This window comes from Grus americana, chromosome 6 (genome assembly GCF_028858705.1).
Source record: "Grus americana isolate bGruAme1 chromosome 6, bGruAme1.mat, whole genome shotgun sequence".
Lineage (NCBI taxonomy): Eukaryota > Metazoa > Chordata > Aves > Gruiformes > Gruidae > Grus > Grus americana.
The window spans coordinates 34,929,591-35,217,948 of NC_072857.1; the positions used below are offsets into that span (position 1 = coordinate 34,929,591).

Here is a 288,358-nt window from a genome sequence, read left to right on the forward strand (position 1 = left end):
TGTTTGTTTTTTTTTGTGTGTAATGGTTTGACTTCACCTCTGGATCATCAACTGCATTATCATGCAAATTAAGTATTTGAAGTTTTCTACACAGGCAAACTGATGAAACTCTCTTATCCTATCAGTTTGTATTGGCAAACTTCGGTCAAGAGATTTCCCATATTCCATCCGGATTGGATGTCATGACAAATCACAATAATAATGCGGTTTTTCCACTGGTTTCCAACGTATCATCTGCGACTTTTTATATGCAGTTCTTAGTTATTGTTTGCTTTCCCTTCAGTTAATTGCTAATCAGTTCATTTCAGATTTTTGGATGTTACGTTAAGCTAGAAGCTATTTTCCAATTGTAACAAAAATAATTTTAAAAGTTCGATGATTGTTATGGAGATCTCTGGCAATAATCTGAGAATCTTTAGCATACATCTAAGTCAAACTCTATTGTGGATATTGATAAGTGGGTTGTAAGTCTCTATTTCTTGAAAAGCTCTTCATTCCAAAGAAACTTTGACTTTTGAAAAGAAAGCTTCATTTTTACATATTTTGTGGCTCAGTTTTACTAGAACTAATTGAGGTTATAGTAATAGCTGACTTAATTATCACCTCTATTACCATATAAATTAAGAACTTAGATACAAAGAGGAGACTGAAAGTAAGTTGTCACAGAGCAGCAAGTATAGATTATGGGCTCAATTAGAGTTCTCGTAATACTGAACTTTATTAATAAAAGTGAATCAGGATCAAGGGGAGAGAGAAACATATCTTTGCTAATGTGTGTCTGAGTTTCTCTACTGCAAAGTAGGTGGCTGACTAGTCCACATGGATTGATAACAACACAGTACTGTTCTGGGGATTTTCACACACGCGTGTATTCAAGGTAATGAAATTGACAAAGCTTTTGTGTGGAAATTGTCCTATAAATGAATAAAGTGACTAGTTCTGGGCACCATACAAATGTAAGGAAAGAAGCGTTATTTAAATCAGCACATTTGTTCAGTGGTTTTCTCTGCTGTAATACTTTCCTTGCAGGAGAGCAGTACTGAGAAATGGGATGCAAGACAGGCAGTTCTGAGTTGCCTCCCTTTTTTGCCTCCTCCCCCTCCCATCTCTTTTTGAAATAAAAAAAAAAAAAAATCACTGGTAGCAAAGTTTGAAGCTCACTGTGCATTCACCATACTAGCTGTAGTGGAGCGTGGTTCTTTCTCCCCACAGTCTTGCTTTTCTCTGGGAAGTGTGATTAAAGCTTTTGAGAGAAACATTTAGTAGGGAGGTAAGGAAAGGTTTAAAACAGGGTGAGATTCTGCTATCTTTTGGTGCCTTTTTCCCTGCTTGTGGCATATTAAGCTTGTTTAACTGTAGTTAACCACTATATGGTACGTGGATATGTGGTAAACTGGTATGTGGGTACCAGTTCACTGCATAGAGTTGAAACTTTTAGGAAGGATAAAAAAATCAAGGAAAAAGTGTTAGGCTTGGAAAGCTGGAGTTTTTAGTATGCATTTGGGCAGAAAAGAAGAAATCCTTGTCCATTTTCCAAGTTGTCCTACTGATTTGTCTGTGTGTTGGGAGAAGCCAAAATACTTTTATCCTAGACAGTTGCAAAAGCATGAAAATTAGGGAATAAATACTGTCACATGGAATAAATACTATTGCACAGTATTATAAAATAAGTTACAGAATTGGCCCAGGTATGCAAATATTTTCAAAAGTAATTTTGGGTAGGTATAAATGCACCATGTCAGGGAAAGAGAACCACTTTTAAAATACATATTTAAAGGAGTGTGACCAAGCACAAGGAGTGTCCACACAAACTGTCTTTCCTTTCAACTTTGGCAGTTTCACGTAATCTTGTACTTAGGCAACATAATCTTTATGCTGAGCCACTTTGGTTGATTGTGTTTGCTTGAAATACTTGTGGAAACCTCTCAGTTCAGCAACAGCAACTGTGTCATAGTCTTTGAGGTGACATGATGCATCTCAGAGTGACATGTTCATCTGGATGCAGTTGAAGATTTTTGAGATAAGATTACTTTTACTTTTTAAAGGAAAATTATCAAGGCAAGAGGTTTGCAATTACTTTAGTTGCTTTAAAAAAATTATTTTTATATTATCTTTTGCATGTTCTCCAAAGATGAAAAAGCTTTGAAGTCTCACTTTTAGCTATTATTAATACCTTGTGTTTTAAACCATGTTGCTTTACTTTGTAACTATCTCTTCACTGGATGTTAATAAAAAACAATTGCAAAAAGGGAAAGGCTGTAGTTTTTTCTCTCTCGTTTGCTTTTTCTCTCATTTTCACTCTGTTTCTCACTTTTTCTTTTTAAATAACGTACATCTACCAGGTTAATTAAAAATAAGGATTCCTCTTCTGGGCAAGTAGTAGACCATGTGTTAAATTTGAGAAATATATTGCACATCCTTTCACAAGGTTTGTATCATCATTTCTGCAAATTACAAAAGGTATTTTTATTTCCTCAGAGCTTTCTTGAAGTCAGGAATATTTAGCCAATGAGTCAGAACTTCTTCACATTTCACCTTTTAATAATTTTCCAGTTGCAGTGGTTGTCTGTGTTATTTTTTCTAAACTCCATAAATGTAAAAAAAAAAAAAAATCCAATTAAGTGAAAACAGACTGAAATGTGACTCATCCTGCTCGTCAGGGATTGGTTTGCTGATGTAATTTTGCTTTGTATAGCCAAAACCTGGGAATAGTTATAACTAGTCTAAGATGATGATATGTTTTTTTAAGAGTATTGAGATTTGATTTAGTTGAATAGAAAAAGTTTACTTTCTTTCAGTCCTCCTTTTATTAAGTAAACTTGAGCACTCCCCAAATCAGTCCTGCACTCCTGAATGTCACGTGAACCTCTTATTAGAACTTACAAATCCAGTGGGGAATTTTTGAATAAAACAGCAGCTTTTATACTCCTTCAAGAGGGACTCCTAGTAGGTGACTGTGCAGCTGTAGTAACCTCATTGTTCAGGGCAAAGTGAGATTCTGCTTAGCACAATGCTGAATTTCCAACTTCCCTCTGATTTCTGGGGAACTTGGTTAAGAGACAGAAAAAAAAAATTAATGTTGCATTGCTTAAGAAATGCACAGGAAGTTAACTTTTGAAAAGTTATAATTTTTTTGGTTCCAAAATTCCTTAGCTCACAATCTCTTTGCTTTCTTATTTTATTAGCCTTGCTGGGAAAACAGGCTTAAATTCTTATGGAAAAAGGGGAGGAGGAGGAGGAGGGAGGAGCAAATAGATTAACATCTGAGAGAGAATTTACAAAGCTGTGAAATAAAAGCAGCTTTTGGGACACTACTGTGAAGTGAGTCATGCATTTGGTTAGGGACTCATTGAAGTAGGACTCTGTAAAGGAGACAGCAGGCTGCTGAGGGATGACCTGGAGGGAGGAGGAAGGGAGAATGCTTGGCCATCTGATGAAAAGGGGAAGCCTCAGGCATGTCTGCTGCTTGAAGAAGATGGGATGCTAAAGTGGGATGATTTATTTCATGTTTCTCACCTTTCCTAACCTGGTCAGAATTCTCTTCCTTGGAATCTGCAGACCTTTGACTGTCCTAAGCCTGCACAGAGGAGGTGTCTTTGGAGCAGTAAGCCTTGGCTCTGTGCTGGCCCAGGTGCATTCACAAGGAAGGCACATGCCTCCTTTCTCTCTTTTGCTCAGCCCTTTTCCTGCATGCCTCCAAGGTGGAATCTTGCCTCATGTGCGCTCACTTTTACATGCCTTATTCTCCAATCCTGTACCCTCCTTAGCCAGGACGTTAATCCACATCCTGCTCTTTCGCTGGTCTTTTACCATGCATCCCTATATGGCATGGAATACAAGTTGAAGTCATTTGTACAGCACTAGTTGTAGAAATAAAAACCACAGTTTAGGAATTGCCCCCTGGCAAAGTCAGGAAGTTGTGTTTCTGTGCCACAGCCTCCTTTGGCAACTGCAGTACTCTTTAGTGCCTGCTTAGCCAGAAATCAGGACGTGTTTCTGCCTCTCTTTTAGCTGCCACCATTCCTGGAGCCAGAATGCTGATAAAGCTGGAAAGGACTGGGTGGAGAGTGGAGGGTGAAAGGGAGGTACGCAGTGGAAAAGAAGGTATGTCTATGGCAAATACGGACTGCAGGCACTTTGTGGATGCACACCATCTCCTTGCTTGCATCTCATGTGTTGTTACACAAAATGTCTAGGGATTCAATTTATATATTTGAAAAAATAACAAATTAGTACAAAGTTCTGAAACGGAATTTCCTATTCAGGTGATGACTTTGAAAATATTACTACGTGATACAACATTGCTCACTAGAGAAAAGACAAATGTTAATTGCTATTCATTAAAGTCACTAAGCTGTTCATACATTCTCATAACCCTGCAGATCCTGTCAGCTGCCCAATTCATAAAATGGAACACATATCTCATTTGCAGAAATAATTATCTTTGTCAACACTGTGACAGAAAATTTAGACATGACTTAATGTGACCTGGGATTATATTAAGTAATTTTACAATATTGTTAACAAATGGTATAAAAAAGCAATACCACACATTCAGTACTATTTCCTTTACAAAATAATGATATAGCTCACTTTGGGCAAATGTTCAAATACTGTGGGACGGGGCAGGTGGTAAAGGAATGTGAACAGAAATGTTATGGCTGAATATGTAAGGTATCTTGCACAGTCGGGCAGGGCAGTAGAGCAAGGTGGACCGGCAGAAGATGGACTATTGATTCCTTGGTTAGCCTTGTGGGGGTGACATATTGCTGTGTCTGAGATCAGCCTGTGAGCCATTCCCAGGTCATGGCTCCGCTCATTCTATGCTAGGTTTTGTCCTAGCCCTGACCTGCTGTGAAAGCCCTAACAGTTTTCATAGCAATCTAAAGTGATGCATTTGAAACCCTAGCAAGAGGTAATAAATGAGTCCTAAGGAACATCTGCTAAACAAGGGATCGGTTGTGTCCTACCCCTTATGCTGCTGCATGAGCCCTTCCTGGATTTCATCACGAGGTGCAGACAGGAGAGCAGCTATGCTTGTGCCCAGGACTCCTCTTTCTGAGCACGTGGGAGAGCTCAGAGAGCAAGAGGCTGAGCCACTCAGACACATCCTCCTTAAAACTGGCACGTTACCCTACCAGCCCTAGTCCCTCTCTGTCCCCCTGGCAGTATGTAGGCAACTGGAAGAGCTGCAATGTTGTGAGCCATGGCTGTTTGCAGCTCTGTACCTCGTAATCACAGCTAAGCCTCAAGCTCACACAAGCCCAAAGCCAAAAAAAGATGATTAGTCTACTGAAACATATTACCACTTTTGTCATTTTAAAATGTAATCTGACCTACAGTCATAAAAAGCCATGAAAACGAACAGTCGTTCAAGAAGAGCTGCAGCTGTAAGAGTGTGTTTTGCCCTCAACAAATGTGTGTAATGTCTATTAAGTTTAATGAGACTTACACAGGTGCATTGATGACCTTGGGATTTCAAAATATTTTACAGTTTTTCTTTGAACACTAGTGACTGATTTTTCCAAGCCTGTCACAGCTGTTTTTCTTGCAAAAATACATATCTCAGGTTAACTATTTAAACCTGTCCCCAGTTCCACAATGGGAACCGAGGATTGCACAGATGAAGAATTGCACTGATTTTATGTGATTTGCACAAACAAGTCCTTAAGTTCCTAAGTATACACATAATTATAATGCCATCATATTTAACTGAAGTTTTGCATTCATCAATTTAAATGTGAAAAAGTAACGTTTACGTGAATCCTTTGCTAGCTCTTACTTTAAAAGTATGTTTGCTTTTAAAGGGGTACTGCAACAGCACTCCAAGGATATGAAAAGGTTTTCTCTGAGCTAGATTGCTAAATGACAAATTACTGAAGTGCCTTAGACTTGGATTTTCCTTTAAGCATTGGGGGGGAATAGCTTAACTTTGAGAATTCCTGGGCCAACAGAGATACCTTGCAGAAGGACCAAGTTTCATAGGCCTGGAGTAGATCATGAAAGTTTGCTAAAGAAGCAGAAGCAAAATAAACTGTAGTTATGTCTGTCCTCACTAAATATGGATGAATTAATTTTCAAATAAAAATAGGACAAAACTTTGAGAGCTCCCCTGCCAAGATGAATATTGGGCACCTCTGTGTTTAGGGAAGAATATTGTACACAAGCCAAGGTACAGCTTTGAAGCCTTCCAGTAGCCCCTGCATACATGTGAGTTAACAGAAGACAGAACTATTTTTGGAATATCCTTCTTCTAGATAGTGGAGGATGATTTCCATGAAGGCTGGTAATTATCAGAGACTTAAGTTTCAATAGCATTTAGAATAATTGTTTCTGCAGTTTGTTTGAATCATGTCTGACTGTCATTAGAAAAGCAGCATTTGTCTTTGGCTTTTCTGACATTTGCTGACCCCTGTGTTCAGAAAGGGCACTTAGTGCTGGCTTGGAAATAAACAATTGCAATCTTTAGATGGACCGAGGGATTTTACTGAAACATCCACTCTTGTAGAAACTAATGGTCCTTTGGGTACAACACACAATATCTAGAGTTTCCAAAACATTACAATAAGAACTGAAGGAGTATGCTGTTGAAAATGATCCAACTTCATGAAAATAAAGGAATCGTACTAAATCATGTATCTGTTCTTTTCTTTCCTATGTAGTATAACTTGAGGTAGTGGTTTTGTTGGGCTATTTTTAATTTAGATGCTTTAGATCCTGTAAAAAGTGCAGGGTTCAGCTGTATTCCTGTTTATACAGACTTGTTCTCTGCCAAAGAAAATACTTGTCTGTGTGCCACCCTAAGTACTTCCTCTAGTCTATATGTGTGTTAAGTTCAGCTTGGTCTTCCAACGGTCTGTCCTAGCCTACATGGAAGATGGTGGCTTTTAATAATCCTTTAGTTTAGGCTTAGCAGCGAACATTCAAATAGCCATTACAAGGCTATCGTAACAACGTGTAGATATGGCGCTCAGGGACATGGTTTAGTGGTGGACTTGGCAGTGCTACGTTAATGGTTGGTCTTGATGATCTTAAAGGTCTTTTCCAACCTAAACTATTCTATGTTCCTGTAACAGTGTATCGTGGTCTCATAACCTCAGTCTGTGGTTATGAAGAATGTAAAAGGCTCCATCTGTTTCTTTTTTGTCCACAGAATCTGTATTTCTTTAATTCACTGTTGACACACAGATGTTTTGCCTTTGACCATGGTGGCAGTCCTTTTCAAAGACATACTTTAGCAGGTCAGTGGGCAGACTTTCTTGTAGTACTGATATTGAAGCTGCAGTGCAACAAGCCCTCTGTGATATGTAGGTCCCACCCTCATTGGAAATTACTTTATTACACGGTTTGAGAGAGGTGATTTTTCAGGAGCCTAAAAATTCTCTTGCAAGGGTATAAATAGTGTTCTTAAAAGTCTGTGGTACTGAGGAGACTTAGGAGTAATTTTTTTTTTACCTCCCCTCTCTATATTTTCTATATATTAGAGTACTCTTAGAAGGTTATTCAGAAAAGCCTGTGTACAAGCCTGAATCTAAGATTTCAAATAGGCTAAAAAACAAAAAAAAAAAAAAGAAAAAGGGAAGATATATTAAGCAAACTAAGCAAGGCCTGGAGAATGTCCAAGCCCTAAGAATATTTGACTAAATGCTGGTGACTTTAAAAGACTTCGCCACATCCTTGAGTCAACATCTGCATGGAGCCCTACTGACTTCAGTGGGGCTTGTGACAGTTTTGACAACTATTCCTAAGAGTGTTACAAGATAAGGCTGGGATTAATGTCTAGTTTGTGATAGGACTTTACCTCTGACGTGTTTGTTTTTTCTTCAGAGGGACATTGTCATGGGCTTCTTGAATGCAAATAAATGAGGTCAAGATTTTCTATTAAAAGTTTTCCTTTATTCTCAGTAGAATAGGTCTAGGATTTCATGCCACTCTTAGTCTCTTATTCTAAAAATAGTTGCAAGAAGCAGATGAAAAATCTGGAAAATTCTTTCACCTTCACTCAGTGGAAGTGTAATATGAATTGCGACATCTTCCTATTGCTAGTTTTGTAAGTGTATGTGAATTAATAATAATAATAGATATTTAAAACTTGTATTCCGGTTGCAAAAGATAAGATTTTATTAACACTAAGCAAAAGCATCTGTTCCATCCTGCTTGAAAGTATCATTCATGTAAATTAAACTTTGCTCTTCATAGATGAATTATTGCAGTGTTGAATGTTGGAAGTATATGGAAGAAGTTGAAACAGCATTTTCATCTGTGTTTTCTACAAACATAGAAATAGTCAATTATAATCAAACATTTCTTTCCTGGTATCCTAAAATGTGTGGAATGTCAAGTACTTTCTATTTAGGCCTCTTAATAAATATATGGTTGGGAATGTATTTAAGAGACCATATCATGTGAGGTTACATTAAATAAACAAAGCCAAATAATCCTTTTGAAAGTAACTTGAAAGATTTGTTAGTAATCAAAATGATAACACAATATGAGATGTCTCTAATCAACAAGTGTGAACAAGAAATGCAAGTTGCAATTAACTCATACCTATACTTAGTTTTTGTGGATGTGTTTGTGCTTGGATTAAGTGAATAAAGCTTAGTCCAATAAAGTTTGAATATATGTGACAATTGAGACTATAAAGTTTCAATATTCATGGAATAAAGTGGGCACAGAAAGTGTTAAAACCAGGAATTTCTATTGCGCACCTGGGGAGCAGCCAGTACCACCAGGACTGTATGCTTGCTGAGCTCAGAAGGCTGAGGTGGATAGTCTGCTCACCAGTTTGCTGTGGGACACAGTGCTGAGGTGTATCTTTCCATGTGCCTGGAGGTTTGATCAGGGGGTCCACATGGAAAACACATTAGGTGATGGAAATAGGTGCAGTGAAAGAGATCTGCGGGTTTTGCCCATGTTCTGGCTGGGGCTTTTTTTATGCATGTGTGGGTTTTGATCTGTGTTGTGGTGTTTAGACTTGATTTGTGTGCTGAACTAATGTGGATGTAAATGAATGTCTTGGGAGATTTGAAGGAGAGCATGTGTGATATGGTATGGTACTTCTTTAAAAGTACTTGAATATAAATCTTGATGCAAACCCTTGCTTTCTAACAAGAACTCTAAATCTTTCCCAGATACTAAAGTTGTTAGCTGAGGGGGGAAAAGAGAAGCCCATTCACCCACTGTGGCTATTACTTATCTCTGACTATGTTTTAAACCAACCCATTACTGAATCAAGGGTTACAAGGTGAGGCTGTGTTCATGTGCTGCGGTACCATGAAGTTTACGTATTTTAGCTTGTGTCAGAAATGACATAATCAACAGGAGATATAAGGGGACTGTTTATAAGTTTTTTACCTGCCATGGGAATTTTAGGGTATAGGAATCTTTGAGAAACAACTACGTTATGCTACTGAGGAAATGTAAAACAATCGTTAAGCATTAATAACTGTTTTATAAAATATCTCAGGCTCATCTAAACTATCATTCTTTAAAAATGGTTAGAGGCTGCTTTCCTGAAATACATCATGGAAGCAATCACTTGAGTCAAAATAAAGCATGCCAAGTGAATATGGAGGGTAGGTATTCCCCCAAATAATCTGTTTCAGCCCATTAACCAGATGAAAATCTACTTGCTGATGGGACATAGCTTTGAAAATAAGCCCACCTCATGAAGAGTTCTGAAATAAAATTTTTAAAAAGGCTCAGTTAACGTGTTTTTTCATAGCAAAAATTAAATGTAGACTTGATGGATTGCTTCTGAGTAAACTATGTTTTCAATTAGCACTTAATCTTTAAAGGCAGTGGGAAATGTGCTCCACACATGTATTCAAATCATAGTGCAGTAAAGCTCATAAAAGCTATAAAATGTTGGAAAGAAGACAGCATGGAAAGGAAATGGAAAAGTAAAGGAGGCAGAATGAACCTTTCTCAATAAATCTGGTTTGCATTCTGTATTTGAATGTAGCATAAGTAACCAGGCAACTGTACTGACATTTATCTAATGTTGTCCTGGGCTTATAGTTCTAATAGTGACAGCAACACCCACAGTGCTAGAGTTATAGGTCTCAGATAAAATTTTTCTTTTTTTAGCTTTACATGAATGTGATGCATAAATTCAAGTCTCATATCCTTGACTTACATAGATGTTGATTCCTTTCTTGCCCCTCTTTCTCTATTACTTCCCTCTGCTGTTGTTGCTCTTCCCCTTTCTTCTGTTAATCATCCACAATGTGATTAATGTTGACACAGTTTTTTCCTTGCTGCTTCCAAGAAAGAGAAATTGAATGTCCATGTCAGCATGGAAAATACTAAAAATGAGAAGTTTTTCTTTTTCATTTTTTTTAATGCTTTTAAATTGGGTTTTATTCATTCCCTGGTTTGCCATTTATCAGACCTTATTGTCCAATAGAAATGAATACTGTTTTCCAGAAGAGGACTCACTTTTGAGACAGAATGTGGTCAGTATATAAATCACATTTTCCTGCTGGAAGAAAAATAAGGCTGGAAAGAATCTAAAAAGATCATCTAGACTATTCCTATCCTTTAAAGTAGGATAAACCCTATCTACGTTATTCCTGGCAGGTGTTTATCTAAGTTTTTCTTAGACATTTTATGGGGCAAGTGCAAGCCACCCATCACCGTTTGTCATTCTGGCCCTTTGGAGCTGGTCTGGTGCAAGGGGAGTGCTCCAGATTCTGCGTGTGCAGAGAAAGACCACACTTCATGCAAAAGAAATCCAGATGTACATGGAAGAGAAAGGCCTACAAGTAGCTGAAGTAGCCATGACTTGGCTTGCTAGGGCTGCTGATATACTGATGAGGTGTACGTATATTTTATTTATTGGTCTGCTTTTGTTCCTCACCTCAAAAAGTTACACGATTCTACATTCTCATTCTTCTGACTGCTCAAGAGGAACAGACTGGTATAGCGGAAGATGATCAGGGCACCAAGGTGGCTGCTGAGGGTTTGAACCATTGTTTATTTCAGAAAAACAGATTGGATGGGGCTGCTGCTGCTGCTAGCACTTGTCAGAAGGGTGTTAAGCTCAGTGCTCCAAGTAGGGATGCCTGTTTATGTATTAACTTTTTTAGCTAATCAAACAGTGTGATGAAAAGATTGTTACAAAGGGGTAGAAACATCCATCCCAAGGGAAAACATGAATTCAGTAGCTGGACTAGTGCTGCTAACTTCAACAGGCCAATGTTTCACCATGGCGTCTACAGCTTTGACATGGTGTCAAGGATACCTGCCCCAAAATTATTAAATCTGTTGTTTCTTTCTTGTTCTTACAAAATATTAAAGTTATTAAAGAATATATTTTGAGAAGATTACCTTACAAAATGCCGAGCAATTCCAGTAAGATGCTCTGAGCAAGCTAATTTCCTTTTGTCAGTGGAGCTGAGGCCTTTCCCAATTTTAGAGGGTAAGTAAAATCACATGCTCTTAGACTATACAGGACAAAACTGGTATGATTAAAAATGGAGATTTTCTGGCAAATGTAAATTTGATGTATGACATTATATCAAACATTCACTAAACATCTGCTAAGGTTTTTTTTCACATGGGAAACAATATCCTGTGTAAATGGATCCCTTCACTCCTACTTTATAGTGTGTGTAAAGTCACAGGCACTTTGTTTGATGTGGATGTAGTAATGAATATGGTTTTGTAGGGGGAAAAATATTCTTTAGTTCAGCGGCCCTTCAGTGTTTCCCTCCTGAGAAGGGAAATTCTCCTTGGACCCATCTCCACTTTTGGCTTGCACAGTGCCTCATCTGCTCAAGATACTCCCTTCTGCAGACCACCCAGGGTGGTTCCCTCATAGCTCCCTGGCAGCCAGCAGGCTGAGGCCAAGAGCAACTGCTGAAAAAGTCTCATGTTTAAACTAACAGACAAATTCCAGTACACTTGGTTTCCTTGGGGTTTATCTTATTTGGCAACTTAGTCTGTAGAACTTGATCAGTAACTAACTTTCCTTGGAACATTATATATATTTTTTTTCCTCTAAGATTAATTTTAACATACATATACTGTGAGTAGCCTGGTGATTCTAAAGTCTCTCTTGGAGTGCTGCTGCTGCTTCTTTAGCCATTCTCATTTCAAATCTGTAGGCCAACTCTGTTAATTGGTACATAGTGTATACAGGTTTTTTCAGCATTTTTATTTTGCTAGGAAATCAGATGTAATGTTGGAGCAATGTGGTATGTAAGACTGTATCCTGAACTTCTTACTCTTGTCATGGTTGGTAAGAATTTTGCTACAGACTTAAATGGTCTATTCGTCAGGCCTGTCTCAAGTAAATGACTCTGTTGGCTTTGGATATTCCACAGAATTAACTATAAGGCTGAAGACTAATGCTTTAAAAAAAAAAAAGTGTAATGATGGGGAAAAGAAAACAATTGGCAAGTGTATTTGCAATGCTTTGGTAAAATATTATGCAGTCTTATTTGCAACTGATGTTATGTTAGTCCATGAGACCAAAAATGTGCTCTTTTCTTACCCAAACTGAACCAATTATACAATCAGGAGAGCCGAACATAGGTTAAGGGAGCATGTTGTGATAATGTGGCTACTTTGCTTCTGGTAGTTGAAGATGTATACTCTTAGGTCCTTAGCTTGCAAATAAATACTAGTGAATATAGGGTTCCATCTACATGCACCTTGTGATAAGGGTGTGGGCAGTAAGGGTTTAATTGATCTCCACATCATCTTCCTATGTCTTCAGTGGGGTCATTAATGCTCCTTACATTTTGTGAGAATAAATCTGAATATGTGAAACCTGCAGTAATTACATCCATTTAAATAACAGCAACAGATAAAAAACTCCAATAACAATGGATAAAATAAATACATAAGATTTTAATCATGCCCTTAGTTAACACAATTTAAACTCTACATGATGGATACAGTATTTTGGTTCTTAAAGACTTGATATGTTATACTAGGACATGATGGCAAGTTACCAAAGGGCTCATTTTGTGCTTGGGGCTGCACTGAGCATATTGAAGCACTATCCAGTGGTCTGATACCTGTGACAATAAGACCAAATAGTTCTACATAGAGTTTTAGACACAGATTTTTAAATAAAGGCATGCCAGTGAAGTGAGTATAAAACAAACACTGTAGTATTCTTTTAAAACTGTGGATAAAGCTTTCAGGTGGTGGTGAAGTAACAGTGAGCCTCAAACAGCTTATAACAAATCTATTCCTAAAAAAGAAGAGGGTTGAAAATGAAATTTCAGCCAAATTCTGTTTAGAGCTCCATTGATTTCACTGATTTTGTAGGTCAGAAAAAAGATTGGAGATGTGAATCTGCTTGTTGGATAGGATTTTAACTCTACTTCTGCATGGATCTTCAGTCAATGAAACAGTACAAAGTAAACTATCTTAGGGTCCCAAGGTAAATGAATTTAATACTTAAAAAAAAAAAAGTGGAGGCCTATCATCATTTGGGGCCTATTTAAATTACAGATTAGCATTTGCCCTTGCTATTTAAATGAGTAGCTTGCTGTGACCATTTTATATTTTCACTTAATCACTTTAAGTTCTTGGGCGGACAAAAACTAGCTTGACAATGAATTTGTAATAATGAAATAACAATGCTGTTTTTCCTGTTCTAGGTGAAGAATAAGTATAATTTGCAGAAGGACTTCATGCAAGACTTTCCCTAATTATTCTTGATTTTTTGCTTAGACTAATGTTGAGTTTAATTTAATTGAGGCATTCTGAAGAAAAGGCTGCCAGTGCTAATAACCTTACTGAGCTTATTGGGTTTGGACTTGCCTATAGCAAAAGCAGATTTATGATGATTGACATAATCCAAGACCCCACACTTGCAGTTTAAAAGCAAAGTATCATTCTACTTCCCCAAATTAAAACTAACTGAAACAGCATTATAAAGTTTGAATGTAACCAAGAAAGATATATTTCCTTCCTCTTCTTCATAAGGACTTAAATTCATTTATTAAACCTTCCTACCCAAAAATCGATGGGAAAATTCTCCTGCGAATAGGCAGTAATGTTACTGATGTAATGCTGTTTACATTTCTAGCTGATACTAGGTTTTTTGGTGGATTTCTCAGAAGGAAAATCGGAGGTCTTAGGTGATGTAGTTTGGAATCTAGTCCATTTAAAGATCTGATTTAAAAGTAGTATCATGTTCCTCTGTTTATATTCTTGCCAATTTCTGTAGTTTCCTATTACATTTTCTTATTTTAAATAACAGAATTTTCTGTTCTTTTACTATGTGAAAGACCTGTATAAAACAAGAAAACTGATTCCTTATGCAGTGAAGGGTCTTAAAAGTGCAAAGTGAACAAACTTCAAAGGAAAAGAACTATTTTTCTCTCATATATTATTTTAGTCGTTTTCATTTTAATGGTCAATACTAAGAAATACGAGTAAAACATTTTATGTGGACTATATTCTTGTGAGTTAAAAATGTGGTATGTCAGTTTGCCCTTTTTTTTTTAAGCTAAATGTCTGATTGAAGAACTTATACAAGGTGGAAATTTCAAACAGCACTTACCACAGATTTAACTGCCTACATAAAATTTGATAGCAACTTTCACATTGACTTAAGCTCACTTTGGTGAAACAGCACTGCTTTTGAAAATTTGCTCATTTTTGAACAGATACTTTTTGAATTCAAGTACACCTTCTTACCAATTTCCACAATTCCACTGATTTCCTATTGCTGCTAAAAGACTGTTCCAGCATCTTATTTGTAGCAGATAGTTTGGTTATTTATATGAAAGCATTTCTGTAGGCTTGGTACAAATTAATTTAAAACAGGAGCACTGTAACATTGGTTGTAACAGTGTGAAAGGTCATTAAACTCTATTGAAGAGCGACCCTCATGGATATTGGAATTTTCATTACTCATATGTATGCATGCTCTGAAGCATCCTAAGCTAATAATGTTGGTGGTTTTTTCTGACCCACCTTGAAGATTTTGAAAGGTATAAGCCTATGAATTGTATTTTAATATATTTCTGAGTCCTCACAATTACCTAATAGTATTCCTTAGCTTCATCTGTCACTCAAAATGCTCTTTGAATTTTGAGTAACTTTGAACTTCACGTGTGATTTTTAGGTCACATAATATACAGTCCCTACTTATTGGCTTAAAACAAAGGAATGTCTATCAACAGACTGGATATTAGGGAGTATTTAGTTATATTTTTTTTTTCCAGAGTACTATATCTTGACATTTCTAAGAGGGTCCTAGCTTTGGGGCCAGCTGTCGTTCCATGAAGACTTTATCATGAAGGAGCACATACATCTTTTGTGTGAAGATTTTACTCTTGTTTTACAGCTTCCCTTCATTTGATCTAAAGATCCTTCAAACTTGAAAGCATCTGGTTGCTCTAGTGTGAAGCATGAAGCATTGGAAAGTGATCTTTTAATCATGTCACATCACTTTTTCATGTCCTGGGAGTCAGAAATCAGCTACAAATTGGTAGCTGAGACCATCCCAATTTCAAAGAATCTCCTTCTGGTAGAAAGAGACTGGTTTTGTGTCCTGTGTTTCCAGATCTATTACTCTACTGAGATGGACCAGAGAAAGAGGAGAGTATTCAGTCCTACCACTCCTGCAGTGGCTCTAAATTTGGGTTCGTTACATACTGTAAGCTTAATGTATAACAATGAGTAGATGGAATGGAATTGGTTTCAGGAGTCGGGGCCCTGGATTCTCCTCCCAAGGAATTTTCATCTTATATAAGTTTTCCTTGGCACAGAAGAGAAATGAGCTCCAAAAAGTCTGTATCTGGCTTTACTTCTACTGAATGTATGACCTTAGGCTAGTTTGCTAAATTCCACATTCCTCTGTTCTTACAGAATCCTAAAAAGTATGGAAAAAGTGGAAAATGGTTGGAGAGAAGTTGCTGCATAAATATCCAGCATTATTCTATGCAATGTTAGTTTCTCCGCTATTGAGAGGAGGAGGAGGGGGGAGGTGACACTGAGCATACTTGGAATTACTTATCTGCCCACTCTTAATTGCTTAGTCTGACTCTGTTTACAGTGGTGCTAACTAAAGAATTTCTCTCTCGTATCCAATGTGATGCTATCAGATAAGTTAGGCCCAGAAGTGAATTTGTTTAAATGAAAAATGGTAGATTTAATGACTGGTTACAATGCTTGTAATAAAATTGAAAACCTCTTTAAATGCACATCTATAATGGAAGTATTTATAAGGAAGCAGTAAGGGGATTGATTTGCTAAGCAATTTACATTGTTTTCTGTTCTCTGTTGTTCATCTGTTTCAGTTATGTGGCATAATTTGTTGGTGAGACCAAGGCAGAAATAGATTTGAAGGGCAACTTTTAGATCTTGCTGTAGGAATCTCTCCAGAGGAGACACTAGACTTGAAATGGCAGAAGGTACCTTTGAAAAATCTCTCAGACTCCTCAGAAAAAAAGTTAAATTGAAAATAGTGAAAGGTTCTTCTGATTTTTGGGGGTTTTTGCTCAATGAGCTATCAGAGGGGGGAGAAAGTCACCATAATTCTATACTGTTCTTGCTCTGATGTTTGTCTCAGAAGCTATAAGAGATAATGATTGTAAGGCTCGTTCTTGCTGCAAATACACTAGGAATTTACCAACCTGTTGCAGACTTAAGACTTTGGGAAATAAGCAGGAACACTTGGTTTCTAATTTTGAGAACACAGTTAGCAACTATAAAGGCGAGTTTTACCAGTGTGGCTGTTTCTGTGATTCTGGGGTAGAGTCTGAATTCCCTGTGGTTTCATTGTAGCTTTCCCCAGGCTGCATAGAGGACTTTCAGCTGTGAGTTCTCTGAGCACTTGTCAGCTTTATTTTAAGAAATTTCACATAAATCTCCTCCAGTTATAGCATATTGTTCAGAAACACCTGCACATCTGTTGTAATGGTTTTTCATCAATGCACAGGAGACTTTTCAAAACAATGTCCATATTCTCAGCCTTTCTCCTCTTAAATGTTAATATTTCTGTACTTAATATTGGAAGTGACAGTTTACTTCCAACTGTGGGAAACCTTGTGCAGTGTGATTATTTTCTATTGTATGTAGTGATTTTTGCATTGTGTAATTTCATGTGATGTTTTAGCAATGGCAGTGTGCAGAGTTATGGCTGTAAGCTTTTTTGTTTCTACTCATTAACTAATGTGCATATAGAACAGGGCAAATGGCAAAAGTCAGATCTGATTCTAAACTAGGTACATAATCCAAAGCACCTGATATTTCTAGCCAGCATCATGGAACATCAACTTTCCAAGGGAGGTTTCCTGGGGTCCTAAAGATAAAAGATATCTAAAAGATAGGACTTTTGAGACCAGTAAACCAGGGCAAGTACTTGTGAACCTGTCAAAACAGACTTTAACTTTTGTTTTTCCAGTTCTGAGTTTCTCAACTGATACTTACGAATGATTGATTGCTTTTCAAAATCAAATTGCAGTGGCTTGCACAGCTTCAATATTTCTATTCTTTCTCATAGTTACCACTGGAGCAATAGTGACTGAGGGATCCTACGTTCCTTCAGTGAAACCCTGTATGGGTTTGACTGCTGTGTCAAGGCTTCTTGGTGCAGGAAAGCAGGGAAATTTGATTTTGTTTCAGCATATTTTTATGTTAATCTCTGGGTTTGCTACTAGAGTAGGTTTGATGTAGCATTGCAGTGCTATACCATTTTCTGGGTTACCTTTCCTCTTCTGGGCCCGCTGCTCTTTTGAAGAGACAGAAGAAAACTTCACAAGCTTTAGGATTCTGCACCACTGAGAAGTGCTAAGTTGTGCTGTGTTAATCAGTGTTGCCAACCCGCATGAATCCAGGTGAAGAGGTTTACTTCTCACTGCATCTGCTTCAAATGGGATTGTTCTCAAGCTGAAATGGCTGAACATAGAAAACCTTCCAACAGATGGATCTGCATTTCCCTGCAGTAGATATAGGTGACCCCAGTTCTTAGCAAATTGAGGGGATTAGTGATGGAGCTCCACAGACCATAAACACTGTGGGGAGAAAAAAAATCTAGCATCCTACTCCCAGTTGCAAGTGATCCACAAAAGAGAGATTTACTTAGTGCCCATGCTAGAATACTAATTAAGGCACACTGTTAAGGGCTAAATACTAGGCTGGGGCTAAGGTGGGTTTTCAGTTGTCAGGAAACAGGGGTAGAGCGCCTCGGAGAAAAGCAGGTAATTGGATAGTTTGCATCATCATTCTGGTGTTCAACGTTTAGAACATCTTCTGGAGATTTGCTATAGTCTTCCCAACTGGTAGGGCAGTAAATACAGAGCACACTAAGCATTTAAGGAAAGATTATCCAGACCCCCTTTGGAGGGAAAATGCAGTTATTTCAGGTTCCTGAAACAAGCTGCCTTGATAGCTCTGTGGCCCCTCGCAAGGGACTGGAGTCGTGTTTGCTGATGCAGCTGCAGCAAGGCAGGGAGCAGTTATCAAGGAAGAGGAGGAAATCCTCCTCTCAGCAGGCTGGAAAGGGATCAAGTTCCTAATAAGGGAATCGGCTCCAAATGGGGCTATACCCTCCATTCCCAGGGAGTGTGGGCTGGGTGTGTTCAGAGCAGAGCTTTCTCTTCCCGACAGCTTCTTACAGAACTGTGCTTTGCTTTCTTAATTAATGGTCCTGACACAGCACATGCACTGCACAGCAGCAGGAAAACATCCTGCAAGCGTACTCGTAAAGAGAAAAGTTCAAGGAAGAGTGAAGCCAGCTCTGATTCGGTTATTTACCATCAATCAGACCGTTGCTTGGCAGGGAGTGGATGATGAGGAGCCTGAACGAGCTGAAAAGGGGCAGGAAGAGAAGTGGAGACAGCATTCTTCCTATTTAAAGCTGCATCCCCTGAAAGGAGTGTTTGCAGACTGCGCTGGAGCTGGTGCTGAAAAAAAGGGCTCGCAGACTTTGTCCTGGAACTGATGCTGAAGGGCAGAAAGACTCCCCAGCTGGCTTCATGGTGCTAAAATAACCTTACGTTTCTGCACTTTTTGCTGCCCGGGAGGATACATGTCTAATATCTAGGCATGATGGCAATCTGGGTACAAACGAGAACTTTTTTCATCCTTGCCGCTTTATTAGGGCGATTTGTAACCATAAAAGCACAAGAAGAGGAAGAATATGACGGTGGTGAGTTTCTCTCTCTCCCTCTAAAAAAAAAAAAAAAAGTACAGTAGTCTCTCCTGTTTGTATGCAGTGTGTTTATTGTGTGATTTGGGTAGTAAGTGGGAGTACAAGAGTAACGAGACGTTTATATACCGAGAAGGGGGCCGCGAGGTTCGCGCTTTGGCTTCTGACCGGGAGGCGTTTAAAGCCGGGGCTTTGCGGCGCTGGCTGCGGGCGCGGAGCGGGAGGAACGGGCAAACGCCAAGTACTGCGGGGCGCTCGGGCTCAGCCCGGCGGGGCTGGGGCGACCGGCAAGTCTGCGGCAAAAGGAGCGCTTGGGATGGGGCTGAAGGCAGGCTGCGGGGCTGGAGAGCAACCGGGCAAACCGAGCTGGGAGAAGTAAACACACAAGCCTCGCAGGGCGGAGTCGTTTGTGCTGAACTACATCTGCCTTCTCACATTCTTTGTTTTAGAGAAATACAGAAACGTGGATTTCCCTTTTTCCTTTTCTTTTGTGTGTGTGGTTTTTTTCCTTCTTTTCCTCTTCCTTTCTTTTCCTTCTCCGTCTCCTTCCCACCCTTCCCGGCTCTTGCTGGAGAGGCTGCCTGATCGCCCGGGGCAGGCTGCGATGGCACACAGCCGTCCCCCGCCCCTGGTCTCGCTTAGCGGAGCAGCGGTGGTTTGTAGCAAGCTCTCTGACGGCAGGAGGGCTGGCAAGCTGCGTACCCGACCCGTGTAACCTGAACTTTCTCAGGCTGCTTTATATCCGGTTTTATGTGATATCATTTCAATGCCTGCGAGAGAGAGATTGATGGTCAGGAGAATGCGTGGTGACTGTACGCTTTCATTAATCTGGATAGACGTCGTGCTGTATGTTGGTTTCCTGAAATGTGAGAAGACTGGTTGTGGGACAGTCTGTAGCTATTGTACTCCTTCACATACTTCTCAAGTGTAACAGGGGCTTTTCCAAATAATGCCCAACAAAGGGACTAGAATGTTACCCTACAATCCAGTTTGCAATTATCGCATATTTTCAAGAGTTTAATTTTTCTTGTGACTGAACTTCTCTGGTAATACGCTGTGTTGCAGAAGTGAGGAGGAGTCAAAGCCTGATGAATAAAACAGTGCGATAAGTCTGAAACTTTTGTTCTGCAAAGCAAAATGAGACTGTCCTGACTATGCACAGCTGTGTAAGAAGTCCCATAGAGGGGGCACTTTGTGTAATCTTGGGAGTATAATTCATGTATTTGCCATAAAGGAAGCCATATATTATGTGGTTTTCAGTTACACGTAATACAAGAAAACACTTGTGAAAATATTGACTTCATTTTTTTAGTATCCATTTAGTAAAAATGATAGCTTTTTTTTTCTGGAGAAAAAAAATGCAATTTTTATGTGAGGTTTCTGTGTGGTTATTACATGTAATTTACCAGTTTGTTGCTATTATGGAAATTTTGGGATGAGCCAGTAATGTAGAAATACCTTCTGGGATGTACTTCCCATACACTGACGACTGAGGAAACTGAGAGGTACATGGTAAGTCAGAGAGCAAAATATGTTGTAATAAATTAGTGACATCTGTTTGCACTTCACTTATTCATCTTCCTGTTTGAGAATGTAATAGCTTTTGTCTACCATACATACAAGGAAGCTCCTTCTCCAATGTTCATTATGTTAAAAGAAAAAAAAACCAAACCCAAAAACTATTTAAGCGTGTTATGAGGGATGGTGCACAGTGAGGAAGAAGAGGGGGTACATCCTACACATAGGTCTGGTTTAATTGCATAAACAAGGGGGTTCAGTTTTTATTTCGGTCCTGATTGAAGCCCACAAATACTGCAGAATAAGCAGATTTTTACCCTTAGTTTGTCTTGGTCTAGTACTTCTGCAGAGGTCTAGCATCAGTGGACATTGTATTGTACTGCAGGTGATTTTGTCTATGCAGCTGCTTCACTTCTCCCCATTCATTTGGTCAAATGTGCTACTTGAATATGGGTGCTGTGGTAAACAAATATTGGTGGTATCTGAGGAGGCAAGGAAGGCACTTCAGGAAGCTTAGATTAGAAAAAAAAAAATTAAACTTTCAGAAAGTACGTAAAACAGTGTTTTACCAGTCATTTTTCATGCTGATCCTAGAAAAATTAGAAGGGTTAAACCCTGGTTGTCAACCTCAACCACAGTGGAAGAAAGAAATAGCTTTTGCAGAAGTATGTTACAGAATTTATCGTGATAAGGGTGAATGATATTGATAGGTAAGTTGAATATAATAAAGCAGGTAAAATGGCTTACAAAATAATGAAGGAACTGTAATGCTTCTTCAAATCAAACATGCTACTTTTTTTTGGACTCTTACTGTTGCTTTGCTTTTAAGTAATGCCAGTTTCTGTATTCATTTTTTTTTCTATTGGAACCATTGCAGATTGATCTGTTTTACTCAGGAACACTTGGCTGGTAGTACTATATAGTACACTCAAAATACACGTAAAAGCATGAAAAACAGACACTTTCAAACCTAGTACAGCAAAATTGGTCGTTATGAGACTAGCTGTTTTAAATGTTCCTATTGAAGTTATTCAGAAATGAAGTCTGCACTGCAAAATCCTAGAAGGACTAGAAGTTCCTGCTTTTAATTTCTACGTAGGGGCCCAAACTAGTTCAGAAATGTGGTAGGGCCAAAACGTGCCCAGGAGATGGCTGAAATTATGTGCTGTTTAAGCACTGAATACTTGGAAGCTCTGAACCTTTGGTGTAGGGATTTCCATACGCTGTATAATCTTTCCTTAGGACTTGGGATAGAGGAAACCACTAGCAGAAGCAGTGCATGCTTCTGGGATCCTTTTCCATCTACTTCTGAGTGTAAATGCAATTGCTTTCTTCAAAAAAGTAATTTAAGAAAACTAGAAACACACCTTCAGTGGAAAATCTCTTCGTAAACTTGAATCAGAGCTGAAATTGTGGGAATAACCTCCTTCAAGAGGATTTGCCTGCGCAAATGCCACGTGGGCATGGCAGTGATGATCTGTTACCGCCATCTCCCGTATTTCTCACTGCAATCCTATACTTGCCTTTAGGTTCTCATCAGTTTCTGCAACACACCCATGTCTGTGAATTTTGTGGTAATTTATTCTTCCCTGTCCTACTCTTTTGGTGTCAGCCCTCCTTCAGCTGAGAACAATGCGAGCCCTGGTATTGATTTAAAAGTATCTAATTTGCCTTGTTCAACAGTGTGAGCTAGCAAAAACAAACAATGGTCATTCCATTTGAATTCATGATTCTCTTTGCCTTCTTTGAATTCTTGAGGTCTTTCACTTTGTCTGGAAGCTGTGAAAAGGAGAGAGGAGAATGGACTGGCCTTAATGGAGAGACAAACAGCTCAGCTGGTTGAATGGGGGTTACTAAATGTGTTCATTATCCCCTCACTGATATTAGAGGCGTTATCTTTAGGGAGACAGGAGGTTACTGTGTTGCACAGTCTCATCACTGACGCAAGCGTTGGGAATATGATGGCAAGGGAAAGTCTGCTGTGGCTATGAGAAGGTAAGAGAGTTACTGAGCATTCATGCCAGATGCTTCTTTGCTTTTTATGGGTCTTTCATCTTTGTAAAGAGTCCTCAAAGCTCCTAAGGAGAATGATATGAAGGGGGGGGTAATTCTCTGTCTTGCTAATTTTCACAATTTTAGTGAGAATCATATGACACTTAGAATCATAGAATCATTTAGGTTGGAAAAGACCATCAAGATCATCAAGTCCAACTGTTAACCTAGCGCTGCCAAGTCCACCACTAAACCATGTCCCTAAGCACAGCATCTACGTGTGTTTTAAATACCTCCAGGGATGGGGACTCAACCACTTCCTGGGCAGACTGTTCCAATGCTTCAACCCTTTTGGTGAAGAAATTTTTCCTAATATCCAATCTAAACCTCCCCTGGTGCAACTTGAGGCCATTTCCTCTTGTCCTATCACTTGTTACTTGGGAGAAGAGACTGACACCCACCTGGTACAACCTCCTTTCAGGTAGTTGTAGACAGCAATAAGGTCTCCCCTCAGCCTCCTTTTCTCCAGGCTAAACATATGTGTACCTCTGCTTTCTTAGGGAGAAAGCATGCTTGTGTAGGTGTCTATGTTTGTGGGTCTAATCATAGCAAATAACTTGAAAACAGAAGTGATTATAGCTGTAAACAAGCAGAAAATGAGAATCCATTATTTATTAAAAAAAAAAGTCACAGTTCTTTGGGGACTGACTCATGACATCTGAATATTTGTGGTTGGCTTCCCTGCCTGTAAAAGTGTGGGAAGGAGACTCTACACAGAAATTTCCACAAGAAGATTCCTCCTGCTCAGGCCGAGCAAACATTTGCTCAAAGTTATGGAATATATAAAATTGAGGGTCATGTTAAGCTATCCACGTTAGCTTGGTTTTTTTAGAAAACACTGTATAGTTGAAGAATAATTGCGTGCTTTAGTTGTTAGTGGAGGCATTTTTTTGCCACAATGTTTACAAATATAGATTATTGCCATAGAAACCAAATGGTCACTTCATGCTCCCATTCATGTTTTGGCACGCTCACACTTCATTTCTTGAAGTCCTTTTCTCTTTGCAATTTGTTTCAATGTGATAACATTCTATCGGGTTGATTTCATGTAAAACATTGCAGGACTGGTCCTGTTTAACAATAGCATACATTAGCATAAAAATAAGTCTTTTTCAATTATTTATTATAAATTTACATAAGAAACCTCGCTTAGGAACAGCACCTGGAGTTTAAGTGCTATTTAATATTTCTATGTGGGTTAACTGGAAGTTACATGATTTTTCTGTGGTTAGAATTAGAACTGGTCACCCTCATTACATTACTTAGGTTTTGGTGTTTTGTGAGAAGAGAAGCACGGGGATTCTTGGTGTACGTGTGGGGAAACAGAAACTCTGAAGGCAGACCTTTCATGCAACGCTATGATCCTTTAAAACAAATGAGCAGATGTTCATGGCCTGTGTGCAACTATTTTTCCATATACAGAGAAAGGCAATGAACTCGGTGCCAAAAAATAATAAATTATTAATAAGAAATAGTTGAAATTCCAGCTGGAGGCATGTGATCTATCCTTATATGTACACTGATTGTTTCACCAATGTTTGTCTTTGTGACCCTGCACATTTTTGTGTGTAAAGTCCTGATGATATAATTTTTTTTCTCAAAAATTCTTCTTAGAGTAAATCAAAGTTCCAATCCAATGGACTCTCAGTTGGGGCAGGGAGAAGAGATTGGGCTTGTACCTTGATGTATTTTATAGACAAAATAATCTGTTCTTAATCTAATGCACAGGGCAAAAACAAGTATCCTTTAGTGTAAAATGAATAAATTAATCAGATTACCTTGGAATTTCAGTTTTTGACAAAGACTTCTTGGAGTCTGAACTTTCAGAGCGCGAGGAAGGCTTGTACTTGCTGCCCGAAATCTCAAACTGCAACAGACCAACCTTGTTAAAATGCCCTTCGAAAGCCCTGGTGAGACTGTCACGTGCAGAAGGTCAGGTATAATTTGAACTGGAATGTGTGGTGCATTAATTCAAAGCATAATGAGAAGGGAATGAGGAAAATGTGTTTCTTTGAGTGGTATAAAATAAGTCGTCTTAAGTTATTCAAGAAATCAGGTACCATCAAGCTGGAGAAAAATGGCTTATAAGTCACGTAACACTGAGGATGAGAGGTACCTCAGAAGTGACATCGTGTACTGTTTACATCTGTAATATAATCAATACATTATGCGTGTACAAATTGTACCTTTACTCCACAGTTTTTGTCACAGATTGCGTTCTATGATTTATCCTTTTCCTGACTTAAATTCCAAGAAATTTGTAGAGTTAGTGCTGTTACTGAACTACCAGAAAGGATAAAAAGTTATACTGTCTATAGGAAATGGCGCAACAATTCGTTCATGTAAATTCTTGTTTTATAGGTTGATTTGTGGTTATGAAAACAATAGCATGCAGGAAGGTTTGGATGCTGATAAGCCCTTGGTGCTGTGGTAATTAAAATATCCAAACTGTTACTTACAATTATCTTTTCGTAGTAAGCAACATACATTTTTTCATAGCCTGCTGTGCTGTCTTCTATTCTTGTTGTGAGAAACAATTCCATTATTCCACTATCCCACCTGTGTTTGCTGCGGAAAGGTCATGTGTTATATAAGCACAAAGACTAAGAATGATTGTCAGAGGGCTAGGGGTGGGATGCTCTCTGTACAGGGAACCTTTATTCATGCAGACCTTTGGGATTCTGTTTTTATTAGCTGCTGAAGATAGGTCTTGTCTTTGGAGAGCAGGTCTAAGGTTGTTCCTTGGCCATGCTGCTGCCAGCTGAAACTCAATTGGAGTTTTGGAGAATTTGTATTTTTCTGTAGCTCCATGTAAATAGCACAGTTGGGAGAATGATATAATGGAGTTGTTTTTATACTGAAAAACTTCCACAGTGTTTTCTGTCTTCACTAGTTTTCATTTATAGTCTTTGGACTATGTAATGGTAGCATGGGAGGACTAAAGAATTGATTTGAATCTCGGTGCCCCTGTTCTTTGGATAATGTGGCTGAATAGAAACACAAGCAGCGATTCTGATACTGATGGCAGGAATTCAGAGTTTTGGACATGAACTCATTTAGAGTAGGAACAGAAGAGTAAACTGTCTCACTGAGTTCCCTGTTGTGCAGTAGATGTCTGGCTGAGAAGGTCCGTGCAATATCTTCTCCAAATACTCTTCGGTCATTAAATGCTTGCCAGCATCCTTCAGCAAGCTGACCATCTGAAGTGAAAGATTAAAGGCACAATGGCAGTGTAGTGCAGGAGGAGATTAAGGGAGATAAAAGGTATCATCATGAGTCTGTCCTGGCCCAATTACTCTGAGATTAATATTGCATGTTAAAATGGTAATGAAAATACAGGCTAAAAGCCAGGAATAAACTCATTTGAGAAGAACTGTCACCTATCCCTGGATAGCTGTATTACCACAGGTAACCTCAGAGGTTATGCTGAGGGCTTTGTTTAAAGCAGTCCTCTCTTCCAAGAAATCACAGAAGACTTTGATATTTAATCACTTTCTAGGCTGAAGTCTTATGTCTCCTGTCCTGTTAAATATCCCAGGAAGTCAAGAAAAAATATTTCAGGAAAAAATTAAAGCAGAAGCAGTGAACAGAAGCTGTGCTTGCTTGCTTGCCTGTTTTCCACTCTGCTTTTCACAAATATTTTCTTTACAGGGTTCAACCAAATCTTTTGATCTAATGAAAACATGATGCAATGCTATTGTGATTGCTATCCCATGATAATTATTTTGTCTCGTTTTTTGTCTATCTTGAAGTGGTTTTTTCCCTTAGCTGCAGTGTCTTAAGTTTTCCAAATACTGAACCTCACATGTTCAGTGGTTGAATAACATCCCACGGTACATTGTTGAGATAAAGAATTGAAATCTCACTGACAAGAAGAACTTTCTTTAGACTAGGATATATGATTAGGTTTATTAGGCATGAGGGCAAATTAGCCATCTTTAAGCCTTCAGTGTTATTTCAGAGAAATCAAGCTACGTTGAATTATGAATGTTCAGTTGACCCAAATTTTGAATTGTCTATGTCCCTTAAGGGAGACCTTTGGCATCATTCATTGTGTGTACTGTTGAATTATAATTTACACGGCTATTGTTAAAGGGTGTCATGATTTAACCCGGCCAGCGGCTAAAACAACCACACAGCCGTTTGCTCACTCCCCCCGCTCAGTGGGATGGGGGAATCAAAAGTGTAAAGTAAAATCCATGGGTTGAGATAAAGACAGTTTAATAGGACAGAAAAAGAAGATAATAATAGAATATACAAAACAAGTGATGCACAGCGCAATTGCTCACCACCTGAAACCAACGCTCAGCTAGTTCCTGAGCCATGTTGCCTCCCAGCCCACCCCACAGTTCTATACTGAGCATGACATCGTATGGTATGGAATATCCCTTTGGCCAGTTGGGGTCAGCTGTCCTGGCCGTGTCCTCTCCCAGCTTCTTGGGTACCCCCCACCTTCTTGCTGGCAGGGCAGTATGAGAAGCTGAAAAGTCCTTGACTGCTTGGCAACAACTAAAATATCAGTATATTATCAACATTATTCTCATCCTAAATTCAAACCACAGCACTATACCAGCTGCTAGAAAGAAAATTAACTCTATCCTTGCTGAAACCAGGACACAGGGGAAAGACATTGCAGAGTTCCGCCACCAATAATTTTAAAATTTTAAAAGAAATTCATGTGTGTTTGTAACTTACTGCATGTTAAATTTTAGAGTAGTGTAATATATAGTGTGTTAGAGATATGTAGTGCATTTTATATATATGTATATATATAAAGTGTGATGTTGTAAGACATCAGACATTCCCACTGTATGGGAACGACATTGCAAGGCAGACTCATCTTGCTGGTGAAAGTAGTGAAGGATGATTTCCAGATGTTTAAATGCTTGCTTTGGCAAGAGTCAAAAAGTACTGGAACATGCGTTGGCAACAAAGGAAGGGAAGAAGCTGATGTAAGAGACATCAAGCCTGGCGAGAAGCAGAGCATGGAAAATGGAGCCATGTGGGGAAGGAAGAGCCAAAATGACAGTATGGCTGCTGTGACAGCACTGAATATTGGAATTATCATAATGGCTGGCAGAGTGCTGAAAACCTACTTCAAAAACTAGGACTGAGGTTAGACAAGTTGTCCTTTACCTGTTTGGGGTTTGTTTCTTTCTTTCTTCTGGGTGAAACGTTTGCTGTAGTGACAGAAAATTTTACCTAAACCTGGATACTGAGATTGAGGAGCTTGGGCATGCTTTGATTTTATGTTGTTACTGTAAAGCGCAGGACCTTCCTGTGAATTTGTGCAGTGCTGAGCACAAAGCATCCTTGATCTCAAATGAAGCTTTAGGGCACTACTATAATACATACTGAGTCATTGTGCTAATAATATATTTCTTGAATTGCATGGATTTTCACGTTGAATAGCTGACTAGTTTCAGAAGTGGAATCTGGCTCCTCAGCAAAGACATCTCTAGACAGTGAATCACAAACTGTTGCTTCCTGTAAGGTTTCAGTATGTGCACCTCTGTGTGGAGTTGGCCATCCTTTTAGTGTACTAAAACTCTGCAGCTTTACCACATGGTATCAAAACCTTCACAGTTCTTGGAGGGTTTTTTTTTTTTTTTAGTTTTTTGGGAGGACTGGGTGGGATGAGTTAAATCTTGGATCTCTTCAGGCTGTATATGTTTGCCATTACGAAGAATGCCAGGGCCAACCAATGTGAATTGCACTGCTCTAATTTTTATTAGCGATATCTTTCTAATGGGTTTAAAATTGAGGGTATAGAGCACTTAGTTCTTTGGGAGGGTTTTGTTGTTGCATTTTGTTGTGTGGGTGGTTTTGGGTTTGTTTGGGGTTTTTTTTGGTTTTTTTTTTTTTTTCCCCCAGCTGTTCTCTGTTTCTTTGAGCCTTCTTGGGTTTCCTAGGAAATCTCTTCAGGCTGGAATTTGTCTATTTTACAGACACTGTGTAAGATAGGCAGTTTATTTTGTCGTGTTTGAATGTAACGAACACAGAAAATAAATATCTGTTGATTTAAATCTCCCATTCAGGAGAGTACTTTAGAGCCTAAGTTGAAGCACGTGAATAGCCTTATTTCTTGTAATGAGGTGGCTTATACCAAGTTTGTTTGCTCCTTAATGAATGAAAACTTTAAGTATTTCAGTTTTTCATTTAAAAGAGGGCAACAAACATCAGGATCTATTAATCTGAAGTAAGAATTAATTAGGAAAAATGACATAGTAGAGAGTTACTTGTAATAAAACAGTAGTTATCTTAGAAATCTTTTATCAATTTTGCTGAAAAATGTTAAGTGCACATAGAGATTATTTTTGTATGAGCAGTATTTTAAAAATCTATTATCACTGGCATATTAGAGCTATGCAAACTTTTTGTAATCATCCCCCAGATTAAGCCATGCTGAATTTTGCTATCTTTTTGCACAAATGAATGTGATTTTGGCTGAAGGTTGTTTCCAGTTGTGACTAAATGTCAGCACATAAACACAGCCCAGTTTCTGGTTTCGGGGAAGTCAAGGGAATCTCAGTGGCTTTGTTTTGAGTTTGTGCTGTGCTCAGATCTGACCCAGAAAAGGTCCTTGCATCATCTCAGTACAGAAGAACATGCAAGTTAAGGCTTTCAGGATTCTAAAGATGATCTGTGTGCTTAGTATGATAGACAAACTCCTGGTAAATTTTACGTGGAGCTACAAAATGTTCAGTAAAGGCTTAAGTTTGGGATGGATTTAAGCATGCCTAATCTGGATAGTGACTTGGATAGTGATAGCCTAATCTGAAGCACTGCCTGGAAGAATGCTTCAGGAGCCGTAGGCTGGAGCGATGGTAGTAGGAGGGAATGTGACTGTGCCCAGAAAGGGGAGACTCCTACTGTCCTGTCTTCTAACAGGACACAGCTGTGGCTTATTCCAAGTGCTATAAATGCAGTGAGTGTTGACTCAGTGCCATGAGAAGAAAATTTCTGGTGTGATAGTTCCCTGCCTTTCTCTTACTGGGACAGGAATCACAGCTGAGCAATTCATGACACGCATACGATTGCAAAATGCCACGTGAGAGAGCAAGATCCTGTTGCTCTTCTTTGTGTCTGCATCAAACGTCCCTGTTTTCAAAGCCCATTGGTACTACTTGGCAAGTAGAATTTCCTTCAGAAAAGGAGTAAGACATTCTGCTTGTTCTGCTTTTTTTTTTTTTTTAAAGTCTACTTATCCCATAGGTTAAATGTTTAAACATCTGAAAAAATGAGTCTAAAAATATAGCTAAAATACATGACTGCTTTTGAGATAAAGCTGGTCTATGGGCTGAAATATAATGAGTTGAAGTGAAAGCATGCGCTGTTGGATAGTCTTGTTATCCAGACTTACTAGCCAGCGATACTCAAATTAGGTGGGACAGTCTTAGGATCCAAGAGTGTATAGCTTCATCAAAGTTACTTAAGGGCTTTGTTCTTGGAGAGAGCTGAGATGCTATGCAGCAGTTACTGTAATGAATTACAGTGTAAGTACAGGCTGTCTTGAGCCCATGTGTAAAAGCCATTCTCCAGTTTGTCCTTTCATTTCCACCCTCGCACAAGAAAACAGGCATGGTTTTAATGGATCCCTGTTATCTTCCACTATAATCATATAAAACTGAATCTGGTTAGGATTAATGGAGTGGTTCATCTTCTGACTTTCAGCTTTTTACTTTGAAACTATATGTTTGGGACTGGTTTAGCAAAAGGGTACACTTTTACTAAAGCTAGTTTCCAATGATTGTTTTTAGAACTACCAGCTTATACTTCTGGTCACAAAAAAATTAGATATTAGAATGATTTTTTTTTTCCCTCTGAATTGGATTTTATTTCCTTATAAGATGGCTAAATTAACTCTCTTCATCTTATTCTTGCAAGTGTGTGTGTGCTCTTTTTTAATCTCTTCCCTTGTGGAAGCTGAAAGACTGAAATTCCTCCTTGAAGTTTGCAACACTTAGGAAATTCTAAGTAATTTGTTTATAAAGTGTAATGCAGTTCACAATGAAATGTAAATACCAGGACTCTGATACTCCTGCTTTTGCAGATAACATTGACTTATAACTGTTTATTAAAATGGTAGAACGAGGACATTTTGCCATAGTCAGGCAAGCTGTTTTGATATCTAACAAACTGTGAAGTTTGAGGCTAGATCTTGCTTAGGCCTGGTTCTTGTACTACTTGTCTCAGTAGGTAGGTGAGGGGTTTTTTTTTTCCAGGGGTGGTGGTGGTGTCATTTGTTGTGTTTTTTTTCTTTTTTTTCTTTTCTTCTCTTCTCCCTGGAGTTATCTAGTATAAGATGCTTCTCTTGCCCCTTTGTGTGTCCTGTAAAAGCAACGCTTCTAGTACTGCTAGCCTTGCTCTGAGAAGACAACAAATGGTATCACATACCTCTGGTTAAGGCAAATTTAATGAGAGAAATTGCATATGGTTCTAGCTGACAATAGCCTCTGTCACACTGAAAAACAGCTAATATCTTCAGTTTGATTAGGAATAGCAAAGTCATTTTTTCAGGAATGCAGATATTAAAAAGAAAAAGTAACTGCTGTGTAACCTGTAGGTCATTACAGATGCTATACGATTACAGCAATTATATGAATAATTTTTGTGCAATGCAGCACAATCTCTTCAGGCATCTGAAATGTTTCTTTCAAGTCTTAATGAACCAAACATATCCCCGATCCTAAGGATGATGCAAGCGTCTGCCATTCTTCACGTATAGCTCTGCTATACATTTTTGTAGCCCAGTAGTAGATTTGGGACTGGGAGAAATTGCAGAGCTAGCCATTATCCCTACTGACAGATGTGCTACTCAAGAACACAAAGTATTTCCTCAAAATTCCTTTTTCCTCTGTTCTAGCTTACTCTAGTTTTCTTGAGGTTTTTTCTTTTTTTTTCTTTTTTTTTCCTGTCCTGTGGGAAACATGTAGGAGCCTGCTACCACACTGCTCTGGTTTTGGAAATGGAATTGTCTTCATGCAAAGTGCCTGAAGGGCAATGTTTTTCTTTCAGTCCAACTAAATGCAAAGTGAGTTTTCCAGCACCAGTGTTAATACACTCACTGCTGTATTATGAAGAGTCTGACATGCTTGTAAAATTAAGGTTTTTGTAGCCTGTGAAATTTCTGGTGTGTCATATGCTATTACAGCTCAAGTCATACGTTGCACCAGCACTTTAGATGGTGCTTACTCAGAGAAGCTTTCTGCAGAAAGAAATGTGAGTAGTGTGTATGCTAACATGTACTGTTTGGTCTGGGCATGAATATCCCTTATCTAGTAAAAAGGAGAGATTGAGTGAATCCTTGAACAGGCTGGTATATATGTTACTCAAGCTGCATAAGAATATTAAGAAGAACAGAACAGAGAGTAGAAAAAGCTTAAAATATATTACAACTGCCTTTGACCCAAAATGACTTTGTGTTTTTGATTAAGGAGTGTTGTCTCTGAGTTGTCATACATTTGAATTATCTATTTTTATAACATGTGAATAGTCTAGCAATTACCTGAAATTAATTAGTTGTTGGTTGTGTAGGAAAGTTTTCCACTCAGGTTAAGGTGTTACCTACATTCATAAGAAATTAATATTAAAAAAGATAATCCTAGGACTTAAGGTGCTTAAGGTCCAATTCAAAGGGAATAAGTTTCTAAAGCAAGTTTTGGAGCCTAGGTGAAGCATAGCCTAGCTCCTGTGCAATGCACCTCTGAGTCAGTATTGCACTCTTCTGATCTGTGCAACTTGGCACTAACATTTCAAGGCAGCGATAACGTTTTTTGTTCTTCAAGCACTGATACAGTTTTAAAACAGGAAATAGAAAGTTGAAGAGAAATTTTTCTCAAGATCAATTAAAGTGCGTCATTAATAATGTTTTAATATTCCTGTATCAGGTGGACTTTGAAAAGGACTCTGTTTCTGGATTGAGAGTATCATATAGCTACATCATAGTAAAATGGCATCCTCTTCCAAACCAGTCTACATACTAATGTGTTATGCCGAAATTCTTCATGTGTTAAGGATGTTGCACTGCTCATAGTTAGGGAAATGGAAACACAGAGTGATGAGACATCTATTTCCAGCTGTCTGCTGGTTCTGAATATTCCCTTTGGATACTGACAGGGAACGCTCAGTAGCAAAGGCCCTCCCTACACATTTATTCACACAGTGACCACCTTCTGGGTAAGGGTGTTTCTCAGTGAGCTCGAGACACCAGCTTTGTCAGTTGCAGGAGGATGTCTTGCAAAAGACCGTTACACATTTTTGTATGCTGTCCTGTTCAGAAGAAGATGCTTCTTTTACCAGAGAGATGATTTACATGGATACTGTTCTGTTCTTTCATTGTTTCTTACCAGATGTGCATCTGGGATTTAATTTATTGCCCTTGAGATATTCTGAAGAGTAATTATGTTCTTCAACGAAGCAATCGCAGGCTTCGTACATTACCAGTTGGCTCTTCTGCCTCTGTGCCCGATCACTGGGCTCCTCAGGGTGTACTCTTTTTGGAGAGAGCTTGCCAGTAATGAATGAAGCCTATTTTCCATATTGACCTCAAACTGTACATAATTATGTAAATCCAGTCAACCATAACAATGAGGTACACGTAGAAAATATACTTCATAGAGGGATTTTATAGAGCTTACAGTGCACTTAAGTTGAAATTACATAGCTATTTATGGGAAACGTATGGTTAGTTATGCCCTCCGCTGCGCCTTCCCTCAATTCTGCACCACGAAAGAAACACATTTTCTGTATCAGCACTGCTGTGAGGTTGGCTCCTTCCATATTTTGGCTAGAAACAATATTATTGAACAATAGGAATGGCTTTATGTCATTCTTTAATACCTTTACAATAATGTTCATTTCCTAGTTATAGGAATTTTAGCACAAAGTGAATTTATTCTTTGATATTTTTAGTTCAATCAATCAAGAAATTAATTGCTCATATAAACATCTCCTGCCTGCTCCAGGTATGATTGTGAGCCTGTTACTCAGCCCTCAGTTAAGGGCAGGGCATTAGGAGGCTTCAGAGGGTGCAGCTTATCTCCAAAGTATGAGTAGGATGATGGAGGGAGCTTACTCTGGCAATGTGACATTTACTTAGGGCAGTGGAGCAGGATTTGGACTTGCGTTTGACAGGACAGCCCTGCTGCTCCCTTCTTAGGGTGAGAAACACATTTTGCGCAGGGAATTCACTTTCATTTGACTAAGACGTTGAATTTCTTCATTTCACATGCCAGTTTTCTTTGCTCCAAGCAAGATGAACAGTGACCATTGTGTTCCTGCTCCTTCCTTGCACCCTGCCTGGCCTCAACTCCCTCTCTAGTAGTCACCATCTAGCAAATTGGGAATTCCCAAATTTTAACTTCTCATTTGCTCCAAAATGCTTTTCATTGTAGGTGAATTACTTCGAGCGTTAAAAGGGAGAAATGATTTATTTAATATATACCGATTTCCATTTGTGAAACAATTAGAAAACTGATAATTGATCGATGGTCCTAATTATGATTCTGAGTTGATTTCTACATTGGAAAATTTGAATAAAAATGCCCATTTTTCTTGTTATCCTTGATAGATTAGCATAAAAGTAAACAAAGTGATTAATTTCAAATGAATGTTCCAAACAGTGGAATTTTATTCTCGCAACTAAGCTGATTGTGAAATGGAAACTTAACTACGTTTGATTCCTGTACAACTCGTAACCTCAGATACATTGCATGTAGTGGAAGTACTTTTCATGCATTAGGCATTGAAATAGCTGGAGGGAGAGACACCTGTGCAGATTTTGTGTATAACTGAGATGATAAATGCTTCATTTGAACGTGATATTAACAGGTTTATTTGCACAAGAAAAATTTTGGCTGAGAAAATGAGGACTGAAACATACCCTTTATTTTTTTTTTTTTAAATGCAGCTCCTGGGAGGTTCCCATGTTTTATTTTTCCTTTGATCCGCAGTATGTAATGTAAGTTCAGAGCTGGGAATGGTCTTAGGAAAATTGCTTGGAAATCAAAATCCCTTGCACCTGAAGAGGTTATACCTGGAGTCAGTGCTGAGACCTAGGAGCAGTTACTGATCCAGGGGTGACATCCAGGCTGCTGCTGTGTCTAACGAGCCTGCTCTGTTCTTTTAGGCTGATACCTTTAAACGCTAAGTGGGTCTTTGTTATTTCTGAAATCAGCACAGTGAAATGAAGGCAAGCCACTGTTTATTTACTTCAGCTTTCATGAAGGAGGCCTATCCCAGGCTCTAGGCAACCTGCCATCAATTATCCACACAATTCATAACAATAAAAGCAAAAAAGCAGCAAACCATACCCATGTTTGCCAATTGCCTTAGCTTAGGGGAAATGAAATCATCCAGCCCCTCACGTTCCCTTAGGCCCTGCAACTCAGTCCCTATCAAACATTTGTTCCAGAAACAAACTAGGTCTCTGTTGGAGTTAAAAATGTACATGTTAATATATTCCAATGGATTATGAAATTTCCTAGCTTAGAAAGCTGGCTATGCCAAGCTCGTCTTCTATAGACTATAATTTCCTTTCTAAAGAGAGAAGCAGCATCTGGACCTACTCAGTCCCCAGTGCAGTATTCCTCCTCCACGTCAGCAAGCTAGAGCTCCAGTGCAACTGGCCAGGGTCAGCTGTGGACTGCTTGGAATCTTATTAAACAAGCCTGGAGTTTTGGATCTGGACCAAACCCCCAGAACTGAACACGCTGGGACATTTGAAAAGTCCTGTTTCTAAACCAGAACTTAGTTGCAAAAGGTCACTGATGCAGGCTGCAGACGTTTCCCTGTGTACTCTGAGTCTCAGACCTCGAGTGCTTAACTGTCTCCCAGCATAGCTAGGATTAAAAACCCAATAAATGGAGGGGTCTGCTTTCATTCATCTGTGCAACGGACAAGGGAAATAGGCTATGTTTAACTTTCTGAGATCAGAATTGAACTGGCAGTTTAGGATTATCTCAGCTTACTTAGAAAAAATTGTTTAAAACTTAGATTCTCAGCCACTGTCCTTTGGTAGAAATTTTCCAGTAATTAAACTTCTATCAAAGGCCATATTTGAATTCTGATGATATAAAATGATAATTTATTTGGGATGATTGGTAGGTTATTAATTTGAGGGAGAGAATGGTGTGAATTTCAGTCCTGGTTCTGTCTCCCTGGTTCTTTCTAGACTACTATTCTTCTGACTTTGTTAAGAGAAAATACGGGAACATTATTCTTGGCACTAGACTAACCCAAGGATTGTTGGCTACTGACATGATAGGGTAGATAGAGATATAAAAATGGGACTCTTGGTGCACGTTAATCAGGAAGATTGGAACAAGATGCTTCCAGTGGAGAGAAGTTTTCTCCTGACCTTATTCTCTTAAAAAAACCCCAAACCAACAACCAAACCCATAAAACACTCCCACACCTTCACCCCCCAAGAATATCCCAACACTGATCTGGGTTTTCTGATTGTCTAGATGCTGTGTTTGAAGCTAACTCCCACCCAGCACTTTTCTGAAAGGCTTAGTTGAGCAGTAGTGAAACTGGTCACATCTGTAGTGGATTCTTTTCAACGCCGAATAATTTTGCGGTATATTTTTCCTTTGATTGCAATGTCATACTTGGGTAACTAATGCATGAAAAATGCTATGTCAACTCAGATCATTTGACTTACTCTCATGACATTTCTGTTTGGAAGAGGCAGATTTTGGAAGAGATCTTCATCTGGTGTAAATTACAGTGCTTCCATTACTTCACTGGAATAACTTATGCAAGCCAAAGGTCTGCAACGTTATCCAGAGACCAGGTGTGCTACATGGGTTTTTCTTCCTCATTGTCTGTAAAATCATAATGTATGCATTAATGATGGGAAAGTTTCTAGTGTGGTGCTGATCTATTCATTGTGGTGTGTTAGCTAATGCTAATCATATTCAGCAATCGTGCAATGAAGATGATATCCTTACTAATGCTTACCTTGCATATAAAGCACATCCATGAATTTGGAACTATTCCCTAACCTCCAGGCTGTAATTTGGGGATGGGAGAAACTCCCATACTGCACGTACTTTTAAACTGGAAAAGCAACAAATAAAATGTACAAATTCGTTGTTTGCTACTTTTTGGGCCCTCATCCAACATAGCCTGATGAAATGTTGGAATTAAGGCTTGGATTAGGGCCCCGTTTAGTTGTTGGGATGTTGTTACTGAGCAGTTTCTTTATGTCCTAATTGGAGAATGTGAAAGAGACCTTTTCTCCCATCCTGGGTGAGAAGCTGGGCCCAGTTTTGACCTTGTATGAGTGGTCAGTTGATGCTGTTTCAGATATCGTTTATTTGCATGAAAATGACTGGGTTTAGAGCCCAATGAAGCCTGCATCAGAGATAAAGACTACGGGCAGTGAGACAGTGTATTAATTCTCAATCTGTAGCAGATTACTTAGTATTTCCACTGACACCACTGTAAACTTTTTGAGAGAGGATCGGATCCTTTTGCCTGATCCCATAGGAGCTGGGTAAGTCCTCGCTGGGGCTCCAAGTGTTGCCATAAAATAGATTCTGATGATACTAATAAAACTACTAACAATTCTACCTAAAAGTAGCTATAGGAGGCTGCTTTGTCTCCTCCTGACTGAAATGTTTCATTATTTAAATAAAGCATTGGGATATCATCAAGCATATGGTCCAGTAAAATGAATAAAATTAAGCAAATTATTTATGTCTACAAATAACCATGTCATTCTTTCCCACATTTTATGTCAGGCAGAAAAGCAGCTGATAAGATTAACATCCAGATAAGCTAGTTGTATTTATTTGAACTTCTTGAGATCATGTCATCTCCTAGAAGTATAGAAATTTCCCAATTGCTACGTGGCACTTCTTAATAGAGTAGGGTGGGGGAAACTATAAAGCACATATAAAGGAATCTACTTATGCGTATGTGGGCCAAAAGCAGAAAATGTTTATTATGTTGATGAATGAATATTAGGGTGTATCATTTAAAAATACAAACAAGACATTTGTGAATTTTGGCATAGTGAGATGTTATTTCTTTTCTTTCTCAACTTTGATGGGAACATTTAGGAATAATTTATGGTTTAAAAATTGTTTCTCTTGTCAAATTGCTGTATTTCCAAACAAGAGGCAGAAAATAGTACAAAATTAATTTAACTTGATTTCAAAAAGTAAGCTTTTAATTTCAGCAAACTTTATTTACTAGAAAAAAAATGTACTTAGACATCAGGCTTTTTACCATTGGGAAATTTCTTACCTGATTTCCATGTCCAAGTACTCCCCAAAGCAATGAGAAGAACCCCCAACTCTGCCACAAACTCCGTAACTGCTGTCCCCTGAAGCCAGGAAGATCAGTGTCCTTGCTAGAGCATGTTTCCAGGGTTGCTGACTTGATTTGAACTTTATGTAGATGGGAGAAAATGGACACAGGGCCAAAGAATTCATGAACCATGAAACTGGAGTGAAGGAAGTCAAGTCCCATGTTGAGAGGAGAGGTTTGTTGTTTTGCTGGTCTCTTGCTTTGCAGGATCAGGGGCCAGCACTGAAATGGACTGGGAAGAAAAGGCGAATATACCTTTCTTTCAGCCTGGCTCTAAATTAGCATGCATTTCCATTAAAGCTTAGGGGGTTTTTGTTTTCTTTTTAAGATCTTCAATTTCTGTGCTATTTAGTGTTCTCCAGAAGTGGCTCAAAGCTAAGTAATGTGGTTGAATGTAAGTTATTGTTTAATATTATGAATTAGTTAATACACCTTGTGTTCCAGAACAAAAATAACCAAGGAAATGTACATAAACAAAGTGAATTAATGGTGTGACCTACTTTTGCAGTTAATGGGTTATCATAATGAGATGAGATTTTTTTTTTTTCTTTAAATAATTCTTTTCAGGTTTCCTGAGTTGTTTGTTGGTGTTTTCCCTCATAATGGAAAAAGGCTGGAGTAGTTTGGGAAAATGGAAGTACTAAGTATGACACTGACATCAGCTTTCTAAAATTCCATTCTGACAAGCATTTTCTTTGGTTGCATTAGATCTGGACACAAGTGCAATCAAAATATTTTGTAGCCAGTATGGAGAGGCAGGAAACAGTGTTAATCTTTGTGGTCTGTGGTGTTTATTTTTATAGCTGTAGATTAAAGCGGTCTCATATAGTTGGTATGCAGAAGCCGAGATGACATCTATTTGATAATACTCAATAGCTTGGCATCACATCAGTTTCCATAACTGCCTTTTCATATATTATTCTGCTGCTTTTTCTTTTCCAGTGAACCAGATATCACACTATCAGTTACCTGACGAAATGGGACTGTGTTAATGAGTATGTCTGTTGTGGGTGTAATGGTGGCAAATCCCTTTCGGGGGGGGGCGGGGGGAGAAGTTGACTTTCACTTCTGTATATTTAGAAATGAATTCAAAATACAAAGTTTCATTTATTTACTTATTTATTGTTACAGCTAATCAGGACGTTCTTTGACTCCAGTGCTAGAAACGTGAGAACTTGGAGTTCTAAATCTGAATGTAAGGAGCATAGCTCTTCATTTAGAAATGTTTCTGAATTTAGTTATGTTTGTCACTATGGTATAAGGAAAAAGACCTCAGGTTCTGGATTGTATTGCTGGAGAGTCAAGATAAATGCTTAATTAAAAAAAAATGAAAGTTGTGCTTTCCCATTGTAAGTGATCTTCTATGGTTGTGATCAAGGCAGTGTAAGTAACTGTGTAGCGGTTGATTCCTTTTCCATGACTGTGATGACAAAGCTTTAATGTGGATAAATCACATTTCTCTTAAAGATATGGAAGGGACTAATGATAATCAGAGAAAAGTTTATAGAGTAGAAGAAATTAGGGAAATGTACTATGTTGTGTTTAAGAGTAAAATCTGTTCAAAAAGTGTGCACAGCAAGTTTAAAAACAACCTGTGGAATATGTATGTAAGTATGAAAACAGTGATTTCCACCTAGACTAAAACAGCTTTGAGGCAACGAGAAGCCATTTTTTCATCTGGAACAAACACATCAAAGGATGAAATGTCCTTGCAAAAGAACTGCTTTGAAGAAAAGATAAGGTACAAAAACCATGGGGATTGGACATTTTTATTTGGACTTGATAATGATATTGCTAGTTCCTGAGAAGAAAGCAGGCTGAAGTAGTACATTTGTTGTTCATTTAGTTCGTTGAGTGTGACAAAATATGACATGCAGTGTATTACAGAGGCTTTTGGCTGTGAAGAGTATGGATTGGTTACTTTCTAGTAAAACTGAGAAAGAAAAAAACCCCAATACTTGTGGAGTGTCTCAGAAAAAAACCGATGCGTTTTTTCCGGTAGATGAAAAGGTAGGTGGTTGGATGCTTTCTTTCAGTACTAGCATTGTTAATGTTGCATGTGATGTAGCTGTATTTGTAAGTGAAAGATATCTCACTTAAAAATCTCTAAAATGCTTTTTGAAATGATTAGCAAAATGTACTCGGCAAATCTATCTTCCTGTCATTCGTTCTTGCAGTATAATTAATCTTTTTATCGTCTATTTTATTTATCTTTTAATTTTTTTTTAATAAAAGTGACATGAACTCAGATTTGTGTGTGAGAGAAACTGGAACTAAAAAGGGTGAATATAAAATTGCCAAATGGTGTAAACCTAAAAAGTAAATTTGATCTTGTAGTAGTATTATTTGCAGTGCCCTTGCTTTGCTTTCTGCATCTTCAGCGGAGTAGGGCAGACTTTTCTGAGGCGTACAGGCAGGAGTGGGCTCTGTTCAGCTTGCTATCTCAGATGGACTCACCTTACTTCAAAATCAGAGGAAAACAAGCCCAGTTCTCTCAGATGTTTTTAAGACATGGCCAGAGAGGCAGATGAAATACAGTATCACCCTTTGCAAATTCTGGGAACAAATTTCTTTTCATGGAACAGAACTGCATGTCTTCTCACAATATATGATTAGGCAGGCAATGTTGAAATAATCATAGAGTATCTCAAGTTGGAAGGGACCCATAAGGATTGTTGAGTCCAACTCCCTGTTAACTTGTTAATGTTAGCACTAAAATCAGTATTGCTATCAAGACATGAGAAAACTGAGCAAAGCAATAGATTTCAGTTTGATATTGAGAATGCTTTCCAATTTTATAAAAGCTATTAATTTACACAAATTAGGTGTTAAATAGAATTTAGTTTAGAAAAAAAAAAAAAGGTGATTTTATCTTTCCAGCTTAGTGCAGACTAAGGTCAAATTTCTGAAAAGTGACCTCTAGTTGGCCAGCTAAGAACAAAAAGGAAAGAATGTACTTGGTGAGTAGCTGTCCTCAAAGTATCTCAAGATGAATAGGCCCACTATTTCAGAGAGGTAAAGATTTCACTGTTCTAAATTGGGAGATTTTTAGGCCTGAATTTGAAAGGAGCAATTTATTTGCCCTTTTTACTTCAGGTTGAGTGGTAGTTGTACATCATTTCATTAGAAAATAACAATAAAAGAAATCTTTCCAGCTGAACAACCAGAAACAAGGGACAATTTTCAAATACTACACGTTCCTCAACAGTAAAAAAGGAACAAAGTAATATTATATAACCTAAGGGTTTTTTTTTAAACTTTAAAGCTCTTAATATCCTTTGATGAAATTTATTATGTCTTTAAAATATTTTATGTAAATTAAATACCATCTTAAAATATTGCAGTTTCATGGTACAATGGAAAAAGATCTCAAGTTATGAATTTCACAAATAATTTTCTTGCAGAATATTAATCATAACTCTAAAACTATAGCATGCTTAAACTATATTTACACATTTGAAATACTTTAGAATATATACACAATATATGTATAATATAGAATTTCTGTAATGCAAAGGTGAGCATCCTGATCTCTTTAGGAAGAGATTGTACATCAAACTTAGCAGAGTCTGTCTTCTCTAATTAATTCAATGAACAGAAAAAGAAATCAGCAAGCAAAAATAAATTTCAAAAGAGAGATCTGAGTATTATTAATATTAGTAATTTTTAGGCATGGTATCTGCAAATTGCGTCCCTGATTGCATTATATGTGATGCTACATCAGAGGTTTTAAGTACTTCAAAATTAGCTAACAAACTCTGCTCTTTCTCCTGAAAGCACTACATATCAGCAAAATATTTCCAACTTCATGAAAATTTGCAGCAAATGGTTTGTGTTAATTATGCAAACTAAATACCTGGTAAATGATTTTCATGTTCCTAAAACAATAAAAGACAAAGCATGGCTTAAGGCTCTAAAGAATTTTACAACTGAAGATTACCTAATAATTTGATTTGAATTCAGACATCAGGTTCTTGCAAAGCCAGACGTGTGCAAGCTGAAACTGGAGTTGAGTCATACCAAAACAGAAGTTATTCTACAAATATTAAACTCCCAGCCTCGTGCATAGGTTATTGAAAAGTAGGATGAAGCTTGCAAACTGGTGCCCGCTGTGATCCTGAATACAGCAGCATGACCAAACCTGCTGGTGAAACCATGTGACAGCCTGTTGGGTGCACACAGGCATTTGCACTCCTTAGCAAAGACATTTTCTGTAAGTCAAGACAGAATTCTAAATATTGTAAATAAATTGAGGGTCAGTAAATACAGCCACAAGTGAATTCCTGCTACTCTTCCCGGAGTCAAAGTGGTTAGGCAAACAGCCTATGTTTATCTATTTATAGTGCTTTTATCTCACTTCAATTATTTTGACTTTTATAACTCTTCAGTAGATTTATAATAAACGGCAAATAAGTTTAATTTTCACCAGCTGCTTATTTTGTGGATGCAGAAAACAAATATGAGCTGGCAAGCTGGGGCAATTACATAACATATATAAGTAAAATTAAAGAGGGCCCTTACCCACTTTAGATATGCTGGGACTATGGACGTGGAGATAAATTGCTGTATGGGCTCAGTCACAGGAGCACTGAGTCGGTTATCCCAGTCAGTACAACCTACTATTTTCATTCCATCCAGCAAAATATTCAAGTGTATGGTTTACTTCAGGGTCATACTGACATGCTGTGCTGGATCTGGGAAACAATAGTTGCCTAAATGTAGACATCTAGGGCCGTTTGAGAAGCTGTAATATATCCTGCTTTGCCTTCAACTGCTAGTCCAGAATAGCATGAGTCCTCCTGTATGTCCTGGATTGTATCTGCTAGCCTTACTTAGAGGTCTTGCACGCTTTGGCATCTAAAATATCACCAGATGACCTATATTTAAGCAACCGAATCAAGCCCAATTTATTGATGAATATGTGCCTGTGCTAAGTTTTTCTTCTGCACTATGTACATATGTTTTTGTGTCTGCCTTGCACTTGAAGTAATATTCAGACATTATTTTTGTCACATGCAACCCTGCAATTGTTTTTGAAGGGTAATACATAGACTTGTTTAAGTTACTAATGCATTCAGTGCAATATTTTGACTCTTATAAAATGCCAAGAAATTCCTTGACTGAAGCATGTATTTTACCTGAAATTTTAATTAGAAAATGAGACAACTAATAACAATGGTGCAACTACAGAAGAAAAAGAACAAGCACGTTAATATTTGCGTATGTTAAATCTATATTGAGAGGGTAAGAGTGAACAAATAGAAAGTTGTATAATATGACATGAGAAATGCAGCCCAGAGCAAGGCACCATGGTTTCTGAGAGTGACGGTCAGTCATTGAAGGAAGTCAGGGATGTATCAGTCCAAAGGACCAAGTAAGAGGAATCCAGGTTAGAAGGTGTAGATGTCTAGAGCAGGAGAGCAAGAAGCCTGAGCAGGAGCAGGAATGAGGGCTCAGGAATCTGGAGTTCCACTGTACCAGGGTGTTTATCAAGCAGAAAGTAAACCAAATTGCCTTCCCTTATATAAATAGCGTACCTGACATGTCAGGATTTCAGTTTGAGGAAAATTGACTGTGAGTACTGCAGACCTGTCAGAACCTGACAGTAAGCGTGCGACCGGCAGCAGGCTAGGACTCATCATTGAGCTTTTTCTGTTCTCATGACCTGGAAAGGATATTACAGCCTGAGCTCTCTTTTATTTAAAATTAAGTTGTTTTATACAAGGTGGGAAGGTAAACTAAGTTCAGACTGCTTGATATTGCAAAAAAGGAGTGTACCCTTGGATGTTTTTGGATCAATGAATATGATGAATGCTTGGTACTTCTGAAGTTGTGTAAAGGTGAATTTGTTAGCCGTGGGATGCTTTTATGTTGTTTTGTCTGAGTATGTAGATGTTTTTTGGGAGGAGGATGTAGGAGCAAAGATAGGACTTGGAAAATGTTTACATGCTTCTGATATATGTAATGCTGATGTTAAGCTTTTCTTGGAAACTGGGGAAACGCATATGCAATTAATTAAAGCTTGGTTACTAATAAAACATTTTGAAATGGAAAACTATAACTAAACAAAAAGAAGGAACAACCTGATGCTGATAAATAGTAGTTGTGGTTAATGTCATGAAACTGAAATGCAGTTAATGATGTACCTCATGAAGATCTCATTTAATTTTATGAAAAGTTAGCTGTTACAAATCTAAAACCTGACTGGATAGGACACTTGTTGCCAAAGATGACTGCTATTAAGCCCGTATTTTATATGCAGAAGACCATAACCTCTCAGAAACAATAGATTAAATGCAGCCAAAATGTGGGAGGATGTTTTCTGTTTATGTGCAGGGGAGATGAGCAGACTGACTTAGAAACACACCTGTGCAGTTATTGCATTGACCGCTCACTTCTCTGTGCAACATCTGCACTTGAGCAGACAGCTGAGACCGTCTCTCAGCTCCATGGTTTATACGTATTCAGTCCTGTTTAAATGACCCAGTCTTTGTGCCCAAAGGGGGTCTGTGTGCAGCTTTACAGAATAAAAATATATAAGCCCATATGAAAAACTGTTCTGCAAGGCCTTGTTTACATGTGCAGAGTTCATTAGCTGGGATTTCCCAGTATGCTGAAAATGGCATACTACTCAAATCTGTGAGGATTTAGCTGTACCCATTATGTTTGAAGTAGGAAGCTACAATAGCTTGTGATACCTCTGCTAACAGCTGGTGATGCCTCCGCTTGCTTTTTTTTGGTTTTTTCTCTTAAAGGTTTAGAGGGACATTTAAGATTTACCTGCAGGAAGGCCGTGGCAGCTATCATTTCTGCAGAGATTGTGAAACCTTGTCACTGAAGTCGAGTCATCCTGCACTCACTAGACTCACAAATGAAATGGCATTGCAGCAATTTCATCACACCTTTCAGCAAGTAAAACTCAAAGGGATCTTGCTGGAGTCTTGGAGGTCTGACTCTCCCCTGCAAGCTATGGAGAGGGCCTGGATCTACTGAGCCAGGGTATCCAGTCACATCACGCCTTTTTCAGATGTAAGTCAGATGTAAGTCTCACACTCTGCATGGCTCAGACCTTGCTGGGAGGTGTGATCCAGCCACCACAGCCTTAGAAGCTGCAGGACTTAAAATGAAGCAAGGAAGATTCAAGGTAGGTAGAGTAAAAAAGTGTCTCACACAGGGAAGGCTTATATGAAGGTATGGAGGAGGAATTCAGTGTTTTAGAACTTCTACCCCATGCTTTGTTCTTCTGCTCCACACGGCTACCACTGTGATGGCAGCAGGCCAATATATTTGGTCTTCCTTACGGCTTGTTGGCACATGGCATTAGTGTGCAAGTGCTGGGCACTGGGTGCCTTTTGCTACAGTAATAAGGTACGGAATATATATATCGAGGTTCTTCTCTGATATGGTCTTTGGCATAATAGGAAGTTCTACAACAGGAAATTAATGAATAAACCTGTGTATAATGGTAGTGAGGCTATTTTTGTAGATGTCCTTTGTCTATTTAGTTTCACCTGCTTAAAACTGCAGTGCTTTAATGGTTAGCAGATGTATTGATAATTAAATAATTAAGCACCAATTAAGTAATAAACACCAAAGGTGCTTTTGGATTATTATCAGTCACCAAAATGAGAGTTTGCATATTCTAAATGAATTTATGAGCTATTTCAATAATATGAGATGAAATCAATTTGGAAACTGATTTTCTTTTTTGTGCCAAAGTGAACAAAAAGATAGCTTTGTCCTCAGAGCCAAGATGATGTGTTTTCACCACTAGATAATTAATATGCATTTACTCAAGTCAGTGTAGAAAACCAGCCTGGATTTTACTGTAAAGTAACTGTGAGGTAGTGTCACTACAGTGATGGCTGATCTTGTCTCCATTGGGATTTTACAGTGTGTTTTCTAATACTAGTTTTGTAAACAAACAAAAAAGAGCCCACCAAAACAAGAACTAAAAATAACTGTCCTGCTGCCAAAGAAACGAAATTTGTATTTAATACATTTTTAATTTTTTTAGTAAGAATTGCCTCTTAATCTAGATTTATTAATTTCCAACCAACCACAATTATATCAGGTAAGGAACATGAATAGGGTAGGACTAGTTTGAAACCTGGTAGCCTAGATTGAGAGGGAGGGAGTGGCAGGACTTGAGGTGATTCTTTCCTTTCTGAAAGGATACTTGAGAATTTTAGAGGGTAGTGAAGGAATATTTTAGGGAATGAATGGGACTGAAATTCAAGAGACAGAACATGCTGAGATTTGGTAAGAAAGGGTATGAATGCACACTTCTAAAGGAATTACTGGAACAGAAATATATCAGTGTTTACAATCCAAAACCTTATAAAATCATGAGTCATGTAAAAAAAATAATCATAAGCTTAGTCTTTTAGTTTTTTAGTTGCCTTCCCTATTTGTTTAGGTTTGTAGGCTCCCCCAACCTTCTTTTAAAAACAAAAAAAAAACCCCCCCAAACCCCAAAAAACCAACAAAACCCACAGTTAGAGTTTCTGTTTTAAAGCTTTCTTCCACAAGCTTGGGGCTACAATTATCTCTTTCTTTTTATAACAGCTTAAATCCTGATAAATTGTATGACCCAGATGCTGTAGTTCTAAAAAAAAAAAAATACCATGCATCTTCAGACTCATCATGAAATCATGGGATTAGATAGGGTAATGCATCCCTTATGTAATACTCCTTAGTACTGAAAGATGTGGTTATTTTTGGATCATAGGTAAGGTAGAAATAGGATGTATATACATCATACTAATATTCTATTTAATAATGGAATAATAAGTATGCTTAATAATATCCTTTGGAAGGAATTATTATAGTTATGATAAATGTGTGCTACTCATGAATAGCAGGAGAAATTGATGATTTCCTAAGTCATAGTGAAAGCCATGAACGTTAGACTAGTCAATATATAGTCGTTCATTAACTCTATGTAAATTAAACTTTAATTCTAAGTGCAGTTTTAAAACTTTTACCTTTTATTTGTAAGGTACACACTTCATATGATGTTTCAAATTATACAGGATATGTATTTACTCAAAACAGGAAGCATTTAGAACATATAATGTGTGTATTCGATATTCCCAGAAAGGCCCAACCAGACTAAAACTAAATACAACATGGCCTAATACACTTTCTAAATGCCTGTTCGTACCATCGCTCTTAGAAATTTCCAAATCTGTTCAGTTATGCTCTTTCTTTAAGGAATGATGGTACTGACCTGACTTCAGAGGTAAATGATGGCTAAGAAATAATGTGCGAGAGTTTTAAAATAACCAGTCTGAAACACTCTCTGAAAAGGTATTTGGTACTGCAGTATACCTGTATTTTACTTTGTGTGTGTGTGTGTGAGAGAGAGAGTGTCTAATGGGTATTTGTCTGAATAAATTCCAGGAAACTATTGTCAAGTCTGTGGCTTCTATTTCAGAAGTAAGCTTGTCTACTGTTCCTAACTATGCTCATAGATCAGATCAAAGACCTCTTCCTACAAGCTCTTTCTTGCTTATGCGCCCAGAACGCATTAGCTAAAACAATTTGGCTGCCTTTGCCTTTTTGGTAACGTGGTGATTTCTGAAAGCTGCTGTCAGGGCTTGCAAGGCTGGTTGGCTGTACAGAGATGAGGAACATGGGATAACTTTTCATTCTGTGTAAAGCTAATGCAGATGGGAGGGGATTGGAACGATGATTTCTGACAGTATTTTATAAAATATGCCATCCTTCATATATGAGTGAACTCCATAGGTAAACAGGGGATTAATACTGATCTGCCCCAATGGGCTTAGAAGTTTTCAGCTCATGTGCTGAACGCTGTGGCTGGTGGCGTTGGGCTTCTTGGACACTGTTCTGGTTCACTAAGGTGAAATAATGTGTCTTTGCAGGAAAAGCTTTGTAGTGGTCTCTAAAACAGGTTAAAGGCACACAGTTATTTGAACTGTGTGAAGCCATCTCCATTTATTATCATTGCTACCAATATATTGATTTGTACAAGCTAGGTGCAAATTGTAAGTTGTTTGTTCCTAGCTCCAAATGTAATACATGTTATTGTTCTACGCTGAAAGAAGGGGAGCGAACTGATGTGATCTTTAGTTGTGCTATTTCATCTCCAGTGAAAAGAATTACTTGCATAGAAAAATGCTCTTCAGAAAGACCCAGTCCATTTGTAAGGGACCTTTTTGCGGAATTTTGCCACCCATGACCCACTGACTTAAGTAAGCTCTGTGACTAGTAACGTGTAGGATTCTGTGTCGGTAAGTGCCACGTGTCAATAAACTTGCCAGCATTTTACACGTGGTCTGTAGTGATTACTGACACTGCAAGACTCAATGTGTGAAGATCAAGTCCTAAACATCTTTAAAAATTGAAAACCTGAAGTAGTTGAAATTTAACAGGCAGCAAACCAGGGGGGCATTGCTTTACTGACAAGAAAATGCTCCACATGTGCCTGCTTTTCATTTTCCAAACATGCTGCGTGGTGAGCATGCAGACACCACATTTAGGAAACACTGGAGTATACTTGATTAAAAGCTCTTTGGAGCTCCTTCCTGCAGAACCAGCTGGTGGGCTGTTTATACTCCAGCATGGGTTTCTACAGATATCTGGCATTTCTGTGCATTTTCCTGGGATGCACATTTAATGTACTTTATAAATTAGGTGTCAGTTAATGCCCTGTATACCTATGAAATGGTGTCCTCTCACCACCTGTTTGGTAGTGCTTGCTAGCCATAAACTCCACTTTGGTGATACATTTGAGATTAAAAAAGAACAATGCTAAGCAAGTAGCTGAAGTATTGCTGAGTGATGCATCTTTGCTGGATGATGCTTTTCTCTTGTGATGAATGGCGCCATTTCTGGTGCTGTAGCCTAGATCAGGACTTTTTTCTTTATTTTGAGTAAGTCAGGGTAATAACATGAAATAGAAAGAAAGAAAATGCACAAGCAGTGATTTGTTGAGTGTAAATGGGAAGGAAAATAAGCTCTGGCCAAAGACTGAAAATGAATCTCATCAAGCTTTGTGCTAACCTGGGCTTTCAGACTGATTTTTATTCCACATTTTTTTGGATTTAATCTGCCTTGGGATTTGGGAGATATTTTTAAAGAAATGGAATAGTTTTCTGAACTCTGGAAGACTGAAGCTATTTCTGTATGAAATAGCCCTCCTGGCTATGTCTCGGGTTCCCATATGTATTAAAATACTGGAAAATGTGCTTTTGTTCTTTTATACTATGGTGGGAGGTAATCAATTACAAAGATGCACGAAATGTAGATTTTATTTTTGCTTTTTTCCATGCTTGAGTTAGTAACTATCAGTCAGGAATTTTGCGTTATCAATCTCATTATGTTTATCTAGTTCTCTGGGTACAAAAATATATGGGAACTGCAGGGGAGCAGGGGTGCAGTGACTGCAGGAAAGGAAACCCAGACAGATTTGCTAAGAGCAGCTGATTCCTGGGATGATGGTTTTTCAGCATTTTTTATATGTTAGCCCTTAAAAATATCAGGGGTGCAGAGTACTGTAGAGCAGTATAAATCTACTAACAATGTATTTGCTTTTCCTCCAGCTTTCTTTAAACCAAGGGGCTGAGGTGCATGTCCTAACTACATCCCAGTTCCATGTTGGGGCAAAAGGCCAATTTCCACAATCCTGACTTGCCTATTTCTTTTTATGCCATGGTTTCTATCAGGAAGAAACATTGGGGGATGGCTTAGAAGGGGGCTCTGATGCTCTCTGGTCAGGGCTCAGGTTTGACACTCGGTCACCAGAACACATTGCCGCATCTGCTTTTTATGCACTTCGTACATAGCTGTAGTTATCTTCACAGCTCCTCCCTGCCCCCTTTTTTCTTTTTTAAACTCAGAGACCACAAATTCAAAACCACTTTTCTGGGCTGTGCTAGTGATGCTGTTCTGAGAGAATTGCCAGCATCTCTGCCAAATAAACTGGGAGAAAGCCTGTAACCTATTCAGCATTAAAAGAGATTAATATGCAGAGAAAGACAACTATTGGAGGAGACTAGCTGAAACTATACTGAACTATTAAAATATAAGTTTGGGCAGGGCGCTTAGTCTTCCATGTGGAATACATTTTTTTCTAGTACTTCTTGCATCCTCTCAAGCTGTTCATTGCTGAGCTCTTCTGTAGGAGGCTGGTTAACTGCAGATAGCTCAAGGGAACACCAAAGTTTGAGCATTAGACCCTTGTAACTCTTGTCTCACTGAGAAAGTAGAACCAAATATTTGCCTGTGTTTCAAAAGTGCAGATGGATACCTCCTGTCATGAAGGTAATACTTCAAAATATATCTGGTTCTATAAGTTGAAGCTACTTGGCTGAGAAAATTGATACTGAGGCACAGTAGAAATGGAGACTTTTATAAGATAATATTTACCATTACTACTCATATAGAGATACTCTGTGATTACTGTGCAATTTAGTAATGTTACCAGGAGCTGCTGTATATTATTTCTGTGCTCTGTACATTAACATTGATTTCATGAAATCCATTTAGAAATATATTTAAGGAAGTATGTACATAATCTGCATTTTAATATCTTCATATTTATTTTTATGTAATTTATTTTATATATTTAATATGTACTGTGATTGATATACATTTCATTTATTTGCTTATAGCTTGCAGTACTATATGGATGATTTTGAGAATTCAAGTTTGGTAGACACATTTATAATGGCTGTAAAGGTTACAATGGAAGACTGATTGGAAAGGGATTTGATGATTAAATTAAGAAATGTGTTTGAATTGAGTATTGCTAGAAATTGCTGGCCATGATAGCCACACCATCCAAACACAGGGAAAAAAAATCTTTTCCAAGAATTCCCCCTAACCTGCTTATTTTTCTCTTTTTTTGGAGGGAAGTTTCCAGTCTACTATACATTGATCACAATGTGTCCCAGATATTTTCCCTTGTACAGCAGTCTCAAATATGTTTTATCCTTATGATATACAGACAGTTGGTTTCACACATCCTCCTATCTTTAATGCCTCTTTATTGCTACACTTTGATTAATAAAAAATAAGTAGGACAGAAGAATGATTAACGATAATATTGTCTACTTCTTGTACAAACATTTTCCTGTCTACTCTTGAATGAGATTGAATTTTTAAAGAAATGTAAACCTACCATCCTAAGCTGGTACTGGCCTGTTGTTTTATTACGATGCCCATGTTTTTAACTGGTAAGAACATGTACTAAATGTCTACTACGTATAGTGTGTTGAACTTGGTACGTTTCCAGACTGGGCTGTTTGAAAGACAGAAAGAAATTCCATGCATATTAATCCATCAAAAACTCAGAGTGAATGAAATCTTGGAGTGATTGTGTCTGTTTTCCATTTATTATATATGGTATCCAATACAGAGCAGGATATTATAAAATAATGTAATGCATAAGTCATAAACTAAAGTTTTGTGGGGGATTTTAATTAATGGAAGGAAAAAGGGAAACCAGTATTTCTGACTGTGACTCACGTTCCTTGAAGTCACGGACTGCTGAACATGCAAAGAAACTGAATCCTCACTTGAGGACAATTGGAACAGCGATGTTTGTTGTAATATGGTGGTAAAGTGCTACTCTGAGTAAGTTCCTAGAAGAGATTTTGCACCTTTTTATACCCTGTCTACATTTCTATCTTTTGGTAAACAATTAAATAATGTACTATGTCAATAATTTAAATTATCAGTATTTGTCTTGCCAACAGAAGTTACTATCTTGGGTTATTCAAAAATTCTGTTTTAGGCTCAGATCTGTATTTTCAGAATTTTCTTTGTAAATGCGAGGTGATACTTGGTTTAGTTTAAAATAGGAAGAGAAAAAGAAATCTCATGTTACTTTATGCTGTTTGCCATTAAAGACAGATGTCTAAAGTACTAAAATGACTTTTAAAAAGCAGTTGAGAGAAAACTTCCTAACAGATAATAGATCCTGAACAGCGCACTTGTTAAGTGCAAGTCTGTGTCTCATTCAGCGGCTTCAGGTTTCAAAACCATTCAGCAATGGAAAGGAGAGCTGTAGGGCTGAGTCTGGGGTTCCCTGAAGTAGGATTGTTACCGTCCCCTGGGGGTGGCCGGAGTCCCAGGGGTGAAAGGATGGAATCTGTAGCCTGGCTGTGATTAGCAGCTAGTGCCAGAAGAGAGTAAATAGCAGCAGGGTGTATTTCTACTCACCACATGAGAGATAACGCTTAAAAGGCAGTGCTGCTAGTAAGCTGTAAATAGAAGAGGCTGGAAGATAAATTTCTGCAGCATCATTTTGACTTTTGCTGTGTCTAAGAGCTTTGAAGTTGTTCTGGCAAGTGATGATTTGGTTTGTTGTTGTTAGATATCTCAGCATGTATTCATTATGCTTTCCAACAGACATGAAGATTGCAAATAAATTGAAATAAACCATTTAAAAATAGGCTATGCATTGTAGTCAGTGGAAATTAGAGGAATGTGTGTAAATTTTAAGCACTCACCACCTGTTTGCAGTAGAAAAAAAGCTGATGATTGCTGCTTCCTTTCTGACCCAAAGTCATGCCTTATTTCTGAGGGAGCATTCTTCTAACATAGAAGTCACTTATGTCTCAGGGTAAGTGTTTTTCAAAGTGATGATTTCAAGCTTCTTCATACAAAAAAAAAAAAAAGTGTCACTTGCTATAGTCAACTTCTTAAATTTTACTCTAAAATATTTTGGGAATGGGGAGAGAGTTTTGCTAGATACATTTATTACACTCAGTGATGAGGTAACTGAAGCAATCTAAACCTTTAGGCAGAACAAGGAAAATGGAGGATAAAAATGGTGTTAATAGTTTGGTTTCTTAGCGATCAGCTCCCGGTGATATGCCATTACAAGGAATTATCTTTTTTAAGGAGAAGATCCAAGACTGAGCAGTAGTAATGGTTCTAATGGTCAGCAGTGGCATACTTTCATGTATGTTGAGATGAATAGCTGATGCAGAAGCAGAAAATGGATCGTGTGCTAGAACTTTAGGTCACAAAACTTAGATCAATGGTTTCCTTAGGTAGAGAGCTTTGATATTTGTTAAACCATAATTCCTCCTCTGGGTGTTTAGAAGTGTTCACCATGAGAAGCTGCAGTATGCGTGGATGGATCTGGCAGGAAACTACCACTTATAGCCTAGAAAAATGAGCTCCTATGATATAAAAATAGATATAAAACGTGGCACAGAAGCTCTTTTGTCTCTTGAGATTGGCAGGCTTTCTGTGAGGATGGAATTCACGTGTAAGTGCTTATTGGAGGTATTGATCAGAGGTCTACTAGTCATTCACTGAAGGAAAATTAAACAATAGCTGTACAGTGGCTTTTGAACTGGGGGGGATTTCAGAGCCAAAGTTTACATCTGCAATAATTGAATAGAAGTCTAATCATGCTGTAAATTGAGCTAAATTTACCTTAAACACAGTTATGCTATTTTTAAACAAAGCTCAGTTACTTCTCAGAAATACTTTGTTAGAGGATTCAGTTTTAATTTTAAAGTTTTCAAAACAGATCTTCATGAAGCATGAGAGAATCAGTGAAGAATAATAAAGCCAGATTTTAGGGTTTGGTTTGGAAATGGATTCATCTGTTATTTCAGCATGGGCATCAGTAGAGCAATTTAGAGGACAATATGTGGCTTTGTTTTGTATTGGAAAAGCCATTAATTATCTGTGTCTCATTCTTGTCAAGTTTCTTTCAGACTGCTTTGAGAGATCTGAAGTTTCCGATGGGTCTTAGTTTACCACAGGACAATGTTTTGGTTTCTGGATTTTTTGAAAATAGATTTTTGTGTACGCCTGTGTTTCTGAGTCTCATTAATTGATGCTTTTGAGATGGAGATATCCTGCAAAGCATGTGGTGACAGATAGTCTAATAAAAGGAACTTTTCTTGGAAATAACTAGTTTGCATGTAAGGAAGCTCTTGCATACCGAAGTGACAATAAGCATCTGTCGGGGGCCGGGGGTGGCGGGGGGAATCAGTCTAATTTAGTGATTAAGTACTAGTTAATTCATAAAGCTTAGTGAGCTGACTCTTTGGACGGCTCCGTTGGTGCAGGCATCCAGGCAGTTCCCAGAGTGAGCGCTGACTTCCGCAGCTCCTGGCGGCTTGCTGTGGTGCAGGGCTCAGCATCCTGCTGGCTCTGCCCCGTTCTGGCCTTGTAGGATCCATGCTTGAACTATGTTTTTATTGATTGCATCATTCTTAAAAACCTTAGTGTGCTTATTCCTTCTAGTTTCTCAAGAATTGTTAAGGTACCTTTGAATTTTTTGATGGTTCCTCATCTGTCTAATTGGAAAATGCAGTTTCTCAGACACAGGTGAAGATCTTGTGGACGTTTGGCTCTCATCTGTCCTTCTTGATGTCAGTGGTCATATTAGACCATATGTCTTGTCTGTTTGCATGCTGTTGGAAGTCTTGGAACCTCAGCATTTCCTTAGTATTTAAAAAGGTGTATGTTGAAATGTATCATCTCTTTTATCCACTGTTCTGTTTCTACCATGACATAATCTCATATCTTTATTATTCTTTGGTGTCTCAATAAAAGCATTAAAGTTCAACAGGGATTTCTGTTACTTAGAATTTGAAAATTGTTACATTATATTAATATTTATATGGACTAGAAATCTTGTCCTAGTGTTTGAGGTTTTTTTGAAGGCTGACTATAATGTGGTTATTACATAATATTGTCCAGAGATCTGGAGCTGGCCTGGTTACAGCTTAGCGGGTTGCAATGCCCCTTACAGAGGATGAGAGGATTGCAGTTAATTTCAGTGAGATTCAGTGGATGTCCTTCAGTGATATTTAGCCCGATCTGGGAAAAGGGCCGCGTCTCTAATAGTGATCAGACTGGGGAGTTTTTAGTTGGGTTTGGGTTTGTTTTTTTTTTTTTTGCTTTCATGCACACAGATCAGCTCTATTACAAATAATTTTCTTTGCCTGTGTAAGAGTCCTTGAACTGCTGCTAAACCAAGTGCGATGAGGTACAAATGCGCAGAGAGCTTTCTCCAGTGATCTTCCTCTGCTCCTGCCTTCTGTCATTTTTGTAACTTATTCCTTGCTCTAATTGCATATAATGAAGATAAATTCTAAGGGGCCAAACAAGTGCTCAGGTAGATTTGTAGAAGAGTTCCGCATCTCAAGTAAATTATATTAAATTGTAGATGCAATACACAAAGGTATTTGTTTAAGTTTAATAAGCAAACCAACTACAAAATTGTAGAGGATTAAAATTATTTTTGAGACAATTTGATCTGTTCAAAATGTTGCAGCAATCTCCATGAAATATCTTTTTTTATAGAGAGAGATTGTGTTTTCCTGATGAACAAACAAACTTATGAGTGGAGGTATTTCTGGGTTTTGTATTCAAAATTGAAGAATATTAAGATTTTTAGTTAGTTTCAATGGCTAGATACTTAACAGCTACACAAGACTATTTTTTAGAATTGACTTTTCCTGTTTATTATTACTTCTTTATTAATGCCATAACTGCATCTGATTTTGGCAGTCACCTTTCTGTTTTGTTGGAAAGATTCTATAAAGTACAACAAGCAATCTCTGAGCTATGTGCTTTTGTAAGTTGTTATATTTGAATTATAGACTGTATTGAGTGTAAACTACGCTGCTCTGCTTAATGTCAAGAGTCTAAGGGGCCCTGAAACAACAAGGCTGTTTATATTCTTCAAGTGTTGATACCCAAGAAATGCCTCAGTGAGCTTTGCTTCCCAACACAACTTCTTTATCGCTTTCTGTTTGTTACAATGTTGCAGCCAAACATGCGGAACCATGTTATGTGGGTCAACCTTGAAACTATGTAACTTATATTGTTCTTGTAATACAGTGAAAGGCTATTTTGCGTCCCCAAACCTTGTTGATACAGGTCTATCCAATCACTGTCTTCTGAAATATGACTAGATAATTTAAAAAAAATGAAGGTATACTTTGTAGTGCCCAAGGAATATTCTCTCTTTTGGCATAATATGTTTTTAGCACTGTCAGACTTATTCCTGATGTTGAAGGCAGGCACATTTTCACATATTTGCTCCTGGTAGAAGAAAATTAAATCAGAAAAACTGCAAAATATACTCCATAGTAGTTTTAAATTACTAGATTTCTAAATTCATGAGTATTGCATTAAAATCAAATCATAGTGATTTCTGTGTAATATAGCAGTTTATCAGCTGTGCACAATGGGGTGCATCTCATCCTGGAAGTAAACTTCTCCCCATTTCTCCTACAGTGTATCAACAGGGAAGATTCACCCTGTGCCCCAAAGTAAACAAAAATTTGTATCAGTTTCTTGTGTCCACACTTACTAGTGCAGAATTGTACAGGAGGCTACGCCCCTGCCAAAATACCACAGAGCTCAATGCTCAGCTGGATTATGCATTCACTCAAAAGCAAAGCAAGTCTTCAAGTTTCTAAAAATTGCCTCTTTGGGGGATTTCCCAGACACTTAATGGATCTACTTATATCTCATGTTATATATATTTATATATATAAAAATATTACCTAGCTTTAGGTGGGTGTAACCTTTGTTGCACTTTGTACATTCTCATGTTTTACGTATGAGAGTAACTGCAGTAGCTCACAGCATCTGATACAAATTTAATCTGTCATGTTGAAAGTGTTTAATTTATTATTCATTTTCAGTTCTTCCCACAACAGTAAAAAAACCAAAACACCCCACCAACCACAAATAAACCCTGTCAAAAAGTTCCCTGTCAAGCAGTGAGCTAATTTCTTATCCAGAAAGGATCTGTGGTCCAAATATAGGAGGAAATTTGAATACCTCAAAGTTTCTAGCACAAGAAAAACAGAGAGCTAGTCAATGTGCAGTGAATTCTGTAAGTGTACAAAGAACAGCTTTTGGTCCAAATTTAATGAAGTTAAAAAATGGTTTTGTGATTGTTAAATTAGAGGGGTCTGAACTATAATGTTAAATTCTGGGTTGGATTCAGAACTAAGTGGTAAGAGAAGCATTTTATATTTACTTTTTACATAGGTCTTAAAAAAATCTATTAATTTTCAATAGATACAATTAGCATACATGAATTAAATTTTCCTAGATAATCATCTGTTCTAGTTCAAAGCAGTTAAATACTTTTGGAAAGGACAAAGCTGAACTAATGTTTTCAGAAATGTATCTAAATGTTTGTTAATTTGGGGTTTGTTTCGGCAGTAATAAAATCTGTGATGGCTTATCCATTAGGCAAAGATTTTTTTTTTTTTTAGGACCTAACTTTTTCTGTCTATCACAAATAGCTATTTTATGTGTTATTTTCAGTTGCCAACAGGTCTTATCCTTGCTTTACAACTATTTATAAAAATATATATTGTATATGCATATTTGTACATAAATGACAAGAGATGATGTGCATTATGATCCTGCATCAGTGAAGTTATGCCATGAACATCCACAGAAGCAGACTGAGATATGACCTTGCATAGTGACTCATTTCTGGTAGAAATCAGTGAACTGCTGAGATACTATCACTTTTTCTGTCAATCACCCCCACAAACACCTCCCTTCTCTGTTTTCCAACATTAGCTCAAGAAAGACTTTTTCCCCAGGTTACTCCTGGGATTATGTCTTGTTCGTTGATGTAGAAATGTTGCCTGCCAGCTTGAAAACTGCTGGAAACAAGGAGGCCTTTTATAGAGATGCTGATACAACTTTATCTATAGCATAGCAGTGTAAACCATCTGTTTCCAATAAGGTGGTTATTATCTTTTCTTGTCAAACTTACCACTATGAAAATATTTTGCTCTCTTCTTCAATGTCTGTACCATACAGGAGTGCAGTTACTGACATGATAAGAATGAACTTTATGAAGGAGTTTTCCCTTTTGATACCATGCAGTTACTATATTAATTTATGCATCTTTCATTGCCAGGGGCAAAAAGCTGTATTCCTTTTTATATTCTCCCAGTTCATCAGTTTTGGTAGTTCTTCAGGGATACAATGCAGGGGACCACATTTAGGCATGCATCTCATTCTGTAGCTCTTAAAATTGCTACACATCCACTTGTTTAAAAATGGTGCAGCAGATGAGTGTGCTGAAGAGCTATTGTAAACGATGGGAGAGTCTGTCAGTGATGATGTTGATTCATTAACTTCGGTGCAACTGGATCTGTTCAGACAAACTAAGGGTGAGGTTCTCTACATTTAGTCTGTGAAAAATTGTGGTTTTCTCTTTTGCTCATTTAATGCAATTCTGTCTGTTGTCTTTGTCACCTGTAGTAGTCAGATTCATGACTACAGGTACATTTTAGGAGACTGTAAGCCTTGGAGGGTTTTGCTTTCAACTTTGAATAAGGCCCTGGTGAATAAAAGTGGCAAAGAATTAATTCATATTGTGTTGCCAACTCAGTGCTGAAGGCCTAAAAAAAGTCTTGCGGGTGGTCTAGGAGTATAAAATAAATTTGTTTTATTATATGCATCTGGTATACTTAGCAACATTACTGAAAGTCTGAAGTCTCACATGAATTTTTGAAAAGAGCCAGGCAGCAAAGCACTCTACCAAGATGTGCATTGGCGTGTTAGCCAGTTCACTTTTAGATCACTGTTTTCTTTGAGCCAGAAGTTACGTTATACTTGAAGACAGTTAGAAAGCTGCTCTTGAGTACTGGCCATTCATCGAGTATTTGGAAGGTCTGGGCGCAGCACACATGCATGACAGTTCTGCCTGGCATGAGATACAGAGCTTGGTCTCACTGCACATACAATACAGAGTCCGGCTTGTTGTTTATATCTTGCCTCTGTGTATGTGCAGCTCAGTTGTGTGGCTCATGCATTGTAAGTCCACTGCTGGACACTCATCCCTGAGGGTGCTGTCTGTCTTAAAACAGCATTAGTGTGCATCTTTAATGTCTGAAGTAATCACTTCTTATTTCCTTTAGTGCATTTTATTTTAGAAAAAATTATATCATGTTAACAAGCCATTAATGAATTTGATTCTAGGTATGAGCCTACTGCCCTGTAAGGATTAATAATATTTTAAAAATAATATAGTGATGACATATTTGGCTTTATTTGCACGAAAGATTGTTGGGAATAGCTACATTAGCACAGATCACTGTTGGAGAAGGAGTTAGTGGCAATATTACATTTCTTCAACACTGGCAATATTACATTTCTTCGGTAGTGTGAATAAATCTAGCAGTAGGACACTGTGTTCTGGAAATTATCACAGACCTCTGGTGCACTTTGTGGATAGATGCCAGCTATTTCTAATCCTCTGGGAACTTTTTTAGAACAGAATGATAGATATCTATGTGGAAAACAGATGCTGATTGAGGGACTGAAAGTCAAAATCTTTAGCTGGCGTAAACTGGAGAAGATCCGGTTTGTTGACAGCTACTGATTTTACAGAGCTGTGACTCTGAATCGGCTGAGAATGCAACACCATACTTCCAGCCTTTTTCTTCAAGCATGAGAAATATGAGTACCTTTGGCGATGCTCTTGATCATCCTAATGAAGTATAACATGCCAAACTGATTAACTGAATGTCAGTAGGTGGGTAGAACAAAACACATTAATTTGCATGTAGACATTCCAGTCTTATTTGACACAGAAATGGGAGTAGTGACTTGAACATAAGTATCTTGCAGGCTTTGAAGAACCAAGATAATGATCTCACTTCTGTCCTCTTGATCATAACGAGGATTGGACTTTACTATTGTTACCAAGAGAGTGTTCTGACATATTTAGTACTTTCTTGAACTGGATTCCTATTGCTAAACTGATGGTACAAAAATGGCAAGTAGTTGTCTATTGCTGAATCTTTGAGTGGCAATGAATTTTTTTCTAATAGGATGAGGAAATGTGGATTACTTCTTGCTATGGAGTTACTGATGCTTACAAATTTTTGTTGAGCAATTCTTGAATGGGAAATTGTAATGTGTATGGTATCTTATTACTGTAACACTCAAAGATATGTAACATGGTGAAGTAAAGGAAAGATACGTTTTTTTTCTTAGGAAAAGACAACAGACTTTCAGAGGAGGAATTTGAGGTTTGGAGGAAGAAGTGGAAGGGTTTTGTGGTTCAGAAAATGAAATTACATAGGAACATAAAAAGATAGGAAATGAAGGTGCTTTTTGAGGACAAGTAAAACCCTAAAAAGCTCAGGTGAGAACTTATGATAAGCTGGAGTTTGTCTGAACCAAGCAAAACGTTATTTGAGCTTCCCCAGGGAGTCACTTGAAAAATATCGGAGAGAGCTGGTGAATGCACTTGTATCACGTTTGTATGCCAGACTGCTGCTTCAATCACAGAATATTGTTTAAATGCAAAACCTGTGATAATTTCCTGTTCAAGTAGAGCCCACAGGGCCCTAAAGAGGACCTTTAGGTCTTTTATGAAAAGTTCTAAACTGTAAGGTTGAAAGAAGCAATTGGGCTGTCTTTATTTGTTGCTCGTATTGCAGTCTTAAATACCCTGTGAAAGATCTGATTGGTGATGCATTTCATGTACCACAAATAGTTGCTTCTAATAATCTACCGCATTAGAGAGAAAAAAAACTATACTGAAAGGTGTTTATAGGGAGCTGACATGATGTGATGCATTATGCGTCAGTGTCTCTAAATGTAACACAGCAATGCTTTGCATGGGATGAAAGCCCACTGACATTAATAAGTGTCTTTTGATGACAGTGGCTCTGTCCTCAAAGGCTTGTGATTTAATAGCACTGAAGACTAAGTAATAATAAAAAAAGGTAGTCCTTTTTTTAGCTGGGTATGTACTGCTATCATAGGTAAACTAGGACACATATTTTCATTGTTAAACTGAGTTGAAGGTGATGTGCAGGATTCCTGGTAATTTCCACTTCAAAGACCAAACCAGGTCTGCCCACATAAGAGCCCAGCTGTAAGTCAGGGTTCCCTATGTTGTTTATCCAGACTTCTGAGTGCAATGAAAGACTGAGTATTTACACCAGCAACGGGGCACACACTCACACTGGAGTGCCCACATACCAGGGATTGTTACCTAAAAGTTATTGCAAGTCTAATATCTAAGTCGCATCCCTTAAGTAGGGATGCTTTCCTCAACACCCCCCACCCCCCCCCCGATTTTAATTCGTTTTTGTATAAGGAAAAATAAACAGCCTTTCTCTATTTTATGGATTTACGTGCAACTCATCGCAGCTTCTAACTCTGCTGTGAGAGTTAACTGCTGCAAAAAGATGTCAGCGTTCCCATAGCTTTGCTTTAGAAAAAGATGTTCTTGTAATTTGGATGCTGCCTTCTTGGGCTTTTAAAGGCTCATATCAAAGAAACAATAGTAGGATAAAATTAAAAAGATCTGAAAAATGATAAAGTAGTTTTGAAAGGAGGAACTAAGGGAAATAAAAAGTAGATTAAGTTCAAAGCAAACAGTAGCTGGAGGTGATGACGGCTGGTTTGTTTTAAACTACACATCCTTACTTGAATTTTAATTCATTCAAACCCTTTTCAGTATGGACTATTTGCCTGACAAAAGTTCAAAATGCTTCATCCCTGAAGTATGGAGGGATATCAAATGAATAAGAGCAGGACAGCCTACAGGAAAGCCTTTCATTTCCTCTGTTCCAGAAACCATAATCCTGCAGGAGAGCAAAGTAATGGCTGGTATGTGTCTCTTTAAAGAACATTTATCAACATTATGCATCTAAATGACAGGGTGGATGGGATTTCTTCTTTGACCCTTTGTTTTTAACATTCCACTTTTTCTTTTTTTAATGCTCATTTTTAATATGTATGGACCAAGAATTTGAACAGTACCAAAGCCAAGTCAAAAATGAAATTGAAATAAAAAAATGTAACTTTATTCAAATGCATAATGGCATAATGCAGTAACAGGGAGCCTCCAGGGACGCAAAGATACCTCTAATTCTTACTTAACACTGGATTTTTCTTACAATGCCTTATTAACATTAATGTCTTATTAACATTAGTAAGGTTAATGTTATAATTTTCCACTGTTGCATAAAAGCAAAGCAAGAAACTGGGTTTTGTTTAAACTGACTTCTTAAACTTAATGAAGTTATGCAACACTCTGAAAATGGATTAAGGATATTCTTCCCTGACCTAGCTCTATCCTTCTTCTAGTAGGAATTAAATTAAAGTATGTTGGTCTGCAATTGCGAGAGTCTACTTGAAGACGTCCTGGAAGTTGCAGTATACAACCACCAGCCTGAGCTAGAGAGTAAGCTTATAAATATCTGGGTTTTCCCTAGCTACTCTGGATGAATTGAGGCAACCTTGTAGAGGTTTCATGACTCAGTAATGATGGAAAAGATAGAATTGGGTCAGGTCAGTGAAAATGTTTTTCCTCAGTGTGACTTGGATGTTTTTTAAAAGACTTTTTTGGTATAAAGTTCTCTCTAGCAAACCCCAATGTCATCTTGATTGAAGTAGGTCATTTCAAACATCCTGAAAATGAAAGGAAGAGTTTTCAAGTGGACGTATCTAATGAAAGCACCTTCCTTAGTATTTCAGTAATTCAATACTTTCCAACAAAACAAAAAAATTGAAAAATTCCTCACCAGTGCTAATTGTGTTGCTTTTATATTCAGTCTCAAGGATTTTCTCATCCCTAACCTTTCTTGAAATGAACTCTACTCACTTGTCACTTACTGACACTTACTTTTACACACTGAAAGAAGGAAATTGCCTATTGCTCCTATATCTGTAAGTAATAAATAAACTTGTGTAGAAGTTAGACTCTCGGCCATGAGACACACCTAAATCACTGTCTCTTCCTCATGCACATGTGTGTGCATTGACTTTAGATTACACTTAAAACTAGGCTGCTCCTTTATAACCTTCATCCCTGATGCTGTGCAGAAAGCAGCTAGGATGTCCTGAGGGCTGCCAAATCCTGTTCCATGTCATCTTGAAACCAGAAGCTGCTGACTGAGCTGTCTGAAGTGTGGTAAAGGTAATGGTAGCAGAAAAGAAACAGAGGCTTTGTTCCTGGAATTTTTGCAGATTTTCCTGCTTACTATTCTTCTTTTTTAATTTCTCAGAGGCCCAGAGTTTCAGCAAATGAATAGCTTTGCTGTACAAACAGCATGTTATGAGTATAGCTTTCCAGCAATACCTTCCTACTCCACCCAAACACTGGGTAGTTTTTCCTTCTGTTTGAAATGCTGAGCCTGTTGGAATGCAAGGATTTTTAATTATGGAATTGAATTTTCTTACTAATTACAAATCTTTATTTTTAGTTGAAAAAGAGGGTGATATTAGCCGGCAAGGATGCATTTAGGGGATTACATGAGTCCACTTTGCAAACCACAATGTAGAAAAGCTTTGTGGAAAAGGCAATGTATAATGATAGGTTTCTATTGAACTTTGATGTGTATAGCTTCAAAGAATGAGGATGTTTGGGCAGCAACAAGTGTGTTTCTCTTAGATGTAATAAGAAAAGACATCCATATGAATTTTGTCTGACTTCAAAGGAGCTAAATCCTACAAATCAAGGAAGGCAAACCAGTTCTTTTGCAGAGCATGGTTATTTTATCAGTTAGACTTTGAGTATTACAGCATATGTGAAACTAGAACAGTGACACTTGTAAGAGTTCGGATAGATGGGTGCAGAGAAGAGGAGATCAGCTGCAGTTAGGGGCTCCATATTTAATTAATTTTCCCTTTGCCCTTGGTTAAATCTGATTGCCTTCTACAATGAGATAATTGGCTTGGTGCACAAAGGAAGAGCAGTGAATGCTGTTTACCTTTAGTTTAGCAAGGCTTTTGATGCCATCTTCCGTAGCATCCGTAGGCAAATCAGGGAAGTATATAGTCCCATATTCAGTATGGGACTGAATGGGTGGACAACAAGGTGAATGAAAACCTAGTGGGGCTATCAAGTTCAAAGAGTAATGGTTGGCAGTTCAAAGTCCAGCTGGTGGCTAGATAATGGTGATATTCCTCAAGGATCAGTGCTGGGACAATCAAGAAATGTTGTTTCAGAACCTGGCTGACACAGTGCAATCTTACCCTGCACGGCTTGTTGCCTGGGCCATCGGTTTCTGGCTGGACAACCAAGATGACTTCTAGTGAATCGCCGATAGATTTACTACAGGAATCCAAATGTACCGTGAGTGGAAACCGTGTCTCGCTGATACTGGCACAGGAAGCTGCTGAGAGAATTTTCTTCACAGCCAAAATGCATTATTTTTTACTGATGCACAGCAGGCCAAGACTGGATTTTGGAAAGACCAAAATCAAACATTCATGGATTCCAGAACAGTAAGCCAAAGCAGACAGCAGAAGAATATTAACATTTTCATTGTAATCTTGCTATTTTAGACTCAGGTTTAAAAACATTAGGCACAGTTCCTTATGCCCTGACAGGATTTGCTTCAGTTTGCAGTAGCAGCAGGTTGGGCAGAATTCTCACTATCAGGGCGTGTTTGCTTCCAGAGTGAAGCCTCTTACATTTTGGGAAATGTGGTAATTGCAGTTTTAATTCTGTTTTAATTTTAAAGACAATGCTTGTATTGCCAAACTTGTGAGCATTCAGCAGTGCTGAGCCCTGGCCCTGTTCTGCCTCCGCTGACTGAAGGCTCTTGCAGCACGTTCTCTTTGTAAGCTCCTCACCAGAAGTATCTGCTTTCTGTGGAACCAGCCTGTCTTCCTGCAAATGAAAGTGATTCCGCTTAGAAATGTCATCCCACAGTCAAGAATGTGCTCCAACACTTTGCTTAGAAAAACAAATGATCTCTGTTGCCTCAAGCCTCTTTTGAAATAATAAAACGCAATAATTGGCCATGATAAGCACTCTTTTGAGGCTTTTTCTGCCCTGACTCAGGAAGAAAACTGTGGTACAGATGGCTGTAGCTGAACTGACTTCACTGTAAGTACCTTGAATGACAAAGTCCAAGCAGGGCGTTTGTGGCTGTGTGGGCTCCAGCAGAGACCAGGCACCCTGCTACAGACTACAGCTTTTGACTGATTTGCTCCAACTGCTGAAATCTGCAACAGTGTTTTCTCAGGCATGCCTGAATGCCTCCCCATTGCAATCTATGCACAGCCGTAGACATTTGGAAGTAATTTTATTTCCTGCTTGAGGCTTGATTGCTGTCATCTGAGAGTATTTGTATAAGCACTGCTGGCAGATCAGGCTCTTCAAACTCTCTCCTTCACCCAATTCTCCTACAGGCACCAAGCAATATGTCCAGCCATCCTACTTGTGAACCAAAATAAAAATGGAGAAAAACAAAATAAAAACATGTTTACATCCAACCTTATTCATGGGATAACACTAGTGAGTTAGTTTAACTAAGTGCTTTTGAAGTATGCAGATCCAAGACTGTGGAGTAACCACCAGAAAAGGGTCAGCCTGACTTATCTTTCAGCAAAGCATGGCTGCTGAACAGTTCCCTGCCCTGTCCGTAGCATAACACGGGGTGTTTAGAAGGGTTGAGTCTTGTTCAGTAGCTCAGGAATAGTGTTTAATATGCAGGTACAACATCATCAGATGATCTTAGGGAATTGAGCAGTATAATAAACATTGGATAGTGCTGTGGGACCAGCAAGAGAAATCCTTTTTACTGGAAGGGATCCCAGCATATTCTGCCTTTGTATCCAGCATGTGTTGAATCTTGTAATAAAAACATTGTTCTTGATTGTACTGTTGGAAATTAACTTTATCCATAAAAAGGCAAGCAAAACTCCTGTTCGCACCAATGGAGACATAAATACATGAACCTGTGAGCTGGAGAAATATGGACTACCAGACCAAATGTAGGGTAGTATTGTTTCCATCCAGTTACGGAAAGAGTGGAGAAGCAGTCGTACATTTCAGACGTTAATTTAGAATTCATTCAGAGGAGTCTAATGGTATCCTAAGCACAGTTTTTTCTTTCCACTTTTCCCTGTTCAGCCAAATCTGGAATCACAGTGCTGAGTGGAAAACAGAATTATTTATTTTGACACAATTTTCTGGAAGACACAAAACCCATTTGCCAGATCACACTCAGAGACCCCTTTACCTAGGAGATTACCTCTTCTCCTAAGTCAGGGTATATTGTTTTGCTGTTGCTTTCTGCCTCTGGGCTGTTGTTTAGAGCTTGGAGGTTGGGTTTTCTTGGTTGATGAATCTCAGAGGGTAAACTCCCTTCCCTTAGTGCCAGTCAGAAGTGACTGGCTGGCCACAAAATGTATGCCTTTAGTGAGGCTTTGGTTTACTGCTATAGCAATTTCAACAGTTAATTAAGTCTCGGCTTGGGAGGTGACTTGCACCTTGATACTTAGCAGTATTTATTCATACTTAATGTTATTTGTGGACTCTGCAGGAAAAACAGTTGAGTGTGTAATTTTCCAGCCCTAAAATACATGTTTTAAAATTGTCTACATCATTTAGGAGAACACCCTGGGACTTTTCTGCAAAAAAGCACAAAGGGTGGCAACTCCTTGCCAGAGGGTTGACCCCCTCAATCATATTGAAAACTCATTTGGAATTAAGACCATTCAGTGTCTTAATCTGTGGAATGCTTTTAAAACCACTTACTTATCATCAACTTTGCAAGTTAGCCTCTAGGATTTTTTTTTTTTTTTTAGGCAGGAACTCTGCAGGAGGGAATAAAAAACCCCACCTCTTTTCCTAAGAAACAATTCTGATGAAAACCTAGTTTCCTACAGGTTTGTGTTTTAAATTGTGTGCCCGTGCACATTCCCAAAAGTATAATGAAAGAGATTTGTTATTATCCGCTTGTTTTATAAGGGAGCCTTGGTGGGGCACTAACTTGGAACTCCCTTCTCTTCCTAACTGCGTATGGTCACAAAACTTGCAGGAGCACAATTATCTTAGTGACTTGGTCTCTCACAAGGTCTCTGTCGAACTTGGCTGAAATCAGCCCCTGGAGTCAAATGGGCTTGGGGACATATATGTCACAGTGCAGTCAGTACGGTCACATAAGCCTAATTTCCTTAGGAAACCGTAGGGGAAATACAAAATGAAATGTTCATCTGGACCTTCAGCTGGCATAAACCAACACAGAGCCACAGATTTTGAGAAAGTCATCTTATTTTAGACCAGTGATTGTCTGTGCTAGTTATTTGTTTAGATAGTCCTGTAATAAAGCAATCCTCTGCATGATACTCTTGATGAATCTGTGTGTCATTTGTTGTTTATTCTCTTGGCTATGCAGGGAGATGTAAACTGAATTTGAAGCAACTGAGAAAACATTCATCTTCTGTAACCTTAGTGAATTAACACTCTGTTACAGACCTTGTTAGTGGTCAGTGTTTCCAAAAGAATGCTGAGTTATTTGGATTTAAGTGCATTGTTGTACTCTAGCTGTTATCTGAAGTTCAATAAAATGTATGATGTATCCTGAGTGGAAATGTCTGAATGCAAATTTGATTTCATTTTTTCATAGTAAGTGAATTGTGAATCAGTTCAGCCTTTTATTGGTAAGGGATTCCAGGTTCATCCTTGTGTATGTAACTGTAAAGTACTTATGTAAACTGGGTTAATCATTATTAACAAGAACTGTTTCCATGCATCAAATGGAAAATAGGTTTTGTATTTATCAGCACTCCCGAAAAGTATGTGATTTTCAAAATAATTACATTTACATTACATATTTGCATGGCACAGTAATTTGGATAATTATTTATTGCCACTAAAAATAGTTATCAAAAGATAAACGCAACAGATGGTGTGATTCTTATTGGAGTAAATAAGGGGGTTTTTTCCATTGATTTAATGGGAACTGGATCAAGCCCTACATTGTTGTTGCAACAGGCTGATAATCAAAGATTATTAATACCAGACTCCTCTTGTCCCTCTGGGCGGTCTGTACACATGCACAACAGTACATCTGCAAAGTGGTTGTTAGTGCGTATCGTATTTCACTTTGATTTACTTCTGCACCTCTGCTTTGTGAGTCAGCAGGATTAAATTTTATAATTCATAACTTGAAACTCAGCTTTTCATATTCTAGAATTTTTTTAAAATTTAAAAGCCATCGTATCTATGTAATCTTGTATTTCCTTACGCTTTGCACAAACTAGCGTCAGGATGACAAAGACAGGATGAGAAGTTACCTGCACAAGCTGTTTTGTTTCCAACCGTTTTTCATTAAATAACCATACCTCTTCTGTTCCAGTCTTTTTGTTTTAAGAAATGTAAAAGCATTGGGGTTTGGTTACAGTCTGCATCAAGAAGTCCCTCTTGGCAGAAGAAAGCATAAAACTGGCAGACTGTGCTTTGAGTACCGGTCATGATCTTTTATGGCTTTGTTAGACGATGTTCTCTACTGCTGTAGGTCTGTCAGCCTTTAGGCTCCTTTAATTATTGTGTTGGTAGGACTAGTAAAAATGCACTGAAATGGAGCTGCTTTGCTGTCAAATCCTTTTCTTTCCCTTACCATGTCATCTATGAACTAAAGTTGTTCATGTCTGCAGAAAACCTATATATCTGCAAGTTTTGCTCGTGCCATTTTTTGCCCACGTAGGGCATTGAGAGATGTATTCCTTTCTATCATATACATGCCATCTCTTCAGCTGAGGTAATGGTGGTTGACTGCTTCCATATTAGGTTGTCTATAAGCAGAGACAGAGAACAGGAGAATATAGTTTGGGGCTTTGGGGATGTTTCTGCAAGGAAAAATAAGACCTTAGGAAGACAGCTTCAGCAAGTCTTCCCGTGTAGAGCAGTCTTTCTTTTCTGCCCTTTCTTACCCTTTAAAAATATTTTTGCTCAAGACACTGTTGAAAAAAATTTTCTCTTTTTACGGTGTCATTTTCTTTCTTTTTGTTCTACCTGGTTCCATGCCCAGGTCTTACTTTCCTTGTTCACATGCAAGATGTGAACCAAAAGTCAATGAGAGCAATCATAGTGCAATAATGAGGAGTAACTTTAAAGAACAAAGCAGCAGTGAATTTCCAGGTGTTGCTTTCAAAATGATGTAGTGGTGCAGGATTGAAATGGTTTCATATGCTGTCCTTTAAAACACTTGCCCTGTTGTTGGCTTGTTGAGGAGTGGAATTAACCTTGAGAAAAATTTACTTGAAAGGAAAACAAGCTCACCATAAAACGCTCCAGGCAGGGTGTGACTAGCACGCCTTTACTGTGCATCAGCTTCTTTGACACTCGCTCGTGATGACTGATGGGCTTTGACAGCCATCTAGTGGCTGAGATGGGGGGTTTACCCCCCAGTAATTAGTACAATTTCAGTGTTGTCACAAGAACCAGGCCTGGGTATGTCAGCGCACGATGCGATTTTTTTACCTTCAAACTGTTGATGCGTAGTCTCTGAATATGATGATTTAGTATATTAGCTATAACTGACTGACTGACTTCTGATCAAATAGTTCTTTCAAGCAAAACTGATACTCCAACAGATCAATATATAGCAGAAAAATAATTGCATTGTACTTACTGTGCTTTTAATTGAAATTCTCTTTCATGAAGGTCCTTTGAATGAGTCCTTAATACCCTACGATGTATTTTCTTCTACCTTTTATGTATACAGACTGCTTTGAAACTCATTTTCATTGACTTCAGTGGATTTGCCTGTAGATTCTCTGGTTAGGTCCAGTACCAATCAGAATTATACTTTTTGTTGGTGAGAAAGGAATTGGTTAATGGGCTAGCAGATCCTTTTGTACACTGAGAATTTCCAAAGCTGCTTCTCAAGCCGTTCAGCACCTTGTGTTACAACCGCAGAGGCAGAAAGAACATGCGGCATAAAGAGTTTGTAACTTGGTCTCTGTAATTAAAAGAACTCGCAGGTTTCCAAATCAGGGAGGAATGGTGCAACAATTTCCTTTGCTGCCTTTCCCAGTCATGGTGTAGATGGATAACATGCCTGCAGTTCAGACCTGAGAGGAAAATGTCAAAATGTAATGTGGGATGAGTTGCCTTTGAAATAGCTGCTCATTTCAGGTTAGTCTCTCAGTGTAATGCAGTCACAGCAGAAAGGAAAGCTAGAAGCATCAAACATAATCAAAAGATTTAAAATTAAAAATGTGTTTTCTGGCAGTATTGTGGGGTAGGTTTTGTTTGTTTGTTTTTATTATGACCATATCTGCAATCTGATAGGAAAGTTGGTATGTGCTTGTCCCCCTGCCTTTGTCTGCCTCTTTCTCAGCCGCTGAGCAGGCAGAAGCTAGTCACCATCTGGCTCAGCTCTGATTTGCCAAAGCAGTTGCTATGTGGTTTATTTGAAGTTATGACAGAATGCTGACTTTGGGCTCAGTAACTCAGAAATTTCATTTATGCAAAGTGCTGCTCTTCTGAACAGCACAACCAGTTCTGCGGGTCATACATTGAGGAAGACATAGACCATATGCCAGACATCTGGGGGGAAGAGGCTAAATATGTCAGACAGCGCATTATGTCATGCACACAAGGGAGAAGCGAGAAGAGTGCTTTCCAAAATATGATCTGCAGTTTGGAAAATGATTCTCACAATGTCATAAATGGACTGTACAGCACACTTGTTTGATGTCTTTACTTCACACTGAAAACATTTCCTCCTGAGCTTCTGCAGCACCCCTTCGAGTCATTCTGTCGGTGTGATAAATTGATTGAAGAGAGGAGTTGACCTGGTATAAATTTGGATTTCAGTTTCTGTTAGAAAGCTGCAGAAGTTAGTGATGGCAGGCAACAGTTAATGACACATCTGCTCTGCTTCTCCGAGCTTTGACATTGACGGAGTAACTGGACTTGAGTTAAGGCATGAAGCTGAAATCCCAAATCTGTTCATATTTATTACTTCGGGATTTTCTGTTTACATCTGGTTTAAATTAGGACAGAATTGCATAGAACAGTGAAACTGCCCTTGTGCTTAGAGCTGTTAATTTTTACGCTAACAACAGGTTTTCTTAAAAAATAATGGTCATGATCTTTGACTAGTGGGATGTCATATCTCTCTCTATATATAGACATAGATATATATAATTGCCCCTATTCCCAGTCCTATATCAGTTGGAAATTAGGGCTTTTGGGGAATTTTCAGATAATGGTTTTAACTGGATTGTCCAGTTTCAAAGACATTCTTGATAGGAAGGTTTCTGTGGTCAGATGGAGTTCCCACTCAGGTAAGATTAATCTTCTCTGCAGTATCCCAGGGGTCAGGAGAATCATTTTGTACTGTGTGTGGCAGCTTTGCTGTGTATTACTCAGAGGGTGCCTTGGTACTGGGGTTCTTGGTTTACAGTTTTGTGACCCGTTGTCTAGGGACAGCATGGGGACAGTTCATTGCTTTTGCGGGCACTTGTGTTCCTTTAGAGGATGAAATATTTGTTGGACCAAAGTGAAAAAATCTTTCTTTTTTTGCTGAAAGGGCATTCTGTAAAATATTGGATAGCCAAAGAAAAGCTTCCACTTGACTTGAATTTTGAATTCTTTATCAGACATATTTTGTTTTTATGGGGAGATACTCACTCATGATTTAAAAAAAAATAATCCAGATATTTGGAGTATTTGCCTACAGAGTAGGAAGAAAACAGAGTTTTTGAAATGTCTTAAGTTATAAATTGAACCCAGAGAACTTGTTTTGCCTTGGTAGATTTGTTGGAGAGAAGAGAGCAAAAACTATATTGAATGCATTCTAAATAATCAGTAATAAATTAATTCTAAATTGGAATTCAAGGAAAAGAAAGAAAAGTAATAGTATTAACACAAGAAAGAAAGTAAACCTGATGTGAATGGAGTGGATTAGGTTAAAAATGACATATGCAACTGCAATAAAATGGAATGACCTCCATACAAATGTGCGAATGTGTACATATATAGGGTATATGCATATAGTCAGTCAATGCTGTTCCTATATAAATGGCCACATAGGATAGTCTTTCATATAGAGTTAAAATATTTAAGATATATTTTGTATAGAGTTAATATATATCTATAGCAATAATTTATTTGTGTGCTGGGTTAATCACATAGGGCCATGACCAGCTGGGTTATAAGAACTGAGCAAAATGGAGACTGCTGGCTGTTGGCACTAGACAGTGACTGACTGTCCTGTTTGGAAGATTTGATTGTCCATGTTGGCTTTACCTTACACCAAGACCCCAACAAATGAGTTTTTTTCTTTTCAACCACCACTGCTGTGTCCATTTAATGCTGTGATAAGTCTGGCTATATAAAGTACCTGCAGCAGGGAGCAGGTAGTGTATGCCGTTTCGTACAGAAGTCTCACCGGTTCTTCTCCCTAGCCGGATGTCTCTAATACCCTGAGCACAACAGTTACAGAGAGCTGGCACGTAGCAGGAGTTCTTCCACACAGAGTTAGTACCCCACTGAATGACATCCAGACACTCATGAGGCAATGTTCATTCAATACCGTGGTGGGTTTGTGCACTCCATGATGACTCTATTTTACTTCTTTCTAATCAACAAATAAGGTGATAAAATAAGACATTTAAGATGACTACTATTAAAAAGTCCTTTATATCAACTTCAGCTACGCTGGTGGATGTTTTCTTTGTGTATGTGATGCTGCTTCTCATCTCCAGATATGCTCTTTTCTTGTCCAGACCTATGCCTACTTTGATTTCATGGTTGGAAAACGTGTTGTATATTCTCTCTCCTATCCCAGGAGAAGATGTTGAAGAAATAGCCTGCACTCAGAATGGCCAGATGTACCTGAACAGGGATATTTGGAAGCCCTCACCATGCCAAATTTGTGTCTGTGACAACGGAGCTATTCTTTGCGATGAAATCCAGTGTCAAGATGTGCTGGAGTGTGAGAACCCACAGGTGCCCCCAGGAGAGTGCTGTCCTGTGTGTCCCCATACAACACGTGATTTTGACACCACCATTGGTAAGATTGCTTTCCAGTTTGCTTTTTCAAAAGGAGAGACAGTCCAAAGAACTAGGAACCTCATGATAACTGAAATTTCTAGTAGTATTTCCATGATGGAAGTTTAAATCTGAAGAAAGTAGATACTTGGCAGTTGTCTTCTATCTTGGGTTGCACCTGAGCTGGCTCTAGAAAGTTTTCTTCTGACTATGAATCTGATATAAGCCCAAATAGCTGTATAGCTAAATGATTGATCTGAATTTCATTGTGATATTTCAAGGAGGTTGACTTCTGGCTTCTTTTTGTGGTTAATCTGGAACTGAAGATAAATATATTAAGATAAATATATATAATAAACATATCAAGATAGATATATATTTTTATTATATGAAATATATAATAAAATAAGTGCATGCTTTAATAAAAGGCTTAGGGCCCCTCCAATAGATGAATAAATGTAAGCATTATACGTAAACAGTATAAAGCATTTCACCAAAGTAGAAATGTGGATGTATGATCCTTTTGTGAGACTTAAGAAAAAAAATTAGCATGAAGTATTATTAACTCCCTGTTTGCATACTTTCTGTGATATACCTTAAAGATTATGTCTTTTCCAGGCCATTTCTTCTTCCTGGAGAGACTTGGATGAAGCAATCCCCACTCAATTTCCCTTAAAGAAAATCTCTTAACTTGCAAATAATGCTCATTAATACTGTGTATTGCATATTCTGAACTACATTCTGTAGAAAATAATTAAAGCAGTTTCTTCAGGAGATATAATTGCTGTTGATTAGCTTAATATAGAACAAAGTAGTGATAAAGAGTATGTAGTAGGGACTTGTGTAATTGAGCAGTGGAGTGAGATGTGGCAAGCATTAATAAACAGATGGTGCATCCTGCTGTGTTGTGGGAGGCATTAGGCCAACAAGGTACACCCAACAAATAAAAAGCAGTATGGATACATTACAGCATTCTTTGCTGTTAGTCAAGGTATTAATAAAATATTCCTCTGAAGGATATTTGTGGCTATGTGGCTTTGAATTCAGGCATATGATATTGCAGGTGCTTTTCAAACAAGAAAGGGTCAAAAATCCCTCAGTCAGCTCTCTTTTGAAAAATACCATGTAATATGTTGTGGATCCATCAACATTGCTTGTATTGAAGTCAGTAATAAAACTTCATTTGACTTCACTGTCAATTATTAGGCCAGCTTCTGCCAGTTCCCCACGAGATATTCTGCTTTCCTAAAGTGCTTTTCCTTATTCTGTGCAATGCTGAAAAAGGGTGAGTATCAGAGGACATCATTGCAAACCGTTCTGATTCCTCACACCTGAACAAGGGAGTATGCGTGTCCCTGGGAACTTCCCCAGCTCCCTGGAGCTGATACACCATCTTCTGTGCATCCAGGATCTGGGATGGCTCTAGCTGTAACACCTGCACTCAACTCTTACTGTGTTCTGGTTCTCAGAGTAAAAACATTAATTTCCTCTCTTCTTCTTTTGTCCTTTTTAATAGGTAGAGGAAGAAAGGTAAGATTTCCTTAACTTTTTTTCTTCTTTTTTAAATGCATTACAACTGTTGAAAGAATCTTTTGTATCTCCTTGGAGCACTTCACAGAAATTAAATATAAGGTCTGTTAAAAACACTTAATTCTTTCCTCCTTAGTGGCTAGGGAGATTGCAGCCCACATGGAAAAAATGCTGGGATGCAGGCAAAACCCCTGCTCTTAATATAGAGAATCCCTTGACTGAAAATCCCTGCTGTCTACATAAAAGGAATTCCAGTTTGAGTAGTTTGGTTGTTTAATCACTAGCAGTGCCACAAAATGAGGGAAGGGACCATTAGGTCATTAGAAGCCAAACTATTAAAACTTCCAGCTTGTTTTTTGCTCAGCCTTAGCTGCCCAGTGTGCAGTAGGTAGCACAATTCCTCTAACCATTCCTGCTGGAATTGTGAAAACTTTGTGCAGGAGACATGTCTGTATTATGGTGCAAGGCATTACTGTGTCTTGTCTAGCTGTCCTTGTGTTAGCTTTGACCTATACCTAATTCAGGTATCAATCACAAGATACCTGTTGCGCTACTACCCATAGGCTGGAGCAGCCACTGAGGTCGGACACACTGAGGTAGGACACACAGGAGCCTAAGGGACACCTTTGCTAGGCAAACGTACTCCAAAACTACTTGCCTTCTAGCTGGTACCCCACAGCGTTGATGTGATGAGTTCCAATGCAAAGTTATACTTACAAATTCAAGTTTTAAAAAATGTTTTACACTGATCTAAACAGCATTTTTAATAAGAATTTTTATTTTCTTACATTTGCTGTTGTATTTCATTATTTCATATACTTGAGCATGAATAACTGGGGTTTTGCATAAATCACTTAGAGGATTGCACAAATGTAAAAATACTCCTCAGCCATATTTAAATCTATGGAACCATGCTGAAAACAGTTTTTTGGCATCCTTTCTACTCTCACTGTGGTAATAATTCAGGCCGCCCAAGGCAGCTTGCATAACATCACGGCCAGGTTCGAGTCAACACTAAGTAAAACACTGGCAACCATTACTCGAGTTCTTGTGAAGGTCCCTTACAACAGGAGGCTCTGCTGGGGCCTGAGCGCTTGACAGGGTCGCTTGGTGCGAGCACTGATGAAGAACAGCGATGACGTGTTCTTGCACAGAGCTGCACTTCTGTGGGCAGCATCTCTCATAGTGTGCAGTTAAACAAAGAGAAGATTTATTCTTACAAAAGAAATTAAAATACATTCTGATAAATGAGCTTTTAAGTTAGTAAGCAGCTTCAAGAAATAATAGAAATAATTTTTAGGTGATCAAGTATATACAGTCATTAAAACTGAGTAGCTCTCTATGCAGAGGCAGTTTATGGAAATAAATGGACTGTAACCAGCTTATTATTACTTGATAAACAAGGCAGGAAAGTTTGTAAAGGAAACTTTTACAAAAAGTCCTCTTTTTTTGTTACAGTTACCACCGATAGGTCTAAACCCAGTTATTCTATGTAGCATGTAATCATTGTGAACGCATTCAGCTCAAAGAAAAGTCAATTGGCAAATGCTGTGTCCTTCATTCAGAAGTTCTGCGATACCATTTTGTGTTCTGTCCCTATGCTGCAGATGGACATGCAGGTTTTTAATGTCCATAAATATAGTAATATGAATTTTAATTTAATACCTTGAAGAAATGGAGTCTGAATGCTGCTCTGGGCTCTGCATTTCATATGAATCAAATAATCCAATAACAGAACTGCAACATGTTTTCTAGTGTTTAAATATCATGGTAATTTTTTAGTTTGACTCTTCTTTCAGCCAGTACATTATGCAGTTAGAGAAAACCTGGTAATTTATAGCCTTCATTAATCAGTGTCCATAGTCATTAAAACCAGTATGGATTAGCAATCACAGGTACCTTAATTTAGTCTCAGTTGTTACCTTAGAGAAGTCTTGGCATTTGTCAGAGTCACAGGGATGGTGTTGGTGAAACTGGTATGGTTAATTGAAGTTTCACTTGTTTTCTGCCATCTGATGTTTTTTAATCTTTTTCCTACAGGGACAAAAAGGAGAACCTGGAATAGTGCCACCTGTAAGTCCATTTTTTTCTTCATTTATCAGCACACCATAGAAGTATACATCTTAGTGCTTTAAAGCAGAATTGCAGTAATTAAGGAAATACAATAAAATGTACAGCCTAGGAATGAAAGGAATGGAATTAATTATGCTGTTTCACATATCTAATACTAGAAATTCCTGTCCATTGCATTTTGGGAAAAAAAATCTTATTGAGTTAAATCTGTCATAATCTTCATTTTTATAGTTAGAATTTTATGGAGGTATAATAGTAAATTAGTATTTGGAAAGTGTAGAGACACTTGAGAAAAGTGGTGAAATAAATTGTCACTTTCTATCTTTATTATCCCTTTCTAGCATGAAGACAAGTTAAAAGGATCATTAAGTTGAGACTAAGTCATTGTAGTTCACTTATTTATTTCATCTTTTTTAGAGTAACAATGATACTTCCAAGATTTTCCTCGTATTGCTTATAAAAAGACTCCAAACTGGAAAGACATAACCAGTGGAATTTTTTTTTTCCCCAAAAAAAGCCTCACAGCTTGCCTGGTACTTTAGTTTTCTCTCTTGCTATTTACTTTTCAATAACTAATTTTCTGTAGGGTAGTCATTACAGATATAGACATAATGTTGTGTGGTAACTTTAATTTATATTGCTTTCTTTAGGTTTCGGGAATACGAGGCCGCCCGGGACCAGCCGTGAGTATTTTTTGATCTTCTGTTTCTCTGATGATAGTATTTTCCACTTTTTGCCTTTCTGTTTTGTATTGTGAGGATAATGTGAAGGAGGATTCTTCCGTGTCTGTAGTGGGTATTGTCTGCAAAGCCGATGCATTTGAGGCGGAAATAAGATTATGGGATTTTTTACTAGTCTGAGGTCAGCCCATCCCCTAAATGAATGGATGTGCGCTTGTAGTACATGCATGTCTAGGGACCTCTGTGCCAGGTTGATGCTCGGGGATGCTTTTCTAGCAGGGATCTAGCAGGAGTAGAAGGAAGTGCAATATGCTCCCCATCTGTGGCTAAGTAGAGAGCAGTTCTGGACTAGCAGGAACCTGTGTCTCAAACCTGTTCATCTCCACATTAAAACCCACCAGCATCCAGAAAACCTTTGCAAAATTAACCTGTGGAGCACGTGAGAGATGAAACTGTTTTGTTGATCTCTGCATCCTGGTTCTACTCCCTTCAGGCAATGTTCAACTGAGAAGAAATATTAAATACTTGGTGATTGTAGATGTTTTCTTTATGATCATGCGGAAGAAAAATACCCCACAAATTAATTTTCAAATAAGCATTGCATTTCATATTTTCAGAGCTTTTTTAATTTTTAACTAGTTTAACAGGTACTTAATATTTCTAATCTTTCTTTTAGGGGCCTCCAGGCTCACAAGGACCACGAGGAGAACGAGGACCAAAGGGAAGACCTGTAAGTTATTAAGTATCTCAGAAATCAAGTACTGGACTAACCTCAAAAGGTTAGATGGCTTTAAACTGTCTCTGTGTCCTCTAGAGTTACCAGAACTTTCCTCATATTTTCCAAGAATCAGGTAACAAACAAAAAAACATTTATACCTCACCATTCCCTGGGAAGATTGAAACCTGAATGTTTTGAGATAATTTACAGAGGTTTAGCAGTATTTCCGCTAGAAGCCATACTTTCTCACCAGTTACCCAAAGCAGTGTCTGAGACTATGGCTTTCTCCAGGATTTTTAAAAAAAAAAGAACAAAGAACAAAACTGGAACATCACATTCGCCTGTTGAAGAACTTGCTGACTTTTTGCTGGCTACTACTGTCCATCAGAAGCAGTGTGAGCTGTGTGGCTCAGAGCATTTCAGAAATGGCAAAGCTCAGGAAGTTAGCAGGAGTTAATATGTGACTACATATGTTGGTATGCTGGTGAATAATATAATCAAGATTGCTCAGTGGAAATAAAGACTTCATAAGGGAATGTCAGTGTCTGCATGTGGAGAACCACAGAATGGCCAAAAGGGAGTGCTGAAAATACCAAAGACGACACGTTCGTGTTGAAAAAGCTAGGTCAAAGAGCAGAAGCTGCTAAAAGCAGATTTTAAAGAGTTGTATCACTGTAATTTCTACGTAGATAATTTCCTATGCCTCAGGAGAGAGCAAGCCAATACTGAATTTAGGCATAGGCCTAAAACCGACTCTTTTCTGCTCTTCCTCCAGTGAGTGCCTGCTGTCCATAGATGGTAATGACACTTCTTCTAAAGCAGTGGAGGAAGCGTGTAGCCTCTTTGAGATGGAGGCCAAGCCACTGCTGCTCTCTAGATCACCATAAGACGTTTGTCTGGTGAATGAGTATCAAGATGCTTAAAAGAATTCTGGAAGTAATTGTGAAATCTTGTGGTGTGCAGAGGAATCTTGACTGTGTTTATAGAGATGTCTGAAGTGCTTTCCTAATATGCAGTATTGTCAATGAGATGCTAAATCATTTCCGATTCTGTGCCATGCATCCCTTGTATGTCTCTACAGAGTGTAGCTAGAAGCACCTAAAATACCCAAAGGCTGTAAATAGTTTTGAGTTCCTTTGCTATAGATTATTATACTGCTTTCAAGGAATATCAAGGGATTAGGAACCAGTCAGTTCCTTTGAAAATAAGGCTCTTACTGACTAGTGAGCAGAAGGAACTCAACCTTGCTATGGCCTTTTACAAAAGCAGGACCCTTGGATGTAAAATTAATTCTGGAATATTAGCATATTTTTTACTTCAAATTCTTTGTTAGTGTAACAATGAGAGAGAAACAGCTAGGGAATAGCACATTTGCAAAATGCATCTAGGGAGGGGGAGTTTTGGAGCACGATACAATTTCAGTTTACAAATGATCTTTTGAAGACAGAAAGTAAGCTTGAGCATCCTCAGAACCATTGGTGTGTTTTGTTTCAGTATGGATTTATACTCGATTGTCATTGCAGCACCAGTTAAAATAGATAGTAGTTTGAGAGTGTTCTACCACGATCTGCGTTTCTTTTTATTCCATGACAGGCAAAACCTGTAATAGTTCCCTGAACAGCAGCAGCAGCAATGGGCCAGAATGAGTAAATTGCGTGTTTAAACGCTGCCACCTCGTGGTCTTTGTGAGAATTCCCGCCCTTTTTTTTAACCCTCACTGACCTTTAGCTGGTGAAAGAAAATCAAAGGGCTTTTTTTTTTTTTAAATATACATATGAATAGATAAATAATATAAAATATAAATGTAATATAAAATAAATAAAAGTATAATCAAGAATTTATTTAAAAAAACCCAGACATTGGTCATATATTGCTGGTTAGTTGCCACCTACAAATACAACATGCTTTGGGGGGACTTTTTGCGTTTTGAGGTTGGGCTTTGCAGTGTTGCTTTTTAATCAGGTTGATTTCTGGTGATTAAAAAGTAGATTCTTCTTTAAAAAGAATTGAAAAAAAGACTTTTTTTCTATGTCAGATTTTGTTAAGATGTCTTGGTTTGGTTATTGAAAATCAATAGTCATATAGAAGCTTGCTTAATTCTCTATAGGCAACTGTTTTTTTCTCTAATGCTTTGTTTTTATTTTGAGAACAAATGAAAGAAGATAACTCATTCTTTTCCTCCTTTGGACAGTATGCACTTTTAGGTTTGGCAGTCTCTACTTCTGTTTATAATAGAAATATTTAATAATAAAGTTTTCTGCTAGAACCTTCTGCTTCTGTCCAACATGCACGAATCTTCTCATTTGTTTCAGAATACCATCTTCTCACAACTCATTCTGCAAGTAGGGAGGTGTGTGTGTACATGTCTGTCTGATAAGAAAAAGATTTTCCCCTGATCACTAGGCTTATAGAAATTGCAGACCATAAAGATAGATGGAGAATTAGGAGAATGAGCTCATTCACTGGGAGTTTCCAGGAATCCTGTTGTCAGTGCTATCCCAGTGTAGCCCTTTCCCAAGGGAACGCTTTTTCTTTAGCATGTGAACCATACTAGTTCAAACTATAGTAGCTCAGACATAAATTCCATTGAAATGTGTCGCAGACTGCAAGGAAACACAGCCCTCGTCTCATGGAACTACAAGCAATCTGTCTGATTATAATTGTGTTTGTAAAGATGACTCACTGAGCCAGGCTCCCAAACTTTTATGTTTAAAGGTCCTTAAAACAGAAAAGCTCATTCTACCATATAAAATTTTTCCTCACCATAGTCAAGCATTTTATTCTAATGAAGCAAGCAGTAGTGATGAGCACTTTAAAGTCTGTATTTGTGATTGAAGTATATCTATATTGGCCCTGTTGCTATTGATTTTGTTCCGCTAATGTTTTATTAGCTGCTTCTATATTTAATTTTAGTTCTGATTACAAGATAAGATGAATGCAGAAGTGGGTGATCAAAATGGGAGCAATTGGACGGCCACATAGCCTACTCTGCACATACTAGCTAGAAATAACATAGACACCAAGGGAGTTACTCTGCATTTTTGGCAGTGTAACTGTGTTGAGAATTCAGCAATAGTATTAGCTGTCTAAACCATTCATGATGTCAGGAAGCTGTAAAAATCCAGCCTTATGATGGAGTTTCCTAAGCATGTGTAAGTATGTACGCTAATCTGAGCTATGTGTATTTTAGAAGTAAATTCGTGTTATTCTATATTGTGTGCAAAGCCAAATAGTTTTTCAGGAATAGTATACTCTAGTATGGAATGATAGGAAGCCTGGGTTTCTAAAAGAGTCTGTGAGAGAACTTACTGCAGTTTACTTGTGTGTAGGTTTTATGACAAATTTTAGCTAACGTTTCTGATCTGAAGGTAGGAACAGATCTTGAGGGATGTTGTTTGTTTGAAGATCTTTCAGGAGAAACACAGATTTATCACAAACGAGGCAGTTGCTTGCCAGTTACAATGATTTTAATGAATAACTGCACACTGATGGCATTTCTGATTTTTCTTTCTAGGGTCCTCGGGGTCCTCAAGGGATTGATGGTGAACCTGGTATCCCTGGCCAGCCTGGTGACCCTGGTCCTCCAGGGCATCCTACCCACCCAGGACCAGATGGACTAAGCAGGGTAGGTTTTACACTTGCTTTAGTAGAAAGTGAACTGAGTGTTGGGCCAGATCCACATGATATAAAGAGTAACTTTGCTTCAGTGAACGTGGAATACTGTGCCCACAGTTCTGTCTCCCAGTTATGATGGACAGCAGCTAGTGGCAGTGCAAGTTCTGCCAAAAATTGGGGCAAGTTGAGCGTGAGAAACCTTGGAAATGACACACCTTTCACAATGGGTTTTAGCATCTAGAAAAGCCAAGGTGCCAAATCTAGAACCCTCAGTGGGGTTCCATTACTTCCACCTGACTTAAACCCAAGGGATCTGGGCGACAGTACAGGGAAACTGGTGTACCAAGTTAGGAATACAGAAAAGAAAAAGTAAGATGAATTATAACAGAAAAACTAGTGAGAGAAATTAAAATGTGGTTAAGTATACTTCTTGCTGGAATTGTTCAGACCAACACTGAGAAGACTAAAATTCTAATTTGCAATCATAAAATTAACTGCGTTTCAATTTTCCTTAAGATATTTCTGAACTTGTTGCACAGTAAGTGGAAAAAAAAAAGGCTTAGAAGACATGAAGGAGTATTGCAGGTGAAGTTAAGGTGTGATTTAAATTTGAAGGTAGTAAAAGAAATTATTAATTTCACAGGAGGCTTTACTCTTTTTAGGTCATTTTCCTATTTGTTTAATATTATAGTGAAGGTAGAGTCAGAATAGTAAGCAGACAATATGATGCATTCAACTGGTCTTTGAAGCCTTAAACCACTTCAAATTTAGAGGAAAGAGAACTTCAATGATTAAACCAAGAATTTAGTTGTCAGCGCTGCAAAGGCAATGTAAATAATGAAGATGTGGTTACATTGGTTTTGCCTTATGAACCATCAAATGACTGACAGCTAAAATCACCCCTCTTATTTTTGCAGCCATTTGCAGCTCAGATGGCAGGACTGGATGAGAAATCTGGACTTGGTAGTCAGATGGGACTGATGCCTGGTGCAGTGGTAAGACCAAATTAGCCCTGTACTGTAGAACAGGGTGGAAGTGGAGTGCCTGTGCAAAAACCCAAAGGGGAATTCATCCTCTTCAACTTCCTCTACCTCTAGAACCTGCATGTACAGTGTGTTCTAATGAATTTTTGCACAGTACTTGGAAAAAAGTGAAAAAAATTTTCTTCTGTTAAACTGAATGCTTTTTTTCCCCCACCTCTAGCCACCTTCTTGTCTTCCTTCCCTCCTTCTGAAATATAGCAGCTACTAACAGTAAGGTACAAGGAAATAAAAAAACCCAGCTCCTGATGTTCTCATATCTTGAGTCACTCCAGAGTAACTGCAAAGCGTCAGGTATAACGCAAAGCAGAATAAACAAATATGTAACTGAAGTCTTCTTTTCACACTGTGACATCAAAGATAGCTATTTTTGGTAGTAATGTAAAAAATCATTTCTGAAACCAACTGTTAAGTGAAAGCTGTGGTTTATTATTTTAAGAAATTCATTCTGCTTTTCCAATGTGTCCAATTTTATCATTGGCATCTCTCACTGTTTAGATATGCCTTGTACTTTCAGTGCACTGGGACTTTAATGGTAGCACTGAAATTTTTTGTCATTTGTGAAAGCTGTTTCAACACCCTAAGCTGTCTCTGCTAGAAATCTTGGGGTTATTTTTGAATATTATCTCTCTTCACTATACTGTTACCCTCTTTGGTGTTATTTTTAAAATTCACTCTTAAAGGAAACCATCCTTCAGTGATTGTACTGTCCATGAGTTTGCCTACCTGAATCTTATGCCTCCAAGTCCCCACTAGTAACCTTCAAACCCAGTTTCAATACAATTTGAAAGGTTCTAAAAATAATCTGATGTTTTGCCTTAGTATTAACTTCTGCAGTGATTTCTTCAAAGAACTTTCTTTTTTTGTGAATATCTGTCTCCAGTGAATTTGCTTTGTGCACATACAATGATTTGTTCCATAAGCCTGTCCTACTTACTTTGTTGCCATCCATCATTTTGCTTAATCCTTTCACTCAATTTGTCTTGAGACATTGCATCTCTTGTACTGCTTCTTCTTTTGTCATTCTCAAATATGACTCATTTTAATATTAATATTTCTTTTAAGGTATTTTTCAATATCTAGGTCTCTCCAAGGCCTTATACAAAGTCTACTGAAGTCAGTTGCACTCACTGTCTTTGCATTGATTCATCATATTCTGTGATATGCTTTTTTCTTTTCCTTGTAAACTGAGTAACTGACAGTCATTCAGCTGAACCATTGTTTTTTGTTTTATTTTTAAAGTTGATTAGAATTTTTAAATTACCTATTACTAACTCTTCTACATTTGCTTTGGAAAAATTAGTAAAAATTAATGAATTGTGTGTGAAAGACATAAATCTTGAGCCTCTGTGAAAATGCAAGTAATTGTCTGCTATAGGTGTTTTTATGTTGCCAGAAGCAAGTGAATTGCTTTCAGACAAGATTATGTTTACTTCATGGTATAAGTTACAAGTAAGCATGAGATTTTTCCTAAAAAAATCTTGTAGAACTTTTTAAAGGGAAATCTGAATTTTCTGTAACTAGAACTGTTTGGAAGCTGTTTGGGTTGTTTGTATGATTCATGAAAATATGTCCTTCCATTGCTGCTTGTTGCTGCTCACGTCTGAGAACAGCAGCATGAATTTCTTTTGTCATTGATTCCATTATGAGATTAATCCAAGTAATGGATTCCCTTCAAGGAGAGACTATTCCCCCCAACTCTATTCTGTTATTACATTTTTTTCATTGGAGCTATGCAGGCAACCCAGTTATTCTGACTGTGAGATTCCAGAAAGCAAGCGAGCCCATATTTTCAGCTTCTAACGAATTTACACTGCTGTGGCTTTTTGAGTTTGAAGATTACCATTCTATGTACTTCTGTATTTCATAACATCAGTCTCCTGAATAAAAGCCTTTCCAAGGGTTGACCATATAAATGTTATCTTGGAGGTCACTATCAGGCCTTTTTGCTGTCTTTGTAGGATGAATGTTACTTGAGGAAGGGTGTTTTCCAGTGTGTAACAAGTTATGTTTTCAATAGGGTCCAGTGGGTCCAAGAGGTCCTCAAGGTCTCCAAGGAAAACAAGTAAGTACTTCACCTTAGGGGATTTAAGGTAACTGACAGAGTTGAAGACAAAGCACATAGTAACTGGGGTGTGTGCATCTCTGTGGCAGTGTCCATCTTCAGTGATGCATGTACGAATGCATCTTCATCTAGAGGTGAATCTAAACATGCTGCTCTCAAAAGCTCTGCTCCAGATGTACTCTATACACAGCAATTAACTCAGAAAGAACAATTTATTAGATCTTTAACAAAGTTTTAGCCCAAAACACGTTATTTAATGAGGGAACAGCAATGAAAATGGTGACTGTTCTGTTTTCAGTATTGGTATGGTGTTAAGTTTCCAGTGGGATTTGTGTATAGCACAGGACTTAGCTAAAGCTTGAGGGATTTTAGTATCCAGCTTTCACTCATTTTGCAATATGAGCTGGTTCTGAATTAGAATCCAGACTGTCCCATGGGCTGTGATTTTCCTGATCACAGATTTTAATTAATATCCTTATATTTTTACTTTTGGGAATTTGTAACTGTGTTCATCTTTGGTTAATTTTAGGGTGGTGCAGGCCCCACAGGCCCACCTGGTGAACCTGGGGATCCAGGACCTATGGTAAGACCAATAAATACAAACATTTCTACAATAAAATTGCAAACAATATATTATACCTCCTTGCTTCAGAACAGATTTTTTTTTTGTGTGTGTGTTGTCTCAGCCAAACCTATTAAGTAACTTCAGTCAAGAGTTGTGGTGTGCAAAGCATGTTGTTCTGAATCAGTGAATTTGAATTGATTTGAACATGCATAATAATGATTAGAGTATAAACAGTCATTATTACTTTCCCAGCACAGACCTGAGGATTTTTAAGGTAATGTAACTTACACAAAGGGTGATGAGAATATTTATTTTTCGGAGGTGATAAAATGATTCAAAAATAAAAGCAAGAGCCAGAGATTGGGAACAGCAACTGTGACTTTTAATGTATTTTTTTCTCCTAAAGAATCCATCCTGTATTTTTATATAACATAATACAGGTTTCTTAGGGACAGGATGATTAGAAAGAGCACTGCAAAATTAAGCAAGTGTGCTCAGGCATAAAATCATCCTTTTTCTATATCTGTTATTATAAAACAAGACTTTGAAATGGAGCAAATATCTATTTTAGTGATGGCTAAATTGACTTCTCAGCACTTATATTTGTTTCTTAGGGTCCAGTTGGTTCTCGTGGACCAGAGGGACCTCCAGGCAAACCTGGTGAAGATGTAAGTTTGTTATTCTTTGTATCTTGTTTTATTTTTAATAAAACAAATATTGGCAACTTTGAGACAGTGACTAACCAGCAGATGTGCCTGTTGTAACTACTTTTATCTATTTACTTTTCTTGTCATCATACTCCTTGTGAAGTGCAGTGTCATAACTATAAACCTTGGCAACCCTTTTCAAAACCCTCCTATCTTTTTCTTACATATCACCATAATACCTAAGGTTAAAGCACTGGGTCTTTATTATTTCTTGCTTCTGCCAGTTCTTTGACTGAGATGTCTTTCTTGAAATCAAACATAGTAATAGACCACAGTTAGGAGGGCAATTGGAAGCGTTTCCTCTCTTTGGGATCACGTGATGAATTAAAAAAACTGTAATGATAACATTCATCTGGATCTGGACAATACAATTTTAGTTTGTTTTTTTTTAAAGCTAATAATTTATTATATTCATAACTGATTTTATGACTCTATGTATGTACACATATAAGTAAAATGTATTATACATGTTGCATATGTATATATGTACTGCACAACGATAGCCTAAGAATTTACCAGTAGCTGTATATTATTTGTTTGCAAAGCACACTAAATCCATCTGAATTGTAATTTATAACTTGGAAATGAGTTGAAAACTGCAGATGTCGGATATTTTAGTATAAAAATTACCATAGCTTGTGTAACAGCTGCTCTCCCATTAAACTATACAAAGCGTTATAAGAATCTTTGAAAACAGTTAACTATCAGTGCAGTGAAACCAAGTCTTGATACTGCTCAAAGAACTTCCTCCATTTCCAATGTAAATATGAGTTTCTTTGGTTGCATTTGTGAAGCACTTTACCTCCTCTCTGTCCAGAAACTATTTTTCTGAAGCCTTTCATATTCCCGCAGCTCAAATATGTATTTGAACTGATTGACATATATAAAGGAATACTTGGTTGTGACTGCGGAGGACTTTGAATAGTATATGAAATACGCTTATTTGATTCTACCATATTTCCTTTCCTATTGCATCACACAGACAGTAGTCACTGACCTAGAATGAAATGATACACATTTTAAAACGTTTGAACAGAAGGAGAAGTAACAAGCTATCACTGAAATTGTTACGGTAAAGAGAAGATATATAATACTGATGTGAATGTCCTCATTTGTTTGAATGGAAGAATGATAAGTTAATATTCACATTTGCTATTTTCATGTGTTCCTTTTTTTTCTTTCTTTAGGGTGAACCTGGTAGACCAGGACAATCCGGTGAGCCTGGATTTCCAGGATCTCCAGTAAGAGCATGATTATTTATGTTTTAGCAAAATAGTCATACTTACGTCATCGCTATCTTTTAGTAATGAGTGCAAAGCTCTGGCATTCGATTTCTGAAGTACTTGTGTTAGCTTACTGTAATGATCCAGATCAGTGTGATAGCTCAGAACCAAACAGTCCTTGAGTTAATCCTGAGAGTCATTTCACATGCATGTTTCAACTGTTTCGTAGATGAAATATGCATGAAACAGATGACAGTACGTACAAATTGTACTTTATTTCCCAGTGTATCACATGGTCATTCGCAATCATGTGCAGGAAGTGCTCAGAGACTCTAAAATGATGTCAGGTTGGGGTGGCACTGTTTACCTTTATAACAGTCAGTCTGAGGGCAGGGGAAGAGGGGATATATAATTTGTTTATATATATATTTTCAATATGCAAATGTGATTAAAGGATTTCCAAATAATACGCACTTGTACTGCAGACGGTATTTGTCATGGTTTACTCTAGAAACAAAACAGGTATATCTGATGGTAAAATAACCTAATTTTATCATCTTATATAATTTTGGCCCATATTATGAGTTTTGCCTTCATTAGTCAAGTTTCTGTACCTGGAGGGGAGCTCTAGTGCAGCTGAAAAGGGGACAGATAAATCCCAGAACTGAAGCCACCTGATACACATCATCTCTTAAGCTGCCTCCTTTTCTTTTTAAGCATCCAGTTCTTGCCTGGCAATTTTGTTAGCAACTGGAGATAGGATCTCTTGGAGAGAGAAATGACTTTTTAACAAGGCAGTGTTGTTTCCTAAGTTTTCCTCCTAAGTTTTATGGATCAAATGCAATGTGTTGTAAACTGCTTGAGGCAAATGTAGTTTGTGGTGTACTGTTCTGTATCAAGCTGTTTTGCTCAATAAAATTATCTTTTAGAAGACTTTCTAATGAAAGAAAGAAGTACTGCAACTGCACACACACACACACACACAAAAATCTCGTTAAGAGTTTGCTGTAATTGCATAGCACTGTAGAGAACACCACTGAATACCCTGATAGTTCATCAGTGTGCCGTGTCTTGATCAATGACAAAGCTCATAGACTGCTGTGGAGATACCTGATGGCTGTTTCCCCTTGTATGTGATTTGCCTCCTTGCTATGTGACTTATCCCATGTGTGAACTTCATCATTTGATTGTCCTGGTTGTCTAAGCCGATACATATGTACCACCGAGCACAGGCCAAATAAATAGCTTTTGTGGGCTAGGTTCGGTCTAAATAAACATAATCTGTACAATTTCAAATTTACATGTAAGACCTTGTATGATAACAGAGATCATCCTTCACTGAGAAACTCATTGAGTATAAATAATTTTAAGCAATCTAATATATTAATTTCAGAAATTTCATACCTTTATAAAGTAATTTTCCCTATAGGAGTCCGCAAACTCTGGAGTAATTTCCCACTGAACTTTATGATCAAACATTATCTGTATTATTGACTATAGGAAGACAAAGACCTTTGTTACGTTCCTTGATGCTAACAAGGAAACAGCTTGTCCATATGTGAAATTCTTCTCTCTAATGCTGAGATCACAGATGTTCTTTCTTCCCTCCTCTGAATATCAGTGTTGCTTCATTTTCTGTAATATATCTTCATGATCTTTTGCTATGCTGAAAGGTATGAACTATAATCTTTTTGAGAACTTTGGTTCAGAGGTACCGTAAAGGAAGAAATGATAGGTTTAACCAGTTTGCTGAATTGTTGTTATCTGAGAGTATGAAGGTGTTAATGTGATTTCCATTGTAAATTCATGTGACCAATACTCTAACACGAGGCACCTAGCTCCCTTCCATTACTTAGTCTTTCCTGAAAGGAAATCAGGAAGCTTGGTAGGAAACTAAGTGCAAGGCAACTTTTGTTTAATTGTTAAATGTGTTTTAATAGCAGTTGTTTATCATGCAACTTGCCTGACGTATTCTGAAAGAACACGTGCAGTTTGGTCTCAGTTTCTGTTTTATTTTAAATGATAGCTCTGAGTTTTGATCTCTGTTTAATCAAGGTTTCTTCATATTAAGCTTCAAAACTTGATCTACCACTAGTCATTACTTCTATTTGAGGTTTGATCATACACCAATGTAAGCAAGAAAGATTTTAATGTCAGTGAAAATGTACGTAATGCTGAGACTGTCTAACATCATAGCATGTTATGCTGTATCATCTGTGACCTGCTCAAATGTCATGCCTCGCTATATTCTGTCACCAAGGTGAAGGAGTGTTAGGAATGTTAATATTAATGCTGCTACCCTCTTCCCTGTTAGCAGCACTATTGATAGGTTTATCTGCAGAAATAAGGATTTTATTTGTTTTTACTTTTTCCTACTTAGGGGCCTCGAGGCTTTCCTGGTGCTCCTGGTCTCCCAGGTCTCAAGGGTCACAGGGTAAGACACAAGATTTTCCCTCTCCTCATAGATGGTGTTTAAAGGCAGTTTCAGTATAGAGATACTCAACAACTTTTGTATTAGTCATGAATTTGACTACACTTTTAGTCCTACCAATTGCAGGAGAAGCACTAGCATTTGAGAGAAGAGGGTCTTGCAGAAAATCAGCGCTATTCCCCTTTAAGCTGACCTCTGTATTATATTCTCTAGTGCTTTCTTCATTCTATTTTTAAGTGATCTGGGAATCTGGAAGGTACTTGCATGAGCCCTGTCAAGCTTCGGGAGGCACAAACCTGACAATTCTCTCACTTTATTGGCAAGTCTTGCATTAGGGTGGAGAACTTGAAAGGTGGATATGTTTGCAACATGGAGTGATTACAAATTACCAAGTTTTCTGGCCAGAATTTTACTTCAGGGAGGAATAAATAGGTTTCCTATGGCTCAGAGCCTCCTTCTTGTTGTTTTAGGAATTTTTTTTTAAACGTTCTTGTTTTAAAAAGGAAACCAAATCCAAGGAAATGTACCTTGTACAAATGGTTTCCATTTTGGAAACATTGAAAAACTTTATTCCATCTGGTTTTTTTCTTCTTTATTTTTTTCCTTTCTTGCTCTTGCCACCTCAGATCTGTTCTTAACACTTTAGTACTGAGTTATTTCAACAATAGTAGTAGGAATGCTCTGTGTGTGTACATATGTAAATATAATTTGTCCATATTTTTATAAATCTCACAGGGATTGAAAGGACTTGACGGTCCAAAAGGTGAAATTGGAGCAGCTGGAGCAAAGGTATTTTCATGGCCCAAAGACCTAAATACTTAAGCATGTTTTCTATAATGCCAAAATAATGAAAGATAATAAAATAACTAATGCATAACTATAACGTAATCTGGCTCTCCTCTTTTGGGTTACAATACTAGAGATTGGCTTAAAAGAAACAGGCATTGGAGAGAAGAGAGAATATATTTTATCAAACTGACTATTTTTCACCTAACAATTTTATTCTCTTATAATTTTTGACCCTCGCTGACCCTTACAACTTCAGGTCAAAGCAGTGGTAACACAGGATAGCCAGCTGGAGACAATTCTTTCAAGGTGGATTAAAAGTTATTTTAAAACATTTTTGGCCTAGTGTAGGTAGTAATCACAGGTGGGTCAGGACTATTCCTTTAGATTATAAACGTAGTAAATGAAGTGAATCTTCCTAAATCTAAATTTAAATGTGAAATCAGTAGTGAAGGAGTGTTTGTGTAAGAAAATACTTCTTTCCTGAGATTGCCTACCACCTTCTGTGGAGGCAACCACAGCAGGAGGCTTGCTAGAAGCACTGCAGTAGGTGCTGTGGGCTGTTAGCTAGAACAGGTAGGAGTTAAATCTGCTTCACTGAGAATATGTAAATATGGCATTTCCCACCAGCACGGGGAACAGCGCCCTTGATGCACACAGGTGACTGTGCGGATCTGCCTCTTAGGTCTAACATAAGCATGGAGGACAGGGAGGAAGCATATTTCCTCTAATTGTGTCATTTCATTTCCATTTCTAGGGAGAATCCGGACCAACAGGTGCCATGGGTGCAACAGGTCCTCTTGTGAGTGTCATGTATTGGATATTACAAATGTGTCTTTAAGATTGTAAATGCTATTGTCAATAGGAATTTTAAGGTTTTCATATCTGTACTTGATGTCATGAAGCTGAATTTTCTCTTAATTAAGGCTTTGTTTTCTATTACACTAACAGCAAATTTGGTCCACTATAAGCTTTCTTTGCAATTCACAGCCATAGATAATAACGAAAAATCAGAAGGCTCAACAGAAACTTGAATGTAGATTTTGTGATTGTTTACCTACTCGTGTAAGTGTAGGGTGACTAAATTTTTTTTACATGTTGATGCTTCATGTGGAGTGATTTCAATATGAGAAAAACTGATTTAGGTTGCTCTGAGATAGAAATGGAATAATTTAAGTCAGAAACGCACTGGCTAAGAAAACCACAGACAGAAGATTTCGGAGGTTATGGTGAGGATAAGCATGCATGACATGGAAGTGAAACAGGGAAACTATTTCTCAGACTAGTTTTCATTTAGATGTGGTTTTGGACATCTGAATACTTACGAGCAGTGTAACGTGCCAAAAATCGACTCTCAGCAGTGCTTCTGGAAGTAAAGCACCTTTCTGATATCAGATAATGACATCTCTCTGCGGAGCACTATCTTGTGTCATGCAGAATGTAATTCCCTTGAAGTGGAACCTAGTTTGTAAATGAGAAGTAGTAAATGAGATTGCATTATTGACCCTGGTGAGTATATACAGAATTTATTCTAATGTGTTTAAAAATGGAAATACTGTTGGAGCAGGAAAAGAGAAATTACAGTCTATTAAATTTCCACTGGCGAGGCTGTGAGGCTGAAAGGATTTATGTGAGCTGCTACTTCTTTCCTGCTATAGGACAAGATAGGCTACACCTGCAGAGGAAAAAAATTAACTTGGTTCTGTAACTGCTTGCATCATCTGTCCTTATCATGCTTGTAGTCTCAGTGAACCTAATCATGTTCTTGTTAAAAGCAAATAAAGAAGGCTGAGCAGAAAATTGCTGAAGAGCGATACAGTGCAAAACTTATGTGAAGCAAAGGAAAAGCCAAGTATGTTTTTTTTTTTTAAAAAAAGTAAAAAGCAAAGAAAAAGAAGAAAAAAAAAGAGGGGGTGGTCTATGTTCTCTCCACTAAGGGGGGAAAAATTAAGTGAACTATGTTTTCCCGTTTTTGTTATTCTGCCATGATGAGCTCCTAAATAATGCACTTTTTGTTCTTTCTTCAAGGGACCGAGAGGAATGCCAGGAGAAAGAGGTCGAATTGGCCCACAAGGTGCCCCTGTAAGTAGGATCTTCTTTTTCTCTCCTTGTGATTCTTCCTTTGTTTTACTTAAATTTAAATCCCTGAGCCTGAAAGTGTTTGTTCATGTGACTGCCAGTCATTTCCATGGTGAGTTCTGCTGTAGCTTAAGAAAGTTAGGGCTGAGCAAAGTTTTGTAGGGTGAGACCTTTAGTATAAATTTCAAAAGTCAAAAACAGTTTTAAAAGGAGAATGCTAGCTGTATGGTAATTTCTCATATCAGAGCTGCCCACAAGGCCAATTACCCTCACAACACTTCTTTCTGTGATACAGAAATGTCTCCTTTGTTCCTATGAAATTTCTCTTGAGAGGCTATTTTCACCAAAAAATTACTGAACTAGAAATAATATGTAAGTTTAAAATGAAAGTTTAGCCTTTCAATTTAAATTAAGTCTTATAATTTAATTCCAGGTAATAAAGCTGTCATCTTAAAAAAATATTTTGCTTTTCAGCAAAAAGAGGGATTAGCCTTGACATGAGATCATATTTGAGTAGAAATTTATTTCTGTCGCTTAATGTCCAGTGTCAAGTAATTGTTTTTCCTGGCATTTCTCCCCATGACTTTTATGTGCTGCATTTATGTTATGTGCTCCATACAATGACACTGTCAAAATATTGGCCTCTCTGAAAACAGAAAAATCCATTAACTTGAAGGGGAGCATAATTTCTTCCAGAAGTTTTCCATGCCAGTGTTTGGAGGGCTCTGCAATCCAGCATTTCTTTTATCACTTTAGTATGTATGGCTGTTATCACAAATGCTAACAATAAATAAATTAAAAAAAATTACATAGAGTTCTTATAAATACTCTATCTTATTTATTTTCATATCTAGGGTGGACGTGGCCAGCATGGTATGCCTGGGAAGCCAGGGCCAATGGTAAGTTTCTTTCTTAATCACCTATTTTTTTCACCTTGTATTTCCTACTTGCCTTTTGACACTACCAAAAGAAGCACAAAAAACTGGTTGGCAGTTGCTGGTAACAGTTAAGCGCACCTGGAATTATCTGTAAGTGATTCCTCATTCTACTCATTTTAGCTTTAGTGCTGTCCTCTGAGAAATGGTATAGTTTGCTTCATCTAAAGGTTTTAATTTGCAGAGGAGTGGCATCTTCCCTGGAGAGGTGATGCTTTGCTGCTTTTATGGAGGGGGATCCATATTGTAGGAAGATAAGAGTCTTAAAGATACACACTAATATCAAACAGTTTATAATTGCATATTATCTTTCTTCACATACAAAGTTGGCAAATGAGATTGTACCCATTCTCAGCAAGAAGAAATGCCATTCACTGATAGCAGCACTTGCTACCTGCAATAGATCCATTACAAAACATGTAAAAGAGAGCGGTTTAATTATGGACAGTCACACATTGAACTGCAGAACCAGAAGCCTACGTGTCAATGTCTACTAAGCTGAGGAAGCCTGGTATGCATGACTGTAGAAGTTCTCACGCGATTGCAACAGGGCTGAAGATAACTGTGGCAATTTAAACTGTGGATGTCGGTGTATCAAAGGGTGATCATTTCAGTCCTACAGTCCAATCTCATAGTGCATTTGCAAAATGCATTTGAATGAATTCACATGAGTTTTAGGAAGCCAGTGGCATGATTCACATACATACAGTTAATTATGCATTGCTTTTGCAAATGAAAGCTTATGATGATTTTGCACTATTTCTGCAAGGCCAGCTCCCACTTTACAAATGTGGTATTCTTATTGTTTGCTTTTTTGGAAAGCATTACTTCTAGGGTGTGATTGAGTGTTTCTGCCCATTGATGTAGCCAACCTGAACTTTTACCACTTGGTGATGTTCAACTTAAAAAAAAAAAAAAAAAAACCCACATACCAAAAATACCCTCAAAACCCCAGAAGACACTTGCCTGCAATTAAAATTTCACTCTGTCCATACTCTTTATTTAATAGTGATATAAGTCCTGAGAAAAATTAATTTACCTGTGTCATCTTAATGAACAGACCATTTTATTAAAAACTTCACCAAGAGATAATTAACTGTAATAGAAGCTCAAAAAATGAGTGCGTCTGAAATGTGCAAAACTCAGTTCCTTACTATATCATGAAAGACGGGTAACTTGTTAGAAGAAATTTTCAAACAATGAAAGGAAATTATAAAGTTTAAAAAAGCTAGGTCCCGAGATACGAAATTCTACATGAAGCTTGAAATTTTTCTTTGGCATAAAATATGAGGTCAGCTTCAGTGAACATGATAATTGGTTGGCTAACATTTTTGATGAAATCCCATGTAGTGTCACAAGGGAGATACTGATACTTAATGCATATGTTTCTCATTGGAGGAACTGTTAATGAAATGCAGTGTTATTTGGGTCAGTGCAATGGTACACTGTAATTCTGGAATTCTTCCTGCAACGAGAGAGAGATTTGGCAGACGTATTTGTGATCCAATAAACTGGGACATAGGTTTTCCAAAATCTACTTAGTGAGCTGTTACATCAGTTGTGTAGAAATTCAGTGCAAGGTCATGGCAGAAATGTGGTCTGTAATTAATGCTCATTGGGACAGATTGTTCTTATTAAGCTTGTCAGCAGAGCTTTATTACATAGAACATTTTTTCATAGTATGCATCATATTTTACAAAAAGAGAGAAAATCAGGACAAGATAAAGAGGAATTATCGGGGAATGGTGTTGTAGTGAATATTTGTAACCACTGTGTGCCGCCATCCAGAGAGTTTATAATTCAGTTAAAAGGTCTTTTGAATGTGTTGTTCAGCACAAGAGGCATTATGAAAATGGAAACAATTTACAAATTTACTCTAAAGCCCTTAATTGGAAGTCTTTCCATTTAGCAAAACAAGGTTTGCGTCATATCATACAGGTATATTTAAGTATATACACTTGAAGTTTGCTTTCTAGTGAGTTTGGACAGTCTGCCATGTAACGCAGCCCCAGCTGTTTGCATCCTTGCCCAAACTTCATGTCCTTGCAGCCACAAGGTGCACCTACACTCTGCAGTGCAATGCACCAAGAATTTTGCTCTAGAACCAGAAATAGCATAGCCACATCAATACTGCAATCTGCTCAAGCTGTCAGCCCTTTTTAGATGCAGTATCGACTCTCTCAAGATATAATGCTATTAGGTAAGAGCTATATTGCTGTGGGGAGCTGAAGATGTACCTCTGCACAGCATTGTGTTTCATGGTGTGCCATAGCCCAGGCTTTCCTCCGCTGCCTTTTCCAGAAATACCTGTCTAGCTCTGAACAAAGATCCAAGCAGCAAACTGTCTCTGCTGTACATCTTTGTCTATACAGCCTTGAAAATTTGATAGAAAATGTGTGTTTTAAAGCTTGCAAATGAGTTTGGCTGTGAATTTGGGAATCTCAATGGGGCAGAAGAATAGGAAGCAGGGCATGTAGTTGCTTACCTCAAAAAATTTTGTCTAGCAACCCAGTTGTTTCAATATAGATGTGGCTTGTATTTCTCTTTTTTTCTAGATTACTATCTTAAGTTTAAAAGAATTGAAACTCTCCTTTGCTACAGTCTGTAGGACAAATTGTGATCACTTAGTAAATATCTGATCTTTTCATTACCATGCCACAGTGGCATAGATATAAAAAGAGGATATATTTTGTTAAAAACTAAAATTTAAAAACAATTGCTATAATAATAGTCAACTGTGTACATTGAAATTCATGCATTAATAGCTGAATCAAGAGCTGTAACTTTGCTGAAGTCAGTAAATACATTATTAATATACTGCACCGCAGTTCCATAAAGTGTATGTGTATCACTTAGAAAATGTTATTTATAGTTATTTTGGTTTTGTTATGAACAAATGTTTTATGACTAAAAAATACATTAAATCCCAGAACTATATTTACCCAGTGATTAGATACTGATCTGTGTGATCTAAACTGCAAAATTACAGCTTTGTGTGTCTGTCTTTTGTAGGGCCCACTTGGCATAACTGGTTCTCCAGGTTTTCCAGGTGCTCCTGGTGTAAAGGTAAAAAATAAAATAAAAATATCTTTTTAATATATCTAACAACACAGAATTAAAAAGTGTGTACTAGACTACAAAGAGTTCAGACTGACATGTATACAAGTCCCTAAGAGGTGCTGTGAAATCAATCTTAGTCTAGACCTTGAGACAGAAGATAGAAATCAGAAGTCAGATGAAGCAATTGCAACTTACCACTGTTAGGATACTTTCTTTGCTTTCACTTTTGCTTGAGCTAAGGGGTGATTATAAGATGACTGGCATGATGTGCCTCAGGAATCTTGTCCAGTATATTCAAGGAATAACAAGATGCATTATTACAAGTTAAGTTGTGAGGACTAGTTTAAGATGGTATGGAAACAGTGCCTTCTAGTGCTGAAACTTCCAGTTTGAGATGAGAGCACTTTTTGAGATGACCTAGACTAGTAAGAAAAATGCCTGAACCCCAACAGAGATGTACCGCTGTTCATCACAATAGAGCCAAATGGTGATTACCACTTTTTGTGGCTCTGTGTGATTAGGCTGAAATGGAATACTTTTGCTGGATGCAGCGCTGTCTTTGTGGGGCTTTCCTCTCTTGTTTTTCAAGAAAGCACTCAATATTTTTTTTAACCAGCCTTGAGAATATGTCTGCAAAGAAGATAGAAAAGACAACTTGCACAGCTTCCTTATACTTCTTATACTTGCCCTCCATCCAGTTGCTCCTCTTTGTTCCTTCACACACCTAAAACATGATAGGAAAAAATTATACAAGAAGAAACTCTGAATTAGTCAGGTAGCCAAGTTCAGCAGATGTTTTGTGTTGTTGTGAAGCTGGCAACATTTGTGAAACAATTTTTTGGAAACAAATCTTAAGAGTATTAACATAATGTATACAATTACATGATAGACCTTTTAGTGCATGTCATAAAATATTGTGGTATGGATAAGCACTACTTAATACCTAAATAAATGTTTGGAGAAGCTATCACATGATGACTCAATGGAAGCTTTTGAAAAGGAGGAGCTACCTTCAAGCTTAGTCATCAGATGATGTAAAATTGGAATAGGTGCTTTGAACTCATAAAAGCTAAGCAGACCACACAATGAAGTTGTGGTCTTGGATTATGAAGACACGATATTAACAGCCATCAGTTCCAAAAGGCAAATTCCTATATAAAGATAAAATTCAAAGGAGATGCCAGGAGAAATTTTTTTATTAGAGCATCCAGTCCAATCTTACAGGGATTTTATATTTAACATAGTGCTGCAACAGTGAGTTAATTTACAGGTCCAAAAAAACCTAGATGTGTTATCATTTCTAAAGCTTAAGCCTTAGCTGTTAATAAAGCTAAAAAAAAAAGTTGTCAAATTACAGATACATAATGGGATTTTAGAGAGAGATATCTATCTAAAATATTTGATCTAATATGGGCCTATATAGTGCTGCTTCTCTGTAGAAAGTTTCCTTGTCCTTGTATACATTGAAGAAAAATTCTGTTTGTACTTTTAAAGTTTACGTTCACATAAAGTAGTAGAAGCAGACTCAGGTAAGCAAAAATATGTTTTAAGGATAATAAACTATTTAAAAACCTGAATTGTTTTTCTCTTATAAACTCAGTATTCTTCCTTAGTTGCTTTGAAGTGCTGCTTTTTAGGGCAAAATAATCTCCAGTTGTTTCCTCATGTGCAATCTTAGGGTGAAGCAGGTCCAACGGGTCCTCGTGGTCCTGAAGGTCCTCAAGGACAAAGAGGTGAAACAGGTCCACAGGGCCCAGCTGGATCACAAGGTCTTCCTGTAAGTACATTAAATTGAGTTCCCCAGGGCTCAGCTTGCGCATGTGGCCTGTTTACAGGGGATTTTAATACCCCACTTGATAGGCACTGAGTTTTGCTCAAATTACTTTTTTCCCAGAAAATGAAAGGTATGATTCATTTTTTTTGTGCTTATTTTGTTGAAAATAGCTTTTCATCATTTAATTAAAACAACTCGGAAAACCGAAAGTTACACAGCCTGATAGTCTCAATCCTACAAGTACTTTAAAGCTTAAGCTTAAACATAGGATCTTAAAGATTACAAGTCACGTTAATTTGCACACTTTGTTACTCATATTAGCATTTGCACAAGTAGATCTTACGTTGCTGTGTTTATTTAACAGCCTTTATTGTCTGGTCTTGTAAAGTAGATAAAATAACTATCATCATCTGCTTTTGTTATCAATACCCTCCTCATTAAAATTAGTTTTAATGATTGGTACATTATTTTTAGGGTACTGAAGGAACAGATGGCTCCCCGGGTGCTAAGGGCCCAACTGTAAGTGATCATATCACCTGTTGAAGAAATTGTGTAAGTGGATTTGTTTTATTTCCATATTTTTATTATTTTTCCTTACTGTGCTTGCTGTTATTTCTATTTATAGGGATCTCCAGGCACTGGAGGCCCCCCTGGCTTATCAGGCCCACCTGGTTCCCCAGGACCACAAGGCAGTACTGGCCCACCTGGTATTCGAGGCCAGCCGGTAATGATGTCTTTCTCTCTGTGGAAATTATGATGTCTAGCAAATGTGTCACACTATGAAACTACAACAGTGATTAGCAGTGACGTTCCTTTAAATAGATTAATAACATGCTAGTGAGCATGCTGAGACTCAGATATTGTGAATCTTCTGTGGGTCCAAAATACTGTTTTTGCTTTCTTAGAGGCCTAAGAAAGAAGAGTGTCTATATAAACTTGGACAAACAGTAACAATTATCTCCTGAAATTGTCTCATTTAAATTTTTGTCTTGATAATGTCATAATAAACAAGCATGCTAAGGGGAAAGACAAACAATTATAAGCATCATATTATATAAACTACAACTAGTAACTAAACTAGGGAATGTTTCTCTGTTTCATAGCATCACCCAAAATGTTTGAATGATTTATGCAGAGTTTTGACCTTATGGGTGTTATTCATGTTTGTTTTCAGGGAGACCCTGGTGTCCCAGGTTTCAAAGGAGAAGCAGGACCCAAAGGTGAACCTGTAAGTCTCCATATGCTTTGTAAGATGAAAAGGAATCACAAAGGCTTATATGAGAATTTTGAATACATTCTTAGAATTTTCAAGACACTTCTGATGCCTTTTGTTTTTCGAGTAATTATTGTGGAAGACAAACCACAGTGAACCTGGCTAGACGGTACTAAGAATGACTGGTGAAGCAGGTCCTTTAATGTTATAAATCACCTACCGAGTATAGACCTTAGAGGACTCGAGGACTGAGAAACCAATTAATGCATCTACTGAGGTTTCTGTAGCATGCAGAATGAGTTTGTTCTAATTTCTTCGTGTCATGAGAAATAGATCCGTATGCTTCTGGACATTTAAGAGCACACAGGTCTGTGTGTTAATCATAATAAAGTCCTTTTTATTCTAAAATTACATTTAATAAATTTTATACTTAATGCAGTTAAGTATATATTAATTATGTCTTATACACTAATATAAATATTTATACCTGTATGGTATGAATAGCTGTTTAGCCCACAGCTAATGTTTGAGAATGTGGCTAATTCCATGCTGTAACCATGTGAATTTTGGAAGAAAAGTGATTCTTCAGAGTTGGAGTCAGTTTGACTTGTCAACCAATCTTTAGAATTTTTTTTCCTCATCAGTTAAATGATCACATAATAACTGACAAAACTGTACAGATGAAGTAATGGTTTCCTTACCACTGTCTGTCTTCTCCTTCCTTTGAGAATTTCTACAAGACTCTCAGTGAATTTTGAATCCTTTACTGCTTGTCCAATTGATAATAATAAATACAAATTGTTGTACCTGAGCAGATAGGTGATTATAAGAAGCACTGTACAGCTGAACTGCAGAATTACGGTTTATTCATAGTGCACTACTTACAGAAGTATTAGCTTATAAACTTAAAAGAGAAAAGCCAATGCTGAAAAGCTGCATTTGTAACTGATTCAAAACCTAACTATACTTTTTCTCCTTTATTTGGAAAAATGTTTATGATGTTTAGAAGACAGTCCATTTCAGTATACCTGAGAAGTGGTGACCTTAACAACGATTTTTTTAAAAACTATTTTACTTTCACTAGGGCCCACAAGGTCCCCAGGGTCCCATTGGCCCTGTAGGTGAAGAAGGGAAAAGAGGTCCTCGAGGTGATCCAGGGTCAGTAGGTCCACCAGGTCCTGTTGGAGAGAGGGTAAGCAACCCAGATTTTCTTACAGCTTCATGCTGGGTGTGGTCAAACTTTATTTTCCTAACAGTAGTTACTTTGTGTCTATAGCTTGGTTCACTATCAGATTAGTGATTTTAGGATACTGTCTTCTGTGATATGTTCTTTTTGAAAATGATAACCTGAGGATCAGAATATAGAAATATGGCATGATGTTTTTGGCATCCTGAATAGATCTTCTAATTATTATTTTTTGGGAAAAGAAATCTGTCATACCCGTTTTTACTCTGGATATTTTTGTTTGTGATTTCACTGCACAGGATAGTATGATAACAGAAATGATGGAGATAGGACAAGCTAATCTGCAGATTTTTTGCTTAACCCCTGTACAAATGACCATCGTGTTTACAATGAGGCTGTTCACATAGGAGCTGTTCAGCATGCATGAGTGAAACATTGATATTTTTACCACTCCGAGTGGTAAAAAAAGCCCCAAGTTTGAGGTATTGCAGTAAGAAAGTTGTAAGGAAATAAACTGAACCCCCAAACCATAAATCTAGTGCTTTATTTGCAAATAAGTTATGCAAAAATTAAGATGATAAACTTGTATCTATGGCTTTTCCTAGGGTGCTCCTGGTAATCGTGGTTTTCCAGGTTCTGATGGCTTGCCTGGACCAAAGGTAAATGAAATTAAAGTGTCTTTTATTTGGGTAATTTTGAAAATTTACATACATGCAGATATACAGGAAGAAAGTGTTCCATTAAAAAATATGCTTCTTGGCAAATGGGCAGATCCTGAAAATCATTGGAAGTAGGATCAAAAGGAATTGACAAATGCCAGAAAGGGGCCTGAATGTTTTGAGGCTACAATTTTTTTGGAGAAAAGTCACTTTCAATTCCTGTGATGTTCAGCTTTCCTTGCCTATGCCTGACTTAATGCTCTCTTATGCTGCAATGTAAATAGATAAGAGACATTGACCTGTTTCTGCTACTACGTTGCTTTATGTATTACTCTATATTAGGTAACTATTTGAAGAATTGCCTTCTCTGTGTGTGTGGCATAGTTTTTCTAGGCTTGTCCCTTGAACAGATGGTCTTATCTGTCTTTGGCTTTCGTAAGTGCTGTAACACTTCAGGGAAGTGACTCACATATGTATTTGTCTAGTGTTTCTTTAAATTCCAAGCTTCTTGGTAAAACCACAGGAATTCTAAAATCCTTACATAAATGTGTTTTATCGAAGAGACAACTTTTAAGTTATAGTTTGGGGAAAAAAGTAATAATAATAAAAGTATTAATGATTTGGAACTTTGTTTGCAAAAATAGGTCCTTAATATAAGATACCTGTTTTATTTAACCTTCTCTTACTGTTGCTACCTGTTAACTAGTAGCCCATTGGTATCTTTCTAGGGTGCCCAAGGGGAGCGTGGTCCAGCAGGTTCTTCTGGTCCTAAAGGAGGTCAGGGAGATCCTGGGCGTCCTGGTGAACCTGGCCTCCCAGGTGCAAGGGTAAGGAACTAATAGCAGTACACTGTAAACCATGACATTTTCAAAAGGCAGTAATGAACTTTGTAGAATTAAGAAGCTGTTACACAAGGACAGACTTGTTTCAGTGGGGTTATTTAAAGGGTAAAGGCCAAAATACCTGTCTTTTTTCCTGCTGATGTTGGGAAGCACAGGTTTCATTTGTCTTCAAAAAAGGAGAAATAGCCCTGATTGAGACCAGTTAACGCAACTGAAGGAAGTGCGCTTGTCGAGCACATAGTTGCCACAGATAACAGGACTTGAAGGCCAGACTTTCATTAAATTGGTGATTGATAACTTACATAGTCAAGTGGTGCATGTCATGTAGAGATTTTTTTTCAGGAAAAATATTTGAGGAGAATTTGGAATATCACAAAAGGAGAGAAAGGGAGCACCAAGTATAAGATGTGATGTAGAACACTGGGTAACGGTGGCAGAAATAACAATGAGCCTGTGAGAAGCTCAAGAGGTGTGAAAGCAAGAAGAGGGAGAATATGAAAAGGGAAGATGAAAGACAGTGTGGAATGCAGCTCTAAAGTGAAGATGAAGATGAGGACCTGTGATACAGAGAAGATATTCTTGTGTAAAGAATGCCTTAGTGTTTGTATCATGGTAGTAACTGAGCATATCTTTTGGATTTATTTACATTTCTTCATTGCTCTAGAATTATATGCACAATGTAACATCAATATTATTCCTGCTTTTAGGGTTTGACAGGAAATCCAGGTGTTCAAGGCCCTGAAGGAAAACTTGGCCCCTTGGTAAGTGACACAAAAATTAGTCCTTTCAGTATGGAAACAGGAATTCAAAAGTCCCAACTCACTGATATTACTTTTATTAACTTGAATTTTCTTGATTTCTGAAGGTTCATCTTCTCTTTTAAGTGTTCACTTTAGATTTCTGACTCCAAAATTAGTGCAGATAACATTCCTTTAGTTTTGGCTGTGTAGCAGTGTCTGTTGTTTAGCAGGTGCTGCAGTGTATTTAAACCATTTTGAACTAAATATCTTTTCTGAATGTCTCTTTAAGGAAACAATAAAGTATTTGTACATAATGGCTCAGCGATGGTAATTGCATAGCATTTGGTTAAATCCAACAGTATGACTAAAGCTATATCTGCTTTAGAGACATTTTGACTGATAACTGTAGCAGCAAACCAGGTTAATGTTATTTTTTATACATACAAACATTTTCCAGGGGTAAATAGGTTCATATAACTAAAATAGATTTATAATTTAATGTGGAAAATGCTTTTTCTCTGTAGGGTGCTCCTGGAGAAGATGGACGTCCAGGTCCAGCAGGTTCAATAGGAATCAGGGGTCAGCCAGGCAGCATGGGCCTTCCTGGGCCGAAGGGTAGTAGTGTAAGTATGGCACCTGGTAGCCAACATCTGTTTAACTTTAAACATGTGCATGTATTTTAATTGATGGAAACAGTATCTAAAAATAGTCATTTTTATTTCTGCAAATTAGGGTGATCCTGGAAAACCTGGAGAAGCAGGCAATGCAGGTGTCCCAGGACAGAGAGTGAGTGTGACTGTTATTTGCAGTGATTACAGGAAATGATGCTTTTCTGTTCTATATGTTCACTATACAAGACTTCTTCCTCTGTCATTTTCATTTAGGGAGCCCCTGGTAAAGATGGTGAAGTTGGTCCTTCCGGTCCTGTTGGCCCACCAGTAAGTCAAGTCTTACCACTCTGCCTACCTGCCCATCACTCCATCCATTCATTACTCTCTGCTTCTATTTTTATCTATCTTCATGCCAGTGGTTGATTCCAAACAAAAAAATTCCAAGAACATTTAAAGAAAAAATTTTCCTAGAAAAATAGGAAGCTTTGTATTGAAAAAAATATATATATATTAGTAATCTAATTCCTTTTACTGACCATTACAAAACGTACTGCAAGGAGCAAAGTTTTCTCATGGTTCGTTTTACTAGCTTCCTTGTTTTCAGTGGAACTGCGTGTTTTCCTGTCAGCACAGCTATTTTTTTGGCGGGGTGGATCTTAAAGAAATAAGATACATCTTATTACATCTTTTAGATAGGGTATATCTTGGCCTGGGGTAAGTAAAGATGTATAATAAACAAATACATAATTGAAAATATACATATTCAGAGAGAAGAAAAATTGTGGAGCTTGCCTATATTCCTCTACTGTATACTTACTACTTTCTTTTGTGTAGGGTCTGGCAGGAGAAAGAGGAGAACAAGGCCCTCCAGGTCCTACAGGGTTTCAGGTATATGCATTCTTTTTTTGTTTAAAGAAAAAAATAAACAGCCATGTCTTTATCAGCTTATATTGGAGAAATTCAATTAAGTAATGTTTAACAAAACACAACTTCAGAATTAAGGCAGTGATGCTTGGAATAATTGGTGGTACTTAGCTTTCACATCAGCTGTGCACTAAACTGAACTGACAAAAGCTTAAATACCAGCTCTGTGTCCCTTGAGAAAACCTTTGTTGTTTTTCAGTTTTAATCTGGAGATTTTCCAAAGATGTTCCAAATATGGAGTAAAAGAATTGTTTTGATAATGAAGTATTAATTGTTAAGTCAATTTCTGTTTATAGACAACTTTATTTTTAGGGCTGATATGCGTATGTCCTACAAATGTTAAAGAAGGGCTGCCATTTCATTTAGAGTGGGGAAAACTCTCTGGTGCAATATTCATGTAACTATTTTGCTTGGGGATCTCTGAAGGCATACTTTTGTACTGAGTATAATACTATATACGTATTCTTGGTGTCTTAAATCTGGATTTACATAACTTTCATGTTAGTGACCATTTTATCTACTTTTTTACAGGGCTTGCCTGGGCCACCAGGTCCTCCAGGTGAGGGAGGAAAGCCAGGCGATCAGGTAATTTCTGTGTAATTTAACAAGAATTCACTTTATACAGTAGTTTTTCCTTTTCTTCTCTTTGTATTTTAATTTCCCACTGTTTCAAACTATGTACTGATGTAGTCTGCAAACTGTCTGAGAACTCCTTTTGGATAAAATAATTACTAGAATCTGACCATCTTCTTGGTCTGATTTGGACTATCTCCTCTTGTCATAGACAGATAATATTCAGAACTATCCATCTACATTCACAGTACTTTGGAAATGAAAATGTTTGTCTCTCATTTCCATAACAATAAGGCTATGAATAATGTTCTCATGCTGATGGTGACTTCTGTTCTGCTTAGGGTGTGCCTGGAGATCCTGGAGCTGTTGGTCCGTTGGGTCCTAGGGTAAGTATTTTCTTTCAGAGTTTAAACATTCATAACAGTTCTCTGAGGTTGAAAGTTAATACATAATATGGACTTTAACAGCTAAAGTGAATATTTGATTTTTTCCCCACCAATAAAATGGTTGTAAACATGGATACATTTTAAGATGGTTTCTGTAAAACCTACCACCTTTAATGGTTTCATAGCTCATGAAGTGGTGTTGAGTACTAGCTGCTAAGTGATTTGGTTTACAGCTGTGAAATGAGGGTTTTTGGTTTGCTGAGCAACATGCTATTTCCCCTTCCTTTAACAATAAAAGCATAAAGCTGGTGTTTATTTGATCAGTTCTCCTAGAATTTGTTCACAGGCTCTTTGTTCAAATAGCAGTGCTGCACTTACTGTGTATTTAGGATTTTGTCTACCAGAACTGTACCTTGACTTCTAAATAAATAATAATTGTCCATTTTGTAGGGAGAACGTGGCAATCCAGGGGAAAGGGGAGAACCAGGTGCATCAGGACTCCAGGGTGAAAAGGGTATGGCTGGAGGTCATGGGCCTGATGGTCCAAAGGTAAGCTGAATGGAGGTTTGTGTTGCTACAGTGATGTAATCTATAATTCTGCTCGTTTGCATGAACATAAGAGAGAGAGCTTTTTATTATAAAAGGGATATCTTTTCATGAAATATATGTTTATATAAGGGTTCTAGGAGGATGTACAAGTTATTAGAGTATAACAGTATTAGTAATTTGCAAGATACTAAAATGTTAAGAAATCACATTTTATATTAATTTATATAGGTCTGAATTTTTAAATGTTTTTTATGTTTCTCAGTAGAACAGGGCAAAGCCATTTCTGAACTGCAGAACACTCTCTGGCAATGCCTCCATTTTAAACCATGTCAGTTTACACAAAGAGACTTGGCAGGGTTGAGTGTTTAAAAGAAAATACTGAAAACTGCATGCCTTTCTTCACCTGCAATTGATATAATTGGGCCTGGGAAGGTCACCTCAGGTAGGGAGGGCCTTTAGTAATGGAGGACCTGTAATGGACAGAAGCTGTGAGAAGCAAAGCATAAATAAAGCATCTCTGCCACTGGCAACTTCTACCTGTAGCTACTTTGTAATAGACCCATGTGGCATCAAGGTCAAGTTAGAAAGATGCTTGAGCTTCTTTTTTTGCCTGTTCTCATCCTCATTACGCACTGAATAAATACTAATGTATTTGGAAGGACTATGGTATTGCAATTGAACTTCTTGAGTAACACAATGGGAAAAGAACAGTATTTGGACATGAATAAAGTCCAAATTTAAGACAAAATTATTACTTAAAACTGTACCCCAGAGAGTTCAACACAAGCACAGTGTGTTCTGCAGCCTAGAGACGAAGATACTTCTGAGATGAATAGACAACAATTTGTTCTTTATTTGTTTCAGGGAAGCCCAGGTCCTAGTGGGACGCCTGGTGATCCAGGCCCACCAGGTCTTCAAGGTATGCCTGGAGAAAGAGGAATTGCTGGAACACCTGGCCCCAAGGGTGATAGAGTAAGTCTGGTTATTTCTGTTGTGTTGAGTAGAATCACCTGTCTCTTAATACTGTTGTTGTTCCAGGGTATGAAGTGCTTAGCATTCAGTGTCATAATTGAGACTTTCTGGGTCTTTTCCATAGGGTGGCATAGGTGAGAAAGGTGCTGAGGGTACAGCTGGTAACGATGGCGCAAGAGTAAGTAAATCTATCACTCTTTTTACACCTACTTTCCACACAGCAGATTGTTTATTGTGCCAGAGGTTCTCAGCTCATAGAGTTAGACACTACTCAACTTGGTGATATCATGGGTTGACAGTCATTCTCATTCCCCCTACCCTTCAAATTTGGTCTTGAAGTTTTTCAAGACTGCTGTACACAATGTTTTAGGATGTCTGTGTTCCAAGCCTGTGTTTTGTATAATCAATAATGGGAGTTAAGAAAAAAATGGGAGTCAATGGAAAGGAATCCCAGAAGTAGCATGTTCTTTTGGGATTCAGCAAAGCTGACTATAATAAAAATATGAAAAAAGGGAGAGGCAGAGATCAATAGCCAAAAAGCAAAGCCACCAGTTCTGGACTAAGGCAGATGCCTCCTTATTGTTTGGATTGAGCTGCCCACAGTCTGTCCTGAGTTTCACAGGTGAAAATTCCTGTTAATGTACTGAGCCCCATATGGGCAGTAAGTTGCTGACACTTCAGAAAAGCTTTGAACCTAATGTGCATAAACAACATGGCTGATCTGCTCACATCAATAAATCCAACATGTTCAAGACATGTTGCATGCACACTTCTGCATAGACCAGCTGTCCAATAATCTCAAATGTACTGGGTTTGCTGTATATGCACTGACTATATTTTCTTCCCAAAAGCTATTTGAATTAGTTTTTACTTAAATCACATCTGTCTGAGATTCTTGGTTTTGCAAACCAGTTGGAGTACTAACAGACAGGCATTTGGAAATCTGAAATACGTACAAAAGATGAGGATGCTGACAGGACTAAATTTCTAGTTAAAGAAGAGGAGTTTTTTTGAGAAACCCTAGCATACAGAAGCACTTAAAATTAGCAGCTGTGAGCTGGAATTTGTAAGTCAGATAGTATCCAAAGATACAGAACAGTTCTTAGTCATTGTAAGGCAAGTTTATATCTTACAGTAACTAATAAAGTAATGGTGAACTAAATGTACATCCTTCTTCTAAAGCTAGGTATCTGCAGATATCTCTGCTTCCTATCACTAGAGCATTGATGGTGATGCACTATCCTTTGTTAATGCTGTCTTTTTTTGTATTTCTCTTCAGTTTGAACTAAGTTACAGTGCAGATTTTTTTTTGGGGGGGGAGGGGGAATTTTGTTTGAGATAAACTTGCTGCAAGTTGATCAGAGGGCTGGAGCACCTCGCCTCTGAAAACAGGCTGTGAGAGAGTTGGGGTTGTTCAGCCTGGAGAAGAGAAGGCTCCAGGTAGACCTTAGAGCAGCCTTCCAGTACCCGAAAGGGCCTACAAGCAAGCTGGAGAGGGACTGTTTACATGGGCATGGAGTGATAGGACAAGGGTAATGGCTTTAAGCTGGAAGAGGGGAGATTTAGGTTAGATATGAGGAAGAAATTCTCTACTATGAGGGTGGTGAGGTACTGGCACAGGTTGCCCAGAGAAGCTGTGGATGCCCCCTCCCTGGAAGTGTTCAAGGCCAGGTTGGATGGGGCTTTGGGCAACGTGGTCTAGTGGAGGGTGTCCCTGCCCGCAGCAGGGGGGTCAGAACTGGGGGGTCAGAACTAGATGGTCTTTAAGGTCCCTTCCAACCCAAACCATTCTATGACTCTAAGCTTGTGGTACTCTGCTTCTGGTGAAAGAGAGTGGTAACTGGGATATCTAAATATTCAGGACTGTAATATGAATAGTGCTGCAGTATCATTATGTGCAGTTGATGGGTTTGGATGGAGAAATTTGAACCTATTTGTCCTATGAAGAGAAAAAGGACACTTTTGAGGAGTTTTCAAGATATAAATTAATCTTCAAAAGTAATGGTGGACATAGTAACTTTAACTTAAACAATGAAATACTAGCATGAAACAAATAGCTTCTGTGCAAGCGGGGAAAAAAGGACATCATTTCCTCCTGAGAGTGCAAAATAAAGCCAAAGCTTTTTTATCATTGGCCTTATTCATAAATGCTGCATAGAGTAGATGTAGTGAAGAAAGAGAGAATGAACAAAAGCAGGGCTTTTGGGATATGGGATTTTGGTCACTGGATGAGGAAATGCAAGTAAATTTTAGGTTTAAAAGACCCAACAAGATTTCAGAGATAAAGGAGAAGAATTTAAAGGAATAAAAAGTATATGAAAGTTTTAAATCAACTGTTTTGAAGCATCACTTTTTTAACTTCTTTTTATCTTAATTTGTTCAAAAGGGTCTCCCTGGTCCAATAGGCCCAATGGGTCCAGCAGGTCCCACTGGTGAAAAGGTAAACAGATTTTTATGCCATTCCCTACTGAAGCTTCTTAATATTGTCATATTTTATTGGCACTTTTACTACTTGTCTAATAAGTTACTTGGGAAATAACCTTTAATTTTATTTTAAGGGTGAACCAGGTCCTCGAGGTCTAGTTGGTCCTCCTGGCTCCCGTGGAAACCCTGTGAGTAAACGTGTTTGGTTTTTGCCTGGCATAAGTTAACAATATCTAACACTGATCCAAATTCCAGGTTTTGTCTCATTTGCTGTTGTATCTTCCTCTTTTTCTTTCCCTTTCTTTGTAGTCAAAATCTCTAGTTCCTGTCTTGATGCTGTGCACTTACAAAACTATTGGCAGATTTTGTTCCTCTGTCCTACATTTGTTTTAGGGCACTCTTTACCTTGAGTTATCCTCATTTACCTCACTCCTGAAAGTATGCCACCACTTTTAAACCTTTAAATCTTTTAAAAAGCATCCTCATACCAGATACTACTGTACACATACAAATATTTAGATGGACAAAGCACAGAAGTGTATCTTAGTTTTCATCTAATAATGCTAAGTCTTGTCATCTTCTGTCTATTTGCAATTTTAAGGGTTGACTTTGATTAGGGAGTTAGAGGCTCTGCCCTTCTAGATCCTTCATACTGCTTGGAATTGATTATGTCTCTGTCATAAGTCAGAACAGCCTTATTTCCAGTGTAAATTGGAATAGCTTCCACCCCCTCTGGGGAGTGCTGGAGCTTGGCAGCCTTCAGCTCCTTCTTTTCCAAACAAACATTGTGTGGAAAGCTCAGCTGAAGCAGCCCATAGCCCATTCTGACCTTGTAGAAGAATACATCTTTGAACTATTGTTTGTTTTCTCATCCTATCTGATTGGAATACTAGGTTGCATAAAGTGTGTGCACTTTGGCTAATCCTGCCATCGCTGGAAGTGGTCGTGAGCAGAATTTCTCCTGTTGTGGTTTTAGCACTTGCACATGCCTTCCATCTGAAATTCTGAAAGTTTACATACGGTCTTGAATACATGGCAGATCTTAACATCATAGTTAACATCATTTGTTTTGTGATTAAAAGTTCATTTGATTCCGATTAATAGAGCAAAAGTATAATCACAGTTATGACAGTAAATAGTTAACATTGTTTCTTGTATATTTAACTGTAAATTATACTGTATATAGAAAGACTTTATGTTAAATACAGTTATTCTAAATTTTTTTGACCAGGGTTCCCGAGGAGAAAATGGCCCAACTGGCGCTGTTGGTTTTGCTGGTCCTCCGGTATGTGTTTTGTAACACTAATGAGTTTCCTTTAGTCATGCTTTGACATACTTAGTTTCCTTCATTATGAATAATACTGCAGTGTTCTGGAACATGAGTCACATTTTTGTTGCAAAAAGAGCTGTTTTGTTTTCCCATCAGAATATCAAGTAAAGAAAAGGGCCAATAAATACCCTAGACACTGATAAGGTTATGTAATTGTTCACCATTTTTCATATTTTCATGAATATAATATGTTGCTCCTTTGAGATTAAAATGAGGCAAGTTATAAAGTGTCCTCTACTAAAGGTAGCAAAGATTTGCTCTGTGAGTAGTGAAAGCTGGAATGAATTGATGGACTGAATGGAAAGTTTGTGAGTTTTCTGATGAATATCCCAAACTTTCCCACAGCCTAAATACTGCGTTTCAGGCCTTTCACAAAGAGTCAGGCACCTGCTTCCCTTGGTGGAAAAAAAAAGGACTAGAAAAGACAATGTTTGTTCAGTCCCTTTTGCTTTGAGGTATGTAATAGCCGCTGAGGAAAATAGAAAATGTAAAGGAAAGAAAAACGTGAGTTAAGTAAGAAAATATTTTAAATGGAAATTCTGGCTTCATAGACTTCAGAAAATCCCATCTGTGATCTGCCAAAGACTCTGCTGAACTGTTACAATTCTCTTGAACTGAACCATTAAGAAAATTCACTATTTTCTGGGCTGATTTGTTCTCCTGTTATTTTTTGCCTTCTAGAAATTCCCTACAAAATTACTTTGTTAGGCTGGAAAGATTTTATATTCTCTGACCTGATGTCTCTTCTAAATATGATTTCTTATAGGGCCCTGATGGTCAGCCAGGTGTGAAAGGTGAACCTGGAGAACCTGGACAGAAAGGAGATGCTGGATCTCCAGGACCACAGGGTCTTGCTGGGTCTCCTGGTCCACCGGTAAGTATAAATAACATTGTCAGAAAACCAGTTGTATGGGCTGATCTTGTTTATTTAAAATGTCCTAGGTGTTCACTATCACCCCTCTCTTTCTCTGTTTCTCTTAGGGCCCTCCAGGTGTTCCTGGTCTGAAAGGTGGTAGAGGAACTCAAGGTCCACCTGTAAGTAGATTTTATTTTTTGTGACCTGACTGCAGATAATCTAATACTGAAATTGTATGTAACATGTCTCATTCCTCATCCTAGCTTATTTTTCCACAGTCTGTAATTATAACGTGCTCACTAATTCAGCTGAGAACATTTGAGGTAACCAGTGCTGTATTTCTTTCAATAAAGTTGGCATTAAAATGTTTTTTAGGGTGCTACTGGATTCCCGGGATCTGCTGGAAGAGTTGGGCCTCCAGGACCTACTGTAAGTCAATTGCCATATTTCTAATAGATGTGTTTTATACACTGGTCATTGAAAACCTGAAGACTAAATAAAGCAGGAAAGATTAAGCAGTGTTTATAGCCTGATGCTATGGAAAAGAACAGCTTGTCAGCACTGACTTCTGCGACTGTACGCTTACATCCAACTTCATTAAATAAAACTCATTAGTCTTGGGCTTGACCCAGTGCCAATGTGTCCAGATTAGAGCAAGACTTTTCACTGAGTTAAGTAGGCTGTGAGCTGTTCAATCTGCTGTAATGACTTAATTTCTTACAGAAACAAACCAACCACCTGTATCTTCTTGTACTTTTTACTTTTTTGTCTCTTCACTGGTGACTGAAGATAGGAGAGTTTTTGGAAAAGGAAGAGGCCTCTGATAGGTTATCTCATCAGTGGAGTTACTCATAAGATCCATTAAAATAAATTTAAAAACAAACAAACAAAACCACAAAATCTCTCATGTCTAAATGTTTTCAGAAACAGAAAATCAACTGTGGATCAGCAAGTAAGGTTTCAACTCCACACAGAGGATTGTGACATGTTTTGATGAGAAAAATAACTTGCAGTCGTTGTAAGTTTATGAAAAGGTGTAGTGTATGGAATACACAATGTAAATGTGAAATCTTTTAAAAGTATTTGAGAAATGAACAAAGGTCCATTAAAACACTAATTTGTATCATGCGAATGAAAAGTTTGAATATGGACTTTAGCTTGATAGTATTGGAAAGAATGGGCAAGAGTGAGTTGAGGTAAAAAAAAAAGAAAAGAAAAAAACAGAAAAAAAAAAAAGACTGTCTTTTAAAGGAAGGAGTTTGGATTTGCAAATTGGGGGTAGGATGGTCGTGGTTTAACCCTAGCTGGTAACTGAGCACCATGCAGCCATTTGCTCACTGCCCCCCACTCCCCCACCCCAAGGTGGAAAAAACCCTCATGGTTTGAGATAAAGAAAGTTTAATAGGATAACAAAGGAAGAGAATAATAATAGTAATAACAATAATACAAGTGATGCACAAATGCAATTGGTCAACACATGTGAAAGGAAAAGAAAACAATCTGATGCCCAGTCTGTTTCCAAGCAGCAGCCTCCAGGCTGGCTTCTCCAGTTCTATAGGGAGCATAACGTTCTCTGGCAGGGAATATCCCCTTGGCCAGTCGGGGTCAGCTGTCCTGGCTGTGCTCTCCAGCTTCTTGTGCACCTGGCTGGGCATGAGAGGCTGAAAAGTCCTTGACTTAGTGTAGGCACCACAACTACCCAGCGACAACTCAAAACATCAGTGTGTTTTCAATATGATTCTCATACTAAATGCAAAATGCAGCACTATATGGCTACTAGAAAGAAAATTAACTCTATCTCAGCCAAAACCAGGACAGAGGGAGGGTGTGGACCTTGGACATAATTTGATGAGATGTTTCTTTCATCTCATTTATTTGATCATAAATGAGATGGTAATAGCTCTTAGCTCATTCACACTTTGAGCCTTTCTTAGAGTATGCATATTTATAGTCAATCAAAACACAGTCCTTAAAATTTACCTGTCCTGATCAGAAAAGGGTCCAATGTAACGAGGTGTTTTAATCTTCTTAGGGAGCTCCAGGGCCTGCTGGGCCTATTGGTGAGCCAGGAAAAGAAGGTCCCCCAGGTCTTCGTGGAGATCCTGGTTCTCATGGCCGTGTGGGAGATCGAGGGCCAGCTGGGCCCCCTGGGGGTCCTGGAGACAAGGGTGATGCAGGGGAAGATGGGCAGCCGGTACGTCCTGGTTAATGTTATTAATTCTCCCTAGACCAACTCTAGGCTTGGTCTCATTGTCACTTATACTTATTGCTACTGTGATGATAGTAACATTGTTTTATCCTTTATGGATTTCAGGGCCCAGATGGTCCCCCTGGTCCAGCAGGAACTACTGGTCAAAGAGGCATTGTTGGTATGCCGGGACAGAGAGGGGAAAGAGGCATGCCAGGGTTGCCGGGTCCTGCGGTAAGTAACGATCAAATCAATATACCACCAGCTTGGGCGTTCTCATCAGTTATGTGGGATTGAGAGCATAGTGCCCCATAACACAAGTACAAAGTTGGAAAACTCCAATTGCAGAAGAAAATGTATAGAGAGTAGTCAGTAACTACATCTCATGGAAATGCATGAGGTGGGAGATTTTGTCTGCCATAATGGAAGATCTGAACCTGAATTAAGAATAAGTGGGTAATGGCATTAAGATTTCTGGTTAAAATGTTCCTATTTGACTTAAAACTAGATCCTTAAAAAAACCAACCCCAAACTCTTCATTTAGGTGCCCAAATGTCACTTGAATGTGAGTAAATACTCTGTAACTGCTATTTCATAAATTGTGAACTACAATCTTCAGAATTGCCATTTGTGCTCTCTTTGCTTTCGTGTAGGATTTATAGATATTTATTGGAAAGCCTAATGATCCAGGAGATCAAGTCATTAAATAAAGTATTAGTAAAAGGGGTGGTATGGACGATCTGCTATTACCACTGGATCCGTAGAATCAATTTATAGTTAAAGTTGGCCAGAAATTAATCCAAGCGAACAAGATTTGTTGGTGTTAAAACAGAGAAAAATAAAATCATGTTACTTATTTCAAACTACATTACATTTTTCCAGAGTCAAAAACACCTTACCTGTTGCAGATAATGCCATCAGACATATTGATGTATCAAGGGAGTGTATCCTTAAGAGACTTGCTACTAGACAGACTTCAAGTGCAACTGCTAGTCAATAAAGACCTATTCAAAAGCGACTAACACAATTAAACTGCTTAAAAATACACAGTATATTAAATATATATTCAAAATCTATCAGAACACTTTCTGTAATTAGCCGTTTTTGGAAGTTACAGATGTTGATGGTACTTCAGACTGGATTAATGAGTAGTGTTTTGCAGGCAGCAGGTTTTTTGTGCTTTCTTTGTTTTGTGATTAAAATATTGATATTTCTTGTCTTTTTTAGGGTACACCAGGAAAACAAGGTCCCACGGGGCCACCTGGTGATAAAGGTCCCCCAGGACCTATTGGCCAGTCAGGTGCCACTGGACCTGTAGGTGAAGCTGGTCCAGAAGTAAGTATTAGAGCCTCATAATATGCAAAAAAAGACAGTCTAGTGGTTATTCTCCTTGACTTTGAAGTTAGAGGTGGAGAACAACTTTCTAGTTCTTCTTATAGAAATGCAAGATTACAGAGCTCATCAATAACCCTGTTTTTATTCCATAACTCAGGGACCTGCTGGTAATGATGGTACTCCTGGACGAGATGGAGCTGTTGGAGAACGTGTAAGAATATATTGTTTTCTTAAGTCACTTCTGGATATCTCCATTTTATTATGGACTTATTGTAGATTTTCTCTTCATTCAGTTAACATGAATGAAGAACTTGTTCTGAAAGTGTGTCACAGCTTTGAATAAGTAGTACCTCTCAAAGTTGAAGAAACCTGGCTAAAGGCTAAGAACACCTGCCTCTACAAACTCAGACTTGAGTTCTTACAGGAGGAGTATCTTTGTAGATTGTAATTGCTAGAAAATAGATTAGCAATGCTAGAGTCCTGTTGCTTTGGTCTAGTCCAGTCCTCTTTAGATAAATAATGTTGAAATTATGTTTTGCAGGGTGACCGTGGTGAGCCTGGCCCTGCAGGCTTACCAGGTTCCCCAGGGGGTCCAGGAACTCCAGGTCCTGTTGGGCCTCCAGGAGATGCAGGTCAAAGAGGTGAAACTGTAAGTGAGACCTTTTTTTTTGGTTTTTTTTAATACTTGGTTTATCAAAAAGCTATTATGTGTGCTTTTGTGCATTGCTTCACATATCTTCTGTATGCAATCTTTGTAGGGTTCTCGAGGTCCAATGGGTCCCCCAGGTCGTGCAGGAAAAAGAGGTTTACCTGTAAGTTCTCCATGGTCACTCTGGTTTTGTCTGAGATACTTTTATAGGAAAGTGTATGAGAAACTGAGCCCAAATTAGAACGCTGAACAGGGCTTTGACTTGTAGTGTTCTGACTGCAAGTGAATGCGGATAGCCTGAGCTGCAAAGCTGCACAAATCTGTTTGAATACACTAATATTTCCACACTTTCTTTAAATATACTTTGCAGAGAAATAACAAATGCTTTGGAAGCCTCTTTATTTGGAGTGTGTCGCTGTCCCCATGATGGTAGGACCTGAGTTAGCAAAGGGCTGGAGTCTGTGTTTGACAATTCAAATAAGGGGCAAAGAAATGAATGCTGAACAAAAAATGCAGGTTTTTATATAAAAATGGCAGAAATATAACAAAATCACCTGTTCCTATGAAACTGCCTTAATTCAACTCATGAGATTCTGACTTCAGTCCAAATGGAAAAACAAACAAACCCCATCTATTTGTTACATAACTCTTTTATAATCCAAGCTTGGAACAAAAAATTAATTGCAAACTTGGGAAATTCGAAAGAATGTTGTCCTGTCCCTGAGCAGATGTCATATCAGAAACAGGAAAAGTTTATTGAGTAGTTAGTGATAATGATGCCATTGATAAACTATTTTGAATCTAGCATTGAGAAATTTAGCATGCAATTTGGGCTGAAAAATATAGAATTGAAAGCAGAAGCCATTTTTTTCCAATGATTCTTGAATTGATATGAAAAGTGTGAAACTATCAAAAATACCAAGAATGAAATTGTGACAGTAATAGAAGCAAGCTATTTGTACTGGGGAGCCTGAATGTTGTTGTCTGTAATGAGGGAATGTAATTTCAGTTGTACTTTAATCATAGTTAAGGTGAAAGGAGCTGTGAGAAGTAAAGATGCAACATGGAGTATTTCATACTGAAAATACGTTTTATCGTTATGAGTCTGTGACAGCGCCACAATATTTCAATCTCATCTATGAAAATCATTTGCCATATCCAGTAAGGCAAAGAAATTTCTCAATCTTAAAAATTTTGTTATGCAAATTATTTAGTATCATTATTACAGAGGGTTTGTGTGACTGTATTATGAAGCTAAATAGACTAAATTTACTACTACTATAATTTAACACAACACAGTTTTCTGTAATTGTTTACCTATTCTTTGGTAAAAAAATTAAGATTCTTGGGGCTGCCCCAGCATCAGCTTCTTTCCAGCTTAGAAGTGAGGGAGGTCTGAATGCAGTGTCTAAAAGCAAATGAGGGGCTTTTGAGGTTGAGGGTATATTGTTTCCCCAGTTCAGAATTTTACATTTCATCACTGATATTTACAGGGTCCCCAAGGACCTCGTGGTGACAAAGGTGACAATGGAGATAGAGGTGATAGGGGCCAGAAAGGACACAGGGGTTTCACTGGGCTTCAAGGTCTTCCTGGTCCTCCTGTAAGTAGTTCTGGTTTTAATATAATGTTATTTCCTTAATAGTTAAATAATGTATCGGGAACATTGCTTTTTTTTTTCCCCCCTGTTTTAAATAACTATCATGAGTTATTTTTTCCCACAAGGTGTTTGTGAGTAGCCTGCCTGTCTGTACTTGCTAAGATTTTTAATGCAATTTTTCAATATTATTGCATGAGGTAAACCTGTGCTTTGCAAGATACATGTTCTCTTACTCTTTTTCCATTTATGCCAGTCCTGCAGTGACTGATTACTGACAGTCTATGACCTGTCAGCACAAGATGATAACAAAAGTTGATAACTTCAGATAAGCACGATAAAGTGTAAAATGCTTTTTGCCAGTGTTTCAACAGTCATGGAATAAAATGCAAAATCCCATGAGGACTGTGATAGTATCTCTCACTAATATTTACAAGAACTTCATGATTTCAGTGGTAATTGAATGGAAATGCCATGGAAAACTTAATTTTTTACATTTATTCACTGATCCTATGCAAGAGCTGGAAGTTTCAGCATGCAGGAAAAGAGTCCACAAAAAAACCCCAACACCCAAATCATCTTTCCACTTCGTACTAGTACTGTCAGTTACTCTTTTGTAATCCAGTCTGATTCTAAATGTCATGAAAGCAAGGCTTTTCTGCAGAAACAACTTTATATATAGACAAGCACCAGTACATTCTATTAATTTAAATTGTGATTACAGTTGTTACTCTGTGTTTGTGACAAAAGAGAACAATAGAATGAACGTGAATTGTAAGAGGGAAAGGTATTACCCATCGTTCATGTATATTATAATCCTATTCATACAGAATTGTGTATATCACACACTGATTCTTTAAAACTAAAGGAATATGCTTTAAATATCACAATGATATGATAATTTCTTCTGTTTAGGGTCCTATTGGTGAACAGGGCAGTCCTGGCATTCCAGGCCCATTTGGTCCTCGGGTGAGTATAATGATTCAGGTTTAAGGTTTTTCTTGCTTGTTTTTTTCCACAATCAGGTTTCTATTTCTGCTTCACTTTTATTTCACTGGCTTTTATTGACTCCAGTATCATGTGGTGATTACCCTACTATTTTTTGCTGAGAGACATTACCTTATTAAATATAGCAAAGCTTTGACATAAATGTAGTTTATAGCTAGGTAAAAAGGTCAGTTCACAATAACTACAGAGCTACAGTCTCTTTTTGCAGACACTTTTGCTGCAGCTGATGCAAAGCCATATATGTGGCAGCTCTGCTAATTGCCACTCTGCCTTTCATACCCCCATGTATGTCATTCACAAAGTAAAGGAGAAATACAACTCCCTTGGATGTTCCCAAGTGGCAGTATATCTCTGAGTCTGTATACGTGTGGGTGTACAGCAGCTACTGCAGTCTGCGTAGCACCTGGAATTGAACCCCCTTAAATGATTTAGGAAAAAATACACAGTTGATCTAAGGTATATTGACTTTAGAATAACAGCACTGAAACTGCCTTCTTACTTTTAGAGAACAAGAAAAAGGGCAATTTTTAAAAGTTTGGTAATAGACACAAATAATTGGATTGCTTTCTGAAAAGATATTGCTTGTACAGGGCTGTTTTGTGTAACTTTGTTATTAAATGCTAAAATACATTCCTTCTTTCTTTTATATTTTCTAGGGTCCTCCAGGTCCAGTTGGTCCTTCCGGCAAAGATGGAAGTCCTGGTCCACTTGGGCCAGTTGGGCCTCCTGGTGTTAGAGGGAGCGTGGGAGAAGCCGGACCTGAGGTAAGTTGATGGGAATATGAAGGGAATAGGTTAGCTTCAGATAATGACTTTTTTTTACAGTCCGTTGCATCACTTTCTCAAACATCCATGAGTTCAAGACAAATGGTAAGATTTGATACAGTTTCTCCAACAAATAGCCAGAGTAACTGTGTATTGAAAGGACTCATTTCTTACTCATTTTCATCTTCTGGACCTGTGATGATCCCAGCCTCATCCACCTATGCTCTCCTTAGGCCAACCTGGGCCTACTTCTGCAGTTAGGCCACTGGATCCTGCTGGGTCTGCAGTTCAACATGGCTATTTGGGAAGTTGGGTCCTAAAACCTCAGACCTAAGCGTAGGTCAGTTGGTATCTCTGGAACCAGCAGTAGTTCCAAGTCAGTAGCCCCACAAAGGTGGCACTGAATTAGAACAGCCATGTGACTGATTTCCAGCAGCATACTCCATTGTGTCTTGCATTAAGGAAATCTTTTGGTCCAAATGAACAGCCCAGACTCTAACACTCAGCTCAGCTGACCTTTAGCCTGCTCTGAGGTTTACAGAGATCAGCCGTGAGCTGATGCACAACTAATGAAAAATAGTTTGACCATTTTGGAAAAAGTCCTAAACCTTTGCTAAATGCCCCAGGCATATTCCACATTTAGCAATTCATGAAACCCTAAGTCATAAAATGTAAGTTATGCTATCCCAAGGAAGATAAGCTAGAAAATTAGAAGGATTTGAGAGAAGGGTGGTCTGGATGTTACATGAAGACTTAAAAGACTGGTATTGCTTATTTGGGGGAAGAAGTAGAAAAGGTGGAATAAAATAATGAGCAAGACAGAGAAGGCAATTTCTGCTGGTTTTCTGTCTTGTAAGACATGATGTTTCCTGTGTTTATCATGTGCTAATATTCACCCTATTTCATTTGAATTTCTGCCCATTATCGGTATCTTTTTCTGCTGAGGCACCCAGACTTGAATAGTCTATGGGAGAGCATAAGAATATGATGTGTATCCCGCTCCTTCATCTTTATAATGACACAGTACAAGAAATATTGCATACCAGTAACTTTGGGTTTGCTTTCCATGGTGGCTTGCTGCAACTATAAATTGGCACCACAAAGCAAGAAATAAAAGTTAAGATTTCCTTTGTCAGATGCAGCATGTATTAGTTTGGATGTGTGCTTTGTAGTAAACGTTTGGAGCGCTAGTTGTGAATTCTGGAGTAGTTACTCTCAATGGAAATGCCACATTCTGATATACCGTCTGATGCACCAGAGCATCAAACTTACAGTGGAGGTATGTTACAGACTTTCTGCTGCCGAAGAAGAGCTGGCAGAGCTTGCAGGTGGAGATATGTTTATTAACAGATACATTCTGTCTCAAGACTCAGTTACCTCCCCAAGTGTCACAATTCAGGTTGACAGAAGGACCTCACAACCTGTCATTTAGTCAGGAAAACACCTGCTCTGCCAAGTAAGGATGATGCAGGTTCTGTCTCACGTACCTGTGACCAGAAAGCTCAGCACTGTGCAGGATAGATGTAAAGATGCTTCGACTGCCAAATTTTCGGTCCAGGCTTTACTAATTGAAAATGTGCCTGAGGAGACTCAGGGGGAAGCAGGAATTTTAGATTGCTCTAAAAATCACTTAGAGCTGTTGGGAATTTTAAGAAATAAAGTTATTAGGCAGGGATTTGAACAAGAAGGGACAAAGTGCTTAAAAAATGGAATGAGGAGGCTATTCCTTAATGACTTTTTCCAGCTGTTAAGTCTGAAATCTGGAGTAAGAATAAGTTAAGACAGGCAGAGAGGGCATGAAGCAGAGAGAATACCTCACATGCAGTTCTAGTCTCTGTTCCTAGAAATATGAATTGTTTATCTATACCTGAATTTTTCCTGCTCATTAGGGTGACTGACTGGCTGGCTTTGCTACTACTTTGCATAGTATTTACTCTGCTGTGCCTTTATTGCCTTTTTTTTTTTTTTTTTTTTTGTTAACCTTAGGGTCCACCAGGTGATCCTGGCCCTCCTGGCCCTCCAGGACCTCCAGGCCATCTCACTGCTGCCATTGGTGACATTATGGGACACTATGATGATGCTATGGCAGATCCACTACCAGAGTTTACTGAAGATGAAGCAGCCCCAGATGACCACAATAAAACAGACCCAGGAGTCCATGCCACACTGAAGTCACTGAGCAGCCAGATTGAGACTATGCGCAGCCCAGATGGTTCAAAGAAACACCCAGCACGGACTTGTGATGACCTGAAGCTGTGCCACCCATCCAAGAAGAGCGGTGCGTATAAACACACCATCTCCTGTATGTGCCATATGATTCTGTTTTATTTCCAGTAGATACTCGGTGACTGGAAAAAATGCATAATGCAGATTTTGTTGGTTTAAATTGACATTCACACTAGGAGCTTGAAAACTTCTTCTTACCAATGAAGTATATATTTTAGTGTATCCCATATTTATTTATTCAGTATGTATTCAGATGTATTTTAAAATCTGAAATACTTTATACTTCCATGAAACACTACTTCTGAAAGTGTTTTCATCATGGAGTACCACTTATATGACAGAGCTAGGTTGGTACACCAGTTGTGAATATTTGCTTAATTGCTATTAGTGCAAAATGTTACCTGTGGGCTGATAACCTGTGAGTGCTTTCCATCCAGAATTCTCTGCCGCTGCTCCATAGTGGCAATTTATAATGCACTAATGTGCCATTTGCGACTTTCCCTAATTTATATGGATTACCAGTGATGAATCAGAACGGACTGGAAGGTAGAGATAATTTGCGGCAGGCCTTGCCAGCTTTTTCCTTGTTTCCTGAAACTTTGCCTCTCACATCAACATTAGGAGGGGCTGCCATCAGTTTCTCATATGTAGGGAAAACTGTTGTCTAGCCGTTGAGCGTTCTATGCACTTGGAGTGTCCATGAGCTTTGCAATGGATTTAAACAACTTTCAAGTCTGCATTCCCCAGTTTTGAAATATTTGAAATACTGATCAGCTTGTATCTTGAAGAAACATTACAGTGTATACCTGATGCACAAATCAAAACATGCATCAGATTATGTGAAACATATGCCTCTTTTCCTTGTGCTTTGTACTGTCATGACATACTTTTGCTTTTATCTCCTCAGTTATTTCAAGAATCTTAATAGTGTAACAGAATCATATTTTATGTTCTCTGCAGGTGAATATTGGATTGATCCTAACCAGGGATGTGTTGAAGATGCTATAAAAGTATACTGCAACATGGAAACTGGAGAGACCTGTATTTCTGCAAACCCATCTACTATACCACGTAAAACATGGTGGGCCAGCAGGTCATCTGACATAAAGCCCATTTGGTATGGCCTTGATATGAACAGGGGATCACAGGTAACTATTTACATTTAATGTCAAGATTTGACTTCTATGAAACTTGTTTCCTTCTGGTTTAGCACTTCATCTGCTATTCTGAGCAGATTCTGCTACAGTCAGAACATTATAAGTATTGATTTGCTGGCTGATATTCAATTTGTTGTTATCATACAGTAAACATAGTAAAGAGCTGGGAGAAACCACGGAAGTGCATCTAAGGCAGGATTGGCTCTAAGTATACCATTGCAGGAAGAGATTTATTTCTCTTGATCCCAAAAACTTCAACTTCTCTAGCAGCCTACTTCAGTAACTCACTATCATTGTCATTAAAAAGTGAACTTTTACCCTAATATATGATTTAAATCACTGCTGGTTTAATTGAATTTTACTTTTCTTTTTTTTTTTTCCCCAAGAAAGCTCTTTACTGCTAAAAAATACAAAGCTTACTTTATAAATCCTCTCAGCAAATCTTTTTTTAAAAAAAGTATGATTGTTTTCATCTGTGTCAGAATGATGTGTGCTGAATGCATCAGTCTCCAGGCAAACAAAAATTCCACTCTTAGTTTTCTGTTGAGTTTTCCCTCTACACGTAGGGTTTTTGTAAGTCAGATTCTCTTTGGAGGAAGAAGTAATCTTCAGGAATACCATAAAAGAGTATTTAATTTTTGAAAACACTGTCAGATTTGATAACTAACAGTATGATCTCTGTAATAGTCATATGCATTGCTTACAGATTCTAAATAATAAATATGTCTGAGATTGCTAAACAGAGATAACACATTTTGTAAAAAATGACAGTGCCAGTGCGTAAGATGTTCTTTTTTTCTTCACCGGTTTCAGAGAAATGTGTACGTTTTTAGTCATTTGTGACTTTTTTTTTTCTGCAATGATTCACAAAGCATGAATCAAATGAAACCTGCACAGCTAGGGAAAATATCTCAGGAATTTTAGAATTTTTGTTATTGGTATAAAAATTGCTTCTGTTTTCTATAGAAACAGTTGCACATTGTAAAATATTTTTCAAACAAACTTCCATGTAAGTTAATCAGTTGATAACGTCTGTATGCAAAGCTATAGTTATTTTTATACAGTCAAACTTTCTGACTGTGTTTGATGCTTCTAAATACAATACAAAGCCTATAGAAAACAAGCTACTAAACTTGCAATATAGCAGGTACACCATAAAAGGGGTTTCTGTGCTTGCCATTTCTTATCTAGTTTAAGGTTACTCTGATGCACTATTTCATATATAAGGTTTGGCTCCTATTGAATTCCTTTTTAAAAGAAGGCAGAATTCATTCCAAAACTTGACATGTCTGTGGAGACCCAACTGCCTTTCACTTGTTCAGCTGCAGAGCTTTACAATCAAAATTCTCTAAAATGATCCCTGTTACAGGATGTCTACATTTCTTTGTCCTCAACTGGCAGCAAATGACAAAAGAAACCATTCTTAGATTTTATGTAATAGGGCTCCTGCTAGTCGTGCCTGGACAGGGTTATGATAATGACAGATGTTTCTAAAATTCATGAACTTTTAATGAATTTTCATGTAATATATGTTGATCTGTTTTTTTATCTTCACAGTTTGTGTACGGGGATACAGCTGTCACTCAGATGACATTCCTGCGCCTCCTATCAAAGGAAGCTTCCCAGAATATCACTTACCTTTGTAAAAACAGTGTTGGGTACATGGATGACCAGACTAAGAACCTGAAAAAAGCCGTAGTTCTCAAGGGGGCCAATGACCTGGAGATCAAAGCGGAGGGAAACAGCCGATTCAGATACACTGTTCTGCATGACAGTTGTTCTGTAAGTTTGGGAGTTTTGTCATTTGTTATGGAGAAAAAGGACTTTTGTCTTTTTGGTTTGTCTAATGGTTTCAGTTCTTTTTTGGTTTAGAAAAATCTGTAGAATGGGGTAATTAAAATGCTGCAGAATTTCACCATGAATTATAGAAGTAACTGATGAAATAGGTATTATACTGCAATTCTAGCTTCACATAATAGAAGTCTGCACTATTTAGAGGATATTTATTAAATTACTAGTTATTAGTGAGCATACTGTGATACGTATCCTGCTATTCTGCATTTTCCAGTGTTTGTGTACCTCTGTGTGGAATCACACAAAGAGGTCAGATAACCTCAAGCATTTATGTGCCAGATGGGTAAGAGTATTGCAGCAATACACTGGAGGATACCCATTGGTACTATGACTGCCTGAGTTGGAAAGGAAGATGTTTCCCCAAAAAATTCTTAGAGGCCATAAAAAGCAGCAAGTAGTACATTTTTTTCACATTCTTTAGCATTCTCAGCCAAGTCTGAGATACTGGCAAAATATTTCTAAAATTAATTTTGCACCTGAAATAAATCGGAGTACTCTCTGTGCTTTAAAGTAATACAGCCCAAGAATATGCATGCAGGCGCATATTATCATAGAGAAGAATTTCCTATCATAAAGAAAAATCAGTCCAGCTTGAAGAGGAAATCCTACTGTGTCAATCTGACAGGTCTATGCATCATTGTAGAAGCAAGATACATACATTTTAAAATAATCAAGGTGCAGTACAGACAGGAGGGTGTTGGTCAGTGAAGATACAGTGAGATCTCTCTGAATGACCTCAGAGAACAGGCTCACCACCGGGAATTCAAGCTGTTTCTGACATGAGCTCTGGCCTAAGTTTTTATTTTCTTTTTTTTTTTCTTTTTTTTTTTCCCCTCCAGAAACGTAATGGGAATGTGGGCAAGACTGTCTTTGAGTACAGAACACAGAACGTGGCACGCTTACCTATCATTGATATTGCACCAGTGGACATTGGCAGTACCGACCAGGAATTTGGAATTGAAATTGGGCCAGTTTGCTTTGTGTAAGAGAAAGGGGGGAAATTAACACAATACCCAGCAACAGCAGCAATTAAACACATGAACTTAGACTGATTGAAGTTAATCCTGAGACTCTTGAAGTAATGTCTGATATTGGATCAGCGTTGTATATACGGTTCTTTTTAAATGCCCGGCCTCCTTTTGAATATTTATTTTACTTACAAACTTTCCGTTTTAAATGATTGAAACCAACTTTTTAGTACAACAGTACAATTTTAAGAGGATCGATGACCACCTTTTAAAAGTAATATGAATCTTTTTCCTTGCTTTTGTTTCAAATTATTTCAAAATTTACAGGTATTCAAAATAGATAGTTTTAATGTGGGACTATGTTAAGCTCTAAGGATTATTTCTTTTGCTTGGATGCATACTGAATAACAGAAAAGTAGAGCACTTTTGTGAACCATTGGCTATATTTCAAGCAAACATATTCCCTCAACCCCAGTTTGTCTTCCTGTGGTTGCCAGCATGATAGTCATTAACAGAATGACTGTCTTTGTTAACAGTCTTTTGTAGAAGAAAATCTCTTCAAACAAGATCATCTTAATTTGGCATTGTCTTTCCTGCACTTTCCTATGTCATAGTCTGCTCAGAAGAGTATTCCATAACCATGAATTATTTATGAAGTAAAAATACTACTGGGGTAAATATGAATTTTCAGTAGGGGTGTCCCATATCTTAAATTTTAAGGCCAGACTTCACTTCTCACAATGTATCTGTGTAATTCTATTAAATTATCCTTAATCTTCAAAATACACCTTAAACCAAATACTTGTTGATTTTCCAATACTTGCCCATCTAGGAAGCCATTACATATCAAATTATACAGATGTCTTATATATGGTGCCAATTTATGTATGTTGCAAATCATTCACATGTATACCACACCAATTGCTAATAAAGAGAAAGAAAGTTTAGAAATTCATTGGTTTTAGCTGATATCCAGACATGCATCACCACTAATTTGACTTATTGGCCTTGCATTGTCAAGGCAAGAAAATTCCATCATTTCTTAGCATGAGCTACCTCATCTCTGGAAGTTGGGATGCATTTAATATTCCTGTTTATATTTTAGGTGCTATGCTTCTGTTGTTATTTCGAGAAAGGAGATAGGCAGGGCAAAAACAACAAAAAAGTGATGGTGCTAAATGACTCTGTAGAAGGCTGATGAAATAAAGACGCCTACTGTCAATGTCATTTTCTGAGCTTAGCTGTTAGGCTTATGGTGTTTGAGAGAACGATGTTAAAGTGCATTTATTTGTTGGTCATACCGTATATAGAATGTTTTGTACCACTAACATGCTTTATTTTGTAAAGTATGTGGGTACAAACTGACTTAGGTTTTTTTATTTTTGTTTCTTTATTGCATCTGTGCTCTCCACGTTTTTTTTTTGTTTGTTCCTTTAAAAAAGAAAATAAACAGCTGGGGCCATCCCTAAAGAAAGTCATGCACATAGCTTTATTCATGTATCTTTGCAAAGCATTTAATTAAATACATGCTTCTCGCTATGTAAGTGGTTTCCTTTTTGTAGAATTCCTTCCAGTGTGTCCCATATCAGTTCATTTCCAGGAAACTAAAAATAGAAGTATTTACTTTTGGTTTGTTGCTATTTGAATAACTCATTTGCGATGCATTCTTCTGAAGTATTTTACACATAAGAATATAAAGGTATTTTGAATAATGCCCTCTTTGTGCCAGTTTTTACAAGATAGGTGTCAGTTTGTATGAAGTAATCACCAGCAGTCCTGTTAAAGCTACCTGACTAGTATTGTTTGAGACTCCAGAGAAAGAGAATTTTTATTCAAGACTGAATAAAATGTGACTTAGTCAATTCCCACTGTCAATGTAAGTTATCACTGATAGAAAACAGTTTCTGGACAAGCGCTAAAGTTGCATTGTAGCAAGGCAGGCAAGAATTTACATTCCTTTCCTCCTCCTGAAAGGGCAGGAGCTTTGCAGTTTTCCAGTCGTTCATATGCATGTCCGTGCAGGGTAGGTAGGGACTGGCAACAGGAAAGTTGGCAGGTTCATGCTGACGTTACCTGTTTGCTTTTATTACCCAAGCAGGAACCTCTGATTTCTTTTTTACTTGCATGAAATAATTTCTATAAATATGTGACTGAGGATTTAGCTTATCATATTGGATCCTTGAGAAATTTTAGATAATGTTCCTCTCACTGAATAATCTGAGGTGTCATGGCTGGCTCCAACACGTTCATGCAAAGGTAGATGTCCAGTGGCTGTGATCATACCTTTACAGGACATTTATCCAGATACACAAAATAACATTTGGAGTGTAGATGCATGTTTGAAAGTTATTTTTAATCTCTGATTTTCTTCAGAGTATTACAATCCATGATTAGTATAAATGTTTTGTGAGGTTGTTGAAGAGTATTTCGTTATGAAGGATACTTTTTTTTTTTTTCAAGTCTCTCTGCATCTTTATCTCCGTATGAAGCGTGCAGTATTTCTTCAACTGGGTGCCTTGAGCACTGAAAAAGAGCTTCAACTAGAAAGCACTCTAAGGTGATATTCTGTTAAAACCATCGCTGGAGAATCACTGAAGCAAAGTCTTGCTTGAAGTGTGAGCTCTCAGGAAATCCAAGTAGTTAACTGAGGAGTCTTTGTAATTCAAGTGGTTGGTCATGCTTTTTTTCCTTCTCTTGACTAACTATGTTTATAGCATACATGCATATTACATCTCTTTCCCTGTTTAAGCATTCTTCAAAGTATTGTAGAACCTTTTTAAGCAGACAAGAAAAAAGGGTGAGGGGAATTTCACTGCTTTAAACTGCTTTACTTCTTATCCAGGCAGTGTGGCATAGCCTCATGTAGATATAGCTCTAATTTCATGAACGTAGTATGAGCTGATAATTTGCAAAAGGTTGATTAATTTATAAACTAATATTAAGTAAATATCAGCTATTTATGACATTTAGCGCAGTTCTGTCTGTTGCAAATGGCCTCAGAAATGGTAGAAAAGGCACTTTAGAGTAGTTATGAGAATATAATAGCAGAGACTGCATTTAAATTAAATTTGAGTTATAAGAGTTGGTTATTGCTATTGTGTTCCATCACTCACCTGTCCTCAGTGAGAAAATGTGAAAGATCTGTCAGATAAGCTCAATGGACCTTGGAGGTTATGATAAATGTTCCCAAAAATGAAAAAGTTTATCTGCAATCACAATGAACAAAGAATTGGGATTCAAGTATTGCTGAGCATATTCTTATTTTGCTATTGATTAGTTTTAATGATCTTTCACCTTTATATTAAATATATATTATATTTTGTAAAGAGTTTGATAATGCCTTCTCCAAGGCTTTTTCTCTTATTCCTGCTTGACATTTTCTCTTAATTTATTTTGAGCAGAAAGAGATACAGAGGACAGAACTGATCAGTGTTACAGTTTATTTGATACATCAACTGGGCAGTATTAATATTGCTTTATATACTGTATAATTAAGTAATATTTTGTAAAAAGAAAAAAAATGTTCTTGCTCCTTTTGTATTTCCTAAAGGAGCCCAGCTCTGCATATATCAAATATGATCATGGCCTGCCTACTGCATCAGCGCCTTCTTCCAGAGAGCTCGATATACTGAGGAGTTCTGGATGCTCAAAATGTAAGGCAAACAAGGAATGGATGGTTTAAGTCCTCCCTGAACAAGAGGGGTTTTGAATCACAGTTTTGGATTCACGCACCTCAGTTTTAGAGTGACTGTCAAGAACTTACATTTGGGTTGACTGTTTGCTCTTCTAAAAGGCTGGAACAGTTTTAGATGCCTCTCCTCCCACTCTATTTCCACCCAAATCTTTCCCTTTCTCCTCTGATTTGGTACTCCCCTCTAGCTCAGTGGCTACTCGGTTGTCTCTGGGTGAATGAGAGCATAACTTCAAATCTCATGGCCTCTCCCTCCCAAACTCCTTCACTGCCTGTTAGCTTCCTTGTAGCTATCGTAAATATTCAGCTCTAAGTTTTTAATACTAAAAAGATTCAGCACCAGGAGTACTATATGCAGTAGAAGAATGCATCAAGCAATGTGAGAAAGAAAATTGTCATGGTGTTATAGCTGGAAATAACACAGCCAAAGCATAGCAAGTAAATAGAGGAATGTGAGGAAGATTTTTACTCTATGAAGGCAAGTAAAGAGTAAAAATGAGTTAATAGCAAAAAGTATTACTTTTTTTGCATTACTGTTGGGTGAGGGCCCCTAGGTTTCTTTTGCTCAATCTCAGGCAGCTACAGGAGATAAAGTAGTTATTGAACTGGTAAACACTCTCACAATCTATGGATTTTTAAAAGTTATTATTATTTTTTCAGGAAATGAAGGCTATACTGAAGGATTAATACTCACTAGGCAGTTGATTTCACTGAGAGAGGCTATATTTATAAAAAAAATAGGACTCCAGGAAGACAGCATAAACCAATTGCAAAAGGAAGCGCAGAACTAAATGGAAATGTAGAAATGGCAACGGAAGAAAGGAAGGATTTCCTGTAAGTAGGCAAATACCATAGAGAAAACAAGGTAAAAATTATCGTATTAGACAATTATGGTACTATCATTAAAAAAATTCATGACAAAAGGTAAAACAAAATCAGCAGTTCAATAGCTGAAATAGAAATGCCAAAGAAACTGCAGACCCATACACCCAGTTGGCCAAACTGTGTCTTTATGCTACACGGGGGGAAAAAAAAAAAATTTTGATTCTGGATTATTATGTCCAGTGGATTGCAATTTTCTTGCTAGGAGTTTAAAGATTTTGTTGAAGTGTGTGATTTCAAGCATATTCTGCAGAGTTCAGAATAGCCATAAAGGAGCCTTCTTGAGCTAAATGGCTAGCTGGGTACCAGAGAGTTAGATTCAGTGTCTTAAAAGGTAGAATATTTTTAGCAAGCCTATTTTACCTGCTGTCATGCTATTCAGAAGTTTAACTTGTGTTAAAATCGGAGGTAATGCTTATTAATGTATCAAATAGAGATCATGAAAACTGTTATGAAGAGTATGATGAATTATGTTAAAGAATCACCTGCATTAAACCCTGATTGCCCCAAGAGAGTGTACGTATGGTCACAAAGGGAGAACCCAGGTACAAAAGACCAGCTTTCTTGTGAAGTTGCTGCTCATTCCTATGAGGTTATTATTGGCCAATATCTTTAGGAACAGTAAAAGAAACAATCTGCTTTTTCCACAAGCCAAATAAGAAAGGACACAGTAGAGCCAATGGATTGGACAGTGTGGAGGAGGACCTGAGCAGAGGGATGCAAAGATTAAAACTGAAATGCTTCATATATTTACACGACATAGAAGAAAACTTGGGGAGCTTGGTTGCTAATGTATCTATTGTGCTATCAGCATTATGTGTTTTATTATTTGTTGGGAGAAGGTCTGGAAAAGCATTAAGGTATCAGACAATACTAGTTTGAGACGGATGTTGGAAAAGTCCACTCCCCGCATGTTAATTTCTGGCACATTTTTATTTCCTTGCTGTTAGAGTAAGAAACCATCTTTCTATAAGCTCTGGCTTGAAGTTTCTCTAAATAATATTTCATAATCATTATGATCTCTTGTGTTCTCAATATCAGAGAATGGTGCACTATCAAATGTTTCTATTGCAAAATTAGTTTCCTTGAGGTATTACTATCCACCCTACAGAGAAAACTGCTGCCTTATTTAGGAGTATTTGTGGAGAAAAAAACATACAAATTCATGTCTGACAAAGCATCACAGAACTGCTTTTTGGCCTTAGTCGACCGAGTGAAAAATCCGATACAAAACCAATCAGTTATAACAAAAGAACGTATTACAGTTCTAGAAACTTCAGCAAAATACTTTTACATGTTTGGTAGGGAGCAATCTTCCCTGTGACAAAAAAACCCATGACATTGACAGAAGATTGTGACGATTGTAGGAGCCACCATTGTAATTTAGGAGCCTCTGACCTCTAAAGAACGTGCTGTGTGATTCCACACAAAAATCAGAGTAAGTCAAAAGAATCTGCTGCTGCCGTATCAATTCAGCCATTTCCTGATAGGAATCTTAATCTTTGCTTTGCAGATGCCACCAAACTGAAAGGAGGAATGAGTAGACATTTTCAGGGGTCTTGGAGTTACTATAACAAAGATAGTAAAGCTGAAATGTGAGTTATGATAGGAACATTCACAAATCCCCACTGAAACTGGAACATCCCACTGCCTCCAAGAGTAATCTTTTAATGACTGCGTTCTGGACATGGATGCACCATGGATTCAGCAACAAAACTTAAGTTTTGATCTTTAATCCAGAGATGTCCATGGCTAAGGGTATACTGAAAGGGTGTCATGCAGTTTATCTCGTGAACCTCTTCTGGCAGAGAGAAATTTTGGATAGGCATAGCTTTGCCAGAGACAACTTATGGCAAAAAAAGATGACGACCAGTGGCCTTCTAGAAAGGAGATGTCACCAGCAGGAATGGCCGCTGTGATGGGAAAGCAGCAGTAATGGGTTACAGGCAATCCTTCCAGAAGACATCCTCTAGGCTGAAGCTATTGCGAGACAAAGAACAGGTGGGAAGACCAGACCATCAGGATTTTGTTCTGGTGGATTTCATTCATGCCAAAGCAGCAATCCCTCAGCGTAGGGTGAACTATGTCTCACCTCCTCCCAGTAAACAGGTAGGCAGAAACACAGTAAGCGTCTCTTCATCTCCCACCTCCTAAAACCTCCTACAAAATATCTTTCTCTTCTAATACTTTAAATCTAGGTTTCTACAGCTTTTCATTGAGAGCATAACAAGATATAATCAAGGACATCTGATTATAAGCATGCATTGCATTAAAATGCTAAATCATAATGAAAAATATTTGATACATTACTGTAGTTTAAGATTTGTGCAACAAGTGCCTCATTACTCACACTTCCAGAAGAGATGCACTTCATTTAAAAATCAGAGCCTGCCAGACCTGACTCCTTTCTTGGTAACAAGAAATGGATATGATTTTTTTGAAAAAGGTATTAAGGTTTCAGTCTTGGTTGAAATGGGTATTTTATCTGTAATAAGAAATACATTCTAATTTTGTGACTACAATGAAGCTGTGTTACCATCATAAATAATAACTAGTCCTCCCAAATAACATTTTCCAGCTTATATAAACGATGTGTAGCTGACGAGGAACTCTAGAAATGAAATTTCTCAGACAGCCATGGCAAAGTGTGTGTTGGGAAGACCTTTCCCCTTTATGAATTCAAAATCTTCATAGACAGCTCTTTCTCCAAGTTCCTGCCTGTGAATAGAGGCGTAAGGGTACTTAGTTGACATCACAACAAAGTGAGGGTTACAAATTATGCTGCTGCTTATTTAAATGTTCAACTTCCTTGTTTTTAGCAAGGAAAGTTGTTGATAATTAGCCAGCTTCCAGAAAAAAAAATTCCTAGTAGCTATTCAAATTCAGAAACCATCACAACCCCAATATAAGCGATTGTTCGCCCTGGCCTGGTTCTAGCTGCACACTTACCACCACGGTGAAGAACCACAGCGACAGAAACCCGTTGAACGGCTCATCCCTTGCCCAGCCTGCTGTCCCTTGGTGGTCATCTCCAATGGGGAGGGTTGCTGAAGCCATGCTGCTGCTGCAGTGATTTCTCACACTGCACCCACCAAGGGGTGCTTGCGGGGTTTTTAAAGCAGTGCCTAGAGCTGCGCAGCTGCTGGATACGATGGCCATGGAGAATGCCTGACCTGTTGCCCAAAGGGAGGTAAGGCTGTGTGAGTGAGCGATTTGTGGGTATTTAGAAATTGTTTGAAATTAGGGCCTAATCAGATAGCAAAGCTTTTCTGTTAGGGAATGGTTTGTTGGGTGGTTGTTGTGGTTTGGGTTTTGGTTTTTTTTTTAAATGTAATTTCCTTAAAGAATGTAGAAAGTAGGTGATGAAATAGTCCCTATGATGCAGACAATAGTCAGGGAATCCACGTTCACTAGAAGAAAAGCTCTGTTGTCCTGTGAAAGAGCTACACCTTTAGGTGATAATGTGAAGTTCCAAGGAAATACGAAAACCTCAGTTAGTGATATCTTAAAGCTGTTGGTATGATCCAGGAAACTCTTTAAGGCAGGGGGTTTGGGGGTTTCTTTTCCCTTTCCCTTTCCTCCAAAGAGCCATAGTACTGTGGTGCTATGACGTGTATGAATATCAACTGGTGTAACATAGGACTGAATAAGCAGCTGTGGATTAGAATGAGAAATTTCTTTTATCAATCTTATTACTGTGTTGGGCACCTTCTTTCCCTGTGCCTCTCTTTCAACTTCATGCCTCTCTTTCAGCTACGTAGACTACAGTATTTTTTTTCCTTTCTTTTCTCCAATACAACTTTAAATAATATGCCAAAGGAAGATACACTTCAATATGCGCCTAAAAAAAATAAACTTATCTTAGTATGTGAAAGCAGGTGTTGGTTTTTCCATACAGCGTTGAAAGACCTATTAGTTACCTGTGCAAAAGGGGGTTATTCCCAGAAGTGTTGTACTCTACGAACTTGATGTGCTACTCTATAACAATCAGTAATGGTGCTGCTAGCCCGAAAGGGTCAGGTAAGATTATTATTTTTTTAAAATTATATTTCCCATGTAAAATAAAAACTAGAGCCTTTTGCAGACTGACACAGTAAATCAGAGTTAAAAAAAAAAAGATTAGAATGTAAATTTTCCAAAGGCTAGCCTTTATTTTCTAAGCTAGTTATTGTTTATTAAGCAAAGCTGTTTCATATTTCTATTATCTCAAAGACCTTTTTATAAAAGTATAGAAGTATCAGAATCATGGTGGCTTAAAGTGACCCTCTGAAAAAAAATGAAGGTATTTGGATCAAGTAAATTATCTTATGGTGGCCTTCACTGTGTCTTTGGGTTTTTTTTCTGCAAGCATTCCAGTAATCACCTTCCATTAGTAGCAATTATTAATCAAAGACTTGCTGACTATGTTTTCTGTAGGGAAAAAAAGCCCCCAAACCTTCAGTTTTAAGGTTGAGTAATTGCTACCAGTCACTCATTCCGCCACAGTGGCACTGGAGATATTAGAGAGGCTATATTTTTCTGTCGTGGGGATTAAGGTTTTTCCAATGCATTTTTTTTTTTTTTTCCCCACCAGCCAGCACTCTTACCAGCTGCTTTCATAAAATTTCAACTCCAATGTAAAGAGTTCAAACATGTAATTTTTTGTCAGATTAATATTATTACGTACATGTAATTCTGATCTTCCATAAACGGTAGCTATTTTCACCATAAAATGAGGAGGTTTCCCTGCAAAAGCCAGTATTTCTTTTCTGTAATTGTTGGCACTATTCTTTTATGTTGCAGTAAGTACAGTCATGCCCGTGTTGATACTGCATTTGTGCTGCTGAGGGTTCCCCAGACCCTCACTATTGTGCTTCTATGAGGGCGTGTCCAAATTCCATGACATTTCTTTGAAAAAAAACAAACAACGTTTCTCTAACCAGTTTTCCAGGTTAGTCCAATCCAGAAAGTATTCTTAGAGAATGCATGATCTGTAATCATTAATGAAAACCTTTAAGACTCTGATTTTTTTTTTTCTCCCTGATTTTTGTTATCTTTGTTGTAGGGGGTCCTTACTGACCCTGGGCTGTGGAGCAACATGTGGTGGTGCAGTAATGATGCAGGGCAGGCTCTGTATCTTCCTTCATGGGAAAAACTGAGGAGTATCTGTCAGCATCTACCTCTTGGAGAGGTTTCACAGCCTGGGTTCTGGTGTGTGGCTAATTGCCGCCTTCTGGCCTGAACTACCAAACTACTGTGGTAATTGCATCCTCTTGAGTTTTTGCTAAGATCTGGAATGACTTAGTCATGCAGCTCCAATGGCCATAATTAATATCCAGATGGTTAGACTGCCAGCTTCATCAAACTGCTGGTGCCTCTAGCCTGCGCTGCAGAAGACCCTTTGGCCATTTATTTGAGCTGCCATCTGAAAGGAAAGGACAGTAGCCTGTGACTGCCTATTTATTATTTAGACTGAGGCAGGGTGGGTTTTGGAGAGGGAGGATTCAGCTCTTACATTTCCTCCAACCTGATCCCCCTAGGTGCATGGGCGCTGGTTTGGATCTTCCTGTCAGAGCTGAATCCATGCTGATAGTCAGAGGAGCTCACCGTGCTTGAAAGAATGACCCACTAGATGGAAAGTAAGAAAAGTAAGAAAGAAAATGTCATAGTATGATGCCATATACTGTATCCCTTAGAGTTTTCCTTCAAACAAGTTATCTTAGAAAAAAACAGTTAAATTGGTACCAGAGTTGTGTCCTGCCTTATTAATGTTTGAAGACAGAGATACAAATAGTAAAATAAATTTTAAAAAGTCAGTTTTATGAAACAACAAGGAGTTTTATTAAGATATTTTATTATGTGTCTCTGTAAGGAATAGACCAACAACCATATAAAAGCTTACAAAGATGGTTAACCTTCAACACTATAAATGTGTTAACGCAACAGAAGTAGTTCACAATTTTGCATCTTTATTGAGTTTTACAGAATGAAGGGAGAAAGTTCTCAACTATGACATGCCAATGACAATGTTTGACAGGAGACATTTACAATTGCTTTAAATCCTTTACTTTTTTAAGCAAGTCAATAACCCTGACTTGCAGAGTTAGGAGTGAAAAATACATTAGCACCATCATATTAGTCTTTTACACTTCCCTAATTTTAGTGGTCTTGACCAGCAATGACAGGAAAGTAGAGAAGCACCTTTGATAACAGAATACAATCCAACAATAGAATTATGGTGACTGCTGACATTAAGGTATTAAACTCTTAAAATACACTGTACTTTTCCATAGCTAATCAGTACAGAAATACACAATTTTGTAACAAATTATTCCACTGAATGGACCAATGAGGCCAATGTGTTTTTGATTTGATTTGATTGATTTTTGGTTTGACTCATCAGACACATCCCAGTTTCTGTCCGTGTTGAGGTAGTTGAAACAGGGAGGTCTTTCTAGCTTTATGGACTGCATCTTAGAAAGAAGGGTAAACTTTGGTACTGGGAGCAATCAGTGCTTTGTAAATTGGCTAACATTCAACTAATAGAACACAGTGTTGTTTTATTAAGTGTTGAAGTTTTATTATAGCACCACGGAGACATGTTTTGAAGATGGAATTTGGTAAAAAAAAAAAAATATAGAGCAAACAAGCATTTTTACTGTGTGTATAGCGAAAAAAATAACCCTTGATCTCAAATTTATTTTTTTCCCCCAGAAATTTGGTTAATAAATAACTGGGATACAGATGGTCACCTGTACTAGCTGACAAGGCCAAAACAAAGGAGCACAGTTGGAGTGTGAATCTGTTTGCTGGGATTTCAGAAAGAGCAGGATCTTTGATTTATAAGAAGCAGACCGGGCCAATGTCCACGCCAAATTCCTGATCAGGACCACCAATATCTAAAGGTGCGATATCAACCACAGGCAACCTCATTGTCTTGCGCGTTCTGTATTCAAAGACTGTCTTACCCCATTCACCAGTGTGTGTCTGTGAAGTTAAAAAGAAAATTAAAAAAAAAACAAACACGTTAGAGAAATCACTGTTGGGCTATGCGAACGTTATCCTGTAGTTATTTGATCCTTTCCTTTGATCCTTTTCTGTGTCCCTCTCAACACCATGTAAACTGCTTGCAGTCTCCTTAGATATGTACATGTTGATAGACATTCTTTATTTGTGGACCTTTTATGTGAGATCTTGTGGGGTTGTAGACCTTGCTGCTCGGAAGGGATGGGATCCCTGCTGGACAGTAGAGAACTCTGGAGTGATGCTAGTGCCCTGGCTAGAACTGAAATAGGGTCTGTGTGCTGGGACATGATGGTACAAATGGCTACTCTGTTTGGAAAGTGGCAGCAGTAATGAGGTAGCTCTTCATGTTCACCTTAAAGAAATGGCCACAAAGTAGATGTGTTCATCCATCTTTAAAGAACAGGTTTGCAACGTGCATCAGTGTTTGTTGTGCTTTTGGGACCTTAAACAGCAGGAGGCAGAAATTGTGGAGGGTGTTTTTTATTTGTTACTGAAAGGGCCGGAGATGCTCATAGACCAGCACGTTACGGCTCCTCTCCAGTACTTTCTGTTGCAGGGAGCAATGTTGCATCTGCAAAATGACTATGTTTGCCCCTTCCCATAATCAATCATAGCCCATGGCTCGAATCAGCTAGCCTTGATTTTTTTTTTTTTATGACTAAGATGATTCTTACTACTCTGAGTTGACATGGGATGGATCAAAACTTGGTCACTGTGACTTCACTGACTGACTCTAAAGTGGGGAGATACCTGTAAAGCACAGATTTAAATGGGAATGCACCTCACTTTCTACAGTTGCTACAGGAGTGACACTGCTGGTGTAGAGAATCTAAAGTTCCTCAATTAGCTCTCTCTTCCTTTATTATGGGTCTTGTCCTCTAGGGGGAATTATTTATTAAAGTACTGTACTAAAGTCTTGTTTACTTACAGTACAGCCATCTTCCAGAACAGCATATGTGAATTTGCTGTTCCCTTCAGCCTTGATCTCACTTTCCACAGAGCTCATCAGTTTCAGAGCTTTTTTAACATTTCCACTGGCTTGATCCATGTAGGCAATGCTGTTCTTGCAGTGGTAGGTGATGTTCTGGGAGGCACGGCTGGAGAGGATGCGGAGGAAGGCCAGCTGAACTTCTGAGACATCCTCTGGAAGCTCAGAATCTCCGTAGCTGAACTGCAGAGTACACATAAGCAACAGTTTTTGTTTAATCAAGTCTAGGGACAGTCCATATAGTTATTATTTCACACGCTAAATGTTTAGCTTTGTTCAGTTTCAGGATTATTTATTAGTACGTTGTGATGTACATGAGTACAATATATGTACTGCCTTTTGGGCTGTTAACTGTGGTAATTCCTTACCTGGAAACCGCCATTCATAGATTCTCCAAACCAAACGTGTTTCTTTCCACTGCTTTCACTGGTCCACCAGTTTTTCCTTGGCACGGTGCTGGGGTTAGCATTAAGGCATGTCTCGCCAGTTTCCATATTACAGTATACTTTAATCGCATCCATCTTGCAGCCTTGGTTAGGATCAATCCAGTACTCTCCTAGAAGTAAAATAAATAAATAGATAATAATAATGTTAAGGGGCATAATATATGTGGAGAAGAATCTGACTGCATGAGGGTGAAACTTATTTCTAGGCCAGATTCCTGAGCCAAATTAGGAAGCATATTAATTTTGACAGAAGAGATGCCACAGCAAATAAGATGATATAAAAATATACTGAGTTCACATGAACTCTGTAATATGACTGACATTTGAATTAAATATAGAACTTACACTTTTCATGGTTTTTTTTCCATAAAATTATTTAAACAAATGTTCGTTTATAAGCACGTAAGGAGTGGAGTTGAAGTCAGTGTATATACAGTGTAAATGCATAGTAAATGAAAGTTTGAAATTATTATCACATTTATTATCTTTACTAGTGGTGAAAATAAAAACCTAACATACCACTCTTGAGCTCAGGATGGCAGAATTTTAGATCTCTGCAGTTACGAGCTGGATTCTTCCGTGACCCATCAGGACTAATGATGTTTTCAATCTGGTTGTTAATTGATTTCATTGAAGAGATGATGTCACCCAGATTGATATCATTTTCTTTTGGCTCATCTCGGTATTCATACCCGTAGCCCACTGGACCTTTTTCACCAGCACCCAGGGCAGCTGCACCACCACAACATGGACCAGGGGGACCAGAAGGACCAGGAAGACCAGGCTGTCCTGGTGGACCCTAAAAAAATAGGGAACATAGCACTGAGTAGACATCACAGGTTAAAACTAAAAGTCTGTCTTGGCCTTAATCCTAAAAAATGAGAATTCTCACATAAACATTTAGTTTACTTACTCACTAAATGATGGCACTTGCTATGTATAAACATCTGTTAGACTTTCCAAGCCTTTATTTTCCTAAAATTGGAATTTTCTTTTCCTAATTTTCTCAAGCTGTGACTGTCCTTCTTCTGTCTGGGCTTTGAGAAGGAAAAGAAACCCTTTCCACCAAAATCCAGAGAATAACCTTTTCTTGGCTTTAGAAGAAGCGATTATGCCAGCGACCTTTGCAGTGCTGGCCTCTCTAAAGGAGTCTAGGGAACCTGCTTCACAGCTTCCACGACACAAAGGCAGTCTGAGCTCTGAAGTGAGGAGCAGATCCTGCCTTCCTGCTCTACACAGGAGAGTCAATGACTATCTGAGACTAACAGGATGCCTAGCGCATCAAGTATTACACAGAACTACAAATCATTTAGCCTTGATAGCTAGATACCTCCTGCCACAAACTCTGGCCATGAAGTACAGGATTTTCTGAGGGAGATAATTAAGTGGGAGAGCACCCTATGTTTCATGAATAACCCCTGAAGATTTGTTTGTTTGAGCGTGCACAATTTACTTACTGCAGGGCCGCTTTCACCTCTGTTACCGCGAGGGCCAGGAGGACCAATTGGACCTGGATAGCCACTTCTACCATCTTTTCCAGGCGGCCCACCTGGTCCTGGGGGACCCTAGAACAATGTTGAACACAAATAATATTGTCAAAATAGTTTACCTGATAATCTGAAATTCATAAATACTTTGTGAGAGATTTTAAACATTTCTGTACGATCTATTAGGTGTCTCTCTTCAGCTGTTGCCTGTTAAAATTTTTTAAATTGGCCATTTTTAATTTTTTTTTTATTTTTTAAAAACAAACAGTCTGCACCTTCCTTCCAGTTATGCTAAGTAAAGAGTTTTTCTTACCCTTGCACCTGAAGCTCCTGGACTTCCAATTGCGCCTTGTGGACCCAGGGGACCCTATGAAGAGAAGGTAAGGAAAGACAGTCATACACCTCCCAGTAATATTTTTTTATCTAGCTGGATGTACCTTAAATAAAGACATTGAAACGTCTTTAAGATTATATGAAACACATCCTTATAAAAAGCCTACATTAGATATGAGAAAGAATGGTTACCATTCTTTAACTGGAAAAAATTATCAAATAGTCTCTATATGAAAAATATATTAGTGATGCAATATCATCCAAAATGCAAGAAAGCCAACTGACATCAACAAGCTTTGGATGAAATCTTCTATTCGTAAGAATACATAGCTATAGGCTCAAAAAGCTGCATATTACCATAAAACCGTATTACCAGTAAAGTTATTTAAATGATTTGACAAACCCTAATGTTTTCAAATGCATTAAATTTGCTCTACGTATGCACCACAAAGAACTAAGCCATATGTTTAAAAATGATGAATCATCTCGCTGTCATAGTGTAAACGAGACTTTATCAGACGTTTGTTTTACTCATGTTATTGAGACAACAGGTTATATTGTGTCGTTAAGTAGGTTGGTATTGGTGGAATTTATAGTTAAAACTTCCATCTTTTTGCCATCATTGGTAGATTAACTACGTGAGTTTTGGTTCCTTGATTCTCACTTGTATCATGAGTGATATTAATAGTTCTTTTCAGTATAAATCCCTCTTAAAATTTTTACCTGTCATAAATACCTACGGCATGCCTGTCTATTACCCTTCAATTATTTTAGCCATTAAGAACTGTTCAAAATGGTAATGCATGTTTACAATTCAGTAGTTTACAAAGTTTACAATTTTGTGCCCATTTTGCCATAATATTAGTTACTGCAAAAGATGCATGACAGAAGAGAGGTCTTCAGACTCTGAGTAGCTTTTCCATGGATATAGATTTCTGTCTAGCATAGATTTCTAACAGACAAATATTTTAACCCCTATTTCTATATAATACAATTTAATCAGGAATAGCCTGTATAAATGATGGGAAAAGTGTTTGTTCCAGGCAAATGCAGACATGTAGCTGAAAGGGATTTTAGCAAACCCAGCTTTAGCTCCTAGCAGCTTCTTCCAGTTCTTCGTTAACACTTATTTCACATTGATTCAGGGAATCTGGACTTTTGAACACATTTGACAATCAAATTACATGAGTTCTTTATACTTTTTTTTTTTTTTTTCTTTCCTCAGTAAATTATATAAGGCTCATTAGTTACCCGGAGCCCAAGCCACAGGAACTAAGAACAGCTTTAATTCCCAGTCCAATGCAAAATACTCACAGGAGGACCAGGGAGACCAGGGGTACCAGGAAATCCTCTATGACCCTTTATGCCGTTGCTGCCTCTTTCACCAGTTTCACCTTTATCACCACGAGGACCTTGAGGACCCTTTAAGAGTAGATTTGCGATAAAAGGAATATATAAAGAAATAAGAAAAATGCCCAAATAAAAGGAAATAATGAATGTATGATATCACAAATACTTTAAATATGACTTACAGCAGGACCACGAGCACCAGCAGGACCCGCAGAGCCAGGAGGGCCAGGTGGACCCTGTGACACAATAAGAATAAGATGGCCTGGGTCACTTGGAGTTGACTAGAATGCCTTTTTATATCCAGATAAGCAGTATGCTCAAAGCCAGCAGCTCTTTGGAAACAAGGGGAAGGTCCACACATGCTATATAATCAGCAAGAATTTGGGCCAGTTCCTTTTTCTACCATGTTAGTCTTACTCAGCTGCTTGTAGGCACTGATACATACCACATGCCCTAGACTGCTTCTTCATTTTGCGAGGTGCTCAGTGCAAAAGCTGTGCTGGTGTCAGCACTTCTCAGAAATAGCTTGAAGACTTCCAAAGTTACTCCCTTAGTTTAAATAAATAATATCGCTTGTGCTGCATGAGCACCAGATGGGATGGAAATTAAGATAGGGCCTGGTGGGATGATGTGCTTTTTGGCATCCTAAGGAGTACGTGGATTTTGAGATTAATTTATATACAGTTATCAGCAACATAAACTGTGATGTCTTCCCCCTTGATAATCTTATAAAAGAGGTCCTCAATGCCAAGAAACTATGATAGTAACAAATGTATGACTCTTGCAGACTTCTACTTTATTACAGCATGAAATGGACTTTGCATAGGAAAGGTATGTAAATAAGCAGCAAGCTATTTACTTTGGTCTTACCTGAAATCCTCTTTCGCCAGCTTTTCCAGGTGCACCGTTGCTACCTGCAGGTCCAGGGTGACCAGGAGGTCCCGGAGGGCCAGGAGAGCCACTTTCACCACGGTCACCCTGCAGTCACAGGTGACAGGGTAAGAAATGTAAAGTTTTACAGAACTACAATGTAAAGAGTATATTCAGTGGAGCATAAGAGATTCAAGGAACAAGTTGCATAGCACAGAACTAGCTACGTATGTTGTCATCTCTACATAACATTTATTTGGCAACCTAAAGACATTGGTGATTCCTTACTTTGCCTCCTGGGGATCCATCACGTCCAGGTGAGCCATCTGAGCCAGGGTTACCCTGGAGAAAAAAAAAAAGTGGTACAGTTTGTTCATAAGCTGGATGCTGAATAGACAGCTTGTTTTCCAGTAAGCTTAAATAATGCTCGTCAGAGAAAGCTTTCAAGATGGAAGAGTTCCTGGAGGTGGAGGGGCCCATAAAAGATCTATCAGACCTGCATTATTTTCTAGGCGCACAGGCAGTGCAGTCTCTTGTTCAGCTCCAAGTGCAACAGAGACCTGGTCCATAGATAGTAAAGGATATAGCAGAGACAGCAAGCTACACCTCCTTACATGAGGACGTAATCTGCCCAGGGCCCTGTGCATCAGGCACTTGAGGGAGGCTTTGTGAACCTCAAAGCACATTTAGTCCTTGAGTCTCCTGTTTGTAACTCAGAAGCTAGCAGGAAAGCCCAACAGATGCACTCACATCTCTGCCAGGCTCCCCAGGCAAGCCTCTTTGTCCCATAGGGCCTTGTGGACCAGGAGCACCACGTTCTCCTGGGACACCGTTGCTGCCTGGTTTACCATCTTCACCCTGAACACAAAGGGAAAGGATTTTGTTGCAGGTAATGTACTTATGAGCTACCACCGTATTATACATCTTTAATTAAATATGCAGTGATTATGAAGAAGATCTAATTAAGTGAAGAGCAGTGTGACTTTGGTGATTGTGAATACTCAAAATAGAAAAGAGAAAAACTTGGCCAAACTGGTTTCTTTTCATTGCTAGTAATATTCATGCAAGGCCACTGAACCCAAGGAATGTTCCTTATTGTTTCTGTCAACTAAGAAATAATAAATGGGTATGTCTGTCTTTATGTGCCCAAAACCAATAGCCAAAGCAGTTAAAAAACTGCTAATCTGTCACAATATTAGCAATAAAATACAAACCAAGCCTCACACTACCTTTTCTGGAGTGAGGTGAAACTATTTTCCTGTTTGGGTCATAATATTTAAGCAAGAAACATATTGACAATTAAGCAAAGATAAACAACTTGCGGTAGGTGAAACTATGACTCAAATCTTGTCTCAAGGAGAGTTTATAGCCCATCATCCTACTTTAGTGGGTGAAGTTGGTTGTATACTTCTAGATAATCTGATCCAGGACTCTTTGTAATAGAGATTAAAGACAACCTCACATCCCATAGCTGCTTGTTACTGGACATTTTAAAGCCTGATCTTACGGTTGTAAACAAAAATAACTAAATCCTGTAGTCTCAGGACTAAAATACAGCACATTCATTACTTTTTGTAACAAAGCTATTTTAGCAGCTGGATTACAGTCGTTGCGTTAGCTTTGAGGCTATCGCTGCAGTGAAAGCACACTCACCTTGGCGCCTGCCATACCGGGTGGACCGCTTGGGCCACGCAGACCTGGCAAACCTGTGTTACCCCGGCCACCAACGATGCCTTGAGGACCTGGATCTCCTGGTAGCCCCTATTTAGGAAGAGGTCAGATCAGTCAATACTGAGGATCTTCAGCAGGTAGCTGCTTATTCTTGACAAACATAATCCCTGTCAATTAGTATAATGGTCCCTGGCTAGACACGTACTTACCCTTTCTCCTCGTGCGCCTGGTGGCCCTTTTTCGCCTGGTGATCCGGGCTCACCTCTTGTTCCAGCAGGTCCTGGACTGCCGGGAGAACCAGCACTACCAGGGGGTCCGGGAGGCCCATCCTTGCCTGCAGGCCCTGCGTTACCAGGAGGACCTGGACTACCCTAAAAAAGAATTGCAAAGAGAAGCGTGTGAGCTGTGTTACCTGAAATAGTAGCACACACGTACTGGTGTTGATCTTTCCTTATGAAAGCCAGCCAGACTTGATTCATTGCCTGAAGGTGGATTTAGGGTCCAACCTCTATGCACCCAAATCTGATCTGGTCTTATGAAGAGAAGCCTTTTGCCTACCACTTTCAAACCTGATTTTTTTTTTTTTTTCCTCCCTACTGTCATCTGGACAGACGGTTTGCATAATACACCTGCCTAGTTTGGATGCCCCCAACACAGGACACATGTTCCTTACCCAAGGTTCTGCCACAGAAATTTGAAATAGTTGCAGACCCCGCTGATTTCTTGAATCACTCATGCCAGATACCTTTAAGGTGGTGTTCTTTCATTAAAACTCTTAGCTTAGCCAATCCAGGGAAATAATTAAGTTGACTTTAATAGTACCTTAAATAAAAATCCTACTTTTTATTTTAATTCAGCAATGTTCTAATTTGCATATGTCTGTAACTATAGCACAGAAGATAAACACCTGTTTATACATGTTTTTATATAAAAGCTTTCTTTCTTTGTATCTCAGTTACAGTACAACAAAGGATAACTTAAAATTGTGATTTTTAGAATGGATAAATCCATTGTATTATTTGCATCTTCTTACTTTTTAAAGAATCAAAAATCAGAATCTAATTTTTACTATGTGACTAAAAGCAGGTGCATGTTGAACATGCAAGGATATTATGAAACAAGTCTTCTTTACACACCGATATTGTATAAAATATTGGAATTAGCTGGTGCATCAGCATACATTTTTATAAGAGGACACTGCAGACTGATAGATTAAACTTCAGATGTAGGCCATAAGAGAGAAAATTTGCCACAGGAATCTTTCCAAACACCTCTGTCCTAAGATAATTAAAGCTTATGCCATTTCATTCTACAGGCAAGTTAAAAAAAATTCTCAACAGTGATGTACAAAATGTAGACTTGAAAATGCATACAAGAAGATCCTGAATTGAATATTTCTTGCATCATAAAAGAGCAAGGGAAAAGACAGGATGTCTGCCACCTACATAAATACTCAAGGACCTGATCCAGGAGAAGGACTCGACTAACTCTGATGGGCTTTGGAAGGCAAACCATAATAGAAGGAGGAGTATCAAGACAGTAAGTGAATGAATTGCTATTCCATATGAAATAAGAGAGTAAACTCTCTTTTACAGATGTTTTTCCTTAAGTCCAAACATCCATTCAGGATGCTTTTACTTATGTTATATTCATGTCAAGGTATATACAGCTTAATATAGTTTCATGTATTAATATATATCCAAATATATCCGCAAAGTAAGAATAAAAGAAAAGGGGGATAAGACAACTTACATTGTTACCAGGGGGACCAGGTAGACCACGAGCACCAGGGAAACCAGCAGCACCCTATAAGAGATCAATGCTTTTAGTTGTCATTTTCTGAAGACTGGAAAAAGGTGAATGAATTTATTTTTATACAACAGTTGACTTTGAATTATATTTAGCTATTTTGCCTAAAATCTGACTTAAATGTCCTGGAACTGAAGAAGTTAATTTTTTTAATTATTATTTTATTCTTTTTTTTTTTTTTTTTTTTTTTTTTTTTGCAAGGGAGGGTCTCATATGTTCCTCAAAGGTGAACTAATAGGCTCTAAAAAACTTGGCAAAGACAGCATGTAAATCTAATACTGTTGAGATAAGCCATTTTATAGCTTTGGGTCATTATGCCAAAAGCTATTTTGGAACCTTACTTTTAATAAAATCAATGTAAGCCAGATCACTAAACACCACAGCTTCAATTACTCCTTCTGGAACACTTTAATTATTCTTGAACTGCAGATATTAAAGTCACTGCAGGTCTCGTTTGTCATTTACATCATGTTTGTTGTAATAGATAGTAATTTATCAGTGACTAAGTCAAAGAGATACTCACAGGGCCTCCAGGAGATCCACGTTCTCCTTTTGTTCCTTGGGGACCAGGTGGACCCTACATGGAAGGAAATAGATCAAGAAAATGTTTGATATTTCATAAAATTATAGGAAGTGTCATTAAGTTTCAGGCAGTTCAAATGTTTGCACTGCAACCTTGAGGCTGAGGGAGAACTGAAGGAACCTCTCTTTGTAGCAATAAGCAACAGCAAAAACTTACTGGTGCACCAGGACCACCTTGTGGACCTGCAGCTCCAGGGGGTCCAGCCTCTCCTCTTAGACCAGGTGGGCCTCTTTCTCCTTTCCCACCAGGTTCCCCATTTTGGCCCTGTAGAAAAATTATATTGTTATATTACATCTCAAAAAATGCAGATGATAGAACTGTGATGAGAAGCCATATCCAGATACTGTTCTGAAGGGAATTTAAATATGAAATTAAATGTGAATGCAGTTGAACTCTATTGGTCTACCAGTACAGGAAGGGAAGGATCAAGAAATGTTGCTCTATGTGTGACTGAGTACAGAAAAAGTAGCAAATGAATCAAATGTGTGTAGCAGGTATGTATATTAAAGGGGTTATGGCAAGCCTTTCTGAGATGTGGATGGACTTAGAGAAACTAAAAACAGATAATCATATTCAATTCCTTTTAAGTATTTATACTTACTGGAGCTCCAGGGAAGCCAGCAGGTCCAGGAAGACCTTGTTCTCCTCGTTCACCCTGTAGAAAACAACATGTGAGCAACGGAAGATGTTAGAAAGATAGGCTTAATTTTAAAAGTTAGAGAACACTCCCACAAATACTGCTGAAATTTCTTTGTCTTATCAGCCTTTGGAGGAAAAAAAACCAAACCCAAAACAACACAGTTGCTCCTGAGTCTGAAAACAACTGTTCGGGAATTATCAGATAATTATCTGCAGTGTGACAAATGGATCTCGGTTACACTTGTATAAGCCCTGAGCACAATCCATGGTGTTCCCCAACTGAGATCCAAATGTGCTGTTTATCAATCTAAAATACAAATATAAGAATAAAAGTATTTTACTTATTAAAGTTTACTTAACTTTAAGACAAGATGGAAACAACTATTGCTCACACTCTTGGCCTGACCTGTCACTGCAGCTCTCCAACCCCTTTACAGTGTTAAAAGCACTGGTTTTCTGATGCCCTTAGCACTTGTAAATCCCAAGAGTCAACAGGAGCCGAATGTGCTCAGTTTATTTTGAACTCAAGCCACATAGGTTCCTGATAGGGTCAGAACAACACTGATGTCTGTACCAGGCTAGAGGAGCCATGATGAAGTTATACTGGAAGAAAAGTATTGTCACTTACAGGACCACCACGGGAACCCATTGGACCTGGGGCACCTGCTGGACCAGTCTCTCCCTGTAAGGAACAAGAATGATTACTGGGTGTTTTTCTTCTTCCCATGAGACAGCTGCCGGTTTAACTGTTTACAGTATCAAACATCATTATGGACGATGCCTTACCTTATCTCCAGGCGGGCCAGCAGGACCAGGAGGACCGATGGGACCTACGTTACCCTAAAAAATTAGAAAACAACATATGTTGTATCAAAATAGACAATGTTCATTCCTCTATTTTGATGAACAGCATTTATGTTTCAGTGTAAACAGGTTGCTATAGATATTTAAATGGAAGTAAATCTACAACACCACTGTGCTATTGCATGCTACCTTTTGGAGTGACACTAATCTAATCCAAAATCACCTTCATTTAATAGGTCTCTTTCAATGGTAGACAATAAAAGTTATCCACTGCCCTAACTTTTCATATAGATAATTGGTCCATATTTCTTGAGCATATGTTCAACATGTCTGACTAGCTTCCTGACTTTTTTTCTTTCTTGAGAATTTAATGCATACCTGGTGGTTTGAAATACATTTTTTGTATTTCCTCCAACTCATACAAGCTGCATTTTTATATTTGTCATCCCTCATTATTTTGATCTATGTATGCTTGTGTGTACTTATTAGATATGTATGTATTTCAAGTGTCTATTTTATGTATATATGCTATATAGATGTATAAATATATCATATATTATAACCTGTAGAAGTATTCTGTATGAGAATACTTACTATCATGATGTATTTTGTGCTTCATTATAACCAGCATTTTCCTCACCAGTCAGCTAAATTTAGGAAGCTAGTAACATTTTTCTCTACTTTGTATTGGTGCTTTCCCTCCAAACCATTGTCCAATTAATTGTAATGTTCTGCTTGCAAAAAATTCTATTATATCTACCCAAGCAGCTGTAATCGCAAAAACTAGTATTAAGTCTAATTTAGTTTACGAAACCAGATTTGCTCTGCCGGAATGAAATACAGTGGGATTACTACTTAACCTCTCCTAGACAGTATTTATTCACTGTAGGTTTACTCATGTTCTGACTATATGAAGCTAATTGATAAACTGTTGGATGATTAAAAGACTACTCACTCGCTCTCCTCTTGCGCCAGGAAGGCCATCAGCACCTTTGCCACCGGGTTCTCCCTAGCGAGCATAAGACATAAAAAAAACATAAGCAAAAAGTAAGCATAAGACAAGCATAAGGGGAGGGGGAAAGAAAAATTAAAACATTACTGAGGATGGGATCTCATCCTGAGGGTATCTCAATAACCAGATTTCCTTATTGCGATCATACAAATCTAAAACTGGGGTTGACATTCTGCCCAGTATTCAGCATCAGATACTGAATACTTCAAAAAAAAACCCCAAACTGATTCAAAATAGAGTCTATGCTGAACAGTTTGTCCATGGTATGAACTGTTCTTGTTGTTGTTTTGACATACCCCTCCCCCAAGAGATCTGACAGCAAAATATCTAGCATATATTAAGCCAGATGAAAAATCCTATATTTTTTACCATATAGGACCCATATCACACTCCTAAATCAACAATACTGCTACACAGGCAGTACCTCTGAAATCAGGCCAAACATGAAGATGTGAACAAACCCAGTGCCTTGTTGGAAGCTAACACTGAGTTAGCATAAAATTGGCCGAGCATGTGCATGGGTGTCTATGGGTGTGTTACCTTATCCCCTTTTGGTCCAGGACTTCCAGAAGCTCCTCTTTCCCCTGGCATTCCCTGTAAGCCAGGCAGCCCTGTGCCTCCAGGGGCACCAGGGGGTCCAGGAGGACCCTAAAGAGTAACAAAAAATAATAAAAGATTAAAAAAAAAAAATATGAACCTGAATGATGCACATAATAGCAGGAAGTAAGCATTTCTATGGGTACCTTGGCACCTTCTGAGCCAGCAGGACCTGGTCCACCTCTTGCTCCAGCAGGTCCTGGAGGACCCTGTGCACCACGTTCACCTGGGATACCATTTTCACCCTGTGGCAAAGAAATGTGTTATTCTTTGTTGTCGGGCTCATAGTTCATTAATTCTTTAATGTAATTATAGAACCATTGCTGTATGATTTACCTTAGGGCCTGGGAATCCGGGTCCTCCAATATCGCCTTTTGGCCCCTGTTTATGAGAACATAAATGCAAGTTATCCATGCATTTTTACTTAGTAAATCTGCATTGTGGCTGGCACACTCTCTTGCCTATTATCCCTTAAAGCAGACTTCTCTGCTCTGCAGAGTGCTGATAGCCATCTGAATTTGGAAATGTAATCTAGGAAAAGCGTGGGGGTTTTTTGTTTGGTTGTGTTTTTTTTTGTTTTTTGTTTTTTTTTTTTTTAAATAAATGAAAAATATATGAAAAGGAACTACTACTTACTGGTTCTCCAGGCTTTCCATTCTCTCCAGCTGGTCCTGGTCCACCAGGCAAGCCCTATATGAAGGAACAGTATTATCATCTCTGTTACATAGATAAATTATGCATTTTCCTATCTAGCAAATTTTTTTTGACATGAAGATGTATCCCCAGCTCATTCCAATCCTTTAAAAAGTAGGAGGTTCTGATTTGATAGCTAGAGGTTTTATGTGACATAATCTACTGAGCTAGCCATCTGGTTTGCAATTATGAAATACTAAGCAATAACTTTTGCCAGGTGGTTAAGCTGTCTTACTTCAAAATATGATGGCGTGCACCCTAATGAAAATGTTTAGCTGCCTCCTTTTTGTGTGTGTGTGTCTGTCTGTCTATAAAAAAGGATCAAAAAAAACCAATGAACAAACAGTACCTGGAGGCCGGGTGGACCTGATGGTCCTGGTTCTCCTCTTTCCCCAGAAGCACCCTAGAACCAAACAAAAGAGAAAAAAAAAAAAAAAGATATTGTCTGAGAATATTTCAACATATAAACACTTCCACACCACCTCTAATCTATACCTTCTTATCGTGATCTGATGACAACATTGCACAATCCCAAAGACTAATGTATCTTGGTGTTCTGGTACTTGCTCTTTTCATTCCAACCATTAGATGTAATTCAGCACATTTAGACTTGATACTAGTCTGAAATGTTAGCTCTGATAAATGTTAAAAGGAGCAATAATATGCTTCAATTTGAAAAGGTGGTAGATCCCCAAGAGTTGTAAATTGACTTTTCATTTTGACTTATATGAAGTATACCCAACTCAGGTTTCTCCTAACAAAGTTTTGAGTATTAATTTATTAAAATAATGGCAAAGAAGAGCTCTTTTATTTGCCTCATAAAAGGAGATTTCTTTATATCACTAAAAATATTTTTCTCCCCCCAAATTCACAGTCTCTATCTGTAGCAATAACTTGCTTGGCAATAACCGATAATTGCCTCTTATGAGGACTATCACACTTACAGTAGGTCCAGGAGGACCTGGGAGTCCAACATCACCATTCTTCCCAGCAGGCCCCTATACAAAGACAAAATTAGGCTATGGTATGTGTTGATATAATTTTTATGAGTCACAAAATTATTACTATTATTTAATATTATGTGATTATTAAATTATTCTATAAATAAACAACATGTTCATGAAACTTACAGGTGTTCCAGGTGGTCCACCAGGGCCTCGTTCTCCATTCTTACCCGGTGCACCCTTACAAAAGGGAAATATCACATTTAGAATACCTGTTCCAGTCAGCAGACAATAACTTAAAGCTGCAGCAGCAGATAGCCCCACTACGGAGCAACTTAACAGTTGACTGATGAAGCATAAGCACAGGAGAAAAGGAGAAATCCCACTCACCTCATTGCCCTTAGGACCAGGGAAACCCATTACACCTGGCTGACCTCGGGGGCCTGCGGGGCCAGGTGGCCCAGAGCGGCCAGATTCACCCTGATTACCCTGGGATAAGCAAAAAAAAAAAAAAAAAAAAAGAAATTAAGATGGGGCATCTGTTAGGTGAAATAAATGAATATCCATGACTCAGTAAGTGAGGGTGAGATCAGGCTAGAGACATTATCATTCAAAACTTACTGTGTGTTTTATATTTCAACTAGCTTCTGTATACTCTGTATTTTAAATAGTATTAAATGACAAGATTTACAGCATGTTATTACAATGAGACAGCATATAAAGTGTTCTGGTAATTAAAACAAAAAAAGAGACAACTAATCTGACTGTGATAACAACCGGTTGAGTAGATACTGTGGGATGAGGGTAAGGTCAGTAGGAGGACTAGTATAAAATATTTGCACAATGTACATACTGGAGGGCCAGGTTTCCCATCGCTTCCAGGGCTTCCGGGAATTCCAGGCAAACCCTGCAATTGAATTAAAAAACCCAAATGTTATTCTTCAGTTTAAAATGTGTAGTATTATGTTACAATACATAAATATAAATATATAAAAATACATGTTACACTACTTGCTTGATTTTAACCTCTTTATTAAAGATTAAAACTCCTTCCATTTCCTCCCATCCCATTAAGGGCAAAAATGGGAGAAAGCTAACAAATTCTTTTGTTAGGAATGTATCGCTTTCTCTGAGAGTCGTCGTATATAATCAAGGCATCGGACATTAATCAATGTGCGCAAATATTGCATTCTTTCATTATTTGGGAAGAAAACTAATTTCAGATGGTAAAAATCAAAGAATGAAACTATTTTTCTTATTTACCTCTACTTAAAAGCAACACAATTTACGACATATTTCAGTTAACTTGTGTTATATTTTTAAATATTATTTTTGTTATATTTTAAATAATTCATTTTCATTTCCAATAAAATCTTGTTTCGCTCCCAGAAGCTCACAGAATTGTGTTACATTCTGTACATATTACACAATAGGTTATCTCTGAAAAATCTCCTTGATATGTACTATGAAAATCTGACCAACAGCTTATTTCCTTTAATTGCAAATAAGCAATAAATATAGGTTAAATACTTAAGTATATTGAAATATTTAAATTAATGTATAATTTAATTATTTAAATGCTGAGCTTAAGCCTATTAAAAAGAATAATTTAAATATAAACATATTTAAATACAGGAACCAAAGTACCTATTAAATATAATAAAAGCATGCATTTTATAATAAATTGTAAAATTTGATAAAATGTAAATAGACAATACAGAAAATCATCCAATGCTATTTCACATTAAAGCTGTATCTCATGATAGTGCATGGCATACTCTGAGAGCTGAGGAGCATGTTCAGCTTCATAGAAGCTTCCTCATGTACTTGTGACCAATCTATGAATGCCCTGGGTCTCTCCACGGTTTTCTATTGCACTATGCATACAGGTACTTAAAGGAATTAATAGAATTTTTTCTAATTGGACTCTTCTATTCTATCAGCTCAGATGAGGCATCTCTAATAGAGTTTATCTCATTTTCTTGGAGGTGTTCTGTCTTACTCTCATTCCGGGAAGACCTGGGCCTCCATCTTGTCCACGCTCTCCTGCGGGTCCACTAGGGCCAGGAGGACCTGGACTACCACGTTCACCTGCAGGACCCTAAAAAAGAGATTTTGAAATTCACAGCAAGGAAATCAACATCATATTGAATCTGAAATTGTCCATTCAAATTAACATGGATTCTCTAGAAGTTTGGGGTTTTCTTAGAGGAAGGCTTATACCTTTTCACCTGGAAGTCCATTGCTACCGGGTAAGCCACGGAAGCCAGGGGAGCCCTGCCAAATAAAAGAACAAAATATGGATCATAGACAATATGACTTAAGTAATGGCAACTGTTTGGGGTTTTTTTCTAAACTATTTACCATTAGACCTATTATTATGAAAATTAATGAAAGAAATAGATGGCAATGACATTTCAGTGTTGCAAGAAATTCTACAGAATTATTTTCTCTTTGGGTAGAACCCCCCTGTTGAAATCATAGCCTGTCCTCCATTATTTTTAAGCAGCCGTGCATTAACTACTTTATTCATGAGTTTTCTAAATTTGTTTCAAAAATAAAACAACACACTCAGTCTTGAACAATTATTTTCTTCTAATTCAATACCGAAAAAAGCTCTATTGTATTTTTTTTAATATTTATATTTGCTATCTCCATTGCTTACAAGAAAATGAAATTATAAAATTTAATTTGCAGCCACATTTATATATTTAATATGACTAATTTGTTCACTGTGCATCTTTGGTTTCCTCAGCTTCAGCAAATGCTGCAATCAATTATTAAACTAGGAGTTATAAACAGATCAGCACGATTTCCTTTGCTTCAGATGGGAACAGAAATCTAAAATGTGTAAGGGTGCAGCTATTTATTTTGTTGAATAAATCAATTTGGGAATTCCTTTGTGAGAATGCTCTTTGCAAAGTTATCAAATCTACTAGCTAAAAAGCCCTGTTAGCAATAAAGATATAACATAGAGGACATCTTGACAATATCATTGTTATTGACATTATTGACATTTAAGATCTATTGACAACAAAGATATTGAAATAAAGACATATCTTGAATGTAGAAGAATTTGCATTAATTTCACTTTCCAGAGCTGAAATTTTGTGATTGTTCATTTTTGTTAACTAAGAAGTAATTTTGAAATTTGTATTTTTTTTCCCCTGTGTAGTTCTCATATTTTATGGTTGCTTTTCAGCACAAATGTTCCAATACAACCTCCTGGTATGTAAGATCACTGCTTCTTCAATATCAAAAAAAGAGAGAAATTAATTTCAGACTGAGATAGATCCAAGTGCTGCAATTCAGATGAGGAACTAGATAAGACTTCTCCCCAGTTTCGTAACCCAGTTTCATATCTGGAATTTGCTGAGAACAGATATGGCCAAATTTCTCCTTAAAGTATTTTGAACACCAGATTTTGCTGTCTCTGTATTAACTCAGAATGTACCTTGTGTGCATGGTCATCTACAGCAGCTTACCCTTTCTCCAGGTGTACCAGGTACACCATTCTGTCCAGGTTCACCATTTGCACCTCTTTTGCCTTCCTCACCAGGAGGTCCAGGAGCACCTGGGGTGCCGTTTTCACCCTGGCAACAACAGAAAAAAAAAGCTCACCAGTGAAGTTTGAAGTCCCGCCCCAAAAAAACCCCAAACCCAGTTTTTGTATGGGGAATGATTCAGGGTTTAGACTTCCTTGGAAGAATTCTCTGAATGCATTTCAAAGCCACTTACACGCTCGCCTTTTGGGCCTGGATCTCCTTTTGCACCATTCTTACCAGGTTCTCCCTAAACAGAAAAAAATCCCATTAAAATTATGGATTGCAACAGGGAATTATTCTAGAGCTATGAGATGTACGAAAATACTAAGAAGTATCATAGAATCATAGAATGGTTTGGGTTGGAAGGGACCTTAAAGATCACCTAGTTCCAACCCCCCTGCTGCGGGCAGGGACACCCTCCACTAGACCACGTTGCCCAAAGCCTCATCCAACCTGGTCTGAAACACTTCCAGGGATGGGGGTCCTTAAAAACTCAGTAAAGGAAAGAAATGATACATTCTTAAATACCCCTGAGTAAAATTTTATGTCTGTTTTTGAGCTATATCAGACATCATTCAGACTTTTGCTTGAAGTCCCTGAATATTTTCTCTGAGAAATAACTGTGTGTGATGTAAGGCTGGGGTAAATGACAGTATCAGAGTAGGTACAACTCACTAGGTGTAGTGGACTGTGGATTTGGCCTGTGGGAATTTAAACAGGTGAAATTAGGATTTTAAACGAACAGATTTTGTCCAATGTAGCCATTTTAGACAAGCTATTTTTTTGTTGCATGTTTCAGAATTGATAGTTAATTTAGGAAAGTAAATAAATATTATTAATATATTTATGTATAATTTTTTATATAGGAATATATAAATGTGTGAAAGTTAAATATATATTTATAAAAAGAATTGCCTATTTTTGTTATAAAGTCTTTTATTAGATCATCTCAAGTGAATAGGACAAATTCAATGGGGGTTTTTTAATGGTATCAGAACTACGTCCACCATATTTGTTTGTAGAACCAGTACAATGAATATTAGTAACTCACCGGCGTGCCTTTTGCTCCAGGGTTTCCACTTGTACCTGGAGGACCAGGAAGACCACGGCCTCCTGGCAGACCAGGAGCACCAGGAATACCAGAAGGTCCCTGTAGAGAATGAACAGCAGATGGGGATGAAGAGAGGATGGCATTGTTGGACTCTGCCCAGTCCAAACAGCAACCCTCACCAACGCAGCACAGCAAAAGACAGTGATATGAAAAGTACCCACCATTTCACCCTTGTTGCCAGGGCTTCCAGCTCTTCCAGGAGGGCCCTGAAAAAATAAATATATAAGTAACTAATGCTGCTAACCTAGGACTAAACCAAAGGACATGTAGGACTTTGTGAAGAGCAGGTGGCACAACACTTCTCAGTTCCCATATGTTATTTACGTACCTGAGGCCCGGGTGGCCCAGCATTACCCTGAGGACCAGGTTCTCCTCTCTCTCCAGGACTACCACTAGAACCAGCAGGACCAGGAGGACCAGTTTCACCCTACAGAAAAAACAGTAAAAGGAGAAAATTAATGGATTTTAGTCTTGTCTCCAGGAAAATCAGCATTAGCTTGATGGCTTCTTCCTCTACTGTGGCATCTTTGTGTGATTTGGGAAGAAAGTTACTGCCATCATCACCTGAGTGCAAGAGCCAAATCAGCATGGTGACCCCAGTGCTGAGGCACAAGGTACCCTGCAGTCCAGCCAGCACATGCTGCACAGCTCTTCTACTTGTGGGAAGTTCATCTGAGCCCCTCCCATAATGCAACATAAAGCATTGGGTCTACCACTTAATAGTGTTTTGGGGGGGTATTCGTGAGGGTGATGAGGATAGGGTTTGTCTCGTGCTGCATATGAAAACACATCTGTTCTAGGCTTGCAAACAGTGTAATAGCAGCCAGAAAAAGGAGGACTCATAAAATAAAGATGTGTAGTGACATAAACTGGCTGACTAGAGAATGGACCAAATCCTATGTTAATATGCATCTTTAGCTGAATACCTTAAAACCTGGAGAGCCTGGAAATCCTGCAGTTCCAGGGGGACCTGGAGGACCCTTAAAAATGAAAGAAATACTATTAATGCAAAAGGTAAAAGCCATATGGAATTAATGTTAAGTTAAAAAAATGTCCGATTATGAGATTTTTCTCTGAGTAAGTGAACACCTGGCAGAATAGCAAATATAAATCATGATGTAGAAAATGAAGTTTGGCTAGTCCTAAAATATCACACCTACATCTTACATGTTCAGCTAAATGTCTGTGTTGTAAATTTAAAAAACATGAAAGCTATCATTAAAGAGATAAAGTTATAAAAAATGCTCAAAACTTATTCTAATTATAAAAAAGGTGTAGGAAAAAAAATAGAGCTGTTACACATACAAGTGGACATGCTCAGGTTTCTAGGCAGATGGAAAAGAAAAATTTTTGCCCACCTCAGACAGCTAAATAATGTATTTGGTAAGACCATTCAAAATTTGATCTGCATAGAGAACAGCAATTCTATCAATCTCTATGTTTTCTTAGAATAATCTGGTTTTGGATTCATGCATTTTCTGATTTACAATGTTAAAGCTCTCCTATTGCACTGTATGCTTCAAGTATCGTAAGCAACACAGTTATGAAATATCATTAAATAAAATGCTCATTCTTAAACTAGTGCACCCCCCAGTCTTGGGTTTGCTGGCACCACAGAACATCAGCTAGAAGTAACTAGGCTTGAACTATACAAATACTTAAACATCTGTAAGTGTCTTACAGGTGGGCCTGCTGCTCCTGGAGATCCGTCTTTGCCATGGGCACCCTACAGAAAGAAGAGAGGTGTTGGGTACAGAGCACTACCCCGGACACAGAACCCACATGCTTTAATGCCCATGACTCACAGACCAGCTTTATGTGTCTGTACATTCCCACTTAGTTGACCGACCCAAGGATTCCTCAACTGTGAAATTGTAAAATAATAATTAACTAAATACTTTATGAAGGAATATCCAACACTGTACATGACTTATACTGTAACGATGAGACAGCAAGACACGAAAAATGTATTCTTGTTACATTTCTTAAGGAAATAACAGTTACAAAGCATCATCTGTGTGGCAGTTCTTAAGGTTAAATAAATAAGATTGCAATAGATGTATGTTTCAAAGTAACAGTTACTTCTAATTCACATAAAAGACTAAAATTTCACTAAAAACCCTAACAAACAGTGGTATGATTTAAATCCTGTTGTCTGTCTTTTAGACATGTTAGACCAGGTCCGCTGCTCAGGTTATATAGTGTTTGTGGGCTGCTGGTTGCTGGTGCTTTGTTGATTATGTTGGACACTAAGAGCTACGACTTCCTTCAGAGCAAAAAATGTACGCCCTAATCTCAGTCAAAGAGTAACTTTATCTTTTTCCTGCAAGTTACTTCTGAGATTGCAGTTTTTCCTCTCTGCCTTCTGCTGCTGCCCTTTGCTTCCACTCCTCCTCCCTATTCCTCTGGCTGAACCTGAGCTTACGCTGAAACACTGAACTCTCCCTCAATGTGCAATATATTCGTTTAAAAAAAGGAAACAGAGAATCAAATGGGGAACACATTGTGAATTAGAAGAGTTATGTCTTTAATTTGAGACTGAAAAGTTTTCATGTATGATTTTACAGAAGCTGTATAGTTTTGGGATCCTTTGCATTACAACTGTCTTAAGGTACATCTATGAAGTAGGGAATTCTCAACATAGTGAAACAAAATAGGTGCTGCTTCTGCCTAAGAACAACAGCTGCAATTACTTACAGGGCCACCAGGATTTCCAGGTCTTCCTCTTTCACCAGCTGGACCTCTTGGTCCCTAGAAAACATAAGAAAACGAGTCTGTTAAATGGCTTCCAAAATAATATTGCTGTGCAGAGACTCATGCTCTTATTTGCATGTCTCAGTATTGTTCAATGCATGTAGTGGTGTAATTAAAGCTAAAAGAAACATAAGTAACTCAGTTAAGTAGGAAGTGCCATTGGCACCTCCATTTAAACACTACAGGATACACATACTTACCGGTTGGCCCGGTGATCCATTTGCTCCAGGAAGACCAGTTTCACCCTGTTATGAAAAGAAAACGCCAATGACAGAATGAACTTTGGTGAGAACATTTTTTTGTTTATTCAAGGGGAAGAGACACAGAAACGAGTCAGCCCAATCCGTTGCCCCTTTCTGTGTGGTGCTGAGTGTCCTCAGCATGAACTGAGGTCTGTGAGGTCTGACAAGTGTACACAAGTGCCAGAAAAAATATTTGAACAGAAAAAAAAAAAAATCAGGAAGACTTGGTCCTTTAATATTATGCAATAAAGTCAGATGATCCAGGCATGTCCTTTAATTTTGGAATCTCATCTTTGTTATGGCTGGAAAATCGGGATATGATGTGGTTCAGAAAGTCATTCCTCTGGAATGATTCTCATTCATTTCATGGAGATAGTCAATGAGTTTCTTTAATGTTTAATGGATTTTTATAATTGCATAATATGCAAAACATAGCTATATGACACATGATCGAGGGTATTACTGTACCTATTACAAAGATGACACTATAGTTTTTTACCTTTGGACCAGGAGCACCGCTGTCACCTTTGGCACCATCTTTTCCATCAAAACCCTGTGTGAAAACCATATCTGTGAATAGTATTCCTCTTGCATTCTGGAAAACTTGATTCCTCTTGGCAAAATATTAAGCTTCAAGGCAAACTTATATAAAGGGGCATATTTTTAATAATGAGTGCTATCAACTATTGGAACATTTTTTTTAAATAAAATTCTAAATCCTCCATCTCTCCAAGGCCATTAGGTAAGAGTAGATGCTTTTCTGGAAAGCATGCTTCTGCCTAGCATTCGAGATGGAGCTCTACAATTGAGGTAACGAGGTAAAATGTAACCGTCTTTGTTACAGAAGGTCAGATTACACTGTCCAGAAATTGGCCTTTAATTCCATGATGGAATTTAGCTAGGAACTGATAACTGAAAGAGCACAACAGTGCAACACCATAATTCGAGTAACAGACTCAGCTATACTCAATACTTACTCGTTGACCTTTCATCCCAGGCATCCCAGGCATTCCAGGGTGTCCCTTGTGACCCTAAACACACAAATATAGAAAGATAAATAAATCCCATACTTACTGTATGAAGGGCACAAGCCAATGTTCATTGTGTGTCATGTTCACTTGACTAACTTAAAATGGGAAAACAAAACTTTTGATTAGAAGACCAGTGGTACTGGGGGCTTTTCCATACCGGTAATCCAGGGATTCCACGGTCTCCATTTCTGCCTGGTCTTCCTGGTTCTCCCTATTGAAAGAAAGCAAAATTTTTTGACTTCTTTGCTATTGCTTCAGTTACTGGCAAAGAACCAGCCCTAGTAGCTCAAGGCAAGTTGGAATAAGCAGGTGAAACTTCCACCAAATGCAGTGGGGAAAATTATAGCAGGATGATGGTTCACTATATGACTGTCTTCTGAAAAACAGTTGCCAGAATTTATAAAATAATTTTTTAACAAGATTTTGGTTAACATCTAATTTATTTCAAGCCCACTTTTAGGAAGAGATATTCACAGAAAATTTATTTTTCATGGTGAAACACTCAAAAAGGACAAAAGCTTTAGCTGCTTGTCTCGCCTTGTACTATACCTATTCAGGGCTCCCAGCTGTGACACAAAAGATGGTTTTAACAGCCTTAACTCTCAAAGCAAGATTTGCAGGGAGCAGGCAACTAGCACTAGTGTCTGCTTTTCTTTAAAACTGCTAATTTATTTTCACCAGACCAAAATAGCATATGTCATGCTTAGGTTTTTGGGGTTTTTTAAATTGTGTCAATCAAATTGCCCTCTAAAATGTAAATTGACATTTTTTGGAATGGACACCTAATGTAAGCCAAATCTAGTTTCTTACAGTCGTGTTGTCAAATTGAGAAATAGGGAGATGTGAAAAATTCTTAAATGCAATGATATCAATGTACTCTGCTGTCTTCCCATATATTAATCATCGGGGGAATAATATTTAACTTACATCTTTTCCTGGTGGACCAACTGGGCCTATCATTCCAACAGGGCCTGGAGGTCCCTGTAGAAGAATAATTAATAATAATTATAATAATAAAAAATAGTAAGCCTCTTTCAAATTAAAAATGCATTGGTTGTCATAAAATACTTATACATTTTACATAAATGATAGTAAACAATGGAAAGAACTGCAAAATTTCAGTCCACTCCAGTGATGACACAGATTCATGCTTGTAAGATCATGCCTTTAACATATATGGTAAAGTATACATACAGGAGGGCCAGGTTGTCCTGGTTCTCCGGGTGAACCTTGGTATCCAGCAGAGCCCTATAATGCAGCAAAAAACTAGTTAAGATGTGAACAATTACATGCATCAGTCCATGGTGCTACTATATTTTTAATAATCTCATAATCATAAGGAAAATGGTAGTCAGAACTGTCACCAAATGACCAAAGGTGAAATTAGCAAAACCAAGCCAAATATGTCTCCATGAAAACAGAATTAAAACTGCTCCTCTAATAGGAGATGTACATCAAAACCTCAGACCCTTTGTGTGTTCACTGAATGTATATTAGGATTCCCACTTTCCTTTATCTCCTGTTAAACTTTTTTATGAATAAACATTTGGGAATGTTAACAGAGGATGATAGGCAGTGGCATGTCTTAAGACAACCTTGCAGAAAAGACAGGGGAACACACGGACAAGTTCAGCACAGTATATAGCACTCAGCCATTGAGTCTTGGTGGTGCACAGATGGTACAACCTAATTAATAGAAAATTACATTTATCCATAAAATTCTTCAGCATAGCATCTAGATTTATCAGTTGAAAAGGTACCTAATATTTATGACAGAGAAAAGGAGAAGCTCTTATAAAAGAATATGAGATGATTATGAAAAGATTAATTTTACTTACAGGGGGACCTGCATGACCAGGTGGGCCAGGGGGGCCACTGGGGCCGGGGGGTCCTGGAAAGCCACTCTATAGTGTAGATTGAAAAATAGTCATCATATTAATGTAATATAGCTATAAAGCTTAACGTAGTTGCAATAGTCACCAATAACTGTGAAATAATTTTTTGCGTATTAGTGCAGAGAAAAATCCACGGTGATGTGTACTTGGTGCAATAAAAAAGCAGCAGCAGTATATAAACACATTGCTAAATATGTTGCCTAGTACCTACAGTGCCTTCAGAAAAGGGATTACTGGGTTTCTCTTTTCTTTTGAGTCACTATTCCCCTTATGTAGACTCCCAAAGGGATGCTCGCAGCTCACCTTTTCAGCTACCTACACTGGAAGAACAAATAACTGGAACTCTTAATTTGTTAAACATGGTAAATGAGCTTCGGCTTCTCTGCCATGTAACTGAGCTTTATTAGGCTAACCCTACATCTTCAGTGGTGGAGCCAAAGTGTACTATTAAACTTGCTTGCTAGTCTATTGTTGCCAGATTGTGCTTTCTAAAACTAATTTTAAAATTTCTCACCTGCACTCAGGATCTACATTATATATATAAGCCATTAGAAGAACTTTGTATATGATAAACTCTGTTTATGACCCTAGACTTCTTAGGACTTACAGGTACACTGAATTAAGGCCATATTTTTGTTATTGTCAGTAAGGCAAGCATTTTCACCAGTGAAATCTTTTCTGAACTTTAACAGTACTAAGCCATAAGAAATAAATGATATCTGGACTAACCAAAGGACTCAGAGGATGAAACCTTAATATACATATGGTTTAATTCAGATCAGTAATACTGCTCCTTATTTTAACTTGTAAAAAGGGAGTAAAATATTACTAAGGAAATTCTCAATTTGGGAAGAGTGTTAATATTTCTACTTCCTGTAGCAACAACCACAAAAGCATTTGATATTGCAAAACAGAAAACATTTGAAAATTAGCACAGTGGTTTACTGCAGTTATATGTGGCTCTTTAAAAAAAAGCTTTGTTAAATTAAACTCTTCATGGGTTTGATAAAGCCAAAACAATTGAAGTAGATGAAGTACATGAAAAACACCATGTACTGCAGTACTGGCAGTATATTCCATAGCTAATACTGCACATAATGTGTTTCATGGGATATTGTCATATTGTGTCAGAACAGGTCATGTATCACAGATGTTACATGAACCTAATTTTCATAATACAAGATTAATAGTATTGCTATACTGTACTAGAATATGTAGTGTAGTATACTACAAATTTACTATGTTAATATTATTGCACAGATTGTCTCTTATCTAAAAAAGAGGATCATTGTAATATTTGCTATTTTCTAGAACAAGAAGTACACCAAGTGTCAGAGCAGTTAATGTCTGGGTAAATCAGGTTGCCTTCGATGTGTGAGTACAACGAGCAGTCCCTTGCTGTTAACTCTGGATTCAACATGAATCGAAGCCATCAATTGCAATCAATTGATTAGACATATGGCTATAAACAAACAAGACATTATTTTTTTCAAGGTGCACACTGAGGAGATAAACTGATAGTTAGTTGTGACATTTGCTTGCTGCCAGCATCTCCAGACTGTGAAAAAAATAAGCATATTTTAGTTACAGTATGTGCACTGGTGGAAAGAGACAAAGATGATATGTGGTGGTTATACAAGCAAATGAAGAGAAACTGTGATATGAGCTCCAAAATCAGTCTACAAGGAGTGGAAAGCCACTGGGAAGACAGTAATGCAGAGATGTGTGACTGAGGAAATACCAGGCATGGTAACCACCCATGGACAAATGTTGGTGCTATAGCTGGCAGTTTTTATTTTATCACTCTTCCAAATGATTTCAGTTTTGATATTGATTTAAATTGGAAGTTTACATTGAAAATTGATGAATTAAAATATAAATTAATCTATGTAATGTTAGTGATAAACATTATTTAGTTCTAGCAAGTTTAGTCCCATCTGCCTGTAACTTGGCTTTGCAGTCATGTATTGCATGATGCAATATAAAAGAGCATACGATCTGAAAGTGTACAGAATTGTACACTAGCTGAAGACATTCTAGGGTGCCCAATTAAATTATTATTTTTTTAACCCAAGTCCAGGGATCAGAGCACAAGAAATCAGTAAGCACCTCGGAGAGAAATGCCAAAATAGAGAGGAGTAACCATGTTTGTTAACTGAAATGTATCTCGGTTATCTGCCTGGTTCAGCACATCCCATATTAAGACATGAAGTAGTAAAATGTAGATGATATGTGAGCAAAAACTGTGAGGAGCTGAAAATGAATAAAAGAATAAACAAATACAAAAATGGATGGTTGAAGAAGACAAATGCATGGATGATCATATTAGCAAATGAACAAGATAGAAATAAACAGAGGGGAAAAAAGTGAGAAAATAATTAACTATATTTCAGGAAAAACAGCTGTCATGATTAGTAAAATTTATTTCACAAGATGCTCTGATGGAACCCTGAGAAATAACACATTTGCTTGGAACTGCCTTGATATGTTTCAACATGCGATACGCCAATCTTGTTTTACAGTATTGGACTGAAAACAATGATTATGCTTAATAAAGCAGCAGCCAATTTCAAATAATAGCAATTCACCACATCCCCTATATAGCAGATTGCCTGAATCAAGAACACTCCATGTCATCAGTGGTGAATATCTCTAAATCCCAGTGCCTAAAAGGAAAATCATGAGGTGCAATGCTTAAGTTTATTTTATATGTGAAGCATAACTCATGCATAACTCTTTCAGGCAATCCATGCTTTATCTCACTAAACAAAACCTGTGAAAAGCTTGGGCCAGGCCTAGCAGGCAGATACAGCATCCTTAGTACACAGTCTGAATAGCTGTGGGTAAAAACATGGTAATTGCAAAAAGAAAAAGTGAAAAGCTTTTGACTGCTTCTGAGATGAAAAAAAGATTATAAGAGGGGTTGTTGTCAGGCAAATTTGAGTTGTGGAAAAGCAAACAAGTATGGAGTATCATACTGAGTAAAGACAGAATGTTGCTGAATGGATAAAGGAAGATTAGGGGCAGTGGAAGAGGTAAAAACGTGGTGGAAGGGAGGGAAGCAACTAGCAGAATACCAAAGCAAATAAATGAGGAGAGTATGCAAGGGAGAAAGGGTTAAATGTTTAGGTAGTATAAGAAAGTGAATCAGAGAGAGATTAGGAAAAAGAAAGAAAGAAAGAAAGAAAGAAAGAAAGAAAGAAAGAAAGAAAGAAAGAAAGAAAGAAAGAAAGAAAGAAAGAAAGAAAGAAAGAAAGAAAGAAAGAAAGAAAGAAAGAAAGAAAGAAAGAAAGAAAGAAAGAAAGAAAGAAAGAAAGAAAGAAAGAAAGAAAGAAAGAAAGAAAGAAAGAAAGAAAGAAAGAAAGAAAGAAAGAAAGAAAGAAAGAAAGAAAGAAAGAAAGAAAGAAAGAAAGAAAGAAAGAAAGAAAGAAAGAAAGAAAGAAAGAAAGAAAGAAAGAAAGAAAGAAAGAAAGAAAGAAAGAAAGAAAGAAAGAAAGAAAGAAAGAAAGAAAGAAAGAAAGAAAGAAAGAAAGAAAGAAAGAAAGAAAGAAAGAAAGAAAGAAAGAAAGAAAGAAAGAAAGAAAGAAAGAAAGAAAGAAAGAAAGAAAGAAAGAAAGAAAGAAAGAAAGAAAGAAAGAAAGAAAGAAAGAAAGAAAGAAAGAAAGAAAGAAAGAAAGAAAGAAAGAAAGAAAGAAAGAAAGAAAGAAAGAAAGAAAGAAAGAAAGAAAGAAAGAAAGAAAGAAAGAAAGAAAGAAAGAAAGAAAGAAAGAAAGAAAGAAAGAAAGAAAGAAAGAAAGAAAGAAAGAAAGAAAGAAAGAAAGAAAGAAAGAAAGAAAGAAAGAAAGAAAGAAAGAAAGAAAGAAAGAAAGAAAGAAAGAAAGAAAGAAAGAAAGAAAGAAAGAAAGAAAGAAAGAAAGAAAGAAAGAAAGAAAGAGCGAGCAAATGCAAAACCCCCAGATAATCTATAGTTACTTTCTACAATGATACTGCCAAGCAAACTGCTGCCTTACATCACAGTCCACTTGCAGACAACAATTAAATTAAAATTTATCTTGTTAAACTAAAATCAGGATACACACACATCCAAGGTATAATCTACGAGCAGAAAATTGGTTCTTTAAAAAAAAGAAAGGACAGAAAAAAGGCTATATCATCTTACAATGGGCTGTGGGTAACCGATACCAACTGAACCGGCCTTCACGTCATAGGAGTCATACTGTGGAGAAAAACTCTGTAAAAGAAATAGAGAAAAACAGAAAGAAAAAAAAAAAAAAAGGTGATTGCTACAAATCAAATAAATCTTTTCTTACATTAGTATGGCAAATGTATGGAAATAACTCATTTGTAGAGTTGTACTTGTTTGACATTTAGCTGCCATATATTTAAATCATCCATAAGAGAAGCCCAGCCACTATCTTTCTTTCATGGTCATGGCAATGTTAGCTCCCTATGCTGTGCGCATCCAGTTTTCACCTTGACAGCTAGGCCTCAGCTCAAAAAATTACCATCCTCTCTCCTCTTACACTTGTTTGACTCCTTTTAAGCTTTTCCCTCCATTTTCTTTATCAGTCTCTTTTCAGTTGAACTTAGTTGTCACTCAAGGAAGATGATGAAGTATTTTCTGTTGCACTAAAGAATGCAACAGTTTATTATTATTTTCCTAATTTCTTTTACCTGTGACTAATGAATGTCTCATTGCAGAGTATTTTATAGCAAAAACTCTCTTACCTATGTATGTACCCGTGTCTGTCCTTCCCTGAACTAAAAATGATTTTTTTTTACCTCATATGTGGGAACTTACACATCTCAGAAAACTGAGTTTTACACTTTTTTCCTAATGCCATTTTCCATCTTTCTCATTCTCCCTTCCTGTTCACTATGTCACTCTAAATAATTCAAATACAATTACCACTTTTGAGTCCAAGCAGTCAAGGCTCAATGCTTTTGACAATTTATCTTGAAACAAATGAAAGTTCAGTGCAATGCATGGAGTGAAAATACGTCCTGTGAGCCTTTCTGAGAGCAGATGGCATCTTTGACACACCCATTTACATAAAATGCTGCTTAAAAAAACCCCCAAAAACTATAAATTCTACAGTCAGTTTTTCAAGGAATTCCCATGTAAGACTCTTACTTGGCATATGTAGATTTTATTATGCAGATGTCAGCAAACTTAGTTGAATAATATGGCATTAATGCAGTTTATGCATTAATGGCACATAGGTGGTTGAGCAGGAAAGGTTGAATATGTGCAGTGTTCTGCCTGATAACCCAAACTACTGTGGACCCAGCTCCTTCACTGACCAGGTACAAGATGACTCCTGTGCCACTGATATCAACCCTCTCGTCAGGATTCAGCAGAACGGGTGACTAATTCAGCCTATCATCCTCTCCTGTATCTGCATCTGCCAACCCAAAACCAGCAGCTCTCTTGGTATATATTATTGTGATGTCTGTTGAGACTGGTTAACCTATCCATGGGTACCTCTCTCAGAAGCTCAGTCCTTCATATGCAATCCCTTTCAGAATTAAATAAAACCAAGACATCTTTCCTCAGTTTTTGACTTACCTGGCAGTGGGAAGTGTACCTGGAAGCTATAAACAGTGGCCTATGTTCAAAAGTAGCAATTGTTTTAACATGTAATTTTAATAGTTTTGTTCTAAAGCAATCCCATCTTGTAAATGTAGGCTTGCTTGATTGCATGGGAGACAATGGCACCTCTTAACAAAGCACTAGCTATGGCTCAGCTCCCTTAACATATTCAAATGCACAGAAACTTCAGTTAAAATTAGCTCTCTCGTTGAGTCCACCCCGCTATTCAGAAGAGAATTCAAGATTCAGTGGGTCAGAAATAAAGAGGGAGAATGACAAATAGCACTTACATGGCACTTCCCTGCAAGCAGAGGACCTGTGTTTCAGTCTAGTCTCCTGGGAATGTTTCTTTATTAAACACGCATTGGATAAAATATAGGAAAGTAACAGTTCCCTAATCATTAAGCTTGAGGGGATGTACTTCCTCCTGCACACTTTCTGTCTGGTCGGATTATCTCTGAGTTACATAAGTCCTTCATTAGATCTGGCCCCAAAAGTTTTAAAAATTAAGATAAGGCAGAGTTTTAATTGCACTCCAGCCCAATTTTGTGAACAAACCCCCAAAACAACAACAAAACCCCATCTACCACTCAGCTGTGTTTTTCAAAGGCACAAATGAGAGACAGATGCCATTGAAAGCAAAGCATGCATGAAAGTGCAAGGCATAGGTACCTACAGCATTACTTTGTATGCTTATGAGCAACAAGGTAGAAGCTGAACATAATGATGACTTACACCTCCGTTTATACTGGGACATGACTGGCAGATCCCGGGGGGGCCAGGGGCTCCAGGACTCCCTGGCTGTCCTGGAGGGCCAGGGGCACCGTTTCTGCCTGGAACCCCAGGAGAACCCTGCAAAGACACAAACAGTGCAGATACAGACATCAGCACTTGCCTCCAGCTGCAAGGGCATGGCGGGACAAATCCTTCCATTTGTAACAAAGTCTGTGTGACCGTGGTGGGAGACTTTCTCTACTAAACATAACTAAGGCCACAATTGAACATTCAGGAAAGACATAGACAGTAGACAAAATTCACACGGGCAAACACTTCTTAGTTGCTAGAGCCTTATTACAGCTGATATTTGATCAAACACACTAGGAATAGGTCAGTTCCTGAATCTAAAATTAATACTGCTCATGGAGTCCATAGATTTTTTTTTTTTCTTCTGAGAAGAAATATAACAAAAAATAACAAATGTAATACAGTTTGGACTAAACTCCCTCTTTCTCTCTGTTTTTCTAGTTTAAATTTCGGAGAGTTTTGTTGAAGCTAAAAGGCTACTTCAAAATAACTATATGGCATAGTCCTGCAGACAGTGCAGACGTCAGTGAAAGCTGGGTATCTCAGCAGCTTGAATGGGATATATAGCACTGTAGGAACTGGCTTTTGATTTTGTTAGTTTCATTGGGGAGAAAAAAAAGAGCTGTACTTACAGGGTCTCCTTTGGGGCCTGGGATGCCTGGTCCAGGAGGCTAGAAAAAAATTAAATTAAAAAAAAGAAAATCAAAATAAAACTGAAAACTGAATATATATATATAGATATAAATACATAAAGCCAAGAGGAAAACACATTTAAATATTGCAATATAGTTTTATTAAACAAATTCCATTTATTCTTATTCAGTACATTTAAAAGCTGTGGGGTTTTTGGTCAGTCTTCCATCTGCGTTTTCACAATTCATCCACAAAGCTGCTTCTCATGTAGGCAGAAACATGACACTAATGAAGTGCTTTGCCATTGAGTACAATGGAGACAGAAGTCAACTGTGGAAAGCTGCAAGGGACAGTTTTCTTGTATCCGCCTTAGTACAGCATATTAAGTGTGACAACGTAGCTAATTTTAATTTCTCTGACCTACTCCTCCAATTTATTTATTTTTCAATTAATAATTCAGTTACATGTTACTATCTGGATTCTAAATTCATATTTCAGAACAGTTTTTACGTATTCAGCTGCTAGCGGTAGCAAAGAATATTCAGCTGAATCTATCTTGGATCTTTCAAGGTGGCATTTCCCTATACACCATCCAAGGTCAGCAGGACAGCTTCCAGTGGGCTGACCAAACTCTTATATATCAAAGACAGAGGCTGGAGGAAGTCGTCCACATCAGTCCTTTATCAGGAACCACACAACTGATAAGAGTCTCTAGCCTCAACAAGAGAGGGAGCTGTGCTTAAATCTCCGGCATCCTTATATGTACCACTTGTTTACGCCTCTAAAACAGTTCAACGAAGTAGCTCAGGTAATCCTGACAGCAGTACAGTTGCACTAGAATGGTGCAACTAACACTAGGTGATGTATTTGTATATGATATTTCATGTTTATGCAGATATATTATAGAGCTGCAGAAATACATCCTCTCCCTTTCTCTTCCATATAAACATCTCTCTCACTGTCTTATCTTCTGGATAAGAATCTTCAATTTGCCTGTGGAAATTATGTAATTTAACAGAATCTCATGGATCTTAAACAAGGATGAAATGTTCAGATAGCCTTAGAGCTCAGAATGGCTGGCTCACTCATTGAAGCAGTTTAGGCAGGGGACTTGGCATGCAATAACATTCTTGATTTTCCTGAGGTTAAGTTGCTGCAACTAGTTTAGGTAACGTTGGTGTCTATGAACAAGATGATGACAAATCAGGGATGTAGGGCTTGAATCACCTTTCTTTTACAGAGTATTAAGTCAGTAATAACTCTGCAAAAGGAAATTTACTCTGATGATGTAGAATTGAGTTGATAAGAAATGCTGACTTCCAGTATTCTGTGAAAATTGTCTAATTTTCTTTTACTCTATGTTGGCATTAGTTTCATGGATACAGATTGAGCTTGAAGTCAACAAATAAGCTGTTTGCATTATTCCTATGCTTCTCCATAAAATGAAAAATGTAATGGCTAATTGTTGTCCTCTGCCCCTTTCTACTATTTATCTGTGTCTGCTGTCTATGTAAAACTGGGTTGAAGGACTTCATGCTTTCAGCTGCATAGCTCAAAGGACTAACAAGTATTTTATCTGATCTGGTATCAATTCTCTGATAGAATACAGAAGTATTCTTGAATTTAACAAAAAAAGATAAAACTCTTTGAGAGTTCAAGCTGTTTTTTCTATTTAATTTGGCAAAATTTTCCCATCCTAAGTATTTGCTTAAAGGCAGAAAGTGACAAGCTTAGCATTTAAAAGAAAAGTATTTAAGACCATGTAAAAGAAAATGAATTGAGGTTGACATGGATCAAGAAGGTGGCAACCCAAAGTAACAACATTGATGACAAACTTACTCTTGTGGGTTGTGGTGTTGTTTGTGGACAAACTGGACAGCACTCTCCAAAGGGAATCTCTGGGTTAGGACAGTCCAGTTCCTGATCATCACAGATGATGTCATCGCAGAGAACAGATCCTGAGTCACACACACAGATTTGGCACGGCTCTGGTTTCCAAACATCCCTGTCAGCATAAGCCTGCCCAAGATGGGTACATCCTACAACTGGAAAGAAAGACAAAATAGTCTTGAATATTATTTCAAATGTGTTTTCCAAATCAAAGATGAGTAACACAAAAGCTGTTGGATAGTCTATTTTGTTTTCTACTGTAATATAGTTTATGCGTGTGAAGTAAAAGGCTAAATACTTCTCTTCAGACACTGGGAGGATCTGTTACGTTAATTGCAGAGTCTGCTCTGAATCTGTAAAGAGACATCAATAGAAACCTCCTGGAGCTGATCCAAAGCCCAATTAAATCAGTGATAATCTCCATCTTGAGTAATTTTAGTGTCATACTGTGTAATTAAGCAATTGAATTCTCTGCTGCAGCTAAAAAGGCAACGTGCCAAATCTGTGGCACTTTTCAAACAAGTGTATCATTTGCCTCCATGTGCCAACATGAGCATTTACGCATGGATGCGGAAATAGCTGTCTGTCCAGCACGAACTTTTGTCACTAGCATCTTGTATTAATAGCTAGCACCAAGTGTTTTCAAAGTGTTTTCTGAAAGTCAAAGTATGTAATAGATCTAAAAGAATGTTCACATTAATTGCCCAAATGGTTTGCAATTAATGCATCATCTGGCCTGCTGTCATCTGTATTTTCAGGAAAAACTTTGTTCATCTGTAATATTCATGGCTTTGTGAATTCCTTCCAACAGCTATTCTACTGATCTAATTTGTTGTAGATAATTAATTTGAAGAGAATGATGAAAACCAGCTTCAAACATTAATTTTGGGTTTGTATTTTCTTAGAGAAACATGATCCAGAAAGCCCAGTCATTTAAGAAGCCAGTATGAAAACAACACTACAAAGTTAGACAAACTCCTTGTAAGTTTTGTAGAAGTTATTGGGAGTCTCAGATTGCAAATATAAGTATCAGTGAATGTCTTGAATAATGGAATAGGATTTTTTTCATGAATAATACAAAATAATTCAGTTTACAAACACAAAATTATGGAGAAAGAGCTATTTGTGTACCTACATCGTCCTTAAAACTTTAATACCAGAATAAGTTACCTACTACATGTTACCCATCAAAAACAACAACAACAAAATGCCAGATTATGAAATTCAAAGTTCTGACATAAAAATTACCACTGGCTCCAGACAGAAAATTCTGAATGCCATCTAATTGTGGCAATGGTCATAATTATGCAGTACGAGACTGAGTCTAAATTTATAGTGCGGTCCATTCCTATGGGTTATGCAGTCTCTTTCTTTTCTCACATACGGCACCTTTCATCTCTTTTTTCTCTTTTCCACTACCACAATAGCACACTGGTCTCTTTTTTCCCTCTTTACATTCTTTGTTTTTCTTTCTCTCCGTATTTGTGGGTATCTGTTTCCATACCATACCCATGCTCTTTGGCATAGTACGTTTCCTTTCTTCTCATGCTTCTCCTGATTCAGTCCCTTTTTTCTCTCTATTCAGTTTCATCTTTCCTGTAACACATAACTTCCCTTTTCATCTTCCCTGAATCCTCTGGTCTTTTGCACCTGAAAAGTTCACTGCCTTTACTGCCATGTACTCAGCTGAGCTTAGTTTTTTAGACTCTGCTCTCTTCCCAGTACCTCATTCTGCTGCTTTTCCTCATCCATATCAACCCATCTTTTTCCTCTATGTCACCCATGAAATTCATCACCTTCTTGTATGAGCTCTGTAAGGGCAATGGGGAATACAACCAAGACCTCCTGGCTCACTGAGTGGAGAACCAGAGTAGGGATCCCGGAGCAGAGCACTGCATGGGACAGGAGGTATCTTTTCCCAATTTCAACCCCACTACAGGCTTTCTGCATACACCAACTTATGTTATTCCTGCACTTCAATTATAAAAGAAGCAAACAGGAAAACATTGACTTGTCAAGGCTGACAAGTTACTTATGGTTAAGAGTTGGTTTTGACCACCAGCTTGATTAGAACAACAAGAAGATGCAAAAAGCTTCAAAAATCCTTTTCAGACTTTTTCAAGCCAATATTTTTTTCTGTGCCTGATATTGGGCTGGGAGCCAGTATTTTACCTTCCTTTGACAACACAAAAAATCTTAAAATCTAAAACATTCCGGTGGCAGATGAAAACAAATACCCCTCAGATATTTTCTATCACTTAGAAATTCACTTTTTTCTTTCCCCATGACTTCTACAGCTTTTGGGCCTCACCAGAAACTTCAGATCCTGCAGAAGAGAGGTGGAGAAGAACTGCTTACTTCCAGGACAGCATCTTCCTTACACTCACCATGACAGGGTCATGGCATCAGATGCTGCTTCAAAGGATACCGCCTAACAGCCGCTACCTCTGAAGAAGATTTAAACATCCTTCCTTTGTCTGTCAAGCTACATTTAGTTTCTAAAAATGAGAAGTACAGCCTTATGAATGAAATAATATGATTCTATGATTCCATGATTCTAAATCTTTTTTATAGTCTTCCTAATGACTCATGAAAAAACCTCAATTGTAAAGCGGCAAAAGCTGTGTATGAGAGGTTCGCTATACAAGACCTCGAAATCAATATACTGTGGCAGGCAGAATACCATCAAAGCCACTGGGGATGTTAGAGCTTGTTATCCATCTAAAAGGAGCTGCTGGGATACACCCTAGAGAGCACTAGTGGGCATAGATCCACTTCACACTCCGCTGCCACTCTGCTTCAGCACTTCCCAGCTCCACAGGTTAAAACGTCCTTCTCATTTACAAACATAATGAGGAAGGGAAGAGATGGTTTTTCTTTAGTCTAGGGCAAAACATAGTTTATACAGAATTGAAAATAAAAATACTATGATACAGATCTAAAAGAACTTAATACTGTGTGCACACGTAATGTACAGTTATACGAACTGCATACACATATAAAAAAATGCACACTTCTGTACCCATAAGATGTGTTTAATTATCTTAATATTCAGATTTTCAACTCTTAGCATCACTCTCTTATTCTTTTAAAACCACTTTTTTTTTTAATTATGTGTTTAAGCAGGAAATCCATATCCAAGAATTTGCATTTTCATATGTCCATTTTTTCTTCATCCTTACTTCATTTTCATTGATTTGTTCCATTGTTTTGTTATTTCCAGAGATGTGATCCTGCTGCCTTACAGTGAAGATGACAGCTCAAATGGGGAGAAGAAAAGGGCCATCTTTCCCCTATTTTTGCACTGCTGATTAGAAAAGATTCTGTTTTCAAGACAGCTGCTATTTTCTGAAGCAGAGGCTTTTCTCAATGACCAATTTTTCACACTGAGAATACTCACCTTTCCATATTTTAGTCAAGAATATAATGGAAATTTAAAATATGTCACAAACCGACTGACATGATTTCACAGTAATAAGGAAATAAAGATTTCTCTGCATTTTTACAAGGTCGTCATTCAGTTATTCCACAGTAGATGGCATCATTTAACAGAAAGAAAAGAGACAAAAAATTGAAGACATCTGGATATAATGACATTCATATTTGCTTCTAACTTTCTGGACATTGTTAAATGAATTAAGAAATAAGCTTGGAGAGCTGCAATGAAAATCATTGTGGGCTTTGGCAGAATGAAAGTATTAAATAGGTTTCCAAAGGAAACTTACATCTGGGAAGACTTAGTCTGTTCAAGACACCCCCTCTGTGCTCAGATGTAGATCTGTGTGTCAGCATGTTATGACATAATGCATTTTGCATTGCTCATAAAGATTAACTGTTAGCTCCAGAATCCTTTGGAAAGCTGATTTGTGCTAAAGCACTGGCAAGTAACATATAGGAATAGTAAGATTATAAAAAAGCTGACTTGCCTACTTCTAGACTTGTGGTAAAACAGTCACATACTTGCCTTAGCCAGCTTTTCTTATTGATTTCTACATATATATATTAGCCTAAGATCTAAAAAAATATTATAACTCAACAGTATTCACCTATGGCAATGCAAAATCTTATTCTTCTTCCCAAAACCCTAAATACAGTGGCTATACAGTATTTCGCCTCTATGCCAGTTATTGCAGTGATTTGATGGAAGCTGTGTCAATCTCTAATTCATTGTACAAAACATTAAGGTTTAATATTTGAAAGCCTGAATAACTTTGCATTTATTTACGTTGTTTACTGAGCATTCACATGTTTAAAGATTTTGCTGTGAGTAGCATTTCCCTGGGCCAGCCTAAAAAGTGAAGAAAAAAGAAAAAAAGGCAACACAATCTCTGTCATATGCTGGTTTTGAATTATCTCCCATTTCCTAAGCAGACTAGCAGCTGTTCGTAAGCAGACCAATAGGGAAAGCTGAAAGGAAAATCACCCTGTAGTCTCAAAGGACCTATAAGTGTGGAACATAAAAGAGCCCAAATTTGTACAGGGGAAAACAAATACGGTTGTCGTAGGCCTGAAGGATGACAGATGTCATATGGGACATAATCCCAGTTCCAGCGAGGTGAATGGGAATTTGTTATTGAGTGCTATGATCCAAGAAGCTGATCTGTTGTGTAGCTGCTTTTGGCTTTGCATTTGTGCAAGCGCCGTGATCATGACTTAACCACATTTATATGGCAAAAGGAAAAAAATCTCCTAATAGTATCCTCAAAAACCACAGGCTTTTCCACTTTGGACAAAGCAAATGTCCAGCTATTGCATGAGTAGCAGAGTCATATATCCCATTTGAAGAGATGTGACTAAATGGTTAGAAATTAAAGAACATCTTGAACTTGTCTGGTTCTGCCTCAGAAAGGGCAATAGTCTACACAGAGGTGACTCACAATCCTCCAGCAGCCACTCAACAACAGCTTGGGAAGCAAAACCGAGGAGCTTTGATCTGTGAGAAACTGATCACAAACACAAGTCAAGCAAACAGTTTTTGCTGTTATTTAAAGTGAATCTGGTAAAGGTTAAAGCACTGAGATGAAGGAGGCCTTGCCTCTGACTGGATCCAAAATCTGCTGAAGCCAAGAAGGGTCTTTCTGTTGCTTTTTATGGACTTTTAACTGTACAAAGCCTGTGCTTCCTTACTTTGACCTGGTTTTGGTCATTTGCTTTACAGGATGGCTACTCCAAAAAGTGTCTTTATATTTCTTCTATAGTAAATACTATAAAAATCTATTTACTGTGTGTTCCAGCACTGGTTTATATATTATTTAACCAAAGGACAAAGTAGATATATTGTTCATTTTCAGTGGAAATGCTATAATTCTCCCCTACACTGGAGCAGACAGAGGAATTCATCCCAGTGTCTGCAGCATCGCTGCTTTCCATTTACTGAGCAGAAAAGAATGCCATGGCATCTACCTTGAAGCAAATGGTTTGGGCTCCCTGTCTGGTATTACGATGATGTTTATAAGAAAATCAAACATAGTCATTCCATCCTGTGATCAGTAATGGAAACAAACGAACTCTCATAACAAACTAATTGGCTTGCTGAGCCAGAATTATCTGGTTTGTCCACATGTTCTCCTGTCAGATAAGTACTGAGTACTCGAAAAGTCTGGCATAGTGTCTGTTTCATAGGACTCAGGAAAAGAGGTATAAATATACAAAAAGAAATGGTTTAACAAGACTTTTTTTTCAACTGCAAAGCTGACAGACGTTGTCTTAAAACAACCAGCTAATTAATTGACTCCATTTCACATGGTGCTTGAGGACATAAGGGCCAATTTGAGTGTACTTACTTATAAGGACATTTTCAGATTTAATGGTACTGATGTAATATTTTGTAAGGCTTGTCCACCATGTGATCGGAGGTATCAGGAACGAAACCTCAATAGATGAAACACTTAAATGCAGGCTATGAAAAATCAGAGCAGGTCCATCTTAAAAAATCCTTTCCTGCTCCATGTCTTGGAGGAGGAAAAACTGCTATCAGGTGGAATGGAAAAGGAGAATGAATGAATGGTTCACAGACTTCTCAAGTTTCACACCAAAAAGGACAACTACATCCTGTGCTTTCAGACTGAAACCGAAGCTTTCTCACTTCTAGGGATGCTCGTCTGCCAAAAAAGCTGGTGTTGGAACAGTTCTGCCACTGCACCAGTCCCAGACATTTTCCTCTTTACTCAGATGCAGAGCAAGAAAGAGAAAGTGGCAAAAAAGAATGCTGGTTAATCATAATACTGTACTTGTCTGTCAGAGATATTGCAGAAAGGAGACACGCGCTGTTTCACTGGCAACATATAGAAGAGGCTGGATTTTCAGGCAAAGGATCATTATGTCATATAGCCAAACTATCCTTGCTCTGAGACCCATCCAATCTGTCTTTCAGATTACAAAATGGAAAAAAAACCCCTAGGCCTGCCCTGGCACAAACAAGTATTTGCGTTTTAAACAAACCATCGCTTGTTCCCTTCATTCTTCTTTATAAGCTCCAAATGATGCAACTTTTCTGCAGCTTTTAGAAATTTTAGAAATATCAGGATTTAAAAAAATATCCTTATGGCATATTTTTTACCAAGTAAAACACAAAATGTCTCTATTTTCCTCATAGATTATTGCCTTTTCCCTAATCTTTCAAAGTGTGATTTATGTCAAGAACTTTAAAGAATAGCTCTTCTCAAAGGTAACGCAGCCTGAAGTGGCTGAATCTGTCACATTGTTCTGTCTCTACGTTTATGTTTCACAAATCGCTCTATTCAGGCATGCATGTTGACATCCTTGAATGATGTTCTTCATGTGACATCTAAAGGTCACCCTGCCATGTAAGCATTGCTTTGAAACAGGCACCAGCGACATCCTATCAGCAATATTGTTACACAACAGCCCCACTGGCTTCAGCTGGTGTCCGGCATGAAAAACAATGGCAGAACAGTTTTCTTGTTTCAAAACTGCTAATAGGAAAACAAAGTACAAGATGGGTTTTTTGTTTGTTTAGTTGGTGAGGGTTGTTTTTGGCAGAACTGTCATTTCAAACTGAGTCATACAAGATCGAGCAGACTGTTGTATATCTATCACCTTGCTTCTTTTTTGGGGTTGCCCAGAGAATTGTTATACCTGTTTCTGTACTTATAAAAGTAATTATGAGAAAAACAGCTGATGGATGCAAGAGATGGTTATATTCCTTTTGTTGTTAGCTATTCCTCAACAACATCATGGCCTAAATTGTTTTTTGTAAGGGAGGAAGATATTTCTGAATGATCATCTCTATTGAGATGTTATTCTGGGATCTTCTCTCCAAAATCCTCACTCCATAGGTTGTAACTCAGACAATTCTATATATACCTCTGTCTTTTTAGTAGAGATAGACCTCTTTTGCTATCATCTGCAGAACGTGTAACATTCATTCCTGATTAAGGGTAAACACTGCCTGATCAGAACCTCCCTTGATTTTACTGGGCTTTGGATCAGACCTAAAGAACATCAACTTCTAATTATTCTGGTGGGAACTGAAGGTCTTCAGTGCCTGACAGATCAAACCTTTTAATAAGGGTAACCATTTGCATTAGAGCTGGACAGACAGTAAGAAAGAATTTCATCTTAATTCAGTGTATTCAATGCCTTTTAGAGGGACCATTGCATAATTTTTCAGTCGCTCTTCCAATTATTGGTAAAACGCCTATGAGATTTTTCCATCCCCTCTCTTCTTAGACTACAATATTTTTTGGCACATCACCTTTTGTGCTATTTAGTGTCACTCTAAAAATAAGCAGCAGGCTGCAATCACTTATTTGTGGCTATTTAGCTGTAGTGCTGGCATAAATTCTTACTACTCTGCAGTAATCTGATTTTAATGCGCTTCTTGTCTTTAGAGTGAATGATGCCAAATGGCACAAAGACTTGTGTCTTAAACCAAGCAGAAACTGACATAAATTCAAAATCTCATGTGATTACTGATGATTTTATGGATTTATTAGTTTCTTGAAACATACATCCTGCCCACTCCTTGGACAGTCAATGAAGACTTCTACGGTCAGAGTCCAAGTGTCAAGGTAATCTTAATTTTGAACACTTGAACACTTCCAATTTTATTCCCTAAGAAGCTTGCCAAACATATTTCTAAAGAAAAGCAATAGCTTCATGCTTAATATTATTAGGATCAATTAAGTGGAAAAATTTACCAAAATCCAGCACGACATTTTGTCAGAACTTTAAAAAAAGAAAATCACTCCCAAGGTATATCTCAAAGATATACTTCTGCATTCCTAATTTTAGCTATGACCAGGAATAGTTTATAACTAACTGTTCTTTGCAACATTTCTTGCAGTAGGTCTGTCCTGGCAAGAATAAAGAAAAACTGGAAAATTCATTGTGTACAAGCAGGTTTCCCAGACTGTACGACTAGTCTGACAGATCCGAAGCATCGTGAAAGTGACATTCGGCTTCTGAGCTGCTAAGTGAAAGGGAACCATTGGAAACTGGTAATTGTTACAGTTTGCTCTACATAGCACCTCCTATAAAACACTGAACTATAACTACTTAATTCAGGATACTTTAAGCTTCTTTCAAGATAAAACCCAAAGGCTGTGTAGGAAAAAAAATGTATGATTTTTGGTTTTCATTGCCTAGCTGTGTAATTAAAACAATTTTTATCAGGTGATTAAGGTTTCAAGTGGGACATGATCTTTTCTTTCCCCTTAGCTCAGTGAGAGGACTAACAATTTTATGCAATGCTGTTTCTGTGGTTTGCCTTGGAAGAAATCAGCTTGATTCAATGCTTCTCTCCTGAGACTGAAACAGATGGGAAATGTTACAATGCAGTATAGTACATATGGTAATATCATTTATATTTTCAGATACATTGGACAAAGTCAGCCCCAATATAACTCCATGGCCATAGTGAATTTACATCAGAGATGAGTAAAGCAGCAGGGGGTCAAATTCTACACTAATATAACTCCCTGCACAATTCTATTGATTTCCCTGTAATTTCAGAAGTTGGAAGTAAATGAAGGGTTTGGTTCTTGTATTTCATATTCCACTATTGGATTAAAGAACTCTGGCGTATTGTATAGAGAAAAGAATCATATCTTTGGCTGCCAATAAATTAAAGGTATTTGTAATTCAGAAGGTCAGGGGTGGGGGGAGGGGTGGGGATTCTGAATGCATAGAGCATCATTAACCTAGTTTCATCTGCAAAACAGTTTGTATTCATTCACTCCTTTTCCAGTTTGTACTAATTCACCCCACATCCATTTTGGACAGTTTATTGGATACAGATGGCAGTATTTGAAATTCTTCTTAATCTGCCTCATAGAGGATATTAAATGGCTATTTGTATACTGGATACAATGTTCTTATTGTCAACTTCCTAAGGCTACTAAAGTGAGTATTGTGAGGGTTTTCTCAGGGTACAAAAGACAACTTACTTAATTTTGGGGCCACTTTTAAGAATCACGTTCTATGCCTGCTTTTCAAGCATGAAGACCTAAGGATCTTCCTAACCAATTCCCTTGTCAGGTGAAAATCCACACTTTTGGTATAGTGAAGAGCCTGCAAGCACAGAGCTGACTTTTTATTAGTATCAGAGGTCAGAAGCGTTGCTACCGAAGTGGCTGCCTGAAGCCTGGCACACATTTCGCTCTCCCTGCTCTGTGCAGCAACAACGCCTGCGGGCACAGGGTGAGAATAAACAGCGCCGCGTAGCAGAGGAGGGTAGAACATCTTCAGCAGACGCAGCCAGTTCCACCAAAGTTTATCTGCCAGCGTCCTTAAAAGGTATGAGTGGAAAAGCCTGAGCCAGAGAACAACTGATAAATGAAGAGGCGCTGTACTTCTTTTTGATTCTTTACTGAAAGAAATTCACAATGCTCTTTCCCTCTTCAGTTGCTCTAACAGGAAAAGAATCAATTTGACTTGAACGCCTCTCTTCTTTCCTTTTTCTTTCCCCTCCATATTTATGCTACTCTGTTCATACAAAAAAAAAAAAAGGGATCTACAAAGAGGACCACCCTGCCAACGACTAAGCCACCAACAGGCTTAGAATATTGTGCAAAGAATCTTCAAAATGTCTGAGCAGATTTCAATTACTCTTTTCAAAGATTTGCAATTCCCACTACACAGCCTATTGTTTGCTTTCACTAGGACATTCTTCTCTTAAACAGCTGGCAAAGAATGACTACTGCTCTGTAGGGAAACAAGCAAACACCATACAGTAGATTTAAAGCCAAACACAGAAAAAAAAAAAATTTTTTTAAAACAGCCTCTCATGAACATAGAAGTGTTTTCCAAGATAATATAAATTCTATTTTTGCTGCTTATAGCTGAAGAAAAGCATGGGGGATGTAGTTCATTCTCCTTTGATGCTCAGCGTGGCTATTACAGTGAACATCAAAGGAACAATAAGTGATGCTTCCCATATTTTCCGTTAGCTGAGTTTGGGTAAGCAATTGTTTCTCTTGTGTATGTTTGAAAAAGGAGCTGTAGTTTTCCCCTTACCTCTTTTCCTAAAAGAAAATGGAGAGGAAGAGAGGGACAAGAATCAGCAGCACAAAGGGAAAGAATAGAGGTAAAGAGAAGTTTGCAGCAGACAACCTGCTAACACACCGACTGGTCACTGGGAGTGAATTGCAGGGAATTTCAGTGGGAACTAATTATGTCCAGAAGTTTTCCAAGAACCGCCAGTGTCGAATTGCTGTGGGAAGTAGTTTTCAGACACAGATCATCCTTTCATATCTACTGCTGCAAATATGCGCAGGATGTTCCTCCGATTCTGCTGCCCTTCGCAGCTGGGAATAAAGTGGCGCCTGAAGCCACCATAGCAGCCCACAGAAGTTTTGCACATGGAAGGAAATCTTTTGCTGCCTGGCAGGAGAGCAGAGGTGCCTCCAGGGTGGGATGCACAATGACTGAAAGAGAAAACCAGCAGCAGAAAGGGATGGGTCTCCTGTGGCTGTGGATAGCTTTGTGTTATGCTGAAGGCCGCTCTGGTACAGACTCAGCTAAACTCTTAAATCTACAAGTCACATCGCCTGTTTCTTGAGAGTCATTTGGGTGCCCCTTTAGCTGTAAGAGAAGGCCTAGGCTTTCAGAATAACAAAACACATTCAGCCTTAAAATATATATCTTTCCACTATCATCACATTCTTCCTGTTCAATGTCCTGTGCGTGCTTTCTCCTCCCTGGCAGACATTTCTTCACGGAGTACTTGTGTGAATCAAAGCAAGACAAAAATGTGCAGACATTGTTAAAGGAGGTACCGTTTTTGTTCTCATTCTGATAGTTCATGTTTAAATGAAGGGTTTGACGTAAATGAGGGAAAATGGAAGTAGTCTCTTAGCTAATCTGAAAGGAATCTGTTCTGCTGTACTTTCACTAAACAAATCCAGAAATCCCAGAGCTAAAGTTTATCCAAACTAAAGCCAACAAACGGTTGTTGTTGGAGGGGGTTATATCATGTTTTCCATTGTCATTTTGACACGAAACAGGCAGAGGCTTCAACTTTGCAAACTCAGAGACAAGATTGGCTCTGAAGTAAAAATAAATAAATAAAAGCAGCTTTTGGAAGTAGGTTAGGTTTTCTCAAAACAAAATGGACAGAACCTTTCCTATGAAATACAAGATGAGAAAAAAATGACTGCTTGAAAATATAAATGCATAATATAATTTACTATGCCTCTGTGTGAAAGATGTATTGCTCTACAGTCACCGATGGAACTCATTCCTCCTTGCACCCTTCTGGCACTTAAGATAGGATAAGCACACCTCTCTATCTCTGTTATACTTACAGAAGAGACTTTCTGACTCCTGTAATATGTAATTTTTTACTGCCTGTGGAGATTATCAGTTCATCAGCCACAGCCAGGGGCAATGTAAGGGTAAATCTTTGAAATTGTTATACAGTCTCAAAGCAATGTCAGAAATATTAATGGCATGGTCCCTACACATAAATATGGGAATGTTATTTCCCTGAAAAACAAAGTGTCTGACTGTGCTGAATGGAGAAAGATCAGGAAATTCTGTGAAATTTCCTTATAGATTTTTCCAGGGACAAAACAACTCTTGTCAAGGAAGTCATGGAGAGGACAGAAAGTAAAACCTCACAAACCCTGTGCATCAAAAGACTCAATGGAAAAAAGAAAATCCATAGAGGAGGTGCTGTCCTGCAGCAGTAACTAAGCCAGAGCACTGGCTCCCTTATCTACTAGCAGTATGGCCATGGGAAGCCAATTGCAGTGAGTCACCATGCAGAGTCTCTGTAACAAACATCACCATGAGCAGCACAGCCCCAAACAGCCTTCTCTCCAGGAGGAATCCACTGGATCCCCTGGGCTGCAGATGGGCAGCATGCTGAGGGCCAAGGGCTGTAGCATTCTTCTGCACCCACCCACACTCCCCTCAACAGCCTGACCTGAAGGTACAGAAGCAAAATAAACACTTCTTGCATCATTCCTGGAGGAGGAATCACATCTGTCCCCAGTTCTCCTTCTGTACAGGGTATATTATCATGGATGTGTCAAAGGAGGGGCAGGCTGGTAAAGTATTACAGCAGGTAAAATGATGACACTAAAATTTTTGCTCCATTTTGGGTTGAAGGTTATTTATCATCTGCCAAAAACCAAAATCAGAACGTCTCAAAACTGTAGACGTAGAGGTTGTAGATACTGAACTCTAAACCATGTTAAAGTTGTGCAATCTACAATTTACCACGCTACCACAAGGAGAATGAGCTAACAGTTGTCATGTTGAATCAGAAAACATTTTATTATATCCTTTTCAAGTTTGAGGGGGCTTTTTTTTGGATGTTGCCAGTAATAAATTGAATTTTGCTCCCTCACATCGAATTTCTGCAATGATGTGGGAATCTAATCCAGTTACTTCAAGACCAAAAAACCCCATTTCGTTAACAACATATCTTTACCATTGCCAACAGTTTTCCTTTTCTTAGCTGAGATCTTTTGCCTAGTTTCTTAAACAAGCATGACTAAAGGACAGCATAATCTGGAGTATTAATGCACATGACCATTGCACTAATTTCCACTTCCATGGATTTTGACGAATTATTACTTCAAACAAACAAATTAAAACTTGCAACTGTTACAGCAGCTGTGGCTTGTGCTCTTCTCCAGATCACTAATCTACCATAAAAACATCAAGGGCAATATAGTTTTCATGCTGCCCACTTGCCTGGGAAAGCATGCTTTATTATTGTTTCCCCCTACTGGTAGGCTGAACCTTTCAACTCTGAAGAGATTGCTTTTAATCCAAAATGCTAAATGACAGTCTGCATCATTTCCATTACTGACCTACAGCACACTTTCCCAATTATGAAGCCAGGTATGTCCCATTTTCTGCATGTTTCTGATTAAAACAAGGTTTGAGCAACATTAGCACCTAACTGCAACAACGACTAATAGATCCATGTCAGACTGGTTTATCAGCCAGTCTGTGAAACACAAAAGTGATAGTAATTCACTCCTTTCTTTCTCTAGAATAGCATTAATTAACACCCAGCCGTTGTGCAAGGCTGGCATCAGCTAAGATTTTGCAAGTGACACCTGACTGCCTATTTCAAACCTCAAAACTTTGGCAGGAGCTGGAAGAGGAAATAGGATCTGCTTGTATTCTGCAGCACTAAAAAGGGAGCAAATGTAATGACTCTGACTGAGGCATCAACAGTAATATTTTTGCTAGAGACAACACCCTTCTACCTCTGCCTCTTCCCCTTGTAATAAAGCAGTGGATGTTTCCAACTCCTCCTCTCTTAAAAAATCAGTCTATGTAGATTTGGTCTCAAATCAAAAACAAACCTGGAAAATAATGAAAGGGATATATAATGGTCTCATTTTCCTAAGGCTAATGTCTTCCAGGGCTGTGTGATCTAAAATGTATTTATGAAATTTGTCATATTTCCAAGAACATATATATAATGTTTAGAGGGGGTGGATTCCCCAGGCTTTCATTTAGCATGATTTTTCCACACCAGAAAGAAATGTTTCAATTTTCCTAAGCATAACCTTGCCTGCCATGTGCTTCGTAAAAAACAGTTAGGAAAAATGGAAGAACAGTGGATCCCTGATCTTTCACACCTTCACATGGTCCAGGTTACTTATGATGGTGTAATCATCTGTTGGCACATAAACATGCATTATCTGGTTTTGCCTTCAAAACTCTGGAGGGGGACTTTTCTGTTACCAAAACCTTTGAAGAAAGATAGTTCTGACTGTTGTTAGCATTACCCTTAAAGTAGCTAATTTATCAACAAAGAATGCATATGTACAATGTTGCATACAGGTGAGTGCTAAAAATGTCGGTCTGGCAGTCTTACAAATATACTGCATCTATGCAGTACCCATCTACTTCATTACTGATCTAATACTTTCCAATTAATAAAAGAAAGCAAAATGGCTAAACCAAGCTGCTTATAAGTTTTCCTAAAATATCATCATCTTTTCTGGGGGATCAGAAGTGGGTGCTCAACATGAAGAATTCTTTGCATGCTGCCTCCTGGCCTCCTGAAACCTACATGTAATGGTTATATTTCATTTTCAAACTGTAATTTGTGACTGAAAGTAATATGAAAGGTCAATAAGTCTTCTCAGAGATATTTTGGGATTTGGTCAATACCTCAGAAATGAGCTTCTTGACCAAATATCCAAGATAGTACTTATATTACAAGGAAAACACTAAATTACAGGAAAGCAAAAAAATAATTTGGAATAATAATGAAGGTGTTTTGGCGCTGCTCTCACACTGCTTTTAGAGCAGTAGAATTTTCCTGATGACCTCAGTGAAGTTCCTCAAGGACTACTGGGTGTACATATGAGAAGTGTCATACTCCAGGTGACTGAGATGTCCCTTACCCATCTCAGATGTAGCTGAGACTGACTCAAATCCATCTGAGCTCCCTTTTGGCACCGATGTGAGCAGGGCTGTGCACGTGCTTCCTTTTTAGTCAGTGGAAAGTGCCAAACACCTCCAGTCTGTCTAGCTAAAATTTATGCTGTCTTCTGGAAGTAGCTGTCCAGATTCACTCTACAAACTCAAGATAAATGGTATGAATGCAGGTCATAAGACTAGCGAATGCTTGCACAAATTGTGCTGGCTGGGTAGAGGATGGATTTCTTTTCTAAAGAAGCATTTGAAGTTCTTTCACTTTTTGGTAGTTTAATATGCAGGATGTAAAGGCGCCTTCAAATGGTGGAACTGAATAGACGTTTCTGGAATCTGAATCACCTGTCATGTCTGAAGCACCAGCTTCACGTCATGCCAGCCACAAGGAGGCATTTCATCTTGAACATGGTCAGGGCTTGCAAATGCCTTACACTAATTAAACACACATCAAAAAACCTGAATTTCATGTAGGTGATTTCATTTGCAGGCTAAAAGCATCCTAGTGAGTTACCAGGACATACAGCTTTTGTATATGGAAGTCACAGAAAATTCCTTGTTCCACAGTAGCCAGATCCCAAGCTTTTGAAGAAGTTCAACCTGAGGCTGTACTCAAATCTCCATTCCTAGCTATTACAGCAGGACAAAGAAACACACAGCCCAGAGGTACATCTGACTATCCTAAACTTAGCGTATACTGAGCAGTTTCCTTAATACCTTGCCAAGTCTTGTCTCCTGGCAGGTTTTCCCAAGGAAAATTTTATATTGACTTACATTTGATACTAACCATATAAACATTTTTCTTGACAAGAGAGAACATTTTAGTATGTCTGGAAATTCTCTTTTGAATCATGGAAAATTTGGCTTCCCAGTCCATTGCTGCCCTGCACATGAATTAGTGATGCTAATAATCAACTCCTTCAATTATTATTTTCTGTGAGAAAAGCATATTCAAATGTGTGGAAAGGAACATTCCAGAGAGAGGACTGAATTTGATATTTTAAGGGATAGCTAGTGTTTTATCAGTCTCTCTGTGTAACCTCATCCCTGTAAGCAGTATGGAAGTTAGCCCGGTAATGAAATGTTACTACACCATGAAACAGGAATGTGGCAGAGAAATGAGAATACTCCCTCGCACTTCGTTTGTACATGGTTCTTCTATGCAAGATTTACCATTTCTTGAGTCAAATATGTGTTGCGCCTCAGAAACGTCCAGGGATACGACCGGAGTGGGGGGAAAGAGACCTGGCACTCAGGGAGGATTGTTTATTGGGAGAAATAAAACTGATGTTCCTTCTTTTACATTGGATGGGCCCTTAGTCCTTATCTCTCTGAAGATATATGTATATAAAATATACATAATACATATTAAATATATGCAGTATGTGTATTATTTGCTGCTGTAAGCAGAGAAAACTCACAGCATATGTTTGCTCAAATTTTGTATTTTCTTCACTGAAGATTTCTGAAGAGACAGTTTATATACTGGAAAAGCAGAAAAAGAAAAACATCAGTTCACAGTATATTATGTATATTCTCTATAGAACATCTTTATATGCATTGTTTGGGTTTTTTTTAAGATACTTTACAAGGCTTAGCCTGTGTCTGTTCTTGGTGAGGGAGGCTGGCATTTGGGCACGCTGCTGTTGCAGATGATGTTACCTGATTTGCTCATTGACAGAGCCCTGAGGTCCAACTGCTCCACTGCCAACAGCCTGCTGGTGGACTCACAGTCACCCCTCGGCCGAAGGGCCTTTCCAGGTATGCTGAGGCAGATAGATTTGCCATGAAACGGCTAAAGTAATCGGTTTCCTGATCTGTATCATACAGACTAGGGTAGGGTGTGGTTTTAAAGGCATTTAGCTTTCCTTTACTGCACTACAGTTTATTTGGCTGCTTCTTATCAAGTTATTTGTAAAGCTATTTGTTGCCTCGACACAGGAATAAATACATTGCAGATCTTTTATGTTTACAAGAAAGAAAAATGTTTCATCTTAAGGAAGGTCTGGTTTACAACGTCTGGCTAGCAGGAACAGAACACATCCAAAAAAGGTCAGCTGTACTTGTGGAATGTCATCTGTTTAACTTAAATACTCATACCACACTTATCTTCACTCTAAGTTGAATTATTGTATACAAAGTATTTTTCTCCCCCTTTAAATTCCATGTTCGTTCGGGTTTTGGTGTTCTTGCTCTCTGTAAACATGCACACACATACTCACATCGACTCCCAGATACCATCAGCTGCTAATTAGTCTCATGAGGGACTGAAACAGCCTGCAGATGCACAATTCAAACTATTTCAGCTGAGGGAATTAATTTATCCTCCTGCTTTACGTCAAAGTAAAAATCCCTTAAGCTGACATATTTTCATATATTCCCCTTAAAAACTGTTTCATCAACACTGGTTAGAATTTTAAGGCTGTCTTCCACACACAAACTGTTTAAACAAACCCCCATGCAGTCAGTGGAAAGCACACAATTACAAAAAGAGAATTCCCAATAAAAAAGCTGGAAGCAAAGACTTATTGCTTGTGACAAATAACTTCCAGACAGCACAGAGCTAACAGTTCAAATGTTATTCCAAGAGTTAAAAGAAATAGTTTAAAAACTCTCCGGTGTCTGTAATAGGAAAACAAGTAAGAACAAGAACAAATGCAGCTAAGGCAGACAGCACTGTACAGTCCTTTTAACCACAAAGAAAGCAAAGCGAAGAGAAAGCTTTGGGATGGTAATGCAAACTCCTGCAGCTTTCAGCTTCAGCATATCTGACTCTGCTGAATTAGTGAAGGAAAAGTGTTCTGGTGAGATTTTTGAATACACATTTCTTAATAAGCTATTAAAATAATTGGTGAAAATAAAAATAAAATAAAAACATAAGAAAAAAATCATAAGAAGCTCGAATTACTCACCATCTTGTTGTGCCAAAATAACTGAGGGTTGAAACACGGCAAGAATGAGCAAAGTTACTTTTTGCACAAAGCTCATCATGTCTAAATATTAGACATGAGACTCTCTGTGCAAAAATAAAAATGGGGGGGGGAAGAAAAATCTATTCAAAATAGCAACATCGGTTGTTCCCTGCCCTTCCAGCACCGGGCCATGTACAGAACTCAGCCACAAGCATTCCCCAGCTTTGGCCTTAAATAGGAAAAAAATTGGCTTACTTTACTTTTCCACCCCCTTTACTGAAACATGAGAAGACGACCCATCCCCTAACAGCAAATGAATGATTAATATTTCTCTTGGCTTTAAAGAAGAATAAAGTCAACTAAACAAGATACACAGCACATCTAGAACTTTTGCGTGCATACGAAATGCACACTGAGACTGTATATGAATAGTTAGTGTGTGCTGTATGTGAAATATATGCATGTGAAAAAAGAAGTCCTGTGGTAAAGCCTCTGCATTAAAGCATTTTTTCATGTTAATTAGGAGTCAATGGGTACAGCCCCTTCTTAGTGCTCCCTAACAAAGATAAAAGGAAAGTACCTGATGTGGCTGCACAAACTGGAAGAATCCCAGAAGCGAAGGAGTAAACCTGGGTATTTCTGCTGATGATCCATCAGTTAATGATAGGGAGGTCTGAAAATTGCAACACTTCTGTTCCAGTGCTTTTCTCGCCATCTCTGCCTCACACCATCGTTTTGTCTGACCTGAGGAGAAAGCCAACATTAAAATAAATTATGAAGAATACAAGATGCCAGATAAGAAGTACCAATCTCCCAAACTAAAACTTTCCAAATAGTTCAGTTTGATGCTGTCATTACAATGTTTGAAGGAATGCAGAACAAGTACCACTTTTTTCTTTTTTTACTGTTTGCTCCTCAAACAAGAAGGTATAGCAGACCAAAAAAAAAAAAAAAAAGACATCTTGAGGCTACTAATTCCTTTTAACCCTAGTTCTTTCTTTATTCCATACAAAACTGTGCTGAGAATAGGATGAGAACACACAAACTTATTTTGCAATTAAGATGGCTTAAGCAGGTTTTGTTATGAATGTAGTTTTGCTGGGAATGTAGCTTTAAGTACAAGTTTGGGAGACTCCAAACTGAATGCAGAAAGCTGTCACTGCATTCATGTCTCCTAAAACAATGACCAACTACTCTCAGTCAATTAATTTGATCTAGGTCATTAACTGCAGGAGTACTCATTCATTTGTTCCTAAGTGTTGCTGAGATTACAGTGACCCAGGTAATCATCCTGCCCATCAATAATTCATTAATGTCATCAACTGTCATCCCAAAAAAAGGGACCCATATCTCTGTATGCATAACAAAATAAGAGCAGCTTGAGGTTATCTTTTAATCTGATAGGTATTGGGTCTCATTTCAAAACCCATTTATCTGAAATACATTTGCACTTCAACTGGAAAGTCTTCTTCTGCTGGGGTCACCTGAGGTGGAAGAGGTTGAAGCAAGTATGAAGAGATCTTAATTTGATGCCACTTTCAATGTACACTGAGGGTCTCTTCTGTGTCTTATACACTCATAAGGTATGAATGGCTTGATACATTTCAAAGGAATTACGAACCACTTTTTTTTCATTAATTAAATACTCCCCAATTTTCTATGTTGTCTGTGTTGGGATGGCAGAAGTATTTCATGCAGCTTTGGGTTTTCATATCCAGTATCATTACTTAACAAGTTAGGTTATTTGGTTTATAAACTTCAAGTAGCTACAATCAATAAACAGATAACCACCTCCTGTTAAGCTATCCTAGAATATAAGACAAAATGGTTCAAGTTTTTATGCATAGACCTATAAAGTTTTCTTCTCTTTTGGAGTTATGCTCAGAACATAAATTACAACCACAATATCTAATAATACCTGGATTGATTTGTTTGTCTGTCTTTGAAAGAAATGTACAAACAGAACAAACACTGGATCCAAACCATTCTCAGCTATGGATTAAGAATTAAACTAAAGTAACTGTTTATCAAAATCACATGCAGATCAGTTTTTTACTGCCACTCTGTTTTCTGTATTAATGCCTTTGTGTTTGTTACAGTAATTGTTTAATTTACATGAAACTTGATGAATATTACATGGTAAGTGTTCACATTTAAATAGCCAAGGGAAAAAACATGAGAAATTTGATCATGGTCTTTGACTTAAAGCCATTTTCATATTGAATTCTACAAATTTTTCAGACCATTTGACCACAATAAACATTTCTCTATATCTCTTAAGTTTACCCTTTCAAAAAAAGGGAACATCCTCAGTGACTCCCTTATTTTCACTAATGCTTACCTTCAATTTTTATGAATCCTGAGGTTTCTGTATAGAAACATAACCAATATCACCTAATGATTACATCCCATAAAACCCAAAATAACCTATGGACTTTATCTTCCTTGGGTTCTGCAGTACATTTGCTGTGGCTCAGCAAATAACGAATGGCAATGTTCAGCTGCACTGGAATTTCTCATTCGTGCTACCTTCACATAAGAGTGGTTGTAGACTCGATTTTATAATTCTAGTGTAAAACCACGAGGCAATTGCCATTTGCCATCATGAGTCAATTCTTTTTGACTAGGCATTCACCGTTTTGTTTTAATTACCCAGCCTGCACAGCCTGTGGCACAGCTTTCCTTGAACATCCGTAGACATTTTATGATTAAAGTCTTCCTTTTCACATCCTCTGCACAGAAACAGGCTCCCTAGAAAGCCAGCTGTCTTGATATTTTAATCTTGCAGGCAATTTAGGACTACTTAGTAAGTAGCTCTTGGTTAACACTCACCCTCCCAGGGATGTAATGCATTGGCATCTGGACTAAACTGAAAAAAAGTACTCCTATCAGAATCAGAGCATTTTTGCATGGGGGCACCTGGAATAATTACTTTTAAAAGTTATTGAACATATTTGCACTTTACTGCAGATACCATGAAAGATTTGTAGACCAAAACTATTGACCAACCTCTACATCAGATGACTGGAGTATTCATGCTGCTCCCGCAATTTGGGATTCCTTGTGTATGTTTGAGTCTAGTGGCTAGTGACATTCTGCCTCAGAATGACAAATAAGAGACACACTCTTACGTATCTATTAGGTGACCTCAGGTCCACCTCCCCAAAAGTTCAGTCCATAAGCAAATGATCTAAGTGTTACTCTAAAGGTTTCTGAAGTTCTGACCGGTAAAACAGGCTGGCAACTACCCCTTGTTTCCAAGAGAGCTCCATCTGAACTGACAATCTTCAATCTTTGTCATTGTAATTACCCCTACATCAGGAACAAGATACTTATTTTTTGTTCTGTGTGGATTTTAATGATAACAAAGAATTTTGGAATTTAAAAAGGAGTGTATAGTTTCACAGAAATAAACCAGTGCAAACAGTGACCAAAAACAGGGGGGAAGAAAAAAAAAAAGGCTGCATTTATGTAAGTATAAAGAAACTTTTTTTTTTTCCCTAATTCTACCCAGTGAACCAACACACCCTGCTAAGATGCATCTACGACATTGTTTTCTCTTAAAACCCACTTTTAAAAAACATTTGACCTACAAGAAAAGCTGAATCCAGAGCCACTAAACCAAAAAAACCAAAAAACCATGCACTTCTTTAACCATTCCTGTTTATGAGCTAGAAGTAATGCAAATTATGACCGATGTCTTAACAGACAATTACAGGAATTAAGGTGGCAAATTCAATGCAATTGTTTCATTCTTCTCCCATCCTTCCATTTTCACTGAAATTATTTCCTAAGACAATGGGAAATCAGCTTTTGAGACGCAGCCTCTCATTCACATGAGCTCTGTTTTCAGCTTCACACAGCTTCAATGGTTTTCACAAACAAAAATTCTCTCTTTTGCGAAAGTCCTGTGCAGATTAAATGAAATCCTTCATCTGAGTCATGCTGGGAACTGTGTTACAGCACAGCTGTGAAGGCTCTTAAGGCAGAGCCAACATTATGACTGCATATGGGTGAAGCAGACAGCACCCACAGCATTTTCTCTTCACAGCAAGAGGGACGCAAGCCAAACTAGTTTAATGACCTTTGGGTGTACCGAATACTGGGGAATTCAAAATCTACAGCCAGGGCGTGGTTTTTCTGTACTGAACATGCACCTACTCTTGTCGCCAATGATGAAATCTGTTAATTTAGAACATTGGCCCAATGCCTTTGTGAGGATGCTCCTCCTTTTCACCAAGGTGTCAAAATTATTTTGCAAGGAATCCTTTCTTCTTGTCTCTAATTCAGATTTCCGCTGTACAACTGAAAAAACCCAGACCTTTACTTTTTAAAGAAATACCACAGTCCTATCCACCTAAGAAGCACTTAATGAAATGGCTACAAGACTTTATGGCAGGACAGTGTTTTGTAAAGGCTTTTGTGCTCTACAGCTTGCGGTTGCTGGACATCAAAATAAGATAAAATGGCAGAAAATATTTATAAATTTAAGAATAAACTTGGTTGTCAATTGGTGCCTATGTTTAGTTTTACACAATCACGAAAAAATCATGTTTTGCTGTATCTCTAAGTAACAAAACCCTGTTAAATACATCAGAAGAGCAATCTGAGAACAAATTATCATAAAAAGTAGTTTGTCCTTTCTACCATGGGGTTTGTGTAAGAAAGTGGAGGTGCATCATGCAAATCACACAGTCACTCTGTGGCTCTGCTTGGTTACAGGTTGCTGTCTCTGTTGTCTCTGCTCAAATCACTGTTTCTCCAGACAGTACATGTAGTATCCAGAATGGCTCAAGTGTAATGTACTTCAGCTATTGATTCACATGGGACCTCAGCATAGAAAGGTTCCAGGTTTTAGGCTTCAGCACTAGCAATCCACCACATTTTATGAACACTTTTTTTTTGTGTCTTTTTTAAGTAAAAGAACAATAACTGTAAGATACAGCCAAGATGTTTTTTAAATTATCATTTCACATTTTTCTGTTTGCTGATTTATTGTTTTTCTAATGAGAGAATAAATACTCTTGTTTGAGTTTACTGAAAAATAACAAAAGGCCATCCGTACTCATATGACTCATCCTTTAGAAAAAACAGAAAAGACAAGAACACAGGATTAAATGTTTTAACTCTTGATCTGTTCACTATTAACATGACTGGAAGCAGAAGAAACTACCAAGGCAAACCAATTGAATTTTGGAAAAAACCCCCCACGCTATTATAAATGAAGGCCACTGGAGATGTGCAAGTAGGTCAGAGACCATGGCATTATGAGATTCTTCCACTAAAAATACAATCCCAGTCTGAAAAAAAATAATGAAATAGCAGTCTTCAGGACTTGTGTCAGACCAGTTTTCAGTGGCTGATGGTATGAGGCAGGTATGACGTTCTCTTCTGGACTGTAAGTGCTCCATGTGTCCCAAAGAGCACACTGATTTCCTAGAACAGAGAAGCAGCGTCCAGCTGCTTTTCTGGAAGGAGGGGAAGCGTACCACGCTGGGGCCAGCCCTGCTGCTGCTCGCGCCGGTGGGTGGGTGGCCTGGGAAGCTGACTGCAAGGATTCTTCGACATCTATTTTATGAGACTTCTTCTGATCTGTGACCTCTTGTCACATTCTTTTTGCTGCTGTTAACTCTAGTATATTGTCATAGAGCCCATCATACATCTGCTACTGGAAGTTGGTGGCACTTACAAATTAATCTGTCCAATGTTATGCACAGAACAACAACTCGGGACCTTAGTTTACATATATGGGTTGATCTGTTCTGCTTTTCAAAGGTAGCTTTAAAAGTGTCTTTCCTTTCAAGATGAATCCTGTCCTAAGAACATTAAATTGCTGCCTGGTATTTGAGAGCCTCAAAGTCAGTACTAATAACATCAGATGTAATGGCAGATAAAGAAGATATATTAAAAAAGTAATTATAAATAGGTATATAGTTATACCTATTTATAGTTATAGTTTATAGCTAAGCTCTATATGGGCTTGCAAGTTTCATTTTAATATTACAGAATAGAAAACCCTAGTACAAACATACCAACTGTATGTCGGTAAGAACTGTTTGGGCTATCATAGGCAAGTCTGGGAAAGTTTTATTAGATGCTCTGAGTAAAAAGATACCACAAAACCATCCCAAAGTAGTAACAACAAAGTTGTGGTGGACTCTGGTGACCAAGTTAAATAGTTAGGAAGAATCTTATGGAAAACAGAATGAAAATACCACACATTCATTCTTTTTAATCCTCACAAACTCTGTGGTACGAAGAGTGGTAATAATACAATTATTTTTATATTTTTACTTGAAACACTTATGCTAATGAATTGGATTTAAACTATTTTGTGAATCAAAAAATTGTTGTGCCTCATTTGAGATCCATTTACTCTTTGTTTCCTACAGACAAGAGATGTTTTCTATCTCCTAACAATCGTGTCTCATGGAAAAGTAGAAATAAATGTAATAGAAAAAAATATTTTTTTGAAACAACATAACAATTTTTTTTTAATAAACAGCTTTGAGGTATGAAATCTTCTCCTTAACATAAGAATGTATTGTCAGCAGATCATTTTCTACATACATGGAAAATTCAGAAAAGTGTCTACTCCAATTAATTAAATCTATATCTGAAGGTATTAAACATCCTTTTTTCAAATGGCAAAACAGTGAATAGCCTTGTATGAATATATTGAAAAACAAGACTACCAGGGTAGTATTGTGATTATAGAAGAGTACCATAGCCATGATTTTGAGAGCAAAGCATTAAGAGTAAGCCTTTAAATGAAAATATACATAACCCCACCTTCCCAGCCCCAGCTGAACTCCCTATCCTCAAAGGGATATTCCACCAAACTCTTGCTAGAGATCAGTCAAGCTTCAGGAACCACACTATCGAAGAAATCTCGCATGCAGAAAATTAAAAGCAGCAGCAGTGGAAAGAATCTCTCATTGAATGCCACTATATCTGATTAATATTTATTTTAAGATGAGAGATCTGGTCTGGGTCATTCTTTCCTGATGGCAGCTGTATGTTGTTTACTGCTGTGACAGCATTCAGCCAATTCAATAGATATTGGAAGAGGGTCTCAACTGCAAAGGGATCCCCCAGTGGGAACTGAGGAATATTCAAATCCTCTCTCTCCCGGGCAGCTCTGCATCTCATTGGCACGGAAAGAGTGTCAGTCCCCACCCACCCACCCCGCATCTCCCCCACTGGCTTCTGCTTGTTCCCAAGGCCAGCAGAACACACAGCCTTCAGGAATTTATGAAACGAGTGGACATGTACACAGGACTGAAAATCTGACCTGCTGTTATGGAAATCTCGGTTTCTTTGCACAACAGAGAATTAAGCCTGTTTCCATTCCCAGAGCTTCTGGTGCTGTTTTTGATTTAGAAATTGCACTTCCTAATTTATAAAGGTCAGGAGGTCAGTGTTGTTTTTGTACTATCTTTCCCATAAGCTGCCTTACTGTGCCTCTTTATGTTTTGCCATTGTGAACAAAACCACTGCAAACTGTTATTTTTCCAGCTCCCAAGATATCACCCATGACCATTTTAACTACTCAGAAAGTGGAGGAAAGATTTTCCCTTGGAAGAGTAATGAAATTTCAAAATGATTAACTGCTTCACATATAGCATCTATAGATTTCTGAGAACTTTATCTCTGAGAAGTATCATCTTTGCATTAAGCAAATGGGAAACTACAGCATAAAGAGGGATAATATTTTCTAAAAATACAAAATAAAGATATAAGCAGAATTCTGGTCCTGATCCAGTGGCATATTTAATGCATTACAGTTTATGGAGGTTGTCACATACATCAAAATTGGTCCTCACCAGCCAAATGACACTCACCATTATTACTCAGAAACATAACTGCCATTGCCGTCAAATTCTTGATACCTTTGGAACCAGAGCTGTGCCACCAGTGAGTGGAACAGTAAATCCTTTTGAAGCTTTATGCTGCTGATTCGTTAGTCCTCTACCACTGTCCAGATAGTGCAGATCACCAGATTCAGACCTACTACACTTCTGGCTGCACTTCTGAAAAAAAAAAAAAAAAAAGAAAAAAGAAAAAGACATTTCTTAAGTACAGGCACAGTGTAGAACAAATTTCTGAGGAAATTCATTAACATTCTTATAATGGTTAACATCTGCATGAGTACAATCTACAGAGAGCTACTGTTGATGTTTATGTTCCAAGCTCAATCAGACATTGCATTGCAAAAGCTATCAACAAACTAACAGATTGCACTAATTGATATAAAAAATTTCAATACAAATAGTAATTGATTTTTTGCCCCAACCTGTTCTCAGTAAGTAGAGTTCCTTCCATTTTCATGATTCGAGGTCACTGCCTTAGGGAAACAAAAAAAGAAGGATCTTGCCTGATGCTTTCTGTCAGTGTCTGCTCTATCGCTTTTTAGCCCGGGGAGACCTCAAGGCGAAGTTTTATAGTAGCCTTCTGCAGGTGCACGCACGCACATTTGCCTGGGTGCAACATGGATTTCAGAGAACAGTATGATACAAAACAAGCACCCTATAGGTTATTAATTATGAAAAAAATACTGACAAGCATATTTACTTGTTCCATCTCACAAAACAGAATAAAAGATCATTCTCTTTTAAACAGCCTTGCAGCTTTCTCTTACACACCCTTTGCAAGCACAGCCAAGTGGCAAGGTGCCCGGATCTGGGACCTGGGGGCTGGAAAGTGAAAGACCCGCTGAGGGCTGCTGTGCAGGTGCAGGAATTCACAACAGCACCTTGCAACATTAGCAGAAAAAGAAGCAGCAAACTTGCCACATATTGCAACAGGTTGTCACACGATATAGCATTGTTGCAAGACCTCTGTACTAGTTTATAGTCACCTTCTATTGTAAAATGGTGAAAAGCATGTGTGTTATGCCACTACTGTATGTCACTGTTAAAATTTAATGACAAAGAAAGATCACTGAAAGGTTTATGAGCTACTACTGGAATAGATCCCAACTATCCCCAAAGTTAGAGCTGCCCCTGCTTTCCTGTGTTAGCAGCTGCCTCCCAGACAGATACCCGCTCCTGCCACACCACGGGTCACGCGCTTCAACAGAACCAACTGCAAGGGCACATATCAGCAAGAAATGACAAGAAAATGCAAGTTGCATAATATATTTGGTAAGACTTTATAACAATTACATGGTATAGTCTAAAAACTGATGCCTGGGGATTTTGACATAAAAAAGTTTTGAATATCCATCCCTCCCATTTAAAATACAATCTTGCAAAATATATCATAGTAAAGCCTGAGTGTACCTACCCCTCAGAGCAGATGACATTATGATACAAATAAAACACTAGTTACAGCATTATTTTTGCTTGTGCTGCAGTAGCTACCCAGACTCCAGAGAACTTGCCATAGTGTAAGACAGCAAGCTGGATAAAGTAACAGGATCTGAACACGACCCTGCAAAGAGTTAGTTGGAGCATACAGGCATTATTCAACATACTCGCCATAGGCTCATTATAAAGAACAGTATGAGCAAGCTGACTTAGCTATGCCCTGTAATACAAGATGTGTGCATGTTAAGTGCAAATTTATGGCACCATCATTTCACTGATCAGAGGATTTCCAAATCTTAACTTGACACAGCTTTCTAACGAAGATAGACAGCATTCAAAATTTTGACACTGGATTTTGGTCGGGGTTTTTTTTTTTTTTTTTTGATAACGTGAATAAAATGTCACATAGGTGAAAAAATAACATGTTTAAATCAAACATCTATATGCAAGTGAGGTAGGTGAGGAGAATGGGGTCTTTTCTATTTATTTTTTTTTAACCTTTTCAAAGTTAGAATGAGATGCCTTTTCAGAGCTTTTGTTTAAAACCTTATTGAAACACTGCTTTCAAATAAATGAGAGTTAGGAAAATTCACCTCATCGGTATCTTTGGAAAGCTGCAAAGTTGTCAGCAGCAATACTTTAATATTCATGAGATGTTTTTAATGTGGTACATGTAAAAGTACACAAGTAGTGTGGATTGCAATTTCTGGTAGGCAAAGAGTAAAAAAATAATTCAAACTGCAAGAATTCAAAGAATTTGACCTTGAATAACTTCTAATGTTCTCAATCTAACAATATGCACTGGTTTTCCTTTGGACCTAGTGCATTGTCTATTTTGGAGTACAACAAGCAAGTCAGTTTTAATCTATTTGTGCAGAGCTAATAACCCCTCAAAAGGGAAAAGTAGCTATTAGTCCTTCCCAGAAACACTGCACCTGGTTCTTTCTGGAACTGATATTGAGGTCTGATATTCTGATAGGTTTCAAGCTGAAAGGAAATTTTGAAGATTCTTTTTAGAATAAATCAGAAGTCCAAAACACATAGATGCTCATTATGCAAGTGTTAAAGTAGATATGAATTACATATATAGACACATCATGGTCTTTTTAATGAAATGAACAGTGGGAGGAAAGCATAAACAAGCAAGAATCTTGCTTTTTTTTTTTTTTCCTGCAAAAGAGTCAGGCAAAAATGGCGGATGAAAGAAATAATATTCTCTCACTGTAGAGTTATTCCTACCACTTCAGGAATGGCTGTGGAAACACAGAAGGCAGACCTCTGAATACATCAAACGGTATAAACACCACAGCCCTATCGTCTCAATACAGAGAGACCATGTTCCTTACTGTTGAAGCACTTTTGACTTCCCAAAAGTTATACTTACTTATCTAGGCTGGCTTGATCTCCTTGGGAATCCAGGTTCAAATCCATCCAAATTATGCCTTGTCAGGCACAAAAAAAGATTTTTTTAAAAAATCACTATCAATTGTTTTCAAGAGAGCATCTGCTAGTAGGTGGAAATAGGACCCCTATACATATTGCCCTATTTCCAACAGTAGGGATCTGTGGCCACCTCTAATAAAAGATAAGGCTCCCAACAGCATTTGGATGGTGTATATACCTGCCATTTTCACTCACTGCATTTTCTTTTTTGGAGCTTCTGATCTGGTTCTCACTGTAATTACACATCATTTGATTAACAAAGAGCACCACTAATATCTGGAGTCAAGTTGGACAATAGGAAAAACCCCAACAATGAGGTTTAAGATGAGCTATTCAGACCTGTGATAGCTGAAGAATCTGCTCTCCAGCCCCTCAGTCCCTTGTCCCCAGAGAGCTATAAAGCAATCCCACAGTCAGCCAGCAAGGCACAATCCAGACACTTTGCATCAACAAGTCACTACTTGGCTGACCCTGCAGTCTCTCAGCTATCTTGAGGGAATCAAGATCTAGAAGCTGCTCACTCTTTTACCATTTTAGAGTTTCACAGTCATCACACTAAATTTTTTTTTTTTTTTTAACAGCTTAACACAATAAGAAATAAAGGGCAACTAAATCGGTGCTACCTTGTGTGCTGCTGTTTCATTGCAAATACCTTTGTGGCATGAACAGAAAAGTTTGCGCCAAAGAGCTTACGGTATTTCTTATTTACTTTTTACTTTGACAATTAGGTCAAATTCAAATTAACTACTCAAGTTTCATGGTTTTAGTATTAATTTCTGATGGAAGAAATATCTGTATTTTCAAGGACACCTTGTAATTTTTAAGCAATAAGTATTGTAAAATGGTCTTCACATGTGTGACATTGTAAAATAAGTATTGTAAAACCTTCCTCTTACATGTGATGTATTCGCACATTTCCACAAACCTTTTTAATATTTTCACTAGTGATCTTTATCTTTAGACAGCTCTATTTCCATGAAAACATCTTTGTCTGCAATGAGTTACTATCTAACCTCTGTTAACTGGGCAGTTCTGCCTTTTTGTTCTCCTTTCAAACATGACTAATGATCACCATCAAAACAATCATCTATCAAAACAGATAACTGTCAAAACGTACATAGAGCTCAGCTATTGAATGAGTGAACTAGAAAGGTGTGTAGCACAGGTCTTGCTGGAGTGACCAGGAAAAGGAATGTGGGAACTATGAGACACAGGTTTTGGTAGGAACCAGACCAGGCAGTTATACAGGCAAAGGTTGACACTTGAATCATAGAATTTTAGATTCATTTTGGTTGGAAAAGACCCTAAGATGATCAAGTACAACCATTAACCTAGCACTGCCAAGCCCACCACTAAACCATGTCCCTAAGCATCACATCTACCCATCTTTTAAATACCTCCAGGGATGGGGACTCAACCATTTCCCTGGGCAGCCTGTTCCAGTGCTTGACAACCCTTTAGGTGAAGAAATTTTTCCTAATATCCAATCTAAACCTCCCCTGGGGCAACCTGAGGCCATTTCCTCTTGTCCTATTGCTTGTTACTTGGGAGAAGAGACCAGCACCCACCTGGCTACAACCTCCTTTCAGGTAGTTGTAGACAGCAATAAGGTCTCCCCTCAGCCTCCTGTTCTCCAGACTATTTCAGACACAGCTCTGTGAATGGAAGAAAACTACAGCCTCAGATCACACTAGGACAGAGCAGAAATGCAGAAGGGCTGACACCTCAGCCCTGCCACCCGCCCTGGAGCCTTTCCGCTCTGCGAGTGGAGAGGCATGGTGGGAGCATGCAGGAGGGCAGGAGCAGCTCTGCTGCGGTCTCCTGTCTCCAGACTCATGGGGCAAAGCCAGCAACAACAGAGCTGAACATTTTATGTAGCCCATGACAATCTCCACCCACTGAACTAAGCTGGGGTCAGACATTTTCACAAATTAATAAATTAAATGTATGATATCTGAAGAGAATTAATATAAGGGCTGACCCATTCATGCTCGAGAACACACTCTGGAATGAGATAACCCTACAACAAAAACACCTCATGGACCTTTAGCCATTGCAATTTAGTGCATCCAGAAGTTGAGGGATGTGCAAGTTTTGAGCTTTTATAAATTTTCTTAATAGAAAGACCTTGGGAATCAGGTATGGTTTTTAATTCCATTGTCTTCTAATGAAAAAAGTTAAATATTTGACTATCAGACAACTTATTTTCTTAATGAACAGGACAACAACAGTTATATTTCTCTGCAGTCTTGGGAGCTTATTTATATAATTTTCCAATTTTAGAAGATTTTCTTGGACCAGATCTTTTTTCTTAACTGTCTTTCACTCATCTACCTGACTCCCAAAATTCCTTACCTGAAAACATTAACTCCCACCCTGTTTATCCTAATGACAGAAACCAACTTTTTTTAAAAAAAATGCAGCTTCTTTAATGTGTATCTGTCCTTTCTGTTTTTTAAAAATATTTTTACATGTAAAATATTTTAAACCAATATGCTTTTATATGATATCTTTTATTATAAACTGGCCTTGCTTTTCAAAGGTTTGGTCTGTTTCATGAGATGACTGCCTCAGAAAGCATATTTGGATGTCCAAGTTATTTTCACAGTTGTGTTATCCATGCCCCAATTCTCTGTGTACTTTGGGAAGTACAGTGCCTTGACAGAGTCACAGCTATTCAGCTGAGATTTTGCAAAGCAAAAGAACCACCTACAAAATGACCAGTCTGTTACTTTGAGCATTGCTGCAGCAAAAGCAGAGAGGTATTGATCTCTTTGCTAACCTTTCACCGAGCCACCCATAGAAGCAAATTTCTGGCATGTCTAGGAATAAAAAAACCTTACAGTGAATCTGTTTTTCTGCATATGATCTTCCTGAAGGACACATGCTTATTTAAAAGCTGATTTGATGTTTTTGGAAAATTTATGGCCAATGTCTGGACGGAAAAAATGCCTGGAAGTTTCTTTCATGGGGCATATATTTTTTGTAACATTTCTTTATAAATCAATCAAGAGCAGAAATAATGTATGTAAACTCAGGGATTGTTCTAACTCACCTGGATAAATTGTTATTTCTGATGCTGCAGACATATGCAGTAATGCAGAGAAATTTTTATGATATGCAATAGGTGGACATTAGTTTATCTGAAAAATGTAAATTAATATGTTGATTGACTAGTTACTGAGTGCCTAACTAAAATAAGGGTGAAAGTGAGTTAGGAATTTGCATCAGGGTTGAATGTCTTTGAATTCTCAACTTTGAAAAATCCCTCTGATGATCAGAACACGCAAAACTGAACAGTAATTATGTAGGGAAGTGTTTGCAAAAGCTGTTGCACATTTCTCTGGAACGTTTGGATTGCAGTTCCTTTATCCTGGCCACATCTGCCTTTTCCATTTTGTGCTGAGTTTGACACCTCTGCCCTGCTCACTATCTTGTTTTATTTCTGTCTTCAGTGTTCCTATTTTCTATTTTCTATTCAGATAACCCAAGCAAAAATGTAACTGATATTTTTAAAGAAAATATCACTAATGCACCATTTCCTCCAACCTTTTCAATAAAAATATCCATGGTATTTTCTAATTAGAAAATTTCAGACTATAGTTGACTGAGTTTTCTGAGCCAGTTAAAAAAGCCAGGTAACTAGATATCTACATCGCATCTGCAAAATTAGCTTCCGCTTGTGCTGGCGCATATAAAATTATGATTTTGTTTACTAGGCTTAAAAAATACTTTTTTCCTAAAAACACTCAGAGTAGTGTCTGGACATGAAGTTAGTTGTAACTCCTCAGTTTTTGGTTTCATACTTCATCATTTTGGTCCTTCCTAATACCATAATCTTCAACTGGCCAAGCATCTTTTTTCCTACAAAACTCTTCACTATCTTCCTCTACAGTGTTAATTACCAAATGCCCTTTTAGTACCCTTACCCAGCTCATTAAAAACCAATTTCCAGGCTTTTTTCCTAGCTTCTGTGAAATTAAGCAAAAGGGCAATGTTTAGACACAACTTTTTCAATATGTCTACAAAAGTTCCCGCTAATACTCCTTTCTTTTGTGGAAGTCAATGTCAGAAAAGTACAAAAGTTTCACAAAATTAATAGAAAAGCTCTCACAAAAGTTAAGACATTTCTCTTAAAGGTTGGTGGTGGGTTTTTTTTTCTTTTTTTCTGGAAGAAGTGAAAAATATTTTCTTCTTGACCTCTGTATTAAATAATACACATTTTGTTATTGTATACAGCACCTCTTATACTTTCTGAATTCACATCTAATGCAAGTATCATCAAAGCCCCTGTATAGTTAGCTAAACTGTAGACTTCATCAAAGAAAACAAAGCAAAGTTTATAAAGCCCCATGAAAACTGATACATATGGAAAATTTGCTGTAAATTATGTTGGGAAGACTTGTGTAGAAAAAAATTTGGATCTTCAGTGTTCTGTTTATCTGATACTGAGGCTTCAGTGTTTACTTTACATCGGTCTGTGTTTACAATGGGTTTGTGGACATTAGATTAGATAGCAATAAGATCTGTAAAAGCCTGGGAAAAAATGAACAGTTGACTTCTTATTTCTAGAAAACACTTAAACTGTCAGTAACTTTCTATACTGTAATGACTGCTAAACGTGTGTTACAAATAAGGTGAGGCAAACAAGTTTCAGCTGCCAAACAAAATAAATCCATTCAGAATGAATCACTGGGCTTTTTGTGGATATTTTTTTTTTCTTCAGCTATAGGGTATTCTTTTTAAGGCACCCACATCCAGAAGAGCTCCCACCCCTTTCCCCAGAGCCTGAAAAAAATGGACTAGAATTTGCAGTTTGATGTCCTAGAATTATGTCCTACCTTAAATATAAAAAGAAGACATGTTTATTATTATAACTAATATATTAGAAGACCAAAGTTCAAAATTACTTTTTTAATTCAGTGGAATGATTAGAACTAAGGTCTCCTGCTTTCTGGGTAAATGTCCTTCAAGGCGAACAAGGTATTTCAAAGTAAGTACCTCTCGGTTCCTGTTTTCAAATCTGTTTCACTTGCTTTCATGGAGACCAAGCAATCAGAGCAACCTAGAAATTAGTGTTGGGAAAGGCTGTGAGCAACTGAATTAAAAATGTTACTGTTTGTGGAACTACTGTGCTTATATATGTTATATATATGTTTATATACATTCTTCTGTGTATAAAGTATATTTTAGGATAACCATCTTTTGACATTTAATGTGTTTTCTAACCATGTGTAGAAACTGTGTTCAATTCTGTAACTGTGCTTTATATAATCATGCATTTATGCTGGTGGATTTTTTTTTTTTTCCCTCCAAGGCTTTTACAATAGCTAAAGAGAACTGAAATAAAAGATACAAAGTGTTAATAGTACACAGTACATGTCTACATGTTAGGTAACTGATTCAATGGATAAATGACAAAACTGAGAGGAGAGCAAGGTCTTATACCCTGAGTCTTGAAGCAAGAAAAAGTTGCTCAGAATCCCCAAATAAAGATACTGAGCTGTTATTCAGAGAACTAACTTAGTTTTCTCCATCTTGGAACAGATCAGTTGCAGTTTCTTTGCAAATGCCTTAAAAGATATGGGAAAGATGAAAGAGCAGACCCTGGATATCTGCAAAGCATTTGTGCTTCCTCTACAACTTCATAAGCATAGCAGCAGAAACTTTGGACCTACTATGTACATCCAACTAGGAAAAGACATTAATCTTTGATTATCTAGAAACCTTATGTCCAAAGGATTCTAAGAAGCAAACTATCATTTTTATGATAGCACTGATAGATCTTCTGAGGATCCTTAACTACCTTGTACCTTGCATGTTGATGAAAGGTTTACTGGAGACTGCTTTTGAGGACCGAATCTCATTAAGATTCCACTGACAGGAAAAGAGTAATTGTAAATCAGTCACAATCCAAAAAGCATCGGCACTTGTGCAGGAAGAGAGCTGAATCAGGATTGAGATAGTGTGGGAGATGCCCCACAGAGCCTCATCACACATTGTTATGACTTCTTGAAGACAAGAAAAGCTCTGGTCTGGGGACTATGTCAATAAAGGCAAAACTCTGCTAAAAAAAAGAAAAAAAGAGAGAGAAAACTGTGTTTCTGAACAGTTTAAATTGCTAATTTTACCCTTTACCTTGTTCTACCACCTAGAGAGTGAACTATGGAAGTTCTGGTGCAAATAAATTAGATGAATAATTGAAGAATAAGCTTTTTTTTTTTTTTTCAATATAATTTTAAGCCAAAAATACCAGTCATGGTCTCAGTCAGAAAAGAGAACATGCAAAATCTCCCAGTCTTTATATTGGCTAAGGTGAACAAAACATGCAGAATCCGCAAATAAAAGGCCTTTCTTCACAGAACTTTTGTCTAAACTGATAAATCCTGCTTTGCTTTGTACATGGCACAAAATGCTGACAGCCAAAGAAGTAAAAACTGCTCTGTAGTGCACAACCACGCACTGTCAGATGGGTAAACTAGATGACCTAATAAGCCCTTTCCACTTTTGGTCTCCAAGAATATGTGAGTATACTCAAGAGAGCAGTCTTTTTATTAAAATGCCAACTGAAGATGAGCTTGTTTGGAAAATTATAAGTTTTTGTAAAAGAGAGGAATAATTCTCCATGCAGGCTTATGAACTGTTGACACAGCATTTGATGGCATCCAGAGCAATAGGTAACGTCTACAGGCAGGTCAAACCAGAGATGTTTTGACTACAGCATTTAGCAAACTCAATATTGCCCCACTATATGCCAGGGATGGAACAACAGAGAACAGCATGACACATCAACTTCTTCAGTTTTCAATAATGTGGGTAACATGTTGTAATTGTTCACTTCATATTTGATACAAATGCAATGCTCTCCTTCAGTTTCCTACTTTTATTAGAAATTTAGACTTGCAGCACACTGTTACATGTGAAGACCAGTTAAAATAATCCTTTGCTAAACTACTTGAAAATGTTTCTTTCTGCACCTCTTCTTTGTAGCATACTAACAAGATGAAAATGAAAAAGTGTCAGAAGACCTTAAAGGGATTTGTGGACTATTTAGATTTGGACTATAAAATCAAATTAAACTATTTGGTTACATTTAGCTTAATTGTTTTACTGGAGCTCTTGAGAAACCATATTATTCTGACTGACATCTCCACTCAGGATGGCTACTGGTGCTGTTCTCATGGCCTGGGTTACAATCCACTAATTTAATCATTTCAGGATCTATTACATGGTAGATGCAAGTCTGTTTCTTGCATGGTACATATTTTGCTCCTCAAAAGAAGTGTGCCTTCCTGGGAAACTGGCTAACATTTACTTTGGATTATTTTGCAAATAAGTGATGTGGAAATCTTTGTTAAATGATTTTGAAATATTCTTAGATAAAATTCCTTTAATCTTTGTGTATCCTCTGATTTCTGAGTAGTCCCAACCACTGCCACATATGGATGTGAGCTTGCTAGCAGTTAAGGAAAGCTCTGCCCAGCACATATCTTTGAAGTGGAACCACAGTTTTTGTTCTGAATGTCCAGAGTTTTACTAAAATGGGATGCTTAAAAACTGCTTGTGTCAGGTATGTTCCACTGAAAATGCATCCACTTTCTAATGTCTAGTACTTGAAATCTGAACTGAATGTAATGGCACTCCAAGGTACAAGTCAGAAGTCTGATATTTCCTCAACAACCAGGCAAGAAAATAGCTAATAATATTAGGATATGCTAGAGCTCATTCTGTACACGATTTGGCTCAAAAAGAGTGAATAAATTATTAGGCATTACCATTTCCAGTTCCTACTTGCTACTTTTTTTTTAACAATACTGTAACCCAAAAGTTTGGTAGCATTTTTCAAGCTCTATGACATTCAGTTAGAACACCATATGCTGCTGGCAAGAATGATAATCTTCCCCAGATACAATGAATGGCTTCCTTTTTATTTTTTTTTTCTCCAGATTCTAACACAAAACTGACTATTTATTTTAATTTCTGTGCCATCACTGGGCCCTATGGAACAGATTCTGGATTGGAAGATGTCTATGTAAAGCCAGTCTTCTCAGATGGGGCCATTCTGCAGCTGTGAGCAGCTACAGACGACGGTAATTCACAGTTTGGAAGTGTCCTCTATACAGCCTGAGAGGTGGGTTTTCAATCCTGAATACCATGAAGGAAGCAGCTGCTGCCGCTTGGTTTGGCAAGAAACACATTTACTAACTTAAAAGATTTCTAAAAGATGTTGACTCAGAAATCAAGACTCAATGTTTCAAAGTAATAGGACTATGTTACAAACTCATATATCCTATAGATACAAACAGTTAAATTAAGGCTGCTCTTGATGAATTTAAAGCCACATGATGGGGTCTTAAAGGATTGTAGTTCTTAGAAAACATGTGGTCTAAGGGGATGTGAGATGCTACCTAAGGGAAAACGTATTTCCTGACAGCGTGGGTAGCGTTAGATTTTATATTGGACCTTTTGTAAAGCTCTGTGTGGTAGAAGCCAGTAAAAAACATACAGCTGTTAGCTCTGCTAGATAGTACTAAATAGCTCCTTGAATTGGTGTTGCTTTCCTTGTTAGAGAGTAATTCTCCACAGTGATAGTCAAAGAATAAGATTGTAGTAAATGTGTTTTACACCAGAGACAATCTCAGTATTTACTTACGATCACTTAGGATGTAAGAGTTGTTTATAAAGATTCACAGTGCAAGTATCTTCATATTCACACTTCATAGTCCAGGAATCAGGAATTAAAAGTAAATACCGTTACATGTGTACTTATGTATCCAAATCTCCATAATGGGGTAAAAAGACACAAACTAATCCAATGGGTGATATTGCAAAGTGTTAAACAGAGTATCAGTAGAACAGAAAATGAAAGGAGATGCCTTGTCTGACTTCTGATTCTTGACACCACGCAGCATTACAGCAAGTGTGGGTAGGTTGGGAGTAGATTTAAGCAACTCTAAACCAGAGGTGATGGTAAAATGACAACTTGACAATAGGAGAAGAGAATATGTAACCAGCAGGGAACGTCACACTATGCGAAATCCACTCCTTTAAAAAACAGCTGTTGTCACAACTCTGTATTAACTAGTCATAAGGCTTATGGCAGTCTATCAAAAGAAATAGACCTAATTTTAACACACAGACATGACAAAAAACAAAAAAAAGCCAATTCAGTGTCTCTCCTCAGGCAGATTAGATAAAAATTTTAAAGCAAAATGTACTGATCAATTAACTGGTAAGGAAACAGAATAGGACTCTAACTTAGAAAACTAACGGTGTGAGATCTAAGAGTGGTTGACTACTAGCTGAACTACTTTTTGGAGCAGGATTACTCTACTGTGAATATTGCAGGGGTTTAATGCTTCCATAGTTTCAACCGCACACCATTTAACCAAAGACTTGGTTAGAAACAAAGAAAACAAATAAAGCAAATCATCATTAGCTCTTTACTCTTGCACAGAATGAAGAAGGGTATGAAATGGGTCTATTCAGTAAATTAGAAGAACAGGCTGAAAATCTTTTCTGAATTACAGCCTTTGGAATGAATTAAAATAACATGCTGTGCATAGTTATGTGGTCTGTCTCGCGCTCTCTGTCTCCATAGCAAATTTCATATGCTGTTGGCTTCTATGCAGGCAAACTACTTCTTCATGTCCTAAGCTGATGACACACAGTTATTATTAAAAATGAGCCTTCTCTTTTCTCTAAGAGAAAGAGCTTCGATTTTATTCTGTTTTTAAATATTCTGATTTCTGCTAATTCCTGTAATTGTGAAAAACAATACTACGTGTTATTCCTATGTAAGCACACTGATAACTGTAACAGCAACCTTTTAAATGCTCTGGTCTTGTTCTTGTCACCATTAACTATGATGTACATGAAGCCCTACAAAACCTATGAACTCGCTTTTATTTCCGCAATCACAGATAAAAGGTTACTACAGTATATACTTATGTATCCTCTATAGTATATGAATATTTTCCTTTTTCCCCTCCCCATTACCCTAACCCATTACCCTAAATTATTTGTCACAAGACTTTGATTTCAATTTTAAGAACTCAATAGTGAGAGGGGTTGCTTCATTATGCTTCAGACAGACATCCAAAATCTTGAATCGTTTTTGTTATAACTATTGATTATTTATATTTCCATGTAGTCCTATAGTTGCCTGATTATGTTATTAACACTTGTAAATTTAAATAAGCTGTAAATCTCCAGGCATCTAGTATTTACAAGAGAAATAATCTGATTCATAAATATTTCTAGCCATTTAAGACTAACAATCCAACCCCAGCAGCAGGCACTGCAGCTGACCCAAAAAACCAACCCGTGCTGATGTCAGTTGCCCCTGTAATGAGGAAGAAATACACACACACACAAAATCAGTTTGCTTAGTAAAGGATGACAATGAACCAGGGTCATCATGAGAAAGGAGGAAGAGGCAGAACCAGAGGTAATCACCCTATCCCTGTTTCTGTGTGAGCTGCGAGGTATACACACTCTAGGCAAGTACATTATCACCTGGCTGCTCCGATACTGGGATAATGGGGCCAGTAGCTTGGAATTAGAGGGTAGGTAAGCCAAGCAGCTGGGATCCCTGTCTAGGGAAGGGGGCATTGACAAGGTGATTGGAAAAAACTCACAATATCTCTTGGAACAAGCACATTGTTTTCCCTATACTGGGGAACTACCCCCCCCCCCCCCCCCCCCCCCGCCCCCGCTGTGAGTCCTCCAAGAGCATTCTGAACCTATACAAACAGCATTCAGAGCATCCAATGGCAAGGCCCATGGCCTTGGCAATTTGAACTGTGTTATGTGAAGAAATAATCCTTTTGTGTAGTTTGATACAGCCAGCTGCTAATCTCATTTGATGCCCTCTAGGCTCAAGGCAGCACAGAACCATTCCTTACTTATCTCTTTCATTCTCCTTATTTTATAAATCACCACAAAAGCTTCCTTGAACCATTTGCCTTTCAGGCTGAGGAGTGAGTGTTGGTCAAACCATTTTTCTCTAGACAATGGGTGATCTCAAAGCCTCCCCCTGGCAACTAGGAGACAAAGGTATGAAATTGCTCTGTGCTTAAGCAACAGGGACCTGGAAAGAAACAACTTTTCCCTTCCCTTTTTTCCCCCAAAGAATTCAGCTTGTCATCTGTACAGTCACTGTTTAGTGGGCAGTGCATTGATCATCATGCCAGGAATGAGAATTACCCTCTGACATTTGAGATAAAGCTTGAACTTGCCCAAAGCAACAGTGAAGGCTGGGTCAAAAATGGGCAGAGAGGTGCCAGCATATTTCATGGAAACTGTACTTGAACTTCTTATTTTCAGAATTGTTTCAGTTGTTTCTTGTGACTTTTTTAATTTTAATTTTTTAAAATGATGATATAAGATTACAGAAATATAAAGGTCACATGACTATTTGAAAACTTTATGTTGCATAAAGGTTAAAAACCTTTAAAAAACAGAGCAGTTTGGTACTATAGACAATAATCAGTAGAAAGTCCAGAATATTTTCTTTTGCAAAAATTAGCTGTTTTGGTTATGGCTGTTGGAAATAATTGGACCGAAAAGGAATCATCTGACACACTCATCAGAAGACACCAAAATACAAACAATAATTTTCTGAAAAGAAAACCCAACAAGATACTCTTACTTGTTGCTTGCTGCGTATTTCAGCATCATATAACCAATTCTTCCACTCTCTTCTTTCAAATTCCTTCCTAACTTTTAATTTGTTACCCAACATTTAAACTTCAGGCCAGTCATGAGCTAGAGCTTCAGCAAACTTCATTCATACTGCATGACACAGCTGGGGTATCACCCCTTCTGTCTGTGCACTGCCTCAGCTATACTTCACCCTTTCATTCAAAGTGCTGTGTTCCTAAAGGGATATGGACATCTCACATCCAAGCCACATCTGTTTCAACTCAGTCCTCCATTTCAGGATCTGCTGCATATGCTGGCTAACTGTTTTCTGAGAAGTTTAAACACCAAAATGATACTTAATGCCATAAAATGGCCAATTCTAAGGAAGCAGAGAATGACCACAAGCTGCAACAGCCTGATTCGTTACAAACTAGTCAGCCAGCCTCACCTTGATTAAGCTATAGCTTTCTACATTTGGCAAATTAGAATATACAGGAAGAACAAAGATTTCAAAATGCTGAATGAATAATCAGGCTCAGATATCTGTTGGTACATGGATTTGCTTAATTATAACTTGAAACACTGAGAGGTGTGTAGAATTGCTTGTTCTTCCAAGGTTGTCAAAAGTTCAGAGTTGTATAAATGAGCTAGCGCTCCTGCATTTTTTACTGAGATTGCCTACATTAAATACAATAGGAACGTATGCTTATTGTTCTCACAACTGAACAATAAGATAGGAAATTATTTATGGCTGAAATTAGGAAAGGATGCTATGGGAGTCTAATGGATTACCGAAGACTTGAGCCTTGCCTTCTGAAATGGGAAATAAAAGATTACAATACTACAAAAATGATATAGGAAAGAAAATATACAGAAGTCCCACGCAGGAAAGACATCATAACCCCAACCTTCCAGTTTTGTGTGTCAAACACAGGGAGTTTATTTGCAGGAGCAAAAATTGTATTCAAAATTACTGTGTATTATATGAAAATTAAGATCCCATCACCACAGGATACTGTGGCAGCCTTAACTCCTACTTTTTTTAGAGACACTTACTCTGTGGCTGCAAGGAAGTTTAGCCTCACAGGCTTAAGCCCTAGTTGCAATGTGGGTAAATAGGTACATGGAGATTTTTGAAGCTTGTAATAATAAATAATTTTTAAAAAAAATTAAACTGTGTCTTTATTCTTTAATGGGGTATTGAGATTTAATGTTAGTAAGAAGCACAAAAAAAAGGTCTCTGCTTAAACATATTTTAAAATTTTCTGCGCTATCTTTTAAGAGAAGCCTTTTACTCATATACACCTTGAATTCAATTTCTCAGGCGTTGCTTCTGGTTTTGTTTCTCTTCTCTGTCTAGAGATTAATATACCCAGGAAGTTGCACAGATCTTGTTTGAGGTTGTCTTGTTTAGCTTTCCTATATTTCCCCTTAATTTTGTAAAAGAAAGAAAGGTATTATGGTTAAACAAGGTCCTAGTTCAGCAAAGCTTTTACATTTAATATTAAATAATGTAAAAATCCCACTTAGGTCAGGACAACATTTCACACAAGTGCTCTGCATGGTCTAAAGCCCTACCTTCTGGATTTTCACCTAACTTATTTAGGCTAAATTTAACATAATCTATTAGGTTAAACTTAATATTCTAAATTAAATACTCTGAATCTTTATTAGGCTCTGAACAGTTCTATGCAAGGAAAAAATGTGTAATGAAGGAATGGGATTAAAATATTGGCTTTGTGATGCGTTCACTAAATATTTTGTTAAATGTATCAGTGACAAAACCTGCAAGAAGAAATACAGTAGCCTACAGGAATACTCCGGGTTTTGTGCACAGATAGCAACAGTGCTGGACTACAACACAGATTATCAAGAAAGTTATCCCTTTGAGCTCATGTATACATCGGTCACTATCTATAACACAATTAGTAGTAAAATACAAGGATGTAATCTTACCAGTAATGTATGTCCTTTCACATTATTATTACTTATTGTGTATCCTCACAAGAGACTAAAAAGAGGGCTAGGATAAAGGACTGCGATAACTATCAGTATGTAATTCAAAAATGCACAGCAGATAGCACGGTCTAAGGGTCTTGAGGATTTCCCTGGTGTTCCAGTTTAGTAAGTACTTGAAAGACAAAAAGAATTTGTGGCAAAGAAGAAATTAAACCCTATGGATTTCTGAATGGCAAATGCACACCTGAAGTGAAAAGCTTGTATAGGGTAGACAAAACATTTTACCTCTCCACTTAGTCCAAGTTTTTCGGAAGTATATTTTGTGAAGGCCAAGATGCTATTAGCAGAGATCAGAAGGAATGAATGGAAAGGTCAGTCATGTGCAGCAGCAATAGTTTCTTCTGAGACCCTCCTGTTTTGGACGACTCATTACTTCGCTCTCTCCAATTCCGGTCTTTTAAACCAAGCTATGTCAGCTACTGGGCTGCCTTCCATACATCCTGGCTCCATAGAAACAGAAGTTGGTTGACTTGCCAGAGATGTGAGCTGAAGTGTAGGAAGGTTTGTGCCCTATAAAATAATTCAGCTATGCCAGAGAAAAGTAATAGCCAAAATCAGAGGACTCTATATTTTTTAAAGTGAATAAAGCAGTGAAATACCTATTGGAGAGGCTAAGAGCCCTTTATAGCCTCGTTCATACAGAACTGCAAGATTGTGATACGGGAAGCTCCGGCCACAACGGTGGTGCTCCAAGCGATATTGAGCTGCTATCCTTATTCCCTATAGCGATACTCCCTGCATGATTTTTTTGCAATGCAGATAACAGCTAATCAATTCAAAACCCATATTTTAATTATGAACTGAAAACTTTGCAGTATCATTAGCCTTCTATGTTTAATAAAGAGGCTAAAGTGGAAAGGTTAGAATTGCCATAGTGATCTTGCACCGTCTTTCAATGTGCCTTCACTGTATCATCTCAAAGTGTGTGTGTATATATATATACACACACACATATATACAAAGTGTATATATATACACATTATATGTATATCATTCTTCCAAACATTTATGTTAGAGGTGTGCTAATGGAAGAACCAGGTTTTAAATGGCATACATGTGTTAACACAAAATGTCAGGCAGAACAACAGGCATAGGTGCCAGAGCCCCTTCCTCTCAGTCATGTGTTTTGTTCCTATACAACTCTATATTAAAAAATGAAACTACTTAAGATGTTGTCTGTGGAACTGAGTTGAATGTTTATACAAATGTAACAAAATGAATTTAGGACAATCAGTTGTTTCACATATAGATATTAACACAGACTGAAAGTTACCCAACTATATTTATAATCAAAATGACTGGTGGCTGTTAGCTATTCCTGGAACCAAGAGATGACAAATAGGAAATTCTACTAGTGCAAAGTCACTAAGAAATAAAACAAAATAATAAGTACATATTAAGAATAATAAAAATAATAAGTACATAATAAGAAACAGGGATGTATTTAAACTAGTCACAGGAAGACTTCAGAAAAACTTTCAGGTAACTGCTGTTAACAATGTGGCTTGTTTTTTTCTTTCTGCCTACCTGAAAGTCAAGCCAGAAACCTTGCTCTGCAATTTGCACTTCATATGAATTATGTCTTCGCAACCTCAGAAAATACAAAGTATATACATATATGGCTTCTTAAAGCATTTGAAGAGCAAAGTTTATGTACTTCCTGAACAACTTCACCATCTCAGAATTTTTACTGGATACCAGAAGGAGATTTATAAATAAAAATAATTTACTTCAGAAAAACAGGCAATTCTTTCTACTCTTTACTAAGTATGTCAGTTTTCTCAGCTAGAACTCTGTCAAGACTCTTTTAGGATGATATTTACCAAGAGAATTAGCTTCTGAAGTTAATAACTAGGGTCTGAACCTGACAGATACATTATACATTTCAGAGAAATTTATGTGTTCAGTATCTTTTAGATTTGGTGCATCAAAAGCTAGTCTAAACTCGCTTAGTTTCCTGAGAGAAAACTCTTTCAGAGGAGCATTCTGAACACAAGGAGAAAAAGATGATTTTAAGGAGCACAGGGATCTAAAGAAAAAAAAACCAAAAACCCAAACCACAACAAAACAGAGGCAAAGATAGAGTGAAGGAAGAGAGACAAGGAAGTCTGAATTATTCAGAGGATTTCTCTTTTTTCCTCTAAAGACTTCCAAGAGTAAATTCAGTCTTCTACATTAGTAACCAACGGGACATCTGTTACTTTTTGGCTATGAGTATAAACAATTAGGACAGGAGAAAGCAAGTAGACACAATAAGAGGAAACAGAACTAAAAATATTTACAAAATACGTATCTAAGTTTAGAATAACAACATTGTGGAATAAATTAAACAAAACACATTTCTTCCGTATTTCATAAGTGATGAGTGGATTACAAGAAAGTATGCATAAAAGACACCTGTAATTTTTATAAACTGGCATAAAGAATTTAGTCGTGAAAAGAATTTTCTCATGAAAGTACAAAAATTATAGCATCATTGTTTTAAGTTAGTTACATAATAGACAACTGCCCCACAAAACTCTGCTTGAAGTCCAATGTCACCTTTTCTTAGCCTGTGTCTCCTCATGCATGACAAAAAACTGAGCGAAATTGAATAAAGCTTTGTTGTGTGCCAAGAAAAAGGAGATCATAACAGGGCAAAAAGTCTTTTTTCCACTCATACCCTCGTCTAAGTTATGGAGCTAACTTCCCAGTAATGAAGGATGAACACAGTACTCTGAGCCTGACAGCCAGCAATTCTGAGTGGCTTGAATTGACTCATGGTCTGTCATGAAAGTAGGTAATGGCAGCAAGCATCTAAGGTCTGTCTCACTTTACAAAGAAACGGAATACCTGAACTGCTTCCCACAAATCCTTACCTCTGCATGGATTTCCACTGACATCATTGGACTCTGTAGGTAATTGTCCATGCAAACAGATTTATCTGCAGATTATGGGCCAGAGTTCGCGTCTGCTGGGTTGTCTGGTTTGCTCTATTCATCTGGGAGTCTTTACAGTTTGGATATTAAACTTTGCTGCTCAGACCCCAGAAACTTTCTGTCCTCATTCCTCTCTCCAACTAACTGCTGAATTCTTGGGATGGAAAATGCCAGAGAGAACAAGACTCTCTGAAAGTTGTACTTCATGAAGCAATACTTCGGCCCTACCTTATGCCCACTGAAATATTGCTACATACATAAAGGAAGACAAATTCATGAACACAAAGAACTAAATTCAGATTTAGACTAACAAAAAAAAAAAAGATATTGGAGAGAGATGATAAATGCTGCACAGACTGTTTCAATACCTAGGCTTCACCACCTCTGTTAAAAGGCAGCCCTGAAAGAAATTCTAGTCCTATTGTTCCTTCTTGTGTTTCCAGCAAAGCAGTAAATCAGAATGTGCTACTTGGAAAGTTCATTATAGAAGTCCAGGTTATTTGATGGCATTTGCAGAGATTTGGCTCATACTTAAATTATATACTGTATTTAAGTACTTAAGAAAGAGAGATTCATGCCATGATATGTGATAATTATAAGCAGTATTAAAAGAAAAAGGTATTGTAAAACAAGAATTCATTATGATTTTCATAAGTTTGGAAAATAGTCTCCTAAAAGATAAAATAATGCATCAAGAAACCTTGTATTTCATTTATGCTTAAAAAAACCCCACAACCAAAAAAAACCCATTAAAAGCCAGTCTTCAGGCATTGCTTACTTATATTACTTGCAGACGGAGTGTCTTAATGAGAGAAAAGAGAATAGAAATGTTTGCCTTTGAAGATTTGACCAGTTCCTGGGCATTTTGCATTTGATCCTTGATTTATGATTTCGGAGGGTAAGATGCTTCCAAAGTATTTTCTTTGAGTGCTTCATTTCTACTGTCATGGAGTATCACCACAGAATGTTTCTGGTTTCTTATTATGACACTGACAATTTTAAGTAGGAAATTAGTGAGCAGTAAAACAATTGGTATGTTTCCATTATGGCTGTACTTTTAGAGGGACAGAGAAAAAACACTAGGAGATAACCAGAATCTGGTATCAAGTGTGACTTCTGCTGTAGCACGTTTCTTGAATAAATTCCTGGGTCAATCCAAATACTCGCCTTCGAAGCTATGAGACTTTTAGCATTCCTTGATACTGTGACTGATTCTTCACAATCTCTCAAGTATTATGCTGTTCAGACCACTTCGAAGCAGAAGGGCTATGGTGCAAGAGCTGAAGTTCACCTCTGGGAGGCAGAGCAAACAGCACTTACGTGTTGTCTTGTGCTGGACCATATCCACAGCATGACTTTGAACAAGGTTCATGCTCCCTATGACTGCCAAGGGCTGCCAGAGTAACAGACCCTTGCCCTGGTAGTGCTTTCCTTCTGGCATAGATCACAGGGCTGCTCTTCTGCAAGCGCTGCTGTTTCTGTCTCACTCCCATTTGGCCTATGAGTTATAGAGACTCAGCCTGGCAGATTACAACTCCGTGCTGTAAAAGTGTGTTTTTTACATTTAGGTTGCTTGGTCAAATGTGTCTGTCATTCTCCAATCACAATAACTGTTAAAACTTTAAAAACCAGAGAATAGAGCTGATGGTTATACTTGGCTGATGTAAGCTTTCCTATACCTCTGGAATGGTCACTTTTAATAGCAAAAAGCAATAAAAGATGCAGTGACTGAGAAATCACGTGTAGAGGTGGACTTAAGCCACAGGATTCACGCCTGTGTTATATTTCAGTTCCTCCCCATACAAATTTGAGAACGTTTAGCTCTGTGATTCAGCTCATGGTGAAGCAGGGGAGAACCACGACTTTCAGTTGACAACACAATAGTCCATATGAAGATGAAAACTAGGGTTTGATCTCTTCTCTTTTGCAGCAAAAAGGCTTAATGCAAGTTAAAGCGGTGCTAAGCACGGTGTTGTGAAGGCTGAAATTAATGTTTACATCGGTCTGTTCCCCCTTCGTTCCCACTTACATGGAAGCGCAAAACTGCCTCAGAACATCAGATCTGACAGAACTATGTTGTGATGAGGCAGCATATCAAAGCAGCAGCTGTAGCTTCAGCCTGGTTTCCCCTTATGTTTACTTCTGATGTAAATAGAGGATGGTGGTGGTGACTCAAAGCAGAGGAATATGAAATCTTAAGAGAAATGTGTGATAGTTGTTTGGGATATTCTCAGAGAAAAGAATGTTTTTTAAAGTGATGGAACCTCAGACTGCTCTTTTTTCTTCCTAGATACCTATTTTCACTCAAGTATTTTAAAACTGTTGGTTTGTCTTTGCTCATCTTCCATCTGGCTTCAGAGGAATTTCAAAGGGCCTGCCTAAAGCAAACATAAGTCAAGAAGCCACATTTCAAAGTGTTACTGTCATACCAAGGGAGACTAGCTACTGCAAGAAAGTACAGTTGTTAGTGTGTATTAAAAAGCCCTCAACATATTCTCAGAGAAAATTTTAAACTGGGTTTCAATGGATATAAACTCGGAGTATTAGGATATAAATTCCCATTGGTTTCAGTCAACTCTGGCCACCTAAGACTGAAGTACTGAAAGGATGTGAATCAAAGTCTTTATTTCATTCTCAACAACTTACCAAGAAAAGATACGGTAAAACAGAACAGCTGCACACACCCATTCAAGTGCTAGAAAGAATGACTTGTATAGTACATTTGGGAAGCAAAAATGAGAGAGAAGCTTGATCACAGTGTCCAAATACACCTTTATATATACCAAAAATTACTGAGACAAATAGTTTACCAGTAAATATCTTACTATGTAAACACACAAGAGAAAAAGAAGAAATGAAGTACTGAGAGGAGGGAATGAACCAAAGTACACTTACACAACAGTGTAAATTAAGTGGTAGTTATGCTTGGCTTATGTCTGAAATTATACACCCTTCTGTAATTTTGAAGTACACTTAAAATAATTTGGTGAAATTAGCTTTTGTTCCAGGTAGAAATTGATGAAATAATTAAATGGAAACAAATAGGAAATTACTTTGATTTATTAAAAGTTTGCGGAATATGAGAATGAACCTTTGTCTCCTTGATGGCAGCTTTGAAACATACTTACACCAGACAGACCTCAATTCAAGGGGAATAAGTAACAAAACCTAAACAGATTTAAAGTATTATTATCTCCAAGGATAAATTTTATTATGTGCCCCTGAATAGATCTTTTCCAAATTAAACTATAAAAATGTAATTTTTTTTTTCTTATTACTTGATTACTTATCATAGGATTCAGGGAAAAAAAATAATCAGGCAAAAAAATAAAAAAAGCAGAAAGAGAACATGCATCGTTTCAGGGAAATGAGTTGATTCTATTACTCAGATCAAGTAGCGTAAAAAGCTACAGAGGATCTAGGCAGTCACTTGTCTCACTACTAGGTAAGAAAAACTCTCAGTGAAACTTTACATCTTGCTGTGGGAAAGCAGGTCCTAGGCACTTTCAATCTTGTTTTTACGTAAATTTTACTTCAGCCACTCATAAAAGATCTCATTCCATTTCATTAGAGTCCTTTGATACCACTGAGGCCAAAATTGGACTAAAGACATAGTATGCAAACAAAATTCATGAAAGAGCTTAAGAGCTGAAGCAAACAAAGTACGATAATTGAGTTTGGATCGCAATATCATTTACAAAGAGGATTACTTGCCTGTATATATGGACTGCATCAATATTTCTTTTAAAGCAAACAAATTTTCTGAAAACAAAATTCCTTCACAAAGCTTTATCTCTATATTAAGACTGATTTTTTCTATTGTCTTTTTAAATGCCTGACATGTGGGCCATGATAAAATTTTTAGTGCTTTTATTTTAAATAATGACTTACATAACTTCAGGTGTCATTGCAGTGACTTAATGTTCTTTCTTTACCTGTTATATATATATATCACACTACCTTTTCAGATCTGATTACATCTAAACATACCATTTCATGCTAATGGACATTAGTCTCTCAGCAAAGATGTCCTCCTACTTGCACAAATGGCTAAGTTGTAGAGACTGCAGTAGGAATAAACCAAGAACCTCTGGTATCTAGTAGTGCCACTGAAAGCACTAAAAAGGCCTAAGGCAACCCAGGGTGAAAGTTTCTCCCTGGGGAAATGAAAACATAAGTCGTTTCAGGCTGATAAGGGAATGGAAATCACATCTGCAATGGCCTACCTAACACTTACAGTAGAGCCTTGCTTAGAGCTTTTAAAATAAACCTGTATGAATATAAGTCAAAAGTGTTCCCTGGCAGTATGTACATGTATTCCTGCATGCATGTTCCATACAGCAATAGGTAGCTCTTTTGGCCTTGTTTAAATTACAACAACTATTAAAACTGGAAGTTTATCAACATCCGATACGCTCCTGGAGCACGTACTGCATTGGGGCTGCCTTGTGTTTAGTTGCTCAGCTGTCTAGTTCTTGGATCAAAATCAAGTCTAGGTAGAAAACAGGCTCTGAGTTATCCAGATAAAGGCAATTCTGGACATGCATGGGAGCAATGTCCTGGGTGCATAAGGAATTGTACTGTCAAATAAGAAGGTGCCTAGGTGATAGCTGACAGTGGCTTTTACGTTCCCTCTCTCTCTCCCTTTTTTTTTTTTTTTTTTTTTTTTTAAAGTAGAGTTTTGGTCTTAGAAGGGCACAGTTTACCTAGGTCTTTCTTGGGGTGCTAAGCATTACTTAAGGTGAGACTTACATTCTGATGAATATGACCCTAAGCCATCAGCACAGCCAGTCAAGCAATGCTTGAGAAAAGTATAGCACCAGGAGAGGCAGCATCAATTTGAATTTCTGGCCTTGTGTCTATTTTGCCTATTTGGTGAAACTTTGGCCTCCTCTAGTCCTGCCAGCCAGCAGGATTTAGTACCCAAAAGTCTTTCATGCTCCTCCTGGCAGCAGAATGCTAGGTACTGTGCAACTGTTCCTAATGAATAAGTATTTCCTTCCTATTTCATACAAAACTCATTTTTTAATCTGAGCATGGGAAAACTAATTGCATCACCATCTGTTACAGTCATACACGTTCTCTACGTTTTTGCATGCTTTTTCAAATGTCTTCTAAAGTCTGTCTACAATTCTAAAACTATTATTAGATATGTATGCATAGATAATACACAAGTTAAAGAGCCAAAACAGTCTACATTTATTAAATGACTTTTGAGAAGTTTTGATGTCCTGTTATCATGACTCTGAAACAACTCTTGCGCATACTCTAAATAGCTTATGCAACTGGACAGAGGAAAGTCCAGTGTCACATTTAACATTTCCTCATCTACAGAGCTGACCTTGCAGTGATACTGAAACCAGACAACTTTCTCTCAGAACAGCCCTCCTATAAATTATACAAATCTCTCAAACTCTGTAACAAGAGTTGCTTGTTCAGGAAGCTAAAGTATCTATTTAAAGCTGCATGCACATACGTGAAAAACTCAGACCATATTAGGACACCCTATTTTATATCCTGCTTTGATAATCAGTTATCTATCTTGGATAAAAATAAGTGTTGATTTACTGGTTGAACTTTGCGTGAGACATTCCAGACTGAAGCTAATACCACAACTAATATAAAATATGAAAGGCAAACTAAACAGACTTAAAAAAAAAAATGCTCAAGACTTTGCATTTGCTTCTCAAAATTAGTCACGCAGAAAGTGGTATGATTCTCGAACCATGTTTTTACTACTCCTAGCCAAATCAACAGTTTGCATTATTTCTAGTGTTCAGCATGTGAAGCAGAGCACACAGATGTATGCCTGTCAGCTTTTCCAGTGCAACACACAAATATTTTCCTTCCACAGAGAACTAGGTCCTTGACTCAGTGTCTTAGTAAGCAGACATTATTCATTATAACACAACACAGCTGTAATTCAGATTTCATTTACATTACTTTCAATGAGTCAAGCTGCACATTCAGATGAACAGAATACCATGTGCATAATACATTTTATGGAAAAGAATGGAAAATTAGTCATGCTTTCTAAGGGGTTCAAAGGGTTACAGAGATGGCTTTCTTAGCATGCCTAACCTAACTGCACTTCATTTAAAGACACTTATAGTGATGTTTATATATATGTCTACCACTATCATGGCATATTGATTATAGAGTTGAAGATTTACATGTGTTACCCTGCACAGCCTTTACTATCACTATGCAAACAGCCAAGGCTATTTCCTTTCTCTTGTCTCAAGAACATGGAATATACTGGGTGGGGAACTATTTTGATTTTGCTTCTTTTGCCAAAGGTTTATAATAATAATGGATAAAATGAAAACAACAGCAGAATTAGTAGTGAAATAAATATAAAAGCTACATCAATCTTTGCTTATTAGGTAAAACTCCCTGTGTCCAGCAGAACACTGGGGACAGGTTTACTAATGCTTTTAGTATCTCCTGTTACTTCTACAGCTTAATGTGTTGATATTGTATAGTGAGTTTAAGATACTTTTTAGCTATGGCTTTGAATAAAAATGGGGCTTCAGCTCTATTAAAGTCAAAGTAAATACCACCCCCACTCCTTATTATTTGGTTTTGATTCAGTCTGTGTTTAGTTAAAGTCTCCTTGAAGTAAAAGATGACTTTACCTAAAGTTGGAAAATTTAAATGAATTAATCAGGATTTGCCCTATTTGATTTGTGCCTAACATGACATCAGTATGTAACACTAAATAATACAGATCAATCTTAACTTTCAGTGATTCTGTGCTTCCACTTGCAAGTATCAGAGGATCAACATTACAATAATGAAAGACATAGGGGTTTGAAAGGAAAAGGGGTTTGAAAATGATGCTCCAAAAATGGTTCTGAGAAGGTTGACTACAGAACCCAACATCAGCCTTAAAATGTGCACAATGGGGACCACATGTGTGGTGTGAGCCACAACTGCTCCAGAAGAGACAGAAAGAGTCACAGCTTCTATGGACTCTACCTAAACCTCCTAGAGGCTCAAGATACTGCATATCATTTGTAACACAGCAACCATCACAGATGGTCAAGACTATCTGAAAGTCTTTCCTGTATGAAAGACACTTACTAATTTCAGCAGGGAACGTGGAGGTGATGAACAGGCAGCTTCACCTTGCTGCAGCATTAAAAGCATGCTGCATTTGCTTGCCCTTCACCTTCCACCACTACTGTAGTGGCAGGTCTGGCTTTAAGCTGCCCCCAAGCATACTCCTGCCCTTCAGCAGAGTCAGGGCTCTCAGAGTGCACAAAACTCTCTGAGATGGGCACAGTACCACAGCAAACTTCCTTACCATTCAAGATGAAATGCAATTTTTATTTTATTTCATACAATACACGTTCATGCAACTTCAGAAGGGGATGGAGGCCCAGAACAGGCCAGAACAGGTTGCAAAGTGAGCTAGCTCTATAAACACCTTACTGTACTGGACTAAAGCACGAAAAAAGGGAACTTCAGCCAGGTGAGGACTAGATAGTGTTGACTTTCCCACAGTACATCAGGCATCTCTCAGACTCAGTAGCTATAGTATAGCAGCTATACTCAGGCTGTAATAGCCTCTTATCCCTGGTCTGGTAGACACCTATTAGGAAATGGAAACCTGAAGTCAAGCAGTTCCACCTAAGTATCAAAGAACCTTCATTTAAACCAAGGGGCATAAAGGTACATGCTTTAATCTCCTCATGCCAAAGACAGTGGCTGCAGACTAAGAGATCTGAGTGATGCTTCAAAATTTTTCTGAAAAATGAAAACATGCCACAGGTTATTACCTTCAACTGCATACAAATGTGAGCAATGCATACAATGCAACAGATGTTCCTTCAGCTGTTCCAGGTGAGGGAAAAAACAAAATTTAACCAAGTATTCATTACACCTGGAGGCTGAAGATGGTGTGGATTGTCTCAACTATAGCACTTCCCACAAATGTGAAGGCTCAGTATTATTCTCAGGAGGGACTCAGATGGCTGAAACTATCAGCAAGGATGTGGAAAATGCGCATGATAATGGTAATACCACACAGCATTTAGGAGAGACAGTAACTCGGACATGGTGAAGCACCTGGGTTACAAATGCGCATGACATCATAACTATAGATCAGTGAACAATTTGCTGAACTTCCAACTGAAACTAATTCATAAATTCACGAGAATGAAAAAAAATAACCAAACCCACAACTAAAATTCCCCAAGATCCACAATAAAATAGGCCATTTAATGATTTTATTTATTACTTCTGGGAAAAAAAAATCTTTAGAGAGATCTATAAATTTCCAGTTTCAGGGGCACTCTAGCCTACCTTATTTCAGTCCTATAGTTTTGCCTATTTTACAGCATTAATATTATAAGTTCTAGTTATCTAAACCGATGCAGTTACCAATAAGCTGCTAGAACTCACTGTATTTTGTCTTAAATAAGCAAAAGAAAACTAAACTCTTAAAAGACAAAGGATTTTTACATTAAAATTGCTAATTTGAATAGTATTCGACATGGGTTCTGTCCAAATTGCAGTGTAATTTGTACAACTAGCTCATATATGGTTAGCTTAAGTATATGTAAAACACCTTGTGCAGCAAACTCTGTATTAAAGCCTCTCAGGAGCTCAGATAGACTATCCATCCCATCTCCACTTGGACCTTAATTTTAAATTAAACCTTCATAAAATGAGAAGCTAATGAAGAAGGGCTATAACTGGGAAGACCAGCCTAAATCACCCCCAAATTCTTTGCAAAAAATGTACTATCCTTTGAAATCATCAGAAAGAGTATTTGAGAGTTATATTTTCACCGGCTAAGATGGAACCTGTAAACATTCAAGGTTATTTTCAGGGAAAAGTTTTGATGTGATGCTACTCTCTCGTCTTTCCTGGCACATAATTTGTAATGTAAGCCTAGAACCCAGCCTTATGGATTGACAAGCAGATGTTAAGCATGCTGTTACCTTCTAGGATTTAGACTTACATGACCCAGTAGACAGGATTTTTTCCTACTCTATCTCTCAGGACTGTTTATCTTTTCTCAGGCAGCTTCTGCAAACATGGAATTGCAATGGCAGAAGAAGTTCCAGACTTAAATTGTGTTTACTTTTCATTGTGCAACTAATCAGTCTATGGATTAGACACAAACTGTAGGGGATCTTCTATCACTTCAGAAATCTGAATGTTCAGGAAGCTCTTTAGAGGGTTTTTAATTATAAAAATTAAACAAGCTTAAGATTTCTCAATTTTCAATTCACCAAAATAATTTGGGTTAAATGGTAACCATCTGCCTTTTTGTGTAATGCAACCTTTACATTTCCTTCATGAAGATATATTGCCCTCCTGTTGTACTCTTGCAGAAATGGTACATTTGACCAATGGGTCACAGCTAAACATTATATCCAAGATAAGAAAAAATGGGGAAAAACAGGTTTCAGTCATACAATGAAACTGCTGTACTGGATCAGAGCTCCAACTATTTTAACTTTCATCTCCCATAGTAGCTGGTATCACTTGCTTCCAACAAAAGCATAAAACATTCTTGCAGAGCAGCTACAGAATAACAAACCATAAAATTAATCTTTCCTCCTGATCTGTCATTGCCAAAGGTTTGTTTATATACAACCATCTATAATTCCTTCCAAACCTTGTTTCATTTTGTGCTGTACTGTAAATATTTTGATATTTACTTCTGAGACTATAAATTAAAATCTGTGAAAAGTTTATGATTCTTCAGTATCTATTTTTATTGAAGTTTGAAGTAGACTATTTTGGGAAGCAAATAAATATTTAAATTCAGCATCTTGGAAACTGTGTATGGCACAATGCCTTTAGTGGCTCTTCCTGTATGCCATGCATATATAGTTAAACAGCATGGATATGGGTGCTCTTAACTTCCATTTCAAGCATTGACTGTTACTACATTAAGCAAAGCAATTGATTCACTAAGAGGAGCCTACATCCAGTACTTTATATGTAATCATAATTTACTTGTGTTTCTAGAATGTTTAGAGCATATATTTAACACTAGAAAAGGTAAAATTATTAATATTTTTATTTTTGTAAATGTATCAGACAATTGTTTATGACAATGTAATATTAAACAACCCACTAAAATTCCCAGGTCTCCTCCTTTCAACTGCTTCTCTTCTATGACAATAAGCAGAGCAAACACGTTGGTTTTAACTCCACTCTATCCACCCCAGTTATAATTCCACTGCCTTCAGTGGACACTCCAGAAAGGGCTCTGTCCTGCCACTTGCATTAAAGATGTTAAGCTCTGTGATGTCATATTTCCCCAGCTGTAAGAACTCTAATTTCCTAACAACTTATTCTGTAATAGAGAAAGATACTGTTGCAATACTCTTATAGATGAAATTTACATACCAAAGGAAAGGATGAAAAAGACATAAAAATTAATTAGTAGCAGAGTACAGCAGTGCATAGCTACCTTTGTATGTAAGAGTGCCACACACATTGGCTGAACTAATTTACTTTTGGAGTTAATGATCCGAGGAACCTAGGGAGGCTATCAGAATTACGCACCTGCATCTTTCAAGCAGATTCCTGACCTAAAAGTTGTACCATCAGGTACGTCATAGAAATGTTTGGGCCAAGGACTCACATAGCAGGCGTGTAGGGAGGAGGGAAAGGGTAGAAAATGAGAAGCAGAAATTACTAGAAGCAAAAAATCTGTAATATTCACTGCAGAATATCCTCTCACAGAACTGCAGACCTCAAAGGCAAACCACCCTGAGTTCCAGATACTAATCTTGGGTCTGATCTGAATTTGACCCACAAGTACCCTACTGCTTAAAATTGTTGAAAGCTACAGAAACATATGGACAGATATATATTCCTAAAGCTGCACAGTATGTAAAGAACTTGATGTTTTTGCAGGTTGTATTTCAAACCTTTACTAGTTTAATGTAAAAATAATCATTAAATTTCTGATGGGTTTTCCTTCATTCAAAAAGAAATCTGAATAATCTGAAGTAGTTAGAGATAGGTATTAGGGGAAGAGGGTGACTCACTGCAATGGCATAATGGTTCGCTGCAGTCATTTTGAAGCTCAGAAGCTGTTAGCGATAGGAATCTGAGTGCTACTTAGTTTTTCTTTCAACATAAACAGATGGGATAAAATATAACATGTTTAGTTTTACTCTTGTGAAATCACTGATTCTCCCTTTAAAGATCTTTTTCTATAGAGCATCGTGTTTCTTTCTGTTCACATTTTCTGGCCTTTCTTTTCTTTGATTAGGTCGTTTTTGTTTTGTTCATCTTTTTCCATCAAATTCAGCTTTTTTCTCGTGAATATTAAAATGCTATAAGCATCCTCTCTCCTGATGTTCTAACCCGGGCTCTACTTATTTCAACACTTCAGTTTGTGCCAAACTCTCTTTAGGCTAAAATGGAGATGTAAGGAAGGAGTCTGCAGAAGTGGAGAACACACGTAGAAGCCCACCAGAAAGAAGAGTCTCAGCAACAGGCTGTCCAGTCTATGCTTTTATCACGGTATCCTGAACAGCAGTCAGTATGCATCACATAGTGACTGGGGAGGAACGGGCTCCATTCCTCTTCCTCCTCTAGTGATCCTTACAGATACTAGATCCAAGATGCCTCCTCCCTGATTTCCCACTGTTTATCATTCACACTTTTTTCTGAATCTCTCTAAACACTACTTCATAGAAAACTCTTCTGCTCTCCTTGCTAAAAACGTATGCAAAAACTTTGAGCTGCATCTTGTGTTTTTGCTTGTTTCCCTAAACTTCACAGTGAAACATCTCATGGCATGTACTACACAAGTGTGAACAGCACTTAGCTGGCCTGCCAGAAAGCTTCTAACCTAAGTAGTTTTGGATCCACTAGTAAAAAGAAAATGGGAAAAACCCCTCATAATATTTTGGTGCTTATTGCTTCCCTTTTTCCTTTAGTGGACGACTACTGCTTAGAATCCAGAGAATACCTATTTATCCATATACTTGGTGCACATACTGTAGCAGCAATCATAGTTCACAGCATGTATAGCCTTTCCTTAAATCATCTAGGAAATCATGAGAACTTTCAGCTCTAAAAGGAAAGCAGATGAATTCTGAATAGTGCTTCTGCTTTGCCATGTGAAACAGAAATTGTTTTCCTCAACAATTCTAGGAAAATATTTTAATGGTTAAACCAGAAAAATTTGCAGAGGTTTTTTTTTTTTTATTAATTTTATTAAGCATTCTTAATAGTCTCCAAATTTAACTAACAAATAATGGAGACACTGACAGAGTTTTTGAAAGCTAATTTTATCTAATAGTTACATAATATGACTCAGAGTTGAACTGAAACTTATAAATGGAATCAATCACCCACACTGGCTGATAGGCTAATTCCATTGACTTCAAGGGACTACAACATGCTCTAAAAATTGGCCTTTCAGGAAAAAGGAATTTAGTCTATGAGAAAATTAATTAGATTTCAGAAGAAAACAAATTGGTAGTGATCATTTCCTCTTCTAAAAAGGTAGATATTCTCCTTTACACATGATTGATTCTTGGTGAAAAAGTTTGAATACATTTCTATTAATAAATTATGGCCCCACAGAAGCACTAGGTTTGATGTAAAAAAGAGAAAAATAGAGTTCCCAGGGAAAGATAAATGTTTATATTGCAGAAGAATCGCATGTCTGGTACAGCAGCATTTCCTTATCAGGATGAGACTTTGCTAAATTGATGCTTCATTCTCATCTGGCAGTTTTTATCCCTTCCCATATCCCCATCTCCCTGGCTTTGCCTTTTAGAAACTATAGGTACATTTGACATTTTAAGACCATATTATGATATCCAAAACTGTTAGGATTTAAACATAACTATTCTATATAACTATGCCCTCAAAATAATTCCAAATATTTCTAATTTTACATTTGTAAAATAAAACCGTTGTTCTTCATATTAATTTTTTGTGGAAGAACCTTTCACGTGAAGTAGATCTTTATGATTAACAGGAATACTCATGCTCCCTAAAACCAGTTGTGGAACAGCCCCTAGCGCAAAATAAAAATTAGAATGCATGATTGCATTAACTGAGAATTCCCATTTAGCCTTGTTTTGCTCTGCCTATTTTAGGACTTAACTATTTTTATAGCTGTTTAAAAATAAACACTGCTTGTTTTCTATAATAGAGAGAAATAAAGTAACTCAATAAATAATAAAAATGTCTGGACAGTTTAGATTTAAATGTGTAACACTGGCATACCAGTATCTGCACAGTTGAATTTTCTTTTCCAAATTCCAGTTGGTGTGCTGGAGAAGCATATCAACATACCATGTTATACACGATTACTTAGAGCAATGGAAATCGTACCAGGTGGGATAAAAACAAACAACTGTCTATTAGATTTTGCGCACTCTGAATTTGTATGTATGTAGAGTGATGGTTGCTTCTTGTACTTGTAGTTATTTATATGATTCATGCTGCCCAGTAGAGAGTTGGGATTTAGTTCTTCTTTTCCTTCGCTTTCTAAGCATCACTGGCTGCATACTCATAAGCTTTTATGATTAAAGAGAGTCGGATCAGTCTCCAGTTTCCTGGAAGTACTTTTCTTTCTTTGTTTGCATATGCATGGCTGTTTTGGCTCACTCTTTCCATTCAAGGCTATTATAGACCATTTAGACTCTACATTGCTATATTGTAGTTTCCTGATGAAAAATGTAATGCTCTGTCATTGTTACTATAATTTTCTTTTACTAGTTATGTGATTTTTTTTTCCAGCAATTTGCAACTGCGAGCATGAGAATGCTGTATATCCAAACGCCTGCAGATAGAAAGACATGACTGAGGGGATTAAACCCTGAATTCCAAAGACATATACCACAACAAATAAAATGGAGATCGAGGTTTTAAACATCTCATTTTCTTTGGTTCGTGCTTGCATAGCACTTATGTATAATGGTAATATGAACCATTGCTAATGCATATGTGTGTGTAAGACCAGTCCTTTGAAAATATTCAAAATTCCTAATGGTCCATTATCTGAAATGAGCTCATCACAAAACTACTTCAGTTGCTTTTGGCTTAGCCAGAAATAAGCCAGAGCGCTGATTAATACGTGGCTTAGTTAAGATAGTTCTGAAAAGATGACTGTAATCATCATCAGCACCAATGTTTTATTCTTTGTTGGATTAAATGAGTTGCTACCTCCTTCCAGCCACTTCTAGGTGCAAGATGATGTTTTCTAAGCTGTTTTCAATTAGGATCTGGTTCTTTGCACAGATGTCATAGTCCCATCACGTTTGCATTATTTGTCCTTTCTTGGGTGCCAGATAAATGGAATTTCTGACTCATTTTTACACAATACCTTCCCCAGTTGTCTTTCATGAATCTTTTCCAGGAAATCTGTGTATGTTTGCTTTGAAATTGTTATCTTCTCCTAAACTCCCAGTAAAGTTTCCTTCAAGTCAGTGTATCATAGCTTTCATTTCTGTAGAAGCCATGTTAGTTTGATCATCCTTTAGAAAATTCACATTGATGCACATTTCTTCGACCATTTTTACAAACAAATTTAAATAGTGGTAAATTTTGAAAACCTGACCCATTCCTCCACTCTTGCAATCCTATCTTTTGATGAACCTGAATAAGACATTTCTACAGATTGTCATTCTAACGTTATTTACTGATTTTTACATCCACTCTCCCTTCCCTCTGTCTTCCCCTCCTCAGCACTGTCTGTAGTTTACACTTGTAGAGAAATTGTGATGTCTGGCAATCTCTTGTATAATACAGTGTCTTAAAGACAGGACAATGACATTAGCTCATTTTAAAGTTCTTTGGGGAAGTTAAACATTTTGGTTTATTTTAATCACATCTGATGAATTCTGAGATAGGATCAAAGAACTTTACTGAGTGACACAGGCACATACAGAAGACAAAAGTCTACAGGCACCTGTTATCCATCTATTCTCTGACTGCTGTCCTGCTTGTGGCTGCAAGGTCCTGCTGCCTCGCAACTCTTTGGATCCTTGCTGACAAGGTGAGAGTACTTCTTGCCTTAGTACAAGATCCAACTAGCTTGTGAGAAATCTTGAGGAGGAATTTCTTGGAAATAGGGATGAAAGCAGAAGCACAGCAGCCAGCAGTCAGACTGATCTAGCTTTAAAAAAAAAAAAAAAACCAAACAAACAACAACTTGGTTTTTACATGTGGAGAGGCTGTGAGAGTTCATCTGTACGCTGACTGCCAGCTAGAAGTAAATCATTATCTATCCACAATGTGAACAGGTCTTGTGGGTGCTCCATCTCTACCTCTGTATAAATTCAGAGTAACTTAAGTCACTCATAGTTTTTAATTTATATTTCTTAACCTAGTGTGCCTGTATGCCATAAACATTTCTCCTACCACTTAATGTGTTGCAACAAAACTCTTCAGAAAGAATGTTAAGTAAGAGAAGATTTTGCTGCTTGTGGTATTTGCAATCTACACTAACTTTAATGCCATCATGTTGTTTCTTAGCAGCATTTGAGTTATGTAAAGAATGCATTTCTGCATCTCATGCTTCTTTGTTGGAATATATTGCAAGCAGCTTGTGGATGCAAAAAGCACTTTCTCTTGACCAGGGGACCAATATTATTGATGGAATACTGTAGGTAGCCAGATCCAGGGCTGGATTATTCTCAGCAGTACTTCACACAGTTTTTGTTTGTTTTGTTTTGGTTTTTTTTTCCCCCATTCTTTAAATATCTCAAATTATGATCCTTGCATCACTTCCCAATGACTATTCTCTCATCACGTAAACAATCCAAACCTGTGCTTTAAAAGGCTATAAAAATCAGTTTGTCATTTGTAAATTTTTTATTTGATCCTGAGATTGAATTATTGAGTATGAATGCTCACAACACTTCCATAACACCCATTTTATCCTTTAAGCAACCAGACAAGAACTTAGAGATTGTGGTTTTTGGCTGACCTTGTACAGTTTAAAAGCCCATTTCTCCTTTTGTCTTCCTTTTGACAAACTGCATTCCAAGAAGCATAGCCATGCTGTGATAACTCTAAGGAAGCAAATCAAGAAAGCATACTAGAATTTTTCCAAACATGCACTAAAACAACTAACCTGCTATTTCTAAAGAAACTTTTCTTTCATGCAGCTCTCTTACAGTAGAAAGGCACTTTTAATTCATGAGCTTCTCTCTACTGTTGTAAAAAAACTTTCCACATAAACACCAGCTTTGTCAAACTTCTCCAATCTATAAACATAAACACCATAAACACATAAAATGAACTTGATTAAGGTCAGACAGGTACATTTCGTTTTGTTGATAGTCTTCTGAATTTTTTTCCCTCCAGATTTTTTTCGTAGAACAAGAAAACTTTTAAGCAAAAGCTTCTTTTACATCTAAAATTTTCTCATATAGGAAGTTAAAACAAAAACCAAAACAACAACAACAACAAAAAAAACCCCACCCCAGATGTCCACATCTAAAGCCAAGTTTAAAGACCAATTTAAAGCCCATTCCCCTTTGTGGTGCTTCTCACACTGTGAGTTAAATGGAACTGATGCTTCAGTTTCGAAAGGCTGTCTGGAGCTATATTTCTCCTAATTCAGTCTATGTGGAATTTGCTTTGAGTTTTGAAATCAAAAGGCCTGACTAAATCCAAAGAAAAATCTACCAGAATAACTGTTCCACCAAGACACACCGTCACTGTACTGCCCCCTTTGCAAAATTGAAGCCAGCTGTGCTGACCACTGAAGAACATTTGCAGGCTAATCTCTGCCTGGCAAAGTGAATTTAACTGCAGTACTCCCACCCCCAACTTCAGCAGTCAGGAGACAATGCAGGAGAGAAACAGTGGCAGACTGCAAACCCCCATATGGTGTCATCCAGGTCACAGCTCTGCCCACTCCCATTGCAAAGCTGATGATGGGGTAGATTCTAGTGTGTGTGGTGAGGAGAAAGCAGGTGACCAAAGTTTAGAATCCAGAGTTCGCCAGAATGTGATGTGGATTCAAAGAAGTTTTATGTGGTTTGCTTAGCAAGGCCTAGGCAGCTGTGCTCACATCCACACCTCTCCTAGTTAGTAGGAAGTTTTTCTTTGTCCTAATGAGCTAAAACAGTGACTTACAATATCAGTTTTCAGCTTGAAGCCTCAGTAGGATGAATTCAAAGAGCAGCTGCCAGCAGTTTTACTTCATTCTGGCCCACATCTAATCACTTTTTCATAGCAATCTGCAAGAAATATTTCAGCCAAGAACTTCAGGCCCAAACCTGTTCACTTGAGCTATTTTAAAGGTGATTTACGCTTGTGTTTACACAATGGCTTCTGCAAAAAAGTTATGCTTCCTAACGTTATTGTTCTTTGAAAATGTATTCCAGCCTGCATTACCTTTGCACGGAATTTCAATGGACTGATTAGTAAGTGGCGAGTGATGCCTGGCCACCGGAGCAGCCAATGGCTATGCTGAGCTGCAAGTTAAACTTGAAGGGTCTTGTTTGACAGAGTTTTAATCATCAGCCAACAGCTCTCAGAAGCTCCCATCTACATAAACTAGAATTATATATGTAGCACTGCACAGTTTCTTGAACACTGTTAACTCCTTAGCTCAAGAATATTTTCCTGACAACATAATAGTTAGCGGGGAAAAAAAAGTAGTAGAAAGCATAATGCATTTACAATGCTGATGCAGAAGCATACATACTGCTCTGAACACAGACTCACACACACACACTGTAGACCATACTGGTAGCATCATCTTTATCACATTTGCCCCAAGTGTGTCATCACATAGTTCCGCTTTTGAAGCTTTATACAGCTGTAGCTCCTTATGTTGAAATTATCCAAGACCAAACTCTCTATCTTACACTGATATGGAAGCAGTGGAAGAAGGAGAAAGAATCTTAGACAAAACAGTTCTATCACTTCTGAAAATGATGCGAAGAAGAATGCTTTTTATTTGAAAACCTTTCACATCTCTAAGTTAGGAGCAAAGTGTTGAAATTTGACAGGATATGGCTTAACATATTTCATTTTTCTTGTGAAAACCCACCAAAACCTGCCAAACATGTAAACATTTGAAACACTAAGCCAGCACATGCTTATTGGGATTTGCCTCATTGTCGTGACTCCAGAGACTCCATCTGTCCTGGAATCTGGCCAAGGATTCAGCAAGGATCCTCTGCAACTGGAACTCTGTGTTACACCAGTCTCTGCAAAGTCAGGGCATTGAAATGAAGGTGTCTGTGTCTCTTGTATTTTCAGTTATTCATATTAGTGAAGTCTTTAGTCACTGAACTGTTATTCCTAATAATTATAGTTATAATCCTTATTAAGCAGTTATCAACACCTCTGAGAGTGATGTGGCACTCAGCTTGGCTTGATTAATCTTAATCTCTGCAGAAACCTAATGAAGAGGGTTCTCATGTGCTTGAAAGTTCCTGTTATACCAAGAAAATAAGAACTACTGAAAATGTAAGCATAGCCCTGTCTGCTGTTCTTCAGGCAAGTATGGGAAGATTTACAGAGACCATCTCAACCTATTTTGGCTCTTATCAGGCAGCAGAGTGGTTTGTTTTTGTTTTTTTTTTTCCCCTTTCTTTCCAGTTCTCTTTAAGTGACTCATCCACTAATGCTGTTTAGCCACAGCTCTCTGTCTTTGCCAGAATGAGTTTCCACTGAGCAGTACACCAGTGTGTGTGTGCGCGCACGTGTGTGGGAAGAGCTTAATTGCATCTCCAGCTTTGTATGTTTCGTGCAAGAAACCTCATTGTTTTAATAATGGATATTTCAAAACGCCTTCATTTAGTTCTTCTAAATAATATTTGCTCAGGTTTCAAAAGCCAGAGAAGGACAAAAATAGGTCAAGCGAAGTTACTTAAGTAAAATGGACTACACCTTACTTAGAACCTTTTTTTTTTTTTTGTGGGGAAAAGGGAAAATTCTTTTTGAAAAAAGAATGGATAAAATCTGAAATTTCATCACCTTAATGAGGTCACACTTGATGAGAATCACAGGAAGAAGTGTTTTGGATAGAAATGTACAGGAAGAGGAAAAGAATGAAAAATTAACTAGAAAGTGACCAAGTTAAAGTTAGAAGACATTTGCTCAGTGGAAAATACCAAATACTATATTAATGGAAAAACTTTCCTATCCTCATTCACAGGAAGAGTCAAAATGGCTTTCCATCTGATGGATCATCATACTTCACTCAGTTTTAAATGCTCATGCATCTCCCCACTTAATAAAGTATTTTGCACAACAATCACAGTAAATAGATGGAAGATGAAAAAAAATTAAGGTAATTTATACTGTATCACATGCATAACATGCCAGAAAGCAACAGACTCTAAGATGACAGGTAGTTAAATTTCTGTAACAAATGTTTACAAAAAACTATAAATAATAGTTATTGATGTCAACTACCATTACATAGAACATTGCAAAGGAAGGAAAGTTTGAAGTGCTTATGAATTTGCTTCGTGACAGCTAAAGAAATCAACCCATTTCTACAATATATCAGCATATAGCTACAGACTTTGGTTTGTCATGAAAATGGGGTCATCCACATGCAGTCAGGATGTACTGTTCTCAGAGGGGTATACAAAATATATCCTTGTAGCTCCATTCACATTATACAGTGATGGTTACAGATGGGTATGGATGAAATGTTTTAATATTTTGATATAGCAGCAAACTACTGAGGGAACATGGTGAGTAATTCCATACAGCTTAACTGTTGATCCAAAACATGTATTATTTGCATTTTAAAAATAATTAATAAAAAGTACATTGAATATAGTACAAGATTTTTCTTGTCAAGCTTGAGAGCGAACACTTAAGTCAATGCTACATGGCCAAGATATTCCAAACTGACCATTGTAGGTGCCAAAGCTGACATGAATAAAAGGCCTTATTTACAGGAGATACTGCCCACCAACCTCTTGAAGGTCAAATTGCATAAGACATGAACTTAATTTTCTTTTTTCTATATTTTGCCCTTATAAATGCTTGCAGTTTTAACAACATTCTGGACTTTGATTAGTTCTGTTCGCAATGATTGGTCTTTATGAGAATAATACACAAATATTGATATCTCAAATCTTAATATTTTACTGAGAAGAATCAGGCAGATTTCTTCTGTTCAAGACAAGGATAGATGATGTATGTAGTCCAGACATGTCTGACATAACTGAATCAATCAGAAAACATTTCCATACATTATCAAGGTTTACCCTTTATGAATATATTTATAGCAGTAGCGTATATTACTTGCCTTCCAAACAGTAGATGAACTCTACAGTCCTTTCAAATATTCCCAGTGTCTCCTCCTTATCTTTTTACAGCTTATCACTCTCACTATCCAGCTCAATTTTCTGCTATTTAATTTTGAACTTCCAGTTCAAATTCCCTTGACTGTAGCACATAGCTTTTTTCAAGTACGCATACTGCTCCCAACATCTGAAATAGCCACCTAACATCTAAGTGAGACTCTCTTTTGTCATGTTTTCTGTTGCATTTAGAACATCTACAGCCAAAACCACTGATCACGGCCCACTTTCATGGACAGTGCAGAACTTCCTAGCATTAACACCTGAGAAAAGAGGCTCCATGCATGCTAAAGCCCCACAGTACTCAGGCTCTATCGCTACCCTAATCCCTCAGTATGGAATCACAGCCATGACACTAAGATTTCCATTCCATTCTACTCTCATATTTTTAACTTGTCTTGATTTTCCCAAGGAGATGTATTTTCACACACACAAAACCCTCTGTATGCTTTGCAACAGTCATGGAACTGTTTTTGAGAAAATTGGAACTAAGCCAAGCCATTTGATTCAGAAAGTTTGAAAATTAACATCTTTCTGACTGTTCATAAAGTGGCTTGTGCAGCAGTAGCTTTGTTAACAAGAGTTTGCTAGAAGTTGTTAAATTATGCAGCCTTTATTCATGTATTACTTGGCAAGTTTGCTTACATCATCTAAAAATCTAGGTTTTCCTGTTTTGCAGGATGTGTGAGAATATAGTAGCTCCCATTCTAACTGTTAAAGTTAAAAATAAGAGTCTTGATCTACCTTAACTTGCATCTGTGTAGTCCAGCCTATTCCATTGCAAACTGAGGGGACCGGTTGACACACTCAAGGGCAAAGCTGTTGGTCTGAATTACAACCTAACAGACCTAGACAGGCTGGAGGAGTGGGCTTACTGGGCTGCATGAACAGAAGCATAGCCAGTAGGTCAAGGCAAGTGTTTATTTCCCTTTATTCAGCATTTATTAGACCACATCCAGAATACTACATCCAGTATTGGGCCCTTCTATTCAGGAAAGGCATTGGTAAACTTGAGTGAGTTCAGCAGGGGGCCACCACAATGGTTAGTATAAGTTGAGAAAAAGTCAGATTGGGTAAAAGAAAAACCTTTTTCATCATGAGAATGGTAACATTGGGACAGGGTGTCCAGACTGGTTACACAGTTTCCATCAATGGAAGTTTTCAAGACCTGTCTGGATAAAACCCTGAGTGATTTGGTCTGACCTCATAGCTGACCCTACTTCGAGCAGAAGGTTGGACTAGAGACCTTGGCCACAAGTGCTGTGCAAACATATACAGATAATGTAAATGATAATCTACACAGCATTAGACTGTGGCTGGCTTCGGGCAAAATCCAAGTCATGACCTTCTCATTCCTCAGAATGACCTGCACCTAGCTTAAATCGGGCCCTCTGTTTTCCCATGACTTAGGGTCCTGGATAGTCTCACACATTACTTTCTCCTTAGGTTGCTCACCCCAGAGTTGCAAACATACAAGATATTTTTAGGGATGGTTAGAAAGAAGGATGGAAACCTCCAAAACATTTTACAAGGAAAGTTAAAAACCAGCCCGCTCAGCAAACAAAACCTAGATAAACTATTTCAGTATTTCCCACTGCTATTACCGTGCCATTTACATTGTGATACGCGCAAAACTGATACGTTACAAGAGCAAATCACTTTGCAAGGTAAAGCAGAATTCCCTTAAGCCAGATGCCCCTTAGCTGGCCTTTTTATGCTTCTAAAGGGAGTTTCCAACTAACAGATGGCAATAATTTAACAATAGGCATATGACTTGGCAGATAAAAGGAACTGGCCGTATCTACAGTTGACAAAGGATCCTAAGTGACTATGACTTCTGTGTTTGGGAAGACCTCCGCCTGGCACTGACCATGCTTGCCTGACTCCCCATACTGCCCATTACTTCATGCACTGTCAGGGCCTCATTCTGTTTGGATTGTAGTAGCATGTACTGGGGACATGTATTGGAAGCTCCTGGAGGGCTGACTGTTCATCTCTGCAAACATTACGGTACCACTACCACAGAAATTTGAAACATTCCATTTAAATTTGCCATTTATACACACAATGCATCATCTCTGCAAAGAAAAAAAAAGTTGAAACAGCCCATCAGGCCTAAATTGACCCAATGGAGTAGGTCTTAGAGAACAGTTCTAGAGACAAGTGCTTTGCTGGTGATCAAACCTCCAGGAACTATAAAGCAGTTTGCGCAGTAAACTGTTGTTTGGAAGGAGAAGTTGCAGTTTTTGTCATGCTAAGGTCTCTTTAAATCAATAGGACCTAACAGCACTCACTCACACTGGAGAGGTTAAGAGCCCTCACTTGGCATAGCAGCTGTTGCTAGGAATGACTTGTTATTCTTTATCAGCTGCGTGATGACTCTGCCCGGGTCACAGAACACATTTTTTTAATCCAAAGACTCTAGCCTAGTACACCACAGCTGGCTTGAGAATGCTTCATCTTTTACTGCAATCACAGAGAAGGAAAATAGTCCTCAGTTTGGCTGATGCCTATAAAACATTGGTTCCAGATAACTTCCTTTGCTTGGATAAAAATTTGTGTTTGGCTTTTACAAAATTTGTTTAGAAATGTACAAAGTTTTTCATGCAAAAACACAATGTCGTGCAACTCTATTTGTACATAACATCCAATTGAGGCCTCCCTGTGCTGGGACACAGATGTTACACAGGCATGGACATGCTGCATGTGTATTTATAGGTACGCAGAATTCATCTTGGGCACTATCAGAAGATAACAACTTCAGCTACCTGTGTAGTGAAAAAGTATGAATAGATAGCATTGTTTAGTTACCATGGTGGCCAAGTGGACAATGCCCAGGGAGGGGTGAATTATTTTGTTCCAGTTTCCATAACTCATCTTTCCTACACTTCTGTCTTCTCTCTCCAAATTGAATTCTGCACCACCACCCCCCCCCCCCGATTTTGGAGAGCCCATTACACATACTATTGTTCTGTAGAAAGATTTAAAGCCAACCGTGTCCTGGGCTGCAACAAAAGAGGCGTGACCAGCAGGTCGAGGGAGGGGATCCTGCCCCTCTACTCCACTCTGGTGAGACCCCACCTGGAGTACTGCGTCCAGCTCTGGGGGCCCCAGTACAGGAGAGACATGGAGCTGTTGGAGCGAGCCCAGAGGAGGGCCACGAAGCTGATCAGAGCGCTGGAGCACCTCTGCTGTGAGGACAGGCTGAGAGAGTTGGGATTGTTCAGCCTGGAGAAAAGGCGGCTCCGGGGAGATCTAATTGCGGCTTACCAGTACCTGAAGGGGCCTACAGGAAAGATGGTGAGGGACTGTTTATCAGGGAGTGTGGTGACAGGACAAGGGGGAATGGCCTTAAGCTGAAGGAGGGTCGGTTTAGATTAGATGTTAGATAGAAATTCTTTACTGTTAGAGTGGTGAGGTACTGGCACAGGTTGCCCAGAGAGGTTGTGGATGCCCCATCCCTGGCAGTGTTTAAGACCAGGTTGGATGAGGCTTTGGGCAATGTGGTCTAGTGGAAGGTGTCCCTGCCCACAGCAGGGGGGTTGGAACTAGATGATCTTTAAGGTCCCTTCCAACCCTAACCATTCTATGATTGTGATTAGATTTGTCATGCTTACAAACTTCTAAATTTAAGCATAATTTTAAATGACCCATGCTTACATATTCTTTTCAAAATTGTACAAGTTACATATACACTTTTTTTTTTTATGTGTTTTCCCTGCCTTTGGCTGCTTTATAAGGAATATTTGTCAGGATTTTTTGACATGAAGTGTTACAGTGAGGTAATTTTTTCCCTTCAGAAAATCTTATTTTCAGACAAGTTTTGAAAGGATTCTGCAGATGAAATTTATATAACTATGCTATTGATTTTAAAGGTAGGTAAACAAGAAAATTGAAGGTCATTTTGTCTACCCATGCCAGATACAGTAGTATAATATTTTATATGTACATACAATGTTTTTGACACAGAGTGGTTCCTCAAAGGAGAATTTGCTTTGGCCTTTGAGCAAGAGCTACATTAAAGGGTTTCAGTGATTCTCTGTTCACTTATTGACTCATTAAAAAACCACCACTCCGTCTGACTAACCAGCCAGCATAAAGGAAGCCATAATTTTATTAAGAACTAACATAACCTTTTCCATAAAACTGTACTAAATAATTTAAGTCACAATAAATAATGATAATTTAGGTGCCCTTCTTGTATATTCCTGATGAGAACCACCACAAAGTCTCTTGAATCTGAAATGCAAAATACAGCTGCTTTCATTCCTGGTAATGATTCATCCTTGAATAGCTCCCAAGAGGATGAACTATAGTACAGTGGAATCAGAAGTTACCAGTGTAATCATGAAAGATCACTGTCAGGATGCAATTACTGTACTCCATGTACGTTCTCACATTAAAAGGGAAGACAGTATGTTTTACTAGCTGCAAGCATCTTGCCAGCAGATCCTTTGCAACGTTTTGTGGCACTGTCTTAAGAACTGCTCTACTACAGAGCCTGCGCTTAATCCCACAGGCATAAATCCTAAGGCCTCAGGCAAGGAGTTGCCTGATTTGTCAAATTTGCAATGGTTTGAAACAAGAGGTTCACAAAATAGTCTTCTGAGATTCAGAATGCGTTTTAAAGTTGGACTAGATAATTAATTGGTATGTGTCCTCTCTGGACAGACTGTTGTTACAGATAAGAGTCAGTCAATGTGCCTAGTCCCACCCTGAGCACGCTGTGAAATTGCACTAGTCTTCAAACATAAACATTTCTATTATATGAGAATATCAGAGAAAGAATTTACACTCTCCTGCTTTTAATATATTTGTAATTATTATCAGCAGTGCTTAAATCTGCTTATTTTAGTTGAGCATAAGAAATCACATACTAGTCTATTTCTTCACTATTTCTGTTTATTATTTCCAGAGCGACAAAATTTTGCAGACATTCATTTTTTGGTCTATATCCACTTCAGGCAAAATCACTATCATCAAATTGTTATCACCACATCTGGACACAATGACCTTCTCCTAATATTGTTATTCTGTTCATGGGATGGAGCATCAGGTTCTTTTTGGTGAATGTAAATGCCTTCTGCTGTTATCCAACACCTTTCCCAGTAAAGAAAGAGACATAGCTTCTGTTTGTGCATTGTGTGTAGGGATGCGGATTTTGTGGCTTAGGAAGAACAGAGGTTTTTTTAGGGGGGGGTAAAGAAGCTATAAATTTAAATTTGTCCCTCAAGATTTTAGAAATTCAGAAATACGGAAAGCCTGCCACTTAGTTCCAAAATTGGATGTTTAAATTAAGAACAAAGAATAGTTACACATTCATTTAGAAACGAAGTTTATGAATATACACATTTTCCTCTCTAACTTTGTCTGTATTTAGGACTCTAGGCCATTAGATTAGTTAAGACTATGTTGCTGTGGCAATTTGCAAAGTGGACAAGTATAAGTCTTGGAAGAAAAAGAGAGAGTGATGACACAGCAAACTGGATAATACTCTAGGATATTTTAAGCCCTTTAAGAAAAAAAAAAGGAAAATTTTATGTGTATAACCTTAAGATGAGTAAAAGTTGCTGCTGGCACACACAGAAAACACAAGAGGAGGAATAACAATATAAGGCAGCACTATTTCACTTACAAATACTTTCAGATGCTGCTAAACACTTATAGTGTAGAACCCTAGGCAAGGTTAACGTCTTATGCCAAGCACTAGACAATCCTTAAGATAACATCCTGAAGAACTCATAGCATGGATTAACATGCAACTAAGAATTCAAATGTAAGTGAACAATTTCAGTTTTAGTCAAAATATTGCAGTGTCCATTCTGCACAAATCTAAGACAGAGAAACAACTCAAACCTCCCCAAATACTTAAATCTGTTTCTCCCTCTATGGTTCTTCTGTTTTATCTTTTGCTTGAAGGATACAACCCCTACAGTAACTGCATAATTAGAAGGTGCTTTCAAGAACTGTTAGAAAATTGTGTTAGTTTTTTAAAAAATAATAAATATACGATGTAATTATCAAATTGCAGACAACCCATTATATCAAATAGGAAAGTCTGAAGCTAGAAGATGAATTCCCGAAAGAGTTACTGGAAAACACAAGAGCTTGCCATATACCCATTTGGGATACGAAATGGTTTGCAATCTATCTGGCAGAATGAATGAGGTGTTCCCTAGTGAAGACGACCACAGTTAGTCACTAAAATATTTTCCTGACTATGAAAGACTAATGTGGTTTTAAAATGTCCAACTGATAATAGTAATAGCAGTTTGCTATTTGGAATATGCAGTTTTTTCATGGGAACAAGCACAATAATTCTGTATAAATCTTTAATTTCATACCACAGATGTTACTTGAGCAATTGTGTAGCAACTTCACAGAAAAACATCAACAGTACTTGATTTTATTTTTTTTTTAAATCTATATTTAAGAGCCTGAAAGCTTACAAGAAGTTGTTAAAAGTAATCTTGACTGAGCAAAACTGTAGCATGGTTTGAGCAGAACAAACAGAAACTGCTGCCTTCAGAGATAGAAGGCATAAGCTGCTAATACCAATGTAATGTTTTGTACACTTGACACTACCCCTGTTGTATCTTGGTATTCCTCTTATTGGCATCCTTGCAATATGCCTGCTGTTACTTTCCTTTTCTGCCCCCAAAGTCTGACCTGGCCCTAGTGGTTTTAGTGAGAGCTTTGCCACTGAATTTAGTAATCAGCTGGTCTTTCTCCCCTTATAATCTTTAATAATTTCAGCAACACCTTTTACTACTAGTGTTTCTGATATCTGTTATTGCCCTTCTTATGTTTCTATGTAGTAGTTCTGTCCCTAACTAATTCTCTTTTTTCACCTTTTAAAAAAGAATAAAATTCAATAAATCAATAAATACACCCCACAACCAAAAAAAAACCCCACCCCCCAAAACCAAAACCACTTCACTACTCTTCTCTGTTCCCAGAATCATAATTTTGGTGGAATTGAGGAATCTTCTCCCTTTCCCTGTAGATATCCAGCAATCTTTATGCATTTCTCACTGTCTTCACTCTCTAAATCTCAGCCAGTTTGTAGCCACCTTCCCCTCTGATTACAGATAGCTTGTCTCAGTCTCACTGCAAATAAGCCTTTGCAGAATGTCCAAGATAAAACTATTAAAATTCATCTTTCTGTCTCAACATTGCTAACATTTGTCTTTTTTCTAAATCGGTCTACCTTGTGTATTCCAACTCCAGAGTTAAGCTCCTTATGCTTGTATACAAAGCATGTGGAACATGCTGCTTTCTCATTACAGCGTTCATTACTGCATTTCTGAAATACTAACATTAATCTAGTTGTCTACAATTTCGAGTTGTTCACATTTCACATTACCCATCTCGCTTCATATTTGTTTTAGAAGTGTTTATTGTTTTGGTTAACCTGCTCTTTATTTTGGCAGCTCTTCTATAAAAATTCATTGCACGGGTACTGTGAGATTTTGTTTGGTTTTGACTGTGTCTACAGTTCAGCATCCATTTGGATGCATATATAGGAATTATTGCAGCATTGACGATCAGCCACATCTATCTCAAACATACTTCACTTTCCTGAACAACATTCCATTCTTTTACCAAATCCTGATCGTGCTTCCCTTACTCTATATTTTTGACTGCTGAAAATTACCTGTCTGACAAATACTGAAAGTATACGCAAAAAGATAACATGCAAGTCTTCTGTTTTTGTTTCTTTCCCTCATGTTGAGGTTTTTTAGCATTAATTCCCATGTTCAATCCCATGGGGAAGACTGGTTTTTCATTCTGTTTATGTTATCATCTCTTGGGGACAAGGGACAGTTATATTTGTTATTTAGAGAAGGTCAATTAAATCTATAAATCCCCTGGAACTTCAGTATTAAGTCTTATATCCATTTAGCCCATTGTGTTTTCAGCTCTGCAGGAAGCCCACAGGAATAGCTGGCATATTTTCCCAGCAAAATCCTGAACACTGAAGTCTTGAACTTGGGTCTTATTTTAGTGCTCCAGAACATCATTTCAGGTTTATACAAAGAAAGTCTAAAATGTTTACAGTCTCAGCAGCCATTCCCCAAATTGGTGACTTAAATTTAGATGCATCAAAGAACCTGAAAGTGAGGTTGCTCTTTCCCCAATACCTAATTTGTAGATTATAGCTGCTTTCTTTCCTGACCCAAGCCATAGTTTCCTTGATGTTAAAGACAATGCTTCTACAGAAAAGTAAATTGAGTATCATCAGCAAAACTCTCAGGTGAGCAGATGACCCTTTGGTGTCCCAAGAAACAAAGGAAGAACCACACACTTGGTACTTTTAGCATGGAGCTGACTAACAAGCCAAACTACAACTTATTCAACCGTTCCAAGCAAACATTTGGCACAAAATATCAGCGATGGAATTCATAAAAGTCCTTGAATCCTACATTAATAATAAAAAGACTGTGCCCACTGTTTAAGTCATTGGCAAAAGAGATATAGAGAACCTGTTCCCCTGAATCAACAGGTATTAGAAAAACATACAAGTTGTGCAACAACACAATGTATGCTATTGGCAGAGGTGTTATTTGCAGTAGCCTCATCTTGCCCTGGATATTAAGACTTTGGTTAGGACAGACATTGGGTGACTGCTGCATAAGAGTGTCAGACACATCAAGGACTACAAAGAATTTCTCATGGTCTTTTAAAAGAATTTTCTCATGATCTTTTGAAAGAACATCTGGGCTTGCTTATGCAGAGATGTTCAGGAAAGACTCAATTAGCTATGTGAAGCTAATGAACATAAGTTAAAGCATATTCAAAATCCAAATAGGATCATCTGCAGGGGGATTTAAGATGCTGCAGCTCATGACCACTAATCCTCTACTAATCACTGAGTCATCCATAGCTGTCCTAAATATTTCCACACAGAGCTAGCTACATTAAGAAAAATCCAGTATTCTCCCTCTGGATTCTACAGATTTCCATAAAACAAGAGCTAAAATCGCATCAATTGCACTATTCAAACCACAGAATTTCACTTTTTACACTGGAAAGACTTACTCTTCCCTCTTTTGTAAATGAAAGATGACTCACCAAAAGTCTGTATAATACTATGAGAAAGTGAGTAACAACACATTGTTTATTGTTTCACTAATATATCTAGTCGTGATACACATCAAAACCATTTTGCATTTTCTCCAGCAAAGCTAAACTTCTAAAACAGGGGACAGAACAGTGTTTACTTATATAAAACAACTGCTTAACAAAAGAAAAATACATATCCAAAACCACGCAAACACCAAGCTTGTTGGCCTGCATTTTTATTGCTTTAAGGACATTTTTCTTTTCATGTTTTTCTCAGCACAGCAATCCCAAGAAGCTGGGCTCTATAGACTCCACTGAAACATAATATCCATTTAATTATTTAATTAAAAAAAAAAAATCTTGTGTTTTCAGGGGCAGAAAGAAAACCAAAAAGCAGTATCACAATGCCATAAAGCAATGGAAAATTTTGTATCTGATTATCTAACAAATCTCAGCTTTACAGAGATAAGCGTGTCCCACAAAATGTAAAAATCCCAGTGGTAATAAATAAAATACCTCTTACAGGTGACACACTTTTGGGTTCAGAAAAAAAAGTGTGTTGGCTTCAAGAACTCACTATCCACAGAAAAATAAATATATTGAACTTTTTTGACTGCAGATGTCAGTTTTCTTAATTTTTTTAAAGTATTGTATTCTCAGATAATTTATGTTATTTTCACTTCTGCATTTAATATATCTCTTGCTTGTACTATTTTCATGAAACCTTGTGTCAAAGCCTATGCTTCATATAGCTATACTAATGTTTGAGAGAAGAGGGAGGATAAATAAGCCACTGAGGTCTACCTCTCTAAAATGAATGGGATCTTGGAAATACATGCTTATTCTTCCTGGCAAGAGAAATGCACATTCTGTTAGCAACAGTTGTTTGAATAACCAGATATAGAAAAAGTTAAAGCATCAATGGGCAACATTGTGTCTCCATATACGATGATATGGGGAGTACCAGCAGACTGACTAGAGAATAAAATATTTGACATGAAAAATGACAAAGATTATGAAAACTCCCACATTTTTTCCAAGAGCTGCTGCTTGTTTTTTCCCAGCATGATGGTAATGCCACAAAAGGTGGCTTTTTTTTTTTTTTAAACAGCATGACTAAACTTTTCAGAGTTTTGCACCAGACATACAACAAGAATAAATTTCCAAACCTAGAATATTACTCTTCCATGTTGGAATGGAAAAACGATTGCTCCAACAGACACCTACAGTCTTATTTAGACTGACCTCAGCAGTATGTGAGATTCAGGCCACATTTTAAGAGAACATTTTAAAACACTGACATGACTGGAAAATGAGGTAGAATGAAACATAGACCTCACAAAGACATATTGCATCAGATTAAGTGGGTATCTTTCATAAGAAAAATGGTATTTGAAACAAAGGAAATTAAATAGATCTTTCTAGATTCTACTAAATATTACTTTACATAGTATACTGCTAGTTGTCCTGGATTTTGTATACAAAAGTAGTTAGGAGGAAGGATGTTTGGCAAAATGGGAGGTAACTAGCAGTTGAAGGAGGAAACAGGACTCCCTAAATGGTTGGTTATGAGGCACATTTTTTATAATGTTAGTACTAAGTAAACAATGGAACTCGATGAGTTAAAGCTGGGAACATTGTCAGCAAATATGCAAAGTGACCTATCAAATTTGATATCTCAACAACAGGTATAATAGAAATGGGACTAAGCTAAGTACAAGAAAATGTAAACCCATTCATTTCAGGAATAACATGGAAATCTCATTAGTTAAAACCAGAGGAGGATTAAAACTTGGATGTAATAGGCAATCACAGTAGGAATACGAACGGTCAACACCAGCAGTTGATGCAGTGTTGGAAGCTTCCCCGTAATATTGAACAACCAGAATGTGGATTGTTCTTGTTTAAGAATGATGAATTCAAAAAAGGATAGACTGAAAGATTTTTAGAATTCTAGGAAAACAGTCTGCTATCTTACAAGGTGAAATTTTTCTTGTTGAGCCTGATAAAATAAAGACTAGAAAGGTTGTAATTGCCATCTGGAAGTTGGGGGGGGGGGGGGGGGGGGAGAGAGAAAAAAAGATCTAGGATGGGTGGGTGGGGGAAGAAAAAAGATATATTTAGATATAAATTGCAGGTTATAGCTATAAACAAGAGGAAATAGGTGCAAATTGCCATGAAAAAAGTTTACCCTATGAATTAATGAAGATTTATAATCATTGAGGGGGGAGGGAGTGGCAGATTTGATCCATTTAAGAACCATTCATTCCCTTTTAATAACAGCGGTTGAAAAAAAAAAAAAAAACCATCAAGACTCCACTCACTGACTCTGGAGTGCTCTTCCAGTCCCTGTGCTTACATGTAAACAGCAGCACATAGGAGTACAGAATTTCAAAACAAAAAATGTGAGTTTTTAAATTGGGAAGAGGTCCTGTGTATAGGAATAAGGAAGATGCAGATAAGCTTTCTGGTTTGTTTGACCAGGAAAGATCCTTCCATTCTTATTCCATTGTTGGCACATGCTTAAGTCTGTGACTCTTGTGCTCCAGATCACTTTTCTACATGCTAAATCATAAATCTCCAGAAGTTTTGTGCTTCCCAGAATAAGTATCTTCTAAAACAAAGTAAAACAGCGCTCTCTGCAGAATACCCAGGTTTGACAAAAGGAGAAAGTTTTACTAGCTTTGGTAGTCAAACATCCAAATAAAAAGGCTAAACACATCTCAGAACTTATGATGATGGTCAGGATCAAACCATGAAATGACATCTTACAAATAGTTTACCAACTTTCACACAAAGAACCTGCTCTACATTTGGATTGGTGAGATGGCAAAATTGCGGTTATTGTATTGATCATTCTTTGTAGTTATAAGAGGGAAGTTTGTTAGTTTACAGTTCATTTTTACTGGTTTCAGGTGAAAAAAGTTTCACGTATTTGACTAATAAATTCACAAAGTGACCACAACATATTTGGTAAATTAACTGAGAAGGGCAATTCATATAGGAAAGCAAATGTTTCATTTTGGATTTGGGAGGCTGAAGAAACTTTGAGTCATTATGCTGAATGTTATTTGCCAGATTCCTTGTTGTTACATATCACCCTTGTTATGATGAAGTCAATAAACTGCTCTTAACTTACACTAATCAAATATCTAATTCTCATAAGAAAAAAAGATTATTATATATAGTTATAGAACATCAAGCTGCTTTTTCAGAGTAAACCATTCAAATTTGTTCCTGAGTAAAATCTCTTCCCACTTTCTTTCTTAGTGTTAATTGCCTATCCTCTTTATTTTTAGCCTTTTATTATTTTCATCTATGTTTACATGGAAAATCTGAAGATTTTCTGTCTTGGATGATGGGTGAAAACCAAACAAAATTTTCATTATGAGGCAGAATCCCGCAAAGCCATAAATGGAAATCAAAACAGCTAAACATATCTATTAAGAAAACAGCAATTGCCCAAGCTCTTACTGTTGGCTTAATTCTTCTCCCATCAGAAATCACTGGAGGACAATGACTTTCCCAAAACCAAACTAAGCCCACAGCAAATGCTTCTATTATAAGACTTTATACTGAGCAATAAACATGGAGGTGTTGACTATTTCTGTGTTTATCCTGTTCCATCAGCACATTATTTTCTATTTGTTTACCTACTCTTTTCCTTGTTAAGGCTAGGGTTTAACAGCAACTATTTCTCTACACCTCAAGAAGTATTTTCATTACTTAGAACTCAATGGTTGACATTATATGAGCCCTGTTACTGTTTCTTAGATATTTCAGAGAAACTCAGATGATGTGCTAAATAAAAGTAGCTGCTGTTCTGGTTCCCCAACTGTGAGGTTTTTCCAATAACATTGGTATCAACTGCAGAGTTGTTAGGCCAGCTTTTCCTAAGAATTGCAGGTATCTTCACTGTCTGTCCAATAAACATGCATAGTACATTTTTCTTTTCTAACAAATACCATGATACTGTACTACCTTTCAGATATGTAGTCCTTAAGAGGCAACAATTCCATTTTCTCCAATCATCTCTAGGCCCAGTAACTACACAATTATTTATTTTATTTTATTTTCAGCTGGTCAGTCATAATTTTTGCACCTAGAAAGCATGACAATAGTCACTAATGTGCTACTACTTCTTAACCTCTTCCTTTTGGGACGTATGCCAGTGCTACCAATGAATAGAAACTATTCTAAAGTCACATAACACCAAAGTGAAGGAATAAATCAATTATTATTTCTGCATTGGATTGTAGTACCAAGTACTTTGACTTTTGGTTTTAGCAACTATTTATATTGATAATCACAGTCTTAAGGATCACAATGATGTAGACGTCTCCCTGAGTGGTACATGCCCCATGGCACTACTCAGTCATAGCAATGACTCATTTTATGGCTTTTTCCAGTCACAGGAGGTGTGAAAAATATGACCACATTCACTTAATTTAAAAGTATTCTCTCTCCTCAGTCTAATCTTTTAACTATTCTAAACAAATGAAACTTGATAAGGATCAGTACTGCCAGAAAGTGAAATTCCTGAAGCAACTAAAGGAGCATCCTAACATTTAGTACTCATGGAAGCAGTGCCTCTACCTTGTTTGCAATGAGAATCAGCAGTGTGTTTTGGTACTGTACCTGAGGACAGCACAGCCAAAGGACTTTTGTGTAGCTATCAAAGAAGCGATAGCCAAGAAGCAATAGTGCTAGCCCACATAGCAAAGACTTCCAGTGTACTGTTCTTAAGGTTAATTGACTTGGTTCAAGCTTTAAGAACTCTCCTGATTTGGGAACTTCATGTAAATTTTGTGCAAGAGCCTCAAAATTACATTTGGGGATGAAAACATTAATTAGGAATGGAAGATGAGCATTTCCCATGATGGTCAATTTAAAGGGCAAAAATTAAAGACAAAACCAGATACCTTGATTTATGCTAGTCATGCTGATAGTCTTGCAGAGCATACACGAAGGAATTTCAACAGACCAGCATACATGATTTGCTTCCGTCAATACTAATAGTTTTGGTTCCTTAGAACCATGGTACCATAGAGTCCAAGTTTTGGTGCATGCAAGATAACTCTACTAAGGTGTAAAACATATGAGAGGAAGTGACTACAGAGATTTTAGGACAGCTGGAGTCTAGTCTAAGGCTTGTTTTAAAATTAGGGTTACATGACATGAAACAAACCAAATGTTTAATATGGTGGAACGCAGTAAATTCAAAGTGATTGCACCATTCCTTATTTATTAGCTCTCTCTGAACTAATAATGTGCAATTAGTTAATTCTATAAACAGTCAGTCATTATCTAAGACAGTACTTCATGTGAGGACAGCATTCATTTATCATTTATGTATTATTGAACCATTAATGGAAATGACTGCATTAATACTATCCTGCAGCTGTTGGTGGATATGCAAGACAATGCCACATCAACAAGAATGTGACTGAAGATTCAAAGCATTAGAAAATGTTTGCCTTCAAGCAGGGAGAGAAGTGAGGCTTAAGAACTTCTCATCACTGGTAGGTTAAAAGACAGCTGTATACTTTGAGTTGCATAAGCAGCTGTGTATAAGCTTAAGCATCATTTTCTAAGCAAAGAAAAAACTTTGGCTATGGATCCAGAACCTCACTTTCACACAATGCCTTAATTACAATAGCAGATTCCTTTATTATATAGGCTATTGTCCATATTCCTTAAGCTTTTGGGGTTCCTGTAAGTTTACTAATAAGTGTTTCTTGAACATTGCAAATAGGGTGGACTAAGATACTATTATGCAATTCAGAACAAAATGGTAGACTAGAGTATTAACATGGATAAACTGAAGCCTAAACAGGATTCACAGAGTTTATACATGTCGTATTTTTTGGTAATACTACTCATATGATCATGGAATTCCATTAATCAAGGTGTTGAGTCTTCACAGATACAAGAATTATGCTGCTATGTCAGAAACAAGTTTCCTGCTTGGTTATCGTCCGAAATTAAAATTCTGGCATGTAAATGTAACTGTGAAATGCTAATACTTCTTAAACAAAGACCTCTTTTCAAGGCCTATTTGTCAGTCACTCTAAAAGTCATTCTCCAGTATCTGCAAGGGAGAAAGAATACTTTGCCAATAACAATGCCAAAGAAAAAGAAAATCCTTCCTGTAAAAAATTGCAGTATACCAATTGTGGTACAATATGACAGTATACCAATGTGGAATCATTACCCTTGAAAAATATTACAAAACTTTCTGACGATCAAGTTCAGCACTGCAGTCTACTGACAGCTAAATGAAATCTAGAATCAATTTAAAAAAAAAATTCTCTCCACATAGCTTTTTCCAGTGGCTTCCAAAACAGTAAACAAAATGTTACCAGCTGTAATGAAATAAACAGAAAATTTCTTCTATTCTCTATTTTTAATCAGGCAAAGAGTTAAACCCCAGTATTTTCCAGAAACATCACATCTTCCTATAGTTATACTTTCTTTAAGCATCCTTCTCTATTTTTATAGTGTAATTTTTCTTTATGTAAAATATGCCAAATAGTACACAATTCCTTCTCTGTGTAGAATATTTTGCTTTATATGTACCTCTGTCTACCTGTATGTTTGCACAAAAATGTGATTTACATTATTTACATTAGAATTCACCATATTCCATAGAATGAAAAGGATTTTTTGCTTTCTAATTTGCCAATGTACTCTTTTGCTATTGTAGATTTATCTTCAAATAAATAAAACCAGCATTTCTTAAGCATTTTTCTCCTTGCCCCTCCTCCCCTCTTTTTTTTTTTTAAATAAATATAGTCACTCTTGCACTTCAGGAAGCTAAACCCATTTCTCTGTGTTTAGCTTCCCTGACCATTATTTCACAACTCCGCTGCAGCCACTGTACCACAACCTCAGCTGTGCCAGGTTTCTCAGAATAACATACTTTATCAAAACACTAATTTGGCATAGCTAGAGGTATAGGTGGCATGTATTAGCTGAAAGCTGTTTCTTCCTTAACTTCTTCCAGTATTTATCCCTTCTCCCACATGGGCACAGGGACAGAGAAAATGAACACTAAAGTGAGGCGAGATGACAAGATGATATGGCTCAACTTCTGCCTTATGTAGAGGAGGAAGGACTCGCACACAAAATCCCTTCTCCATAAACACCCAGCCTAAACATGTTGAATATATGGTGGTATATGCCATCATATTCTTCATAGACTGCAAGCCTCAGCTTAATATCTTAAATTTATTAATCTTGGTTTTCCTGAACAGAATTAAATTTGTGCAACACAGTACTTTTACAGTCCATGCAGAATGTACTTGCAATCTAGGATTAACTGTATTTCACCAGTATCCTCATGGTTTATGTAGCCCTCTGTGATGTTAAAATTCCCTTGCAACTCAATTGAAGGTGATGCTCTGCTCCCACAGCAGACCGACAACTGAATGAGTGTCATGCATTGAAGTTCTCAAGTAAGTTTCAATATCTCAGTAGGAAAGACTAACCACTGAGGAAGAGCAGATATACGGTTACACTACTCTAACTACAGTGATTGCGCAATGCGGCTATCAAGCTGACATAACCATAATCCAGTCTTGAATTAAGCTTGAAGTGGACAGAATGCCTGCTGGACCACAGTCAGCTCTAACAAAATACAGCAATCTGGCCTTGGAGCTGGCTGTGTTGGACACAATAATAGCATGCAATTGCTGCAGACCTTTTCCTTCCATTTTAGGGATTTCATTAGTCAAAACTTCATTAGAAATAAATACACAGAGGTGACATCTGGAAAACCAGAGATTTTGTTTCAGGAGAGAGGAGGGCAAAAGAGCACATTAAAACTTTGATTGTTTTTTTCCTTGGTGTGGAGATTTATGCCCTGCGTTAAAATGTTTATTGATGAATAGGTTGCCTCCTCATCATTTTTCTTCCCATTTTTATCAGTTGGAATATACAGTCTAGAATTCATTATTGCATCATGCATCCAAAATTACTTGCAAAATCTAATATTACTGAGATGTTGCCAGTTTGAATAACCCTGTTTAATTAAGGACATATTTCCTCAAGGACAAGAAAAGTAATCTTAATGCATGGAGAGAAACTAATTGAAAGAGCATGATAATGCACTAAAAAAAAGTTTTGAACTACTGAACAGAATGAGTGGCAAGAAAAGAATAAGTTGTTATTAAAAAAACTTAGAATGATAACTGACCTAAACAAAAATAGAGAAGTAAAAACAAGCATAAAATTGATACGTAAGTAAGTTTTCCTTAGTTCTTTAATGTGTGGGACTAAAAAAGCTGTCGTGATTCTCTGCTTGGTCAGCTATAAAGTTGCTGGAGGAATTAATCTTATTTGTAAGAGTGGTCTTGATTTACAGGTGCACTCATACTAGGTTTCTGTTATAATGAAAAAATGTTTCAAAGGACATAATAAATTATTTCTGTATCTTTAAAAAACAACCTGGACAAAATTAGCCTCCCAGTCTACTTCTCTAGTGATGCAATATAATACGGATTTTGTTTTGGTTTAGTGGAGTACGGGGGTTGGAGGGAAAGTGGTAAGGTTAATGTCTCTTGAACTATGACTAGTACAAGATTGTGCCATTTTCTGTTTAAAAAGAATCCTGCAACTTGGTTTTCTAGAAGATTTCTAAATTATTAGATTTCTAATTACTAAATCTATAAAGTAAGATTTGAAGACATACACTTGAAATTTGAGTCTGGTTTCATTTGTACCAGTGCAAATCATAAGTAATTCAAGTTGCTTACGACATCATTATCTTTAATGCAAAAATATAACACATAATGCAAACTAGAATTATCTTCTGCTTTTTTGTTATTTTTTTGTTTGATTGTTTTTTTTAAACCATAAGTATAGGTGATTTGTCATTATGCTATATTTCTATTGTTACTTCAGCTGCTATTAATTTTGGAAAATATAGGGAAAAGCATTGTGATAAGAAACTGAGTAGGGAAATATTTGAGATTATATGGGGAGCAAAAAGAATATTAAAGCTTAGAGGAGGAAGTGGTGAGCTAACACAGTATTACTGCAGTTTATCAATATATCACTAAAAACAAATATTATTTTGTACTGAAGATTAGTAAGGTACTTCACCTTCAGTATAAATAATGATCAGGTCATTAAGAAAAGGATAAAGAATATAAATAAAAATGTAAATAATTTTTGGGCATAAGCAAAGCAATATACATACCATTTAAATATGTGTGTGTATATGTATACACACACACATATAAAATTTTGTGATTCAGCGGGTTCAATAGCAACAGCTTCATGATTACTATTACCATCCAAAATCTCACTAAAAAGTTGGATAAAATAGAGAAAATGTATCCTTCTATAACATGTATTTTAACAAGGGCTAAATTTTTTAAACAAACAAACAAAATCTATTGTTGTTCTCATCACTTCAGTTTCTTTGGCTTCCCACCCCCACCCCCCACCAGAAAGAAGAGAAAAATAAACTTATTGAGCCATACTGATTCATCTGATTCCTCTGAAAGCATATATCATCCTAGCATTGATGTCCACAAAGAAAACTCTCTGAAGCTAGCCAGCTAAAGTACAGAAGTTAAAGAAATATATAAAAGATTCACTGAAATATTTCTAGATGTCTCGGTTAACAGTTAAAACGTACATATTCTATACTGTGATTAACTGCAGCAGAAGAATTCATATTGTATTTCCAAGAGTAGCTCAAGTAATTTCAGAGAAATGCATGCATAAGGGTATGATAACATCATATCAGATGTTTATGCATAAAGATATGTGGTCAAGTATTCCTTATTACTCACATGTCAACATTCATAAATGCTGAATAAGATGGATTAATGCTGTTTATGCTCTTAGTTTATAGTGTGTGCCTAGAATGGAGCTATGGGAATAAATTAGTTTGTTTTGTGAGTTTCTAGGTTAATTGGATCTTGTAATGCCTTGAAATTCATAGTATTTCTTATTTTAAAAGTCTGCCTACTGTCTGTAGACTGGTTGTTCCACATAAATGTTATCTGAACAGAAGTGGAAAGATACATTTCACACAACTACCAGAAAATTTTAAAATGTAATATTTTTCACAGCTTCAATTTAGTCAGATTCAGTTTGCTTGAGAGAAAAAAGTGAATAGGTAGGTTTTTCTTCCAGTGTGAATGCACTATGAAACTAGGTACTGTAAAAAAGGTTTTTCTCTATGATTTGAGGTCAAAGATCAATTTTGTCATTTAGATTATTGTCAGCTATGAAGTATACAGGATTAAAGCCAGATAGCAAAACTCATTAGAACTGTGCAGAAGAAAGTTTCAGTTAGTTTTGTTAACAAAGCTTTTGAACTTATGAATGATTTCTAACATGCTATTATTAAATAATACAATACTATTACAACTCTCAGAAAAGAGAAAAGCTGACTTTGAAGTGATGTGGCTGATGTCTCTTTTTCTCCACTATCAGACATGCAGAAGGGAGAAAGGCACCTCAGTAACAGCGTAGTGCAAATCAGAACTGAAAACAGGTACAGAAGGTGGCACAAAGATGGCATTGAATATGATGGTAGAGTGGCACCTGGCAATGTAATGCCACATACTGACTAATTTTTTGGAGTTACTGAAAAGACATTTTTCAAATGCAGCAGAAATGCACCAGATCTTTATCAGGACATCTTCATTTTTCATCTCTGTGGGCCCAGCTCAGATGGATTTATTCAGGATAAATATCACTGTATGGTCCAAAGAGTCCTTCCAAAAAAACATTTGTACTGGGACTCGGTACTACTTATCACGAACACAAAAAAAAAAAAATGAAGAAGAAACAACAAAATAGGACCCTGTGGAAGGTCTCTGGCTCTCTAAGGTAAACATAAGCATATCAGTCTTTACAATGGAATGCTGTATATGATTCCCCTGCCTCCCCGCCCCTCCTAAAAACCAGTATTTACACACAGATGCTAGCTTCCTGAATGGAATTCTTTTTCTGGCAGTTTTGAAGGCCATCTTGTGGCCATGGCATTTCATTGTTGTGCCTCAAAATAGTTCTTTTTTGACAAAGGGACAAATTCTGATCTCACAGCTGTATCAGTCAATACTAACACCATATAAGACATCAGCACAACTGAGTTCAAGTGAGGTAAGCAGTCAAATTTTATAAAACAAACTCCCACTCAAGCTGTACAGTCATTCTGCTTATATTAAAATTCAAAGTAGGACAATTTCTATTTTTTTTTTTTAAATAGGGATTTGATTATGCATATAAGGAAGGCTTCAGAACAGAAGGGATTCCCACCAGAAACCAAACACTGGGTCCCTTCTCAAGGCTAGGTGACAATTCCAGCTCTTGCACACCCACTAAAGCAGCCCAGCACTCGGGGTTAATCAGGCATTGGGGTGTCTAATGAGGTAGTTTTCAGGTAAACAATGAAATCTCTGATAAAACAGTCTTGTCATTTGCAACAGAATGCTATTGTTGCCTCAAGAATGGACCTGAAGGATTTTATCCAAATCCTCAGGGTATCTTTTCCTGTACTGCATACTACAGAAGCCAACATGAATTTGGTAAGGGGGACGAAGGGAGGGACAGACACACACACACAAAAAAAAAAAATGAGGAGAAAAGGAAAAAATAGTTCAAAAAGGACTGATACGGCATTAATAGATGCACTCCAGAACACTGCTAAAACAACGTAGCGCAATCATCTTTCTCCAGACTTCATGGCAAAAGATTTTGAAGGGTTTTAGATGTACATCAAGATGATGATTCTTTTACAACAGACACACAAACACACATTTGTAATCTCTGTAAGTACAATGATATTTTTTATCATATTGTGACAGAGCTATTTTTTCCTTTCCAGATTCTTAGTTATAATTCACATCAAATATTTATTTAATCTGACTATTTAGACTATTTTAAACAGTTTTTTAGGTTCTAAATGGAATGGTATGTTGTTGAAGGTCCATGTTAAGTCACCTTCAACGTCTCATTTTGTTTTATAAAAACTGATTGTGACAAGAGAGAAACTTCAGTTTATTCACTGTGGCTTATTTACTTTTTGGAAGCAACAGGTGGTGTAGCTTCTTTCTGATGATGAGTCTCTTAGTCACCAATTATTTTTCCATTGACTAAAGAAAGTTATATTATGAATCTTAAAAATACCAAACATTTCTAAAAGGATAATTCAACTTTATACATGCTGGCTTAATTCCTTTAGCTGTAAGAGCCTTTAGTGTTACAGAATCTAGTACAGTAGGACAGTGACTAAGGTGTGATGTCCTTAGCTGATATTGCAATAGAAGTAATAATGATACTCTATGAGCTGACTCTTTCAAAGTCAATTTTAAAATAAAAATAACTCCAGAAAACAATGAACTATTTTTATCATTCTAAAAATGCTAATGAAGAAATAATACACTTTCAGTCTTGAGACTGATGAAACAGTGCAGCTTAGTATTTATGTCAGGCTTCCTCAGAGCTTAATGAGGTGTGTATTAACTGGGGGCCTTACTTTGCAGTGACAACATGGTGACATGAAAAAGACACTTGCTACAAGCCCAAACGTAAGTGGCACAACAAGACCATCTCTTCTAGCAAGGCTGGGTCTCATAAAAGCCTGGCAAATCTGCTATGCCTGTACACTTTAGTGCCTCTCTCCTGTTGCCAGGAGACTCTGGGCATATTTTGTCTACATCCGCCTGGCAGCTCTGAGCCTGGCTTCTGCCACATCCTAAGAGAGATTCTATTTGTGTCCCCAAAAGTGAACCACAAACTTTGGGAAGTAGCAGTGTCTCCACAGTGGAACATATGAAAGGCGCCTCTGACGAAATCACATTGTGATACATTTATAAATCCGCTATGATTGATTGAAAATGCATGCTGGGTGGAAGAAACAAGGAGAAAAAATTTTCATTGTCACCTGGAAGTGATTTACAAGGCTGTGCTGCACTTGGTAACAAAATTAAGATTTCCCAAACATGTAAACATTTCTCTGTGAACTGTTAAGTCATAGGTTCCATTTTTTCCATTTTCTTTGGGCAGCCAGGAGAAAGCAAGCTGGTCATCATCACGTCACCACCAAAGAGAAAGTACTTTGTCTTGGCCACTGACCTACTGAGCAGGTAACCTACATAGTGCTTTGAATAGGAACTGTCCAGGACGCGCAATATTAAACAGATATTTTCCCCTCACCACTCAAGTTCCAGTAGTTTGCAAACCAGATTTTTCCTACTAAGTACAGTTGATAGCACACCTGTATTTTACAGCAATATGAAGTGCCCAGGCAAGATGAAAGATGCCAAAGACAGAAAGCTGCTTGTTTATAGCAATGAGAAATATATTTCAGCATCGGAAGGGCCAAGCTGCATAATTACAAACTGTCAGCAATATTTCTACTTTTTCCCCTAACTGATTCCCTGCACTGTGTTGGAATAATTTGATTGCAACTGCACTGAGAAAAATCACTTTCATCAATTTCAACAGTTGTAATAGTGAAAGATATATTTCAATGGCTGGTTTACAGCTGGCCCCTAATGTAAAGAACAGTGTTAAGTAGAAGAGAGCAGCTTTTTTTAGAAGCTGAAAGCGTTATGACCATGGCCACTGGAACATTGGTGTCTCTGGCTTCTTCCTAAATCCCAGTGTGAGAAACCACACCTCTTATCTCCAATTTCCCTCGAAATTTCAATTTAGTTTCACTTGGTTTTAGTACTTTTATTTTCAGTTGAGGCTGTAAGAAAGTAGCTATCTTCCAGTAAGACTGTCCCAACTCATTAAAAAAATGTTTATCTACATACACAAAGGCCTTTGGGGCTGATGCATCTGATAACAGTTCTGCAATAGCTAATACACGAAAGCTGTGACCATGGTGGAGGTTTGAGTGTTACAGTCTTCAAACCAGGACACGAAGGACCACAGTTTGCAGCTATACAGGCCCAATTCTGGCAATCAAGGAGAAGCATTAATTGTGAGCAACTAAGAGAAAATAGTTCCTCTTCTTTCTTTAAAAACAACAATAAAAAGCCTACCCCGGCTACTCAGTCCCTCAGAAAGCATCCTTATTGAACAGCAGCTACAGACGCTTGGAGTCTTAAGTACCTAGGTTTACTTACCAAGTGTTGAACCTGAAAATCACTGCCATGTTTACACACAGCACAGACATTTTTACTGTCTTGCTGTACTGGGTCTGGTTGGGATGGAGTTAATTTCCTTCATAACAGCCCGTATGATACTATGCTTTTGTTTTGTGATCAAAACTGTGTCAATAACACAACAGTGTTTTAGTTATTGCTGAACAGTGCTTGCACAGCATCAAGAATTTCTCTGTTTCTCACTCTGTCCCCTGAGTGAGTAGGCTGAGGGTGGGCAAGAAGTTGGGAGGGGATGCAGCCAGAACAGCTGACCCCAACTGACCAAAGAGATATTCCACACCATATAGCATCATGCTCAGAAATAATATCTGAGGGGCAAGAGGGAGAAAAATATTTCCCGAGTAACTGTTGCTGTCAGTGAGTTTCACTTGTGCAACACTGCGACAAATTCCTTGGGCAAACTGCGTTCAGTGCCCTGCTCCACTACGTATTTCCTTTTACGACTTCAAGCATGTTACATAAGCAAAGGTTTATTGACTTAAATGTGCCAGGGACACAGAAAAGAAAAATAAAACCAAATCCAAACCTCTAATTAATGTAGCTAGACAGGCAAAAGCCCTTGAACATACAGCAATTTCCATTTTCATATAATTACTTTCATGGGGAAAACCCAAAAGAAATCTGTCATCATAAACAAGACACCTTTTCAATGTTGATGGCGCCTTACTCTTCCTGGCTAAATATATACTGTCCTGCTTTGATTACTCCATCCACATGGGAGGCATCCTAACAGTCTTCAAAGCACCCCATTTTTTTCCATGGGCTATTAGATATATTATGATTATCCCAGAACTTACACCACACAACTCCACTTCCATAAAGTACATTACCTCCCTTGAACTGCTATCCATGACTGCTTTGTAAGAAAGGGGTGTGGGGGGAAAAGTAAGCTGCAGTCTAGATCTCCGAGCTGACAGCATGCCATGCAGGTCCACCTCTGCACCTGACAGGGCACAAGAGCCAGCAGCCAGGACTTGAATTTGCTGCTCAGAGGCAGCAAGTGCCTTGGAAAGAGAGATTGCACCTCATGACTTACTCTCCTTAGTTAGCGGACAGGCTAATAAGATTTTCTTTGGAAAGGCTTTGGCTAAGGGCACTAATACAAGCCTGTTTTGATAATATTTTTACAGGCACTCTACCAGATAAATTAAACAGCTGAGAAAATCCCAACTGGTTTCATACAACCACTAAACTCAAGCAGAAGAGCACGTGGTCTACTTAGCTATTCCAATTTATTTCCTAAATCAAGATTAAGGGCTAAGGACTATGACAATAGAGGATAAGCTGCCCTCAAAGGAAAATCCCAAAGAAAAAGGAAGTCTTCAAGGCTCCCATTAGGACCTGCAGACCTGGTCTTAAGGAAGGGCTTTTAGATAAGCTGCCTTTGAAAGAGGTCCTACAGAGGTTTAGAATGGCCTGTTATTAGATGTGTGCCTGTTCTAAAAAATACAGGCCATCGCTTCACTCATTTCTACATCTTTTGAGCTGAAATAATCTGAGGCAGAAGAGATGCATTCCCAGATGCTTTTCAACCTCAAAGACACTTTGTGTTCAGCTGCACTTCTCCATAACAACTTTGTACCAAGTCCAGCACTACTATGGTCATGTGAATCTGCAAGAAAGTCTAAAGCTTTTTCATGTTTAATACCCCCTTGCTGAATACCAAGGCTAGGCTGCAGAAGCTGGCATGGGAATTTTGTACATCTTCCTCAAAGGACTAAGTGAGCCTGTGGCAAACTACGATCAGCCCCAGCACAGATAACTCTGCTACTCTAAGAGGACTGAGAGGCATGGCATGAAGACATGGCAGTGGGCACTTTGCAGTGCTGCTTTGTAGAATTTGTATTAATGTACTTGGACTGCTCTCAATTAAGGTGCTCTCAGCTTTGCAATTCTGGGTACAAATAATTTTCTGTAATTAAAAAAACCCAACTGTTAAAGGACCATGCTGTCTTGACTATGATTACAACTTTGTAGGGACAAAATAATTGCTATTCAGTGCAATTCCAGGATTCAGTTTGCCATACATTTTCATACTATAATTTAAAGAAAAAACAAACTACATAATTTGGTCCATCAAATCACATTAAAATATTTTCAGCGACAAGACTTCAGCTATGAACCAAAATCAATAGATCTACCTGTCAGGATACACAGAGAACCTGGACTGGGATCCCATCCAGTCCTTAATGGATGACATCTTTCCTGCCTTTTGTGCAGTATATTTCCATTTCTTAATGCAGAATGAATTTAAAGAGAAATCAATGCACAAATACAAGTAGTAAACATGGTGAGAAAAAAGGAGGACACAAACAGGATTTAGTTCTTTCCAGAAAGACCTCGAATGACTCTGGTAACAGAGTGTTTGGTGTCCTAGAAAGCAAGGAATAGGACGACAGAGGTAGTCCTTAGCAAGCTGAGCCTGTTTTCATGCTGCTGTTTCTTGGAGTTTCCAAGCACTAAACAACATTCTTATTGAGCTCAACTATTTTTACTCAGAGTGTTAAATTTTATAGCCTGAAGTAGAATTTTCTGAGTACTGTATGAGTTTTTCAGGTATTTTAACATTGCAAGCTATTTTTATATATATCTATCTTTGAGAGAAAGAATTAAAGCAGGATAGCACGGAGCCTTTAATAAAACTACATATTTTATCCTCTGCAGTGATTTCCACACGTATTTAATCTACTTTTCATTCTACTTATACAAGTACCAATGTAACATTTACTAGAGCAAATACATTTTTTTCTTTCAACACAAGTTTTTTGAAGTTTTTATTCTTTTTTTTAAATCAAAATTGGTCACTTTAGAAAATGATTTCAGTAAAAATTTAGTTACAAATAACATTGCTGAGTCAAAGAATATTGTTTTGGAACAGAAGGGTGGATTTCCCCATTCATTGTGGGATATTGCAAACTCCTGGTCTAGAAGGAGGGTAGGCAGATTCTGCAATATTCTCTATTAGCCCAAAACCACAGACCATGGCACAATGAATTTTCAATTAGATGCAACACTAAAAATTGAGACTAAACCTAGAGAGCTGTAGTGATGACCCCCACCAGACATAAAGGTCCAGGTGAAGCAAACACTTCTATTTTGCTATTTGTGTTTTAATCATGAACTATGAGTCAATAAAAACATTTCCTTCTAGCATAGCTACGCTTTTGCATTCTCATAAAATATTGGTTGTTTTTCTGGACAGTTCTAAGATACACATGAATGTAAGAATATGCAGAAAGAATGAACATGAGAATACTGCAGGAAAGACTTGAGCACGGAAGTGAAGAATATTGCTACTCAGCATTGAAAAAAACCAAACATGTTCTACCAAGCAAATCGCTTAAGTGTCTGTAACATGAAGTAATCCTTCCAAAGATTTTAGTACAGGAGAGGGAACTGAAAACTTTAGGTTGGTGGAAACTTCCTGGGAGAACTTAGCAGTAATTTTACCCTGAAAGTTACATACTACATTTTTTTAGAACTTACCACCGAAAATTAAATCACCATGGACCATTTTGAAAAGTCGAGCACACGTCAATTTGCTTTTACCTTGTTACTATCGATTAGTTAAAGCTGAACTGCTTTATCCTCAGATAATTGCCTTTCAAAGGATGGGGTAAGTAGAGAATGGTAAGTGTCAGGCAGTAACATGGAAAGCACTTGGTAAGAACCTCAACTGCTTGGTTAAGTGTTCGCCACAGAGCATGTGGGTATTCTATAGTGATCTGCAAAGTCTTGTTAGAAGCATAAAATTTGATATTTTTTTTTTTACTTCACTTCTGGCAAAAGATACAGAAGTTCCCCTTTGAATTCAGCATACTGGATTATTCACAGCCAAAGGTGGGTAGAAGAAAGGAGTTCATTCACTTCTATGGGGTTTTTTTGAGCAGTAAATCATCTTTTAATGAGTGTGTTTTCTCTTCTGTGAATGAAAATGAAGACAGGTGCCAGCACATATCACACCCCTCATTGCTCACTTGTCTACTGATTTTGTATGGCTCAACTTCCTCTAAAGATCATTAGGTTTTGAGGGAGGGTTTAGTTGAATATTCACCCATTCTAGTATGACTGCAAAACACCCAGGGTTGCTCGTCTTGTAAGAATGCTTTCTACTGGCATTGTTGGGATTGATTATTAATTTCCACATTTGAAATGTGTCACTTGAAGGTTAGCAAGAATTTCCTGCAGTAGAACACTGTTTTCTCTGATGGTCTTTACTTCCAGATCATTTATAATGTACTGGTAAGGTGTAGTTTGTCAGGGAAATCAGGAGATATGGGACAGAAGGGGAAGACAGTTAATTTTTAGTAAAACTGCTGATTTTGACAGATTTAAATGTCTCCTTTCTCGGGCAGGAAATATTTAATGAAAGCAAGACAAATAGCACTGATGCATTTACTATCTAAAAGTAATACTTTTTTTTTTTTTCCCCCAATTCCATCATCTTTGCTTACTTTGGATTTTTTTCTGCCTGATTTGATTCCATAAACGAGAGAATTCCATAGCAAGAGAGGAGACAAGAGAATAACTCCTTCTTCCCGCTGAAGTCTTCATTTTTTTGCTTGTTCACTTTCACATCTACTTTGTTTTCATGGAAGTAGTTCCAGGTACCAGAATCTGCTCAAGCATGAAACTTTGTAAAAATTTTGGTGTTGCTGCTGCATTTCTCTGGAAGAGTGCCATCTCCCTATCCAGCAAAGCTTACCAAAGTGTCAATACTGTATTTTTTCCACACCTAAACACACTTGGATATTTTTCTTGAAGTGAAATATTATCAGAAGAGCAATACGTTATTTCATACCCTGCAAATATTCTATATCAAAACCCAAATGTACAGGATATGAACTAGATCTCTGGGTTTGCAGATGAGAGGAAAGTATAACTGTGGAACATACTGCAGCATCAATCAGAGCGAAGATTTCCTTCTCTAGGGGATAACAAACACACTGAAGTAGTTAAATAATCAGGTATTGGTGGACCACTCAATCCTGTGAAATTAATGTATATAGACACCCTGCCCCCACTACTACCCTTAGTGAAAACCTGAGACAGTAGGAATAAGAAATACATATAGAATTAACTGCTAGTGGCACAATGAAACACATCCATGCCGTAACTTTGCTTACTCTAAAAAGCAAACACACTGAACAAGATTTATCTACAGTTTAAAATCTATTAGTAAGCTAGATAACAAGATCTTTAAGAGTACAATGACTGCAGGCTTCTCCGATAATGTTCCTTCTCTTATACGGTGTAGAGAATATTCACACAACTTCCTTAAGGTGTTGTAATGTTATAACATTCAGTATATTTTTACTATGGTGAGATTGGGTGCAATATTTCATTTTGATACGAACAGATACTTGGCATCACCACTATTCTGATCATCCCAGACATTTGTTCAGAGATGGTCAACATTTTGGCAGGGCAAGAATTTGATCTTCGGAAAAAGTTCAGCACTAAGCCTTCACTTGTTAAAAAGAAATAAATTTTTTAAAAAAAATCTGGCTCCAGAAAGATGTACTAAGACTAAGTTTCCTGAGCTGCTGATTCATCTTGGTGGAGCTCCACGCATGTGTTGTGAGTTCCAAAAACATCTTTCCTGTGTACACAGGCACTGGCCAAAGGCAATACAGAATCCAAACTTCGGCTGACAGCATCCAGAAATGTTTTGCAAGCCTGAAACATTGCACCGTAGAAACAGCATTGCAAACTTGATGTAGACAATATGCTGTGCCCACAATGCAAAGAGCTGCCTATGTTTTGAAAATATAAAAGGACCACTATCGCTCCCTGGTTTTGTGCCACTTTGGGGCACTGCAACCATCTTCTTTAACAAGGATTTCCTGATGCTGCCTCCAGAAAATTCTTACAGTATGCCAGTGCCATGCCACAAGCCCTGGAACAAAGAAAGGCTTAGTATACTGCTTTCAGACTGTCTGAAACTACCAGATGTTTTTTGGGAATGTTCACGGCTACACATGCTAGAGCCAACCCAAAGTTATATTAATGTATAGGGAAGTAAAGAGCAGAACTCAGCTAGGCTCACAGCTCTAGGAACTGGCAGTGACTCCTCAAAGCTTCCTCTCCAATTTACTCTAGAATAACCGAGTATTTGCTGCTGCCAAGATCCCAGCCCTGGTACCTTTTTCAACTGCTTTCACAGTTATGTAAACTGAGGAGCAACCTCACTTGAATACATAACTGAATAGAATTCAGATTGTGGCAACCCTAAAAAACCTGCAACAGAAACAAGAAAGAGCACTTACGAAAGAAAAAGTTACATACTAGAATTGTTCCACTTCAGGACCTTGCACAACTTCACCTTACACTATACTGGTTATAAATACAGTAAAAAAAATATGAAGTTTGCAAAACTGTACCTTGGTGATGGAAATAGCAGCCTTAGAAATTTAGTGTATAGGAAACTACCCTCAGTACACCCAGTTATGGAGTTGAGAGACAGGTTAAGTCAGTGGAGTATTGTAATGTAAAAGTCCGAGTTAAACCCACGTTCTAACGACAGATGCGACAACATTTCCGCAGTGAAAATAGTTAACCTGTGATTAAAATGAACACTTTTAAGTAGTGTAGATTATTATCTATAGGCCTTTTATAAAATGTCACACAGTTTTCAAAGCCTTTTTACTTGGTCAATAGATCTTTTGACTGCAAAAAATTTGTGACTGAAAAACAAGTTTGTCTCATTCTTAGAAGCAAAAATCACTTATTCCATTATCCAGGCTATGCACTCGGGCCAGACCCAGAAGACGATGTTTGCATTTGAATGACTGTACACATAAAAAGAGAGTTCCTGATGAATCTGTCTGCCCAGTTCTCTTGCATAGCTAATCCATTCACTAAGAACAGAGTTTTATAAGGGAAAACTAGGTACCGGTATTAAAACCAGCACAACAAAACAGAAGAATGAAGTAAAGGCCTCTTATACCATTTATTCCTTAATTATCCTAGCACCAGGCTTTGGATTTGTCATAGAGCTAACTAAAGAGAGAATATAAGAAGGGGATGGGGAGGTTGGCTTTAAGAAAATATTCTTAATAGTCAGGGGGAAATCAAGAGATACTTACTAAATATTTATATTCACATCTGATTCACTTTGGCTTTTACCATTTAATTGCTCGATTAATTTTTAAAATGGTCAGTCTCTCTTCACATTGTCTCTTCTTATCTGTCAACCATAATTTTATTCTTTAGAATGCTTCAAATTACTCTGTGTTTCCAAGACACTAAACCACATTAATGTAGAGTACAGAACTTTTTTGTCATAAAATCTGTCATGTGGTACCAGTCTGTTAGTCAAACCAAGAGCAGAGGAAATTATGTTGGCAGAATTGCACTCCAGCGTAGATTGCTTTACTTTTACCAATTTAAAAACAACACTCCAAACTAAAAAACAAAGTAATGTATAATACTACAAATGAGGTTGTATTTTGCCCCAGCTCTTATATTTTGCAAAAAATCCGAAAAGCAGTAAAAGCCATACTCCGCACAAAAAAATGGCAAATTCTGGTAACTTACTCTTAGAGTTCAGTAGTGTCCCACTTGTTTTCCTTAATTTTTTTATCAACCTCTTCCAAAATGTCATATCAGATTCCCAAATTATTTTCCTTATATTCTGATGATCTCGTGTTTCATGAAGAGATCAGCACTACAGCACTTTCTTTATCTTCTACTATAATTCTAACTTTTGTTCCAGGTATAATTTGACTTTTTTTGCATATTCAGTAACTCCCTGGCATACTGTCCTACTGAAATAAGAGATGTCATTCATGTTTATTGTTAACATGCATGCACGATTAGGTCTAAAATAACTGCTTCATTTCTGAGTCTAAAACATTACAGAAACTCAGAGCATAGAGCAAAAAATATTTACAATTATAGTTAAGATTTGGGTTTTATCAGCAACCAAAAATCAGACCCATCTACTCTAAATGCCACCCTTCTAGCAAGTGGGCTACAAGAGGATAACCATGCTGTTCAAGTATTCATTGAACCATACCTTCCAAAGATATGAAAATTGCATACCAGAATTTTGCCACAGATTATCTTAAGTGTACAGCAATATCGCTTTAGGATATTAAAACAGAATTGGCTTTTTTTTTTTACTCTAGTTTTTCCCAGTGATATATGCAATCTATTACATAATTTTAGCATTTTCCTCTTTTTCATGCAACTAATTCAGCCAGAATGTTACGTGAACACAGTACTTTAAACTTAATTTCTCTTAACTAAAGAAACTATGTCTTTTTGTGCAAGTTCTTTTTTTTGTTTGGTTTGTATTTTTTTTTTTTTTTTTTTTTGGCTGCATTATTCACCCTATACCTAAGAATACTTCATTACTTGGATTGCCTACATATAACCTTCTGTCCCTTGGCTATTTTCCTTGCTTGGAAGTACCTTGCTAAGACATCTGGGCTCATGGCAGTTGCTTTAGCTGTCTGATCCATAAGGATGAATTCAGATTTTGTAACTTCTTAATGGCTGAGAACAGCCTTATCTTTTTTTTCTTTATTGCAGTAGACAATTAAAGTATTATTCTTGTAACATTGCAACCAGGAGATAGAAGAAACGCAGCTTCTGAAGATGTGAATGCAGAGTTGTTTTAAATGGAAGATAAGTCTATTTTTCATTCCTTGGTATTTTCCATTGCTGTATTTCTGCAGTGTGGAAACTGGAAATCTTTCTTTGTAAAGCAGAACAGAGGAACACTCATAAAATTTACTATGCCAGCAAGACAGTTCTCAGTGTGATGTTTAACTGATGACTAAACACCAACTAAACACCAACAGTTTTTGCAACAGAGTTTACTGTGAGCTGAATGTAACATATACCCTAGAGTGAATTTTTCCCCTGCTGAAGAAACAGAGAGTCACAGTATTGCTACATAGAGCACGTCTCCACCTTTCTTGAGCACAAATGCATACCTGGAGTAAAATTTTGCTCAAAGTCACCTGAAACCAAAATCACATCATATCCCCCTCCCATGTGTGTGGTTGGTTTTTTTTGTTTGTTTTTGGGTTTTTTTTTTGTTTTTTTTTTTTGGTTTTTTTTTTTTTAAGCATTGCATAAAATAAAAGCCAATTGATAGAGTATGCTTTTAGTTAGTGGTATTGCAGTGGCAGTTTCTCAAGTGACAAAAGAAAGTTTTTCACTAGAAGATGAACAGGAAATGACACTGCATGTAAGGATATTTAGTAAATATGACCAATTCATAAAGAATTATGTAAAACAGACTTAGCAGGAGAAAAAAATGCAGTGTACTGTGTACTTATATATCACTCATTATAGTATATAATAAAGAAGAGGGAAAATTTATTTTAAAATACAGATTATACTAGTGCTGTTAAACATAAATAATTCACAAAAAATGGAAGTCTAATTAATTTGATACTTTGTTAAAAGAATATTGCAGGAAAATAAGATCAGTGTCATCTACTGAGATCAAATTACCCAAACTCCTAGAGTATTTAATGAAAAAGATGATAATTCATGCATCTGGACCAATTCATACATTAAACTACTCTCATCTGGCCTAGAAATTGAATTACCTCACTTCTCAGAGAGCTACAGCATGCTTGAGGTCAAGGACAGTACAGAGTCTTTGATCGGGCTTGTTGCACAATTATGTAAAAGAGTGACATTAGGTTTAGACTCAGTTGAAAAATATATTTACTCAGGAAATTTTAAGTATAGGAACAAACCCTGAAATACAGAACTGCCCATAGCAGCAAGCATTAGGCACTAAAGAGGATCACCTAAACACTGCCTTAAGGCTATATTAAATTTTTATTTCAAAATATTGTCACTTAAAATGAGACATCAATTTTATTTAACATAGCCTAACAGACTAAACCAGTTGGGAGGTAGCCTCACACTCTGTTTCATGACTGTGCTGGGAAAGAAATACAAGATACTTAAACTGACAGATACAGCAGTGCCACTTGCATCCTTGGTCGAACAACAGCTTGAGTTACAGGTAAAATTGGTCATTGTTCCTGCAGGTTTATGTCACTTTTAGCGTGCAATGAGACAAGGGGAATTCCCCAGGAACGAATTACCAGGTAAAGGCCTTCTAAACTGCAATAGGAACTGGTAACTTGGCTGACTTGTAAAAAGCTAGCTATAAAAGTCTCAAACAAGAAGATTTTGCTGTGAAACTCTCTAAGGAATTTGTCTTCTGAACGCTAGATACAACTCCATAAAAAGATCTTTGAAATGTTTCTTTCATGGGCATCTGTTCCTCAGATTAGGTTGAATTTGTCTGATATTAGTTGTATTTGAAAACGAAACAAAAAAAACTTCTACGGTCTGTTTGGTAGGGAGCAACTGCAGCAGAGTGGTTTGTACATAAGAGAACAATAAACATCACTGTATGGTCAAACACTGTTGTAAAGAAGACACTAAGCAAAACTCTGGATTCAAAGGCTTCCATAAGTGGGTGTAATTTGCAGCATGTCCAGAACATTGACAAGTCCATGCTACAGCAGACCTAGTTGGGAAGCACATTCCTGTGTCAAGGACCTTTGGTGGAGAGTCCCTTGAAAGGGCTATTGACAGTCACCTGGTTTAGTATGCAGCATATCTCCCTTTGAATGAGAGAGCAAAGAGCCCTGTGCAAAGAGCAAACTGCGTAACAAAGAAGAGTGGTGACTTGGATAAGCTAGAACCAAACCATTTACGGCTGAAACGTGAAAAATAAATTTAATTCCTCTTTGCAAATATAGCAGACTGTAGTGCAAAGGCACTCAATTCTCCCAGAGAACATACGCCCAAATGACTACAGAAACTCACACTGAGGATGCAAATAAGATTATTTCCAGCACGCCTCAAGTTCAATGGCTGACTTGAGGAAAGAGAAATCCACTGAACAAGAATTTCTAGGAATGTCCCATCTGTGTCTTCTCTGATTTACTGGATAACACTTTTCTAATGCTCAGCTATGCCAGTTGATTCTCTACAGGGATTTCCAAAGTAAATAATGTATTTCTTTGAATCTGTGCTTCAAAGCATACTGATTTGCTGCCTTAATTTTTAAGCCAGTGAGAATAGACCAGAAGCAGGTTAGCTCTGGAAAAATGTAGAGGAGCTTAAGGAAATATTTGCAAAGACTTGAAGCATAAGTGCTAACATGAATATAGATTACATAGACAGTATTCCCATGAAAACACACTGTTCAAGTGAGGCTCTTCCAGTTTGGGCTCACAGATTAAAAGCAGGGTGTGAACCACTTCGTGTTCCCGGAGTTCCAAACTCCCTCCTTCCCTCCCCACCCAAGCCCTCCAAATTTATCTGGAAAGCAGATATTTTTCAACACTTAGCATCCTATGAAAAAAAAGAAAAAGGGATCGTGAGGCTGGAGTAAATACATATACTGTAAAGAGAATTTGGCAACCTTTCTACTGTCTGGGTCTTGTTAAACTCCTACTGACACTCATGCTTGCATTGTAAAAAGGAACAGAAAAGGTCAGGTGCATTCTTAAACAAAAGCAATGCCAAAGTTTCTTTTAGATAAATTTATGGCCAACAGTTTACACATAATTAATTTGTTGAGCTTTTTCTCAGAATTGGTGGAATTAAATGTCAGTTATATAAATTATGCAAAAAAAAATTATGTGTACACAGCAGAGGATTCAAATAACTCAATGCTAGAGAGGCATTCCTCAGAATCAGTACTCTTTTGATTTTAAGGACAAGATCATCTTTGCTCTTAAGTCCGTTTTTTTGGCAATACAAGTCTATAAACTCAAATTAATTTTTTACTGTAAAAATTATCAAGTTTTATGCTTAGACTTCTAGTATTCTTATTGGAAAGCTACTCCAGTAAGTTTTTAAAGCTTCCTTCTACTCTCCAGATTAAAGCAACTTTTATCCAGTTTATACACATCTGTTCTTGTGCCAGCCTTCACTGAGGGGGAAAAGTCCTCTAACAAATAGCTGGCAACAACAGCAGAGACCTTTTCAGTCATCAACTTGGTAGCTGAAGCAAACCAAAGTCTTCTTGCCTCTCCCAGCCCCCCTGAACATCTTGGTAATCATTCACTGCGTTTACTTCATCTTTTTTTCTTTAAGGTCTCTGTCAAAATGGTCTTAGGGCACCAATGTTCTAGGTCATTTCCAAAAGGGGCTTTGGACACCACCACTTTCACAGCCTCATCGTGTAACCACAGCAGTTGTGCTTGACGTGAACAGCAGGAGGGGGAGAAGAAAGCATGATACTTCAGCTCCACTTCTAGATAGAAGAGAAGCTTTGGCTGAGGAAGGAAAGAGTAACCTTCTCTTTAAGCCCTTGCTCTTCCCCCCTTACCTCCCCACCCGAGCGCTCCAGGTCCATCTGGGACACTTAGCTGCTGTGCGTGAGCGGCCGGGCCGAACAGCTCTGCCGCCCGCGCTCGATGCGCGGGGGTCTCCTCAGACGGGGAGCGGGGACACCCAACGGCCGCTCGCGCGACAGCGCCTGAGGAGACCTGGGCGGGGCCAGGAGCAACGGTCGCCGAGCCTCGCCCCTGTATGGGAGCAGCCCGTAGAGCGCACCACCGGGCCGGGGGGGCTGGAAGGACGCCGGAGCTCTGCCGCCTCGACCGGGGAGCAACGGTATCTCCCCGGCAGAAAGCCATGGCCTCTCTAAGCTCTGCACCCGCCGCGAATGACGCGACTTCCCAGACAGAGCTCCGGCGGGAACACTCTGCCACCCAGGTGTCTTATGACAGTAGAGGACGGCAGCAGTGAGCACACCTGTGGGAGGCGCGCCCAGGTGGAGGAACTCCTCTGCTTAGTGAGAGAGGAGGCAAGTAGATTGAGGAGTATCAGACAGTCAGAGAGATAGAAATTACCAGAACTACAGCCTTCCCGGGGACAGGCCTGTTAGGTGGACTGTGACAGGGGATACGAGGGGGGAGATTATCATCTCCCAGCCAACCCTGAACTTGTTCAGGACTTGCTGCTCCATCTGGATGCACATAAATCCCTGGGGCCCCATGGCACTCATCTCAGAGTACTGAAAGAGCTGGTCGATGTCATTGTGGGACCTCTCTCCATTATTTTTTAATGGCCTTGGGAGTCTGGATGGGTCCCAGTCAACTGGAAGCTGGCAAATGTCCCAATTTTCAAGAAAGGTAAGAAGTAAGACTCTGGTAATTACAGGCCTGTCAGTCTCACTGCCATGCCAGCTAAAATTACAGAGAAGATTATTGTGGGAGTTAATGAAAAACAATTGAGACACAGTGCAGTCATTGGTCATAGCCAGCACAGGTTCATGAGGGGAAAGTCCTGCTTAACCAACTTAATTTTCTTTTATGACAAGGTCACCCATCAGTTGAGCAAGGGAAGCCAGTAGATGTGGTGGTGTGGATTTTAGCAAAGTTTTTGATACAATCTCTCACAGTATCCTCCTGGATAAACTGTCCAGCACACAGCTAGACAAGTCCATAATATGTTGGGTGAGCCACTGGCTGACAGGTCGGGCTCAAAGAGTCATAGTAAATGGGATTACATCAGGCTAGTGGCAGGCTCCGTTGTACAGCCAGTGGTCTTTAATGCTTTTATGAATTATCGAGACACAGAAATTGAACGTACATTAAGTTTACCGACAATACAAAGCTAGGAGCAGCTCCAGACTCCCTAAAGGGTAGAGAGACCTTATGGAGAGATCTGGATAGACTAGAGAGCTGGGCAGTCATCAGCTGCATGAAATTTAACAGGAGAAAGTGCTGAATTCTCCACATGGGATGGGGTAATCCAGGTTAGAAAGATCTGGGGGTTTGGGTTGATGGCGAGTTGAATATGAATCAACAGTGTGCACAGCAACCAAAATGGCTGTACTATGGATACTTCTCAGTCACCATTACCAATGTCTTGTCTCTATGTTTAGACCTTGCCTAAAAAGGAGCACCCGCAAACTTCAGGTGAACTTCTAAAGTTAAACAAGTGTGATTGAAGTCTGTTCAACGCTACTGTGAAGACACTTGCTCAGAAAGTAAGCAGCCTTAAGTTTCCATTAGCTGAAGGATGTTGAGCTACAGCAAATTTAAGTCAGCACATACTTTTGGTCATGGCCCATGTGTTTAGAAGTAAAGGGAGAAAAAAAAAAGTATTTCCAAAAAAAGATCCATCTCTTGGGATGTCTACTTAGCCCTAATTCAGAACAGACTTTTGATTCAACAGATTACCCTAGACAACCTAGTAAGACATTTGTTTCTCAAAAATAAAAATGTGTCAAATCCATTTGTGTAATGAACAAGATTTGGCTTTTTTTTTTCCTTCCAGAACTGAATAGTTTTTAATCAACTGCTTTTCAGAACTGATATGCCAGCAAATAAAATGAGTTTCTAAAGGATTTTATAGCTCTCCTTTATCTCCACGATAAAATGCTAAATGGAAAAGATATCTAAAATTCAAAATATAGCATTTTGGTGGGAAATTTCTCAAGTTTTGTTACAAACTTTATCTAACATCTTTATGAAGAAAAACTTCTCCTTTATTGTGCATGTCAGGTTTTTTCCGCTGTTTAGTTTAGTTAGAATTTTGTTGATGTTCTGACTCTGAGGCCAAAAGCAGAAATTAAGCAGGATTCAAACATTTTTCTGCTTCCCAAACTAATAGTCGAAAAGCCCTCAAAAGTCTAAGCCTGCTCTTTCTCTGCAAATTGACGTCTCCCATTTGAAGTCAGACAGAAAAGGACGTCATAAGGGTGTTTTGGACATCTGCCTGGTGGAAAGCCAAAGGCAGTAAAGGTTTCAGGGACTTGAGTAGCAACAGAGGGCAGGTTTGCATGCTTCACTGCTCTCCAAGGGAGGGAGGCTCATTAAGGAGCCTGCTGTAATTATAATTTGTAGCATATTCATATGTCTGATACTAAGTTTCATGTACAGAGCTTGTTCAGAAAAGAGAGGATGAAAAGGCAGTCTTTTCATATGCTACAAAACCATATACACTTGTCCAAACATCCAGGAATTAAAGGGAACTAGACCTGAAATTTGAGTAGCAACTGTTCTACACATTCTCAGAACATCCTGGTGACAACTTTTTGGAGAATGTTAATGGATGGCTTCTTGGGTGATAATGGTCATAAGTTGCAAAGTTCAAAAAGGGAAGAGAGAAACACTAAAATAAATATCATGGATCTCTAGGAGGCAGGCTTCACTAAGTCAGAGAACTGGCATGTGAGCTCTCATAGAAAGCAAATACAAAACCAGAAGGAAACAGAATTGGATATTTTTCAATGGCAAGTCAGACAAGAAGAAAGGAGATTGAGATAAACAAGAAGCCAAGTAACAAACTGGGATAAAACCTCCCAGGACTCAGTTACAGGAAGACCATTTGAGCCTGGTCCAATGTTTTATCTCCCTCTGTCTATCTTCTCTTAAAAAACTCAAACAAACAAAACCAAAACAAAACACAAGAGCAAGCAGGTAGCTAAAAATTAATCTTGGTGGTGAGAGGGTACTGTTTTGAGCTAAGCAGGGAATTAACAGTTTAAAGAATACTTAGCTACGATAGGTATTTTCAAAATGGAAATCTCACGTATTTAGAAAATTGGCTCTTGCTATCTCAAAGCTATTAACAATTACCTTTGAGAGCTGGTAGAAGTTATAGAAGACTGGACAAGGACAAATATAGTGCTAAACATTTAACATAGTACATGTGAGAACTCAGTTCCAGGAAAAACAGGGGAGTCTTGTAGGCCTCTAAGGACAAAAGGATCTGAGTAATATCCAATCCAGACTCGTTGAGAACAAATAGGGTATAACCAATCCAATATCTTTTTTGGGACAGTATTATAAGCCTTGTGGATAATGGAGAAATCTGGATTTTAATAAGACTTGTCTTTATTTCACATAACAGTCTGGCAAACTGGGAAAACAAGGTCTTTGACAAAACTACTAAGTGGTAGGTGGAAAACTCAGAGGTTTTATCATTGATCCTCTGTCAAGATGAAAGCAGGGCTGTGTGTAGGACACCAGGTTCTTCTGACTGCTTTGGAGCCAGCACTTCTCTGCATTTCAGTAAGCGATCTAGATGACAGAACTGAGACCATGCTTATGAGATTTTTCAGGAGTCTACTGTGTTGGATGACAAAACAAGAATTAAAAATGATCTGAGAAATTGGACATAAAGAGTGGAAAAACAGAAGCTCATTCAACAGCAAGAAGTGCTAAGTACTTCACCTAGGAAGTCACACTTGTTCCAGACAGTTGTGTATGAACTCTGTCCTCTGAAGAAGGGATGTTTCAGTGTTACTTTGCATCACAATCAGAATGTGACTCATTGATGTCATACTAGTAGGAGAAGACAAACACTATACTTGCAGAGAAACAAAAGGCTAGTTTATAAATACATTGGTCAATTACTTCACGGTATTATTTTAATACTTGGCACTATACTTCAAAAAATTGTATATAATTTGGAAGAAGTTCAAAGGGAAGCAGTAGAAGTGATTTGAGATTAAATATAAGCAGATTTTTAATCAATGACTTAAGAGCATCAGGACAGAAACTATAGTTCACATGGTACTCCACAACTTAGAAAATAAAGCTGAAAGAAATGGAGATGTTTAAAGGAGAGAAAATTTGTTTAAAGGGCAGAACATACAGAAATGGTCTTTAAATACATGAAGATTAAGTAGCATATATTCTCTGTGTTCAATGTGGGTAGAGCAAGAAATGGCAAGCATAAAAACGGGGGGAAAAAATGGACTAGACATTTCCTAACAATAAAGATAGCGAAGTCATGGAACAGACTGCTTGGAAAGATGGTCTTCAACGCCAGAAGTCTTTGCAAAGAGGCTGGGAAAAACGAAACCAAACCCAAACCTGTCAAGAATGACATAGATATGCTTTAGCTCAGGAAAGTTGGGTGATGTGTAAAGTGTGTCTTTCATTTCTTTTTCTGGGATTCTGAGAAAGGTATGATAGGGACTACCTAATCACACTTTATAACTTAAGATGGATGAGTACATAAATCTATAATACCAGAAGTACTTCAGAATGAAAAATAACTTTCCTATTGGATTTATTTAGCTACTAAAACAGAGCTAACAGACATTATCTCAACAACAACCAAACCTCAGCGTAGTAAAAGTATATACAGGCCAACAAACCTGCAAGGGTTTTCTTTTTCCCCTTTAAATGTATTGAAAAAATATATCAAATGCTAGCAAACTATAAGCAGATTCTAAAAGCACACCAATAAGTAATTTACAATAAATTGTATTCACTCAACATATAGACAGACTTTTACTCTAATTCCTTAGAGCTAGAGTCTTCCAGCCATAAATTGATTGATCCTGCAGGATATCGAGAGCTAAATATTTTCTGTAGTCTCTTCAACACTGTTTGGAAGTAGCTCCATTTTGGAGAAAGGCACTGGAAAAAATCTTTTTTTAGTGAGGACCTGGGAACCTCCTTCCTACTCCTGGACTCTTCATCTAGCCAGTTCTCCTAAATTGTGCTGAAAGCTAAAAATGTCAATGTGGAATGTCAAAATGGAATTAGGTGGTGGGATTTGGCTGCGCTGAGAAAAGAGAATTACCTGTCACCAAAGGAGTTTAAGGGGATTATGGAAAAGTGGGAAAATCTCATAGCACTCCTGCGAAACAGGCACTGTTTTTAAGTATTGTGCAAGAAAAATACTGCTTTGGGATTAACAGAGGCTACAAGCAATTCCATGTGTTTTTAAGAATGAAATCTAGAAGAAAAATCATGCTGACTTTCAAATTTAAAAGTCATGAGGCCTTTTGAAAAATCATTAAAGTATGGCTTCAAAACAAGCTAAAGAGACTGTTTAGAAACAGCCATTTTGCTTTGATACCAGATGAGGGTTTCTTTAGTATATTTTTAGGCTAACTCAAATTTACTTGGTTTAGTTCTCTTATAAATATGTCAAGACTTAATTTTACTATAAATGTCTCTGATGAGGACATAGGATTGCAAACACTGTGTCCAAGAAAACAAAATACTGAACTTCTAACCAGCAGGTCTGATATTAATCTGGAGCTACACATCATTCGAGTAGCAGAGACATTGACATTAACCTGCTGTTTTTTTCTTGAAGCAGAGATGCTTTTTGCCCTCTAAGTCCCAAAAGGAGGTAAAGCAAAAAATTCACACACAAAAATGGAAAACATGAATGAAAGGAACACATTTATACATTTTGACCTAAAATTTAGGATTTTTAATGTCAACAGTGCACAGTGTCTAGAATTTTTTAGTGCAAACTTATGTCTCATAAAGCTATTTATGTGTGTTTCCCTTCTATTACAGTCTATCAATCATTTTTACTCCGATGATAGTGTTGAGAAAGAACAATTAGATCTTGCAAGGCGAGTTACACAAGCAGCCCGATGCAGGTGCAATCTTATGGGAGAGAGGTAAGAAAAGTCAATTCCTTAAGACTACAACTAATTTAAACTTCTGATGACTCAAATAGTATTCTGGTATTTTATCTCCTTGCAGCAGAAAGTACTTTAGTCTGTAATGTTAGCCTCCCAGTGCTGCAACTGTCCAAGTTAGTTGGAGAATCAAATCCTTAAGCTGGCATCCTAGAAAACAAAAAAAACCCCTCAGCCTAGTTCAATGTTAGCATTATACAATGCTATTCTTTCATTGTCTTGGAAGAGCAAAATAGTTGATTTTATATCCATTTCAAGCTCCATTATGTGTACTTTGGCTGCAGTAATAAACATATTAAGAAGCATTCAATTTTCTATTGTTTTCAGAAAGAGTAGTTATTTGTCCTGTAATCTTAACACCAGACCTCAACATCACTACAGTGAGAGTGAAAGAAAATGCTACATTACTTTTACAGTTGCCATAAAATGACACAAATGAAACATTTCGGTTTTCCTAGTTCATTTTTCTACTAGTGAAGTGTTATGCAGAGTACATCACCTATCACCCTATTCCCCGCCCCCCCACTGCCCCCGCTATCTAGCAAAGCATTTCTATCTTTGTTAAGGAAGTATTTTTTAATCATATGACCATACAAATAAAGTATGATTTTCCCCTTTGAGGAAGTCTCCTTAGTTACTAAGGCTGACTTCACTTTAGAAATCTCCAAGATCCATTACAAAATATTTGCACATTTTGAAGATGATGTTTTCTTGCACTTGATAGCTACTGCGGAGTCAAAGTCAACTTCAACATCAGCTGCAAGTTTCACATATTCTCAAATAGTTATTATAAATAAGTCTCTGACTCTGGACAAGGCATTAGCTTGCTCCTTACTTATTAAGGAAGCCAATTTCCTTTCCCCCATCCCTCCCCATGAAGTCTTTAAACAGACTGGGTTTGCAATGTGGACTCAGTCCTGCATTTCCAGTTTAAGATATCAATTTTACAGACACTACCAAGCGTATAGTGGATGGTTGGGATAAAACCAGAAAATATTTCCTCCACTGATATAAAAATCCATTCATTTTTAATTGACTGAGAAATCCAATCATTGTTAAAGCTCTTGTTATGCTTAAAGTCCTTTTTAATTTTGTGTGCAAGGGTCCTATCCATTAATTTTTTTCTCATTGCATGAAGGGTTGAAAAGTGTTAGCAAGCAGTACAATAAGCATCATGTTCACTGTTTCTGGCTTAAAGCCTTATCTGACTTTATATCGAGAAATTAAAAAATAAAAGGCCACAAACCACAAAGCTGCTCTTCTGTTTTTATATAGGAAGATAATTCAGAAAATATTATAAAATTAATAACTCAAGAGGAAAAGTCACCCATGATTGATCCCAATATATTCTTAGGAAGAAACAGAAAGCCTGTTACATTCCAGAGCTCAGTCTTACGTGCAAAGTTCATAATTTTGCTTTTGACTTCATTCCCTCCACACTGATTCTCACTAATGACTGTCCCACTGTAATGCTCAACAGATGAATAGTCATCCCTGTGCCAAAATATTCCACTGGGGATTGTGGTACATGCTACAACACTAACTTTGCACTAACTTACTCTCATGCATACACATTCCCAGAATGCCTCCATCTCACATGTAGCATTCTTGTGCTCCAGTTCAAACCACATCCCTCTGAGCATCAACATTGACACAAAAATCTATAGTGACCACAGTAAGTATTACAGGATTGCTGTATGGCCATAAGTAGGAATCATAAATATGATTTAGCAGCTACAGTTACATTTTATCTGCCTAGGAGGACATTGTATAATCTGATACAATGCGAAGACTTGGTTGTGCATAGGGAAAGCTTCGTAATTCTAGGGGATGAAGTTTCTGATGGAAGACAAAGAGCTGAGAAGCTTACAGAATCCAGGCTATGCCAGAAATATCATGCTAATGGCTGGTGCATGCAATTTGTACATAGAAAAGTTGTAGGAAAAAAATCTGAATTCCACCTCTATCAAGCAGCAATGCAGCAGAAGCCTGAAGTGAGAATTGCTGGAGGAAGAAGTCACTTGTGCTTTTTAATCTCTTTGAAAGCTCTGATGCAGAATTAGGGGTTAATTCAAGGCAAAGGTCAGGATAGTGTCTCATTTTATCTCACCAGAACACACACCGATCTCCAGGGGTAAACTCTTATTCCAAAATACAGTAATAGCAGTAACACTGCCATTCATGAATGAATTTGATCATTTTGTTTTCACATGAAGATATTAAAAAGGAAGGAAAACTATGAAAAAGTGAATCTTCTGTTACAAGAATCTGACTCTTCATTCCAAGAGGACTGTAAATTCCACCTTATATTTATCCTGATAGAGCAAAGCTCCTCTCTGCAGCTCCATTGGCACAAGTATCTACACTGGTGTCAGGACAATTACACCTCCATTTCCTTTGTATTTTTTTTTTTCTTCCTCAAGTTATTCAAAAGAAAACTATCCAATAGAAAAACTGAGTGAAACATGGGATCAAGAGAGACTAGAAATACAGACTCTAGAAATAAAGTAATTGAAAAAGAGGTGGCTTTGAATTACTGATGAGGAAAAAAGTTATGTAATAAGCAATTTATTTTAATTGAATTATCATAGTTAAAGAGTAAATTTGCATCAGTAACTATTCAATATGTTTAAACAGAGATAAAAGAAATATTAAAACTGCATAATGTTTGGAGATGTTCCTTCTAAAGTAAACCTCACCTTTAACAAGGTGAAAGACAACAAATTAAAAAATTACAGCATTTATCATCTGAGTTTATCATGGTATCAATGTAGACCCCTTCACTAAAATCACAGCATAGTTGGATCTTTAACACTACAGCACAACTACTTCTTACATTAAGGACTGAGTACCATGAGCACAGAATAGTTATGCATAGCCTATAAAGAAAAGTTTCAGTTACAAGTGTTCACAAGAACTATTACTCAGACCTCATTCAGCACATATAGGTTGCAGCTGTGAAAGAAACAAGATGAACAGTATCACCAAGAGCCAGAATCCTACACAAGTATAAAAAAAAAAATACTTTATCCTGCCTATTGGAGTTTTGTCTATCTAAAATACATCAAGTACCATATATTAAACCCAGAGTTAGGTTACTGGAGACAACTCATGCTGATGTCTCACCCATTAAATAGCTTGCCATAAAGAAAACCCCAACAATGCTATCCTGGAACAGACCTGGAAAAAAACCAAACACAGGAAAAGCTTCTGCTAGCCAAACTAACTTGCTTTCTCATGTACAAAGGCAGAAAATCACCACGTTTTAAGAACTTAATGGCATTAGAGTGAAGCTACAAGGATTTAAACCTACAAAAAACAAAGGAAAGTGTTAGCATTTGGGTGCTACCCTCTTTACTGAGGATTAACTGGTAACATACTTCAAACATCTTGCAGTCCACACAGACATCCTTAACCCCTGACTTTTAACTCAAATGGCCAGCCTCTCACTGACGTAGACCAGCACTCAGCCTGGCATGAGCCTGCAGTCCACATAACATCACTCCATTGCTCAGACACCACTTTACATCACAGCTTCTCTTAGCCACTTTCACATTTCCTATCACATAGGTAAATTTGAATCAAAACCACATTGCTAGTTCTAAAATCAATTAAAAGAGAAACATTACCTCTAAGGGTGAGAAGCCCACTCAAAACCAAGGCCAAAGTAAACAGATTTAGCCTTACTTCATGCTTCCTGACCCACAGCCCTCTCTTCCTGGGATCAAAGCCATTGTCTTAGCCCCAGTTCCTTCTCTTCCCTTGGCAGTGGGCCCTGATTGCTTGATAGATCCCAGCTGCTTTAATCTCCTCTCCTCTTAACTCGTTCTTCCCCAGTGCTGCAGCAGTAACAACGCAAGTGGGGAGGGTTTGTTAATTCACACATCCAACAAAACTGGTTCCCAGTACCCTTTCAATAAGCAAAAGATAAGTCAATATCACAGCAAAAGAATACAGGGAAACTTTCAGAATATTTTAGTGTAATGGGACCCCCGTAAACTCTGAGTGGTCAACATTTCTGAAAAGCAGAAATCTGGATAGAGGGAGCACACATTGGCTTAATCCAGCAGTCAGAAGTTTCTAGAGCAGCTATTTTCCCTTCTTTTTCCCCAGCACCTCCCAGAATTATTATTAATAGCAGAGATGGCTTATCTAGCCCACTCCTTACTTCACTGTCCCTATTCTAGCAATTGTTAGAGACAGAGAGAGACAAAAGGCAGGGGGAGGATTTTCTTGTTTCTGTTTTCACAGCTTAATGGATAGTTTGAGTTTCAGAGCAACATAAACAGGCAAAAACCAAGAACAAATCACACGTGCAAACTTAGACTCCAGAATTAGGACAAGAGTTGCCGCAGTACATGCCATGTGGAGAGGCAGAACATGATGCAAGTTACCTTGTACCTGATTTGCATACACCAGTGAATTATTGTCCTTGGAATGAACAAGTATATTACAGTCAACATTTCCTACTTACTGCAGAACTATGTGCTATATACAGTCCTACTGACTATAGTGGGGTTACAGAGAGTTGAAAGACAGCAATTTGGGCACAAGCATGGTATTAATTACACCAGCTGTTGGCAGCTCTAGTTCTGCTGCTGCCTGAGAATGATTTGAACAAGCCTCATTATTACATAAAACACTGAGTAGGTGCTCAGTGCTGGATAATCCATGCAGAAGAACATGCTGGCTTTTCATCTCTCTGATTTTAATTCTATGCCATTCTTTTTGTTTGAAATTTGGAACAATAGAAACTATTTTTGCAAATTCCTTTTCAAGTTGAAAGATCCGAGAGCTCCATTTTTTCTTACTATGAGACTTAATTTTCTTCCGAAAACGTGGATTAAAAGTGACAAGTATACTGAATGCCTGCAAATCATACCCTGTTGTGGAGTTATTAAAAAGCATGTCTCATATTACCTCTTAAATCCAGAACTCAAGTCATGGGAACTAGCTTCTCGGTAAAATTTGCAATGTGCATGACACATGCAATGCTCATCAGTAACAAATACTTCCTGTCATCTATTATGAGATTCCTGTGAGCTCTGAAGTGGACTGTTCAGGGCAACAGAAGAATTAGACCTGCCTGTGCACAAAAGCTACAACATTTCTCCAAGATTTCTTCTATTATTTAAAGAGACCTTGGAACATCATGGGAAAGGGTTCTTGAAAAGACTAGAGGCCTGCTTAGAAGTATAGAAATGGAGAAAAAAAGATGCAGTTGGCAACAATTGAATTCACCTTGTACTTTGGCTATCATCAGTTCCAGCATAAGAAACAGTGAATTCCAGAAACACTGATATTATCAGAGTCTGTACGTATGCAGAAGATCATCAATAGCATCAGCAGAACTCTCAATGGGACCAGAGACAATACAGCAGTACATGTGCTTCCGTTTATATCAAGTGTTCATTTCTGGAGGCAACTCCAGAGAGGTGAATATTTTCACTGTGAAGGATAGTTATCAGGAAACTACAAGATTTTAAAGATGATAAACTTTGCATTTAAATGATCATGACATCTCAAAGATCAGATATTTAGTAGCATAATTCTAAGGTTCCCTCAATATATGGCATATAAGCATTTGTGCTTATGAATAAGGAATCTGGTAGATCAATTCTTCCCTCTAACGTAGTGTATGTAGTTCTGGATGGTTACACACTTTGCAATAGTCCAGGCTTAGAAGTTCAACTGCCTACTACAAAACTATGAATTTAATGCTCTTTGGATTCTACTGGTTTTCATTTGTGGTTTGATTCTTTACTATACGTATGTCCTGATATAATGTTATCTATTATAGAAGTTGAATTAAAATTATGCTTTTTTTTTTTTTTCCTTTTGTTCTGGTAGCAAGTTATACAGGCGTATGGAATCAAAATGTCTAATTTCAGCCTTACTCAAGGCCAACAGACTTTTTTTTTTTTTCAATAGGGATTGAAAATATATTATCTGACATCTTGGCCTACATACAGTAGGGCAAGGAAATTTCAGAGTAGTCAGATTTATTGGAGCAGCTCTTATAACATTATAGTATTATGAACTTCTTGTTATACAGCTAACTGCAGTAAGCATCAGTGTCAGCTGAAAAGTGGTGTCTGGAACTGTAAAGTTTCATTTGAAAGTAAGGAAATCTGCCTGACAATAAATTATTTCCTACAGTAGGAATTCTCAGGGAAAAAAATTCAGCCATCACCACAGAATATAAACAAGAAAAAGGAACGGGTGGAAAAAAAGACAGTCGACTTACTATACATGAAATAAGCTAAAATGCCCTTCACACTTTGCCGGTATACAAATCTGCTGTTTAGAGACCATTTAATTCTTCCCCAGACGAACTTGAGTAATGACCACTGCAAGAGCTTGACCCCCCTGCAGCTTGAGTGTCCTGCACACTTTGGTATTTTCTCCTTCATTACACAGTAACTCTACAGAATTCAGAAATGCAAACTGAGATGAAGAAAGGCACGTAAGAACTGGGCTCACATCAGCATCCTGAGCAGGGAGTTACATAAAGTTAAGCGCAGGAAACACTAAATGTCTTAAATCCTACTCTCTTCAGAGTTCCTCCTCTCACTAAAGATTCACAAATGAGAGGCCTCTCAAGGGTGACATCCATCATGAGATTAAATGAAATATCTCTGCTTGGATACCTAGTCCCTCTCGCAAATTTGATTCTGCATTTCCTCCTTACTGAATTAAATACAACAGCAAATAATTCATAGGTATATAATGTATTTTGGTGACGTACGGCACTGGCTGCTGCTGAATCTTTAGGAGAAAACTTTGCAATGGGTGTGTGTGGGTTTAAGGACAAATGAGTTTTGTGTTTTGTGAAATACACAAAATTGACTTGTTTTTAAAACTTTAAGATTGACATGAATATGAAATAACATTATAGCAGTTAAAATTTTTACGGTCACATTATAGTTGCAATTGGAGTTTTCAGAAACAATTATAAATTAAATTATATAGCCACACTAGGAATTCATTTATAATTTACCATAAAACCACAAATGACAACTCCCAACACAGAATCTTCAGTCCACAAAGACAGTGACGGATCACAGTTTACAGCCTAAACCAAGAAAAGTTGCTAATTAAACTGATATATAAACAAATATGACTGACTTGGACTAACTTCTATATTATTATAAAATTACTGGATATAACTTTTTAAGCCAAATGAAAGAATTATAGATACTTCATAGAGTATAGGGAGATGGCTATTATAGTAACTTATTTTATACAAGGCAACATAGAGCCTATCCAAATATCGTGTTACTGGAAAAGTGCACCAGGGCAAACCCTAGAGATGAAGTAATAGGTTAAGCCAGCCAAGGTTTCTCTTTCCTAACCCACTTTAAGTGATGTTTTTGTCACAGATGTAACTAATGACACACACTGTTGGAGTGAATGTGGAAAAAACTTCGCACAAGAAATGTTATACTTTTATTTTCCTTGCCAGGCATAAATTGATTTCATATACTGTTACCACAAATCCTGTGAATACTCTGTTCTGTGCAGAAACATACTTTGCTGGCACAGATATTCTGTGTTCTAGTTTAGCTGGTTCTACTTACTATTAAAACTATTCTTTGTTGCTTGAACTTTTATTAGAGGCATAGGTTTTATATGACTGAGATGAAGGCTTAACTTGTAGCACTATAAAAGCTTGAGAAAATCATTGCAGCTCCCTTGTCATTTTTGTTTGCCTGGTTTTTCTTTAGTTTGAAAAAGGAATGTGAACTCGACTTTATGAATTGACCACCACTTTTCAAGAAACTCTCTCTAAGATACCGGTCATTTGAGGGTGTATTCATTAATTTGGAAGATATTTGAGGAATATTGAGTAGAAAGAGAAAAATACAACAAAATAACCAAACATTTTCCCCTTTCAGCAAAGCTCTTATTGTTCAAAGCAGAGTTCAACATAAGTGCATGTCAGTGCTCTGTTTTAATACAAAGGGATTAATGAAATCAGGGTCAAAAACTTTTATCTTGGGGTTTGGGGTTGTTTTTTGTTGTTTTCTTTTTCTTTTTCTTTTTCTCCCCCCCCCCCCCCCCCCCCCCCGCCCCGGACTAAACTGAGCTAAAATGCCTCCTTGGCTTCCCTGTGTGCTCAAAGGGCACTGCAAAACTTTGCTTTTCCCTTTCCCTTTGCCTCCAGGTCCCATATAATTGGTTCTGACCAAGTGTTAGCTGTTGCATACAACTCCCAGAAATTTTTCCTAAACTACGGTTATTCCTGGTGATTCATATGTCTGAGAATCTTACTGAAAAATAAACTATTGGAACCTTTAAAATAATTAACTTGGCTCTTTTAACGCACAGGATCTTTTGAAGAGATTGCAAGGAGGGGAGAAATGTAAGAGGAGTGGAGGTCTGGACTGTGTGCTTGTCGAATCCTGGCATTGCAAAATTATTTGTCTTTATCTACTTACACTGGGGCCAGATGCAGAAAGCCAAGGGCAATGTACCTCCCAGATGTAATGACTAATGATATGTAAACATATCAAAAAGATCTCCTCTTTCCCAATAAAACTGAGTCCAACATCATTTCTACTTCAAGAGACTGAAGGGGAAATTAAAAAAACCTAGATGTACAGAAGGCTTGCACTCTTATCTAAACTGGTCAGTGCCTTTCCAATAAATCTTTTTATGAAACTTCCCATTGCCCCATTTCATGTGAATGTAGGTATTCAGTCTTCTCCACATAGAATAAGGTTTTAAGCAGGGTGATAATCAATAAAGATGCAAAACTCAAAAGACCTGCTGCTAAACCTACTGCTGACTCACTCAGGGAGGTTAGCAGGCTGTTTAATCTATTTCTAGTTCTGTTTATTGACCTGGAAAATTAAGAAGCAAGTCATAATTAGTGTTTATAAAGCACTCTGAAAAACCATATTACTTCCTCATTAAAAATCTGTATGATTTGTTTGACTCTGTACACCACCAGTACCCTTGTGTGTCCTCCTAACTCAAGGACTTACTTGTTAACATTTCTGGAAGACTTAAATTGTTGCGTTACTGAACACTTTTAGTCCTCTGCTTTCTCTGAGGTTTGGTATTCTTCATGCTATATTGTATGCTGGCCTGTAAAATGTGAAAATAAAGGTGAGAACCTGCATTATTCCTTCAAATGCTGAAGTCTATGTATCAGGGTGTTCAGAGGGAAAAAAATACCTGCACTTGAATCACATGCACCACAGATATTAATCAAGGGGAAATGAAACTTGGATTGAGTGATAGGAAGTGAAAATGCTGATAGCATGAGGTTTTCGACTCCCTGGGAACTGGCTTGCATTCTTCCAGGAAGGAACTGGTAACTGATTTAGAGATTATTAATTTGAATCAATAGCTCTCAAGTTTCAGAAGTCAGGTTTGGTAATAACAGAAAAAGCTGAGTTGCAGTGAGTTCTTTACCAAGAATAACTCCTTTTCTTATCTCCTGATACAAACGCTGTTCTCTTTCACAACCTCAGTAGAGTTCCCACTGGCTGGACATGTGAGTCTGCTATGTATAGAAGTCAGTACAATAGCCAAGCGCTTTCTTTAATAATAGCTTTTAGCTCCTGCTTTTCCCATAGCATGCAGTGAGGGGAACGAGTTCCCTGTTTGTTACAGCCATTGGAATTGAATCTCCTGTCCTAGATTTGCATTACACAGGCTAGTTCTCCCTATTCCCCAGAAGTTTGAGCAAATCTGCTCTCAGATCTCATTAGCTGCAGTATTTATAGGAATACATATTGGTTGAATGCAAAAGGAAATTAGGTTCATGAGTTTTGTCTTTCATTAGTTACTTGGAGAATATCTCTGTGTGTGCATTCAAATAGACAAATGTATAAAACCAAGACTAACATCTACTTCTCTGCTTCCTTTGCGTCAATACTCCTGAGCTTTCTTTTGGCTGTGGTTCGGTACTTGAACTTTTTGCACATACTCTGAACTGAGTTTCTTTTTCTCTGTCTTTCTGACCTTCGGGGTCAGTGCTCTTCCGCACTCCTGGCCACTCTGTGCTCTCCCTCTGAGCCTTTATGTCCTAGCAATTAGACATTATGTCTTTGTTTCCCCACTAGGGAAATTCCATCGCTCCAAATCCTGGCTCTAGGGAGGATGGGGGAAGACTAAGACTTCCTCTTTTTTCTTCTTTTTTTTTTCCTTATTCTTGTTTTAGCCACGTTTATTCACTGTTGAGAACTGTCTGGTTCAGCGATGTGCCTGTAGAATGCTTCTCTCCTCCTTAACTCGAAGGGCATATGAACACCAAAAGGCAGCAGGCATGTTCGCATATACTCAGGGAATCTTCCGTATTGTTTCTGTTTTGTTTCCATCTTAACAGAAAACTCAATTACAAACAGTAATAACTAAACTAAACCAACTTCTCTCGCCAATGCAGTGAGTCACTAGGACTTTCCACAATAATAAGATAAGCATATTTTTTAAACTTTTACAGTCTACTGTGCTTCACAGAAAAAGGGAGCTTTGACACTACTTCTGGACCTACAGTCTTCTGCTTCTAGTAGAACATGGGTTTACATCAGGCTTTTTGCCCTGTGGACAATAAAGGAGTTATGCACTTTTCAATCAAAACTGAGTATTGTACATCTTGGTCTTATGAGTCAACGCTGCTTTTTAACTAAGCAAGATAAGCATCTGCAAGATGAAAACGAGAAACAGCTGTCGCGGGGCTTTGCAAAATAAAACCTTGTTTACACACTGTATGGATATGCACATGGTGATCCAGGGATATTCCAAAAACTACACCAGCCTCCTGGAAAATGAAAGGCTACCATCTCTTTCATGAATTCTTCTGTTGGTTTAAAACAAAAGGTGGTACATGGTCCAATTGATCTGTCAATGGGATAGAGACAGCATGCAGTGAAACCCCACAGTACTGCAGAAATCCAGAAGTTCTCTTTCTGGCAGGACTTTACAGGGATTTCAGTGTACTATTTCATATCACTGGAAAAAATGACAA

The 288,358-nt window shown here is 37.7% G+C and overlaps 2 protein-coding genes across 3 annotated transcripts; one reads left to right on the forward strand and one right to left on the reverse strand.

The window, feature by feature from the left end:
- The first annotated feature begins 18,595 nt into the window (after positions 1-18,595).
- On the forward strand, positions 18,596-126,538 carry COL5A2 (collagen type V alpha 2 chain). Its single transcript, XM_054829818.1, has 54 exons — positions 18,596-19,126; positions 72,568-72,792; positions 74,287-74,300; positions 76,341-76,373; positions 77,024-77,056; positions 77,730-77,783; positions 81,286-81,396; positions 82,304-82,381; positions 84,447-84,491; positions 85,021-85,074; positions 85,671-85,724; positions 86,951-87,004; positions 89,367-89,420; positions 90,153-90,206; positions 90,961-91,005; positions 92,232-92,285; positions 93,137-93,181; positions 96,230-96,283; positions 97,956-98,054; positions 98,526-98,570; positions 98,677-98,775; positions 99,226-99,279; positions 100,349-100,456; positions 101,056-101,109; positions 101,838-101,936; positions 102,659-102,712; positions 103,216-103,314; positions 103,424-103,477; positions 103,576-103,629; positions 104,137-104,190; positions 104,758-104,811; positions 105,141-105,185; positions 105,636-105,734; positions 106,599-106,706; positions 106,831-106,884; positions 109,093-109,146; positions 109,265-109,318; positions 110,362-110,415; positions 111,227-111,334; positions 111,442-111,495; positions 111,692-111,745; positions 113,349-113,510; positions 113,631-113,738; positions 114,732-114,839; positions 114,997-115,050; positions 115,381-115,488; positions 115,598-115,651; positions 116,982-117,089; positions 117,999-118,052; positions 118,748-118,855; positions 120,842-121,133; positions 122,042-122,229; positions 123,796-124,020; positions 124,932-126,538. Exons 1-54 carry the CDS (start codon positions 19,024-19,026, stop codon positions 125,076-125,078), a joined length of 4,491 nt encoding a protein of 1,496 aa, XP_054685793.1. The 5' UTR covers positions 18,596-19,023; the 3' UTR covers positions 125,079-126,538.
- An 8,911-nt stretch (positions 126,539-135,449) lies between these two features.
- Positions 135,450-188,388, reverse strand: COL3A1 (collagen type III alpha 1 chain). 2 transcript variants are annotated; one of them, XM_054830051.1, is made up of 51 exons: positions 188,146-188,388; positions 170,312-170,517; positions 168,472-168,510; positions 167,771-167,887; positions 165,602-165,673; positions 161,386-161,451; positions 160,742-160,795; positions 160,475-160,528; positions 159,705-159,758; positions 159,494-159,547; positions 159,016-159,069; positions 158,475-158,519; positions 158,218-158,271; positions 157,202-157,246; positions 156,447-156,500; positions 155,849-155,947; positions 155,682-155,726; positions 155,461-155,559; positions 154,603-154,656; positions 154,350-154,457; positions 153,088-153,141; positions 152,867-152,965; positions 151,718-151,771; positions 151,255-151,353; positions 151,051-151,104; positions 150,865-150,918; positions 150,270-150,323; positions 149,864-149,917; positions 149,564-149,608; positions 149,374-149,472; positions 149,171-149,278; positions 148,574-148,627; positions 147,601-147,654; positions 147,443-147,496; positions 146,777-146,830; positions 146,332-146,439; positions 146,116-146,169; positions 145,536-145,589; positions 143,993-144,154; positions 143,766-143,873; positions 142,863-142,970; positions 142,401-142,454; positions 142,113-142,220; positions 141,425-141,478; positions 141,207-141,314; positions 139,873-139,926; positions 139,530-139,637; positions 138,592-138,871; positions 137,995-138,182; positions 137,567-137,809; positions 135,450-136,599 (listed from the first exon to the last, which is right to left on the reverse strand). In XM_054830051.1, the coding sequence occupies exons 1-51, from the start codon at positions 188,222-188,224 to the stop codon at positions 136,453-136,455; spliced, it is 4,380 nt and encodes a 1,459-aa protein (XP_054686026.1). In that variant the 5' UTR covers positions 188,225-188,388; the 3' UTR covers positions 135,450-136,452. The 2 variants fall into 2 exon arrangements, with proteins under 2 accessions (XP_054686026.1, XP_054686027.1); XM_054830052.1 differs by lacking the exon at positions 165,602-165,673 and having other exon boundaries at positions 188,146-188,367.
- Positions 188,389-288,358: the final 99,970 nt, after the last annotated feature.

Bases quoted from the DNA above. Each gene is read 5' to 3' on its own strand.
- COL5A2 (XM_054829818.1), top strand. From the start codon at position 19,024: ATGATGGCAATCTGGGTACAAACGAGAACTTTTTTCATCCTTGCCGCT. The intron at 92,286-93,136 runs GTAAGTAGGATC...TTTCATATCTAG, and splicing joins TTGGCCCACAAGGTGCCCCT to GGTGGACGTGGCCAGCATGG. The intron at 115,652-116,981 runs GTAAGTTCTCCA...TGATATTTACAG, and splicing joins CAGGAAAAAGAGGTTTACCT to GGTCCCCAAGGACCTCGTGG.
- COL3A1 (XM_054830051.1), bottom strand. From the start codon at position 188,224: ATGATGAGCTTTGTGCAAAAAGTAACTTTGCTCATTCTTGCCGTGTTT. The intron at 149,279-149,373 runs GTACCCATAGAA...GTTACTCTTTAG, and splicing joins CTGGCTCAGAAGGTGCCAAG to GGTCCTCCTGGACCCCCTGG. The intron at 139,927-141,206 runs GTGAGTATTTTG...TTCTCTTCATAG, and splicing joins CTGGTCTCCCTGGTCCTCCT to GGTCCCCTGGGTCCACAAGG.